This window comes from Polyergus mexicanus, unplaced genomic scaffold (genome assembly GCF_030449975.1).
Source record: "Polyergus mexicanus isolate NDT 795.1 unplaced genomic scaffold, iyPolMexi1.0 SCAF_8, whole genome shotgun sequence".
NCBI classification, from domain to species: Eukaryota; Metazoa; Arthropoda; class Insecta; order Hymenoptera; family Formicidae; genus Polyergus; species Polyergus mexicanus.
Window position 1 is genome coordinate 4,635,891 of NW_027223328.1, and position 288,358 is coordinate 4,924,248.

General features: G+C 40.0%; 1 protein-coding gene across 3 annotated transcripts; it reads left to right on the forward strand.

Moving 5' to 3' along the window:
- The first annotated feature begins 267,076 nt into the window (after positions 1-267,076).
- On the forward strand, positions 267,077-273,662 carry LOC138935766 (uncharacterized). 3 transcript variants are annotated; one of them, XM_070300600.1, is made up of 8 exons: positions 267,077-267,687; positions 267,791-267,922; positions 271,149-271,375; positions 271,471-271,758; positions 271,877-271,927; positions 272,008-272,231; positions 272,317-272,479; positions 272,560-273,662. In XM_070300600.1, exons 3-8 carry the CDS (start codon positions 271,294-271,296, stop codon positions 272,691-272,693), a joined length of 942 nt encoding a protein of 313 aa, XP_070156701.1. In that variant the 5' UTR covers positions 267,077-267,687; positions 267,791-267,922; positions 271,149-271,293; the 3' UTR covers positions 272,694-273,662. The 3 variants fall into 3 exon arrangements, 2 of the variants coding, with proteins under 2 accessions (XP_070156701.1, XP_070156702.1); XM_070300601.1 differs by having other exon boundaries at positions 271,149-271,278; positions 271,480-271,758; XR_011447292.1 differs by lacking the exons at positions 271,877-271,927; positions 272,008-272,231; positions 272,317-272,479; positions 272,560-273,662 and adding an exon at positions 268,899-271,074 and having other exon boundaries at positions 271,149-271,278; positions 271,480-271,563.
- The last annotated feature ends 14,696 nt before the right edge of the window (positions 273,663-288,358 follow it).

Here is a 288,358-nt window from a genome sequence, read left to right on the forward strand (position 1 = left end):
TCAACTCTGTGCGCAGAAAAGCGTTTCTCCTCAATTACCTTGATGTTGTACAAGAATTATCAACTAAACTCATTTACTGACACGTAACTAAGACGTTCCGAACGAGTAAAACTTGCCTACATAGCTATCTCAACTCTGTGCGCAGAAAAGCGTTTTTCCTCAATTACCTTGATGTTGTACAAGAATTATCAACTAAACTCACTTACTGACACGTAACTAAGACGTTCCTAACGAACAATACTTGGGTACATAGCCATCTCAACTCTGTGCGCAGAAAAGCATTTCTCCTAATTTCCTTGATGTTGTATAAGAATTATCAACTAAACTCACTTACTGACACGTAACTAATACGTTCCGAACGAGTAAAACTTGCCTACATAGCTATCTCAACTCTGTGCGCAGAAAAGCGTTTCTCCTCAATTACCTTGATGTTGTACAAGAATTATCTGTAAATCTCACTTACTGACACGTAACTAAGACGTTCCGAACGATCATAACTTGCGTACATAGCTATCTCAACTCTGTGCGCAGAAAAGCATTTCTCCTAATTTTCTTGATGTTGTACAAGAAATTTCGACTAATCTCACTTACTGACACGTAACTAAGACGTTCCGAACGAACGAAACTTGCGTACATAGCTATCTCAACTCTGTGCGCAGAAAACCGTTTCTCCTCAATTTCCTTGAGGTTGTACAAGATATTTCGACTAATCTCACTTACTGCCACGTAACTAAGACGTTCCGAGCGAACGAAGCTTGCGTACATAGCTATCTCAACTCTGTGCGCAGAAAAGCGTTTCTCCTCAATTACCTTGATGTTGTACATGAATTATCAACTAAACTCACTTACTGATACGTAACTAAGACGTTCCGAACGATCATAACTTGCGTATATAGCTATCTCCACTCTATGCGCAGAAAACCGTTTCTCCTCAATTTCCTTGATGTTGTACCAGAATATTCGACTAATTTCACTTACTGACACGTAACTAAGACGTTCCGAGCGAACGAAACTTGAGTACATAGCTATCTCAACTCTGTGCGCAGAAAAGCATTTCTCCTCAATTTCCTTGATGTTGTACAAGAATTATCAACTAAACTCACTTACTGACACGTAACTAAGACGTTCCGAACGAGTAAAACTTGCCTACATAGCTATCTCAACTCTGTGCGCAGAAAAGCGATTCTCCTCAATTTCCTTGATGTTGTACAGGAATTATCAACTAAACTCACTTACTGACACGTAACTAAGACGTTCCGAACGAGTAAAACTTGCGTAAATCGCTATCTCAACACTGTGCGCAGAAAATCGTTTATCCTCAATTTCCTTGATGTTGTATAAGAAATTTCGACTAAACTCATTTACTGACACGTAACTAAGACGTTCCGAACGAGTAAAACTTGCTTACATAGCTATCTCAACTCTGCGCGCAGAAAAGCGTTTCTCCTCAATTACCTTGATGTTGTACAAGAATTATCAACTAAACTCACTTACTGACACGTAACTAAGACGTTCCTAACGAACAATACTTGGGTACATAGCTATCTCAACACTGTGCGCAGAAAAACGTTTCTCCTCAATTTCCTTGATGTTGTATAAGAAATTTCGACTAATCTAACTTACTGACACGTAACTAAGACGTTCCGAGCGATCGAAGCTTGCGTACATAGCTATCTCAACTCTGTGCGCAGAAAAGCGTTTCTCCTCAATTACCTTGATGTTGTACAAGAATTATCAACTAAACTCATTTACTGACACGTAACTAAGACGTTCCGAACGAGTAAAACTTGCCTACATAGCTATCTCAACTCTGTGCGCAGAAAAGCGTTTTTCCTCAATTACCTTGATGTTGTACAAGAATTATCAACTAAACTCACTTACTGACACGTAACTAAGACGTTCCTAACGAACAATACTTGGGTACATAGCCATCTCAACTCTGTGCGCAGAAAAGCATTTCTCCTAATTTCCTTGATGTTGTATAAGAATTATCAACTAAACTCACTTACTGACACGTAACTAATACGTTCCGAACGAGTAAAACTTGCCTACATAGCTATCTCAACTCTGTGCGCAGAAAAGCGTTTCTCCTCAATTACCTTGATGTTGTACAAGAATTATCTGTAAATCTCACTTACTGACACGTAACTAAGACGTTCCGAACGATCATAACTTGCGTACATAGCTATCTCAACTCTGTGCGCAGAAAAGCATTTCTCCTAATTTTCTTGATGTTGTACAAGAAATTTCGACTAATCTCACTTACTGACACGTAACTAAGACGTTCCGAACGAAGGAAACTTGCGTACATAGCTATCTCAACTCTGTGCGCAGAAAACCGTTTCTCCTCAATTTCCTTGAGGTTGTACAAGATATTTCGACTAATCTCACTTACTGCCACGTAACTAAGACGTTCCGAGCGAACGAAGCTTGCGTACATAGCTATCTCAACTCTGTGCGCAGAAAAGCGTTTTTCCTCAATTACCTTGATGTTGTACAAGAATTATCAACTAAACTCATTTACTGACACGTAACTAAGACGTTCCGAACGAGTAAAACTTGCGTAAATAGCTATCTCAACACTGTGCGCAGAAAAGCATTTCTCCTCAATTTCCTTGATGTTGTACAAGAAATTTCGACTAATCTCACTTACTGACACGTAACTAAGACGTTCCGAGCGAACGAAGCTTGCGTACATAGCTATCTCAACTCTGTGCGCAGAAAAACATTTCTCCTCAATTTCCTTGATGTTGTACAAGAAATTTCGACTAATCTCACTTACTGACACGTAACTAAGACGTTCCGAGCGAACAAAGCTTGCCTACATAGCTATCTCAACTCTGTGCGCAGAAAACCGTTTCTCCTCAATTTCCTTGATGTTGTACAAGAATTTTCGACTAATTTCACTTACTGACACGTAACTAAGACGTTCCGGGCGAACGAAGCTTGCCTACATAGCTATTTACACTCTGTGCGCAGAAAACCGTTTCTCCTCAATTTCCTTGATGTTGTACAAGAATTTTCGACTAATTTCACTTACTGACACGTAACTAAGACGTTCCGAGCGAACGAAGCTTGCGTACATAACTATCTCAACTCTGTGCGCAGAAAACCGTTTCTCCTCAATTTCCTTGATGTTGTACATGAATTATCAACTAAACTCACTTACTGATACGTAACTAAGACGTTCCGAACGATCATAACTTGCGTATATAGCTATCTCCACTCTATGCGCAGAAAACCGTTTCTCCTCAATTTCCTTGATGTTGTACCAGAATATTCGACTAATTTCACTTACTGACACGTAACTAAGACGTTCCGAGCGAACGAAACTTGAGTACATAGCTATCTCAACTCTGTGCGCAGAAAAGCATTTCTCCTCAATTTCCTTGATGTTGTACAAGAATTTTCGACTAATTTCACTTACTGACACGTAACTAAGACGTTCCGAGCGAACGAAGCTTGCGTACATAGCTATCTCAACTCTGTGCGCAGAAAACCGTTTCTCCTCAATTTCCTTGATGTTGTACAAGAATTATCAACTAAACTCACTTACTGACACGTAACTAAGACGTTCCGAGCGAACAAAGCTTGCCTACATAGCTATCTCAACTCTGTGCGCAGAAAACCGTTTCTCCTCAATTTCCTTGATGTTGTACAAGAATTTTCGACTAATTTCACTTACTGACACGTAACTAAGACGTTCCGAGCGAACGAAGCCTGCGTACATAGCTATCTCAACTCTGTGCGCATAAAACCGTTTCTCCTCAATTTCCTTGATGTTGTACATGAATTATCAACTAAACTCACTTACTGATACGTAACTAAGACGTTCCGAACGATCATAACTTGCGTATATAGCTATCTCCACTCTATGCGCAGAAAACCGTTTCTCCTCAATTTCCTTGATGTTGTACCAGAATATTCGACTAATTTCACTTACTGACACGTAACTAAGACGTTCCGAGCGAACAAAACTTGAGTACATAGCTATCTCAACTCTGTGCGCAGAAAAGCGTTTCTCCTCAATTTCCTTGATGTTGTACAGGAATTATCAACTAAACTCACTTACTGACACGTAACTAAGACGTTCCGAACGAGTAAAACTTGCCTACATAGCTATCTCAACTCTGTGCGCAGAAAAGCGTTTCTCCACAATTACCTTGATGTTGTACAAGAATTATCTGTAAATCTCACTTACTGACACGTAACTAAGATGTTCCGAACGATCATAACTTGCGTACATAGCTATCTCAACTCTGTGCGCAGAAAAGCATTTCTCCTCAATTTCCTTGATGTTGTACAAGAATTTTCGACTAATTTCACTTACTGACACGTTACTAAGACGTTCCGAACGAGTAAAACTTGCGTAAATAGCTATCTCAACACTGTGCGCAGAAAAGCATTTCTCCTCAATTTCCTTGATGTAGTACAAGAAATTTCGACTAATCTCACTTACTGACACGTAACTAAGACGTTCCGAGCGAACGAAGCTTGCGTACATAGCTATCTCAACTCTGTGCGCAGAAAAACATTTCTCCTCAATTTCCTTGATGTTGTACAAGAAATTTCGACTAATCTCACTTACTGACACGTAACTAAGACGTTCCGAGCGAACAAAGCTTGCCTACATAGCTATCTCAACTCTGTGCGCAGAAAACCGTTTCTCCTCAATTTCCTTGATGTTGTACAAGAATTTTCGACTAATTTCACTTACTGACACGTAACTAAGACGTTCCGAGCGATCATAACTTGCGTATATAGCTATCTCCACTCTATGCGCAGAAAACCGTTTCTCCTCAATTTCCTTGATGTTGTACCAGAATATTCGACTAATTTCACTTACTGACACGTAACTAAGACGTTCCGAGCGAACGAAACTTGAGTACATAGCTATCTCAACTCTGTGCGCAGAAAAGCATTTCTCCTCAATTTCCTTGATGTTGTACAAGAATTTTCGACTAATTTCACTTACTGACACGTAACTAAGACGTTCCGAGCGAACGAAGCTTGCGTACATAGCTATCTCAACTCTGTGCGCAGAAAACCGTTTCTCCTCAATTTCCTTGATGTTGTACAAGAATTATCAACTAAACTCACTTACTGACACGTAACTAAGACGTTCCGAGCGAACAAAGCTTGCCTACATAGCTATCTCAACTCTGTGCGCAGAAAACCGTTTCTCCTCAATTTCCTTGATGTTGTACAAGAATTTTCGACTAATTTCACTTACTGACACGTAACTAAGACGTTCCGAGCGAACGAAGCCTGCGTACATAGCTATCTCAACTCTGTGCGCAGAGAACCGTTTCTCCTCAATTTCCTTGATGTTGTACATGAATTATCAACTAAACTCACTTACTGATACGTAACTAAGACGTTCCGAACGATCATAACTTGCGTATATAGCTATCTCCACTCTATGCGCAGAAAACCGTTTCTCCTCAATTTCCTTGATGTTGTACCAGAATATTCGACTAATTTCACTTACTGACACGTAACTAAGACGTTCCGAGCGAACGAAACTTGAGTACATAGCTATCTCAACTCTGTGCGCAGAAAAGCATTTCTCCTCAATTTCCTTGATGTTGTACAAGAATTATCAACTAAACTCACTTACTGACACGTAACTAAGACGTTCCGAACGAGTAAAACTTGCCTACATAGCTATCTCAACTCTGTGCGCAGAAAAGCGATTCTCCTCAATTTCCTTGATGTTGTACAGGAATTATCAACTAAACTCACTTACTGACACGTAACTAAGACGTTCCGAACGAGTAAAACTTGCGTAAATCGCTATCTCAACACTGTGCGCAGAAAATCGTTTATCCTCAATTTCCTTGATGTTGTATAAGAAATTTCGACTAAACTCATTTACTGACACGTAACTAAGACGTTCCGAACGAGTAAAACTTGCTTACATAGCTATCTCAACTCTGCGCGCAGAAAAGCGTTTCTCCTCAATTACCTTGATGTTGTATAAGAAATTTCGACTAATCTAACTTACTGACACGTAACTAAGACGTTCCGAGCGATCGAAGCTTGCGTACATAGCTATCTCAACTCTGTGCGCAGAAAAGCGTTTCTCCTCAATTACCTTGATGTTGTACAAGAATTATCAACTAAACTCATTTACTGACACGTAACTAAGACGTTCCGAACGAGTAAAACTTGCCTACATAGCTATCTCAACTCTGTGCGCAGAAAAGCGTTTTTCCTCAATTACCTTGATGTTGTACAAGAATTATCAACTAAACTCACTTACTGACACGTAACTAAGACGTTCCTAACGAACAATACTTGGGTACATAGCCATCTCAACTCTGTGCGCAGAAAAGCATTTCTCCTAATTTCCTTGATGTTGTATAAGAATTATCAACTAAACTCACTTACTGACACGTAACTAATACGTTCCGAACGAGTAAAACTTGCCTACATAGCTATCTCAACTCTGTGCGCAGAAAAGCGTTTCTCCTCAATTTCCTTGAGGTTGTACAAGATATTTCGACTAATCTCACTTACTGCCACGTAACTAAGACGTTCCGAGCGAACGAAGCTTGCGTACATAGCTATCTCAACTCTGTGCGCAGAAAAGCGTTTCTCCTCAATTACCTTGATGTTGTACAAAAATTATCAACTAAACTCACTTACTGACACGTAACTAAGACGTTCCGAACGAGTAAAACTTGCCTACATAGCTATCTCAACTCTGTGCGCAGAAAAGCGATTCTCCTCAATTTCCTTGATGTTGTACAGGAATTATCAACTAAACTCACTTACTGACACGTAACTAAGACGTTCCGAACGAGTAAAACTTGCGTAAATCGCTATCTCAACACTGTGCGCAGAAAATCGTTTATCCTCAATTTCCTTGATGTTGTATAAGAAATTTCGACTAAACTCATTTACTGACACGTAACTAAGACGTTCCGAACGAGTAAAACTTGCTTACATAGCTATCTCAACTCTGCGCGCAGAAAAGCGTTTCTCCTCAATTACCTTGATGTTGTACAAGAATTATCAACTAAACTCACTTACTGACACGTAACTAAGACGTTCCGAGCGAACGAAACTTGAGTACATAGCTATCTCAACTCTGTGCGCAGAAAAACGTTTCTCCTCAATTTCCTTGATGTTGTATAAGAAATTTCGACTAATCTAACTTACTGACACGTAACTAAGACGTTCCGAGCGAACGAAACCTGCGTACATAGCTATCTCAACTCTGTGCGCAGAAAGGCATTTCTCCTCAATTTCCTTGATGTTGTACAAGAATTATCAACTAAACTCACTTACTGACACGTAACTAAGACGTTCCGAACGAGTAAAACTTGCCTACATAGCTATCTCAACTCTGTGCGCAGAAAAGCGTTTCTCCTCAATTACCTTGATGTTGTACAAGAAATTTCGACAAACCTCACTTACTGCCACGTAACTAAGACGTTCCGAGCGAACGAAGCTTGCGTACATAGCTATCTCAACTCTGTGCGCAGAAAAGCATTTCTCCTCAATTTCCTTGATGTTGTACAAGAATTATCAACTAAACTCACTTACTGACACGTGACTAAGACGTTCCGAACGAGTAAAACTTGCCTACATAGCTATCTCAACTCTGTGCGCAGAAAAGCGTTTCTCCTCAATTACCTTGATGTTGTACAAGAATTATCTGTAAATCTCACTTACTGACACGTAACTAAGATGTTCCGAACGATCATGACTTGCGTACATAGCTATCTCAACTCTGTGCGCAGAAAAGCATTTCTCCTAATTTCCTTGATGTTGTACAAGAAATTTCGACTAATCTCACTTACTGACACGTAACTAAGACGTTCCGAACGAACGAAGCTTGCGTACATAGCTATCTCAACTCTGTGCGCAGATAACCGTTTCTCCTCAATTTCCTTGATGTTGTACAAGAATTTACGACTAATCTCACTTACTGACACGTAACTAAGACGTTCCGAGCGAACGAAGCTTGCCTACATAGCTATTTACACTCTGTGCGCAGAAAACCGTTTCTCCTCAATTTCCTTGATGTTGTACAAGAATTTTCGACTAATTTCACTTACTGACACGTAACTAAGACGTTCCGAGCGAACGAAGCTTGCGTACATAGCTATCTCAACTCTGTGCGCAGAAAATCATTTCTCCTAATTTCCTTGATGTTGTACAAGAAATTTCGACTAATCTCACTTACTGACACGTAACTAAGACGTTCCGAACGAACGTAGCTTGCGTACATAGCTATCTCAACTCTGTGCGCAGAAAACCGTTTCTCCTCAATTTCCTTGAGGTTGTACAAGATATTTCGACTAATCTCACTTACTGACACGTAACTAAGACGTTCCGAGCGAACGAAGCTTGCGTACATAGCCAACTCAACTCTGTGCGCAGAAAAGCATTTCTCCTAATTTCCTTGATGTTGTACAAGAAATTTCGACTTATCTCACTTACTGACACGTAACTAAGACGTTCCGAGCGAACGAAACTTGCGTACATAGCTATCTCAACTCTGTGCGCAGAAAAGCGTTTTTCCTCAATTACCTTGATGTTGTACAAGAAATTTCGACTAATCTCACTTACTGACACGTAACTAAGACGTTCCGAGCGAACGAAACTTGCGTACATAGCTATTTCAACTCTGTGCGCAGAAAAGCATTTCTCCTCAATTTCCTTGATGTTGTACAAGAATTATCAACTAAACTCACTTACTGACATGTAACTAAGACGTTCCGAACGAGTAAAACTTGCCTACATAGCTATCTCAACTCTGTGCGCAGAAAAACATTTCTCCTCAATTACCTTGATGTTGTACAAGAATTATCAACTAAACTCACTTACTGACACGTAACTAAGACGTTCCGAACGAGTAAAACTTGCCTACATAGCTATCTCAACTCTGTGCGCAGAAAAACGTTTCTCCTCAATTACCTTGATGTTGTACAAGAATTATCAACTAAACTCACTTACTGACACGTAACTAAGACGTTCCTAACGAACAATACTTGCGTACATAGCTATCTCAACACTGCGCAGAAAAACGTTTCTCCTAAATTTCCTTGATGTTGTATAAGAAATTTCGACTAATCTCACTTACTGACACGTAACTAAGAAGTTCCGAGCGAACGAAGCTTGCGTACATAGCTATCTCAACTCTGTGCGCAGAAAACCGTTTCTCCTCAATTTCCTTGATGTTGTACAAGAATTTTCGACTAATTTCACTTACTGACACGTAACTAAGACGTTCCGAGCAAACGAAACTTGCCTACATAGCTATCTCAACTCTGTGCGCAAAAAAGCGTTTCTCCTCAATTTCCATGATGTTGTACCAGAATTTTCTGCAAATCTCACTTACTGACACGTATCTAAGACGTTCCTCACGAACAATAATTGCGTACATAGCTATCTCAACTCTGCGCAGAAAACCGTTTCTCCTCAATTTCCTTGATGTTGTACAAGAAATTTCGACTAATCTCACTTACTGACACGTAACTAAGACGTTCCGAGCGAACGAAGCTTGCGTACATAGCTATCTCAACTCTGTGCGCAGAAAACCGTTTCTCCTCAATTTCCTTGATGTTGTACATGAATTATCAACTAAACTCACCTACTGATACGTAACTAAGACGTTCCGAACGATCATAACTTGCGTATATAGCTATCTCCACTCTATGCGCAGAAAACCGTTTCTCCTCAATTTCCTTGATGTTGTACCAGAATATTCGACTAATTTCACTTACTGACACGTAACTAAGACGTTCCGAGCGAACGAAATTTGAGTACATAGCTATCTCAACTCTGTGCGCAGAAAAGCATTTCTCCTCAATTTCCTTGATGTTGTACAAGAATTATCAACTAAACTCACTTACTGACACGTAACTAAGACGTTCCGAACGAGTAAAACTTGCCTACATAGCTATCTCAACTCTGTGCGCAGAAAAGCGTTTCTCCTCAATTTCCTTGATGTTGTACAGGAATTATCAACTAAACTCACTTACTGACACGTAACTAAGACGTTCCGAACGAGTAAAACTTGCCTACATAGCTATCTCAACTCTGTGCGCAGAAAAGCGTTTCTCCACAATTACCTTGATGTTGTACAAGAATTATCTGTAAATCTCACTTACTGACACGTAACTAAGATGTTCCGAACGATCATAACTTGCGTACATAGCTATCTCAACTCTGTGCGCAGAAAAGCATTTCTCCTCAATTTCATTGATGTTGTACAAGAATTTTCGACTAATTTCACTTACTGACACGTAACTAAGACGTTCCGAACGAGTAAAACTTGCGTAAATAGCTATCTCAACACTGTGCGCAGAAAAGCATTTCTCCTCAATTTCCTTGATGTTGTACAAGAAATTTCGACTAATCTCACTTACTGACACGTAACTAAGACGTTCCGAGCGAACGAAGCTTGCGTACATAGCTATCTCAACTCTGTGCGCAGAAAAACATTTCTCCTCAATTTCCTTGATGTTGTACAAGAAATTTCGACTAATCTCACTTACTGACACGTAACTAAGACGTTCCGAGCGAACAAAGCTTGCCTACATAGCTATCTCAACTCTGTGCGCAGAAAACCGTTTCTCCTCAATTTCCTTGATGTTGTACAAGAATTTTCGACTAATTTCACTTACTGACACGTAACTAAGACGTTCCGAGCGAACGAAGCTTGCCTACATAGCTATTTACACTCTGTGCGCAGAAAACCGTTTCTCCTCAATTTCCTTGATGTTGTACAAGAATTTTCGACTAATTTCACTTACTGACACGTAACTAAGACGTTCCGAACGATCATAACTTGCGTATATAGCTATCTCCACTCTATGCGCAGAAAACCGTTTCTCCTCAATTTCCTTGATGTTGTACCAGAATATTCGACTAATTTCACTTACTGACACGTAACTAAGACGTTCCGAGCGAACGAAACTTGAGTACATAGCTATCTCAACTCTGTGCGCAGAAAAGCATTTCTCCTCAATTTCCTTGATGTTGTACAAGAATTTTCGACTAATTTCACTTACTGACACGTAACTAAGACGTTCCGAGCGAACGAAGCTTGCGTACATAGCTATCTCAACTCTGTGCGCAGAAAACCGTTTCTCCTCAATTTCCTTGATGTTGTACAAGAATTATCAACTAAACTCACTTACTGACACGTAACTAAGACGTTCCGAGCGAACAAAGCTTGCCTACATAGCTATCTCAACTCTGTGCGCAGAAAACCGTTTCTCCTCAATTTCCTTGATGTTGTACAAGAATTTTCGACTAATTTCACTTACTGACACGTAACTAAGACGTTCCGAGCGAACGAAGCCTGCGTACATAGCTATCTCAACTCTGTGCGCAGAAAACCGTTTCTCCTCAATTTCCTTGATGTTGTACATGAATTATCAACTAAACTCACTTACTGATACGTAACTAAGACGTTCCGAACGATCATAACTTGCGTATATAGCTATCTCCACTCTATGCGCAGAAAACCGTTTCTCCTCAATTTCCTTGATGTTGTACCAGAATATTCGACTAATTTCACTTACTGACACGTAACTAAGACGTTCCGAGCGAACGAAACTTGAGTACATAGCTATCTCAACTCTGTGCGCAGAAAAGCATTTCTCCTCAATTTCCTTGATGTTGTACAAGAATTATCAACTAAACTCACTTACTGACACGTAACTAATACGTTCCGAACGAGTAAAACTTGCCTACATAGCTATCTCAACTCTGTGCGCAGAAAAGCGTTTCTCCTCAATTACCTTGATGTTGTACAAGAATTATCTGTAAATCTCACTTACTGACACGTAACTAAGATGTTCCGAACGATCATAACTTGCGTACATAGCTATCTCAACTCTGTGCGCAGAAAAGCATTTCTCCTAATTTCCTTGATGTTGTACAAGAAATTTCGACTAATCTCACTTACTGACACGTAACTAAGACGTTCCGAACGAACGAAACTTGCGTACATAGCTATCTCAACTCTGTGCGCAGAAAACCGTTTCTCCTCAATTTCCTTGAGGTTGTACAAGATATTTCGACTAATCTCACTTACTGACACGTAACTAAGACGTTCCGAGCGAACGGAACTTGCGTACATAGCTATCTCAACTCTGTGCGCAGAAAAGCATTTCTCCTCAATTTCCTTGATGTTGTACAAGAATTATCAACTAAACTCACTTACTGACACGTAACTAAGACGTTCCGAACGAGTAAAACTTGCCTACATAGCTATCTCAACTCTGTGCGCAGAAAAGCGTTTCTCCTCAATTACCTTGATGTTGTACAAGAAATTTCGACTAACCTCACTTACTGCCACGTAACTAAGACGTTCCGAGCGAACGAAGCTTGCGTACATAGCTATCTCAACTCTGTGCGCAGAAAAGCATTTCTCGTCAATTTCCTTGATGTTGTACAAGAATTATCAACTAAACTCACTTACTGACACGTGACTAAGACGTTCCGAACGAGTAAAACTTGCCTACATAGCTATCTCAACTCTGTGCGCAGAAAAGCGTTTCTCCTCAATTACCTTGATGTTGTACAAGAATTATCTGTAAATCTCACTTACTGACACGTAACTAAGATGTTCCGAACGATCATGACTTGCGTACATAGCTATCTCAACTCTGTGCGCAGAAAAGCATTTCTCCTAATTTCCTTGATGTTGTACAAGAAATTTCGACTAATCTCACTTACTGACACGTAACTAAGACGTTCCGAACGAACGAAGCTTGCGTACATAGCTATCTCAACTCTGTGCGCAGATAACCGTTTCTCCTCAATTTCCTTGATGTTGTACAAGAATTTACGACTAATCTCACTTACTGACACGTAACTAAGACGTTCCGAGCGAACGAAGCTTGCCTACATAGCTATCTCAACTCTGTGCGCAGAAAACCGTTTCTCCTCAATTTCCTTGATGTTGTACAAGAATTTTCGACTAATTTCACTTACTGACACGTAACTAAGACGTTCCGAGCAAACGAAACTTGCCTACATAGCTATCTCAACTCTGTGCGCAGAAAACCGTTTCTCCTCAATTTCCTTGATGTTGCACAAGAATTTTCGACTAATTTCACTTACTGACACGTAACTAAGACGTTCCGAGCGAACGAAACTTGCCTACATAGCTATCTCAACTCTGTGCGCAGAAAAGCGTTTCTCCTCAATTACCTTGATGTTGTACAAGAATTATCAACTAAACTCATTTACTGACACGTAACTAAGACGTTCCGAACGAGTAAAACTTGCCTACATAGCTATCTCAACTCTGTGCGCAGAAAAGCGTTTTTCCTCAATTACCTTGATGTTGTACAAGAATTATCAACTAAACTCACTTACTGACACGTAACTAAGACGTTCCTAACGAACAATACTTGGGTACATAGCTATCTCAACACGGTGCGCAGAAAAACGTTTCTCCTCAATTTCCTTGATGTTGTATAAGAAATTTCGACTAATCTCACTTACTGACACTAACTAAGACACTTCCGAGCGAACGAAGCTTGCGTACATAGCTATCTCAACTCTGTGCGCAGAAACACATTTCTCCTCAATTTCCTTGATGTTGTACAAGAAATTTCGACTAATCTCACTTACTGACACGTAACTAAGACGTTCCGAGCGAACGAAACTTGCGTACATAGCCATCTCAACTCTGTGCGCAGAAAAGCATTTCTCCTAATTTCCTTGATGTTGTATAAGAATTATTAACTAAACTCACTTACTGACACGTAACTAATACGTTCCGAACGAGTAAAACTTGTCTACATAGCTATCTCAACTCTGTGCGCAGAAAAGCGTTTCTCCTCAATTACCTTGATGTTGTACAAGAAATTTCGACTAACCTCACTTACTGCCACGTAACTAAGACGTTCCGAGCGAACGAAGCTTGCGTACATAGCTATCTCAACTCTGTGCGCAGAAAAGCATTTCTCCTCAATTTCCTTGATGTTGTACAAGAATTATCAACTAAACTCACTTACTGACACGTAACTAAGACGTTCCGAACGAGTAAAACTTGCCTACATAGCTATCTCAACTCTGTGCGCAGAAAAGCATTTCTCCTCAATTTCCTTGATGTTGTACCAGAATATTCGACTAATTTCACTTACTGACACGTAACTAAGACGTTCCGAGCGAACGAAACTTGCGTACATAGCTATCTCAACTCTGTGCACAGATAACCGTTTCTCCTCAATTTCCTTGATGTTGTACAAGAATTTACGACTAATCTCACTTACTGACACGTAACTAAGACGTTCCGAGCGAACGAAGCTTGCCTACATAGCTATCTCAACTCTGTGCGCAGAAAAGCATTTCTCCTCAATTTCCTTGATGTTGTACAAGAATTATCAACTAAACTCACTTACTGACACGTAACTAAGACGTTCCGAACGAGTAAAACTTGCCTACATAGCTATCTCAACTCTGTGCGCAGAAAAGCGTTTCTCCTCAATTACCTTGATGTTGTACAAGAATTATCTGTAAATCTCACTTACTGACACGTAACTAAGATGTTACGAACGATCATAACTTGCGTACATAGCTATCTCAACTCTGTGCGCAGAAAAGCATTTCTCCTAATTTCCTTGATGTTGTACAAGAAATTTCGACTAATCTCACTTACTGACACGTAACTAAGACGTTCCGAACGAACGAAGCTTGCGTACATAGCTATCTCCACTCTATGCGCATAAAACCGTTTCTCCTCAATTTCCTTGATGTTGTACCAGAATTTACGACTAATCTCACTTACTGACACGTAACTAAGACGTTCCCAGCGAACGAAGCTTGCCTACATAGCTATCTCAACTCTGTGCGCAGAAAACCGTTTCTCCTCAATTTCCTTGATGTTGTACAAGAATTTTCTACTAATTTCACTTCCTGACACGTAACTAAGACGTTCCGAGCGAACGAAGCTTGCCTACATAGCTATCTCAACTCTGAGCGCAGAAAACCGTTTCTCCTCAATTTCCTTGATGTTGCACAAGAATTTTCGACTAATTTCACTTACTGACACGTAACTAAGACGTTCCGAGCGAACGAAACTTGCCTACATAGCTATCTCAACTCTGTGCGCAGAAAAGCGTTTCTCCTCAAGTACCTTGATGTTGTACAAGAATTATCAACTAAACTCATTTACTGACACGTAACTAAGACGTTCCGAACGAGTAAAACTTGCCTACATAGCTATCTCAACTCTGTGCGCAGAAAAGCGTTTTTCCTCAATTACCTTGATGTTGTACAAGAATTATCAACTAAACTCACTTACTGACACGTAACTAAGACGTTCCTAACGAACAATACTTGGGTACATAGCTATCTCAACACGGTGCGCAGAAAAACGTTTCCCCTCAATTTCCTTGATGTTGTATAAGAAATTTCGACTAATCTCACTTACTGACACTAACTAAGACACTTCCGAGCGAACGAAGCTTGCGTACATAGCTATCTCAACTCTGTGCGCAGATAACCGTTTCTCCTCAATTACCTTGATGTTGTACAAGATTTTACGACTAATCTCACTTACTGACTCGTAACTAAGACGTTCCGAGCGAACGAAGCTTGCCTACATAGCTATCTCAACTCTGTGCGCAGAAAACCGTTTCTCCTCAATTTCCTTGATGTTGCACAAGAATTTTCGACTAATTTCACTTACTGACACGTAACTAAGACGTTCCGAGCGAACGAAGCTTGCCTACATAGCTATCTCAACTCTGTGCGCAGAAAACCGTTTCTCCTCAATTTCCTTGATGTTGTAACAGAATATTCGGCTAATCTCACTTACTGACACGTAACTAAGACGTTCCGAGCGAACGAAGCTTGTGTACATAGCTATCTCAACTCTGTGCGCAGAAAAACATTTCTCCTCAATTTCCTTGATGTTGTACAAGAAATTTCGACTAATCTCACTTACTGACACGTAACTGTCACGTCCTGTCAAAATTTCAACATTTTGAATTTCTATTTTTTTTTCTCCTCTTAAATAATCTAAGTCCAATAAGCGCAACTTAAATAGCGCGCCAAAGACACGCCATGACACTCGATATCTCTAGTGTTTAATCTAAGTTTACTAATAACTCTAAATTTAAGTCGAGTTAATGCAACAGTGTATAATCTGAATGAATATATTGTGCTGTATGAGAATTACGTCGACTCTTCATTAACGCACCTTATCCAACTCTTGCTTTAAGCCTTCCGCATCCGTAAGTAAACGATACGCATTTCAAGATTATTTCTCTGCTCTCATCCGTCTGGTTAACCTTTCTGTTAACAATATCCTGTTAAAAATCTACAGTTGTCGAAATACATTTTCGCCTGGCTCTATTCAATTATACATACATATACACGCTTACACCTGATATACAGTACCAGCAGTGCGGACCGCCGCACGCTGTTATTGCAATCAGTCCAAACACAAGATACAGCCGTGCGGTCCATCGCACGCCGTGTCCTCTGGAAAGCACACGCCTTCTTGATTAGAGCCAGTGATCAGTGATTAATTAAATAAATTAACAAATGCCAAAGACCAGACGTGGAGGAGTGAAGAAGCGCGCGCGTAAACTACTTCGCGAGTTGATCTTAGAACCCGTAGATCTCGGGCTATCGCAATACATTGGTGTAACACCGCGCTACGATCCTGAATACGAACAATTATTCGCGAATCATCATACCGCTACCTTAGAGATCTCGCGACGCGCCGAGTGCATAACTTGCATCAAATGGCCAGCCAAGCTGATTCCAATCGAAGTTGAGCGCCCAAGGACTCCACCCAGCGACATCGACGACAAGGATCCCAGGAAGGCCGGATATCGGTGAATCAAGCAAGGTATCCCGGACCGTTCGATTAACATCTCGACCATTCGTCGCAAGGTAAGAAATTATACTTATGCGACCTCTAGCCACCCCGAACCCCGGGCAATTATTACCAAATCCGTTTCGTCAAACGCGCGAATTTCTTGCGAGTAATTCACTTATCATACACGCGTCTTACAACATGGAGTACTGCCATAATATAATATAGTTAAACACACCAAGAATATTCTAGAATATTTCGAAACGCGCGTCTTTCCCAGAGTTTTCGGACGAAACTTCTTATCTGATGGTTAGGTTTTGTTTTATGACGCGCCCTTCGAGTTTCACTTTTATGACTCACTCTTTGTCTAATACTGAGTTTCTCTTTCCTGACGCATTCCGAGTTTCACTTTTACGACTCGTCCTTTTTGCCTGCGTCTCGATTTCACTTTTTCTTTTACTCATCCTGTTCTCCGCGAATAGCTTAGTTTTCTGAATGCTTCCTCTGTTTTGTTTAATATTAAAGTAAAATGCACCATCTTCGTTAAGTTCCACTCCCTATCTGCGTATCCATCGCGAATAACCTTGATCGCAGGTATCCCCGGGGAGAACCACGCGGTTCATTCGACCCGAAATTCGCGATCGTGTCCCGAGAAAAATTCTGAGCTCTGCAATCCCCGTCTCGCAGCCGGAATTCGCCGGGACGTAACATAACTAAGACGTTCCGAGCGAACGAAACTTGCGTACATAGCCATCTCAACTCTGTGCGCAGAAAAGCATTTCTCCTAATTTCCTTGATGTTGGATAAGAATTATCAACTAAACTCACTTACTGACACGTAACTAAGACGTTCCAAACGAGTAAAACTTGCCTACATAGCTATCTCAACTCTGTGCGCAGAAAAGCGTTTCTCCTCAATTACCTTGATGTTGTACAAGAATTATCTGTAAATCTCACTTACTGACACGTAACTAAGATGTTCCGAACGATCATAACTTGCGTACATAGCTACCTCAACTCTGTGCGCAGATAACCGTTTCTCCTCAATTTCCTTGATGTTGTACAAGAATTTACGACTAATCTCACTTACTGACACGTAACTAAGACGTTCCTAACGAACAATACTTGCTTACATAGCTATCTCAACACTGTGCGCAGGAAAACGTTTCTCCTCAATTTCCTTGATGTTGTATAAGATATTTCGACTAATCTCACTTACTGACACGTAACTAAGACGTTCCGAGCGAACGAAGCTTGCGTACATAGCCATCTCAACTCTGTGCGCAGAAAAGCATTTCTCCTAATTTCCTTGATGTTGTACAAGAAATTTCGACTAATCTCACTTACTGACACATAACTAAGACGTTCCGAGCGAACGAAACTTGCGTACATAGCTATCTCAACTCTGTGCGCAGAAAAGCATTTCTCCTAATTTCCTTGATGTTGTACAAGAAATTTCGACTAATCTCACTTACTGACACGTAACTAAGACGTTCCGAGCAAACGAAACTTGCGTACATGGCTATCTCAACTCTGTGCGCAGAAAAGCATTTCTCCTAATTTCCTTGATGTTGTACAAGAAATTTCGACTAATATCACTTACTGACACGTAACTAAGATGTTCCGAGCGAACGAAACTTGCGTAAATAGCTATCTCAACTCTGTGCGCAGAAAACCGTTTCTCCTCAATTTCCTTGATGTTGTACAAGAAATTTCGACTAATCTCACTTACTGACACGTAACTAAGACGTTCCGAGCGACCGAAACTTGCGTACATAGCTATCTCAACTCTGTGCTCAGAAAAGCGTTTCTCCTCAATTTCCATGATGTTGTATAAGATATTTCGACTAATCTCACTTACTGACACGTAACTAAGACGTTCCGAGCGAACGAAGCTTGCGTACATAGCCATCTCAACTCTGTGCGCAGAAAAGCATTTCTCCTAATTTCCTTGATGTTGTACAAGAAATTTCGACTAATCTCACTTACTGACACATAACTAAGACGTTCCGAGCGAACGAAACTTGCGTACATAGCTATCTCAACTCTGTGCGCAGAAAAGCATTTCTCCTAATTTCCTTGATGTTGTACAAGAAATTTCGACTAATCTCACTTACTGACACGTAACTAAGACGTTCCGAGCGACCGAAACTTGCGTACATAGCTATCTCAACTCTATGCGCAGAAAACCGTTTCTTCTCAATTTCCTTGATGTTGTACAAGAAATTTCGACTTATCTCTCTTACTGACACGTAACTAAGACGTTCCGAACGACCGAAACTTGCGTACATAGCTATCTCAAGTCTGTGCGCAGAAAACCGTATCTCCTCAATTTTCTTGATGTTGTACAAGAAATTTCGACTAATCTCACTTACTGACACGTAACTAAGACGTTCCGAACGACCGAAACTTGCGTACATAGCTATCTCAACTCTATGCGCAGAAAACCGTTTCTTCTCAATTTCCTTGATGTTGTACAAGAAATTTCGACTAGTCTCACTTACTGACACGTAACTAAGACGTTCCGAAAGACCGAAACTTGCGTACACAGCTATCTCAACTCTGTGCGCAGAAAAGCGTTTCTCCTCAATTTCCTTGATGTTGTACCAGAATATTCTGCAAATCTCACTTACTGACACGTAACTAAGACGTTCCGAGTTACCGAAACTTGCGTACATAGCTATCTCAACTCTGTGCGCAGAAAACCGTTTCTTCTCAATTTCCTTGATGTTGTACAAGAAATTTCGACTTATCTCACTTACTGACACGTAACTAAGACGTTCCGAACGACCGAAACTTGCGTACATAGCTATCTCAACTCTGTGCGCAGAAAAAAGTTTCTCCTCAATTTCCTTGATGTTGTACCAGAATTTTCTGCAAATCTCACTTACTGACACGTAACTAAGATGTTCCGAACGAACGAAGCTTGCGTACATAGCTATCTCAACTCTGTGCGCAGATAACCGTTTCTCCTCAATTTCCTTGATGTTGTACAAGAATTTACGACTAATCTCACTTACTGACACGTAACTAAGACGTTCCTAACGAACAATACTTGCTTACATAGCTATCTCAACACTGTGCGCAGGAAAACGTTTCTCCTCAATTTCCTTCATGTTGTACAAGAAGATTCGACTAATCTTACTTACTGACACGTAACTAAGACGTTCCGAACGAACGAAGCTTGCGTACATAGCTATCTCAACTCTGTGCGCAGATAACCGTTTCTCCTCAATTTCCTTGATGTTGTACAAGAATTTACGACTAATCTCACTTACTGACACGTAACTAAGACGTTCCTAACGAACAATACTTGCTTACATAGCTATCTCAACACTGTGCGCAGGAAAACGTTTCTCCTCAATTTCCTTGATGTTGTATAAGATATTTCGTCTAATCTCACTTACTGACACGTAACTAAGACGTTCCGAGCGAACGAAGCTTGCGTACATAGCCATCTCAACTCTGTGCGCAGAAAAGCATTTCTCCTAATTTCCTTGATGTTGTACAAGAAATTTCGACTAATCTCACTTACTGACACATAACTAAGACGTTCCGAGCGAACGAAACTTGCGTAAATAGCTATCTCAACTCTGTGCGCAGAAAACCGTTTCTCCTCAATTTCCTTGATGTTGTACAAGAAATTTCGACTAATCTCACTTACTGACACGTAACTAAGACGTTCCGAGCGACCGAAACTTGCGTACATAGCTATCTCAACTCTGTGCTCAGAAAAGCGTTTCTCCTCAATTTCCATGATGTTGTACAAGAAATTTCGACTAATCTCACTTACTGACACATAACTAAGACGTTCCGAACGACCGAAACTTGCATACATAGCTATCTCAACTCTGTGCGCAGAAAACCGTTTCTCCTCAATTTCCTTGATGTTGTACAAGAAATTTCGACTAATCTCACTTACTGACACGTAACTAAGACGTTCCGAACGACCGAAACTTGCGTACACAGCTATCTCAACTCTGAGCGCAGAAAACCGTTTCTCCTCAATATCCTTGATGTTGTACCAGAATTTTCTGCAAATCTCACTTACTGACACGTAACTAAGACGTTCCGAGCGACCGAAACTTGCGTACATAGCTATCTCAACTCTGTGCGCAGAAAAGCGTTTCTCCTCAATTTCCTTGATGTTGTACAAAAAATTTCGACTTATCTCACTTACTGACACGTAACTAAGACGTTCCGAACTACCGAAATTTGCGTACATAGCTATCTCAAATCTGTGCGCATAAAACCGTTTCTTCTCAATTTCCTTGATGTTGTACAAGAAATTTCGACTAATCTCACTTACTGACACGAAACTAAGACGTTCCGAGCGAACGAAACTTGCGTACATAGCTATCTCAAGTCTGTGCGCAGAAAACCGTTTCTCCTCAATTTCCTTGATGTTGTACAAGAAATTTCGACTAATCTCACTTACTGACACGTAACTAAGACGTTCCGAACGACCGAAACTTGCGTACATAGCTATCTCAACTCTGTGCGCAGAAAAGCGTTTCTTCTCAATTTCCTTGATGTTGTACAAGAAATTTCGACTTATCTCACTTACTGACACGTAACTAAGACGTTCCGAACGACCGAAACTTGCGTACATAGCCCAATAAACACACGACGGTATATTATACGTTTAAATTAAGTATTTACGGGGTATCTAAATATAATAGATTCAACGTATATCAATTCGTATAATTTTAGTTGTGATGTCCGGTTGATATACGTTGTCATAAACTACATTTATTCGTATTTTTAATGCTATTCTGCAACCAATTAAAATCGTATTTGATAAACGGATAAATTGTGTTTTACGAATACATAATTTTTACGAATAACGAGTATATATATATAAACGTATTGCAATGACTGTTTAAAATACGTTTTCTTTATTATCCTTTCAAGCAATTTTTGTTTTTAAATGAATATATTATATACGATTATATAGCTACAACACAATAATAATAATAAATAATAAGATTTTAGTGCAAAGAAGATAATATATATCACTTGAATATAAAATAAAATAGTAACAAATAAAAATCGTAATTTATTTTCTTTTATTTTTTTAGAATATGCGTTACATAATTAATAAAAAGATTAGTATTTATAATAATAAAACAGAATATATTTATTTATTATATAATAGAGTTATTTCAAGTTATTGTTAGTAATCATAATAATAAGAAAATTAGTTTCCTGCTCTTCAGTTTTTCCTTGCGTTTGCATTGTACATGTGACGACTTTTGGCCAACTTTAGCCACGATTGTATGGCATCTTTAATGCACTGATCAGAAGAATTGTTTTTCTTAAATTGCATTTGAGCAGCATCTGTAAAAAATAAAAATTTGTATATACTAAAAATATGTATTTTAAAAAGTAATAAACAAAGATTACATTAAACAACAAATTTTGATCAACTTTGTATTTCTCAACAAATAATGGGTGTTTCTTGCAGGGCTTTTCTTACACTAAACAAAAATATGCTTTTCAAAAAATTCCATAATCCTTCAATTTTCATGAACTCCGCTTTGATTTTTTTTATGTAATAACACAAATTCGTAATATATGTAATAATTATAAGAAATTTAAACATTTTTTTATAATATATAAAATTAAATGTAAAATGTCAAAAAACTAGTATTGCAATTTTGTAAAAAGTTATTGTGACAGAAGAAAGAAAGAATATAGTAATTGATTTATAAAAGATAAATAGTTTGTAACAGTGTTATTATATGAACTTGTTTCAATGTCCAATCTGATGTCCAATTGAAAAGATTGTATTATATATACCTGTGATAACTTCACGTAATTTTGTGGTTTCGAAACTTCTTTTCTTCTGCCCTTTCCAGTTGTAGGTCATCGCTAATTCGTTTGTGATTACGAATTTTAGCATATTCATTACGCTGGCTCTTTGGTCAGCTCCGCCAATCGTGGAAAGACGTCCTTTCTATGAAAAATCATGATTGCCACATTAATCAAGTTTAAATGTTTTCAAATTACAGAAGTAGATGTGATTATCAACACGGTAGTGTCTCGCGCCAAGTCACATAAAGCAAAGATCGCGTGCAGCAACGGCGAGACGCATCGTGTATTTATACGCGACTCGGCCAATTGAGAGTATCTAAGATTATCATAATTTTAAACCGTACCAGATAGGTGTAAGCAGGGGCGGGTATTTCATGATGCCCAGCATCTACTGTTTTTTTAGATAGCAGTTCTTCCAATTTTTGGAAATCATCATCGCTTTTCAGTGGTAACTCCGGCAATCCGTCCGGTTTCGATGTTGGATTTAAAAATGTCGACATAGTTTGTAATAATCGACTTATACAGGCATTGTTCTGCTCAGATAAAATCGTTATCTTTTCCATTCGCTCTACCACATATTTTTGAAATTGTTGTTGAGACATTGTCCTTGCACCTACTTCCAGTCTTGACGATGTATGTCTGTTAAATTCAACGTCAATGTTTTGTGTATTCTTTGATGACGAACCTATAAAATAATATCAGATCGTAATTTAGAATAAATATTTTATCTGTAATGAAATATATATTTTATATATACCTAACTCTATCTACATAATCGAAACTGATATCCTTTACTATTGGTTTTATTGTTTCTACAGAAAAATAAAAAAGAAAGATAAAGACTTAATTATTATGATTTCTATTATACAATATCAATTTCTACATTTATTAAAATAATGATATTCTGATAAGTTTTTTACAAAAAAATATTGATACGAAAAGTTTTATTACACATTGAAAGTTATCTACACACATATTTTGAATTCAATTGCATATTAAATCATTATCAAACATAATTCTATTGCAAAAAATTGTATAAGGGCGGGAGCACAGACTTTTGCATAAGTGCATAATCATAAACATAAGGAAATTGATTGCTTCATAAGCATACGCATAAGAAAATGGACCAATCAATTTTCTTATGTTTATGGTTATGTGCCTGTGCAAAAGTCTGTGCTCCCGCCCTTATACAACAGATATAACAATTGATAAATCCAGATTCATAAAACCAACAGTATATAAAATAATGTTTCTTTCTAAAAATGCATAAATGCTCTACATTTGAGATTTAGAAAATAGAATATGCAAGTATATTTTTTTAAATTAATCGATATAATAATTAAACATTTTAATATATAATGTAAATTTTAAAGAATAAAATGATTAATATTTTTCTATGACTAGAAATATTTATTTACATATACTAACTTTCAGAATGTGGAATAATTCCACTATTATATCTGGCCTCAACATTTGAAGGTTGATTTTGATTTCTTTCGGTTGATTTATTTCTGTCTGTACGTAAAGTAGATGTAGACGTATTTTTATTTTTCAAGTTTTCATTAACATTCTTTTCGCTAGAGCTTGAATTGCGTTCCCGAGAATCGTCAAAGCTGCTTGAATAGGAACATTCAGACTCTTCGCGATTAATGCTTTCTCGCATATTCTTTTGACTCCTGCATTTAGTTTTGATAATCATTCTTTTGGAGGAATTGGATGAATCAGATGCGTTCTCTTCTCGATTATCAAATAGCTCAACAATTTTTTTCTGTGAGATCTCTATGCAATCCAGTCCATCATCTTCTGTTGAACCGTGTTCCAAAATTATATCCATATACTTCATAATACCGCCATAGTCATCTGAGTGGATTATTTGAACATTATGAAAATATGTAGGTTCAAGCACATAATTAATGTAGAATGAATGAATGGCACTTAGTCTTTATGAGAATCCAGTATAATTAAGGTTGTATTGGTGCAAAATAAAAATGCACAGAAATTGTTGAAATATTTGCAATCAGTTTTTATACAATATAATTGTATAAAAATTATATATATGTAAGTATATATAAAATTTGTATTTATATGTGCATTAATGGATTATTGAATTTAATAAATAATAGTTACTATGAGGGAGTACACAAATCTGTGCAGCATGGCACAGTTGTTAATAATAAATAAAGAAAGAACCCTCGATTAAAGAGGTAATTGTAAATTATCAACTTGGTAATTTACAATTACCAATATTTAATAAAACCTGATATTATGGTGAATATTAAATATCTAGATAACAAGATGATAGGTTATAATTTTACCTCTCTCCAATCAAAATTATTTTCTTATTTAGTGATAACAAATGTGCCATATCACAAAAATCTGTGTACATTTCTTCATTTTGACATTTCTTATCTTAACATTTAAACCTTAATATTAATATTATCTTAAATTTTATATTAATATTGATATTTAAATAATTATATGATAGGTAGAAATTTTCAAAGAGATAGAAATTTAATATATTCAGTATATTCAGAATGAGGTAAAATATTTTTTTTTATCAGTAATTAAAAATAAGTGCAAAAATTGTAAGAAAAGATCTATTTAAAATTTTCAATATATCTTTTTAAATCTTGCAGATTACAATAATCTTGCAGATATCTAGAAATCCATTATTTTCAATTTTACATCACTTTTGACTAAGGTACATCCATTGAGAATGTACACTCAATATAACATTAATTGCTTTATTAACGCATCTCTTCTTATAAAAATAAGCTTTTAAAAATGTTAAACTTAAATGATTATTTATTATGTACGAAGTAGGAATATAAAGTTAAGAGAGATTTAATATCATTTTTTATATTCATAACCGAAAATATAATATTTGTGTATTTCCCAAATAGTTTTATCCAGACAATATTGGTTAAAGTTAAAGTCATAAATCATAAAAGTTCTGAATAATATTTAATTTTACATTACATCGCAGAGTAAAAAAAGAATAAACTTTCTTTTCACCTGCTGCATTATTTAATTAATGCTCATATAAAATTTTAATCAAATCAGAATTATGCAGAACAAGAAATAAGTACATTAACAAGTATATATTACATTATTACATAAAAAAATAAGGTATATGTATATTTAATTAAAACTTCAATAAAGAAACGTTCAACATGTGATTTAATATTTTATGTATCTAATATACTGAATGTTATAACATAAAAGAATAAACTATAAAGGAATGAAGAATCTTTACATTTTGTAAAAAGGGCAAAATAGCACAAACAAATATTCCAGTTGCTTACATTAAAAAATGAAATAAAAATGAACATGAAATATACCAATATATAAATAAAAATAAAAATCTATTAAGTCTATATATTTCTTCTTTACACTAATTCTCACCTGAAACTTTTAACACTCGGTGGACTTTATATTTCATCCATGTAGCGTCATATGGTTCATTATCCAATACCAGTTCATCAAGAACTTCTTGAGATTTAGTCTTTGGCCAATAACATATCTTTCGGTCATCTATCAGCCAAATCAATGGGACGACAGCACACTCTTTCTTTTTGCCATTTAAAAATTCCACAAGGGCATATGTTTTTTTATTGTTTACGTTTGGAGACATGATTCAATGTTCCTATGGATTTTTTATATTTTATATAATTATATTTTACTACTTTTTTCGACAACTTTATATTATATATCTACAGTTTATTGTTGTTCACAAGAAAGCACGATATTAAACGAATTTGTGATTATATATGTTCAAATATATACGATGAATGCTTATAAAAAAATTTTTTATTTAAATACGTTTTAATTAATCGCGATTCCAATATCAAAATAATTCCTTATTGTAGATTCTGCAATAACTTAAACTTTATATCAATTTATTACAAATATAATAATAGTTTCAACAAATTATTACGCAACTTGGTGAATAATGGGAAAAACCCCGAAACCTTCTTTAAAAGGTAATCGAAGACATTTATGGGATATGTCGTCAACAAAAAACATAGTAGAAGCATTAATGTTAATACTTTTTACATAATAAATTCCCAGTTTAGATGAATGTATCGGATTTCGATATAGATTCTCGACGTACTTAAATGTAGTCCCTATACATTTATATTTACCATCGATGAAAATAATCTCTTTGATCACATATATTTGATTGCCTACTGCTACAGTATTATCGGGAAGTTTAACTGATATTTTCATGTTTTTATAAATTAGTTTTGCACATGTAAAATGATCAGTGATATTTGGATTGGGAAAAAAAAGTTGCTTAGGAAAGTAAGTTGAAGTTACAGAAGATTTAATTTTAACATCGATATTTTCTTCTTCTGCAATTCGGTTGCATACTTGATGCAAAGATAATTTTTTAGAGCGAACTCGTCTTTTTAGAGATTGAAGATAATTTTCGAAAGGAAAACAACTGTATCTTTCTAATGGACCATATCTTTGTACGTCTGCACAAAGATGTAGTAATGAATGTACATTATACACGACAAAATCCTCACCATATATTTCAGCAGCTTTGAGAACAAACTTCCTAATAGCTTCTTCAGCTATGTGTATGTAAGCCTCGATCAAAGGTGCGCTAGATAAAATAGTAATTGCTACATGAAATAGCAAAAAGTGTCGATATTTTATGTCGTCAAGAATATTGTAGAAAATGATTACGCCGCTATATAAAACAATGAATCGAAACTCGGTTGCTTTAAATTTTTTTAAGTTTACTAAAGCTCGAGGTTTTCGACAAAAATCGAAATGTACGTTCGAATGTACGTATTGTCTGTATATTATAATCAATTGCTGCAAGATTTTGTCGGGAGAGTTTACAGTGACGCCCTCCTTCTATCCAATACTTTACAAGTAAACGCTTCGTAATACCTAGGTATATTATATGCATGGGATCCAATACAAACTGCTTCACGAGATCTATATTTAAAGTAAGTAATGGCGATTTTCCTTTCACATGATTATCATTAGTTTTCTCACCTATGTAGTCGTATTTTGTTCTCAAAATTACCGAATTATTTATTTTAGTTGCAAAAAAAATTTGATTCTTTACTCTTTTAATAGTACATCTTTCGCATCCGTACGCACTTGTATGCCCTTTGATCATCTTTAGCATGGCTCTTGCTGGTGCATCAGCCGCAAAACATTCAATTTCAACATAGCATGTTCTTCCGTTATATTGAAACCCGTTTTCTCGTAAGGAAATTATTTCTTCAATGAATAGCTTTAGATATTTTTCAAGATTTATTGGTTTTCCTTCACCACAGAAACATGCAATCATGAATGGACATGAATCTACAATATCATCGCTACGACCTAAAATTGGCCACAAATCAATTCTACTGCTCTTGAATACGGGTAAACCGTCAATATTTATAATTAAATTGATAGTTGAAATTTTGCCATTCAATCCGCCATTCTGTAATCTACGCGTTAAACATTTTTGAATGCCATAATAATACATCTCGCCATTATCAAAAGAAATGATTTCCAATTTCCTAGGAGTACGCAATAGAGTTCTGGCAGTACGTGGTAAAAATGGATAGGCTGGATTAATTAATTCCAAAATCATATTTAACGCTGTGTGTGTTAAATTATTATCGATTGCTAGCCTACGCAAGTTATTCGTAAAATTGATTGGATTTATTACAAATGTATGCCTTATAAGACCATTATCATGATAATTTTCATCATTCTCAGCATTAGAAATATCACTGTCGTCAGTGTATAACATATATGCATCATCCATGTTATTAGAGTTTAATTCTGTGAGCATTAATGTGGAAGGGGATTCATTAGTGGCATTTACTGTATCTACATCGGTAATACTTTCATTATTTCCAATTGCATAGCGTATAGGTGATAAATTTTGTGTATTTGTAGAAGTAGAATTAGAGTCATTTGCTTGTGTACACGAGGGCAATAATATGTTTTGTACCGCATTATTTATCCTTCGACGCAACTGTCGATTATTCAGAAGCTTTGTATTCTCACACATTTTTTAAATGATTTATGTAACGATTGAAAACATTGAACAACAATAATATAATATTGAATATAAAATTTGATATTTTTTTTATATAACATTCACATGTCTATTGTAACGTAAACAATTCTTAAAATACCTGTAACAAGATACATAGAATGTAAATATTTTCTATATATTTCTTATATAAAATGTTAAAAATATCTATACATAAATCTGATTAACACATAATAATAAATATATGTATAATAACATATAAATGAATTTTTTAAATACACGGTGTATTTGAGAAAACAGAAATATAAAAATATAAAATTTATCCGAGATATACTGAGAGAGTCTGTTCTATATATTTGTTTAAATCTGAAATTTCCTGTGTAATTGATTGAATTGTTAATATTAAATTAATTAAATAATAAGTTGAAAATTAGCCACAATGAAAAGCGCTATGTTTTACTAAATTGTTCGCACTTTTTCAGAGGTAATGCTTATTTCGAAAAATTAATAGATCATATTTTATCCAAATATACTACTACGGTAAATGTTCAGATTAACTTACACCTCACGGATCGTTTTCATTTTCACATATATTATAGAATGTGCCCTCTATAATATATGTAAAAATGAAAATGATCCGTGAAGTGTAAGTTAATCTGAACATTTACCCAACAATAATTTTAAAATAAAGAAAAAATATCATTACTTTCATCGATTTGCGCGAGAACATATAAATTAATGTTTAAAATCTAATGTGAAAAACCTTTGGTACATATGCGTAATAAATAGTCTTTCCAACTAATAAATCTTCAAATAATTCGAAAAAATAAATCAGGAAAAATCTCTTACGTAATAAAACAAACCTTAAAACCATTAATTATGTCAATATGAAATACTAATGTATAAATACTTTCATTGCAGTTAAACGAAATAGAAAAAAGAAGCGAAACAAAATATAAAAATACAATAATAAGATTTTCACCTTCGAACACGCTGTCGAAATTCAATATCACCGATGGAATCGTTAAGAAATGGATCGAATGATCGCAAACTCGTTCCCTGCGGCAGTTTTCGGCACTATTCTCCGCAGTTTAAAACTTTCAATTTGTTAATTATTTCATCAATTCACGAATATTGATAGAAAATGCCAAAATGTACACACACTTGCGACAGTTAAACACGAAATAAAATAAAATACAAAAATCCGACAAGATCTTAAGCTTTAGGAATGTTATTTGATCCGTGGAGCTGTCGGCACTGACTGAAGTGATATGGCAGCTTGTTAGCAGAACGAGGTCCCGGCTAACATGCACACAATCAAAGAACCTCGTACATGTACTGCGCAGAGCGCTCTGCACAGTACATGTACGGGGTTCTCTGATTGTGTGCGTGTGAGCCAGGATCTCGTGTGGCAACACAGCTATGGCAGTAGCGGCAGCCGGACAGCCAGTTCACCGCGGAATCGAGATGCTTATGTTTAACAAAAGACGAATATCAATATAGTTCTTTGTTGCCGGCAATACTATGAAGCCGTTTTAATAAATTTTTAATTTTACTTAACATTGAACATATATCTATATGCACTTGAACCAAATTCACTTTCCTTCACAGAAAATGAAACATACGCACTTCAGAATACACTTACACATATTAAAATGCAATGATTATTCCAATGAGCTGTATATAATCCATGCGATATATTTTATAAATCATTAAAATATTTATATTTTAATGTAATAATATATCTCATTCGGCTGTAAAACAGCCATTGGAATGTATACCTCTCGCCATTTGAGCCGAGTAAATATATTTGTACTGATGTACTTTACCATTTATTGTAAACTCGGTTAAATAAAGACGTTATTATTATTATTATCATAACAATAAAATTGCGTGTCACATTAGTTTAATGAGAAATCCATAAAATTATTAATACTATAATCAAAATTAAAATTCAAAATATATATGTATCATGACATGGATATTAGGAATAGTTGTATAACGCGATATCTTTATACGTTTATAAAAGGAAGTTCGTGTAATCATTATAAATGTTGAGAACATATCTCTATTTAGCTTAATATATCGTTAAATATAAATAATATAAAACATATTTAAAATATTTTTATTAGTCGTATAATATTTTAGTTGTAAAATCATGTGTGTATATATATTATTTTTGTGCAACAGTTTATTGACGTTTTAAAAACATAGATTATATTATTTATACAATAGTATTTTCTAAACATTTATAAATGAGATCTTTTTCATAAATTATATACGTTTTCAATAAACGTTTTTTCGATTACATAAATATACGATTTTAAGGAATAAAATAGACATAGATACATTCTAAAAATTAAATCTTTCTTTTCGTATACTCGTATACTATTTTTCAACGTATAAAATTCGTTTTGTATTACAAAAACATAATAAAAACGGATATCATTATCGTATATTATATGATCGTATAAAAACCAGAAAAATTAAAACGTTTATCTATTATACTTATACCACTTTTATACTAATTCTACGTTTAATAAACGCTTAATATACCATCATGTGTTTATTGGGAGCTATCTAAACTCTGTGCGCAGAAAAGCGTTTCTCCTCAATTTCCTTGATGTTGTACAAGAAATTTCGACTAATCTCACTTACTGACACGAAACTAAGACGTTCCGAGCGAACGAAACTTGCGTACATAGCTATCTCAAGTCTGTGCGCAGAAAACCGTTTCTCCTCAATTTCCTTGATGTTGTACAAGAAATTTCGACTAATCTCACTTACTGACACGTAACTAAGACGTTCCGAACGACCGAAACTTGCGTACACAGCTATCTCAACTCTGAGCGCAGAAAACCGTTTCTCCTCAATATCCTTGATGTTGTACCAGAATTTTCTGCAAATCTCACTTACTGACACGTAACTAAGACGTTCCGAGCGACCGAAACTTGCGTACATAGCTATCTCAACTCTGTGCGCAGAAAAGCGTTTCTCCTCAATTTCCTTGATGTTGTACAAAAAATTTCGACTTATCTCACTTACTGACACGTAACTAAGACGTTCCGAACTACCGAAATTTGCGTACATAGCTATCTCAAATCTGTGCACATAAAACCGTTTCTTCTCAATTTCCTTGATGTTGTACAAGAAATTTCGACTAATCTCACTTACTGACACGAAACTAAGACGTTCCGAGCGAACGAAACTTGCGTACATAGCTATCTCAAGTCTGTGCGCAGAAAACCGTTTCTCCTCAATTTCCTTGATGTTGTACAAGAAATTTCGACTAATCTCACTTACTGACACGAAACTAAGACGTTCCGAGCGAACGAAACTTGCGTACATAGCTATCTCAAGTCTGTGCGCAGAAAACCGTTTCTCCTCAATTTCCTTGATGTTGTACAAGAAATTTCGACTAATCTCACTTACTGACACGTAACTAAGACGTTCCGAACGACCGAAACTTGCGTACACAGCTATCTCAACTCTGAGCGCAGAAAACCGTTTCTCCTCAATATCCTTGATGTTGTACCAGAATTTTCTGCAAATCTCACTTACTGACACGTAACTAAGACGTTCCGAGCGACCGAAACTTGCGTACATAGCTATCTCAACTCTGTGCGCAGAAAAGCGTTTCTCCTCAATTTCCTTGATGTTGTACCAGAATTTTCTGCAAATCTCACTTACTGACACGTAACTAACACATTCCGAGCGACCGAAACTTGCGTACATAGCTATCTCAACTCTATGCGCAGAAAACCGTTTCTTCTCAATTTCCTTGATGTTGTACAAGAAATTTCGACTTATCTCTCTTACTGACACGTAACTAAGACGTTCCGAACGACCGAAACTTGCGTACATAGCTATCTCAACTCTGTGCGCAGAAAACCGTTTCTAATCAATTTCCTTGATGTTGTACCAGAATTTTCTGCAAATCTCACTTACTGACACTTAACTAAGACGTTCCGAGCGACCGAAACTTGCGTACATAGCTATCTCAACTCTGTGCGCAGAAAAGCGTTTCTCCTCAATTTCCTTGATGTTGTACAAGAAATTTCGACTTATCTCACTTACTGACACGTAACTAAGACGTTCCGAACGACCGAAACTTGCGTACATAGCTATCTCAATTCTGTGCGCAGAAAAGCGTTTCTCCTCAATTTCCTAGATGTTGTACAAGAAATTTCGACTTATCTCACTTACTGACACGTAACTAAGACGTTCCGAACTACCGAAATTTGCGTACATAGCTATCTCAAATCTGTGCGCATAAAACCGTTTCTTCTCAATTTCCTTGATGTTGTACAAGAAATTTCGACTAATCTCACTTACTGACACGAAACTAAGACGTTCCGAGCGAACGAAACTTGCGTACATAGCTATCTCAAGTCTGTGCGCAGAAAACCGTTTCTCCTCAATTTCCTTGATGTTGTACAAGAAATTTCGACTAATCTCACTTACTGACACGAAACTAAGACGTTCCGAGCGAACGAAACTTGCGTACATAGCTATCTCAACTCTGTGCGCAGAAAACCGTTTCTCCTCAATTTCCTTGATGTTGTACCAGAATTTTCAACAAGCCTCACTTACTGACACGTAACTAAGACGTTCCGAACAACCGAAACTTGCGTACATAGCTATCTCATCTCTGTGCGCAGAAAACCGTTTCTCCTCAATTTCCTTGATGTTGTACCAGAATTTTCTGCAAATCTCACTTACTGACACGTAACTAAGACGTTCCGAGCGACCGAAACTTGCGTACATAGCTATCTCAAGTCTGTGCGCAGAAAACCGTTTCTCCTCAATTTCCTTGATGTTGTACAAGAAACTTCGACTAATCTCACTTACTGACACGTAACTAAGACGTTCCGAACGACCGAAACTTGCGTACATAGCTATCTCAACTCTGTGCGCAGAAAAGCGTTTCTCATCAATTTCCTTGATGTTGTACCAGAATTTTCTGCAAATCTCACTTACTGACACGTAACTAAGACGTTCCGAGCGACCGAAACTTGCGTACATAGCTATCTCAATTCTATGCGCAGAAAACCGTTTCTTCTCAATTTCCTTGATGTTGTACAAGAAATTTCGACTTATCTCACTTACTGACACGTAAGACGTTCCGAGCGAACGAAACTTGCTTACATAGCTATCACAAGTCTGTGCGCAGAAAACCGTTTCTCCTCAATTTCCTTTATGTTGTACAAGAAATTTCGACTAATCTCACTTACTGACACGTAACTAAGACGTTCCGAACGACCGAAACTTGCGTACATAGCTATCTCAACTCTGTGCGCAGAAAAGCGTTTCTCCTCAATTTCCTTGATGTTGTACCAGAATTTTCTGCAAATCTCACTTACTGACACGTAACTAAGACGTTCCGAACGACCGAAACTTGCGTACATAGCTATCTCAATTCTATGCGCAGAAAACCGTTTCTTCTCAATTTCCTTGATGTTGTACAAGAAATTTCGACTTATCTCACTTACTGACACGTAACTAAGACGTTCCGAACTACCGAAACTTGCGTACATAGCTATCTCAACTCTGTGCGCATAAAACCGTTTCTTCTCAATTTCCTTGATGTTGTACAAGAAATTTCGAATTATCTCACTTACTGACACGTAACTAAGACGTTCCGAACGACCGAAACTTGCGTACATAGCTATCTCAACTCTGTGCGCAGAAAAGCGTTTCTCCTCAATTTCCTTGATGTTGTACAAGAAATTTCGACTAATCTCACTTACTGACACGAAACTAAGACGTTCCGAAAGACCGAAACTTGCGTACATAGCTATCTAAACTCTTTGCGCAGAAAACCGTTTCTCCACAATTTCCTTGATGTTGTACAAGAAATTTCGACTAATCTCACTTACTGACACGTAACTAAGACGTTCCGAACGACCGAAACTTGCGTACATAGCTATCTCAACTCTGTGCGCAGAAAAGCGTTTCTCATCAATTTCCTTGATGTTGTACAAGAAATTTCGACTAATCTCACTTACTGACACGAAACTAAGACGTTCCGAGCGACCGAAACTTGCGTACATAGCTATCTCAACTCTGTGCGCAGAAAAGCGTTTCTCCTCAATTTCCTTGATGTTGTACCAGAATTTTCTGCATATCTCACTTACTGACACGTAACTAAGACGATCCGAGCGACCGAAACTTGCGTACATAGCTATCTCAACTCTGTGCGCATAAAACCGTTTCTCCTCAATTTCCTTGATGTTGTACCAGAATTTTCTGCAAATCTCACTTACTGACACGTAACTAAGACGTTCCGAGCGAACGAAACTTGCTTACATAGCTATCTCAAGTCTGTGCGCAGAAAACCGTTTCTCCTCAATTTCCTTGATGTTGTACAAGAAATTTCGACTAATCTCACTTACTGACACGAAACTAAGACGTTCCGAGCAAACGAAACTTGCGTACATAGCTATCTCAACTCTGTGCGCAGAAAACCGTTTCTCCTCAATTTCCTTGATGTTGTACAAGAAATTACGACTAATCTCACTTACTGACACGTAACTAAGACGTTCCGAGCGACCGAAACTTGCGTACATAGCTATCTCAACTCTGTGCGCAGAAAAGCGTTTCTCCTCAAATTCCTTGATGTTGTACCAGAATTTTCTGCATATCTCACTTACTTACACGTAACTAAGACGTTCCGAGCGACCGAAACTTGCGTACATAGCTATCTCAACTCTGTGCGCATAAGACCGTTTCTCCTCAATTTCCTTGATGTTGTACCAGAATTTTCTGCAAATCTCACTTACTGACACGTAAGACGTTCCGAGCGAACGAAACTTGCTTACATAGCTATCACAAGTCTGTGCGCAGAAAACCGTTTCTCCTCAATTTCCTTTATGTTGTACAAGAAATTTCGACTAATCTCACTTACTGACACGTAACTAAGACGTTCCGAACGACCGAAACTTGCGTACATAGCTATCTCAATTCTATGCGCAGAAAACCGTTTCTTCTCAATTTCCTTGATGTTGTACAAGAAATTTCGACTTATCTCACTTACTGACACGTAACTAAGACGTTCCGAACTACCGAAACTTGCGTACATAGCTATCTCAACTCTGTGCGCATAAAACCGTTTCTTCTCAATTTCCTTGATGTTGTACAAGAAATTTCGAATTATCTCACTTACTGACACGTAACTAAGACGTTCCGAACGACCGAAACTTGCGTACATAGCTATCTCAACTCTGTGCGCAGAAAAGCGTTTCTCCTCAATTTCCTTGATGTTGTACAAGAAATTTCGACTAATCTCACTTACTGACACGAAACTAAGACGTTCCGAAAGACCGAAACTTGCGTACATAGCTATCTCAACTCTTTGCGCAGAAAACCGTTTCTCCTCAATTTCCTTGATGTTGTACAAGAAATTTCGACTAATCTCACTTACTGACACGTAACTAAGACGTTCCGAACGACCGAAACTTGCGTACATAGCTATCTCAACTCTGTGCGCAGAAAAGCGTTTCTCATCAATTTCCTTGATGTTGTACTAGAAATTTCGACTAATCTCACTTACTGACACGTAACTAAGACGTTCCGAACGACCGAAACTTGCGTACATAGTTATCTCAACTCTGTGCGCAGAAAACAGTTTCTCCTCAATATCCTTGATGTTGTACAAGAAATTTCGACTAATCTCACTTACTGACACGTAACTAAGACGTTCCGAAAGACCGAAACTTGCGTACATAGCTATCTCAACTCTGTGCGCAGAAAAGCGTTTCTCCTCAATTTCCTTGATGTTGTACCAGAATATTCTGCAAATCTCACTTACTGACACGTAACTAAGACGTTCCGAGCGACCGAAACTTGCGTACATAGCTATCTCAACTCTGTGCGCAGAAAACCGTTTCTTCTCAATTTTCTTGATGTTGTACAAGAAATTTCGACTAAACTCACTTACTGACACGTAACTAAGACGTTCCGAACGACCGAAACTTGCGTACATAGCTATCTCAACTCTGTGCGCAGAAAACCGTTTCTCCTCAATTTCCTTGATGTTGTACCAGAATATTCTGCAAATCTCACTTACTGACACGTAACTAAGACGTTCCGAGCGACCGAAACTTGCGTACATAGCTATCTCAACTCTGTGCGCAGAAAACCGTTTCTCCTCAATTTCCTTGATGTTGTACCAGAATTTTCTGCAAATCTCACTTACTGACACGTAACGAAGACGTTCCGAGCGACCGAAACTTGCGTACATAGCTATCTCAACTCTGTGCGTAGAAAAGCGTTTCTCCTCAGTTTCCTTGATGTTGTACCAGAATTTTCTGCATATCTCACTTACTGACACGTAACTAAGACGTTCCGAGCGACCGAAATTTGCGTACATAGCTATCTCAACTCTGTGCGCATAAAACCGTTTCTCCTCAATTTCCTTGATGTTGTACCAGAATTTTCTGCAAATCTCACTTACTGACACGTAACTAAGACGTTCCGAGCGAACGAAACTTGCTTACATAGCTATCTCAAGTCTGTGCGCAGAAAACCGTTTCTCCTCAATTTCCTTGATGTTGTACAAGAAATTTCGACTAATTTCACTTACTGACACGTAACTAAGACGTTCCGAACGACCGAAACTTGCGTACATAGCTATCTCAACTTTGTGCGCAGAAAAGCGTTTCTCCTCAATTTCCCTGATGTTGTACCAGAATTTTCTGCAAATCTCACTTACTGACACGTAACTAAGACGTTCCGAACGACCGAAACTTGCGTACATAGCTATCCCAATTCTATGCGCAGAAAACCGTTTCTTCTCAATTTCCTTGATGTTGTACAAGAAATTTCGACTAATTTCACTTACTGACACGTAACTAAGGCGTTCCGAACGACCGAAACTTGCGTACATAGCTATCTCAACTCTGTGCGCAGAAAAGCGTTTCTCCTCAATTTCCCTGATGTTGTACCAGAATTTTCTGCAAATCTCACTTACTGACACGTAACTAAGACGTTCCGAACGACCGAAACTTGCGTACATAGCTATCTCAAGTCTGTGCGATAAAACCGTTTCTCCTCAATTTCCTTGATGTTGTACCAGAATTTTCTGCAAATCTCACTTACTGACACGTAACTAAGACGTTCCGAGCGAACGAAACTTGCTTACATAGCTATCTCAAGTCTGTGCGCAGAAAACCGTTTCTCCTCAATTTCCTTGATGTTGTACCAGAATTTTCTGCAAATCTCACTTACTGACACGTAACTAAGACGTTCCGAGCGACCGAAACTTGCGTACATAGCTATCTCAAGCCTGTGCGCAGAAAACCGTTTCTCCTCAATTTCCTTGATGTTGTACAAGAAACTACGACTAATCTCACTTACTGACACGTAACTAAGACGTTCCGAACGACCGAAACTTGCGTACATAGCTATCTCAACTCTGTGCGCAGAAAAGCGTTCCTCCTCAATTTCCTTGATGTTGTACCAGAATTTTCTGCAAATCTCACTTACTGACACGTAACTAAGACGTTCCGAGCGACCGAAACTTGCGTACATAGCTATCTCAATTCTATGCGCAGAAAACCGTTTCTTCTCAATTTCCTTGATGTTGTACAAGAAATTTCGACTTATCTCACTTACTGACACGTAACTAAGACGTTCCGAGCGACCGAAACTTGCGTACATAGCTATCTCAACTCTGTGCGCAGAAAAGCGTTTCTCCTCAATTTCCTTGATGTTGTACCAGAATTTTCTGCATATCTCACTTACTTACACGTAACTAAGACGTTCCGAGCGACAGAAACTTGCGTACATAGCTATCTCAACTCTGTACGCATAAGACCGTTTCTCCTCAATTTCCTTGATGTTGTACCAGAATTTTCTGCAAATCTCACTTACTGACACGTAAGACGTTCCGAGCGAACGAAACTTGCTTACATAGCTATCACAAGTCTGTGCGCAGAAAACCGTTTCTCCTCAATTTCCTTTATGTTGTACAAGAAATTTCGACTAATCTCACTTACTGACCCGTAACTAAGACGTTCCGAACTACCGAAACTCGCGTACATAGCTATCTCAACTCTGTGCGCATAAAACCGTTTCTTCTCAATTTCCTTGATGTTGTACAAGAAATTTCGACTTATCTCACTTACTGACACGTAACTAAGACGTTCCGAACTACCGAAACTCGCGTACATAGCTATCTCAACTCTGTGCGCATAAAACCGTTTCTTCTCAATTTCCTTGATGTTGTACAAGAAATTTCGAATTATCTCACTTACTGACACGTAACTAAGACGTTCCGAACGACCGAAACTTGCGTACATAGCTATCTCAACTCTGTGCGCAGAAAAGCGTTTCTCCTCAATTTCCTTGATGTTGTACAAGAAATTTCGACTAATCTCACTTACTGACACGAAACTAAGACGTTCCGAAAGACCGAAACTTGCGTACATAGCTATCTCAACTCTGTGCGCAGAAAACCGTTTCTCCTCAATTTCCTTGATGTTGTACCAGAATTTTCAACAAGCCTCACTTACTGACACGTAACTAAGACGTTCCGAGCGAACGAAACTTGCGTACAAAGCTATCTTAAGTCTGTGCGCAGAAAACCGTTTCTCCTCAATTTCCTTGATGTTGTACAAGAAATTTCGACTAAACTCACTTACTGACACGTAACTAAGACGTTCCGAACAACCGAAACTTGCGTACATAGCTATCTCAACTCTGTGCGCAGAAAACCGTTTCTCCTCAATTTCCTTGATGTTGTACCAGAATTTTCAACAAGTCTCACTTACTGACACGTAACTAAGACGTTCCGAACGACCGAAACTTGCGTACATAGCTATCTCAACTCTGTGCGCAGAAAAGCGTTTCTCATCAATTTCCTTGATGTTGTACAAGAAATTTCGACTAATCTCACTTACTGACACAAAACTAAGACGTTCCGAGCGAACGAAACTTGCGTACATAGCTATCTCAAGTCTGTGCGCAGAAAACCGTTTCTCCTCAATATCCTTGATGTTGTACCAGAATTTTCTGCAAATCTCACTTACTGACACGTAACGAAGATGTTCCGAGCGACCGAAACTTGCGTACATAGCTATCTCAACTCTGTGCGCATAAAACCGTTTCTCCTCAATTTCCTTGATGTTGTACCAGAATTTTCTGCAAATCTCACTTACTGACACGTAACTAAGACGTTCCGAGCGACCGAAACTTGCGTACATAGCTATCTCAAGTCTGTGCGCAGAAAACCGTTTCTCCTAAATTTCCTTGATGTTGTACAAGAAACTTCGACTAATCTCACTTACTGACACGTAACTAAGACGTTCCGAACGACCAAAACTTGCGTACATAGCTATCTCAACTCTGTGCGCAGAAAAGCGTTTCTCCTCAATTTCCTTGATGTTGTACCAGAATTTTCTGCAAATCTCACTTACTGACACGTAACTAAGACGTTCCGAGCGACCGAAACTTGCGTACATAGCTATCTCAATTCTATGCGCAGAAAACCGTTTCTTCTCAATTTCCTTGATGTTGTACAAGAAATTTCGACTTATCTCACTTACTGACACGTAACTAAGACGTTCCGAACTACCGAAATTTGCGTACATAGCTATCTCAAATCTGTGCGCATAAAACCGTTTCTTCTCAATTTCCTTGATGTTGTACAAGAAATTTCGACTTATCTCACTTACTGACACGTAACTAAGACGTTCCGAGCGACCGAAACTTGCGTACATAGCTATCTCAACTCTGTGCGCAGAAAAGCGTTTCTCCTCAATTTCCTTGATGTTGTACCAGAATTTTCTGCATATCTCACTTACTGACACGTAACTAAGACGTTCCGAGCGACCGAAACTTGCGTACATAGCTATCTCAAGTCTGTGCGCAGAAAACCGTTTCTCCTCAATTTCCTTGATGTTGTACCAGAATTTTCTGCAAATCTCACTTACTGACACGTAACTAAGACGTTCCGAGCGACCGAAACTTGCGTACATAGCTATCTCAAGTCTGTGCGCAGAAAACCGTTTCTCCTCAATTTCCTTGATGTTGTACCAGAATTTTCTGCAAATCTCACTTACTGACACGTAACTAAGACGTTCCGAGCGACCGAAACTTGCGTACATAGCTATCTCAAGTCTGTGCGCAGAAAACCGTTTCTCCTCAATTTCCTTGATGTTGTACAAGAAACTTCGACTAATCTCACTTACTGACACGTAACTAAGACGTTCCGAACGACCGAAACTTGCGTACATAGCTATCTCAACTCTGTGCGCAGAAAAGCGTTTCTCCTCAATTTCCTTGATGTTGTACCAGAATTTTCTGCAAATCTCACTTACTGACACGTAACTAAGACGTTCCGAGCGACCGAAACTTGCGTACATAGCTATCTCAATTCTATGCGCAGAAAACCGTTTCTTCTCAATTTCCTTGATGTTGTACAAGAAATTTCGACTTATCTCACTTACTGACACGTAACTAAGACGTTCCGAACTACCGAAATTTGCGTACATAGCTATCTCAAATCTGTGCGCATAAAACCGTTTCTTCTCAATTTCCTTGATGTTGTACAAGAAATTTCGACTTATCTCACTTACTGACACGTAACTAAGACGTTCCGAGCGACCGAAACTTGCGTACATAGCTATCTCAACTCTGTGCGCAGAAAAGCGTTTCTCCTCAATTTCCTTGATGTTGTACCAGAATTTTCTGCATATCTCACTTACTGACACGTAACTAAGACGTTCCGAGCGACCGAAACTTGCGTACATAGCTATCTCAACTCTGTGCGCATAAAACCGTTTCTCCTCAATTTCCTTGATGTTGTACCAGAATTTTCTGCAAATCTCACTTACTGACACGTAACTAAGACGTTCCGAGCGAACGAAACTTGCTTACATAGCTATCTCAAGTCTGTGCGCAGAAAACCGTTTCTCCTCAATTTCCTTGATGTTGTACAAGAAATTTCGACTAATCTCACTTACTGACACGAAACTAAGACGTTCCGAGCGAACGAAACTTGCGTACATATCTATCTCAACTCTGTGCGCAGAAAACCGTTTCTCCTCAATTTCCTTGATGTTGTACAAGAAATTTCGACTAATCTCGCTTACTGACACGTAACTAAGACGTTCCGAGCGACCGAAACTTGCGTACATAGCTATCTCAACTCTGTGCGCAGAAAAGCGTTTCTCCTCAATTTCCTTGATGTTGTACCAGAATTTTCTGCAAATCTCACTTACTGACACGTAACTAAGACGTTCCGAGCGAACGAAACTTGCTTACATAGCTATCTCAAGTCTGTGCGCAGAAAACCGTTTCTCCTCAATTTCCTTGATGTTGTACAAGAAATTTCGACTAATCTCACTTACTGACACGAAACTAAGACGTTCCGATCGAACGAAACTTGCGTACATAGCTATCTCAACTCTGTGCGCAGAAAACCGTTTCTCCTCAATTTCCTTGATGTTGTACAAGAAATTTCGACTAATCTCACTTACTGACACGTAACTAAGACGTTCCGAGCGACCGAAACTTGCGTACATAGCTATCTCAACTCTGTGCGCAGAAAACCGTTTCTTCTCAATTTCCTTGATGTTGTACCAGAATTTTCTGCAAATCTCACTTACTGACACGTAACTATGACGTTCCGAGCGAACGAAACTTGCTTACATAGCTATCTCAAGTCTGTGCGCAGAAAACCGTTTCTCCTCAATTTCCTTGATGTTGTACCAGAATTTTCTGCAAATCTCACTTACTGACACGTAACTAAGACGTTCCGAGCGACCGAAACTTGCGTACATAGCTATCTCAAGTCTGTGCGCAGAAAACCGTTTCTCCTCAATTTCCTTGATGTTGTACAAGAAACTTCGACTAATCTCACTTACTGACACGTAACTAAGACGTTCCGAACGACCGAAACTTGCGTACATAGCTATCTCAACTCTGTGCGCAGAAAAGCGTTTCTCATCAATTTCCTTGATGTTGTACCAGAATTTTCTGCAAATCTCACTTACTGACACGTAACTAAGACGTTCCGAGCGACCGAAACTTGCGTACATAGCTATCTCAATTCTATGCGCAGAAAACCGTTTCTTCTCAATTTCCTTGATGTTGTACAAGAAATTTCGACTTATCTCACTTACTGACACGTAAGACGTTCCGAGCGAACGAAACTTGCTTACATAGCTATCACAAGTCTGTGCGCAGAAAACCGTTTCTCCTCAATTTCCTTTATGTTGTACAAGAAATTTCGACTAATCTCACTTACTGACACGTAACTAAGACGTTCCGAACGACCGAAACTTGCGTACATAGCTATCTCAACTCTGTGCGCAGAAAAGCGTTTCTCCTCAATTTCCTTGATGTTGTACCAGAATTTTCTGCAAATCTCACTTACTGACACGTAACTAAGACGTTCCGAACGACCGAAACTTGCGTACATAGCTATCTCAATTCTATGCGCAGAAAACCGTTTCTTCTCAATTTCCTTGATGTTGTACAAGAAATTTCGACTTATCTCACTTACTGACACGTAACTAAGACGTTCCGAACTACCGAAACTTGCGTACATAGCTATCTCAACTCTGTGCGCATAAAACCGTTTCTTCTCAATTTCCTTGATGTTGTACAAGAAATTTCGAATTATCTCACTTACTGACACGTAACTAAGACGTTCCGAACGACCGAAACTTGCGTACATAGCTATCTCAACTCTGTGCGCAGAAAAGCGTTTCTCCTCAATTTCCTTGATGTTGTACAAGAAATTTCGACTAATCTCACTTACTGACACGAAACTAAGACGTTCCGAAAGACCGAAACTTGCGTACATAGCTATCTAAACTCTTTGCGCAGAAAAGCGTTTCTCATCAATTTCCTTGATGTTGTACAAGAAATTTCGACTAATCTCACTTACTGACACGAAACTAAGACGTTCCGAGCGACCGAAACTTGCGTACATAGCTATCTCAACTCTGTGCGCAGAAAAGCGTTTCTCCTCAATTTCCTTGATGTTGTACCAGAATTTTCTGCATATCTCACTTACTGACACGTAACTAAGACGATCCGAGCGACCGAAACTTGCGTACATAGCTATCTCAACTCTGTGCGCATAAAACCGTTTCTCCTCAATTTCCTTGATGTTGTACCAGAATTTTCTGCAAATCTCACTTACTGACACGTAACTAAGACGTTCCGAGCGAACGAAACTTGCTTACATAGCTATCTCAAGTCTGTGCGCAGAAAACCGTTTCTCCTCAATTTCCTTGATGTTGTACAAGAAATTTCGACTAATCTCACTTACTGACACGAAACTAAGACGTTCCGAGCAAACGAAACTTGCGTACATAGCTATCTCAACTCTGTGCGCAGAAAACCGTTTCTCCTCAATTTCCTTGATGTTGTACAAGAAATTACGACTAATCTCACTTACTGACACGTAACTAAGACGTTCCGAGCGACCGAAACTTGCGTACATAGCTATCTCAACTCTGTGCGCAGAAAAGCGTTTCTCCTCAAATTCCTTGATGTTGTACCAGAATTTTCTGCATATCTCACTTACTTACACGTAACTAAGACGTTCCGAGCGACCGAAACTTGCGTACATAGCTATCTCAACTCTGTGCGCATAAGACCGTTTCTCCTCAATTTCCTTGATGTTGTACCAGAATTTTCTGCAAATCTCACTTACTGACACGTAAGACGTTCCGAGCGAACGAAACTTGCTTACATAGCTATCACAAGTCTGTGCGCAGAAAACCGTTTCTCCTCAATTTCCTTTATGTTGTACAAGAAATTTCGACTAATCTCACTTACTGACACGTAACTAAGACGTTCCGAACGACCGAAACTTGCGTACATAGCTATCTCAATTCTATGCGCAGAAAACCGTTTCTTCTCAATTTCCTTGATGTTGTACAAGAAATTTCGACTTATCTCACTTACTGACACGTAACTAAGACGTTCCGAACTACCGAAACTTGCGTACATAGCTATCTCAACTCTGTGCGCATAAAACCGTTTCTTCTCAATTTCCTTGATGTTGTACAAGAAATTTCGAATTATCTCACTTACTGACACGTAACTAAGACGTTCCGAACGACCGAAACTTGCGTACATAGCTATCTCAACTCTGTGCGCAGAAAAGCGTTTCTCCTCAATTTCCTTGATGTTGTACAAGAAATTTCGACTAATCTCACTTACTGACACGAAACTAAGACGTTCCGAAAGACCGAAACTTGCGTACATAGCTATCTCAACTCTTTGCGCAGAAAACCGTTTCTCCTCAATTTCCTTGATGTTGTACAAGAAATTTCGACTAATCTCACTTACTGACACGTAACTAAGACGTTCCGAACGACCGAAACTTGCGTACATAGCTATCTCAACTCTGTGCGCAGAAAAGCGTTTCTCATCAATTTCCTTGATGTTGTACTAGAAATTTCGACTAATCTCACTTACTGACACGTAACTAAGACGTTCCGAACGACCGAAACTTGCGTACATAGTTATCTCAACTCTGTGCGCAGAAAACAGTTTCTCCTCAATATCCTTGATGTTGTACAAGAAATTTCGACTAATCTCACTTACTGACACGTAACTAAGACGTTCCGAAAGACCGAAACTTGCGTACATAGCTATCTCAACTCTGTGCGCAGAAAAGCGTTTCTCCTCAATTTCCTTGATGTTGTACCAGAATATTCTGCAAATCTCACTTACTGACACGTAACTAAGACGTTCCGAGCGACCGAAACTTGCGTACATAGCTATCTCAACTCTGTGCGCAGAAAACCGTTTCTTCTCAATTTTCTTGATGTTGTACAAGAAATTTCGACTAAACTCACTTACTGACACGTAACTAAGACGTTCCGAACGACCGAAACTTGCGTACATAGCTATCTCAACTCTGTGCGCAGAAAACCGTTTCTCCTCAATTTCCTTGATGTTGTACCAGAATATTCTGCAAATCTCACTTACTGACACGTAACTAAGACGTTCCGAGCGACCGAAACTTGCGTACATAGCTATCTCAACTCTGTGCGCAGAAAACCGTTTCTCCTCAATTTCCTTGATGTTGTACCAGAATTTTCTGCAAATCTCACTTACTGACACGTAACGAAGACGTTCCGAGCGACCGAAACTTGCGTACATAGCTATCTCAACTCTGTGCGTAGAAAAGCGTTTCTCCTCAGTTTCCTTGATGTTGTACCAGAATTTTCTGCATATCTCACTTACTGACACGTAACTAAGACGTTCCGAGCGACCGAAATTTGCGTACATAGCTATCTCAACTCTGTGCGCATAAAACCGTTTCTCCTCAATTTCCTTGATGTTGTACCAGAATTTTCTGCAAATCTCACTTACTGACACGTAACTAAGACGTTCCGAGCGAACGAAACTTGCTTACATAGCTATCTCAAGTCTGTGCGCAGAAAACCGTTTCTCCTCAATTTCCTTGATGTTGTACAAGAAATTTCGACTAATTTCACTTACTGACACGTAACTAAGACGTTCCGAACGACCGAAACTTGCGTACATAGCTATCTCAACTTTGTGCGCAGAAAAGCGTTTCTCCTCAATTTCCCTGATGTTGTACCAGAATTTTCTGCAAATCTCACTTACAGACACGTAACTAAGACGTTCCGAACGACCGAAACTTGCGTACATAGCTATCCCAATTCTATGCGCAGAAAACCGTTTCTTCTCAATTTCCTTGATGTTGTACAAGAAATTTCGACTAATTTCACTTACTGACACGTAACTAAGGCGTTCCGAACGACCGAAACTTGCGTACATAGCTATCTCAACTCTGTGCGCAGAAAAGCGTTTCTCCTCAATTTCCCTGATGTTGTACCAGAATTTTCTGCAAATCTCACTTACTGACACGTAACTAAGACGTTCCGAACGACCGAAACTTGCGTACATAGCTATCTCAAGTCTGTGCGATAAAACCGTTTCTCCTCAATTTCCTTGATGTTGTACCAGAATTTTCTGCAAATCTCACTTACTGACACGTAACTAAGACGTTCCGAGCGAACGAAACTTGCTTACATAGCTATCTCAAGTCTGTGCGCAGAAAACCGTTTCTCCTCAATTTCCTTGATGTTGTACCAGAATTTTCTGCAAATCTCACTTACTGACACGTAACTAAGACGTTCCGAGCGACCGAAACTTGCGTACATAGCTATCTCAAGCCTGTGCGCAGAAAACCGTTTCTCCTCAATTTCCTTGATGTTGTACAAGAAACTACGACTAATCTCACTTACTGACACGTAACTAAGACGTTCCGAACGACCGAAACTTGCGTACATAGCTATCTCAACTCTGTGCGCAGAAAAGCGTTTCTCCTCAATTTCCTTGATGTTGTACCAGAATTTTCTGCAAATCTCACTTACTGACACGTAACTAAGACGTTCCGAGCGACCGAAACTTGCGTACATAGCTATCTCAATTCTATGCGCAGAAAACCGTTTCTTCTCAATTTCCTTGATGTTGTACAAGAAATTTCGACTTATCTCACTTACTGACACGTAACTAAGACGTTCCGAACTACCGAAATTTGCGTACATAGCTATCTCAAATCTGTGCGCATAAAACCGTTTCTTCTCAATTTCCTTGATGTTGTACAAGAAATTTCGACTTATCTCACTTACTGACACGTAACTAAGACGTTCCGAGCGACCGAAACTTGCGTACATAGCTATCTCAACTCTGTGCGCAGAAAAGCGTTTCTCCTCAATTTCCTTGATGTTGTACCAGAATTTTCTGCATATCTCACTTACTTACACGTAACTAAGACGTTCCGAGCGACCGAAACTTGCGTACATAGCTATCTCAACTCTGTACGCATAAGACCGTTTCTCCTCAATTTCCTTGATGTTGTACCAGAATTTTCTGCAAATCTCACTTACTGACACGTAAGACGTTCCGAGCGAACGAAACTTGCTTACATAGCTATCACAAGTCTGTGCGCAGAAAACCGTTTCTCCTCAATTTCCTTTATGTTGTACAAGAAATTTCGACTAATCTCACTTACTGACCCGTAACTAAGACGTTCCGAACTACCGAAACTCGCGTACATAGCTATCTCAACTCTGTGCGCATAAAACCGTTTCTTCTCAATTTCCTTGATGTTGTACAAGAAATTTCGACTTATCTCACTTACTGACACGTAACTAAGACGTTCCGAACTACCGAAACTCGCGTACATAGCTATCTCAACTCTGTGCGCATAAAACCGTTTCTTCTCAATTTCCTTGATGTTGTACAAGAAATTTCGAATTATCTCACTTACTGACACGTAACTAAGACGTTCCGAACGACCGAAACTTGCGTACATAGCTATCTCAACTCTGTGCGCAGAAAAGCGTTTCTCCTCAATTTCCTTGATGTTGTACAAGAAATTTCGACTAATCTCACTTACTGACACGAAACTAAGACGTTCCGAAAGACCGAAACTTGCGGACATAGCTATCTCAACTCTTTGCGCAGAAAACCGTTTCTCCTCAATTTCCTTGATGTTGTACAAGAAATTTCGACTAATCTCACTTACTGACACGTAACTAAGACGTTCCGAACGACCGAAACTTGCGTACATAGCTATTTCAACTCTGTGCGCAGAAAAGCGTTTCTCATCAATTTCCTTGATGTTGTACTAGAAATTTCGACTAATCTCACTTACTGACACGTAACTAAGACGTTCCGAACGACCGAAACTTGCGTACATAGCTATCTCAACTCTGTGCGCAGAAAAGCGTTTCTCCTCAATTTCCTTGATGTTGTACCAGAATTTTCTGCAAATCTCACTTACTGACACGTAACTATGACGTTCCGAACGACCGAAACTTGCATACATTGCTATCTCAACTCTATGCGCAGAAAACCGTTTCTTCTCAATTTCCTTGATGTTGTACAAGAAATTTCGACTAATCTCACTTACTGACACGTAACTAAGACGTTCCGAAAGACCGAAACTTGCGTACATAGCTATCTCAACTCTGTGCGCAGAAAAGCGTTTCTCCTCAATTTCCTTGATGTTGTACCAGAATATTCTGCAAATCTCGCTTACTGACACGTAACTAAGACGTTCCGAGCGACCGAAACTTGCGTACATAGCTATCTCAACTCTGTGCGCAGAAAACCGTTTCTTCTCAATTTCCTCGATGTTGTACAAGAAATTTCGACTTATCTCTCTTACTGACACGTAACTAAGACGTTCCGAACGACCGAAACTTGCGTACATAGCTATCTCAACTCTGTGCGCAGAAAACCGTTTCTCCTTAATTTCCTTGATGTTGTATCAGAATTTTCTGCAAATCTCACTTACTGACACGTAACTAAGACGTTCCGAACGACCGAAACTTGCGTGCATAGCTATCTCAACTCTGTGCGCAGAAAACCGTTTCTCCTCAATTTCCTTGATGTTGTACCAGAATTTTCAACAAGTCTCACTTACTGACGCGTAACTAAGTCGTTCCCAGCGATCGAAACTTGCGTACATAGCTATCTCAACTTTGTGCGCAGATAACCGTTTCTCCTCAATTTCCTTGATGTTGTACCAGAATTTTCTGCATATCTCACTTACTGACACGTAACTAAGAAATTCCGAGCGACCGAAACTTGCGTACATAGCTATCTCAACTCTGTGCGCGGAAAACCGTTTCTCCTCAATTTCCTTGATGTTGTACCAGAATTTTCTGCAAATCTTTCTTACTGACACGTAACTAAGACGTTTCGAGCGACCGAAACTTGCGTACATAGCTATCTCAACTCTGTGTGCAGAAAAGCGTTTCTCCTCAATTTCCTTGATGTTGTACAAGAAATTTCGACTAAACTCACTTACTGACACGTAACTAAGACGTTCCGAACGACCGAAACTTGCGTACATAGCTATCTCAACTCTGTGCGCAGAAAACAGTTTCTCCTCAATATCCTTGATGTTGTACAAGAAATTTCGACTAATGTCACTTACTGACACGTAACTAAGACGTTCCGAACGACCGAAACTTGCGTACATAGCTATCTCAACTCTGTGCGCAGAAAACAGTTTCTCCTCAATATCCTTGATGTTGTACAAGAAATTTCGACTAATCTCACTTACTGACACGTAACTAAGACGTTCCGAAAGACCGAAACTTGCGTACATAGCTTTCTCAACTCTGTGCGCAGAAAAGCGTTTCTCCTCAATTTCCTTGATGTTGTACCAGAATATTCTGCAAATCTCACTTACTGACACGTAACTAAGACGTTCCGAGCGACCGAAACTTGCGAACATAGCTATCTCAACTCTGTGCGCAGAAAACCGTTTCTTCTCAATTTCCTTGATGTTGTACAAGAAATTTCGACATATCTCACTTACTGACACGTAACTAAGACGTTCCGAACGACCGAAACTTGCGTACATAGCTATCTCAACTCTGTGCGCAGAAAACCGTTTCTCCTCAATATCCTTGATGTTGTACCAGAACTTTCTGCAAATCTCACTTACTGACACGTAACTAACACGTTCCGAGCGACCGAAACTTGCGTACATAGCTATCTCAACTCTGTTCGCAGAAAAGCGTTTCTCCTCAATTTCCTTGATGTTGTACCAGAATTTTCTGCAAATCTCACTTACTGACACGTAACTATGACGTTCCGAACGACCGAAACTTGCATACATAGCTATCTCAACTCTATGCGCAGAAAACCGTTTCTTCTCAATTTCCTTGATGTTGTACAAGAAATTTCGACTAATCTCACTTACTGACACGTAACTAAGACGTTCCGAAAGACCGAAACTTGCGTACATAGCTATCTCAACTCTGTGCGCAGAAAAGCGTTTCTCCTCAATTTCCTTGATGTTGTACCAGAATATTCTGCAAATCTCGCTTACTGACACGTAACTAAGACGTTCCGAGCGACCGAAACTTGCGTACATAGCTATCTCAACTCTGTGCGCAGAAAACCGTTTCTTCTCAATTTCCTCGATGTTGTACAAGAAATTTCGACTTATCTCTCTTACTGACACGTAACTAAGACGTTCCGAACGACCGAAACTTGCGTACATAGCTATCTCAACTCTGTGCGCAGAAAACCGTTTCTCCTTAATTTCCTTGATGTTGTATCAGAATTTTCTGCAAATCTCACTTACTGACACGTAACTAAGACGTTCCGAACGACCGAAACTTGCGTGCATAGCTATCTCAACTCTGTGCGCAGAAAACCGTTTCTCCTCAATTTCCTTGATGTTGTACCAGAATTTTCAACAAGTCTCACTTACTGACGCGTAACTAAGTCGTTCCCAGCGATCGAAACTTGCGTACATAGCTATCTCAACTCTGTGCGCAGATAACCGTTTCTCCTCAATTTCCTTGATGTTGTACCAGAATTTTCTGCATATCTCACTTACTGACACGTAACTAAGAAATTCCGAGCGACCGAAACTTGCGTACATAGCTATCTCAACTCTGTGCGCGGAAAACCGTTTCACCTCAATTTCCTTGATGTTGTACCAGAATTTTCTGCAAATCTTTCTTACTGACACGTAACTAAGACGTTTCGAGCGACCGAAACTTGCGTACATAGCTATCTCAACTCTGTGCGCAGAAAAGCGTTTCTCCTCAATTTCCTTGATGTTGTACAAGAAATTTCGACTAAACTCACTTACTGACACGTAACTAAGACGTTCCGAACGACCGAAACTTGCGTACATAGCTATCTCAACTCTGTGCGCAGAAAACAGTTTCTCCTCAATATCCTTGATGTTGTACAAGAAATTTCGACTAATGTCACTTACTGACACGTAACTAAGACGTTCCGAAAGACCGAAACTTGCGTACATATCTATCTCAACTCTGTGCGCAGAAAAGCGTTTCTCCTCAATTTCCTTGATGTTGTACCAGAATATTCAACAAATCTCACTTACTGACACGTAACTAAGACGTTCCGAGCGACCGAAACTTGCGTACATAGCTATCTCAACTTTGTGCGCAGAAAACCGTTTCTTCTCAATTTCCTTGATGTTGTACCAGAATTTTCTGCAAATCTCACTTACTGACACGTAACTAAGACGTTCCGAGCGAACGAAACTTGCTTACATAGCTATCTCAAGTCTGTGCGCAGAAAACCGTTTCTCCTCAATTTCCTTGATGTTGTACCAGAATTTTCTGCAAATCTCACTTACTGACACGTAACTAAGACGTTCCGAGCGACCGAAACTTGCGTACATAGCTATCTCAAGTCTGTGCGCAGAAAACCGTTTCTCCTCAATTTCCTTGATGTTGTACAAGAAACTTCGACTAATCTCACTTACTGACACGTAACTAAGACGTTCCGAACGACCGAAATTTGCGTACATAGCTATCTCAACTCTGTGCGCAGAAAAGCGTTTCTCCTCAATTTCCTTGATGTTGTACCAGAATTTTCTGCAAATCTCACTTACTGGCACGTAACTAAGACGTTCCGAGCGACCGAAACTTGCGTACATAGCTATCTCAATTCTATGCGCAGAAAACCGTTTCTTCTCAATTTCCTTGATGTTGTACAAGAAATTTCGACTTATCTCACTTACTGACACGTAAGACGTTCCGAGCGAACGAAACTTGCTTACATAGCTATCACAAGTCTGTGCGCAGAAAACCGTTTCTCCTCAATTTCCTTTATGTTGTACAAGAAATTTCGACTAATCTCACTTACTGACACGTAACTAAGACGTTCCGAACGACCGAAACTTGCGTACATAGCTATCTCAACTCTGTGCGCAGAAAAGCGTTTCTCCTCAATTTCCTTGATGTTGTACTAGAATTTTCTGCAAATCTCACTTACTGACACGTAACTAAGACGTTCCGAGCGAACGAAACTTGCGTACATAGCTATCTCAAGTCTGTGCGCAGAAAACCGTTTCTCCTCAATTTCCTTGATGTTGTACAAGAAATTTCGACTAATCTCACTTACTGACACGTAACTAAGACGTTCCGAACGACCGAAACTTGCGTACATAGCTATCTCAACTCTGTGCGCAGAAAACCGTTTCTCCTCAATTTCCTTGATGTTGTACCAGAATTTTCAACAAGTCTCACTTTCTGACACGTAACTAAGACGTTCCGAGCGAACGAAACTTGCGTACATCGCTATCTCAAGTCTGTGCGTAGAAAACCGTTTCTCCTCTAGTTCTTTGATGTTGTACAAGAAATTTCGACTAATCTCACTTACTGACACGTAACTAAGACATTCCGAACGACCGAAACTTGCGTACATAGCTATCTCAACTCTGTGCGCAGAAAAGCGTTTCTCCTCAATTTCCTTGATGTTGTACCAGAATTTTCTGCAAATCTCACTTACTGACACGTAACTAAGACGTTCCGAGCGAACGAAACTTGCGTACATAGCTATCTCAAGTCTGTGCGCAGAAAACCGTTTCTCCTCAATTTCCTTGATGTTGTACCAGAATTTTCTGCAAATCTCACTTGCTGACACTTAACTAAGACGTTCCGAGCGACCGAAACTTGCGTACATAGCAATCTCAAGTCTGTGCGCAGAAAACCGTTTCTCCTCAATTTCCTTGATGTTGAACCAGAATTTTCTGCAAATCTCACTTACTGACACGTAACTAAGACGTTCCGAGCGAACGAAACTTGCTTACATAGCTATCTCAAGTCTGTGCGCAGAAAACCGTTTCTCCTCAATTTCCTTGATGTTGTACAAGAAATTTCGACTAATCTCACTTACTGACACGAAACTAAGACGTTCCGAGCGAACGAAACTTGCGTACATATCTATCTCAACTCTGTGCGCAGAAAACCGTTTCTCCTCAATTTCCTTGATGTTGTACAAGAAATTTCGACTAATCTCGCTTACTGACACGTAACTAAGACGTTCCGAGCGACCGAAACTTGCGTACATAGCTATCTCAACTCTGTGCGCAGAAAAGCGTTTCTCCTCAATTTCCTTGATGTTGTACCAGAATTTTCTGCAAATCTCACTTACTGACACGTAACTAAGACGTTCCGAGCGAACGAAACTTGCTTACATAGCTATCTCAAGTCTGTGCGCAGAAAACCGTTTCTCCTCAATTTCCTTGATGTTGTACAAGAAATTTCGACTAATCTCACTTACTGACACGAAACTAAGACGTTCCGATCGAACGAAACTTGCGTACATAGCTATCTCAACTCTGTGCGCAGAAAACCGTTTCTCCTCAATTTCCTTGATGTTGTACAAGAAATTTCGACTAATCTCACTTACTGACACGTAACTAAGACGTTCCGAGCGACCGAAACTTGCGTACATAGCTATCTCAACTCTGTGCGCAGAAAACCGTTTCTTCTCAATTTCCTTGATGTTGTACCAGAATTTTCTGCAAATCTCACTTACTGACACGTAACTATGACGTTCCGAGCGAACGAAACTTGCTTACATAGCTATCTCAAGTCTGTGCGCAGAAAACCGTTTCTCCTCAATTTCCTTGATGTTGTACCAGAATTTTCTGCAAATCTCACTTACTGACACGTAACTAAGACGTTCCGAGCGACCGAAACTTGCGTACATAGCTATCTCAAGTCTGTGCGCAGAAAACCGTTTCTCCTCAATTTCCTTGATGTTGTACAAGAAACTTCGACTAATCTCACTTACTGACACGTAACTAAGACGTTCCGAACGACCGAAACTTGCGTACATAGCTATCTCAACTCTGTGCGCAGAAAAGCGTTTCTCATCAATTTCCTTGATGTTGTACCAGAATTTTCTGCAAATCTCACTTACTGACACGTAACTAAGACGTTCCGAGCGACCGAAACTAGCGTACATAGCTATCTCAACTGTGTGCGCAGAAAACCGTTTCTTCTCAATTTCCTTGATGTTGTACAAGGAATTTCGACTTATCTCATTTACTGACACGTAACTAAGACGTTCCGAACAACCGAAACTTGCGGACATAGCTATCTCAACACTGTGCGCAGAAAACCGTTTCTCCTCAATTTCCTTGATGTTGTACCAGAATTTTCTGCAAATCTCACTTACTGACACGTAACTAAGACGTTCCGAGCGAACGAAACTTGCGGACATAGCTATCTCAACTCTGTGCACAGAAAACCGTTTCTCCTCAATATCCTTGATGTTGTACCAGAATTTTCTGCAAATCTCACTTACTGACACGTAACTAAGACGTTCCGAACGACCGAAACTTGCGTACATAGCTATCTCAACTCTGTGCGCATAAAACCGTTTCTTCTCAATTTCCTTGATGTTGTACAAGAAATTTTGACTTATCTCACTTACTGACACGTAACTAAGACGTTCCGAACGACCGAAACTTGCGTACATAGCTATCTCAACTCTGTGCGCAGAAAACCGTTTCTCCTCAATTTCCTTGATGTTGTACAAGAAATTTCGACTAATCTCACTTACTGACACGTAACTAAGACGTTCCGAACGACCGAAACTTGCGTACATAGCTATCTCAACTCTGTGCGCATAAAACCGTTTCTTCTCAATTTCCTTGATGTTGTACAAGAAATTTTGCCTTATCTCACTTACTGACATGTAACTAAGACGTTCCGAACGACCGAAACTTGCGTACATAGCTATCTCAATTCTGTGCGCAGAAAAGCGTTTCTCCTCAATTTCCTTGATGTTGTACAAGAAATTTCGTCTAATCTCGCTTACTGACACGTAACTAAGACGTTCCGAACGACCGAAACTTGCGTACATAGCTATCTCAACTCTGTGCGCAGAAAACCGTTTCTCCTTAATTTCCTTGATGTTGTACCAGAATTTTCAACAAGTCTCACTTACTGACACGTAACTAAGACGTTCCGAGCGAACGAAACTTGTGTACATAGCTATCTCAAGTCTGTGCGTAGAAAACCGTTTCTCCTCTATTTCTTTGATGTTGTACAAGAAATTTCGACTAATCTCACTTACTGACACGTAACTAAGACATTCCAAACGACCGAAACTTGCGTACATAGCTATCTCAACTCTGTGCGCAGAAAACCATTTCTCCACAATTTCCTTGATGTTGTACAAGAAATTTCGACCAATCTCACTTACTGACACGTAACTAAGGAGTTCCGAACGACCGAAACTTGCGTACATAGCTATCTCAAGTCTGTGCGCAGAAAACCGTTTCTCCTCAATTTCCTTGATGTTGTACCAGAATTTTCTGCAAATCTCACTTACTGACACGTAACTAAGACGTACCGAGCGACCGAAACTTGCGTACATAGCTATCTCAACTCTGTGCGCAGAAAACCGTTTCTCCTCAATTTCCTTGATGTTGTACAAGAAATTTCGACCAATCTCACTTACTGACACGTAACTAAGACGTTCCGAACGACCGAAACTTGCGTACATAGCTATCTCAATTCTGTGCGCAGAAAACCGTTTCTCCTTAATTTCCTTGATGTTGTACCAGAATTTTCAACAAGTCTCACTTACTGACACGTAACTAAGACATTCCGAGCGAACGAAACTTGCGTACATAGCTATCTCAAGTCTGTGCGTAGAAAACCGTTTCTCCTCTATTTCTTTGATGTTGTACCAGAATTTTCTGCAAATCTCACTTACTGAAACGTAACAAGACGTTACGAGCGACCGAAACTTGCATACATAGCTATCTCAAGTCTGTGCGCAGAAAACCGTTTCTCCTCAATTTCCTTGATGTTGTACAAGAAATTTCGACTAATCTCACTTACTGACACGTAACTAAGACGTTCCGAACGACCGAAACTTGCGTACATAGCTATCTCAACTCTGTGCGCAGAAAACCGTTTCTCCTCAATTTCCTTGATGTTGTACAAGAAATTTCGACTAATCTCACTTACTGACACGTAACTAAGACGTTCCGAACGACCGAAACTTGCGTACATAGCTATCTCAACTCTGTGCGCATAAAACCGTTTCTTCTCAATTTCCTTGATGTTGTACAAGAAATTTTGATTTATCTCACTTACTGACACGTAACTAAGACGTTCCGAACGACCGAAACTTGCGTACATAGCTATCTCAATTCTGTGCGTAGAAAACCGTTTCTCCTCTAGTTCTTTGATGTTGTACAAGAAATTTCGACTAATCTCACTTACTGACACGTAACTAAGACGTTCCGAGCGAACGAAACTTGCGTACACAGCTATCTCAAGTCTGTGCGCAGAAAACCGTTTCTCCTCAATTTCCTTGATGTTGTACAAGAAATTTCGACTTATCTCACTTACTGACACGTAACTAAGACGTTCCGAGCGAACGAAACTTGCGTACATAGCTATCTCAAGTCTGTGCGTAGAAAACAGTTTCTCCTCTATTTCTTTGATGTTGTACAAGAAATTTCGACTAATCTCACTTACTGACACGTAACTAAGACATTCCGAACGACCGAAACATGCGTACATAGCTATCTCAACTCTGTGCGCAGAAAAGCGTTTCTCCTCAATTTCCTTGATGTTGTACCAGAATTTTCTGCAAATCTCTCTTACTGACACGTAACTAAGACGTTCCGAGCGACCGAAACTAGCGTACATAGCTATCTCAACTGTGTGCGCAGAAAACCGTTTCTTCTCAATTTCCTTGATGTTGTACAAGAAATTTCGACTTATCTCATTTACTGACACGTAACTAAGACGTTCCGAACAACCGAAACTTGCGGACATAGCTATCTCAAAACTGTGCGCAGAAAACCGTTTCTCCTCATTTTCCTTGATGTTGTACAAGAAATTTCGACTAATCTCACTTACTGACACGTAACTAAGACGTTCCGAACGACCGAAACTTGCGTACATAGCTATCTCAACTCTGTGCGCAGAAAACCGTTTCGCCTCAATTTCCTTGATGTTGTACAAGAAATTTCGACTAATCTCACTTACTGACACGTAACTAAGACGTTCCGAACGACCGAAACTTGCGTACATAGCTATCTCAACTCTGTGCGCATAAAACCGTTTCTTCTCAATTTCCTTGATGTTGTACAAGAAATTTTGACTTATCTCACTTACTGACACGTAACTAAGACGTTCCGAACGACCGAAACTTGCGTACATAGCTATCTCAATTCTGTGCGCAGAAAAGCGTTTCTCCTCAATTTCCTTGATGTTGTACAAGAAATTTCGTCTAATCTCGCTTACTGACACGTAACTAAGACGTTCCGAACGACCGAAACTTGCGTACATAGCTATCTCAACTCTGTGAGCAGAAAACCGTTTCTCCTTAATTTCCTTGATGTTGTACCAGAATTTTCAACAAGTCTCACTTACTGACACGTAACTAAGACGTTCCGAGCGAACGAAACTTGCGTACATAGCTATCTCAAGTCTGTGCGTAGAAAACCGTTTCTCCTCTATTTCTTTGATGTTGTACAAGAAATTTCGACTAATCTCACTTACTGACACGTAACTAAGACATTCCGAACGACCGAAACTAGCGTACATAGCTATCTCAACTCTGTGCGCAGAAAAGCGTTTCTCCTCAATTTCCTTGATGTTGTACCAGAATTTTCTGCAAATCTCACTTACTGACACGTAACTAAGACTTTCCGAGCGACCGAAACTTACGTACATAGCTATCTCAACCCTGTGCGCAGAAAACCGTTACTTCTCAATTTCCTTGATGTTGTACAAGAAATTTCGACCAATCTCACTTACTGACACGTAACTAAGGAGTTCCGAACGACCGAAACTTGCGTACATAGCTATCTCAACTCTGTGCGCAGAAAAGCGTTTCTCCTCAATTTCCTAGATGTTGTACCAGAATTTTCTGCAAATCTCACTTACTGACACGTAACTAAGACGTTACGAGCGACCGAAACTTGCGTACATAGCTATCTCAACTCTATGCGCATAAAACCGTTTCTTCTCAATTTCCTTGATGTTGTACAAGAAATTTCGACCAATCTCACTTACTGACACGTAACTAAGACGTTCCGAACGACCGAAACTTGCGTACATAGCTATCTCAATTCTGTGCGCAGAAAATCGTTTCTCCTCAATTTCCTTGAAGTTGTACAAGAAATTTCGGCTAATCTCACTTACTTACACGTAACTAAGACGTTCCGAGCGAACGAAACTTGCGTACATAGCTATCTCAAGTCTGTGCGCAGAAAACCGTTTCTCCTCAATTTCCTTGATGTTGTACCAGAATTTTCTGCAAATCTCACTTACTGACACGTAGCTAAGACGTTCCGAGCGAACGAAACTTGCGTACATAGCTATCTCAAGTCTGTGCGCAGAAAACCGTTTCTCCTCAATTTCCTTGATGTTGTACCAGAATTTTCTGCAAATCTCACTTACTGACACGTAACTAAGAAGTTCCGAACGACCGAAACTTGCGTACATAGCTATCTCAACTCTGTGCGCAGAAAAGCGTTTCTCCTCAATTTCCTTGATGTTGTACCAGAATTTTCTGCAAATCTCACTTACTGACACGTAACTAAGACGTTACGAGCGACCGAAACTTGCGTACATAGCTATCTCAACTCTATGCGCAGAAAAGCGTTTCTCCTCAATTTCCTTGAAGTTGTACAAGAAATTTCGAATAATCTCGTTTACTAACACGTAACTAAGACGTTACGAGCGACCGAAACTTGCGTACATAGCTATCTCAACTCTCTGCGCAGAAAACCGTTTCTCCTCAATTTCCTTGATGTTGTACAAGAAATTTCGACTAATCTCACTTACTTACACGTAACTAAGACGTTCCGAGCGAACGAAACTTGCGTACATAGCTATCTCAAGTTAGTGCGCAGAAAACCGTTTCTCCTCAATTTCCTTGATGTTGTACCAGAATTTTCTGCAAATCTCTCTTACTGACACGTAACTAAGACGTTCCGAGCGACCGAAACTAGCGTACATAGCTATCTCAACTGTGTGCGCAGAAAACCGTTTCTTCTCAATTTCCTTGATGTTGTACAAGAAATTTCGACTTATCTCATTTACTGACACGTAACTAAGACGTTCCGAACAACCGAAACTTGCGGACATAGCTACCTCAAAACTGTGCGCAGAAAACCGTTTCTCCTCAATTTCCTTGATGTTGTACAAGAAATTTCGACTAATCTCACTTACTGACACGTAACTAAGACGTTCCGAACGACCGAAACTTGCGTACATAGCTATCTCAACTCTGTGCGCAGAAAACCGTTTCGCCTCAATTTCCTTGATGTTGTACAAGAAATTTCGACTAATCTCACTTACTGACACGTAACTAAGACGTTCCGAACGACCGAAACTTGCGTACATAGCTATCTCAACTCTGTGCGCATAAAACCGTTTCTTCTCAATTTCCTTGATGTTGTACAAGAAATTTTGACTTATCTCACTTACTGACACGTAACTAAGACGTTCCGAACGACCGAAACTTGCGTACATAGCTATCTCAATTCTGTGCGCAGAAAAGCGTTTCTCCTCAATTTCCTTGATGTTGTACAAGAAATTTCGTCTAATCTCGCTTACTGACACGTAACTAAGACGTTCCGAACGACCGAAACTTGCGTACATAGCTATCTCAACTCTGTGAGCAGAAAACCGTTTCTCCTTAATTTCCTTGATGTTGTACAAGAAATTTCGACCAATCTCACTTACTGACACGTAACTAAGACGTTCCGAACGACCGAAACTTGCGTACATAGCTATCTCAATTCTGTGCGCAGAAAATCGTTTCTCCTCAATTTCCTTGAAGTTGTACAAGAAATTTCGGCTAATCTCACTTACTTACACGTAACTAAGACGTTCCGAGCGAACGAAACTTGCGTACATAGCTATCTCAAGTCTGTGCGCAGAAAACCGTTTCTCCTCAATTTCCTTGATGTTGTACCAGAATTTTCTGCAAATCTCACTTACTGACACGTAGCTAAGACGTTCCGAGCGAACGAAACTTGCGTACATAGCTATCTCAAGTCTGTGCGCAGAAAACCGTTTCTCCTCAATTTCCTTGATGTTGTACCAGAATTTTCTGCAAATCTCACTTACTGACACGTAACTAAGAAGTTCCGAACGACCGAAACTTGCGTACATAGCTATCTCAACTCTGTGCGCAGAAAAGCGTTTCTCCTCAATTTCCTTGATGTTGTACCAGAATTTTCTGCAAATCTCACTTACTGACACGTAACTAAGACGTTACGAGCGACCGAAACTTGCGTACATAGCTATCTCAACTCTATGCGCAGAAAAGCGTTTCTCCTCAATTTCCTTGAAGTTGTACAAGAAATTTCGAATAATCTCGTTTACTAACACGTAACTAAGACGTTACGAGCGACCGAAACTTGCGTACATAGCTATCTCAACTCTCTGCGCAGAAAACCGTTTCTCCTCAATTTCCTTGATGTTGTACAAGAAATTTCGACTAATCTCACTTACTTACACGTAACTAAGACGTTCCGAGCGAACGAAACTTGCGTACATAGCTATCTCAAGTTAGTGCGCAGAAAACCGTTTCTCCTCAATTTCCTTGATGTTGTACAAGAAATTTCGACTAATCTCACTTACTGACACGTAACTAAGACGTTCCGAACGACCGAAACTTGCGTACATAGCTATCTCAACTCTGTGCGCAGAAAACCGTTTCTCCTCAATTTCCTTGATGTTGTACCAGAATTTTCAACAAGTCTCACTTTCTGACACGTAACTAAGACGTTCCGAGCGAACGAAACTTGCGTACATAGCTATCTCAAGTCTGTGCGTAGAAAACCGTTTCTCCTCTAGTTCTTTGATGTTGTACAAGAAATTTCGACTAATCTCACTTACTGACACGTAACTAAGACATTCCGAACGACCGAAACTTGCGTACATAGCTATCTCAACTCTGTGCGCAGAAAAGCGTTTCTCCTCAATTTCCTTGATGTTGTACCAGAATTTTCTGCAAATCTCACTTACTGACACGTAACTAAGACGTTCCGAGCGAACGAAACTTGCGTACATAGCTATCTCAAGTCTGTGCGCAGAAAACCGTTTCTCCTCAATTTCCTTGATGTTGTACAAGAAATTTCGACTAATCTCACTTACTGACACGTAACTAAGACGTTCCGAACGACCGAAACTTGCGTACATAGCTATCTCAACTCTGTGCGCAGAAAACCGTTTCTCCTCAATTTCCTTGATGTTGTACAAGAAATTTCGACTAATCTCACTTACTGACACGTAACTAAGACGTTCCGAACGACCGAAACTTGCGTACATAGCTATCTCAACTCTGTGCGCATAAAACCGTTTCTTCTCAATTTCCTTGATGTTGTACAAGAAATTTTGATTTATCTCACTTACTGACACGTAACTAAGACGTTCCGAACGACCGAAACTTGCGTACATAGCTATCTCAATTCTGTGCGTAGAAAACCGTTTCTCCTCTAGTTCTTTGATGTTGTACAAGAAATTTCGACTAATCTCACTTACTGACACGTAACTAAGACGTTCCGAGCGAACGAAACTTGCGTACACAGCTATCTCAAGTCTGTGCGCAGAAAACCGTTTCTCCTCAATTTCCTTGATGTTGTACAAGAAATTTCGACTTATCTCACTTACTGACACGTAACTAAGACGTTCCGAGCGAACGAAACTTGCGTACATAGCTATCTCAAGTCTGTGCGTAGAAAACAGTTTCTCCTCTATTTCTTTGATGTTGTACAAGAAATTTCGACTAATCTCACTTACTGACACGTAACTAAGACATTCCGAACGACCGAAACATGCGTACATAGCTATCTCAACTCTGTGCGCAGAAAAGCGTTTCTCCTCAATTTCCTTGATGTTGTACCAGAATTTTCTGCAAATCTCTCTTACTGACACGTAACTAAGACGTTCCGAGCGACCGAAACTAGCGTACATAGCTATCTCAACTGTGTGCGCAGAAAACCGTTTCTTCTCAATTTCCTTGATGTTGTACAAGAAATTTCGACTTATCTCATTTACTGACACGTAACTAAGACGTTCCGAACAACCGAAACTTGCGGACATAGCTATCTCAAAACTGTGCGCAGAAAACCGTTTCTCCTCATTTTCCTTGATGTTGTACAAGAAATTTCGACTAATCTCACTTACTGACACGTAACTAAGACGTTCCGAACGACCGAAACTTGCGTACATAGCTATCTCAACTCTGTGCGCAGAAAACCGTTTCGCCTCAATTTCCTTGATGTTGTACAAGAAATTTCGACTAATCTCACTTACTGACACGTAACTAAGACGTTCCGAACGACCGAAACTTGCGTACATAGCTATCTCAACTCTGTGCGCATAAAACCGTTTCTTCTCAATTTCCTTGATGTTGTACAAGAAATTTTGACTTATCTCACTTACTGACACGTAACTAAGACGTTCCGAACGACCGAAACTTGCGTACATAGCTATCTCAATTCTGTGCGCAGAAAAGCGTTTCTCCTCAATTTCCTTGATGTTGTACAAGAAATTTCGTCTAATCTCGCTTACTGACACGTAACTAAGACGTTCCGAACGACCGAAACTTGCGTACATAGCTATCTCAACTCTGTGAGCAGAAAACCGTTTCTCCTTAATTTCCTTGATGTTGTACCAGAATTTTCAACAAGTCTCACTTACTGACACGTAACTAAGACGTTCCGAGCGAACGAAACTTGCGTACATAGCTATCTCAAGTCTGTGCGTAGAAAACCGTTTCTCCTCTATTTCTTTGATGTTGTACAAGAAATTTCGACTAATCTCACTTACTGACACGTAACTAAGACATTCCGAACGACCGAAACTAGCGTACATAGCTATCTCAACTCTGTGCGCAGAAAAGCGTTTCTCCTCAATTTCCTTGATGTTGTACCAGAATTTTCTGCAAATCTCACTTACTGACACGTAACTAAGACTTTCCGAGCGACCGAAACTTACGTACATAGCTATCTCAACCCTGTGCGCAGAAAACCGTTACTTCTCAATTTCCTTGATGTTGTACAAGAAATTTCGACCAATCTCACTTACTGACACGTAACTAAGGAGTTCCGAACGACCGAAACTTGCGTACATAGCTATCTCAACTCTGTGCGCAGAAAAGCGTTTCTCCTCAATTTCCTAGATGTTGTACCAGAATTTTCTGCAAATCTCACTTACTGACACGTAACTAAGACGTTACGAGCGACCGAAACTTGCGTACATAGCTATCTCAACTCTATGCGCATAAAACCGTTTCTTCTCAATTTCCTTGATGTTGTACAAGAAATTTCGACCAATCTCACTTACTGACACGTAACTAAGACGTTCCGAACGACCGAAACTTGCGTACATAGCTATCTCAATTCTGTGCGCAGAAAATCGTTTCTCCTCAATTTCCTTGAAGTTGTACAAGAAATTTCGGCTAATCTCACTTACTTACACGTAACTAAGACGTTCCGAGCGAACGAAACTTGCGTACATAGCTATCTCAAGTCTGTGCGCAGAAAACCGTTTCTCCTCAATTTCCTTGATGTTGTACCAGAATTTTCTGCAAATCTCACTTACTGACACGTAGCTAAGACGTTCCGAGCGAACGAAACTTGCGTACATAGCTATCTCAAGTCTGTGCGCAGAAAACCGTTTCTCCTCAATTTCCTTGATGTTGTACCAGAATTTTCTGCAAATCTCACTTACTGACACGTAACTAAGAAGTTCCGAACGACCGAAACTTGCGTACATAGCTATCTCAACTCTGTGCGCAGAAAAGCGTTTCTCCTCAATTTCCTTGATGTTGTACCAGAATTTTCTGCAAATCTCACTTACTGACACGTAACTAAGACGTTACGAGCGACCGAAACTTGCGTACATAGCTATCTCAACTCTATGCGCAGAAAAGCGTTTCTCCTCAATTTCCTTGAAGTTGTACAAGAAATTTCGAATAATCTCGTTTACTAACACGTAACTAAGACGTTACGAGCGACCGAAACTTGCGTACATAGCTATCTCAACTCTCTGCGCAGAAAACCGTTTCTCCTCAATTTCCTTGATGTTGTACAAGAAATTTCGACTAATCTCACTTACTTACACGTAACTAAGACGTTCCGAGCGAACGAAACTTGCGTACATAGCTATCTCAAGTTAGTGCGCAGAAAACCGTTTCTCCTCAATTTCCTTGATGTTGTACCAGAATTTTCTGCAAATCTCTCTTACTGACACGTAACTAAGACGTTCCGAGCGACCGAAACTAGCGTACATAGCTATCTCAACTGTGTGCGCAGAAAACCGTTTCTTCTCAATTTCCTTGATGTTGTACAAGAAATTTCGACTTATCTCATTTACTGACACGTAACTAAGACGTTCCGAACAACCGAAACTTGCGGACATAGCTACCTCAAAACTGTGCGCAGAAAACCGTTTCTCCTCAATTTCCTTGATGTTGTACAAGAAATTTCGACTAATCTCACTTACTGACACGTAACTAAGACGTTCCGAACGACCGAAACTTGCGTACATAGCTATCTCAACTCTGTGCGCAGAAAACCGTTTCGCCTCAATTTCCTTGATGTTGTACAAGAAATTTCGACTAATCTCACTTACTGACACGTAACTAAGACGTTCCGAACGACCGAAACTTGCGTACATAGCTATCTCAACTCTGTGCGCATAAAACCGTTTCTTCTCAATTTCCTTGATGTTGTACAAGAAATTTTGACTTATCTCACTTACTGACACGTAACTAAGACGTTCCGAACGACCGAAACTTGCGTACATAGCTATCTCAATTCTGTGCGCAGAAAAGCGTTTCTCCTCAATTTCCTTGATGTTGTACAAGAAATTTCGTCTAATCTCGCTTACTGACACGTAACTAAGACGTTCCGAACGACCGAAACTTGCGTACATAGCTATCTCAACTCTGTGAGCAGAAAACCGTTTCTCCTTAATTTCCTTGATGTTGTACAAGAAATTTCGACCAATCTCACTTACTGACACGTAACTAAGACGTTCCGAACGACCGAAACTTGCGTACATAGCTATCTCAATTCTGTGCGCAGAAAATCGTTTCTCCTCAATTTCCTTGAAGTTGTACAAGAAATTTCGGCTAATCTCACTTACTTACACGTAACTAAGACGTTCCGAGCGAACGAAACTTGCGTACATAGCTATCTCAAGTCTGTGCGCAGAAAACCGTTTCTCCTCAATTTCCTTGATGTTGTACCAGAATTTTCTGCAAATCTCACTTACTGACACGTAGCTAAGACGTTCCGAGCGAACGAAACTTGCGTACATAGCTATCTCAAGTCTGTGCGCAGAAAACCGTTTCTCCTCAATTTCCTTGATGTTGTACCAGAATTTTCTGCAAATCTCACTTACTGACACGTAACTAAGAAGTTCCGAACGACCGAAACTTGCGTACATAGCTATCTCAACTCTGTGCGCAGAAAAGCGTTTCTCCTCAATTTCCTTGATGTTGTACCAGAATTTTCTGCAAATCTCACTTACTGACACGTAACTAAGACGTTACGAGCGACCGAAACTTGCGTACATAGCTATCTCAACTCTATGCGCAGAAAAGCGTTTCTCCTCAATTTCCTTGAAGTTGTACAAGAAATTTCGAATAATCTCGTTTACTAACACGTAACTAAGACGTTACGAGCGACCGAAACTTGCGTACATAGCTATCTCAACTCTCTGCGCAGAAAACCGTTTCTCCTCAATTTCCTTGATGTTGTACAAGAAATTTCGACTAATCTCACTTACTTACACGTAACTAAGACGTTCCGAGCGAACGAAACTTGCGTACATAGCTATCTCAAGTTAGTGCGCAGAAAACCGTTTCTCCTCAATTTCCTTGATGTTGTACAAGAAATTTCGACTAATCTCACTTACTGACACGTAACTAAGACGTTCCGAACGACCGAAACTTGCGTACATAGCTATCTCAACTCTGTGCGCAGAAAACCGTTTCTCCTCAATTTCCTTGATGTTGTACCAGAATTTTCAACAAGTCTCACTTTCTGACACGTAACTAAGACGTTCCGAGCGAACGAAACTTGCGTACATAGCTATCTCAAGTCTGTGCGTAGAAAACCGTTTCTCCTCTAGTTCTTTGATGTTGTACAAGAAATTTCGACTAATCTCACTTACTGACACGTAACTAAGACATTCCGAACGACCGAAACTTGCGTACATAGCTATCTCAACTCTGTGCGCAGAAAAGCGTTTCTCCTCAATTTCCTTGATGTTGTACCAGAATTTTCTGCAAATCTCACTTACTGACACGTAACTAAGACGTTCCGAGCGAACGAAACTTGCGTACATAGCTATCTCAAGTCTGTGCGCAGAAAACCGTTTCTCCTCAATTTCCTTGATGTTGTACCAGAATTTTCTGCAAATCTCACTTGCTGACACTTAACTAAGACGTTCCGAGCGACCGAAACTTGCGTACATAGCAATCTCAAGTCTGTGCGCAGAAAACCGTTTCTCCTCAATTTCCTTGATGTTGTACCAGAATTTTCTGCAAATCTCACTTACTGACACGTAACTAAGACGTTCCGAACGACCGAAACTTGCGTACATAGCTATCTCAACTCTGTGCGCATAAAACCGTTTCTTCTCAATTTCCTTGATGTTGTACAAGAAATTTTGACTTATCTCACTTACTGACACGTAACTAAGACGTTCCGAACGACCAAAACTTGCGTACATAGCTATCTCAACTCTGTGCGCAGAAAACCGTTTCTCCTCAATTTCCTTGATGTTGTACCAGAATTTTCTGCAAATCTCACTTGCTGACACTTAACTAAGACGTTCCGAGCGACCGAAACTTGCGTACATAGCAATCTCAAGTCTGTGCGCAGAAAACCGTTTCTCCTCAATTTCCTTGATGTTGTACCAGAATTTTCTGCAAATCTCACTTACTGACACGTAACTAAGACGTTCCGAACGACCGAAACTTGCGTACATAGCTATCTCAACTCTGTGCGCATAAAACCGTTTCTTCTCAATTTCCTTGATGTTGTACAAGAAATTTTGACTTATCTCACTTACTGACACGTAACTAAGACGTTCCGAACGACCGAAACTTGCGTACATAGCTATCTCAACTCTGTGCGCAGAAAACCGTTTCTCCTCAATTTCCTTGATGTTGTACAAGAAATTTCGACTAATCTCACTTACTGACACGTAACTAAGACGTTCCGAACGACCGAAACTTGCGTACATAGCTATCTCAACTCTGTGCGCATAAAACCGTTTCTTCTCAATTTCCTTGATGTTGTACAAGAAATTTTGAATTATCTCACTTACTGACACGTAACTAAGACGTTCCGAACGACCGAAACTTGCGTACATAGCTATCTCAATTCTGTGCGCAGAAAAGCGTTTCTCCTCAATTTCCTTGATGTTGTACAAGAAATTTCGTCTAATCTCGCTTACTGACACGTAACTAAGACGTTCCGAACGACCGAAACTTGCGTACATAGCTATCTCAACTCTGTGCGCAGAAAACCGTTTCTCCTTAATTTCCTTGATGTTGTACCAGAATTTTCAACAAGTCTCACTTACTGACACGTAACTAAGACGTTCCGAGCGAACGAAACTTGTGTACATAGCTATCTCAAGTCTGTGCGTAGAAAACCGTTTCTCCTCTATTTCTTTGATGTTGTACAAGAAATTTCGACTAATCTCACTTACTGACACGTAACTAAGACATTCCAAACGACCGAAACTTGCGTAAATAGCTATCTCAACCCTGTGCGCAGAAAACCGTTTCTCCTCAATTTCCTCGATGTTGTACAAGAAATTTCGACCAATCTCACTTATTGACACTTAACTAAGACGTTCCGAACGACCGAAACTTGCGTACATAGCTATCCCAACTCTGTGCGCAGAAAAGCGTTTCTCCTCAATTTCCTTGATGTTGTACCAGAATTTTCTGCAAATCTCACTTACTGACACGTAACTAAGACGTTCCGAACGACCGAAACTTGCGTACATAGCTATCTCAACTCTGTGCGCAGAAAAGCGTTTCTCCTCAATTTCCTTGATGTTGTACCAGAATTTTCTGCAAATCTCACTTACTGACACGTAACTAAGACGTTCCGAACGACCGAAACTTGCGTACATAGCTATCTCAACTCTGTGCGCCGAAAAGCGTTTCTCCTCAATTTCCTTGATGTTGTACAAGAAATTTCGATCAATCTCACTTACTGACACGTAACTAAGACGTTCCGAACAACCGAAACTTGCGTACATAGCTATCTCAACTCTGTGCGCATAAAACCGTTTCTTATCAATTTCCTTGATGTTGTACAAGAAATTTCGACCAATCTCACTTACTGACACGTAACTAAGACGTTCCGAACGACCGAAACTTGCGTACATAGCTATCTCAAGTCTGTGCGTAGAAAACCGTTTCTCCTCTATTTCTTTGATGTTGTACAAGAAATTTCGACTAATCTCACTTACTGACACGTAACTAAGACATTCCAAACGACCGAAACTTGCGTACATAGCTATCTCAACTCTGTGCGCAGAAAACCGTTTCTCCTCAATTTCCTCGATGTTGTACAAGAAATTTCGACCAATCTCACTTATTGACACTTAACTAAGACGTTCCGAACGACCGAAACTTGCGTACAAGGCTATCCCAACTCTGTGCGCAGAAAAGCGTTTCTCCTCAATTTCCTTGATGTTGTACCAGAATTTTCTGCAAATCTCACTTACTGACACGTAACTAAGACGTTCCGAGCGACCGAAACTTACGTACATAGCTATCTCAACCCTGTGCGCAGAAAACCGTTTCTTCTCAATTTCCTTGATGTTGTACAAGAAATTTCGACTTATCTCACTTACTGACACGTAACTAAGACGTTCCGAACGACCGAAACTTGCGTACATAGCTATCTCAACTCTGTGCGCAGAAAACCATTTCTCCACAATTTCCTTGATGTTGTACAAGAAATTTCGACCAATCTCACTTACTGACACGTAACTAAGGAGTTCCGAACGACCGAAACTTGCGTACATAGCTATCTCAACTCTGTGCGCAGAAAAGCGTTTCTCCTCAATTTCCTTGATGTTGTACCAGAATTTTCTGCAAATCTCACTTACTGACACGTAACTAAGACGTTCCGAACGACCGAAACTTGCGTACATAGCTATCTCAACTCTGTGCGCCGAAAAGCGTTTCTCATCAATTTCCTTGATGTTGTACAAGAAATTTCGATCAATCTCACTTACTGACACGTAACTAAGACGTTCCGAACAACCGAAACTTGCGTACATAGCTATCTCAACTCTGTGCGCATAAAACCGTTTCTTATCAATTTCCTTGAAGTTGTACAAGAAATTTCGACTAATCTCACTTACTTACACGTAACTAAGACGTTCCGAGCGAACGAAACTTGCGTACATAGCTATCTCAAGTCTGTGCGCAGAAAACCGTTTCTCCTCAATTTCCTTGATGTTGTACCAGAATTTTCTGCAAATCTCACTTACTGACACGTAACTAAGACGTACCGAGCGACCGAAACTTGCGTACATAGCTATCTCATCTCTGTGCGCAGAAAACCGTATCTCCTCAATTTCCTTGATGTTGTACAAGAAATTTCGATCAATCTCACTTACTGACACGTAACTAAGACGTTCCGAACAACCGAAACTTGCGTACATAGCTATCTCAACTCTGTGCGCATAAAACCGTTTCTTATCAATTTCCTTGAAGTTGTACAAGAAATTTCGACTAATCTCACTTACTTACACGTAACTAAGACGTTCCGAGCGAACGAAACTTGCGTACATAGCTATCTCAAGTCTGTGCGCAGAAAACCGTTTCTCCTCAATTTCCATGATGTTGTACCAGAATTTTCTGCAAATCTCACTTACTGACACGTAACTAAGACGTACCGAGCGACCGAAACTTGCGTACATAGCTATCTCATCTCTGTGCGCAGAAAACCGTATCTCCTCAATTTCCTTGATGTTGTACAAGAAATTTCGACCAATCTCACTTACTGACACGTAACTAAGAAGTTCCGAACGACCGAAACTTGCGTACATAGCTATCTCAACTCTGTGCGCAGAAAAGCGTTTCTCCTCAATTTCCTTGATGTTGTACCAGAATTTTCTGCAAATCTCACTTACTGACACGTAACTAAGACGTTCCGAGCGAACGAAACTTGCGTACATAGCTATCTCAAGTCTGTGCGCAGAAAACCGTTTCTCCTCAATTTCCTTGATGTTGTACCAGAATTTTCTGCAAATCTCACTTACTGACACGTAACTAAGACGTTCCGAGCGACCGAAACTTGCGTACATAGCTATCTCAACTCTGTGCGCAGAAAACCGTTTCTCCTCTATTTCTTTGATGTTGTACAAGAAATTTCGACTAATCTCACTTACTGACACGTAACTAAGACGTTCCGAACGACCGAAACTTGCGTACATAGCTATCTCAACTCTGTGCGCATAAAACCGTTTCTTCTCAATTTCCTTGATGTTGTACAAGAAATTTTGACTTATCTCACTTACTGACACGTAACTAAGACGTTCCGAACGACCGAAACTTGCGTACATAGCTATCTCAATTCTGTGCGCAGAAAAGCGTTTCTCCTCAATTTCCTTGATGTTGTACAAGAAATTTCGTCTAATCTCGCTTACTGACACGTAACTAAGACGTTCCGAACGACCGAAACTTGCGTACATAGCTATCTCAACTCTGTGCGCAGAAAACCGTTTCTCCTTAATTTCCTTGATGTTGTACCAGAATTTTCAACAAGTCTCACTTACTGACACGTAACTAAGACGTTCCGAGCGAACGAAACTTGTGTACATAGCTATCTCAAGTCTGTGCGTAGAAAACCGTTTCTCCTCTATTTCTTTGATGTTGTACAAGAAATTTCGACTAATCTCACTTACTGACACGTAACTAAGACATTCCAAACGACCGAAACTTGCGTACATAGCTATCTCAACTCTGTGCGCAGAAAACCGTTTCTCCTCAATTTCCTCGATGTTGTACAAGAAATTTCGACCAATCTCACTTATTGACACTTAACTAAGACGTTCCGAACGACCGAAACTTGCGTACATAGCTATCCCAACTCTGTGCGCAGAAAAGCGTTTTTCCTCAATTTCCTTGATGTTGTACCAGAATTTTCTGCAAATCTCACTTACTGACACGTAACTAAGACGTTCCGAGCGACCGAAACTAGCGTACATAGCTATCTCAACTGTGTGCGCAGAAAACCGTTTCTCCTCAATTTCCTTGATGTTGTACAAGAAATTTCGACCAATCTCATTTACTGACACGTAACAAAGACGTTCCGAGCGAACGAAACTTGCGTACATAGCTATCTCAAGTCTGTGCGTAGAAAACCGTTTCTCCTCTATTTCTTTGATGTTGTACAAGAAATTTCGACTAATCTCACTTACTGACACGTAACTAAGACATTCCGAACGACCGAAACATGCGTACATAGCTATCTCAACTCTGTGCGCAGAAAAGCGTTTCTCCTCAATTTCCTTGATGTTGTACCAGAATTTTCTGCAAATCTCTCTTACTGACACGTAACTAAGACGTTCCGAGCGACCGAAACTAGCGTACATAGCTATCTCAACTGTGTGCGCAGAAAACCGTTTCTTCTCAATTTCCTTGATGTTGTACAAGAAATTTCGACTTATCTCATTTACTGACACGTAACTAAGACGTTCCGAACAACCGAAACTTGCGGACATAGCTATCTCAACACTGTGCGCAGAAAACCGTTTCTCCTCAATTTCCTTGATGTTGTACAAGAAATTTCGACTAATCTCACTTACTGACACGTAACTAAGACGTTCCGAACGACCGAAACTTGCGTACATAGCTATCTCAACTCTGTGCGCAGAAAACCGTTACTCCTCAATTTCCTTGATGTTGTACAAGAAATTTCGACTAATCTCACTTACTGACACGTAACTAAGACGTTCCGAACGACCGAAACTTGCGTACATAGCTATCTCAACTCTGTGCGCATAAAACCGTTTCTTCTCAATTTCCTTGATGTTGTACAAGAAATTTTGACTTATCTCACTTACTGACACGTAACTAAGACGTTCCGAACGTCCGAAACTTGCGTACATAGCTATCTCAATTCTGTGCGCAGAAAAGCGTTTCTCCTCAATTTCCTTGATGTTGTACAAGAAATTTCGTCTAATCTCGCTTACTGACACGTAACTAAGACGTTCCGAACGACCGAAACTTGCGTACATAGCCATCTCAACTCTGTGCGCAGAAAACCGTTTCTCCTTAATTTCCTTGATGTTGTACCAGAATTTTCAACAAGTCTCACTTACTGACACGTAACTAAGACGTTCCGAGCGAACGAAACTTGCGTACATAGCTATCTCAAGTCTGTGCGTAGAAAACAGTTTCTCCTCTATTTCTTTGATGTTGTACAAGAAATTTCGACTAATCTCACTTACTGACACGTAACTAAGACATTCCGAACGACCGAAACTTGCGTACATAGCTATCTCAACTCTGTGCGCAGAAAAGCGTTTCTCCTCAATTTCCTTGATGTTGTACCAGAATTTTCTGCAAATCTCACTTACTGACACGTAACTAAGACTTTTCGAGCGACCGAAACTTACGTACATAGCTATCTCAACCCTGTGCGCAGAAAACCGTTACTTCTCAATTTCCTTGATGTTGTACAAGAAATTTCGACCAATCTCACTTACTGACACGTAACTAAGGAGTTCCGAACGACCGAAACTTGCGTACATAGCTATCTCAACTCTGTGCGCAGAAAAGCGTTTCTCCTCAATTTCCTAGATGTTGTACCAGAATTTTCTGCAAATCTCACTTACTGACACGTAACTAAGACGTTACGAGCGACCGAAACTTGCGTACATAGCTATCTCAACTCTATGCGCATAAAACCGTTTCTTCTCAATTTCCTTGATGTTGTACAAGAAATTTCGACTTATCTCACTTACTGACACGTAACTAAGACGTTCCGAACGACCGAAACTTGCGTACATAGCTATCTCAACTCTGTGCGCAGAAAAGCGTTTCTCCTCAATTTCCTTGATGTTGTACAAGAAATTTCGACCAATCTCACTTACTGATACGTAACTAAGACGTTCCGAACAACCGAAACTTGCGTACATAGCTATATCAACTCTGTGCGCATAAAACCGTTTCTTCTCAATTTCCTAGATGTTGTACCAGAATTTTCTGCAAATCTCACTTACTGACACGTAACTAAGACGTTACGAGCGACCGAAACTTGCGTACATAGCTATCTCAACTCTATGCGCATAAAACCGTTTCTTCTCAATTTCCTTGATGTTGTACAAGAAATTTCGACTTATCTCACTTACTGACACGTAACTAAGACGTTCCGAACGACCGAAACTTGCGTACATAGCTATCTCAACTCTGTGCGCAGAAAAGCGTTTCTCCTCAATTTCCTTGATGTTGTACAAGAAATTTCGACCAATCTCACTTACTGACACGTAACTAAGACGTTCCGAACAACCGAAACTTGCGTACATAGCTATCTCAACTCTGTGCGCATAAAACCGTTTCTTCTCAATTTCCTTGATGTTGTACAAGAAATTTCGACCAATCTCACTTACTGACACGTAACTAAGACGTTCCGAACGACCGAAACTTGCGTACATAGCTATCTCAATTCTGTGCGCAGAAAAGCGTTTCTCATCAATTTCCTTGAAGTTGTACAAGAAATTTCGACTAATCTCACTTACTTACACGTAACTAAGACGTTCCGAGCGAACGAAACTTGCGTACATAGCTATCTCAAGTCTGTGCGCAGAAAACCGTTTCTCCTCAATTTCCTTGATGTTGTACCAGAATTTTCTGCAAATCTCACTTACTGACACGTAGCTAAGACGTTCCGAGCGAACGAAACTTGCGTACATAGCTATCGCAAGTCTGTGCGCAGAAAACCGTTTCTCCTCAATTTCCTTGATGTTGTACCAGAATTTTCTGCAAATCTCACTTACTGACACGTAACTAAGAAGTTCCGAACGACCGAAACTTGCGTACATAGCTATCTCAACTCTGTGCGCAGAAAAGCGTTTCTCCTCAATTTCCTTGAAGTTGTACAAGAAATTTCGAATAATCTCGTTTACTAACACGTAACTAAGACGTTACGAGCGACCGAAACTTGCGTACATAGCTATCTCAAGTCTGTGCGCAGAAAACCGTTTCTCCTCAATTTCCTTGATGTTGTACAAGAAATTTCGACTAATCTCACTTACTGACACGTAACTAAGACGTTCCGAACGACCGAAACTTGCGTACATACCTATCTCAACTCTGTGCGCAGAAAACCGTTTCTCCTCAATTTCCTTGATGTTGTACCAGAATTTTCTGCAAATCTCTCTTACTGACACGTAACTAAGACGTTCCGAGCGACCGAAACTAGCGTACATAGCTATCTCAACTCTGTGCGCAGAAAAGCGTTTCTCCTCAATTTCCTTGATGTTGTACAAGAAATTTCGACCAATCTCACTTACTGACACGTAACTAAGACGTTCCGAACAACCGAAACTTGCGTACATAGCTATCTCAACTCTGTGCGCATAAAACCGTTTCTTCTCAATTTCCTAGATGTTGTACCAGAATTTTCTGCAAATCTCACTTACTGACACGTAACTAAGACGTTACGAGCGACCGAAACTTGCGTACATAGCTATCTCAACTCTATGCGCATAAAACCGTTTCTTCTCAATTTCCTTGATGTTGTACAAGAAATTTCGACTTATCTCACTTACTGACACGTAACTAAGACGTTCCGAACGACCGAAACTTGCGTACATAGCTATCTCAACTCTGTGCGCAGAAAAGCGTTTCTCCTCAATTTCCTTGATGTTGTACAAGAAATTTCGACCAATCTCACTTACTGACACGTAACTAAGACGTTCCGAACAACCGAAACTTGCGTACATAGCTATCTCAACTCTGTGCGCATAAAACCGTTTCTTCTCAATTTCCTTGATGTTGTACAAGAAATTTCGACCAATCTCACTTACTGACACGTAACTAAGACGTTCCGAACGACCGAAACTTGCGTACATAGCTATCTCAATTCTGTGCGCAGAAAAGCGTTTCTCCTCAATTTCCTTGAAGTTGTACAAGAAATTTCGACTAATCTCACTTACTTACACGTAACTAAGACGTTCCGAGCGAACGAAACTTGCGTACATAGCTATCTCAAGTCTGTGCGCAGAAAACCGTTTCTCCTCAATTTCCTTGATGTTGTACCAGAATTTTCTGCAAATCTCACTTACTGACACGTAGCTAAGACGTTCCGAGCGAACGAAACTTGCGTACATAGCTATCTCAAGTCTGTGCGCAGAAAACCGTTTCTCCTCAATTTCCTTGATGTTGTACCAGAATTTTCTGCAAATCTCACTTACTGCCACGTAACTAAGAAGTTCCGAACGACCGAAGCTTGCGTACATAGCTATCTCAACTCTGTGCGCAGAAAAGCGTTTCTCCTCAATTTCCTTGATGTTGTACCAGAATTTTCTGCAAATCTCACTTACTGACACGTAACTAAGACGTTACGAGCGACCGAAACTTGCGTACATAGCTATCTCAACTCTATGCGCAGAAAAGCGTTTCTCCTCAATTTCCTTGAAGTTGTACAAGAAATTTCGAATAATCTCGTTTACTAACACGTAACTAAGACGTTACGAGCGACCGAAACTTGCGTACATAGCTATCTCAAGTCTGTGCGCAGAAAACCGTTTCTCCTCAATTTCCTTGATGTTGTACAAGAAATTTCGACTAATCTCACTTACTGACACGTAACTAAGACGTTCCGAACGACCGAAACTTGCGTACATAGCTATCTCAACTCTGTGCGCAGAAAACCGTTTCTCCTCAATTTCCTTGATGTTGTACCAGAATTTTCTGCAAATCTCTCTTACTGACACGTAACTAAGACGTTCCGAGCGACCGAAACTAGCGTACATAGCTATCTCAACTGTGTGCGCAGAAAACCGTTTCTTCTCAATTTCCTTGATGTTGTACAAGAAATTTCGACTTATCTCATTTACTGACACGTAACTAAGACGTTCCGAACAACCGAAACTTGCGGACATAGCTATCTCAACACTGTGCGCAGAAAACCGTTTCTCCTCAATTTCCTTGATGTTGTACAAGAAATTTCGACTAATCTCACTTACTGACACGTAACTAAGACGTTCCGAACGACCGAAACTTGCGTACATAGCTATCTCAACTCTGTGCGCAGAAAACCGTTACTCCTCAATTTCCTTGATGTTGTACAAGAAATTTCGACTAATCTCACTTACTGACACGTAACTAAGACGTTCCGAACGACCGAAACTTGCGTACATAGCTATCTCAACTCTGTGCGCATAAAACCGTTTCTTCTCAATTTCCTTGATGTTGTACAAGAAATTTTGACTTATCTCACTTACTGACACGTAACTAAGACGTTCCGAACGACCGAAACTTGCGTACATAGCTATCTCAATTCTGTGCGCAGAAAAGCGTTTCTCCTCAATTTCCTTGATGTTGTACAAGAAATTTCGTCTAATCTCGCTTACTGACACGTAACTAAGACGTTCCGAACGACCGAAACTTGCGTACATAGCTATCTCAACTCTGTGCGCAGAAAACCGTTTCTCCTTAATTTCCTTGATGTTGTACCAGAATTTTCAACAAGTCTCACTTACTGACACGTAACTAAGACGTTCCGAGCGAACGAAACTTGCGTACATAGCTATCTCAAGTCTGTGCGTAGAAAACCGTTTCTCCTCTATTTCTTTGATGTTGTACAAGAAATTTCGACTAATCTCACTTACTGACACGTAACTAAGACATTCCGAACGACCGAAACTTGCGTACATAGCTATCTCAACTCTGTGCGCTGAAAAGCGTTTCTCCTCAATTTCCTTGATGTTGTACCAGAATTTTCTGCAAATCTCACTTACTGACACGTAACTAAGACTTTCCGAGCGACCGAAACTTACGTACATAGCTATCTCAACCCTGTGCGCAGAAAACCGTTACTTCTCAATTTCCTTGATGTTGTACAAGAAATTTCGACCAATCTCACTTACTGACACGTAACTAAGGAGTTCCGAACGACCGAAACTTGCGTACATAGCTATCTCAACTCTGTGCGCAGAAAAGCGTTTCTCCTCAATTTCCTAGATGTTGTACCAGAATTTTCTGCAAATCTCACTTACTGACACGTAACTAAGACGTTACGAGCGACCGAAACTTGCGTACATAGCTATCTCAACTCTATGCGCATAAAACCGTTTCTTCTCAATTTCCTTGATGTTGTACAAGAAATTTCGACTTATCTCACTTACTGACACGTAACTAAGACGTTCCGAACGACCGAAACTTGCGTACATAGCTATCTCAACTCTGTGCGCAGAAAAGCGTTTCTCCTCAATTTCCTTGATGTTGTACAAGAAATTTCGACCAATCTCACTTACTGACACGTAACTAAGACGTTCCGAACGACCGAAACTTGCGAACATAGCTATCTCAACTCTGTGCGCATAAAACCGTTTCTTCTCAATTTCCTAGATGTTGTACCAGAATTTTCTGCAAATCTCACTTACTGACACGTAACTAAGACGTTACGAGCGACCGAAACTTGCGTACATAGCTATCTCAACTCTATGCGCATAAAACCGTTTCTTCTCAATTTCCTTGATGTTGTACAAGAAATTTCGACTTATCTCACTTACTGACACGTAACTAAGACGTTCCGAACGACCGAAACTTGCGTACATAGCTATCTCAACTCTGTGCGCAGAAAAGCGTTTCTCCTCAATTTCCTTGATGTTGTACAAGAAATTTCGACCAATCTCACTTACTGACACGTAACTAAGACGTTCCGAACGACCGAAACTTGCGTACATAGCTATCTCAACTCTGTGCGCAGAAAAGCGTTTCTCCTCAATTTCCTTGATGTTGTACCAGAATTTTCTGCAAATCTCACTTACTGACACGTAACTAAGACGTTCCGAGCGAACGAAACTTGCGTACATAGCTATCTCAAGTCTGTGCGCAGAAAACCGTTTCTCCTCAATTTCCTTGATGTTGTACCAGAATTTTCTGCAAATCTCACTTACTGACACGTAACTAAGACGTTCCGAGCGACCGAAACTTGCGTACATAGCTATCTCAACTCTGTGCGCAGAAAACCGTTTCTCCTCAATTTCCTTGATGTTGTACAAGAAATTTCGACCAATCTCACTTACTGACACGTAACTAAGAAGTTCCGAACAACCGAAACTTGCGTACATAGCTATCTCAACTCTGTGCGCAGAAAACCGTTTCTCCTTAATTTCCTTGATGTTGTACCAGAATTTTCAACAAGTCTCACTTACTGACACGTAACTAAGACGTTCCGAGCGAACGAAACTTGCGTACATAGCTATCTCAAGTCTGTGCGTAGAGAACCGTTTCTCCTCTATTTCTTTGATGTTGTACAAGAAATTTCGACTAACCTCACTTACTGACACGTAACTAAGACATTCCGAACGACCGAAACTTGCGTACATAGCTATCTCAACTCTGTGCGCAGAAAACCGTTTCTCCTCAATTTCCTTGATGTTGTACAAGAAATTTCGACCAATCTCACTTATTGACACGTAACTAAGACGTTCCGAACGACCGAAACTTGCGTACATAGCTATCCCAACTCTGTGCGCAGAAAAGCGTTTCTCCTCAATTTCCTTGATGTTGTACCAGAATTTTCTGCAAATCACACTTACTGACACGTAACTAAGACGTTCCGAGCGACCGAAACTTACGTACATAGCTATCTCAACCCTGTGCGCAGAAAACCGTTTCTTCTCAATTTCCTTGATGTTGTACAAGAAATTTCGACTAATCTCACTTACTGACACGTAACTAAGACATTCCGAACGACCGAAACTTGCGTACATAGCTATCTCAACTCTGTGCGCAGAAAAGCGTTTCTCCTCAATTTCCTTGATGTTGTACCAGAATTTTCTGCAAATCTCACTTACTGACACGTAACTAAGACGTTCCGAGCGAACGAAACTTGCGTACATAGCTATCTCAAGTCTGTGCGCAGAAAACCGTTTCTCCTCAATTTCCTTGATGTTGTACCAGAATTTTTTGCAAATCTCACTTACTGACACGTAACTAAGACGTTCCGAGCGACCGAAACTTGCGTACATAGCTATCTCAACTCTGTGCGCAGAAAACCGTTTCTCCTCAATTCCCTTGATGTTGTACAAGAAATTTCGACCAATCTCACTTACTGACACGTAACTAAGAAGTTCCGAACAACCGAAACTTGCGTACATAGCTATCTCAACTCTGTGCGCAGAAAAGCGTTTCTCATCAATTTCCTTGATGTTGTACCAGAATTTTCTGCAAATCTCACTTACTGACACGTAACTAAGACGTTCCGAGCGACCGAAACTAGCGTACATAGCTATCTCAACTGTGTGCGCAGAAAACCGTTTCTTCTCAATTTCCTTGATGTTGTACAAGAAATTTCGACTTATCTCATTTACTGACACGTAACTAAGACGTTCCGAACAACCGAAACTTGCGGACATAGCTATCTCAACACTGTGCGCAGAAAACCGTTTCTCCTCAATTTCCTTGATGTTGTACAAGAAATTTCGACTAATCTCACTTACTGACACGTAACTAAGACGTTCCAAGCGAACGAAACTTGCGTACATAGCTATCTCAAGTCTGTGTGCAGAAAACCGTTTCTCCTCACTTTCCTTGATGTTGTACAAGAAATTTCGACTAATCTCACTTACCGACACGTAACTAAGACGTTCCGAACGACCGAAACTTGCGTACATAGCTATCTCAACTCTTTGCGCAGAAAACAGTTTCTCCTCTATTTCCTTGATGTTGTACCAGAAATTTCTGCTAATCTCACTTACTGACATGTAACTAAGACGTTCCGAGCGACCGAAACTTGCGTACATAACTATCTCAAGTCTGTGCGCAGAAAACCGTTTCTCCTCAATTTCCTTGATGTTGCACCAGAATGTTCTGCAAATCTCACTTACTGACACGTAACTAAGACGTTCCGAGCGAACGAAACTTGCGTACATAGCTATCTCAACTCTGTGCGCAGAAAACCGTTTCTCCTCAATATCCTTGATGTTGTACCAGAATTTTCTGCAAATCTCACTTGCTGACACTTAACTAAGACGTTCCGAGCGACCGAAACTTGCGTACATAGCAATCTCAAGTCTGTGCGCAGAAAACCGTTTCTCCTCAATTTCCTTGATGTTGTACCAGAATTTTCTGCAAATCTCACTTACTGACACGTAACTAAGACGTTCCGAACGACCGAAACTTGCGTACATAGCTATCTCAACTCTGTGCGCATAAAACCGTTTCATCTCAATTTCCTTGATGTTGTACAAGAAATTTTGACTTATCTCACTTACTGACACGTAACTAAGACGTTCCGAACGACCGAAACTTGCGTACATAGCTATCTCAACTCTGTGCGCAGAAAACCGTTTCTCCTCAATTTCCTTGATGTTGTACAAGAAATTTCGACTAATCTCACTTACTGACACGTAACTAAGACGTTCCGAACGACCGAAACTTGCGTACATAGCTATCTCAACTCTGTGCGCATAAAACCGTTTCTTCTCAATTTCCTTGATGTTGTACAAGAAATTTTGACTTATCTCACTTACTGACACGTAACTAAGACGTTCCGAACGACCGAAACTTGCGTACATAGCTATCTCAATTCTGTGCGCAGAAAAGCGTTTCTCCTCAATTTCCTTGATGTTGTACAAGAAATTTCGTCTAATCTCGCTTAATGACACGTAACTAAGACGTTCCGAACGACCGAAACTTGCGTACATAGCTATCTCAACTCTGTGCGCAGAAAACCGTTTCTCCTTAATTTCCTTGATGTTGTACCAGAATTTTCAACAAGTCTCACTTACTGACACGTAACTAAGACGTTCCGAGCGAACGAAACTTGTGTACATAGCTATCTCAAGTCTGTGCGTAGAAAACCGTTTCTCCTCTATTTCTTTGATGTTGTACAAGAAATTTCGACTAATTTCACTTACTGACACGTAACTAAGACATTCCAAACGACCGAAACTTGCGTACATAGCTATCTCAACTCTGTGCGCAGAAAACCGTTTCTCCTCAATTTCCTCGATGTTGTACAAGAAATTTCGACCAATCTCACTTATTGACACTTAACTAAGACGTTCCGAACGACCGAAACTTGCGTACATTGCTATCCCAACTCTGTGCGCAGAAAAGCGTTTCTCCTCAATTTAATTGATGTTGTACCAGAATTTTCTGCAAATCTCACTTACTGACACGTAACTAAGACGTTCCGAGCGACCGAAACTTACGTACATAGCTATCTCAACCCTGTGCGCAGAAAACCGTTTCTTCTCAATTTCCTTGATGTTGTACAAGAAATTTCGACTTATCTCACATACTGACACGTAACTAAGACGTTCCGAACGACCGAAACTTGCGTACATAGCTATCTCAACTCTGTGCGCAGAAAACCATTTCTCCACAATTTCCTTGATGTTGTACCAGAAATTTCTGCTAATCTCACTTACTGACATGTAACTAAGACGTTCCGAGCGACCGAAACTTGCGTACATAACTATCTCAAGTCTGTGCGCAGAAAACCGTTTCTCCTCAATTTCCTTGATGTTGCACCAGAATGTTCTGCAAATCTCACTTACTGACACGTAACTAAGACGTTCCGAGCGAACGAAACTTGCGTACATAGCTATCTCAACTCTGTGCGCAGAAAACCGTTTCTCCTCAATATCCTTGATGTTGTACCAGAATTTTCTGCAAATCTCACTTGCTGACACTTAACTAAGACGTTCCGAGCGACCGAAACTTGCGTACATAGCAATCTCAAGTCTGTGCGCAGAAAACCGTTTCTCCTCAATTTCCTTGATGTTGTACCAGAATTTTCTGCAAATCTCACTTACTGACACGTAACTAAGACGTTCCGAACGACCGAAACTTGCGTACATAGCTATCTCAACTCTGTGCGCATAAAACCGTTTCATCTCAATTTCCTTGATGTTGTACAAGAAATTTTGACTTATCTCACTTACTGACACGTAACTAAGACGTTCCGAACGACCGAAACTTGCGTACATAGCTATCTCAACTCTGTGCGCAGAAAACCGTTTCTCCTCAATTTCCTTGATGTTGTACAAGAAATTTCGACTAATCTCACTTACTGACACGTAACTAAGACGTTCCGAACGACCGAAACTTGCGTACATAGCTATCTCAACTCTGTGCGCATAAAACCGTTTCTTCTCAATTTCCTTGATGTTGTACAAGAAATTTTGACTTATCTCACTTACTGACACGTAACTAAGACGTTCCGAACGACCGAAACTTGCGTACATAGCTATCTCAATTCTGTGCGCAGAAAAGCGTTTCTCCTCAATTTCCTTGATGTTGTACAAGAAATTTCGTCTAATCTCGCTTACTGACACGTAACTAAGACGTTCCGAACGACCGAAACTTGCGTACATAGCTATCTCAACTCTGTGCGCAGAAAACCGTTTCTCCTTAATTTCCTTGATGTTGTACCAGAATTTTCAACAAGTCTCACTTACTGACACGTAACTAAGACGTTCCGAGCGAACGAAACTTGTGTACATAGCTATCTCAAGTCTGTGCGTAGAAAACCGTTTCTCCTCTATTTCTTTGATGTTGTACAAGAAATTTCGACTAATCTCACTTACTGACACGTAACTAAGACATTCCAAACGACCGAAACTTGCGTACATAGCTATCTCAACTCTGTGCGCAGAAAACCATTTCTCCTCAATTTCCTCGATGTTGTACAAGAAATTTCGACCAATCTCACTTATTGACACTTAACTAAGACGTTCCGAACGACCGAAACTTGCGTACATTGCTATCCCAACTCTGTGCGCAGAAAAGCGTTTCTCCTCAATTTAATTGATGTTGTACCAGAATTTTCTGCAAATCTCACTTACTGACACGTAACTAAGACGTTCCGAGCGACCGAAACTTACGTACATAGCTATCTCAACCCTGTGCGCAGAAAACCGTTTCTTCTCAATTTCCTTGATGTTGTACAAGAAATTTCGACTTATCTCACTTACTGACACGTAACTAAGACGTTCCGAACGACCGAAACTTGCGTACATAGCTATCTCAACTCTGTGCGCAGAAAACCATTTCTCCACAATTTCCTTGATGTTGTACAAGAAATTTCGACCAATCTCACTTACTGACACGTAACTAAGGAGTTCCGAACGACCGAAACTTGCGTACATAGCTATCTCAACTCTGTGCGCAGAAAAGCGTTTCTCCTCAATTTCCTTGATGTTGTACCAGAATTTTCTGCAAATCTCACTTACTGACACGTAACTAAGACGTTCCGAACGACCGAAACTTTCGTACATAGCTATCTCAACTCTGTGCGCCGAAAAGCGTTTCTCCTCAATTTCCTTGATGTTGTACAAGAAATTTCGACCAATCCCACTTACTGACACGTAACTAAGACGTTCCGAACGACCGAAACTTGCGTACATAGCTATCTCAATTCTGTGCGCAGAAAAGCGTTTCTCCTCAATTTCCTTGAAGTTGTACAAGAAATTTCGACTAATCTCACTTACTTACACGTAACTAAGACATTCCGAGCGAACGAAACTTGCGTACATAGCTATCTCAAGTCTGTGCGCAGAAAACCGTTTCTCCTCAATTTCCTTGATGTTGTACCAGAATTTTCTGCAAATCTCACTTACTGACACGTAACTAAGACGTTCCGAGCGAACGAAACTTGCGTACATAGCTATCTCAAGTCTGTGCGCAGAAAACCGTTTCTCCTCAATTTCCTTGATGTTGTACCAGAATTTTCTGCAAATCTCACTTACTGACACGTAACTAAGACGTACCGAGCGACCGAAACTTGCGTACATAGCTATCTCATCTCTGTGCGCAGAAAACCGTATCTCCTCAATTTCCTTGATGTTGTACAAGAAATTTCGACCAATCTCACTTACTGACACGTAACTAAGAAGTTCCGAACGACCGAAACTTGCGTACATAGCTATCTCAACTCTGTGCGCAGAAAAGCGTTTCTCCTCAATTTCCTTGATGTTGTACCAGAATTTTCTGCAAATCTCACTTACTGACACGTAACTAAGACGTTCCGAGCAAACGAAACTTGCGTACATAGCTATCTCAAGTCTGTGCGTAGAAAACCGTTTCTCCTCAATTTCCTTGATGTTGTACAAGAAATTTCGACTAATCTCACTTACTGACACGTAACTAAGACATTCCGAACGACCGAAACTTGCGTACATAGCTATCTCAACTCTGTGCGCAGAAAAGCGTTTCTCCTCAATTTCCTTGATGTTGTACCAGAATTTTCTGCAAATCTCACTTACTGACACGTAACTAAGACGTTCCGAGCGAACGAAACTTGCGTACATAGCTATCTCAAGTCTGTGCGCAGAAAACCGTTTCTCCTCAATTTCCTTGATGTTGTACCAGAATTTTTTGCAAATCTCACTTACTGACACGTAACTAAGACGTTCCGAGCGACCGAAACTTGCGTACATAGCTATCTCAACTCTGTGCGCAGAAAACCGTTTCTCCTCAATTCCCTTGATGTTGTACAAGAAATTTCGACCAATCTCACTTACTGACACGTAACTAAGAAGTTCCGAACAACCGAAACTTGCGTACATAGCTATCTCAACTCTGTGCGCAGAAAAGCGTTTCTCATCAATTTCCTTGATGTTGTACCAGAATTTTCTGCAAATCTCACTTACTGACACGTAACTAAGACGTTCCGAGCGACCGAAACTAGCGTACATAGCTATCTCAACTGTGTGCGCAGAAAACCGTTTCTTCTCAATTTCCTTGATGTTGTACAAGAAATTTCGACTTATCTCATTTACTGACACGTAACTAAGACGTTCCGAACAACCGAAACTTGCGGACATAGCTATCTCAACACTGTGCGCAGAAAACCGTTTCTCCTCAATTTCCTTGATGTTGTACAAGAAATTTCGACTAATCTCACTTACTGACACGTAACTAAGACGTTCCAAGCGAACGAAACTTGCGTACATAGCTATCTCAAGTCTGTGTGCAGAAAACCGTTTCTCCTCACTTTCCTTGATGTTGTACAAGAAATTTCGACTAATCTCACTTACCGACACGTAACTAAGACGTTCCGAACGACCGAAACTTGCGTACATAGCTATCTCAACTCTTTGCGCAGAAAACAGTTTCTCCTCTATTTCCTTGATGTTGTACCAGAAATTTCTGCTAATCTCACTTACTGACATGTAAATAAGACGTTCCGAGCGACCGAAACTTGCGTACATAACTATCTCAAGTCTGTGCGCAGAAAACCGTTTCTCCTCAATTTCCTTGATGTTGCACCAGAATGTACTGCAAATCTCACTTACTGACACGTAACTAAGACGTTCCGAGCGAACGAAACTTGCGTACATAGCTATCTCAACTCTGTGCGCAGAAAACCGTTTCTCCTCAATATCCTTGATGTTGTACCAGAATTTTCTGCAAATCTCACTTGCTGACACTTAACTAAGACGTTCCGAGCGACCGAAACTTGCGTACATAGCAATCTCAAGTCTGTGCGTAGAAAACCGTTTCTCCTCAATTTCCTTGATGTTGTACCAGAATTTTCTGCAAATCTCACTTACTGACACGTAACTAAGACGTTCCGAACGACCGAAACTTGCGTACATAGCTATCTCAACTCTGTGCGCATAAAACCGTTTCATCTCAATTTCCTTGATGTTGTACAAGAAATTTTGACTTATCTCACTTACTGACACGTAACTAAGACGTTCCGAACGACCGAAACTTGCGTACATAGCTATCTCAACTCTGTGCGCAGAAAACCGTTTCTCCTCAATTTCCTTGATGTTGTACAAGAAATTTCGACTAATCTCACTTACTGACACGTAACTAAGACGTTCCGAACGACCGAAACTTGCGTACATAGCTATCTCAACTCTGTGCGCATAAAACCGTTTCTTCTCAATTTCCTTGATGTTGTACAAGAAATTTTGACTTATCTCACTTACTGACACGTAACTAAGACGTTCCGAACGACCGAAACTTGCGTACATAGCTATCTCAATTCTGTGCGCAGAAAAGCGTTTCTCCTCAATTTCCTTGATGTTGTACAAGAAATTTCGTCTAATCTCGCTTACTGACACGTAACTAAGACGTTCCGAACGACCGAAACTTGCGTACATAGCTATCTCAACTCTGTGCGCAGAAAACAGTTTCTCCTTAATTTCCTTGATGTTGTACCAGAATTTTCAACAAGTCTCACTTACTGACACGTAACTAAGACGTTCCGAGCGAACGAAACTTGTGTACATAGCTATCTCAAGTCTGTGCGTAGAAAACCGTTTCTCCTCTATTTCTTTGATGTTGTACAAGAAATTTCGACTAATCTCACTTACTGACACGTAACTAAGACATTCCAAACGACCGAAACTTGCGTACATAGCTATCTCAACTCTGTGCGCAGAAAACCGTTTCTCCTCAATTTCCTCGATGTTGTACAAGAAATTTCGACCAATCTCACTTATTGACACTTAACTAAGACGTTCCGAACGACCGAAACTTGCGTACATAGCTATCCCAACTCTGTGCGCAGAAAAGCGTTTCTCCTCAATTTAATTGATGTTGTACCAGAATTTTCTGCAAATCTCACTTACTGACACGTAACTAAGACGTTCCGAGCGACCGAAACTTACGTACATAGCTATCTCAACCCTGTGCGCAGAAAACCGTTTCTTCTCAATTTCCTTGATGTTGTACAAGAAATTTCGACTTATCTCACTTACTGACACGTAACTAAGACGTTCCGAACGACCGAAACTTGCGTACATAGCTATCTCAACTCTGTGCGCAGAAAACCATTTCTCCACAATTTCCTTGATGTTGTACAAGACATTTCGACCAATCTCACTTACTGACACGTAACTAAGGAGTTCCGAACGACCGAAACTTGCGTACATAGCTATCTCAACTCTGTGCGCAGAAAAGCGTTTCTCCTCAATTTCCTTGATGTTGTACCAGAATTTTCTGCAAATCTCACTTACTGACACGTAACTAAGACGTTCCGAACGACCGAAACTTGCGTACATAGCTATCTCAACTCTGTGCGCCGAAAAGCGTTTCTCCTCAATTTCCTTGATGTTGTACAAGAAACTTCGACCAATCCCACTTACTGACACGTAACTAAGACGTTCCGAACGACCGAAACTTGCGTACATAGCTATCTCAATTCTGTGCGCAGAAAAGCGTTTCTCCTCAATTTCCTTGAAGTTGTACAAGAAATTTCGACTAATCTCACTTACTTACACGTAACTAAGACATTCCGAGCGAACGAAACTTGCGTACATAGCTATCTCAAGTCTGTGCGCAGAAAACCGTTTCTCCTCAATTTCCTTGATGTTGTACCAGAATTTTCTGCAAATCTCACTTACTGACACGTAACTAAGACGTTCCGAGCGAACGAAACTTGCGTACATAGCTATCTCAAGTCTGTGCGCAGAAAACCGTTTCTCCTCAATTTCCTTGATGTTGTACCAGAATTTTCTGCAAATCTCACTTACTGACACGTAACTAAGACGTACCGAGCGACCGAAACTTGCGTACATAGCTATCTCATCTCTGTGCGCAGAAAACCGTATCTCCTCAATTTCCTTGATGTTGTACAAGAAATTTCGACCAATCTCACTTACTGACACGTAACTAAGAAGTTCCGAACGACCGAAACTTGCGTACATAGCTATCTCAACTCTGTGCGCAGAAAAGCGTTTCTCCTCAATTTCCTTGATGTTGTACCAGAATTTTCTGCAAATCTCACTTACTGACACGTAACTAAGACGTTCCGAGCGAACGAAACTTGCGTACATAGCTATCTCAAGTCTGTGCGCAGAAAACTGTTTCTCCTCAATTTCCTTGATGTTGTACCAGAATTTTCTGCAAATCTCACTTACTGACACGTAACTAAGACGTTCCGAGCGACCGAAACTTGCGTACATAGCTATCTCAACTCTGTGCGCAGAAAACCGTTTCTCCTCAATTTCCTTGATGTTGTACAAGAAATTTCGACTAATCTCACTTACTGACACGTAACTAAGACATTCCGAACGACCGAAACATGCGTACATAGCTATCTCAACTCTGTGCGCAGAAAAGCGTTTCTCCTCAATTTACTTGATGTTGTACCAGAATTTTCTGCAAATCTCACTTACTGACACGTAACTAAGACGTTCCGAGCGACCGAAACTAGCGTACATAGCTATCTCAACTGTGTGCGCAGAAAACCGTTTCTTCTCAATTTCCTTGATGTTGTACAAGAAATTTCGACTTATCTCATTTACTGACACGTAACTAAGACGTTCCGAACAACCGAAACTTGCGGACATAGCTATCTCAACACTGTGCGCAGAAAACCGTTTCTCCTCAATTTCCTTGATGTTGTACAAGAAATTTCGACTAATCTCACTTACTGACACGTAACTAAGACGTTACGAGGGACCGAAACTTGCGTACATATCTATCTCATCTCTATGCGCATAAAACCGTTTCTTCTCAATTTCCTTGATGTTGTACAAGAAATTTCGACTTATCTCACTTACTGACACGTAACTAAGACGTTCCGAGCGAACGAAACTTGCGTACATAGCTATCTCAAGTCTGTGCGTAGAAAACCGTTTCTCCTCTATTTCTTTGATGTTGTACAAGAAATTTCGACTAATCTCACTTACTGACACGTAACTAAGACATTCCAAACGTCCGAAACTTGCGTACATAGCTATCTCAACTCTGTGCGCCGAAAAGCGTTTCTCCTCAATTTCCTTGATGTTGTACAAGAAATTTCGACCAATCTCACTTACTGACACGTAACTAAGACGTTCCGAACAACCGAAACTTGCGTACATAGCTATCTCATCTCTGTGCGCAGAAAACCGTATCTCCTCAATTTCCTTGATGTTGTACAAGAAATTTCGACCAATCTCACTTACTGACACGTAACTAAGAAGTTCCGAACGACCGAAACTTGCGTACATAGCTATCTCAACTCTGTACGCAGAAAAGCGTTTCTCCTCAATTTCCTTGATGTTGTACCAGAATTTTCTGCAAATCTCACTTACTGACACGTAACTAAGACGTTCCGAGCGAACGAAACTTGCGTACATAGCTATCTCAAGTCTGTGCGCAGAAAACCGTTTCTCCTCAATTTCCTTGATGTTGTACAAGAAATTTCGACCAATCTCACTTACTGACACGTAACTAAGAAGTTCCGAACAACCGAAACTTGCGTACATAGCTATCTCAACTCTGTGCGCAGAAAAGCGTTTCTCATCAATTTCCTTGATGTTGTACCAGAATTTTCTGCAAATCTCACTTACTGACACGTAACTAAGACGTTACGAGGGACCGAAACTTGCGTACATAGCTATCTCATCTCTATGCGCATAAAACCGTTTCTTCTCAATTTCCTTGATGTTGTACAAGAAATTTCGACTTATCTCACTTACTGACACGTAACTAAGACGTTCCGAGCGAACGAAACTTGCGTACATAGCTATCTCAAGTCTGTGCGTAGAAAACCGTTTCTCCTCTATTTCTTTGATGTTGTACAAGAAATTTCGACTAATCTCACTTACTGACACGTAACTAAGACATTCCGAACGACCGAAACATGCGTACATAGCTATCTCAACTCTGTGCGCAGAAAAGCGTTTCTCCTCAATTTCCTTGATGTTGTACCAGAATTTTCTGCAAATCTCTCTTACTGACACGTAACTAAGACGTTCCGAGCGACCGAAACTAGCGTACATAGCTATCTCAACTGTGTGCGCAGAAAACCGTTTCTTCTCAATTTCCTTGATGTTGTACAAGAAATTTCGACTTATCTCATTTACTGACACGTAACTAAGACGTTCCGAGCGAACGAAACTTGTGTACATAGCTATCTCAAGTCTGTGCGTAGAAAACCGTTTCTCCTCTATTTCTTTGATGTTGTACAAGAAATTTCGTCTAATCTCACTTACTGACACGTAACTAAGACATTCCAAACGACCGAAACTTGCGTACATAGCTATCTCAACTCTGTGCGCCGAAAAGCGTTTCTCCTCAATTTCCTTGATGTTGTACAAGAAATTTCGACCAATATCACTTACTGACACGTAACTAAGACGTTCCGAACAACCGAAACTTGCGTACATAGCTATCTCAACTCTGTGCGCATAAAACCGTTTCTTATCAATTTCCTTGATGTTGTACAAGAAATTTCGACCAATCTCACTTACTGACACGTAACTAAGACGTTCCGAACGACCGAAACTTGCGTACATAGCTATCTCAATTCTGTGCGCAGAAAAGCGTTTCTCCTCAATTTCCTTGAAGTTGTACAAGAAATTTCGACTAATCTCACTTACTTACACGTAACTAAGACGTTCCGAGCGAACGAAACTTGCGTACATAGCTATCTCAAGTCTGTGCGCAGAAAACCGTTTCTCCTCAATTTCCTTGATGTTGTACCAGAATTTTCTGCAAATCTCACTTACTGACACGTAACTAAGACGTTCCGAGCGAACGAAACTTGCGTACATAGCTATCTCAAGTCTGTGCGCAGAAAACCGTTTCTCCTCAATTTCCTTGATGTTGTACCAGAATTTTCTGCAAATCTCACTTACTGACACGTAACTAAGACGTACCGAGCGACCGAAACTTGCGTACATAGCTATCTCATCTCTGTGCGCAGAAAACCGTATCTCCTCAATTTCCTTGATGTTGTACAAGAAATTTCGACCAATCTCACTTACTGACACGTAACTAAGAAGTTCCGAACGACCGAAACTTGCGTACATAGCTATCTCAACTCTGTGCGCAGAAAAGCGTTTCTCCTCAATTTCCTTGATGTTGTACCAGAATTTTCTGCAAATCTCACTTACTGACACGTAACTAAGACGTTCCGAGCGACCGAAACTAGCGTACATAGCTATCTCAACTGTGTGCGCAGAAAACCGTTTCTTCTCAATTTCCTTGATGTTGTACAAGAAATTTCGACTTATCTCATTTACTGACACGTAACTAAGACGTTCCGAACAACCGAAACTTGCGGACATAGCTATCTCAACACTGTGCGCAGAAAACCGTTTCTCCTCAATTTCCTTGATGTTGTACAAGAAATTTCGACTAATCTCACTTACTGACACGTAACTAAGACGTTACGAGGGACCGAAACTTGCGTACATATCTATCTCATCTCTATGCGCATAAAACCGTTTCTTCTCAATTTCCTTGATGTTGTACAAGAAATTTCGACTTATCTCACTTACTGACACGTAACTAAGACGTTCCGAGCGAACGAAACTTGCGTACATAGCTATCTCAAGTCTGTGCGTAGAAAACCGTTTCTCCTCTATTTCTTTGATGTTGTACAAGAAATTTCGACTAATCTCACTTACTGACACGTAACTAAGACATTCCAAACGACCGAAACTTGCGTACATAGCTATCTCAACTCTGTGCTCCGAAAAGCGTTTCTCCTCAATTTCCTTGATGTTGTACAAGAAATTTCGACCAATCTCACTTACTGACACGTAACTAAGACGTTCCGAACAACCGAAACTTGCGTACATAGCTATCTCAACTCTGTGCGCATAAAACCGTTTCTTATCAATTTCCTTGATGTTGTACAAGAAATTTCGACCAATCTCACTTACTGACACGTAACTAAGACGTTCCGAACGACCGAAACTTGCGTACATAGCTATCTCAATTCTGTGCGCAGAAAAGCGTTTCTCCTCAATTTCCTTGAAGTTGTACAAGAAATTTCGACTAATCTCACTTACTTACACGTAACTAAGACGTTCCGAGCGAACGAAACTTGCGTACATAGCTATCTCAACTCTGTGCGCATAAAACCGTTTCTTATCAATTTCCTTGATGTTGTACAAGAAATTTCGACCAATCTCACTTACTGACACGTAACTAGGACGTTCCGAACGACCGAAACTTGCGTACATAGCTATCTCAATTCTGTGCGCAGAAAAGCGTTTCTCCTCAATTTCCTTGAAGTTGTACAAGAAATTTCGACTAATCTCACTTACTTACACGTAACTAAGACGTTCCGAGCGAACGAAACTTGCGTACATAGCTATCTCAAGTCTGTGCGCAGAAAACCGTTTCTCCTCAATTTCCTTGATGTTGTACCAGAATTTTCTGCAAATCTCACTTACTGACACGTAACTAAGACGTTCCGAGCGAACGAAACTTGCGTACATAGCTATCTCAAGTCTGTGTGCAGAAAACCGTTTCTCCTCAATTTCCTTGATGTTGTACAAGTAATTTCGACTAATCTCACTTACTGACACGTAACTAAGACATTCCGAACGACCGAAACATGCGTACATAGCTATCTCAAGTCTGTGCGTAGAAAACCGTTTCTCCTCTATTTCTTTGATGTTGTACAAGAAATTTCGACTAATCTCACTTACTGACACGTAACTAAGACGTTACGAGGGACCGAAACTTGCGTACATATCTATCTCATCTCTATGCGCATAAAACCGTTTCTTCTCAATTTCCTTGATGTTGTACAAGAAATTTCGACTTATCTCACTTACTGACACGTAACTAAGACGTTCCGAGCGAACGAAACTTGCGTACATAGCTATCTCAAGTCTGTGCGTAGAAAACCGTTTCTCCTCTATTTCTTTGATGTTGTACAAGAAATTTCGACTAATCTCACTTACTGACACGTAACTAAGACATTCCAATCGACCGAAACTTGCGTACATAGCTATCTCAACTCTGTGCGCCGAAAAGCGTTTCTCCTCAATTTCCTTGATGTTGTACAAGAAATTTCGACCAATCTCACTTACTGACACGTAACTAAGACGTTCCGAACAACCGAAACTTGCGTACATAGCTATCTCAACTCTGTGCGCATAAAACCGTTTCTTATCAATTTCCTTGATGTTGTACAAGAAATTTCGACCAATCTCACTTACTGACACGTAACTAAGACGTTCCGAACGACCGAAACTTGCGTACATAGCTATCTCAATTCTGTGCGCAGAAAAGCGTTTCTCCTCAATTTCCTTGAAGTTGTACAAGAAATTTCGACTAATCTCACTTACTTACACGTAACTAAGACGTTCCGAGCGAACGAAACTTGCGTAAATAGCTATCTCAAGTCTGTGCGCAGAAAACCGTTTCTCCTCAATTTCCTTGATGTTGTACCAGAATTTTCTGCAAATCTCACTTACTGACACGTAACTAAGACGTTCCGAGCGAACGAAACTTGCGTACATAGCTATCTCCACTCTGTGCGCAGAAAACCGTTTCTTCTCAATTTCCTTGATGTTGTACAAGAAATTTCGACTTATCTTACTTACTGACACGTAACTAAGACGTTCCGAACGACCGAAACTTGCGTACATAGCTATCTCAACTCTGTGCGCAGAAAACCGTTTCTTCTCAATTTCCTTGATGTTGTACCAGAATTTTCTGCAAATCTCACTTACTGACACGTAACTAAGACGTTCCGAACGACCGAAACTTGCGTACATAGCTATCTCAACTCTGTGCGCAGAAAACCGTTTCTTCTCAATTTCCTTGTGTTGTACAAGAAATTTCGACTAATCTCGCTTACTGACACGTAACTAAGACACTCCGAACGACCGAAACTTGCGTACATAGCTATCTCAACTCTGTGCGCAGAAAACCGTTTCTCCTCAATTTCCTTGATGTTGTACCAGAATTTTCAACAAGTCTCACTTACTGACACGAAACTAAGACGTTCCGAGCGACCGAAACTTGCGTACATAGCTATCTCAACTCTATGCGCAGAAAACCGTTTCTTCTCAATTTCCTTGATGTTGTACAAGAAATTTCGACTTATTTCACTTACTGACACGTAACTAAGACGTTACGAACGACCGAAACTTGCGTACATAGCTATCTCAACTCGGTGCGCAGAAAACCGTTTCTCCTCAATTTCCTTGACGTTGTACAAAAAATTTCGACTAATCTCACTTACTGATACGTAACTAAGACGTTCCGAAAGACCGAAACTTGCGTACATAGCTATCTCAACTCTGTGCGCAGAAAACCGTTTCTCCTCAATTTCCTTGACGTTGTACAAAAAATTTCGACTAATCTCACTTACTGATACGTAACTAAGACGTTCCGAACGACCGAAACTTGCGTACATAGCTATCTCAACTCTGTGCGCAGAAAACCGTTTCTCTTTAATTTCCTTGATGTTGTACTAGAATTTTCAACAAGTCTCACTTACTGACACGTAACTAAGACGTTCCGAGCGACCGAAACTTGCGTACATAGCTATCTCAACTCTGTGCGCAGAAAACCGTTTCTTCTCAATTTCCTTGATGTTGTACCAGAATTTTCAACAAGTCTCACTTACTGACACGTAACTAAGACGTTCCGAACGACCGAAACTTGCGTACATAGCTATCCCAACTCTGTGCGCAGAAAACCGTTTCTTCTCAATTTCCTTGATGTTGTACCAGAATTTTCTGCAAATCTCACTTACTGACACGTAACTAAGACGTTCCGAACGACCGAAACTTGTGTACATAGCTATCTCAACTCTTTGCGCAGAAAAGCGTTTCTCCTCAATTTCCTTGATGTTGTAGCAGAATTTTCTGCAAATCTCACTTACTGATACGTAACTAAGACGTTCCGAGCGAACGAAACTTGCGTACATAGCTATCTCAAGTGTGTGCGCAGAAAACCGTTTCTCCTCAATTTCCTTGATGTTGTACAAGAAATTTCGACCAATCTCACTTACTGACACGTAACTAAGACGTTCCGAATTACCGAAACATGCGTACATAGCTACTTCAACTCTGTGCGCAGAAAACCGTTTCTTCTCAATTTCCTTGATGTTGTATAAGAAATTTCGACTTATCTCACTTACTGACACGTAACTAAGACCTTCCGAACGACCGAAACTTGCGTACATAGCTATCTCAACTCTGTGCGCAGAAAACCGTTTCTCCTCAATTTCCTTGATGTTGTACAAGAAATTTCGACTAATCTCACTTACTGACACGTAACTAAGACGTTCCGAGCGACCGAAACTTGCGTACATAGCTATCTCAACTCTGTGCGCAGAAAACCGTTTCTTCTCAATTTCCTTGATGTTGTACAAGAAATTTCGACTTATCTCTCTTACTGACACGTAACTAAGATGTTCTGAACGACCGAAACTTGCGTACATAGCTATCTCAACTCTGTGCGCAGAAAACCGTTTCTTCTCAATTTCCTTGATGTTGTATAAGAAATTTCGACTTATCTCACTTACTGACACGTAACTAAGACGTTCCGAACGACCGAAACTTGCGTACATAGCTATCTCAACTCTGTGCGCAGAAAACCGTTTCTCCTCATTTTCCTTGATGTTGTACAAGAAATTTCGACTAATCTCACTTACTGACACGTAACTAAGACGTTCCGAGCGACCGAAACTTGCGTACATAGCTATCTCAATTCTGTGCGCAGAAAAGCGTTTCTCCTCAATTTCCTTGATGTTGTACAAGAAATTTCGACTAATCTCGCTTACTGACACGTAACTAAGACGTTCGGAACGACCGAAACTTGCGTACATAGCTATTTCAACTCTGTGCGCATAAAACCGTTTCTTCTCAATTTCCTTGATGTTGTACAAGAAATTTCGACTAATCTCGCTTACTGACACGTAACTAAGACACTCCGAACGACCGAAACTTGCGTACATAGCTATCACAACTCTGTGCGCAGAAAACCGTTTCTCCTCAATTTCCTTGTTGTTGTACCAGAATTTTCAACAAGTCTCACTTACTGACTCGTAACTAAGACGTTCCGAGCGACCGAAACTTGCGTACATAGCTATCTCAACTCTATGCGCATAAAACCGTTTCTTCTCAATTTCGTTGATGTTGTACAAGAAATTTCGACTAATCTCGCTTACTGACACGTAACTAAGACACTCCGAACGACCGAAACTTGCGTACATAGCTATCACAACTCTGTGCGCAGAAAACCGTTTCTCCACAATTTCCTTGATGTTGTACCAGAATTTTCATCAAGTCTCACTTACTGACACGTAACTAAGACGTTCCGAGCGACCGAAACTTGCGTACATAGCTATCTCAACTCTATGCGCAGAAAACCGTTTCTTCTCAATTTCCTTGATGTTGTATAAGAAATTTCGACCAATCTCACTTACTGACACGTAACTAAGAAGTTCCGAACGACCGAGACTTGCGTACATAGCTATCTCAACCCTGTGCACAGAAAAGCGTTTCTCCTCAATTTCCTTGATGTTGTACCAAAATTTTCTGCAAATCTCACTTACTGACACGTAACTAAGACGTTCCGAGCGACCGAAACTTGCGTACATAGCTATCTCAATTCTGTGCGCAAAAAAGCGTTTCTCCTCAATTTCCTTGATGTTGTACAAGAAATTTCGACTAATCTCGCTTACTGACACGTAACTAAGACGTTCGGAACGACCGAAACTTGCGTACATAGCTATGTCAACTCTGTGCGCATAAAACCGTTTCTCCTCAATTTCCTTGATGTTGTACTAGAAATTTCGACCAATCTCACTTACTGACACGTAACTAAGACGTTCCGAACGACCGAAACTTGCGTACATAGCAATCTCAAGTATGTGCGCAGAAAACCGTTTCTCCTCAATTTCCTTGATGTTGTACAAGAAATTTCGACCAATCTCACTTACTGACACGTAACTAAGACGTTCCGAACGACCGAAACTTGCGTACATAGCTATCTCAACCCTGTGCACAGAAAAGCGTTTCTCCTCAATTTCCTTGATGTTGTACAAGAAATTTCGACTAATCTCACTTACTGACACGTAACTAAGACGTTCCGAACGACCGAAACTTGCGTACATAGCTATCTCAACTCTGTGCGCATAAAACCGTTTCTTCTCAATTTCCTTGATGTTGTACAAGAAATTTCGACTTATCTCACTTACTGTCACGTAACTAAGACATTCCGAACGACCGAAACATGCGTACATAGCTATCTCAACTCTGTGCGCAGAAAAGCGTTTCTCCTCAATTTCCTTGATGTTGTACCAGAATTTTCTGCAAATCTCGCTTACTGACACGTAACTAAGACGTTCCGAACGACCGAAACTTGCGTACATAGCTATCTCAACTCTGTGCGCAGAAAACCGTTTCTCCTCAATTTCCTTGATGTTGTACTAGAAATTTCGACTTATCTCACTTACTGACACGTAACTAAGACGTTCCGAACGACCGAAACTTGCGTACATAGCTATCTCAATTCTGTGCGCAGAAAAGCGTTCCTCCTCAATTTCCTTGATGTTGTACAAGAAATTTCGAATAATCTCGCTTACTGACACGTAACTAAGACGTTCCGAACGACCGAAACTTGCGTACATAGCATCTCAACTCTGTGCGCAGAAAACCGTTTCTCCTTAATTTCCTTGATGTTGTACCAGAATTTTCAACAAGTCTCACTTACTGACACGTAACTAAGACGTTCCGAGCGAACGAAACTTGCGTACATAGCTATCTCAATTCTATACGCAGAAAACCGTTTCTCCTCTATTTCTTTGATGTTGTACAAGAAATTTCGACTAATCTCACTTAACTAAGACATTCCGAACGACCGAAACATGCGTACATAGCTATCTCAACACTGTGCGCAGAAAAGCGTTTCTCCTCAATTTCCTTGATGTTGTAGCAGAATTTTCTGCAAATCTCACTTACTGACACGTAACTAAGACGTTCCGAGCGACCGAAACTTGCGTACATAGCTACCTCAACTCTGTGCGCAGAAAACCGTTTTTCCTCAATTTCCTTGATGTTGTACCAGAATTTTCAACAAGTCTCACTTACTGACACGTAACTAAGACGTTCCGAGCGAACGAAACTTGCGTACATAGCTATCTCAACTCTTTGCGCAGAAAACCGTTTCTCCTCAATTTCCTTGATGTTGTACCAGAATTTTCTGCAAATCTCACTTACTGACATGTAACTAAGACGTTCCGAGCGAACGAAACTTGCGTACTTAGCTATCTCAAGTCTGTGCTCAGAAAACCGTTTCTCCTCAATTTCCTTGATGTTGTACAAGAAATTTCGACTAATCTCACTTACTTACACGTAACTAAGACGTTCCGAGCGAACGAAACTTGCGTACATAGCTATCTCAACTCTGTGCGCATAAAACCGTTTCTTATCAATTTCCTTGATGTTGTACAAGAAATTTCGACCAATCTCACTTACTGACACGTAACTAGGACGTTCCGAACGACCGAAACTTGCGTACATAGCTATCTCAATTCTGTGCGCAGAAAAGCGTTTCTCCTCAATTTCCTTGAAGTTGTACAAGAAATTTCGACTAATCTCACTTACTTACACGTAACTAAGACGTTCCGAGCGAACGAAACTTGCGTACATAGCTATCTCAAGTCTGTGCGCAGAAAACCGTTTCTCCTCAATTTCCTTGATGTTGTACCAGAATTTTCTGCAAATCTCACTTACTGACACGTAACTAAGACGTTCCGAGCGAACGAAACTTGCGTACATAGCTATCTCAAGTCTGTGTGCAGAAAACCGTTTCTCCTCAATTTCCTTGATGTTGTACAAGTAATTTCGACTAATCTCACTTACTGACACGTAACTAAGACATTCCGAACGACCGAAACATGCGTACATAGCTATCTCAAGTCTGTGCGTAGAAAACCGTTTCTCCTCTATTTCTTTGATGTTGTACAAGAAATTTCGACTAATCTCACTTACTGACACGTAACTAAGACGTTACGAGGGACCGAAACTTGCGTACATATCTATCTCATCTCTATGCGCATAAAACCGTTTCTTCTCAATTTCCTTGATGTTGTACAAGAAATTTCGACTTATCTCACTTACTGACACGTAACTAAGACGTTCCGAGCGAACGAAACTTGCGTACATAGCTATCTCAAGTCTGTGCGTAGAAAACCGTTTCTCCTCTATTTCTTTGATGTTGTACAAGAAATTTCGACTAATCTCACTTACTGACACGTAACTAAGACATTCCAAACGACCGAAACTTGCGTACATAGCTATCTCAACTCTGTGCGCCAAAAAGCGTTTCTCCTCAATTTCCTTGATGTTGTACAAGAAATTTCGACCAATCTCACTTACTGACACGTAACTAAGACGTTCCGAACAACCGAAACTTGCGTACATAGCTATCTCAACTCTGTGCGCATAAAACCGTTTCTTATCAATTTCCTTGATGTTGTACAAGAAATTTCGACCAATCTCACTTACTGACACGTAACTAAGACGTTCCGAACGACCGAAACTTGCGTACATAGCTATCTCAATTCTGTGCGCAGAAAAGCGTTTCTCCTCAATTTCCTTGAAGTTGTACAAGAAATTTCGACTAATCTCACTTACTTACACGTAACTAAGACGTTCCGAGCGAACGAAACTTGCGTAAATAGCTATCTCAAGTCTGTGCGCAGAAAACCGTTTCTCCTCAATTTCCTTGATGTTGTACCAGAATTTTCTGCAAATCTCACTTACTGACACGTAACTAAGACGTTCCGAGCGAACGAAACTTGCGTACATAGCTATCTCAACTCTGTGCGCAGAAAACCGTTTCTTCTCAATTTCCTTGATGTTGTACAAGAAATTTCGACTTATCTTACTTACTGACACGTAACTAAGACGTTCCGAACGACCGAAACTTGCGTACATAGCTATCTCAACTCTGTGCGCAGAAAACCGTTTCTTCTCAATTTCCTTGATGTTGTACCAGAATTTTCTGCAAATCTCACTTACTGACACGTAACTAAGACGTTCCGAACGACCGAAACTTGCGTACATAGCTATCTCAACTCTGTGCGCAGAAAACCGTTTCTTCTCAATTTCCTTGTGTTGTACAAGAAATTTCGACTAATCTCGCTTACTGACACGTAACTAAGACACTCCGAACGACCGAAACTTGCGTACATAGCTATCTCAACTCTGTGCGCAGAAAACCGTTTCTCCTCAATTTCCTTGATGTTGTACCAGAATTTTCAACAAGTCTCACTTACTGACACGAAACTAAGACGTTCCGAGCGACCGAAACTTGCGTACATAGCTATCTCAACTCTATGCGCAGAAAACCGTTTCTTCTCAATTTCCTTGATGTTGTACAAGAAATTTCGACTTATTTCACTTACTGACACGTAACTAAGACGTTACGAACGACCGAAACTTGCGTACATAGCTATCTCAACTCTGTGCGCAGAAAACCGTTTCTCCTCAATTTCCTTGACGTTGTACAAAAAATTTCGACTAATCTCACTTACTGATACGTAACTAAGACGTTCCGAAAGACCGAAACTTGCGTACATAGCTATCTCAACTCTGTGCGCAGAAAACCGTTTCTCCTCAATTTCCTTGACGTTGTACAAAAAATTTCGACTAATCTCACTTACTGATACGTAACTAAGACGTTCCGAACGACCGAAACTTGCGTACATAGCTATCTCAACTCTGTGCGCAGAAAACCGTTTCTCTTTAATTTCCTTGATGTTGTACTAGAATTTTCAACAAGTCTCACTTACTGACACGTAACTAAGACGTTCCGAGCGACCGAAACTTGCGTACATAGCTATCTCAACTCTGTGCGCAGAAAACCGTTTCTTCTCAATTTCCTTGATGTTGTACCAGAATTTTCAACAAGTCTCACTTACTGACACGTAACTAAGACGTTCCGAACGACCGAAACTTGCGTACATAGCTATCCCAACTCTGTGCGCAGAAAACCGTTTCTTCTCAATTTCCTTGATGTTGTACCAGAATTTTCTGCAAATCTCACTTACTGACACGTAACTAAGACGTTCCGAACGACCGAAACTTGTGTACATAGCTATCTCAACTCTTTGCGCAGAAAAGCGTTTCTCCTCAATTTCCTTGATGTTGTAGCAGAATTTTCTGCAAATCTCACTTACTGACACGTAACTAAGACGTTCCGAGCGAACGAAACTTGCGTACATAGCTATCTCAAGTGTGTGCGCAGAAAACCGTTTCTCCTCAATTTCCTTGATGTTGTACAAGAAATTTCGACCAATCTCACTTACTGACACGTAACTAAGACGTTCCGAATTACCGAAACATGCGTACATAGCTACTTCAACTCTGTGCGCAGAAAACCGTTTCTTCTCAATTTCCTTGATGTTGTATAAGAAATTTCGACTTATCTCACTTACTGACACGTAACTAAGACCTTCCGAACGACCGAAACTTGCGTACATAGCTATCTCAACTCTGTGCGCAGAAAACCGTTTCTCCTCAATTTCCTTGATGTTGTACAAGAAATTTCGACTAATCTCACTTACTGACACGTAACTAAGACGTTCCGAGTGACCGAAACTTGCGTACATAGCTATCTCAACTCTGTGCGCAGAAAACCGTTTCTTCTCAATTTCCTTGATGTTGTACAAGAAATTTCGACTTATCTCTCTTATTGACACGTAACTAAGATGTTCTGAACGACCGAAACTTGCGTACATAGCTATCTCAACTCTGTGCGCAGAAAACCGTTTCTTCTCAATTTCCTTGATGTTGTATAAGAAATTTCGACTTATCTCACTTACTGACACGTAACTAAGACGTTCCGAACGACCGAAACTTGCGTACATAGCTATCTCAACTCTGTGCGCAGAAAACCGTTTCTCCTCATTTTCCTTGATGTTGTACAAGAAATTTCGACTAATCTCACTTACTGACACGTAACTAAGACGTTCCGAGCGACCGAAACTTGCGTACATAGCTATCTCAATTCTGTGCGCAGAAAAGCGTTTCTCCTCAATTTCCTTGATGTTGTACAAGAAATTTCGACTAATCTCGCTTACTGACACGTAACTAAGACGTTCGGAACGACCGAAACTTGCGTACATAGCTATTTCAACTCTGTGCGCATAAAACCGTTTCTTCTCAATTTCCTTGATGTTGTACAAGAAATTTCGACTAATCTCGCTTACTGACACGTAACTAAGACACTCCGAACGACCGAAACTTGCGTACATAGCTATCACAACTCTGTGCGCAGAAAACCGTTTCTCCTCAATTTCCTTGTTGTTGTACCAGAATTTTCAACAAGTCTCACTTACTGACTCGTAACTAAGACGTTCCGAGCGACCGAAACTTGCGTACATAGCTATCTCAACTCTATGCGCATAAAACCGTTTCTTCTCAATTTCGTTGATGTTGTACAAGAAATTTCGACTAATCTCGCTTACTGACACGTAACTAAGACACTCCGAACGACCGAAACTTGCGTACATAGCTATCACAACTCTGTGCGCAGAAAACCGTTTCTCCACAATTTCCTTGATGTTGTACCAGAATTTTCATCAAGTCTCACTTACTGACACGTAACTAAGACGTTCCGAGCGACCGAAACTTGCGTACATAGCTATCTCAACTCTATGCGCAGAAAACCGTTTCTTCTCAATTTCCTTGATGTTGTATAAGAAATTTCGACCAATCTCACTTACTGACACGTAACTAAGAAGTTCCGAACGACCGAGACTTGCGTACATAGCTATCTCAACCCTGTGCACAGAAAAGCGTTTCTCCTCAATTTCCTTGATGTTGTACCAAAATTTTCTGCAAATCTCACTTACTGACACGTAACTAAGACGTTCCGAGCGACCGAAACTTGCGTACATAGCTATCTCAATTCTGTGCGCAAAAAAGCGTTTCTCCTCAATTTCCTTGATGTTGTACAAGAAATTTCGACTAATCTCGCTTACTGACACGTAACTAAGACGTTCGGAACGACCGAAACTTGCGTACATAGCTATGTCAACTCTGTGCGCATAAAACCGTTTCTCCTCAATTTCCTTGATGTTGTACTAGAAATTTCGACCAATCTCACTTACTGACACGTAACTAAGACGTTCCGAACGACCGAAACTTGCGTACATAGCAATCTCAAGTATGTGCGCAGAAAACCGTTTCTCCTCAATTTCCTTGATGTTGTACAAGAAATTTCGACTTATCTCACTTACTGTCACGTAACTAAGACATTCCGAACGACCGAAACATGCGTACATAGCTATCTCAACTCTGTGCGCAGAAAAGCGTTTCTCCTCAATTTCCTTGATGTTGTACCAGAATTTTCTGCAAATCTCGCTTACTGACACGTAACTAAGACGTTCCGAACGACCGAAACTTGCGTACATAGCTATCTCAACTCTGTGCGCAGAAAACCGTTTCTCCTCAATTTCCTTGATGTTGTACTAGAAATTTCGACTTATCTCACTTACTGACACGTAACTAAGACGTTCCGAACGACCGAAACTTGCGTACATAGCTATCTCAATTCTGTGCGCAGAAAAGCGTTCCTCCTCAATTTCCTTGATGTTGTACAAGAAATTTCGAATAATCTCGCTTACTGACACGTAACTAAGACGTTCCGAACGACCGAAACTTGCGTACATAGCATCTCAACTCTGTGCGCAGAAAACCGTTTCTCCTTAATTTCCTTGATGTTGTACCAGAATTTTCAACAAGTCTCACTTACTGACACGTAACTAAGACGTTCCGAGCGAACGAAACTTGCGTACATAGCTATCTCAATTCTATACGCAGAAAACCGTTTCTCCTCTATTTCTTTGATGTTGTACAAGAAATTTCGACTAATCTCACTTAACTAAGACATTCCGAACGACCGAAACATGCGTACATAGCTATCTCAACACTGTGCGCAGAAAAGCGTTTCTCCTCAATTTCCTTGATGTTGTAGCAGAATTTTCTGCAAATCTCACTTACTGACACGTAACTAAGACGTTCCGAGCGACCGAAACTTGCGTACATAGCTACCTCAACTCTGTGCGCAGAAAACCGTTTTTCCTCAATTTCCTTGATGTTGTACCAGAATTTTCAACAAGTCTCACTTACTGACACGTAACTAAGACGTTCCGAGCGAACGAAACTTGCGTACATAGCTATCTCAACTCTTTGCGCAGAAAACCGTTTCTCCTCAATTTCCTTGATGTTGTACCAGAATTTTCTGCAAATCTCACTTACTGACATGTAACTAAGACGTTCCGAGCGAACGAAACTTGCGTACTTAGCTATCTCAAGTCTGTGCTCAGAAAACCGTTTCTCCTCAATTTCCTTGATGTTGTACAAGAAATTTCGACTAATCTCACTTACTGACACGTAACTAAGACGTTCCAAGCGAACGAAACTTGCGTACATAGCTATCTCAAGTCTGTGTGCAGAAATCGTTTCTCCTCACTTTCCTTGATGTTGTACAAGAAATTTCGACTAATCTCACTTACTGACACGTAACTAAGACGTTCAGAACGACCGAAACTTGCGTACATAGCTATCTCAACTCTTTGCGCAGAAAACCGTTTCTCCTCAATTTCCTTGATGTTGTACCAGAATTTTCTGCAAATCTCACTTACTGACACGTAACTAAGACGTTCCGAGCGAACGAAACTTGCGTACTTAGCTATCTCAAGTCTGTGCGCAGAAAACCGTTTCTCCTCAATTTCCTTGATGTTGTACAAGAAATTTCGACTAATCTCACTTACTGACACGTAACTAAGACGTTCCGAACGACCGAAACTTGCGTACATAGCTATCTCAACTCTTTGCGCAGAAAACCGTTTCTCCTCAATTTCCTTGATGTTGTACAAGAAATTTGGTCCAATCTCACTTACTGACACGTAACTAAGGCGTTCCGAACAACCGAAACTTGCGTACATAGCTATCTCAACTCTGTGCGCATAAAACCGTTTCTTCTCAATTTCCTTGATGTTGTACAAGAAATTTCGACTTATCTCACTTACTGACACGTAACTAAGACGTTCCGAACGACCGAAACTTGCGTACATAGCTATCTCAAGTCTGTGCGCAGAAAACCGTTTCTTCTCAATTTCCTTGATGTTCTACAAGAAATTTCGACTTATCTCACTTACTGACACGTAACTAAGACGTTCCGAACGACCGAAACTTGCGTACATAGCTATCTCAATTCTGTGCGCAGAAAAGCGTTTCTCCTCAATTTCCTTGATGTTGTACAAGAAATTTCGACTAATCTCACTTACTGACACGTAACTAAGACGTTCCAAGCGAACGAAACTTGCGTACATAGCTATCTCAAGTCTGTGTGCAGAAATCGTTTCTCCTCACTTTCCTTGATGTTGTACAAGAAATTTCGACTAATCTCACTTACTGACACGTAACTAAGACAATCAGAACGACCGAAACTTGCGTACATAGCTATCTCAACTCTTTGCGCAGAAAACCGTTTCTCCTCAATTTCCTTGATGTTGTACCAGAATTTTCTGCAAATCTCACTTACTGACACGTAACTAAGACGTTCCGAGCGAACGAAACTTGCGTACTTAGCTATCTCAAGTCTGTGCGCAGAAAACCGTTTCTCCTCAATTTCCTTGATGTTGTACAAGAAATTTCGACTAATCTCACTTACTGACACGTAACTAAGACGTTCCGAACGACCGAAACTTGCGTACATAGCTATCTCAACTCTTTGCGCAGAAAACCGTTTCTCCTCAATTTCCTTGATGTTGTACAAGAAATTTGGACCAATCTCGCTTACTGACACGTAACTAAGACGTGCCGAACGACCGAAACTTGCGTACACAGCTATCTCAACTCTGAGCGCAGAAAACCGTTTCTCCTCAATTTCCTTGATGTTGTACCAGAATTTTCTGCAAATCTCACTTACTGACATGTAACTAAGACGTTCCGAGCGAACGAAACTTGCGTACTTAGCTATCTCAAGTCTGTGCGCAGAAAACCGTTTCTCCTCAATTTCCTTGATGTTGTACAAGAAATTTCGACTAATCTCACTTACTGACACGTAACTAAGACGTTCCAAGCGAACGAAACTTGCGTACATAGCTATCTCAAGTCTGTGTGCAGAAATCGTTTCTCCTCACTTTCCTTGATGTTGTACAAGAAATTTCGACTAATCTCACTTACTGACACGTAACTAAGACGTTCAGAACGACCAAAACTTGCGTACATAGCTATCTCAACTCTTTGCGCAGAAAACCGTTTCTCCTCAATTTCCTTGATGTTGTACCAGAATTTTCTGCAAATCTCACTTACTGACACGTAACTAAGACGTTCCGAGCGAACGAAACTTGCGTACTTAGCTATCTCAAGTCTGTGCGCAGAAAACCGTTTCTCCTCTATTTCCTTGATGTTGTACCAGAATTTTCTGCAAATCTCACTTACTGACACGTAACTAAGACGTTCCGAGCGATCGAAACTTGCGTACTTAGCTATCTCAAGTCTGTGCGCAGAAAACCGTTTCTCCTCAATTTCCTTGATGTTGTACAAGAAATTTCGACTAATCTCACTTACTGACACGTAACTAAGACGTTCCGAACGACCGAAACTTGCGTACATAGCTATCTCAACTCTTTGCGCAGAAAACCGTTTCTCCTCAACTTCCTTGATGTTGTACAAGAAATTCGGACCAATCTCACTTACTGACACGTAACTAAGACGTTCCGAACAACCGAAACTTGCGTACATAGCTATCTCAACTCTGTGCGCATAAAACCGTTTCTTCTCAATTTCCTTGATGTTGTACAAGAAATTTCGACTTATCTCACTTACTGACACGTAACTAAGACGTTCCGAACGACCGAAACTTGCGTACATAGCTATCTCAAGTCTGTGCGCAGAAAACCGTTTCTCCTCAATTTCCTTGATGTTGTACAAGAAATTTCGACCAATCTCACTTACTGACACGTAACTAAGACGTTCCGAACGACCGAAACTTGTGTACATAGCTATCTCAACTCTGTGCGCAGAAAAGCGTTTCTCCTTAATTTTCTCGATGTTGTACCAGAATTTTCTGCAAATCTCACTTACTGACACGTAACTAAGACGTTCCGAGCGACCGAAACTTGCGTACATAGCTATCTCAACTCTCTGCGCAGAAAACCGTTTCTTCTCAATTTCCTTGATGTTGTACAAGAAATTTCGACTAATCTCGCTTACTGACACGTAACTAAGACGTTCCGAACGACCGAAACTTGCGTACATAGCTATCTCAACTCTGTGCGCATAAAACCGTTTCTTCTCAATTTCCTTGATATTGTACAAGAAATTTCGACTTATCTCACTTACTGACACGTAACTAAGACGTTCCGAACGACCGAAACTTGCGTACATAGCTATCTCAACTCTGTGCGCATAAAACCGTTTCTTCTCAATTAGCTTGATGTTGTACAAGAAATTTCGACTTATCTCACTTAATGACACGTAACTAAGACGTTCCGAACGACCGAAACTTGCGTACATAGCTATCTCAACTCTGTGCGCATAAAACCGTTTCTTCTCAATTTCCTTGATGTTGTACAAGAAATTTCGACTTATCTCACTTACTGACACGTAACTAAGACGTTCCGAACGACCGAAACTTGCGTACATAGCTATCTCAACTCTTTGCGCAGAAAACCGTTTCTCCTCAATTTCCTTGATGTTGTACCAGAATTTTCTGCTAATCTCACTTACTGACACGTAACTAAGGCGTTCCGAGCGAACGAAACTTGCGTACTTAGCTATCTCAAGTCTGTGCGCAGAAAACCGTTTCTCCTCTATTTCTTTGATGTTGTACAAGAAATTTCGACTAATCTCACTTACTGACACGTAACTAAGACATTCCGAACGACCGAAACTTGCGTACATAGCTATCTCAACTCTGTGCGCAGAAAAGCGTTTCTCCTCAATTTCCTTGATGTTGTACAAGAAATTTCGACTAATCTCACTTACTGACACTTAACTAAGACGTTCCGAACGACCGAAACTTGCGTACATAGCTATCTCAACTCTGTGCGCATAAAACCGTTTCTTCTCAATTTCCTTGATGTTGTACAAGAAATTTCGACTTATCTCACTTACTGACACGTAACTAAGACGTTCCGAACGACCGAAACTTGCGTACATAGCTATCTCAACTCTTTGCGCAGAAAACCGTTTCTCCTCAATTTCCTTGATGTTGTACCAGAATTTTCTGCAAATCTCACTTACTGACACGTAACTAAGACGTTCCGAGCGACCGAAACTTGCGTACATAGCTATCTCAAGTTTGTGCGCAGAAAACCGTTTCTCCTCAATTTCCTTGATGTTGTACAAGAAATTTCGACCAATCTCACTTACTGACACGTAACTAAGACGTTCCGAACAACCGAAACTTGCGTACATAACTATCTCAACTCTGTGCGCAGAAAACCGTTTCTCCTTAATTTCCTTGATGTTGTACCAGAATTTTCAACAAGTCTCACTTACTGACTCGTAACTAAGACGTTCCGAGCGAACGAAACTTGCGTACATAGCTATCTCAAGTCTGTGCGCAGAAAACCGTTTCTCCTCAATTTCCTTGATGTTGTACAAGAAATTTCGACCAATCTCACTTACTGACACGTAACTAAGACGTTCCGAACGACCGAAACTTGCGTACATAGCTATCTCAATTCTGTGCGCAGAAAAACGTTTCTCCTCAATTTCCTTGATGTTGTACAAGAAATTTCGACTAATCTCGTTTACTAACACGTAACTAAGACGTTCCGAACGACCGAAACTTGCGTACATAGCTATCTCAGGTCTGTGCGCAGAAAACCGTTTCTTCTCAATTTCCTTGATGTTGTACAAGAAATTTCGACTTATCTCACTTACTGACACGTAACTAAGGCGTTCCGAACGACCGAAACTTGCGTACATAGCTATCTCAATTCTGTGCGCAGAAAAGCGTTTCTCCTCAATTTCCTTGATGTTGTACAAGAAATTTCGTCTAATCTCGCTTACTGACACGTAACTAAGACGTTCCGAACGACCGAAACTTGCGTACATAGCTATCTCAACTCTGTGCGCAGAAAACCGTTTCTCCTTAATTTCCTTGATGTTGTACCAGAATTTTCAACAATTCTCACTTACTGACAAGTAACTAAGACGTTCCGAGCGAACGAAACCTGCGTACATAGCTATCTCAAGTCTGTGCGTAGAAAACCGTTTCTCCTCTATTTCTTTGATGTTGTACAAGAAATTTCGACTAATCTCACTTACTGACACGTAACTAAGACATTCCGAACGACCAAAACTTGCGTACATAGCTATCTCAACTCTGTGCGCAGAAAAGCGTTTCTCCTCAATTTCCTTGATGTTGTACCAGAATTTTCTACAAATCTCACTTACTGACACGTAACTAAGACGTTCCGAGCGAACGAAACTTGCGTACATAGCTATCTCAAGTCTGTGCGCAGAAAACCGTTTCTCCTCAATTTCCTTGATGTTGTACAAGAAATTTCGACTTATCTCACTTACTGACACGTAACTAAGACGTTCCGAACGACCGAAACTTGCGTACATAGCTATCTCAACTCTGTGCGCAGAAAACCATTTCTCCTCAATTTCCTTTATGTTGTACAAGAAATTTCGACCAATCTCACTTACTGACACGTAACTAAGACGTTCCGAACGACCGAAACTTGCGTACACAGCTATCTCAACTCTGTGCGCAGAAAACCGTTTCTCCTCAATTTCCTTGATGTTGTACAAGAAATTTCGTCTAATCTCGCTTACTGACACGTAACTAAGACGTTCCGAACGACCGAAACTTGCGTACATAGCTATCTCAACTCTGTGCGCAGAAAACCGTTTCTCCTTAATTTCCTTGATGTTGTACCAGAATTTTCAACAATTCTCACTTACTGACAAGTAACTAAGACGTTCCGAGCGAACGAAACCTGCGTACATAGCTATCTCAAGTCTGTGCGTAGAAAACCGTTTCTCCTCTATTTCTTTGATGTTGTACAAGAAATTTCGACTAATCTCACTTACTGACACGTAACTAAGACATTCCGAACGACCGAAACTTGCGTACATAGCTATCTCAACTCTGTGCGCAGAAAAGCGTTTCTCCTCAATTTCCTTGATGTTGTACCAGAATTTTCTACAAATCTCACTTACTGACACGTAACTAAGACGTTCCGAGCGAACGAAACTTGCGTACATAGCTATCTCAAGTCTGTGCGCAGAAAACCGTTTCTCCTCAATTTCCTTGATGTTGTACAAGAAATTTCGACCAATCTCACTTACTGACACGTAACTAAGACGTTCCGAACGACCGAAACTTGCGTACATAGCTATCTCAACTCTGTGCGCAGAAAAGCGTTTCTCCTCAATTTCCTTGATGTTGTACCAGAATTTTCTGCAAATCTCACTTACTGACACGTAACTAAGACGTTCCGAGCGACCGAAACTTGCGTACATAGCTATCTCAACTCTGTGCGCAGAAAACCGTTTCTTCTCAATTTCCTTGATGTTGTACAAGAAATTTCGACTTATCTCACTTACTGACACGTAACTAAGACGTTCCGAACGACCGAAACTTGCGTACATAGCTATCTCAACTCTGTGCGCAGAAAACCATTTCTCCTCAATTTCCTTTATGTTGTACAAGAAATTTCGACCAATCTCACTTACTGACACGTAACTAAGACGTTCCGAACGACCGAAACTTGCGTACACAGCTATCTCAACTCTGTGCGCAGAAAACCGTTTCTCCTCAATTTCCTTGATGTTGTACAAGAAATTTCGACAAATCTCACTTACTGACACGTAACTAAGACGTTACGAGCGACCGAAACTTGCGTACATAGCTATCTCAACTCTTTGCGCAGAAAACCGTTTCTCCTCAATTTCCTTGATGTTGTACAAGAAATTTCGACCAATCTCACTTACTGACACGTAACTAAGACGTTCCGAACGACCGAAACTTGCGTAAATAGCTATCTCAACTCTGTGCGCAGAAAACCGTTTCTCCTCAATTTCCTTGATGTTGTACAAGAAATTTCGACTAATCTCACTTACTGACACGTAACTAAGTCGTTCCGAGCGAACGAAACTTGCGTACATAGCTATCTCAAGTCTGTGCGCAGAAAACCGTTTCTCCTCAATTTCCTTGATGTTGTACAAGAAATTTCGACTAATCTCATTTACTGACACGTAACTAAGACGTTCCGAACGACCGAAACTTGCGTACATAACTATCTCAACTCTGTGCGCAAAAAACCGTTTCTCCTCAATTTCCTTGATGTTGTACCAGAATTTTCAACAAGTCTCACTTACTGACACGTAACTAAGACGTTCCGAGCGACCGAAACTTGCGTACATAGCTATCTCAACTCTGTGCGCAGAAAACCGTTTTTCCTCATGTGACGTCTTAGCCGCACGTCAAAATTTATTTAAACAATATACTTATTGTTAACTCACCCACAGGAGGTGAAAGAAGTAAAAATCCGGAGAAAGTTATTCGTCCAAGACAAAGTTCTAACTTGTAAAATAGTATTCATAGTTAAGAGTCACCCCGTATATAGCCAACGCTCGAACGCGCCAGCGGGTGACACAAAAATAACTACCATATGAATAAACTATAGAAATAACTAAAACCTTATATTTGCATTGTACAATCAGACAGACGATTCGAACATTGTAATAAATATTATATATATATATATAAGAGCATACAAGAGATCTAACTTTAAAGGTATTAAATTCAATTGAGAAATACAAGCGAAAAGAATAAAACAGTTAAATGCAAATGTAACGCTTTAATATAATAATTTTAAGTACACAAACATATATATATTCGTTTTAACTTTATATTCATATAGCTTTTAAAAACTTTATATTCGCCTATGCGCATACACATATTCTACGTAGAATAAGACTTTATTATTAACCATATAGGTAGCAATAAGGAATTAGGCATATAAGAATATTCATTATAAAATATTTTATTCACTACAGTATTATAAGAGTTTTATAAGAGCCTTATACTGTACATGGTATGCGGACTGGCCGTCGATCGATATTCTTATCCGCCCGCTCGATAAGATTAGGCCGGACAAATAAGTTGGAATGTTGCGAGAGAACGATCTAGCTGTCCTTCTCGCACAGAGATCCCTACCAGCGACTCTTCCACTTGCCATTGCTCCCGCCCATGGGTCTCCCACCAACATCGGGAAGTCTTAGGCGAAGCATAGGAAGAATATCCCACCATCTACAAGAGACGATCCCACTGCAGCATCTCTCCCACCAACACCCGAAGACCGGAGGAGCTCAGTGCAGGTCCGACATCCAGCATTATTAATTCGACGCTCATACGGTTAACACATTACTAACTCTCGTACTACATTTCGTTCTCTGACTCCGTTGCCGTGGCGTTTAGCAGTTAATAATCCGGCGTATTCAAATCTCGTTTGCGTCGACAAATTTCAGTACAAGTCTTCGAGACTCTTATACATATTACATTACTGAATAGTGAGTTTACCAGTCGCAAGTCTTACGACTGTAATATTGTTAACTTAACGTCGTGCTACAATAAAGAATATTTTATATTACTCATTGCAATTTATTCGACGACCGGTTGTTCCACCTTCCTTGATCGACCGTCACTCATCGCACGACAGCCGAAATCTTTGGAGGACTGCTAGATAGAAGGGAATTCAGCGTGCTACATAGGCAGTCGCTCTAATATATACATATATATTCAAATACGTAAAACCTGGTAAGTTAAGGTACCACTGAATATTGAATGACAAGTTGACATCTTCTGGTCCCGGGTAGACTCGGTGAAATGCAGAGTGACCCAAAACACAAAATCTTCTCCATAAATACTTACCAGTAAAAGATCAAATTCAATTTAACAACTACTTAAATAATATAGTCGCGTTCTAAAGAATTACTTAACAGCAGTAATATAATTTCCTTTTTTTTATTAACCTCGAATACTGAGACGTGACATATTGAAAATTTGGTGGCAGCGGTGGGATCGCAGAAGCCAACTTGTCATCTTTTTGTGTTAATAATCGTACTTTATTTTCAGAAAGTGAATTGTGCGCGATATAACGTTCAATTTGAGTCTCGGTTAATATTTTTCGGATTTTTCTTAAATCTTTCGCGAGTTGCAGTGTCGCTATTATTTTATTACTAAATAACGATTCGTATTTGATTTTATTAACGTTGCTAGAATTCAGTGATTATTCTCGACTGCGTGTGCTTTGAATGCATTAAACGACATAGTGACATTCTGACGCTGCGAGTATAGAGCGAAATATAGTTCGCTCCTTGCTGCGAAAGAATTTTGAACAATACCTGGTTCTGTGACAGTGTCCTGGTAGCTGGTATATACGCCGCTCGTCACTTGTAACAGGAGCGTTCTCTCTGGTGAGGCAAGATTCCGCACTTTGAGAACGCGAATGTAACACAGACATCAGTGTTTAAATATTTTTATAAAGCTAATAAGACACGCCACGCAGTAGAGAAGTGATTGATTTTAGTAAAAGTGGAAGTTGACTCTTCGAAGTGCCGCAAACTCGAAGCGACGGCTCTGGGCGGATAAGTCGCTCGTCGTTGCTTTAAGCTTTTTTGTGTACATACGATAAACGGAGAGTGGTGAGGCAGGATTCCGCACGCTCTTTCTTGTTCCTTCTCTTTGGTGAGGCAGGATTCCGCACACTGAGATTGGAATAGGATGACGGATATCGTTATGTGGGTAAAATAAGAGCCTCAGAGAGTCGCTACACGAAACTAAAGTTGAATCCTTGAGACATGCCAAAAACGCGTCGCGCAGGAAAGAAATACCAGCTCCGACGCCTACTAAGAGCGCAATTTAGAGAAGCAGCGAATCGTCCCGACGAGTTAAATATTACAGACAATTCGAATGCCCCATGTCGCGAACGGCTAACTGAGAAAAAAAAAACCTTTGTTTACAAATTAATTCCGATCACGGTCGAACAGTCTCCGTTGCCATATCCAGAAATTCCGGAGAACGACCCGCGTCGCGGATTTTACGCACAGACTCAAATTCAAAGCGTTAGCGCCAGCGACGAATAAAGAAACATATATATATCATTGTCGATTTCACATTATACTATTTTGTGTGTTTTATTATACCTTACCCTATAATCACGTTGTATTATTTTCAGGATATTCTTATATTTTATTATTGCAAAATATATATACCACAATTACTAGCTTTGACACTATATTTATCATTTGCTTGAGCTTTCTATTTACAATTTGCTACGAGAATTATAAAGTAACTTGAAAAAAAAAGGGGAGAGAAAAACCATAAAAACATTCTTGTTTTATTATCATAGTATTACATGCACATATACATATTTCTTTTGTTATACTGTTATTATATTTCTACAATTTTGCTTAACCACTATATAATTTTGCTGTTATACTAAATTATTACACTGTCTTCATTTTATTGTATACTAACCTACATTCTTACAGGATTAAGGAACCATAGCATATATATGCTATTTAACCGTATGTATTATCATAAATTTTCACATTATTAGAATTACTACTTTTACAATTGTTGTGTTAAGAACGATTAGAGCCGATAACTATTTTAAAATCGCGTATACCGAGTTATGGCCCAATTTACAAGATCGCACGGTACAGTAAGCGTCGACCCGGAAATTGAAAAGAAGCAAAAATACGTGGAAGACCGTGAAAAACAATCGCATTCAAAAATGTCGCTTAAAGAACGGGAAGAAACAGCTAAACGCCCTAACGAATCAATAGACGCGAATTCGTTATTCGACGTACTTTCGAAAATCCAAACAGAATTATCACAATTACGCAGATTACCGGAGCAAGTAAGCAATCTCGAACAGCGCGTGAATGAAGCTTCCCGCGCCGCGTCCGCATACGATGAATTCGCCAACCCGCCGGAACAGGAAGAGCCTCCCGTAATCATGCCGACCTTAAAAATAAAAGATGTCGTTGCAAATATTCCCCCGTTTAACGGTTATAAAATTTCGATCTTCCAGTTCGCCCGAGCATGCGAACGTGCCCGCGATTTACTACCGTCCGTACAAGAGCCACAACTCGTACAGTTTATTATTAACAAAATTGAAGGCGACGCGTATCAAGTCATTGAAGGAAACATATATACGCGCGTCGTAGATTTATTAGACAAATTAAAGAATATTTTTGCTCCGAATAAATCCGTAGCACAATACCGCGGAGAATTAGCCAACGCGTATAAGATGCCAAACGAGACAGTCTTGAAATACGCGGGTAGAATTAAAGATTTGAAACTCGCAATATTAGACGGAAACAGACGACAGGGCATTAATAACCCTCGTTTATTTAATAACGAAGTTGAAGGAGAGGTCTTAGAAGCTTTCGTAAATGGGTTACCCTCTAACGTGATCACGCGCATGGAACACCGAAACATAGGCACCCTAGATGAAGCAATTGAATGGGCTGTCAAAATTACGAGGAATTTGGAAATAGAGAAACAGCGCGAAAGACAATTTACTCCTCGACAATTCCCTGTTACGCGATCAGATATAAATAACCCAAGACCTCCCGACATAGAACAACCTAAATCAATATTAAAAAAACCCTCATAACAATTTTGCCCCACGACCATGGATTAGACCCTTGATACCGGGACAGCCAGGACCAAACTCCCCTATCGTATGCAGTTATTGCAAATATCCCGGACACAAGGCTACTGAATGTCGGAGATTAGCGTATCGAAACGCGACGCAAGCGTCGGGAAACGCGGAAGGCCGCCCGACGGTGAGCGCGACCAAGGAACCGGCCCAAGCGACCGCGCATCCCATAACGATACAAGCGGAGCCATCAACGAGCCAAACTTGAGCATTAACGATAAAAATCAAGGCTCTACTTTTTCTAAAATTCCATTAAAGGAATACGATGACCCAGCGTCGGTCATCAGACCAGTGAACGAGGAACCCCTAGATGAAAAAGCCAGCATCGGAATGGCGAACCTAGGACCCAACACGTGTCAACCAAGGATCGCCCTCACTTGCAAAAACTTTAAAGGATACTGTTTTTTTATGATAGACTCGGGATCCTCCGTAAATTTAGTTAAAATAAAAATATTAAAGAATACCCCCATAAACTCAAAAGACACGCTAAGATTAAAAGGCATTTCCGAAAAGCCAATAAGGACATTGGGCTCAGTGGTATTCGAAATTATGGGGAAAGAAACAAAATTTTATGTCGTCAGAGACAATTTCGGTATACCTGCTGACGGTATAATAGGTGCCAGTTTTTTGAAAGATAATAATGCTATCATCAATTACCAACAAAAATGTCTTACTTTTGATAGCATACAGGTACCGTTTTACAAAAGAGAAAAGATCATGGTGCCCTCGCGCACTATAGTGGACATTGCGTTCAATATAACAAACCCGGAAAGAAGGGAAGGTTATATTCCTCGAAACGAGCCAACGAAGGGATTATTTCTGGGTGAAGCTCTTGTTAAAAATTCCCGAGGGAAGGGGCATATCAAAGCTTATAATTTAACAGAGCAGAACTACACCATAGAAGTCTATCCCATGCCTCTTGAGGACTACCTTATACCCAGTGACTCCGAGGAGCACATAACTTCGCTGAATTCTTCTATTTTCACGAATCCTATGAGCAATGAAGAGCTCGCCGATAATGGGAAATCTTCATCTACAAAATCCATAAGCCCAGAAGAGCTAGCCAATAATGGGAAATCTTCCGTTCCAGAAGACCACGAAGGTCTTACCATTACACAAGATGCAACGCCTGCATCTTCGTGCCTCAAACACTCTATTGACACGCTTCCAGGGTCAATAGGACATGAGGATCTTCTACATTTTGAAAATACTAAAGCCATGAGCCCAGAAGAGCTCGCCCAACCGGGGAAATCTTTCATTTCAAACGACTATAAAAGTCTTGCAACTACACAAGATGCAACGCCTGCATCTTCGTGCCTCAAACACTCTATTGACACGCTTCCAGGGTCGATAGGACATGAGGATCTTCTACATTCCGAAAATACTAATTCTATGAGCAACGAAGAGCTCGCCAATAATGGGAAATCTTCGCCTACTAAATTCAGGAGCCAAGAAGAGCTATCCGAAGACGGGAAATCTTCTAAATCAACCTTGATTCACACTCTTCCAGTTTTACGAGACCAAGAAGGTCCTTTTATTGAACAAGCTGCGCAGCCAGCATTTTCTAGATTTAAAGATACAACTAATCCGCTTACAGCATCCCCTGTATCTTTCAGTCGTATAGAACGACTTAAACCCATCATAAATACTGAATATTTAAACGAAGAAGAAGAAAGCCACGTAGATGCAATACTTAAAGAATACGGAGATTGTTTCCATCTTCCGGGAGAAAAACTCAAGTTCACCACCGCCGTTAAACATACTATTCCAACTACAGATAATCTACCAATACACGTGAAACAATATAGATACCCGCCTGTCCACAAGGAAGAAATAGACAGGCAGGTAACAAAGCTTTTGAAGGATGAAATAATAACGCCTTCAGCATCACCGTATAACGCTCCTCTATGGATCGTCCCCAAGAAATCTGCGGCCGATGGACAAAAGAAATGGAGGATGGTAATAGACTTCCGAAAGCTGAATGAAAAAACGATAGGAGATGCGTACCCACTGCCTAATATAGTAGAAATATTAGACCAGTTGGGTAGTGCAAAATACTTCTCCATTTTTGACCTCGCACAGGGATTTCACCAGATTCCTATGGCCCCAGAGGATAAAGAGAAGACAGCTTTCTCCACACCGTATGGACATTACGAGTACCAGCGGATGCCTTTCGGTCTGAAAAATGCACCCGCAACATTCCAACGGTTGATGGACAACGTCCTCACCGGATTGCAAGGAAACGAACTATTCGTTTACCTGGACGACATCGTTGTTTATGCAAGATCTCTAGAAGAACACGATATAAAAATTAAAGAATTAATGCAAAGACTAAGAGAAGCAAATCTGCAATTACAGCCCGACAAATGCCAATTTTTAAGGCACGAAGTAGTTTACTTAGGGCATATTATCGGATCAGATGGAGTAAAACCAGATCCAAATAAGATTATCGCAGTCCAACATTTTCCAAAACCAAGAAATCATAAAAACATTAAGCAATTCTTGGGTCTTGTGGGATACTACCGCCGATTCATTAGGGACTTTTCAAAAATCGCAAAACCACTCACGGATTTATTAAAGAAAGATAAGCCTTTTGTATGGACACCGTCGCAAGAAGCAGCATTTGACAAACTAACGCATGAATTATTAAAAGAACCTGTTTTGCAATATCCGAACTTTAAAGAGCCATTCTTATTAACTACCGACGCCAGTGGATACGCTATAGGAGGCGTGCTGAGCCAAGGACAGATGGGGAAAGACTTACCTATTTCGTATATTTCTAGGACTTTGAATGAAGCGGAAGGAAGATACTCCACCATAGAGAAAGAGTGCCTAGCCGTAGTCTACTGTGTGACATACTTCCGGCACTATTTATACGGCAGGAAATTTACAATCCTCACAGATCATAAACCACTAGTTTGGCTACATTCGGTCAAGGATCCCAGCTCCCGATTGTGGAAATGGAGACTAAAATTATCAGAGTACGAATATGAAATACAATATAAAACAGGAAAGACTAACGTAGTAGCAGATGCACTTTCTAGAAATCCGCCTATTCCTGACGTTTCCATACTCCCCCTAGTAGAGCCAGACGATAATTCAAACGAATCCCTTTTCTCATACCAGACAGCTACACAACAGTCTAGACCGTCAATCACTTTCTCTTCTAATGACGCTAACCACACATTAAATCCTGTTGACCAACAACAAACAATTATCAGAGACTTAAACGACAATGCTTTATTAACTCCACCGGTAACCACAAAAATCCCATCCCAAATTTTCTTCCCTGAAAATCTAAATGAAGATCTGGACAAACGAGAGCGAGAGTTCGACCAAAGCAATTCAGAAACGTCGGAAGAAGATCCAGAAAACGAAAGCGAGAGTAATGAATCTGCATCTCCACAACCTCGCTCTTCAGGTGAAGAGAACGATTTTAAAATTAATGAAACGCGAGATTCACTGCTTTCCCGAAAGGATAACCATGTCGTTTTTACCACACTCCAAGGACATCCCTACGATAAGGGCGCAAAGGATTATTCAGCAGAAAATAAACTTCCCACGTATAGAGAGCTAACATCATCTATGAAAAACATGCTACGAAGATTGGAGGGCACAAAGGTGTGAATAAAACTTACCATCGAATTAGACAAAACTACTATTGGCCCACGATGAAGAAAGACATACAGGATTACATAAGGAATTGCAGGAATTGCCAAATCAAAAAATTAACGAGAGTAAAAACGAAACAACCCATGATGATCACCGACACCCCAGGAACTGCATTTGATAAAGTATCTATGGACGTAGTAGGACCATTACCAGTAACGAGCCGAAACAATTCTTATATTTTAACTATACAAGACCTTTTAACGAAATATTCAGTTGCCATTCCTATGGAAACAGCAGACTCCTTCTCAATAGCTAACGCCTTTATAAAAGACTTCATATGCATATATGGAGCACCAAAAGCATTATTAACGGACCAAGCTCCGACCTTTTTTACTTCTCTGATGAAAACAATAGCTAGCTACTTTAAAATAAAGCAATGCCGTACGACAGCTTACTACCCGCAATCAAATGGTTCGATTGAACGCTCACATCACGTATTGACAGAATACTTGAAGATGTACACCAACCGGAATGAGGAATGGGACGAGCACATTAAGCCTGCCATGTTTGCTTACAATACATCAGTCCACGAAGGAACCAGCTATACTCCTTATTCCCTAATTTTTGGACATCTTCCCAGAACTCCATCTTCCTCCGTAGTTCCCGAGGACGTCACTGAACAGCCTTATCAGGATTATCTCACTAACCTTTTTGAAACTTTGAAAAACTCACAGGGTCTAGCAAAACAAAACTTGATACAATCAAAAGAAAAGAGTAAAACATATTATGATAGAAAAATCAATATTCAAAATTTTAAAGCTAACGATAAAGTTTATTTATTAAAGGAGCCCGCAAAAGGAAAGCTAGATGATCAATATACTGGGCCATACAAAATTTTAGAATTATTACCAATGAATAACGCGAGGATAGATTTTCGCGGTAAACCACGTGTAGTTCACGTAAATAAACTGAAGTTGTGCAAAGGCACATATTTTATAGATCCGGGTTGAAGGAAAACGCAAGAAAGAGAAATTTTGTGAGCGCGGCCTGGACCCCCGGATCCAGTAACTTTAAGATATTTTCATATTATTCTCATATTAGTATTAAAAATTTTTGTTCTAACAACACATATACACATACTTGACACGTCTTGTAACATAAAACAACACGAACAAAATGTATTATTTGCGCATTTATACTCAAATATCGTATTTCTATTTTTAAGGGTTTCCACGTTTTGATACTTACCACATTGATCTCTGGCACATCGGCGATCATAGCGTACGATTGCGGAGGAGCTTATTTGAATGTGACCACTGTGTCCTTGCTACGATCAGGCGAATGTGACATCGAAATCGAAACACCTGCGACCGTAAATACATACATACAGCTATTGCAATTATCCAGTTATGCGCAGACACATATAACGCAATGTAAAATAGAAATCTTAAGAACCATATCTCACTGCGGAATGCACTCGCATATCTCAGCCGTTCATAACGGTTACGCGAGTTACTTGCAGGAAACATCTCGCGCTAGATGCATTCAAATGCATAAAGAGGGCCTCTTAAAAATAGGAACCGCAGAAATTATTGACGGACTTAAATCGAATCACACGTATTATAGAAGCGTCACACTCGCGGGTAAGGTAAACGTAGATGGAACATGTAAAGGTATCCAATACTCGGACTATTACGGCACATGGGATGACGCGATAGTCCAAGCGACTGTAAAAATTTCTCTAAAAGACTCATACGTGCCAGTAAAGTTAAACGCAGGAAAAGTAATGTTAAAATCCGGAACTGTTTGTGAACTATCGGACGAATCCTGTATAGACTCGGACGATGGTTACACCTTTTGGGAAGGAATACCCAATACCGCTTGCGGGTTTGAAGCATACGACGTCTTATACGAAGGCACCTCTACTAAATTTCAAGGCATATTAGATCACCAAAATACCACAATATTCACACTAGAATCTCAAGACATCACTTTTGCACTGACATTAACACGAAGGCACACAATATGCGGTTACACACTGTATGGCACAGAACACCCGAAACTGTTCATTTTTGAAACGCAAAAAGGAAATATTTTCAAAGTAAAATCTAAAACCTCTGTGACGAATCTAGATTTATTCACGTACGCAAATTCAAAATTTGTATACGTTGAGAAGTATATGAGGAACCAGATTACCTCTTTATACAAGGATATAATTATGCAAAAATGCGAACTAGAGAAACAGGTTATACAAAATACCCTATCTCTTGCTGCTGTTTTACCAGATGAATTCGCCTACCGGGTGATGAAAGCTCCAGGTTACATGGCAGTCACAGCCGGAGAGGGAATTCACATAGTTAAATGTATACCTATAGAGGTTACACTACGAAAAACAAATACGTGCCATGCAGAGTTGCCCATTAAGTTTCGGAACGCTTCGTTATACATGACACCAAAATCACATATCGTCATAAAACACAGTACACTCAGAGATTGCAATCCTTTACTCCCAATAATCTACAACATCGAAGGAACTTGGCTACAATTTAACCCTACTCCTTCCATGATAAATTCTCCTCATGAAATCAAACCATTAACAAAACTCTCTTGGAAATACCTTGCTCCAAAATCACTGGCCACTAGTGGCATTTACTCCCAACAAGATCTTGACGAATTAAGAGACCATATTATGTTCCCCGCGGAAAAGAACGCGGTTTTGCACACCATCGCTCGAGGCTTTACGGGTCAAACAATACAATCCGATACCGTTTCATTGCAAAATTTATTAGACGAAGGTGCGCTGAATAAAATTTATAACAATACGCTAACTAAAATATGGAACGGTTTTACAACATTTGGTGCGGCGACCGCCGGTATATTCGGAATATTTATAATTATAAGAATAATAAAAATCGTATTTGACACATTGATACACGGCTATGCGCTACACGCAGCTTATGGCTGCAGCTTACACTTACTTGGAGCCATTTGGAGCTCCTTCACACACCTATTATTATATTTGGCGAATAGACCACAACCGCAACCACAAGTAACTCCAGAAAATCCACCAGAACACATAGACACAAACATAGTACCGAATGCGCCAGCAGAAAACGCGGAACCACCTACTATACCTATAGTATATACATTTAGAGATTTACGTGCCAGACTGGACGAATAAATTTCATCGTAACTCGTTACTCCGAAATTTAAACTAAGGGGGGTGGTGTGACGTCTTAGCCGCACGTCAAAATTTATTTAAACAATATACTTATTGTTAACTCACCCACAGGAGGTGAAAGAAGTAAAAATCCGGAGAAAGTTATTCGTCCAAGACAAAGTTCTAACTTGTAAAATAGTATTCATAGTTAAGAGTCACCCCGTATATAGCCAACGCTCGAACGCGCCAGCGGGTGACACAAAAATAACTACCATATGAATAAACTATAGAAATAACTAAAACCTTATATTTGCATTGTACAATCAGACAGACGATTCGAACATTGTAATAAATATTATATATATATATATAAGAGCATACAAGAGATCTAACTTTAAAGGTATTAAATTCAATTGAGAAATACAAGCGAAAAGAATAAAACAGTTAAATGCAAATGTAACGCTTTAATATAATAATTTTAAGTACACAAACATATATATATTTGTTTTAACTTTATATTCATATAGCTTTTAAAAACTTTATATTCGCCTATGCGCATACACATATTCTACGTAGAATAAGACTTTATTATTAACCATATAGGTAGCAATAAGGAATTAGGCATATAAGAATATTCATTATAAAATATTTTATTCACTACAGTATTATAAGAGTTTTATAAGAGCCTTATACTGTACATGGTATGCGGACTGGCCGTCGATCGATATTCTTATCCGCCCGCTCGATAAGATTAGGCCGGACAAATAAGTTGGAATGTTGCGAGAGAACGATCTAGCTGTCCTTCTCGCACAGAGATCCCTACCAGCGACTCTTCCACTTGCCATTGCTCCCGCCCATGGGTCTCCCACCAACATCGGGAAGTCTTAGGCGAAGCATAGGAAGAATATCCCACCATCTACAAGAGACGATCCCACTGCAGCATCTCTCCCACCAACACCCGAAGACCGGAGGAGCTCAGTGCAGGTCCGACATCCAGCATTATTAATTCGACGCTCATACGGTTAACACATTACTAACTCTCGTACTACATTTCGTTCTCTGACTCCGTTGCCGTGGCGTTTAGCAGTTAATAATCCGGCGTATTCAAATCTCGTTTGCGTCGACAAATTTCAGTACAAGTCTTCGAGACTCTTATACATATTACATTACTGAATAGTGAGTTTACCAGTCGCAAGTCTTACGACTGTAATATTGTTAACTTAACGTCGTGCTACAATAAAGAATATTTTATATTACTCATTGCAATTTATTCGACGACCGGTTGTTCCACCTTCCTTGATCGACCGTCACTCATCGCACGACAGCCGAAATCTTTGGAGGACTGCTAGATAGAAGGGAATTCAGCGTGCTACATAGGCAGTCGCTCTAATATATACATATATATTCAAATACGTAAAACCTGGTAAGTTAAGGTACCACTGAATATTGAATGACAAGTTGACATCTTCTGGTCCCGGGTAGACTCGGTGAAATGCAGAGTGACCCAAAACACAAAATCTTCTCCATAAATACTTACCAGTAAAAGATCAAATTCAATTTAACAACTACTTAAATAATATAGTCGCGTTCTAAAGAATTACTTAACAGCAGTAATATAATTTCCTTTTTTTTATTAACCTCGAATACTGAGACGTGACATATTGAAAATTTGGTGGCAGCGGTGGGATCGCAGAAGCCAACTTGTCATCTTTTTGTGTTAATAATCGTACTTTATTTTCAGAAAGTGAATTGTGCGCGATATAACGTTCAATTTGAGTCTCGGTTAATATTTTTCGGATTTTTCTTAAATCTTTCGCGAGTTGCAGTGTCGCTATTATTTTATTACTAAATAACGATTCGTATTTGATTTTATTAACGTTGCTAGAATTCAGTGATTATTCTCGACTGCGTGTGCTTTGAATGCATTAAACGACATAGTGACATTCTGACGCTGCGAGTATAGAGCGAAATATAGTTCGCTCCTTGCTGCGAAAGAATTTTGAACAATACCTGGTTCTGTGACAGTGTCCTGGTAGCTGGTATATACGCCGCTCGTCACTTGTAACAGGAGCGTTCTCTCTGGTGAGGCAAGATTCCGCACTTTGAGAACGCGAATGTAACACAGACATCAGTGTTTAAATATTTTTATAAAGCTAATAAGACACGCCACGCAGTAGAGAAGTGATTGATTTTAGTAAAAGTGGAAGTTGACTCTTCGAAGTGCCGCAAACTCGAAGCGACGGCTCTGGGCGGATAAGTCGCTCGTCGTTGCTTTAAGCTTTTTTGTGTACATACGATAAACGGAGAGTGGTGAGGCAGGATTCCGCACGCTCTTTCTTGTTCCTTCTCTTTGGTGAGGCAGGATTCCGCACACTGAGATTGGAATAGGATGACGGATATCGTTATGTGGGTAAAATAAGAGCCTCAGAGAGTCGCTACACGAAACTAAAGTTGAATCCTTGAGACATGCCAAAAACGCGTCGCGCAGGAAAGAAATACCAGCTCCGACGCCTACTAAGAGCGCAATTTAGAGAAGCAGCGAATCGTCCCGACGAGTTAAATATTACAGACAATTCGAATGCCCCATGTCGCGAACGGCTAACTGAGAAAAAAAAAACCTTTGTTTACAAATTAATTCCGATCACGGTCGAACAGTCTCCGTTGCCATATCCAGAAATTCCGGAGAACGACCCGCGTCGCGGATTTTACGCACAGACTCAAATTCAAAGCGTTAGCGCCAGCGACGAATAAAGAAACATATATATATCATTGTCGATTTCACATTATACTATTTTGTGTGTTTTATTATACCTTACCCTATAATCACGTTGTATTATTTTCAGGATATTCTTATATTTTATTATTGCAAAATATATATACCACAATTACTAGCTTTGACACTATATTTATCATTTGCTTGAGCTTTCTATTTACAATTTGCTACGAGAATTATAAAGTAACTTGAAAAAAAAAGGGGAGAGAAAAACCATAAAAACATTCTTGTTTTATTATCATAGTATTACATGCACATATACATATTTCTTTTGTTATACTGTTATTATATTTCTACAATTTTGCTTAACCACTATATAATTTTGCTGTTATACTAAATTATTACACTGTCTTCATTTTATTGTATACTAACCTACATTCTTACAGGATTAAGGAACCATAGCATATATATGCTATTTAACCGTATGTATTATCATAAATTTTCACATTATTAGAATTACTACTTTTACAATTGTTGTGTTAAGAACGATTAGAGCCGATAACTATTTTAAAATCGCGTATACCGAGTTATGGCCCAATTTACAAGATCGCACGGTACAGTAAGCGTCGACCCGGAAATTGAAAAGAAGCAAAAATACGTGGAAGACCGTGAAAAACAATCGCATTCAAAAATGTCGCTTAAAGAACGGGAAGAAACAGCTAAACGCCCTAACGAATCAATAGACGCGAATTCGTTATTCGACGTACTTTCGAAAATCCAAACAGAATTATCACAATTACGCAGATTACCGGAGCAAGTAAGCAATCTCGAACAGCGCGTGAATGAAGCTTCCCGCGCCGCGTCCGCATACGATGAATTCGCCAACCCGCCGGAACAGGAAGAGCCTCCCGTAATCATGCCGACCTTAAAAATAAAAGATGTCGTTGCAAATATTCCCCCGTTTAACGGTTATAAAATTTCGATCTTCCAGTTCGCCCGAGCATGCGAACGTGCCCGCGATTTACTACCGTCCGTACAAGAGCCACAACTCGTACAGTTTATTATTAACAAAATTGAAGGCGACGCGTATCAAGTCATTGAAGGAAACATATATACGCGCGTCGTAGATTTATTAGACAAATTAAAGAATATTTTTGCTCCGAATAAATCCGTAGCACAATACCGCGGAGAATTAGCCAACGCGTATAAGATGCCAAACGAGACAGTCTTGAAATACGCGGGTAGAATTAAAGATTTGAAACTCGCAATATTAGACGGAAACAGACGACAGGGCATTAATAACCCTCGTTTATTTAATAACGAAGTTGAAGGAGAGGTCTTAGAAGCTTTCGTAAATGGGTTACCCTCTAACGTGATCACGCGCATGGAACACCGAAACATAGGCACCCTAGATGAAGCAATTGAATGGGCTGTCAAAATTACGAGGAATTTGGAAATAGAGAAACAGCGCGAAAGACAATTTACTCCTCGACAATTCCCTGTTACGCGATCAGATATAAATAACCCAAGACCTCCCGACATAGAACAACCTAAATCAATATTAAAAAAACCCTCATAACAATTTTGCCCCACGACCATGGATTAGACCCTTGATACCGGGACAGCCAGGACCAAACTCCCCTATCGTATGCAGTTATTGCAAATATCCCGGACACAAGGCTACTGAATGTCGGAGATTAGCGTATCGAAACGCGACGCAAGCGTCGGGAAACGCGGAAGGCCGCCCGACGGTGAGCGCGACCAAGGAACCGGCCCAAGCGACCGCGCATCCCATAACGATACAAGCGGAGCCATCAACGAGCCAAACTTGAGCATTAACGATAAAAATCAAGGCTCTACTTTTTCTAAAATTCCATTAAAGGAATACGATGACCCAGCGTCGGTCATCAGACCAGTGAACGAGGAACCCCTAGATGAAAAAGCCAGCATCGGAATGGCGAACCTAGGACCCAACACGTGTCAACCAAGGATCGCCCTCACTTGCAAAAACTTTAAAGGATACTGTTTTTTTATGATAGACTCGGGATCCTCCGTAAATTTAGTTAAAATAAAAATATTAAAGAATACCCCCATAAACTCAAAAGACACGCTAAGATTAAAAGGCATTTCCGAAAAGCCAATAAGGACATTGGGCTCAGTGGTATTCGAAATTATGGGGAAAGAAACAAAATTTTATGTCGTCAGAGACAATTTCGGTATACCTGCTGACGGTATAATAGGTGCCAGTTTTTTGAAAGATAATAATGCTATCATCAATTACCAACAAAAATGTCTTACTTTTGATAGCATACAGGTACCGTTTTACAAAAGAGAAAAGATCATGGTGCCCTCGCGCACTATAGTGGACATTGCGTTCAATATAACAAACCCGGAAAGAAGGGAAGGTTATATTCCTCGAAACGAGCCAACGAAGGGATTATTTCTGGGTGAAGCTCTTGTTAAAAATTCCCGAGGGAAGGGGCATATCAAAGCTTATAATTTAACAGAGCAGAACTACACCATAGAAGTCTATCCCATGCCTCTTGAGGACTACCTTATACCCAGTGACTCCGAGGAGCACATAACTTCGCTGAATTCTTCTATTTTCACGAATCCTATGAGCAATGAAGAGCTCGCCGATAATGGGAAATCTTCATCTACAAAATCCATAAGCCCAGAAGAGCTAGCCAATAATGGGAAATCTTCCGTTCCAGAAGACCACGAAGGTCTTACCATTACACAAGATGCAACGCCTGCATCTTCGTGCCTCAAACACTCTATTGACACGCTTCCAGGGTCAATAGGACATGAGGATCTTCTACATTTTGAAAATACTAAAGCCATGAGCCCAGAAGAGCTCGCCCAACCGGGGAAATCTTTCATTTCAAACGACTATAAAAGTCTTGCAACTACACAAGATGCAACGCCTGCATCTTCGTGCCTCAAACACTCTATTGACACGCTTCCAGGGTCGATAGGACATGAGGATCTTCTACATTCCGAAAATACTAATTCTATGAGCAACGAAGAGCTCGCCAATAATGGGAAATCTTCGCCTACTAAATTCAGGAGCCAAGAAGAGCTATCCGAAGACGGGAAATCTTCTAAATCAACCTTGATTCACACTCTTCCAGTTTTACGAGACCAAGAAGGTCCTTTTATTGAACAAGCTGCGCAGCCAGCATTTTCTAGATTTAAAGATACAACTAATCCGCTTACAGCATCCCCTGTATCTTTCAGTCGTATAGAACGACTTAAACCCATCATAAATACTGAATATTTAAACGAAGAAGAAGAAAGCCACGTAGATGCAATACTTAAAGAATACGGAGATTGTTTCCATCTTCCGGGAGAAAAACTCAAGTTCACCACCGCCGTTAAACATACTATTCCAACTACAGATAATCTACCAATACACGTGAAACAATATAGATACCCGCCTGTCCACAAGGAAGAAATAGACAGGCAGGTAACAAAGCTTTTGAAGGATGAAATAATAACGCCTTCAGCATCACCGTATAACGCTCCTCTATGGATCGTCCCCAAGAAATCTGCGGCCGATGGACAAAAGAAATGGAGGATGGTAATAGACTTCCGAAAGCTGAATGAAAAAACGATAGGAGATGCGTACCCACTGCCTAATATAGTAGAAATATTAGACCAGTTGGGTAGTGCAAAATACTTCTCCATTTTTGACCTCGCACAGGGATTTCACCAGATTCCTATGGCCCCAGAGGATAAAGAGAAGACAGCTTTCTCCACACCGTATGGACATTACGAGTACCAGCGGATGCCTTTCGGTCTGAAAAATGCACCCGCAACATTCCAACGGTTGATGGACAACGTCCTCACCGGATTGCAAGGAAACGAACTATTCGTTTACCTGGACGACATCGTTGTTTATGCAAGATCTCTAGAAGAACACGATATAAAAATTAAAGAATTAATGCAAAGACTAAGAGAAGCAAATCTGCAATTACAGCCCGACAAATGCCAATTTTTAAGGCACGAAGTAGTTTACTTAGGGCATATTATCGGATCAGATGGAGTAAAACCAGATCCAAATAAGATTATCGCAGTCCAACATTTTCCAAAACCAAGAAATCATAAAAACATTAAGCAATTCTTGGGTCTTGTGGGATACTACCGCCGATTCATTAGGGACTTTTCAAAAATCGCAAAACCACTCACGGATTTATTAAAGAAAGATAAGCCTTTTGTATGGACACCGTCGCAAGAAGCAGCATTTGACAAACTAACGCATGAATTATTAAAAGAACCTGTTTTGCAATATCCGAACTTTAAAGAGCCATTCTTATTAACTACCGACGCCAGTGGATACGCTATAGGAGGCGTGCTGAGCCAAGGACAGATGGGGAAAGACTTACCTATTTCGTATATTTCTAGGACTTTGAATGAAGCGGAAGGAAGATACTCCACCATAGAGAAAGAGTGCCTAGCCGTAGTCTACTGTGTGACATACTTCCGGCACTATTTATACGGCAGGAAATTTACAATCCTCACAGATCATAAACCACTAGTTTGGCTACATTCGGTCAAGGATCCCAGCTCCCGATTGTGGAAATGGAGACTAAAATTATCAGAGTACGAATATGAAATACAATATAAAACAGGAAAGACTAACGTAGTAGCAGATGCACTTTCTAGAAATCCGCCTATTCCTGACGTTTCCATACTCCCCCTAGTAGAGCCAGACGATAATTCAAACGAATCCCTTTTCTCATACCAGACAGCTACACAACAGTCTAGACCGTCAATCACTTTCTCTTCTAATGACGCTAACCACACATTAAATCCTGTTGACCAACAACAAACAATTATCAGAGACTTAAACGACAATGCTTTATTAACTCCACCGGTAACCACAAAAATCCCATCCCAAATTTTCTTCCCTGAAAATCTAAATGAAGATCTGGACAAACGAGAGCGAGAGTTCGACCAAAGCAATTCAGAAACGTCGGAAGAAGATCCAGAAAACGAAAGCGAGAGTAATGAATCTGCATCTCCACAACCTCGCTCTTCAGGTGAAGAGAACGATTTTAAAATTAATGAAACGCGAGATTCACTGCTTTCCCGAAAGGATAACCATGTCGTTTTTACCACACTCCAAGGACATCCCTACGATAAGGGCGCAAAGGATTATTCAGCAGAAAATAAACTTCCCACGTATAGAGAGCTAACATCATCTATGAAAAACATGCTACGAAGATTGGAGGGCACAAAGGTGTGAATAAAACTTACCATCGAATTAGACAAAACTACTATTGGCCCACGATGAAGAAAGACATACAGGATTACATAAGGAATTGCAGGAATTGCCAAATCAAAAAATTAACGAGAGTAAAAACGAAACAACCCATGATGATCACCGACACCCCAGGAACTGCATTTGATAAAGTATCTATGGACGTAGTAGGACCATTACCAGTAACGAGCCGAAACAATTCTTATATTTTAACTATACAAGACCTTTTAACGAAATATTCAGTTGCCATTCCTATGGAAACAGCAGACTCCTTCTCAATAGCTAACGCCTTTATAAAAGACTTCATATGCATATATGGAGCACCAAAAGCATTATTAACGGACCAAGCTCCGACCTTTTTTACTTCTCTGATGAAAACAATAGCTAGCTACTTTAAAATAAAGCAATGCCGTACGACAGCTTACTACCCGCAATCAAATGGTTCGATTGAACGCTCACATCACGTATTGACAGAATACTTGAAGATGTACACCAACCGGAATGAGGAATGGGACGAGCACATTAAGCCTGCCATGTTTGCTTACAATACATCAGTCCACGAAGGAACCAGCTATACTCCTTATTCCCTAATTTTTGGACATCTTCCCAGAACTCCATCTTCCTCCGTAGTTCCCGAGGACGTCACTGAACAGCCTTATCAGGATTATCTCACTAACCTTTTTGAAACTTTGAAAAACTCACAGGGTCTAGCAAAACAAAACTTGATACAATCAAAAGAAAAGAGTAAAACATATTATGATAGAAAAATCAATATTCAAAATTTTAAAGCTAACGATAAAGTTTATTTATTAAAGGAGCCCGCAAAAGGAAAGCTAGATGATCAATATACTAGGCCATACAAAATTTTAGAATTATTACCAATGAATAACGCGAGGATAGATTTTCGCGGTAAACCACGTGTAGTTCACGTAAATAAACTGAAGTTGTGCAAAGGCACATATTTTATAGATCCGGGTTGAAGGAAAACGCAAGAAAGAGAAATTTTGTGAGCGCGGCCTGGACCCCCGGATCCAGTAACTTTAAGATATTTTCATATTATTCTCATATTAGTATTAAAAATTTTTGTTCTAACAACACATATACACATACTTGACACGTCTTGTAACATAAAACAACACGAACAAAATGTATTATTTGCGCATTTATACTCAAATATCGTATTTCTATTTTTAAGGGTTTCCACGTTTTGATACTTACCACATTGATCTCTGGCACATCGGCGATCATAGCGTACGATTGCGGAGGAGCTTATTTGAATGTGACCACTGTGTCCTTGCTACGATCAGGCGAATGTGACATCGAAATCGAAACACCTGCGACCGTAAATACATACATACAGCTATTGCAATTATCCAGTTATGCGCAGACACATATAACGCAATGTAAAATAGAAATCTTAAGAACCATATCTCACTGCGGAATGCACTCGCATATCTCAGCCGTTCATAACGGTTACGCGAGTTACTTGCAGGAAACATCTCGCGCTAGATGCATTCAAATGCATAAAGAGGGCCTCTTAAAAATAGGAACCGCAGAAATTATTGACGGACTTAAATCGAATCACACGTATTATAGAAGCGTCACACTCGCGGGTAAGGTAAACGTAGATGGAACATGTAAAGGTATCCAATACTCGGACTATTACGGCACATGGGATGACGCGATAGTCCAAGCGACTGTAAAAATTTCTCTAAAAGACTCATACGTGCCAGTAAAGTTAAACGCAGGAAAAGTAATGTTAAAATCCGGAACTGTTTGTGAACTATCGGACGAATCCTGTATAGACTCGGACGATGGTTACACCTTTTGGGAAGGAATACCCAATACCGCTTGCGGGTTTGAAGCATACGACGTCTTATACGAAGGCACCTCTACTAAATTTCAAGGCATATTAGATCACCAAAATACCACAATATTCACACTAGAATCTCAAGACATCACTTTTGCACTGACATTAACACGAAGGCACACAATATGCGGTTACACACTGTATGGCACAGAACACCCGAAACTGTTCATTTTTGAAACGCAAAAAGGAAATATTTTCAAAGTAAAATCTAAAACCTCTGTGACGAATCTAGATTTATTCACGTACGCAAATTCAAAATTTGTATACGTTGAGAAGTATATGAGGAACCAGATTACCTCTTTATACAAGGATATAATTATGCAAAAATGCGAACTAGAGAAACAGGTTATACAAAATACCCTATCTCTTGCTGCTGTTTTACCAGATGAATTCGCCTACCGGGTGATGAAAGCTCCAGGTTACATGGCAGTCACAGCCGGAGAGGGAATTCACATAGTTAAATGTATACCTATAGAGGTTACACTACGAAAAACAAATACGTGCCATGCAGAGTTGCCCATTAAGTTTCGGAACGCTTCGTTATACATGACACCAAAATCACATATCGTCATAAAACACAGTACACTCAGAGATTGCAATCCTTTACTCCCAATAATCTACAACATCGAAGGAACTTGGCTACAATTTAACCCTACTCCTTCCATGATAAATTCTCCTCATGAAATCAAACCATTAACAAAACTCTCTTGGAAATACCTTGCTCCAAAATCACTGGCCACTAGTGGCATTTACTCCCAACAAGATCTTGACGAATTAAGAGACCATATTATGTTCCCCGCGGAAAAGAACGCGGTTTTGCACACCATCGCTCGAGGCTTTACGGGTCAAACAATACAATCCGATACCGTTTCATTGCAAAATTTATTAGACGAAGGTGCGCTGAATAAAATTTATAACAATACGCTAACTAAAATATGGAACGGTTTTACAACATTTGGTGCGGCGACCGCCGGTATATTCGGAATATTTATAATTATAAGAATAATAAAAATCGTATTTGACACATTGATACACGGCTATGCGCTACACGCAGCTTATGGCTGCAGCTTACACTTACTTGGAGCCATTTGGAGCTCCTTCACACACCTATTATTATATTTGGCGAATAGACCACAACCGCAACCACAAGTAACTCCAGAAAATCCACCAGAACACATAGACACAAACATAGTACCGAATGCGCCAGCAGAAAACGCGGAACCACCTACTATACCTATAGTATATACATTTAGAGATTTACGTGCCAGACTGGACGAATAAATTTCATCGTAACTCGTTACTCCGAAATTTAAACTAAGGGGGGTGGTGTGACGTCTTAGCCGCACGTCAAAATTTATTTAAACAATATACTTATTGTTAACTCACCCACAGGAGGTGAAAGAAGTAAAAATCCGGAGAAAGTTATTCGTCCAAGACAAAGTTCTAACTTGTAAAATAGTATTCATAGTTAAGAGTCACCCCGTATATAGCCAACGCTCGAACGCGCCAGCGGGTGACACAAAAATAACTACCATATGAATAAACTATAGAAATAACTAAAACCTTATATTTGCATTGTACAATCAGACAGACGATTCGAACATTGTAATAAATATTATATATATATATATAAGAGCATACAAGAGATCTAACTTTAAAGGTATTAAATTCAATTGAGAAATACAAGCGAAAAGAATAAAACAGTTAAATGCAAATGTAACGCTTTAATATAATAATTTTAAGTACACAAACATATATATATTTGTTTTAACTTTATATTCATATAGCTTTTAAAAACTTTATATTCGCCTATGCGCATACACATATTCTACGTAGAATAAGACTTTATTATTAACCATATAGGTAGCAATAAGGAATTAGGCATATAAGAATATTCATTATAAAATATTTTATTCACTACAGTATTATAAGAGTTTTATAAGAGCCTTATACTGTACATGGTATGCGGACTGGCCGTCGATCGATATTCTTATCCGCCCGCTCGATAAGATTAGGCCGGACAAATAAGTTGGAATGTTGCGAGAGAACGATCTAGCTGTCCTTCTCGCACAGAGATCCCTACCAGCGACTCTTCCACTTGCCATTGCTCCCGCCCATGGGTCTCCCACCAACATCGGGAAGTCTTAGGCGAAGCATAGGAAGAATATCCCACCATCTACAAGAGACGATCCCACTGCAGCATCTCTCCCACCAACACCCGAAGACCGGAGGAGCTCAGTGCAGGTCCGACATCCAGCATTATTAATTCGACGCTCATACGGTTAACACATTACTAACTCTCGTACTACATTTCGTTCTCTGACTCCGTTGCCGTGGCGTTTAGCAGTTAATAATCCGGCGTATTCAAATCTCGTTTGCGTCGACAAATTTCAGTACAAGTCTTCGAGACTCTTATACATATTACATTACTGAATAGTGAGTTTACCAGTCGCAAGTCTTACGACTGTAATATTGTTAACTTAACGTCGTGCTACAATAAAGAATATTTTATATTACTCATTGCAATTTATTCGACGACCGGTTGTTCCACCTTCCTTGATCGACCGTCACTCATCGCACGACAGCCGAAATCTTTGGAGGACTGCTAGATAGAAGGGAATTCAGCGTGCTACATAGGCAGTCGCTCTAATATATACATATATATTCAAATACGTAAAACCTGGTAAGTTAAGGTACCACTGAATATTGAATGACAAGTTGACATCTTCTGGTCCCGGGTAGACTCGGTGAAATGCAGAGTGACCCAAAACACAAAATCTTCTCCATAAATACTTACCAGTAAAAGATCAAATTCAATTTAACAACTACTTAAATAATATAGTCGCGTTCTAAAGAATTACTTAACAGCAGTAATATAATTTCCTTTTTTTTATTAACCTCGAATACTGAGACGTGACACTCAATTTCCTTGATGTTGTACCAGAATTTTCTGCAAATCTCACTTACTGACATGTAACTAAGACGTTCCGAGCGAACGAAACTTGCGTACTTAGCTATCTCAAGTCTGTGCGCAGAAAACCGTTTCTCCTCAATTTCCTTGATGTTGTACAAGAAATTTCGACTAATCTCACTTACTGACACGTAACTAAGACGTTCCAAGCGAACGAAACTTGCGTACATAGCTATCTCAAGTCTGTGTGCAGAAATCGTTTCTCCTCACTTTCCTTGATGTTGTACAAGAAATTTCGACTAATCTCACTTACTGACACGTAACTAAGACGTTCAGAACGACCGAAACTTGCGTACATAGCTATCTCAACTCTTTGCGCAGAAAACCGTTTCTCCTCAATTTCCTTGATGTTGTACCAGAATTTTCTGCAAATCTCACTTACTGACACGTAACTAAGACGTTCCGAGCGAACGAAACTTGCGTACTTAGCTATCTCAAGTCTGTGCGCAGAAAACCGTTTCTCCTCTATTTCCTTGATGTTGTACCAGAATTTTCTGCAAATCTCACTTACTGACACGTAACTAAGACGTTCCGAGCGATCGAAACTTGCGTACTTAGCTATCTCAAGTCTGTGCGCAGAAAACCGTTTCTCCTCAATTTCCTTGATGTTGTACAAGAAATTTCGACTAATCTCACTTACTGACACGTAACTAAGACGTTCCGAACGACCGAAACTTGCGTACATAGCTATCTCAACTCTTTGCGCAGAAAACCGTTTCTCCTCAATTTCCTTGATGTTGTACAAGAAATTCGGACCAATCTCACTTACTGACACGTAACTAAGACGTTCCGAACAACCGAAACTTGCGTACATAGCTATCTCAACTCTGTGCGCATAAAACCGTTTCTTCTCAATTTCCTTGATGTTGTACAAGAAATTTCGACTTATCTCACTTACTGACACGTAACTAAGACGTTCCGAACGACCGAAACTTGCGTACATAGCTATCTCAAGTCTGTGCGCAGAAAACCGTTTCTCCTCAATTTCCTTGATGTTGTACAAGAAATTTCGACCAATCTCACTTACTGACACGTAACTAAGACGTTCCGAACGACCGAAACTTGCGTACATAGCTATCTCAACTCTGTGCGCAGAAAAGCGTTTCTCCTTAATTTTCTCGATGTTGTACCAGAATTTTCTGCAAATCTCACTTACTGACACGTAACTAAGACGTTCCGAGCGACCGAAACTTGCGTACATAGCTATCTCAACTCTCTGCGCAGAAAACCGTTTCTTCTCAATTTCCTTGATGTTGTACAAGAAATTTCGACTAATCTCGCTTACTGACACGTAACTAAGACGTTCCGAACGACCGAAACTTGCGTACATAGCTATCTCAACTCTGTGCGCATAAAACCGTTTCTTCTCAATTTCCTTGATGTTGTACAAGAAATTTCGACTTATCTCACTTACTGACACGTAACTAAGACGTTCCGAACGACCGAAACTTGCGTACATAGCTATCTCAACTCTGTGCGCATAAAACCGTTTCTTCTCAATTTGCTTGATGTTGTACAAGAAATTTCGACTTATCTCACTTAATGACACGTAACTAAGACGTTCCGAACGACCGAAACTTGCGTACATAGCTATCTCAACTCTGTGCGCATAAAACCGTTTCTTCTCAATTTCCTTGATGTTGTACAAGAAATTTCGACTTATCTCACTTACTGACACGTAACTAAGACGTTCCGAACGACCGAAACTTGCGTACATAGTTATCTCAACTCTTTGCGCAGAAAACCGTTTCTCCTCAATTTCCTTGATGTTGTACCAGAATTTTCTGCAAATCTCACTTACTGACACGTAACTAAGGCGTTCCGAGCGAACGAAACTTGCGTACTTAGCTATCTCAAGTCTGTGCGCAGAAAACCGTTTCTCCTCAATTTCCTTGATGTTGTACAAGAAATTTGGACCAATCTCACGTACTGACACGTAACTAAGATGTTCCGAACAACCAAAACTTGCGTACATAGCTATCTCAACTCTGTGCGCATAAAACCGTTTCTTCTCAATTTCCTTGATGTTGTACAAGAAATTTCGACTTATCTCACTTACTGACACGTAACTAAGACGTTCCGAACGACCGAAACTTGCGTACATAGCTATCTCAACTCTGTGCGCAGAAAACCGTTTCTACTTAATTTCCTTGATGTTGTACCAGAATTTTCAACAAGTCTCACTTACTGACACGTAACTGAGACGTTCCGAGCGAACGAAACTTGAGTACATAGCTATCTCAAGTCTGTGCGTAGAAAACCGTTTCTCCTCTATTTCTTTGATGTTGTACCAGAATTTTCTGCAAATCTCACTTACTGACACGTAACTAAGACGTTACGAGCGACCGAAACTTGCGTACATAGCTATCTCAACTCTCTGCGCAGAAAACCGTTTCTCCTCAATTTCCTTGATGTTGTACAAGAAATTTCGACCAATCTCACTTACTGACACGTAACTAAGACGTTCCGAACGACCGAAACTTGCGTAAATAGCTATCTCAACTCTGTGCGCAGAAAACCGTTTCTCCTCAATTTCCTTGATGTTGTACAAGAAATTTCGACTAATCTCACTTACTGACACGTAACTAAGTCGTTCCGAGCGAACGAAACTTGCGTACATAGCTATCTCAAGTCTGTGCGCAGAAAACCGTTTCTCCTCAATTTCCTTGATGTTGTACAAGAAATTTCGACTAATCTCATTTACTGACACGTAACTAAGACGTTCCGAACGACCGAAACTTGCGTACATAGCTATCTTAATTCTGTGCGCAGAAAAGTGTTTCTCCTCAATTTCCTTGATGTTGTACAAGAAATTTCGACTAATCTCGCTTACTGACACGTAACTAAGACGTTCCGAACGACCGAAACTTGCGTACATAGCTATCTCAACTCTGTGCGCAGAAAACCGTTTCTCCTTAATTTCCTTGATGTTGTACCAGAATTTTCAACAAGTCTCACTTACTGACACGTAACTAAGACGTTCCGAGCGAACGAAACTTGCGTACATAGCTATCTCAAGTCTGTGCGTAGAATACCGTTTCTCCTCTATTTCTTTGATGTTGTACAAGAAATTTCGACTAATCTCACTTAATGACACGTAACTAAGGCGTTCCGAGCGAACGAAACTTGCGTACATAGCTATCTCAACTCTTTGCGCAGAAAACCGTTTCTCCTCAATTTCCTTGATGTTGTACAAGAAATTTGGACCAATCTCACTTACTGACACGTAACTAAGACGTTTCGAGCGACCGAAACTTGCGTACATAGCTATCTCAAGTCTGTGCGCAGAAAACCGTTTCTTCTCAATTTCCTCGACGTTGTACAAGAAATTTCGACTTATCTCACTTACTGACACGTAACTAAGACGTTCCGAACGACCGAAACTTGCGTACATAGCTATCTCAACTCTGTGCGCAGAAAACCGTTTCTCCTCAATTTCCTTGATGTTGTACAAGAAATTTCGACTAATCTCACTTACTGACACGTAACTAAGACGTTCCAAGCGAACGAAACTTGCGTACATAGCTATCTCAAGTTTGTGTGCAGAAAACCGTTTCTCCTCAATTTCCATGATGTTGTACAAGAAATTTCGACTAATCTCGCTTACTGACACGTAACTAAGACGTTCCGAACGACCGAAACTTGCGTACATAGCTATCTCAACTCTGTGCGCAGAAAACCGTTTCTCCTTAATTTCCTTGATGTTGTACCAGAATTTTCAACAAGTCTCACTTACTGACACGTAACTAAGACATTCCGAGCGACCGAAACTTGCGTACATAGCTATCTCAACTCTGTGCGCAGAAAAGCGTTTCTCCTCAATTTCCTTGATGTTGTACCAGATTTTTCTGCAAATCTCACTTACTGACACGTAACTAAGACGTTCCGAGCGACCGAAACTTGCGTACATAGCTATCTCAACTCTGTGCGCAGAAAAGCGTTTCTCCTCAATTTCCTTGATGTTGTACAAGAAATTTCGACTAATCTCGCTTACTGACACGTAACTAAGACGTTCCGAACGACCGAAACTTGCGTACATAGCTATCTCAAGTCTGTGCGTAGAATACCGTTTCTCCTCTATTTCTATGATGTTGTACAAGAAATTTCGACTAATCTCACTTAATGACACGTAACTAAGGCGTTCCGAACGACCGAAACATGCGTATGTCACGTCCCAGTATTCGAAGTTTACAAAAAAAAACTATTCTCTATTTTAAGAACATGAACATATAATACTAATTGTAGTAATAAATCTGAGTAGTATTTATTAATTATTTTTAGTGTAAATTTTCTTTATAAATGAGATATTTTATTTTGTTTTTCGGTCACCCTGCAGTTCACCGGGTCTACCGGGGACCATAAGACTAATAACCCGTCAACGATTGTGTAAAATTAATAAGTAATATTCCCTCTTACCCTTTATGATTATATGTGTTAACGATTGATATGATGGATTCTCTCTGTAGCTGGTCCTCCAAATTGATTACTGATAAGCGCCCTTAATTATTGTAATGACGGCTAATTCAGGATGAGTTGGTAACCAGATGTTGAAATAATTGATAGAATTATGTAGAATAAAAGCACTTTATTTTATATTTAAATTGAGTTAAGCAATTAATATTACTAGCGTCTGCTAACGCTAGAGAAACTAAGTACAAGAATAGGAGTCTTATGACTGTGAATTCGGAGCTTGTCGATGCGTACACCGGACTACTATGTTGAAGAGCTAGTGGTATTAGCTGTTCGAAGTTTGAAATAGTAATGCTGGATGTTCGGCTCTCACTGAGCTCCTCCGGTCTTCGGGTGTTGGTGGGAGAGATGCTGCAGTGGGATCGCCCTTGGTAGATGGTGGGATATTCTTCTTATGCTTCGCCTAAGACTTCCTGATGTTGGTGGGAGACCCATGGGCGGGAGCAATGGCAAGTGGAAGAGCCGCTGGTAGGGATCTCTGTGCGAGAAGGACAGCTATATCGTTCCCTCGCAACATTCCAACTTGTTTGTCCGGCTTAATCTTATCGAGCGGGCGGATAAGAATATCGATCGACGGCCGGTCCGCATACCTTGTACAGTATAAGGCTCTTATAAAATATTGCATTGAATAAAATATTATTTCTTATATGCTTAATTCCTTATTACTACCTATAATGCGATTACAAAATGCTACGTTATATAGAATACATGTACGCGTTGCATAGCGTATTAGTACGGGTATAATTTCGTATAAAGTTATAAAGATGTAATAATAATGTGTAAAAGGTATAAAATTCTTAATATTAATGTGTGGATATATAAATGCTTGTGTACTTAATAATTAAAGCGTGTCACGGGATGCGTCGTTCTTAGTTAATAATATTACATTTGCATTGCTCTTTGCCTTAAGCTTCCAGCATGCATTTCTTAAGATTATCGATTGACGGCGGACTTGCATTTCCGCGCGCAGTCTAAAACTCTTATAATGCTTAGGAATAAAATATTCCCTACTGAATATTCTATTAATACTGAATTATTCTAATATTATATATAATCTTACGCTACTTAAACTAGAGTGTGAGTATAAAATCTTGGGGATATTGAAGTTTTCGCAATATGTAAATCGTACTTCTATTCTGATACATGACTTTTTGATATACCGGGTGTTCAAGAAATATTGATGTAGAATATTTATACGTTGTTTTCCGTTACGATATACAATTTTTACCTTGTGATTATATGTATGGATACTTGTACGTGTGTTCTATGTATGTAGTCCATATACAGGGTGGACATAAGTACTAATGCTAATTTCTAATTGCTCTCTTTACTAAATGAGCAACTTTCTTCCTATATACTGATACTCGCATAATGATTGACTCGTATAGTTTTATATAGGGTGTCTAATAAATACGTATATGTTCTTCCCAAGTTATTATAATGAATTTTATAATTGATCTTGCTCTATTAGCATCCCTTGAGTAAGTCTGATGAGAATTTATTGTTTAAAAAAAAATAAAATTGTGCGACTGAGACGTCACACCACCCCCCTTAAGTGCAAATTTCGGAGTGGAAATATTTCATGGAGAATTTTGCTCATCCAGTCTGGCACGCATGTCTCTAAATGTATAAACGATAGGTATCGGATGTGTGTCATTGACGGCTGGTGCGTTAGGTACAGTTTCTATGTTCGGTTGTTCTGGCGGGTTCTGTGGAATTACATTTGGTTGTGGCTGTGGCCTATTGGCCAAATATAGCAATAAATGTGTAAAGGAACTCCAGATGGCTCCGAGTAAATGCAAGCTACAGCCATATGCCGCATGCAAAGCATAACCGTGAATCAGTGTGTCAAATACAATCTTTATTATTCTTATTATTATAAAAATGCCGAATACGCCGGCAGTTGCCGCACCAAATGTTGTAAAACCGTTCCATATTTTAGTTAGCGTGTTGTTATAAATTTTATTCAGCGCATTTTCGTCTAATAAATTTTGCAATGAAACGGTATCGGATTGTATTGTTTGACCTGTAAAGCCTCGAGCGATGGTATGCAGAACCGCGTTCTTTTCCGCGGGGAACATAATGTGGTCTCTTAATTCGTCAAGGTCTTGTTGGGAGTAAATGCCACTGGTGGCTAGTGATTTTGGCGCAAGGTATTTCCAAGAGAGTTTCGTTAATGGTTTGATTTCATGAGGAGAATTTATCATGGAAGGAGTAGGGTTGAATTGTAGCCAAGTTCCTTCGATATTGTATATTACTGGAAGTAAAGGATTACAATCTTTAAGTGTACTGTGTTTTATGACTATATGTGATTTTGGTGTCATGTATAACGAAGCGTTCCGAAACATAACGGGCAATTCAGTATGGCACGTATTTGTTTTCCGTAGTGTAACCTCTATGGGTATACATTTAACTATGTGAATTCCCTCCCCGGCTGTGACTGCCATGTAACCTGGAGCTTTCATCACCCGGTAGGCGAATTCATCTGGTAAAACAGCAGCAAGAGATAGGGTATTTTGTATAACCTGTTTCTCTAGTTCGCATTTTTGTATAATTATATCCTTGTATAAAGAAGTAATCTGGTTCCTCATATACTTCTCAACGTATACAAATTTTGAATTTGCGTACGTGAATAAGTCTAGGTTCGTCACAGAGGTTTTAGATCTTACTTTGAAAATGTTTCCCTTTTGTGTTTCAAAAATAAACAGTTTCGGATGTTCTGTGCCATACAGTGTATAACCGCATATCGTGTGCCTTCGTGTTAGTGTCAGTGCAAAAGTGATGTCTTGAGATTCTAGTGTGAATATTGTGGTATTTTGGCGATCTAATATGCCTTGAAATTTAATAGAGGTGCCTTCATATAAGACGTCGTATGCTTCAAACCCGCAAGCGGTATTGGGTATTCCTTCCCAAAAAGTGTAACCATCGTCCGAGTCTATGCAGGATTCGTCCGATAGTTCGCAAACAGTTCCGGATTTTAACATTACTTTTCCCGCGTTTAATTTTACTGGTACGTATGAGTCTTTTAGAGAAATTTTTACTGTCGCTTGGACTATCACGTCATCCCATGTGCCGTAATAGTCCGAGTATTGGATGCCTTTACAGGTTCCATCTACGTTTACTTTACCCGCGAGCGTGACGCTTCTATAATACGTGCGATTCGATTTAAGTCCGTCAATAATTTCTGCGGTTCCTATTTTTAAGAGGCCCTCTTTATGCATTTGAATGCATCTAGCGCGAGATGTTTCCTGCAAGTAACTCGCGTAACCGTTATGAACGGCTGAGATATGCGAGTGCATTCCGCAGTGAGATATGGTTCTTAAGATTTCTATTTTACATTGCGTTATATGTGTCTGCGCATAACTGGATAATTGCAATAGCTGTATGTATGTATTTACGGTCGCAGGTGTTTCGATTTCGATGTCACATTCGCCTGATCGTAGCAAGGACACAGTGGTCACATTCAAATAAGCTCCTCCGCAATCGTACGCTATGATCGCCGATGTGCCAGAGATCAATGTGGTAAGTATCAAAACGTGGAAACCCTTAAAAATAGAAATACGATATTTGAGTATAAATGCGCAAATAATACATTTTGTTCGTGTTGTTTTGTGTTACAAGATGTGTCAAATATGTGTGTATGTGTCGTTAGAACAAAAATCTTAACATTAATATGAGACTATTATGAAAATATCTTAAAGTTACTGGATCCGGGGGTCCAGGCCGCGCTTACAAAATTTCTCTTTTTCCTGCGCTTTCTTTCAACCCGGGTCAATAAAATATGTGCCCTTGCACAACTTCAGTTTATTCACGTGAACTACGCGTGGTTTTCCACGGAAATCTATTCTCGCGTTGTTCATGGGTAATAATTCTAAAATTCTATATGGCCCAGTATATTGATCATCTAGCTTTCCTTTTGTGGGCTCCTTTAATAAATAAACTTTATCGTTAGCTTTAAAATTTTGGATATTGATTTTTCTGTCATAATATGTTTTACTCTTTTCTTTTGATTGTATCAAGTTTTGTTTTGCTAGACCCTGTGAGTTTTTCAAAGTTTCAAAAAGGTTAGTGAGATAATCCTGATAAGGCTGTTCAGTGATGTCCTCGGGAACTACGGAGGAAGATGGAGTTCTGGGAAGATGTCCAAAAATTAGGGAATAAGGAGTATAGCTGGTTCCTTCGTGGACTGATGTATTGTAAGCAAACATGGCAGGCTTAATGTGCTCGTCCCATTCCTCATTCCGGTTGGTGTACATCTTCAAGTATTCTGTCAATACGTGATGTGAGCGTTCAATTGAACCATTTGATTGCGGGTAGTAAGCTGTCGTACGGCATTGCTTTATTTTAAAGTAGCTAGCTATTGTTTTCATCAGAGAAGTAAAAAAGGTCGGAGCTTGGTCCGTTAATAATGCTCTTGGTGCTCCATATATGCATATGAAATCTTTTATAAAGGCGTTAGCTATTGAGAAGGAGTCTGCTGTTTCCATAGGGATGGCAACTGAATATTTCGTTAAAAGGTCTTGTATAGTTAAAATATAAGAATTGTTTCGGCTCGTTACTGGCAATGGTCCTACTACGTCTATAGATACTTTATCAAATGCAGTTCCTGGGGTGTCAGTGATCATCATGGGTTGTTTCGTTTTTACTCTTGTTAATTTCTTGATTTGGCAATTCCTGCAATTCTTTATGTAATCTTGTATGTCTTTCTTCATTGTGGGCCAATAGTAGTTTTGTCTAATTCGATGGTAAGTTTTATTCACACCTTTGTGTCCTCCAATCTTCGTAGCATGTTTTTCATAGATGATGTTAGCTCTCTCTTCTAGGCCAGGACATCTTATTAAAGATTTGCAAACTGTTACTATTATTGGTAAGTCTGAAAGGAATCTTTTTAAATTTTTATATACAAAAATCCATGGAACTGTATCGTATAGGTCGTGTTGCGCTATACTGATGGTTTTTAGATTTAGTTCTGTTATGGCATCCCTCAACGATTTTATTCCGTCTATAATGTCATTGTGTTCTATCTGCACTCTTTCATTTTGTTTAATAGGGATGTTTATTAAATATTTCCCGCTATTCAAATTCGTTATTTTTACTCTTGTGAAAGTTAAGTCTTTGTACGTGGGAAGTTTATTTTCTGCTGAATAATCCTTTGCGCCCTTATCGTAGGGATGTCCTTGGAGTGTGGTAAAAACAACATGGTTATCCTTTCGGGAAAGCAGTGAATCTCGCGTTTCATTAATTTTAAAATCGTTCTCTTCACCTGAAGAGCGAGGTTGTGGAGATGCAGATTCATCACTCTCGCTCTCGTTTTCTGGATCTTCTTCCGACGTCTCTGAATTGCTTTGGTCGAACTCTTGCTCTCGTTTGTCTAGATCTTCGTTTAGATTTTCAGGGAAGAAAATTTGGGATGGGATTTTTGTGGTTACCGGTGGAGTTAATAAAGCATTGTCGTTTAAGTCTCTGATAATTGTTTGTTGTTGGTTAACAGGATTTAATGTGTGGTTAGTATCATTAGAAGAGAAAGTGATTGACGGTCTAGACTGTTGCGTAGCTGTCTGGTATGAGAAAAGGGATTCGTTTGAATTATCGTCTGGCTCTACTAGGGGGAGTATGGAAACGTCAGGAATAGGTGGATTTCTAGAAAGTGCATCTGCTACTACGTTAGTCTTCCCTGTTTTATATTGTATTTCATATTCGTACTCTGATAATTTTAGTCTCCATTTCCACAATCGGGAGCTGGGATCCTTGACCGAATGTAGCCAAACTAGTGGTTTATGATCTGTGAGGATTGTAAATTTCCTGCCGTATAAATAATGCCGGAAGTATGTCACACAGTAGACTACGGCTAGGCACTCTTTTTCTATGGTGGAATATCTTCCTTCCGCTTCATTCAAAGTCCTAGAAATATATGAAATAGGTAAGTCTTTCCCTATCTGTCCTTGGCTCAGCACGCCTCCTATAGCGTATCCACTGGCGTCGGTAGTTAATAAGAATGGCTCTCTAAAGTTCGGATATTGCAAAACGGGTTCTTTTAATAATTCATGCGTTAGTTCGTCAAATGCTGCTTCTTGCGACGGTGTCCATACAAAAGGCTTATCTTTCTTTAATAAATCCGTGAGAGGTTTTGCGATTTTTGAAAAGTCCCTAACGAATCGGCGGTAGTATCCCACAAGACCCAAGAATTGCTTAATGTTTTTATGATTTCTTGGTTTTGGAAAATGTTGGACTGCGATAATCTTATTTGGATCTGGTTTTACTCCATCTGATCCGATAATATGTCCTAAATAAACTACTTCGTGCCTTAAAAATTGGCATTTGTCGGGCTGTAATTGCAGATTTGCTTCTCTTAGTCTTTGCATTAACTCCTTAATTTTTATATCGTGTTCTTCCAGAGATCTTGCATAAACAACTATGTCGTCCAGGTAAACGAATAGTTCGTTTCCTTGCAATCCGGTGAGGACGTTGTCCATCAACCGTTGGAATGTTGCGGGTGCATTTTTCAGACCGAAAGGCATCCGCTGGTACTCGTAATGTCCATACGGTGTGGAGAAAGCTGTCTTCTCTTTATCCTCTGGGGCCATAGGAATCTGGTGAAATCCCTGTGCGAGGTCAAAAATGGAGAAGTATTTTGCACTACCCAACTGGTCTAATATTTCTACTATATTAGGCAGTGGGTACGCATCTCCTATCGTTTTTTCATTCAGCTTTCGGAAGTCTATTACCATCCTCCATTTCTTTTGTCCATCGGCCGCAGATTTCTTGGGGACGATCCATAGAGGAGCGTTATACGGTGATGCTGAAGGCGTTATTATTTCATCCTTCAAAAGCTTTGTTACCTGCCTGTCTATTTCTTCCTTGTGGACAGGCGGGTACCTATACTGTTTCACGTGTATTGGTAGGTTATCTGTAGTTGGAATAGTATGTTTAACCGCGGGGGTGAACTTGAGTCTTTCTCCCGGAAGATGGAAACAATCTCCGTATTCTTTAAGTATTGCATCAACGTGGTCTTTTTCTTCTTCGTTCAAATATTCAGTATTTATGATGGGTTTAAGTCGTTCCATACGACTGAGAGATACAGGAGATGCTAGAAGCATATCAGTTGTATCTTTAAGTCTAGAAAATGCTGGCTGCGCAGCTTGTTCAATGAAGGGACCTTCTTGGTCTCGTGAAACTGGAAGAGTATGAATCAAGGTTGATTTAGAAGATTTCCCGTCTTCGGATAGCTCTCCTTGGCTCCTGAATTTAGTAGGCGAAGATTTCCCATTTTTGGCGAGCTCTTCGTTGCTCATAGGATTCACGAAAATAGAAGAATTCAGCGAAGTTAGGTGCTCCTCGGAGTCACTGGGTATAAGATAGTCCTCAAGAGGCATGGGATAGACTTCTATGGTGTAGTTCTGCTCTGTTAAATTATAAGCTTTGATATGCCCCTTCCCTCGGGAATTTTTAACAAGAGCTTCACCCAGAAATAATCCCTTCGTTGGCTCGTTCCGAGGAATATAACCTTCCCTTCTTTCCGGGTTTGTTATATTGAACGCAATGTCCACTATAGTGCGCGAGGGCACCATGATCTCTTCTCTTTTGTAAAACGGTACTTGTATGCTATCAAAAGTAAGACATTTTTGTTGGTAATTGATGATAGCATTATTATCTTTCAAAAAACTGGCACCTATTATACCGTCAGCGGGTATACCGAAATTGTCTCTGACGACATAAAATTTTGTTTCTTTCCCCATAATTTCGAATACCACTGAACCTAATGTCCTTATTGGCTTTTCGGAAATGCCTTTTAATCTTAGCGTGTCTTTTGAGTTTATGGGGGTATTCTTTAATATTTTTATTTTAACTAGATTTACGGAGGATCCCGAGTCTATCATAAAAAAGCAGTATCCTTTAAAGTTTTTGCAAGTGAGGGCGATCCTTGGTTGACACGTGTTGGGTCCTAGGTTCGCCATTCCGATGCTGGCTTTTTCATCTAGGGGTTCCTCGTTCACTGGTCTGATGACCGACGCTGGGTCATCGTATTCCTTTAATGGAATTTTAGAAAAAGTAGAGCCTTGATTTTTATCGTTAGTGTTCAAGTTTGGCTCGTTGATGGCTCCGCTTGTATCGTTATGGGATGCGCGGTCGCTTGGGCCGGTTCCTTGGTCGCGCTTACCGTCGGGCGGCCCTCCGCGTTTCCCGACGCTTGCGTTGCGTTTCGATACGCTAGTTTCCGGCACTCTGCTACCTTATGTCCTGGAAGTTTGCAATAATTGCAACTGCCAGGAGAATTCGGTCCTGGTTGACCGGGTATTAAGGGGCGGATCCACGGTCGCGGAACGAAATTATTGTTAGGATTTTTTAATATTGACCTAGGTTGCTCTACTTCCGGAGGTTTCTGGTTACCTAAGTCCGAACGCGTTACGGGGAATTGTCGTGGCAAATTCTGCCGTTCGCGTTGCTTTTCAACTTCTAAATTCTTTGAAATTTTGACGGCCCATTCTATGGCCTCATCTAATGTAGCAATATTTCTATATTCCATGCGGGTGATAACGTTGGAAGGTAGGCCATTAATAAATGCTTCGAGGACTTCCTCCTCGACCTCGTTATGGAACCCGCGATGGTTCTTTCCTTGTCGCCTATTTCCATCTAATATTGCCGTTCTCAAATCTTTAATTTTTCCGGCATATTTTAAAATCGTTTCATTGGGTAGTTTATACACATTGGCCAATTCTCCGCGATATTGTGCAACTGATTTATTTGGGGCAAAAATAGTTTTTAACTTATCTAAGAGATCTACGACGCGCACGTATACGCTTCCTTCGACCACCTGGTACGCGTCGCCTTCGATTTTGTTCATAATGAACTGCACTAATTGCGGTTCTTGCGCTGGGGATAATAAGTCTCGTGCTCGTTCGCATGCTCGAGCGAATTGGAAAATAGAAATTCTATAACCGTTAAACGGGGGAATGTTTGCGACTACGTCTTTTATTTTCAGAGCTGGCATTGTCACGGGTGGTACGTCTTCGGGTACTAAATTGTCGGCGCATTCGTCGTATGCGGACGCGGCGCGGGAAGCTTCATTCACGCGCTGTTCGAGATTGCTCACTTGCTCTGGTAATCCGCGTAGTCGCGATAGTTCCGTTTGAATTTTTGATAGGACGTCGAATAGGGAATTCGCGTCTATATGTTCGGTTGGTTTCTCGCGATCACCTATGGTTTTTTGCTTTTTATCGGTATCTGAGTCAGCGCTTACCGAGCTGTGCGATCTCGTATTATGAGCCATTGTAAAATAAAAATTTTCTCTCTCTTTTTTTTTTTTTTTTTTTTTTTAAAGGTTTACTTCTGCTCCAGTTTCAGGACTTATTTCTGCTCCTGTTTCGGTTGACTGGATGTATGTGTATATATTAATGGTCGTTGAACCGTCGTTGTTATTACGGGAATTTATTAACTCGGGGTTTAATGAAAACAGGCTATACTTTTCAAAGCACTCAATGCATATAAATCCGGGTCGCGCGACGGTCAGACGTACGCGACACCGTTGACAACTAATTCCGAGCGGCGTTCCGTTTACCGTGAGGGTGTGTCTAAATATCTTATGCCATTTTACTTGTTCAATCGGGGGTAAATTCTGATGGCAATTATAGCAGAGAGCGGCAGTAGTTATATGGTGAATATAACCGGTGCCCCTTTGACAAATAAACATTGGTTCTATTGCGGAGCCCTCTTGTGCATTAATTGGCGTTTCGTAGTTTCTTGGTATTCTCGGAGTCATGCGTAATACCGGAATTATATTAGAGGTCAAAATAATGACTTGACTAGCCTGTAGATACAATGCGCAATAATACAAACTTTGGTACAATGAAAACTACGTAATGATTTAACAAAGTTATAAGAATGTAATAGTAATATAATAGGGAAAATATGTATATTTGCATATAGTAAGATATAAATGGAACGATAATATTTTGTGAATTTTCTGAGATTTTTCTTATAAATGCTCGTAATAAAATTATAAATAATAAAACTCAAGTTAATATTGAATATAGTAAATGATATATATATATTTTGTAATAAAATGTTCTTAACTTCTAGAGAATACACATATATATCTATTTTGCAATTATTCCACGTCCTCACCGTGGATTTCGATATTTATTACTACGGTGTCGTCGTCTTCGTAATATACTGCTTCGGCTAAATCAGGGTCTTCCTGATACTCATTAAATTTAGTAAGGCACTCGTAGCATTCCTCCCCGAATCGAAGCTCTGTTAACAGCTTTTGACAATTTTGACAAAAATGTTGAGTGGAGACACCGTCGATGGTCAAAGTATGCTTATAAATCCTGCGCCAATTTAGTTTTTCGGCTTGGCTAAACTTTTTATTTAGACATGGTTCGCAAAACGTTATGTCGCTGTTCTTTCTATTGCAAAGTGCCGTTTTCTGACAAACGTATAGCCGTATCGGCGGGGGAGGAGGAGGTGCTACTTCGTAGTTCGGCGTAAGGGGTCTCGAAAATTTATGCGGGCACATGAGGGTCCTGAATAACTTTTAATAGTACTCAAGCAATATAACGAAATAATGGAATGTATAAACTAGAGCAATCGATTAAGATATATATATATATATATATATATATATATATATTGCAATGAAAGATAATATGCTGGAAAGTAAAATATGATTATAAGGTAGGGTAATAAAACACACGATAATAGTACGATATAGAAATAATAACGATATGCATATTTCTTTATTTGCTGCTAGCGCTAACGCTCTCAATCTGAGTCTTTATGTATTCGCGACGCGGGTCGTTTTCCGGAATATCTGTATTTAGTAAAGGAGACTTTTCGACCGTAATCGGAATTAGTTTATACACAAAGCTTTCTTTCTCATTTGATTGCTCTTGAGCCGAAACGCTAGAATCATCTATATTATCGGATCCGACGGAACGATTTGCTAACTCTTGAAAATGTATTCGCATTAAGCGTCGGAGCTGGAATTTTCGTCCTGCGCGGCGCGTTTTTGGCATGTCTTATTCTTCTTTCCAATATCCGTCCCTTGCTTCGTTCCAAATGTGCGGAATCCTGCCTCACCAGAAGGAACGAACAGGGCGAGAGCGTGCGGCGTTTCCTCACCACTCTCAACGTCTATTGGCTGTGTAGGATTGCGGAGCAACAACGAGCGGCCTATCCGCTCGAAGCCGTTGCTCTCGATTCCGTTCACAAGGAGTATGCACAAGTTTTCTGCAACAATTTGGCCAACTATAGAAACACGAAATTTGAATAAAATTCGATTCTAGTTTCGTGCAGTGATTCTCCGGGGGCACTTATTTTGCCCACATAACAATATCCGTGTTCTCGCTCCAATCTCAATGTGCGGAATCCTGCCTCACCAGAGAGACGGAACAAGAAAGAGCGTGCGGAATCCTGCCTCACCACTCTCACGTTTATTGCATGCGTACAAGAAAACTCGAAGCAGCGACGAGCGGCCTATCCGCTCGGAGCCGTCGCCTCAAATTCGCGGCACCTCAAAGAACCAGCTTTCACTTTGACTAAAATCAAAGTATCTCCACTGCGTGGCGTGCCTCTATGATTTAGAAAATATTTAAACACTGATGTTCGTGTGACGTTTGCAGTTCTCTACGTGCGGAATCCTGCCTCACCGGAGAGAACTACCCTCGCTACAGTGACGAGCGGCGTATACACCAGCTACCAGGACACTGTCACAAAAATCAGGTATTGTTTAATAATTCTGTCGCAGCGAGGAGCGAAGTATATTCGCTCTAACTCACAACGTCAGGATGTCACTATGCAGTTTTAGTTTTGCAATTTTGCACACGCAGTTGAGATATCTGCTAAGTTTTAACAGCGTAATGAAAATAAAATCAAATACGGATACAGAGTATGAATTAAATGGATTAAGCAAAAATCTAAATAACACGGCGTATAATAGTCAAATAAAATTATAGCGGCACTATAACTCGCGGAAAAATCATTAAATATCAATCGAGACTCAAATTGAACGTTATATCGCGCACAATTCACTTCTGAAAGAAAATGGTTAGACACAATCAATTTACAGGTAGGCTTATGCTATCCCACCGCTGCCACCAAAAATATGTCACGTCCCAGTATTCGAAGTTTACAAAAAAAAACTATTCTCTATTTTAAGAACATGAACATATAATACTAATTGTAGTAATAAATCTGAGTAGTATTTATTAATTATTTTTAGTGTAAATTTTCTTTATAAATGAGATATTTTATTTTGTTTTTCGGTCACCCTGCAGTTCACCGGGTCTACCGGGGACCATAAGACTAATAACCCGTCAACGATTGTGTAAAATTAATAAGTAATATTCCCTCTTACCCTTTATGATTATATGTGTTAACGATTGATATGATGGATTCTCTCTGTAGCTGGTCCTCCAAATTGATTACTGATAAGCGCCCTTAATTATTGTAATGACGGCTAATTCAGGATGAGTTGGTAACCAGATGTTGAAATAATTGATAGAATTATGTAGAATAAAAGCACTTTATTTTATATTTAAATTGAGTTAAGCAATTAATATTACTAGCGTCTGCTAACGCTAGAGAAACTAAGTACAAGAATAGGAGTCTTATGACTGTGAATTCGGAGCTTGTCGATGCGTACACCGGACTACTATGTTGAAGAGCTAGTGGTATTAGCTGTTCGAAGTTTGAAATAGTAATGCTGGATGTTCGGCTCTCACTGAGCTCCTCCGGTCTTCGGGTGTTGGTGGGAGAGATGCTGCAGTGGGATCGCCCTTGGTAGATGGTGGGATATTCTTCTTATGCTTCGCCTAAGACTTCCTGATGTTGGTGGGAGACCCATGGGCGGGAGCAATGGCAAGTGGAAGAGCCGCTGGTAGGGATCTCTGTGCGAGAAGGACAGCTATATCGTTCCCTCGCAACATTCCAACTTGTTTGTCCGGCTTAATCTTATCGAGCGGGCGGATAAGAATATCGATCGACGGCCGGTCCGCATACCTTGTACAGTATAAGGCTCTTATAAAATATTGCATTGAATAAAATATTATTTCTTATATGCTTAATTCCTTATTACTACCTATAATGCGATTACAAAATGCTACGTTATATAGAATACATGTACGCGTTGCATAGCGTATTAGTACGGGTATAATTTCGTATAAAGTTATAAAGATGTAATAATAATGTGTAAAAGGTATAAAATTCTTAATATTAATGTGTGGATATATAAATGCTTGTGTACTTAATAATTAAAGCGTGTCACGGGATGCGTCGTTCTTAGTTAATAATATTACATTTGCATTGCTCTTTGCCTTAAGCTTCCAGCATGCATTTCTTAAGATTATCGATTGACGGCGGACTTGCATTTCCGCGCGCAGTCTAAAACTCTTATAATGCTTAGGAATAAAATATTCCCTACTGAATATTCTATTAATACTGAATTATTCTAATATTATATATAATCTTACGCTACTTAAACTAGAGTGTGAGTATAAAATCTTGGGGATATTGAAGTTTTCGCAATATGTAAATCGTACTTCTATTCTGATACATGACTTTTTGATATACCGGGTGTTCAAGAAATATTGATGTAGAATATTTATACGTTGTTTTCCGTTACGATATACAATTTTTACCTTGTGATTATATGTATGGATACTTGTACGTGTGTTCTATGTATGTAGTCCATATACAGGGTGGACATAAGTACTAATGCTAATTTCTAATTGCTCTCTTTACTAAATGAGCAACTTTCTTCCTATATACTGATACTCGCATAATGATTGACTCGTATAGTTTTATATAGGGTGTCTAATAAATACGTATATGTTCTTCCCAAGTTATTATAATGAATTTTATAATTGATCTTGCTCTATTAGCATCCCTTGAGTAAGTCTGATGAGAATTTATTGTTTAAAAAAAAATAAAATTGTGCGACTGAGACGTCACACGTACATAGCTATCTCAACTCTGTGCGCAGCAAAGCGTTTCTCCTCAATTTCCTTGATGTTGTACCAGAATTTTCTGCAAATCTCACTTACTGACACGTAACTAAGACGTTCCGAGCGACCGAAACTTGCGTACATAGCTATCTCAACTCTGTGCAAAGAAAACCGTTTCTTCTCAATTTCCTCGATGTTGTACAAGAAATTTCGACTTATCTCACATACTGACACGTAACTAAGACGTTCCAAGCGAACGAAACTTGCGTACATAGCTATCTCAAGTCTGTGTGCAGAAAACCGTTTCTCCTCAATTTCCATGATGTTGTACAAGAAATTTCGACTAATCTCACTTAATGACACGTAACTAAGGCGTTCCGAGCGAACGAAACTTGCGTACATAGCTATCTCAACTCTTTGCGCAGAAAACCGTTTCTCCTCAATTTCCTTGATGTTGTACAAGAAATTTGGACCAATCTCACTTACTGACACGTAACTAAGACGTTTCGAGCGACCGAAACTTGCGTACATAGCTATCTCAAGTCTGTGCGCAGAAAACCGTTTCTTCTCAATTTCCTCGACGTTGTACAAGAAATTTCGACTTATCTCACTTACTGACACGTAACTAAGACGTTCCGAACGACCGAAACTTGCGTACATAGCTATCTCAACTCTGTGCGCAGAAAACCGTTTCTCCTCAATTTCCTTGATGTTGTACAAGAAATTTCGACTAATCTCACTTACTGACACGTAACTAAGACGTTCCAAGCGAACGAAACTTGCGTACATAGCTATCTCAAGTTTGTGTGCAGAAAACCGTTTCTCCTCAATTTCCATGATGTTGTACAAGAAATTTCGACTAATCTCGCTTACTGACACGTAACTAAGACGTTCCGAACGACCGAAACTTGCGTACATAGCTATCTCAACTCTGTGCGCAGAAAACCGTTTCTCCTTAATTTCCTTGATGTTGTACCAGAATTTTCAACAAGTCTCACTTACTGACACGTAACTAAGACATTCCGAGCGACCGAAACTTGCGTACATAGCTATCTCAACTCTGTGCGCAGAAAAGCGTTTCTCCTCAATTTCCTTGATGTTGTACCAGATTTTTCTGCAAATCTCACTTACTGACACGTAACTAAGACGTTCCGAGCGACCGAAACTTGCGTACATAGCTATCTCAACTCTGTGCGCAGAAAAGCGTTTCTCCTCAATTTCCTTGATGTTGTACAAGAAATTTCGACTAATCTCGCTTACTGACACGTAACTAAGACGTTCCGAACGACCGAAACTTGCGTACATAGCTATCTCAAGTCTGTGCGTAGAATACCGTTTCTCCTCTATTTCTATGATGTTGTACAAGAAATTTCGACTAATCTCACTTAATGACACGTAACTAAGGCGTTCCGAACGACCGAAACATGCGTATGTCACGTCCCAGTATTCGAAGTTTACAAAAAAAAACTATTCTCTATTTTAAGAACATGAACATATAATACTAATTGTAGTAATAAATCTGAGTAGTATTTATTAATTATTTTTAGTGTAAATTTTCTTTATAAATGAGATATTTTATTTTGTTTTTCGGTCACCCTGCAGTTCACCGGGTCTACCGGGGACCATAAGACTAATAACCCGTCAACGATTGTGTAAAATTAATAAGTAATATTCCCTCTTACCCTTTATGATTATATGTGTTAACGATTGATATGATGGATTCTCTCTGTAGCTGGTCCTCCAAATTGATTACTGATAAGCGCCCTTAATTATTGTAATGACGGCTAATTCAGGATGAGTTGGTAACCAGATGTTGAAATAATTGATAGAATTATGTAGAATAAAAGCACTTTATTTTATATTTAAATTGAGTTAAGCAATTAATATTACTAGCGTCTGCTAACGCTAGAGAAACTAAGTACAAGAATAGGAGTCTTATGACTGTGAATTCGGAGCTTGTCGATGCGTACACCGGACTACTATGTTGAAGAGCTAGTGGTATTAGCTGTTCGAAGTTTGAAATAGTAATGCTGGATGTTCGGCTCTCACTGAGCTCCTCCGGTCTTCGGGTGTTGGTGGGAGAGATGCTGCAGTGGGATCGCCCTTGGTAGATGGTGGGATATTCTTCTTATGCTTCGCCTAAGACTTCCTGATGTTGGTGGGAGACCCATGGGCGGGAGCAATGGCAAGTGGAAGAGCCGCTGGTAGGGATCTCTGTGCGAGAAGGACAGCTATATCGTTCCCTCGCAACATTCCAACTTGTTTGTCCGGCTTAATCTTATCGAGCGGGCGGATAAGAATATCGATCGACGGCCGGTCCGCATACCTTGTACAGTATAAGGCTCTTATAAAATATTGCATTGAATAAAATATTATTTCTTATATGCTTAATTCCTTATTACTACCTATAATGCGATTACAAAATGCTACGTTATATAGAATACATGTACGCGTTGCATAGCGTATTAGTACGGGTATAATTTCGTATAAAGTTATAAAGATGTAATAATAATGTGTAAAAGGTATAAAATTCTTAATATTAATGTGTGGATATATAAATGCTTGTGTACTTAATAATTAAAGCGTGTCACGGGATGCGTCGTTCTTAGTTAATAATATTACATTTGCATTGCTCTTTGCCTTAAGCTTCCAGCATGCATTTCTTAAGATTATCGATTGACGGCGGACTTGCATTTCCGCGCGCAGTCTAAAACTCTTATAATGCTTAGGAATAAAATATTCCCTACTGAATATTCTATTAATACTGAATTATTCTAATATTATATATAATCTTACGCTACTTAAACTAGAGTGTGAGTATAAAATCTTGGGGATATTGAAGTTTTCGCAATATGTAAATCGTACTTCTATTCTGATACATGACTTTTTGATATACCGGGTGTTCAAGAAATATTGATGTAGAATATTTATACGTTGTTTTCCGTTACGATATACAATTTTTACCTTGTGATTATATGTATGGATACTTGTACGTGTGTTCTATGTATGTAGTCCATATACAGGGTGGACATAAGTACTAATGCTAATTTCTAATTGCTCTCTTTACTAAATGAGCAACTTTCTTCCTATATACTGATACTCGCATAATGATTGACTCGTATAGTTTTATATAGGGTGTCTAATAAATACGTATATGTTCTTCCCAAGTTATTATAATGAATTTTATAATTGATCTTGCTCTATTAGCATCCCTTGAGTAAGTCTGATGAGAATTTATTGTTTAAAAAAAAATAAAATTGTGCGACTGAGACGTCACACGTACATAGCTATCTCAACTCTGTGCGCAGCAAAGCGTTTCTCCTCAATTTCCTTGATGTTGTACCAGAATTTTCTGCAAATCTCACTTACTGACACGTAACTAAGACGTTCCGAGCGACCGAAACTTGCGTACATAGCTATCTCAACTCTGTGCAAAGAAAACCGTTTCTTCTCAATTTCCTCGATGTTGTACAAGAAATTTCGACTTATCTCACATACTGACACGTAACTAAGACGTTCCAAGCGAACGAAACTTGCGTACATAGCTATCTCAAGTCTGTGTGCAGAAAACCGTTTCTCCTCAATTTCCATGATGTTGTACAAGAAATTTCGACTAATCTCGCTTACTGACACGTAACTAAGACGTTCCGAACGACCGAAACTTGCGTACATAGCTATCTCAACTCTGTGCGCAGAAAACCGTTTCTCCTTAATTTCCTTGATGTTGTACCAGAATTTTCAACAAGTCTCACTTACTGACACGTAACTAAGACATTCCGAGCGACCGAAACTTGCGTACATAGCTATCTCAACTCTGTGCGCAGAAAAGCGTTTCTCCTCAATTTCCTTGATGTTGTACCAGATTTTTCTGCAAATCTCACTTACTGACACGTAACTAAGACGTTCCGAGCGACCGAAACTTGCGTACATAGCTATCTCAACTCTCTGCGCAGAAAACCGTTTCTCCTCAATTTCCATGATGTTGTACAAGAAATTTCGACCAATCTCACTTACTGACACGTAACTAAGACGTTCCGAACGACCGAAACTTGCGTAAATAGCTATCTCAACTCTGTGCGCAGAAAACCGTTTCTCCTCAATTTCCTTGATGTTGTACAAGAAATTTCGACTAATCTCACTTACTGACACGTAACTAAGTCGTTCCGAGCGAACGAAACTTGCGTACATAGCTATCTCAAGTCTGTGCGCAGAAAACCGTTTCTCCTCAATTTCCTTGATGTTGTACAAGAAATTTCGACTAATCTCATTTACTGACACGTAACTAAGACGTTCCGAACGACCGAAACTTGCGTACATAGCTATCTTAATTCTGTGCGCAGAAAAGCGTTTCTCCTCAATTTCCTTGATGTTGTACAAGAAATTTCGACTAATCTCGCTTACTGACACGTAACTAAGACGTTCCGAACGACCGAAACTTGCGTACATAGCTATCTCAACTCTGTGCGCAGAAAACCGTTTCTCCTTAATTTCCTTGATGTTGTACCAGAATTTTCAACAAGTCTCACTTACTGACACGTAACTAAGACGTTCCGAGCGAACGAAACTTGCGTACATAGCTATCTCAAGTCTGTGCGTAGAATACCGTTTCTCCTCTATTTCTTTGATGTTGTACAAGAAATTTCGACTAATCTCACTTAATGACACGTAACTAAGGCGTTCCGAGCGAACGAAACTTGCGTACATAGCTATCTCAACTCTTTGCGCAGAAAACCGTTTCTCCTCAATTTCCTTGATGTTGTACAAGAAATTTGGACCAATCTCACTTACTGACACGTAACTAAGACGTTTCGAGCGACCGAAACTTGCGTACATAGCTATCTCAAGTCTGTGCGCAGAAAACCGTTTCTTCTCAATTTCCTCGATGTTGTACAAGAAATTTCGACTTATCTCACTTACTGACACGTAACTAAGACGTTCCGAACGACCGAAACTTGCGTACATAGCTATCTCAACTCTGTGCGCAGAAAACCGTTTCTCCTCAATTTCCTTGATGTTGTACAAGAAATTTCGACTAATCTCACTTACTGACACGTAACTAAGACGTTCCAAGCGAACGAAACTTGCGTACATAGCTATCTCAAGTTTGTGTGCAGAAAACCGTTTCTCCTCAATTTCCATGATGTTGTACAAGAAATTTCGACTAATCTCGCTTACTGACACGTAACTAAGACGTTCCGAACGACCGAAACCTGCGTACATAGCTATCTCAACTCTGTGCGCAGAAAACCGTTTCTCCTTAATTTCCTTGATGTTGTACCAGAATTTTCAACAAGTCTCACTTACTGACACGTAACTAAGACATTCCGAGCGACCGAATCTTGCGTACATAGCTATCTCAACTCTGTGCGCAGAAAAGCGTTTCTCCTCAATTTCCTTGATGTTGTACCAGATTTTTCTGCAAATCTCACTTACTGACACGTAACTAAGACGTTCCGAGCGACCGAAACTTGCGTACATAGCTATCTCAACTCTGTGCGCAGAAAAGCGTTTCTCCTCAATTTCCTTGATGTTGTACAAGAAATTTCGACTAATCTCGCTTACTGACACGTAACTAAGACGTTCCGAACGACCGAAACTTGCGTACATAGCTATCTCAACTCTGTGCGCAGAAAACCGTTTCTCCTTAATTTCCTTGATGTTGTACCAGAATTTTCAACAAGTCTCACTTACTGACACGTAACTAAGACGTTCCGAACGAACGAAACATGCGTACATAGCTATCTCAAGTCTGTGCGTAGAATACCGTTTCTCCTCTATTTCTATGATGTTGTACAAGAAATTTCGACTAATCTCACTTAATGACACGTAACTAAGGCGTTCCGAACGACCGAAACATGCGTACATAGCTATCTCAACTCTGTGCGCAGCAAAGCGTTTCTCCTCAATTTCCTTGATGTTGTACCAGAATTTTCTGCAAATCTCACTTACTGACACGTAACTAAGACGTTCCGAGCGACCGAAACTTGCGTACATAGCTATCTCAACTCTGTGCAAAGAAAACCGTTTCTTCTCAATTTCCTCGATGTTGTACAAGAAATTTCGACTTATCTCACATACTGACACGTAACTAAGACGTTCCAAGCGAACGAAACTTGCGTACATAGCTATCTCAAGTCTGTGTGCAGAAAACCGTTTCTCCTCAATTTCCATGATGTTGTACAAGAAATTTCGACTAATCTCGCTTACTGACACGTAACTAAGACGTTCCGAACGACCGAAACTTGCGTACATAGCTATCTCAACTCTGTGCGCAGAAAACCGTTTCTCCTTAATTTCCTTGATGTTGTACCAGAATTTTCAACAAGTCTCACTTACTGACACGTAACTAAGACATTCCGAGCGACCGAAACTTGCGTACATAGCTATCTCAACTCTGTGCGCAGAAAAGCGTTTCTCCTCAATTTCCTTGATGTTGTACCAGATTTTTCTGCAAATCTCACTTACTGACACGTAACTAAGACGTTCCGAGCGACCGAAACTTGCGTACATAGCTATCTCAACTCTGTGCGCAGAAAGCGTTTCTCCTCAATTTCCTTGATGTTGTACAAGAAATTTCGACTAATCTCACTTACTTACACGTAACTAAGACGTTCCGAGCGAACGAAACTTGCGTACATAGCTATCTCAAGTCTGTGCGTAGAAAAGCGTTTCTTCTCAATTTCCTTGATGTTGTACAAGAAATTTCGACTTATCTCATTTACTGACACGTAACTAAGACGTTCCGAACAACCGAAACTTGCGGACATAGCTATCTCAACACTGTGCGCAGAAAACCGTTTCTCCTCAATTTCCTTGATGTTGCACCAGAATGTTCTGCAAATCTCACTTGCTGACACTTAACTAAGACGTTCCGAGCGACCGAAACTTGCGTACATAGCAATCTCAAGTCTGTGCGCAGAAAACCGTTTCTCCTCAATTTCCTTGATGTTGTACCAGAATTTTCTGCAAATCTCACTTACTGACACGTAACTAAGACGTTCCGAACGACCGAAACTTGCGTACATAGCTATCTCAACTCTGTGCGCATAAAACCGTTTCATCTCAATTTCCTTGATGTTGTACAAGAAATTTTGACTTATCTCACTTACTGACACGTAACTAAGACGTTCCGAACGACCGAAACTTGCGTACATAGCTATCTCAACTCTGTGCGCAGAAAACCGTTTCTCCTCAATTTCCTTGATGTTGTACAAGAAATTTCGACTAATCTCACTTACTGACACGTAACTAAGACGTTCCGAACGACCGAAACTTGCGTACATAGCTATCTCAACTCTGTGCGCATAAAACCGTTTCTTCTCAATTTCCTTGATGTTGTACAAGAAATTTTGACTTATCTCACTTACTGACACGTAACTAAGACGTTCCGAACGACAGAAACTTGCGTACATAGCTATCTCAATTCTGTGCGCAGAAAAGCGTTTCTCCTCAATTTCCTTGATGTTGTACAAGAAATTTCGTCTAATCTCGCTTACTGACACGTAACTAAGACGTTCCGAACGACCGAAACTTGCGTACATAGCTATCTCAACTCTGTGCGCAGAAAACCGTTTCTCCTTAATTTCCTTGATGTTGTACCAGAATTTTCAACAAGTCTCACTTACTGACACGTAACTAAGACGTTCCGAGCGAACGAAACTTGTGTACATAGCTATCTCAAGTCTGTGCGTAGAAAACCGTTTCTCCTCTATTTCTTTGATGTTGTACAAGAAATTTCGACTAATCTCACTTACTGACACGTAACTAAGACATTCCAAACGACCGAAACTTGCGTACATAGCTATCTCAACTCTGTGCGCAGAAAACCGTTTCTCCTCAATTTCCTCGATGTTGTACAAGAAATTTCGACCAATCTCACTTATTGACACTTAACTAAGACGTTCCGAACGACCGAAACTTGCGTACATTGCTATCCCAACTCTGTGCGCAGAAAAGCGTTTCTCCTCAATTTAATTGATGTTGTACCAGAATTTTCTGCAAATCTCACTTACTGACACGTAACTAAGACGTTCCGAGCGACCGAAACTTACGTACATAGCTATCTCAACCCTGTACGCAGAAAACCGTTTCTTCTCAATTTCCTTGATGTTGTACAAGAAATTTCGACTTATCTCACTTACTGACACGTAACTAAGACGTTCCGAACGACCGAAACTTGCGTACATAGCTATCTCAACTCTGTGCGCAGAAAACCATTTCTCCACAATTTCCTTGATGTTGTACCAGAAATTTCTGCTAATCTCACTTACTGACATGTAACTAAGACGTTCCGAGCGACCGAAACTTGCGTACATAACTATCTCAAGTCTGTGCGCAGAAAACCGTTTCTCCTCAATTTCCTTGATGTTGCACCAGAATGTTCTGCAAATCTCACTTACTGACACGTAACTAAGACGTTCCGAGCGAACGAAACTTGCGTACATAGCTATCTCAACTCTGTGCGCAGAAAACCGTTTCTCCTCAATATCCTTGATGTTGTACCAGAATTTTCTGCAAATCTCACTTGCTGACACTTAACTAAGACGTTCCGAGCGACCGAAACTTGCGTACATAGCAATCTCAAGTCTGTGCGCAGAAAACCGTTTCTCCTCAATTTCCTTGATGTTGTACCAGAATTTTCTGCAAATCTCACTTACTGACACGTAACTAAGACGTTCCGAACGACCGAAACTTGCGTACATAGCTATCTCAACTCTGTGCGCATAAAACCGTTTCATCTCAATTTCCTTGATGTTGTACAAGAAATTTTGACTTATCTCACTTACTGACACGTAACTAAGACGTTCCGAACGACCGAAACTTGCGTACATAGCTATCTCAACTCTGTGCGCAGAAAACCGTTTCTCCTCAATTTCCTTGATGTTGTACAAGAAATTTCGACTAATCTCACTTACTGACACGTAACTAAGACGTTCCGAACGACCGAAACTTGCGTACATAGCTATCTCAACTCTGTGCGCATAAAACCGTTTCTTCTCAATTTCCTTGATGTTGTACAAGAAATTTTGACTTATCTCACTTACTGACACGTAACTAAGACGTTCCGAACGACCGAAACTTGCGTACATAGCTATCTCAATTCTGTGCGCAGAAAAGCGTTTCTCCTCAATTTCCTTGATGTTGTACAAGAAATTTCGTCTAATCTCGCTTACTGACACGTAACTAAGACGTTCCGAACGACCGAAACTTGCGTACATAGCTATCTCAACTCTGTGCGCAGAAAACCGTTTCTCCTTAATTTCCTTGATGTTGTACCAGAATTTTCAACAAGTCTCACTTACTGACACGTAACTAAGACGTTCCGAGCGAACGAAACTTGTGTACATAGCTATCTCAAGTCTGTGCGTAGAAAACCGTTTCTCCTCTATTTCTTTGATGTTGTACAAGAAATTTCGACTAATCTCACTTACTGACACGTAACTAAGACATTCCAAACGACCGAAACTTGCGTACATAGCTATCTCAACTCTGTGCGCAGAAAACCGTTTCTCCTCAATTTCCTCGATGTTGTACAAGAAATTTCGACCAATCTCACTTATTGACACTTAACTAAGACGTTCCGAACGACCGAAACTTGCGTACATTGCTATCCCAACTCTGTGCGCAGAAAAGCGTTTCTCCTCAATTTAATTGATGTTGTACCAGAATTTTCTGCAAATCTCACTTACTGACACGTAACTAAGACGTTCCGAGCGACCGAAACTTACGTACATAGCTATCTCAACCCTGTGCGCAGAAAACCGTTTCTTCTCAATTTCCTTGATGTTGTACAAGAAATTTCGACTTATCTCACTTACTGACACGTAACTAAGACGTTCCGAACGACCGAAACTTGCGTACATAGCTATCTCAACTCTGTGCGCAGAAAACCATTTCTCCACAATTTCCTTGATGTTGTACAAGAAATTTCGACCAATCTCACTTACTGACACGTAACTAAGGAGTTCCGAACGACCGAAACTTGCGTACATAGCTATCTCAACTCTGTGCGCAGAAAAGCGTTTCTCCTCAATTTCCTTGATGTTGTACCAGAATTTTCTGCAAATCTCACTTACTGACACGTAACTAAGACGTTCCGAACGACCGAAACTTTCGTACATAGCTATCTCAACTCTGTGCGCCGAAAAGCGTTTCTCCTCAATTTCCTTGATGTTGTACAAGAAATTTCGACCAATCCCACTTACTGACACGTAACTAAGACGTTCCGAACGACCGAAACTTGCGTACATAGCTATCTCAATTCTGTGCGCAGAAAAGCGTTTCTCCTCAATTTCCTTGAAGTTGTACAAGAAATTTCGACTAATCTCACTTACTTACACGTAACTAAGACATTCCGAGCGAACGAAACTTGCGTACATAGCTATCTCAAGTCTGTGCGCAGAAAACCGTTTCTCCTCAATTTCCTTGATGTTGTACCAGAATTTTCTGCAAATCTCACTTACTGACACGTAACTAAGACGTTCCGAGCGAACGAAACTTGCGTACATAGCTATCTCAAGTCTGTGCGCAGAAAACCGTTTCTCCTCAATTTCCTTGATGTTGTACCAGAATTTTCTGCAAATCTCACTTACTGACACGTAACTAAGACGTACCGAGCGACCGAAACTTGCGTACATAGCTATCTCATCTCTGTGCGCAGAAAACCGTATCTCCTCAATTTCCTTGATGTTGTACAAGAAATTTCGACCAATCTCACTTACTGACACGTAACTAAGAAGTTCCGAACGACCGAAACTTGCGTACATAGCTATCTCAACTCTGTGCGCAGAAAAGCGTTTCTCCTCAATTTCCTTGATGTTGTACCAGAATTTTCTGCAAATCTCACTTACTGACACGTAACTAAGACGTTCCGAGCAAACGAAACTTGCGTACATAGCTATCTCAAGTCTGTGCGTAGAAAACCGTTTCTCCTCTAGTTCTTTGATGTTGTACAAGAAATTTCGACTAATCTCACTTACTGACACGTAACTAAGACATTCCGAACGACCGAAACTTGCGTACATAGCTATCTCAACTCTGTGCGCAGAAAAGCGTTTCTCCTCAATTTCCTTGATGTTGTACCAGAATTTTCTGCAAATCTCACTTACTGACACGTAACTAAGACGTTCCGAGCGAACGAAACTTGCGTACATAGCTATCTCAAGTCTGTGAGCAGAAAACCGTTTCTCCTCAATTTCCTTGATGTTGTACCAGAATTTTTTGCAAATCTCACTTACTGACACGTAACTAAGACGTTCCGAGCGACCGAAACTTGCGTACATAGCTATCTCAACTCTGTGCGCAGAAAACCGTTTCTCCTCAATTCCCTTGATGTTGTACAAGAAATTTCGACCAATCTCACTTACTGACACGTAACTAAGAAGTTCCGAACAACCGAAACTTGCGTACATAGCTATCTCAACTCTGTGCGCAGAAAAGCGTTTCTCATCAATTTCCTTGATGTTGTACCAGAATTTTCTGCAAATCTCACTTACTGACACGTAACTAAGACGTTCCGAGCGACCGAAACTAGCGTACATAGCTATCTCAACTGTGTGCGCAGAAAACCGTTTCTTCTCAATTTCCTTGATGTTGTACAAGAAATTTCGACTTATCTCATTTACTGACACGTAACTAAGACGTTCCGAACAACCGAAACTTGCGGACATAGCTATCTCAACACTGTGCGCAGAAAACCGTTTCTCCTCAATTTCCTTGATGTTGTACAAGAAATTTCGACTAATCTCACTTACTGACACGTAACTAAGACGTTCCAAGCGAACGAAACTTGCGTACATAGCTATCTCAAGTCTGTGTGCAGAAAACCGTTTCTCCTCACTTTCCTTGATGTTGTACAAGAAATTTCGACTAATCTCACTTACCGACACGTAACTAAGACGTTCCGAACGACCGAAACTTGCGTACATAGCTATCTCAACTCTTTGCGCAGAAAACAGTTTCTCCTCTATTTCCTTGATGTTGTACCAGAAATTTCTGCTAATCTCACTTACTGACATGTAACTAAGACGTTCCGAGCGACCGAAACTTGCGTACATAACTATCTCAAGTCTGTGCGCAGAAAACCGTTTCTCCTCAATTTCCTTGATGTTGCACCAGAATGTTCTGCAAATCTCACTTACTGACACGTAACTAAGACGTTCCGAGCGAACGAAACTTGCGTACATAGCTATCTCAACTCTGTGCGCAGAAAACCGTTTCTCCTCAATATCCTTGATGTTGTACCAGAATTTTCTGCAAATCTCACTTGCTGACACTTAACTAAGACGTTCCGAGCGACCGAAACTTGCGTACATAGCAATCTCAAGTCTGTGCGCAGAAAACCGTTTCTCCTCAATTTCCTTGATGTTGTACCAGAATTTTCTGCAAATCTCACTTACTGACACGTAACTAAGACGTTCCGAACGACCGAAACTTGCGTACATAGCTATCTCAACTCTGTGCGCATAAAACCGTTTCATCTCAATTTCCTTGATGTTGTACAAGAAATTTTGACTTATCTCACTTACTGACACGTAACTAAGACGTTCCGAACGACCGAAACTTGCGTACATAGCTATCTCAACTCTGTGCGCAGAAAACCGTTTCTCCTCAATTTCCTTGATGTTGTACAAGAAATTTCGACTAATCTCACTTACTGACACGTAACTAAGACGTTCCGAACGACCGAAACTTGCGTACATAGCTATCTCAACTCTGTGCGCATAAAACCGTTTCTTCTCAATTTCCTTGATGTTGTACAAGAAATTTTGACTTATCTCACTTACTGACACGTAACTAAGACGTTCCGAACGACCGAAAATTGCGTACATAGCTATCTCAATTCTGTGCGCAGAAAAGCGTTTCTCCTCAATTTCCTTGATGTTGTACAAGAAATTTCGTCTAATCTCGCTTACTGACACGTAACTAAGACGTTCCGAACGACCGAAACTTGCGTACATAGCTATCTCAACTCTGTGCGCAGAAAACCGTTTCTCCTTAATTTCCTTGATGTTGTACCAGAATTTTCAACAAGTCTCACTTACTGACACGTAACTAAGACGTTCCGAGCGAACGAAACTTGTGTACATAGCTATCTCAAGTCTGTGCGTAGAAAACCGTTTCTCCTCTATTTCTTTGATGTTGTACAAGAAATTTCGACTAATCTCACTTACTGACACGTAACTAAGACATTCCAAACGACCGAAACTTGCGTACATAGCTATCTCAACTCTGTGCGCAGAAAACCGTTTCTCCTCAATTTCCTCGATGTTGTACAAGAAATTTCGACCAATCTCACTTATTGACACTTAACTAAGACGTTCCGAACGACCGAAACTTGCGTACATAGCTATCCCAACTCTGTGCGCAGAAAAGCGTTTCTCCTCAATTTAATTGATGTTGTACCAGAATTTTCTGCAAATCTCACTTACTGACACGTAACTAAGACGTTCCGAGCGACCGAAACTTACGTACATAGCTATCTCAACCCTGTGCGCAGAAAACCGTTTCTTCTCAATTTCCTTGATGTTGTACAAGAAATTTCGACTTATCTCACTTACTGACACGTAACTAAGACGTTCCGAACGACCGAAACTTGCGTACATAGCTATCTCAACTCTGTGCGCAGAAAACCATTTCTCCACAATTTCCTTGATGTTGTACAAGAAATTTCGACCAATCTCACTTACTGACACGTAACTAAGGAGTTCCGAACGACCGAAACTTGCGTACATAGCTATCTCAACTCTGTGCGCAGAAAAGCGTTTCTCCTCAATTTCCTTGATGTTGTACCAGAATTTTCTGCAAATCTCACTTACTGACACGTAACTAAGACGTTCCGAAAGACCGAAACTTGCGTACATAGCTATCTCAACTCTGTGCGCCGAAAAGCGTTTCTCCTCAATTTCCTTGATGTTGTACAAGAAATTTCGACCAATCCCACTTACTGACACGTAACTAAGACGTTCCGAACGACCGAAACTTGCGTACATAGCTATCTCAATTCTGTGCGCAGAAAAGCGTTTCTCCTCAATTTCCTTGAAGTTGTACAAGAAATTTCGACTAATCTCACTTACTTACACGTAACTAAGACATTCCGAGCGAACGAAACTTGCGTACATAGCTATCTCAAGTCTGTGCGCAGAAAACCGTTTCTCCTCAATTTCCTTGATGTTGTACCAGAATTTTCTGCAAATCTCACTTACTGACACGTAACTAAGACGTTCCGGGCGAACGAAACTTGCGTACATAGCTATCTCAAGTCTGTGCGCAGAAAACCGTTTCTCCTCAATTTCCTTGATGTTGTACCAGAATTTTCTGCAAATCTCACTTACTGACACGTAACTAAGACGTACCGAGCGACCGAAACTTGCGTACATAGCTATCTCATCTCTGTGCGCAGAAAACCGTATCTCCTCAATTTCCTTGATGTTGTACAAGAAATTTCGACCAATCTCACTTACTGACACGTAACTAAGAAGTTCCGAACGACCGAAACTTGCGTACATAGCTATCTCAACTCTGTGCGCAGAAAAGCGTTTCTCCTCAATTTCCTTGATGTTGTACCAGAATTTTCTGCAAATCTCACTTACTGACACGTAACTAAGACGTTCCGAGCGAACGAAACTTGCGTACATAGCTATCTCAAGTCTGTGCGCAGAAAACCGTTTCTCCTCAATTTCCTTGATGTTGTACCAGAATTTTCTGCAAATCTCACTTACTGACACGTAACTAAGACGTTCCGAGCGAACGAAACTTGCGTACATAGCTATCTCAAGTCTGTGCGCAGAAAACCGTTTCTCCTCAATTTCCTTGATGTTGTACCAGAATTTTCTGCAAATCTCACTTACTGACACGTAACTAAGACGTACCGAGCGACCGAAACTTGCGTACATAGCTATCTCATCTCTGTGCGCAGAAAACCGTATCTCCTCAATTTCCTTGATGTTGTACAAGAAATTTCGACCAATCTCACTTACTGACACGTAACTAAGAAGTTCCGAACGACCGAAACTTGCGTACATAGCTATCTCAACTCTGTGCGCAGAAAAGCGTTTCTCCTCAATTTTCTTGATGTTATACCAGAATTTTCTGCAAATCTCACTTACTGACACGTAACTAAGACGTTCCGAGCGAACGAAACTTGCGTACATAGCTATCTCAAGTCTGTGCGCAGAAAACTGTTTCTCCTCAATTTCCTTGATGTTGTACCAGAATTTTCTGCAAATCTCACTTACTGACACGTAACTAAGACGTTCCGAGCGACCGAAACTTGCGTACATAGCTATCTCAACTCTGTGCGCAGAAAACCGTTTCTCCTCAATTTCCTTGATGTTGTACAAGAAATTTCGACTAATCTCACTTACTGACACGTAACTAAGACATTCCGAACGACCGAAACATGCGTACATAGCTATCTCAACTCTGTGCGCAGAAAAGCGTTTCTCCTCAATTTCCTTGATGTTGTACCAGAATTTTCTGCAAATCTCACTTACTGACACGTAACTAAGACGTTCCGAGCGACCGAAACTAGCGTACATAGCTATCTCAACTGTGTGCGCAGAAAACCGTTTCTTCTCAATTTCCTTGATGTTGTACAAGAAATTTCGACTTATCTCATTTACTGACACGTAACTAAGACGTTCCGAACAACCGAAACTTGCGGACATAGCTATCTCAACACTGTGCGCAGAAAACCGTTTCTCCTCAATTTCCTTGATGTTGTACAAGAAATTTCGACCAATCTCACTTACTGACACGTAACTAAGACGTTCCGAGCGAACGAAACTTGCGTACATATCTATCTCATCTCTATGCGCATAAAACCGTTTCTTCTCAATTTCCTTGATGTTGTACAAGAAATTTCGACTTATCTCACTTACTGACACGTAACTAAGACGTTCCGAGCGAACGAAACTTGCGTACATAGCTATCTCAAGTCTGTGCGTAGAAAACCGTTTCTCCTCTATTTCTTTGATGTTGTACAAGAAATTTCGACTAATCTCACTTACTGACACGTAACTAAGACATTCCAAACGTCCGAAACTTGCGTACATAGCTATCTCAACTCTGTGCGCCGAAAAGCGTTTCTCCTCAATTTCCTTGATGTTGTACAAGAAATTTCGACCAATCTCACTTACTGACACGTAACTAAGACGTTCCGAACAACCGAAACTTGCGTACATAGCTATCTCAACTATGTGCGCATAAAACCGTTTCTTATCAATTTCCTTGATGTTGTACAAGAAATTTCGACCAATCTCACTTACTGACACGTAACTAAGACGTTCCGAGCGAACGAAACTTGCGTACATAGCTATCTCAAGTCTGTGCGCAGAAAACCGTTTCTCCTCAATTTCCTTGATGTTGTACCAGAATTTTCTGCAAATCTCACTTACTGACACGTAACTAAGACGTTCCGAGCGAACGAAACTTGCGTACATAGCTATCTCAAGTCTGTGCGCAGAAAACCGTTTCTCCTCAATTTCCTTGATGTTGTACCAGAATTTTCTGCAAATCTCACTTACTGACACGTAACTAAGACGTACCGAGCGACCGAAACTTGCGTACATAGCTATCTCATCTCTGTGCGCAGAAAACCGTATCTCCTCAATTTCCTTGATGTTGTACAAGAAATTTCGACCAATCTCACTTACTGACACGTAACTAAGAAGTTCCGAACGACCGAAACTTGCGTACATAGCTATCTCAACTCTGTGCGCAGAAAAGCGTTTCTCCTCAATTTCCTTGATGTTGTACCAGAATTTTCTGCAAATCTCACTTACTGACACGTAACTAAGACGTTCCGAGCGAACGAAACTTGCGTACATAGCTATCTCAAGTCTGTGCGCAGAAAACTGTTTCTCCTCAATTTCCTTGATGTTGTACCAGAATTTTCTGCAAATCTCACTTACTGACACGTAACTAAGACGTTCCGAGCGACCGAAACTTGCGTACATAGCTATCTCAACTCTGTGCGCAGAAAACCGTTTCTCCTCAATTTCCTTGATGTTGTACAAGAAATTTCGACTAATCTCACTTACTGACACGTAACTAAGACATTCCGAACGACCGAAACATGCGTACATAGCTATCTCAACTCTGTGCGCAGAAAAGCGTTTCTCCTCAATTTCCTTGATGTTGTACCAGAATTTTCTGCAAATCTCACTTACTGACACGTAACTAAGACGTTCCGAGCGACCGAAACTAGCGTACATAGCTATCTCAACTGTGTGCGCAGAAAACCGTTTCTTCTCAATTTCCTTGATGTTGTACAAGAAATTTCGACTTATCTCATTTACTGACACGTAACTAAGACGTTCCGAACAACCGAAACTTGCGGACATAGCTATCTCAACACTGTGCGCAGAAAACCGTTTCTCCTCAATTTCCTTGATGTTGTACAAGAAATTTCGACTAATCTCACTTACTGACACGTAACTAAGACGTTACGAGGGACCGAAACTTGCGTACATATCTATCTCATCTCTATGCGCATAAAACCGTTTCTTCTCAATTTCCTTGATGTTGTACAAGAAATTTCGACTTATCTCACTTACTGACACGTAACTAAGACGTTCCGAGCGAACGAAACTTGCGTACATAGCTATCTCAAGTCTGTGCGTAGAAAACCGTTTCTCCTCTATTTCTTTGATGTTGTACAAGAAATTTCGACTAATCTCACTTACTGACACGTAACTAAGACATTCCAAACGTCCGAAACTTGCGTACATAGCTATCTCAACTCTGTGCGCCGAAAAGCGTTTCTCCTCAATTTCCTTGATGTTGTACAAGAAATTTCGACCAATCTCACTTACTGACACGTAACTAAGACGTTCCGAGCGAACGAAACTTGCGTACATAGCTATCTCAAGTCTGTGCGCAGAAAACTGTTTCTCCTCAATTTCCTTGATGTTGTACCAGAATTTTCTGCAAATCTCACTTACTGACACGTAACTAAGACGTTCCGAGCGACCGAAACTTGCGTACATAGCTATCTCAACTCTGTGCGCAGAAAACCGTTTCTCCTCAATTTCCTTGATGTTGTACAAGAAATTTCGACTAATCTCACTTACTGACACGTAACTAAGACATTCCGAACGACCGAAACATGCGTACATAGCTATCTCAACTCTGTGCGCAGAAAAGCGTTTCTCCTCAATTTCCTTGATGTTGTACCAGAATTTTCTGCAAATCTCACTTACTGACACGTAACTAAGACGTTCCGAGCGACCGAAACTAGCGTACATAGCTATCTCAACTGTGTGCGCAGAAAACCGTTTCTTCTCAATTTCCTTGATGTTGTACAAGAAATTTCGACTTATCTCATTTACTGACACGTAACTAAGACGTTCCGAACAACCGAAACTTGCGGACATAGCTATCTCAACACTGTGCGCAGAAAACCGTTTCTCCTCAATTTCCTTGATGTTGTACAAGAAATTTCGACTAATCTCACTTACTGACACGTAACTAAGACGTTACGAGGGACCGAAACTTGCGTACATATCTATCTCATCTCTATGCGCATAAAACCGTTTCTTCTCAATTTCCTTGATGTTGTACAAGAAATTTCGACTTATCTCACTTACTGACACGTAACTAAGACGTTCCGAGCGAACGAAACTTGCGTACATAGCTATCTCAAGTCTGTGCGTAGAAAACCGTTTCTCCTCTATTTCTTTGATGTTGTACAAGAAATTTCGACTAATCTCACTTACTGACACGTAACTAAGACATTCCAAACGTCCGAAACTTGCGTACATAGCTATCTCAACTCTGTGCGCCGAAAAGCGTTTCTCCTCAATTTCCTTGATGTTGTACAAGAAATTTCGACCAATCTCACTTACTGACACGTAACTAAGACGTTCCGAACAACCGAAACTTGCGTACATAGCTATCTCAACTATGTGCGCATAAAACCGTTTCTTATCAATTTCCTTGATGTTGTACAAGAAATTTCGACCAATCTCACTTACTGACACGTAACTAAGACGTTCCGAGCGAACGAAACTTGCGTACATAGCTATCTCAAGTCTGTGCGCAGAAAACCGTTTCTCCTCAATTTCCTTGATGTTGTACCAGAATTTTCTGCAAATCTCACTTACTGACACGTAACTAAGACGTTCCGAGCGAACGAAACTTGCGTACATAGCTATCTCAAGTCTGTGCGCAGAAAACCGTTTCTCCTCAATTTCCTTGATGTTGTACCAGAATTTTCTGCAAATCTCACTTACTGACACGTAACTAAGACGTACCGAGCGACCGAAACTTGCGTACATAGCTATCTCATCTCTGTGCGCAGAAAACCGTATCTCCTCAATTTCCTTGATGTTGTACAAGAAATTTCGACCAATCTCACTTACTGACACGTAACTAAGAAGTTCCGAACGACCGAAACTTGCGTACATAGCTATCTCAACTCTGTGCGCAGAAAAGCGTTTCTCCTCAATTTCCTTGATGTTGTACCAGAATTTTCTGCAAATCTCACTTACTGACACGTAACTAAGACGTTCCGAGCGAACGAAACTTGCGTACATAGCTATCTCAAGTCTGTGCGCAGAAAACTGTTTCTCCTCAATTTCCTTGATGTTGTACCAGAATTTTCTGCAAATCTCACTTACTGACACGTAACTAAGACGTTCCGAGCGACCGAAACTTGCGTACATAGCTATCTCAACTCTGTGCGCAGAAAACCGTTTCTCCTCTATTTCTTTGATGTTGTACAAGAAATTTCGACTAATCTCACTTACTGACACGTAACTAAGACATTCCAAACGTCCGAAACTTGCGTACATAGCTATCTCAACTCTGTGCGCCGAAAAGCGTTTCTCCTCAATTTCCTTGATGTTGTACAAGAAATTTCGACCAATCTCACTTACTGACACGTAACTAAGACGTTCCGAACAACCGAAACTTGCGTACATAGCTATCTCAACTATGTGCGCATAAAACCGTTTCTTATCAATTTCCTTGATGTTGTACAAGAAATTTCGACCAATCTCACTTACTGACACGTAACTAAGACGTTCCGAACGACCGAAACTTGCGTACATAGCTATCTCAATTCTGTGCGCAGAAAAGCGTTTCTCCTCAATTTCCTTGAAGTTGTACAAGAAATTTCGACTAATCTCACTTACTTACACGTAACTAAGACGTTCCGAGCAAACGAAACTTGCGTACATAGCTATCTCAAGTCTGTGCGCCGAAAAGCGTTTCTCCTCAATTTCCTTGATGTTGTACAAGAAATTTCGACCAATCTCACTTACTGACACGTAACTAAGACGTTCCGAACGACCGAAACTTGCGTACATAGCTATCTCAATTCTGTGCGCAGAAAAGCGTTTCTCCTCAATTTCCTTGAAGTTGTACAAGAAATTTCGACTAATCTCACTTACTTACACGTAACTAAGACGTTCCGAGCGAACGAAACTTGCGTACATAGCTATCTCAAGTCTGTGCGCAGAAAACCGTTTCTCCTCAATTTCCTTGATGTTGTACCAGAATTTTCTGCAAATCTCACTTACTGACACGTAACTAAGACGTTCCGAGCGAACGAAACTTGCGTACATAGCTATCTCAAGTCTGTGCGCAGAAAACCGTTTCTCCTCAATTTCCTTGATGTTGTACCAGAATTTTCTGCAAATCTCACTTACTGACACGTAACTAAGACGTACCGAGCGACCGAAACTTGCGTACATAGCTATCTCATCTCTGTGCGCAGAAAACCGTATCTCCTCAATTTCCTTGATGTTGTACAAGAAATTTCGACCAATCTCACTTACTGACACGTAACTAAGAAGTTCCGAACGACCGAAACTTGCGTACATAGCTATCTCAACTCTGTACGCAGAAAAGCGTTTCTCCTCAATTTCCTTGATGTTGTACCAGAATTTTCTGCAAATCTCACTTACTGACACGTAACTAAGACGTTCCGAGCGAACGAAACTTGCGTACATAGCTATCTCAAGTCTGTGCGCAGAAAACCGTTTCTCCTCAATTTCCTTGATGTTGTACAAGAAATTTCGACCAATCTCACTTACTGACACGTAACTAAGAAGTTCCGAACAACCGAAACTTGCGTACATAGCTATCTCAACTCTGTGCGCAGAAAAGCGTTTCTCATCAATTTCCTTGATGTTGTACCAGAATTTTCTGCAAATCTCACTTACTGACACGTAACTAAGACGTTACGAGGGACCGAAACTTGCGTACATAGCTATCTCATCTCTATGCGCATAAAACCGTTTCTTCTCAATTTCCTTGATGTTGTACAAGAAATTTCGACTTATCTCACTTACTGACACGTAACTAAGACGTTCCGAGCGAACGAAACTTGCGTACATAGCTATCTCAAGTCTGTGCGTAGAAAACCGTTTCTCCTCTATTTCTTTGATGTTGTACAAGAAATTTCGACTAATCTCACTTACTGACACGTAACTAAGACATTCCGAACGACCGAAACATGCGTACATAGCTATCTCAACTCTGTGCGCAGAAAAGCGTTTCTCCTCAATTTCCTTGATGTTGTACCAGAATTTTCTGCAAATCTCTCTTACTGACACGTAACTAAGACGTTCCGAGCGACCGAAACTAGCGTACATAGCTATCTCAACTGTGTGCGCAGAAAACCGTTTCTTCTCAATTTCCTTGATGTTGTACAAGAAATTTCGACTTATCTCATTTACTGACACGTAACTAAGACGTTCCGAGCGAACGAAACTTGTGTACATAGCTATCTCAAGTCTGTGCGTAGAAAACCGTTTCTCCTCTATTTCTTTGATGTTGTACAAGAAATTTCGACTAATCTCACTTACTGACACGTAACTAAGACATTCCAAACGACCGAAACTTGCGTACATAGCTATCTCAACTCTGTGCGCCGAAAAGCGTTTCTCCTCAATTTCCTTGATGTTGTACAAGAAATTTCGACCAATATCACTTACTGACACGTAACTAAGACGTTCCGAACAACCGAAACTTGCGTACATAGCTATCTCAACTCTGTGCGCATAAAACCGTTTCTTATCAATTTCCTTGATGTTGTACAAGAAATTTCGACCAATCTCACTTACTGACACGTAACTAAGACGTTCCGAACGACCGAAACTTGCGTACATAGCTATCTCAATTCTGTGCGCAGAAAAGCGTTTCTCCTCAATTTCCTTGAAGTTGTACAAGAAATTTCGACTAATCTCACTTACTTACACGTAACTAAGACGTTCCGAGCGAACGAAACTTGCGTACATAGCTATCTCAAGTCTGTGCGCAGAAAACCGTTTCTCCTCAATTTCCTTGATGTTGTACCAGAATTTTCTGCAAATCTCACTTACTGACACGTAACTAAGACGTTCCGAGCGAACGAAACTTGCGTACATAGCTATCTCAAGTCTGTGCGCAGAAAACCGTTTCTCCTCAATTTCCTTGATGTTGTACCAGAATTTTCTGCAAATCTCACTTACTGACACGTAACTAAGACGTACCGAGCGACCGAAACTTGCGTACATAGCTATCTCATCTCTGTGCGCAGAAAACCGTATCTCCTCAATTTCCTTGATGTTGTACAAGAAATTTCGACCAATCTCACTTACTGACACGTAACTAAGAAGTTCCGAACGACCGAAACTTGCGTACATAGCTATCTCAACTCTGTGCGCAGAAAAGCGTTTCTCCTCAATTTCCTTGTTGTTGTACCAGAATTTTCTGCAAATCTCACTTACTGACACGTAACTAAGACGTTCCGAGCGACCGAAACTAGCGTACATAGCTATCTCAACTGTGTGCGCAGAAAACCGTTTCTTCTCAATTTCCTTGATGTTGTACAAGAAATTTCGACTTATCTCATTTACTGACACGTAACTAAGACGTTCCGAACAACCGAAACTTGCGGACATAGCTATCTCAACACTGTGCGCAGAAAACCGTTTCTCCTCAATTTCCTTGATGTTGTACAAGAAATTTCGACTAATCTCACTTTCTGACACGTAACTAAGACGTTACGAGGGACCGAAACTTGCGTACATATCTATCTCATCTCTATGCGCATAAAACCGTTTCTTCTCAATTTCCTTGATGTTGTACAAGAAATTTCGACTTATCTCACTTACTGACACGTAACTAAGACGTTCCGAGCGAACGAAACTTGCGTACATAGCTATCTCAAGTCTGTGCGTAGAAAACCGTTTCTCCTCTATTTCTTTGATGTTGTACAAGAAATTTCGACTAATCTCACTTACTGACACGTAACTAAGACATTCCAAACGACCGAAACTTGCATACATAGCTATCTCAACTCTGTGCTCCGAAAAGCGTTTCTCCTCAATTTCCTTGATGTTGTACAAGAAATTTCGACCAATCTCACTTACTGACACGTAACTAAGACGTTCCGAACAACCGAAACTTGCGTACATAGCTATCTCAACTCTGTGCGCATAAAACCGTTTCTTATCAATTTCCTTGATGTTGTACAAGAAATTTCGACCAATCTCACTTACTGACACGTAACTAAGACGTTCCGAACGACCGAAACTTGCGTACATAGCTATCTCAATTCTGTGCGCAGAAAAGCGTTTCTCCTCAATTTCCTTGAAGTTGTACAAGAAATTTCGACTAATCTCACTTACTTACACGTAACTAAGACGTTCCGAGCGAACGAAACTTGCGTACATAGCTATCTCAACTCTGTGCGCATAAAACCGTTTCTTATCAATTTCCTTGATGTTGTACAAGAAATTTCGACCAATCTCACTTACTGACACGTAACTAGGACGTTCCGAACGACCGAAACTTGCGTACATAGCTATCTCAATTCTGTGCGCAGAAAAGCGTTTCTCCTCAATTTCCTTGATGTTGTACAAGAAATTTCGACCAATCTCACTTACTGACACGTAACTAAGACGTTCCGAACAACCGAAACTTGCGTACATAGCTATCTCAACTCTGTGCGCATAAAACCGTTTCTTATCAATTTCCTTGATGTTGTACAAGAAATTTCGACCAATCTCACTTACTGACACGTAACTAAGACGTTCCGAACGACCGAAACTTGCGTACATAGCTATCTCAATTCTGTGTGCAGAAAAGCGTTTCTCCTCAATTTCCTTGAAGTTGTACAAGAAATTTCGACTAATCTCACTTACTTACACGTAACTAAGACGTTCCGAGCGAACGAAACTTGCGTAAATAGCTATCTCAAGTCTGTGCGCAGAAAACCGTTTCTCCTCAATTTCCTTGATGTTGTACCAGAATTTTCTGCAAATCTCACTTACTGACACGTAACTAAGACGTTCCGAGCGAACGAAACTTGCGTACATAGCTATCTCAACTCTGTGCGCAGAAAACCGTTTCTTCTCAATTTCCTTGATGTTGTACAAGAAATTTCGACTTATCTTACTTACTGACACGTAACTAAGACGTTCCGAACGACCGAAACTTGTGTACATAGCTATCTCAACTCTGTGCGCAGAAAACCGTTTCTCCTCAATTTCCTTGACGTTGTACAAAAAATTTCGACTAATCTCACTTACTGATACGTAACTAAGACGTTCCGAACGACCGAAACTTGCGTACATAGCTATCTCAACTCTGTGCGCAGAAAACCGTTTCTCTTTAATTTCCTTGATGTTGTACTAGAATTTTCAACAAGTCTCACTTACTGACACGTAACTAAGACGTTCCGAGCGACCGAAACTTGCGTACATAGCTATCTCAACTCTGTGCGCAGAAAACCGTTTCTTCTCAATTTCCTTGATGTTGTACCAGAATTTTCAACAAGTCTCACTTACTGACACGTAACTAAGACGTTCCGAACGACCGAAACTTGCGTACATAGCTATCCCAACTCTGTGCGCAGAAAACCGTTTCTTCTCAATTTCCTTGATGTTGTACCAGAATTTTCTGCAAATCTCACTTACTGACACGTAACTAAGACGTTCCGAACGACCGAAACTTGTGTACATAGCTATCTCAACTCTTTGCGCAGAAAAGCGTTTCTCCTCAATTTCCTTGATGTTGTAGCAGAATTTTCTGCAAATCTCACTTACTGACACGTAACTAAGACGTTCCGAGCGAACGAAACTTGCGTACATAGCTATCTCAAGTGTGTGCGCAGAAAACCGTTTCTCCTCAATTTCCTTGATGTTGTACAAGAAATTTCGACCAATCTCACTTACTGACACGTAACTAAGACGTTCCGAATTACCGAAACATGCGTACATAGCTATCTCAACTCTGTGCGCAGAAAACCGTTTCTCCTCAATTTCCTTGATGTTGTACAAGAAATTTCGACTAATCTCACTTACTGACACGTAACTAAGACGTTCCGAGCGACCGAAACTTGCGTACATAGCTATCTCAACTCTGTGCGCAGAAAACCGTTTCTTCTCAATTTCCTTGATGTTGTACAAGAAATTTCGACTTATCTCTCTTACTGACACGTAACTAAGATGTTCTGAACGACCGAAACTTGCGTACATAGCTATCTCAACTCTGTGCGCCGAAAAGCGTTTCTCCTCAATTTCCTTGATGTTGTACAAGAAATTTCGACCAATCTCACTTACTGACACGTAACTAAGACGTTCCGAACAACCGAAACTTGCGTACATAGCTATCTCAATTCTGTGCGCAGAAAAGCGTTTCTCCTCAATTTCCTTGATGTTGTACAAGAAATTTCGACTAATCTCGCTTACTGACACGTAACTAAGACGTTCGGAACGACCGAAACTTGCGTACATAGCTATTTCAACTCTGTGCGCATAAAACCGTTTCTTCTCAATTTCTTTGATGTTGTACAAGAAATTTCGACTAATCTCGCTTACTGACACGTAACTAAGACACTCCGAACGACCGAAACTTGCGTACATAGCTATCACAACTCTGTGCGCAGAAAACCGTTTCTCCTCAATTTCCTTGTTGTTGTACCAGAATTTTCAACAAGTCTCACTTACTGACTCGTAACTAAGACGTTCCGAGCGACCGAAACTTGCGTACATAGCTATCTCAACTCTATGCGCATAAAACCGTTTCTTCTCAATTTCGTTGATGTTGTACAAGAAATTTCGACTAATCTCGCTTACTGACACGTAACTAAGACACTCCGAACGACCGAAACTTGCGTACATAGCTATCACAACTCTGTGCGCAGAAAACCGTTTCTCCACAATTTCCTTGATGTTGTACCAGAATTTTCATCAAGTCTCACTTACTGACACGTAACTAAGACGTTCCGAGCGACCGAAACTTGCGTACATAGCTATCTCAACTCTATGCGCAGAAAACCGTTTCTTCTCAATTTCCTTGATGTTGTATAAGAAATTTCGACCAATCTCACTTACTGACACGTAACTAAGAAGTTCCGAACGACCGAGACTTGCGTACATAGCTATCTCAACCCTGTGCACAGAAAAGCGTTTCTCCTCAATTTCCTTGATGTTGTACCAAAATTTTCTGCAAATCTCACTTACTGACACGTAACTAAGACGGTCCGAGCGACCGAAACTTGCGTACATAGCTATCTCAATTCTGTGCGCAAAAAAGCGTTTCTCCTCAATTTCCTTGATGTTGTACAAGAAATTTCGACTAATCTCGCTTACTGACACGTAACTAAGACGTTCGGAACGACCGAAACTTGCGTACATAGCTATGTCAACTCTGTGCGCATAAAACCGTTTCTCCTCAATTTCCTTGATGTTGTACAAGAAATTTCGACCAATCTCACTTACTGACACGTAACTAAGACGTTCCGAACGACCGAAACTTGCGTACATAGCTATCTCAACTCTGTGCGCAGAAAGCGTTTCTCCTCAATTTCCTTGATGTTGTACCAGAATTTTCTGCAAATCTCACTTACTGACACGTAACTAAGACGTTCCGAGCGACCGAAACTTGCGTACATAGCTATCTCAATTCTGTGCGCAGAAAAGCGTTTCTCCTCAATTTCCTTGATGTTGTACAAGAAATTTCGACTAATCTCGCTTACTGACACGTAACTAAGACGTTCGGAACGACCGAAACTTGCGTACATAGCTATGTCAACTCTGTGCGCATAAAACCGTTTCTCCTCAATTTCCTTGATGTTGTACAAGAAATTTCGACCAATCTCACTTACTGACACGTAACTAAGACGTTCCGAACGACCGAAACTTGCGTACATAGCTATCTCAACTCTGTGCGCAGAAAGCGTTTCTCCTCAATTTCCTTGATGTTGTACCAGAATTTTCTGCAAATCTCACTTACTGACACGTAACTAAGACGTTCCGAGCGACCGAAACTTGCGTACATAGCTATCTCAATTCTGTGCGCAGAAAAGCGTTTCTCCTCAATTTCCTTGATGTTGTACAAGAAATTTCGACTAATCTCGCTTACTGACACGTAACTAAGACGTTCGGAACGACCGAAACTTGCGTACATAGCTATTTAAACTCTGTGCGCATAAAACCGTTTCTTCTCAATTTCCTTGATGTTGTACAAGAAATTTCGACTAATCTCGCTTACTGACACGTAACTAAGACACTCCGAACGACCGAAACTTGCGTACATAGCTATCACAACTCTGTGCGCAGAAAACCGTTTCTCCTCAATTTCCTTGTTGTTGTACCAGAATTTTCAACAAGTCTCACTTACTGACTCGTAACTAAGACGTTCCGAGCGACCGAAACTTGCGTACATAGCTATCTCAACTCTATGCGCATAAAACCGTTTCTTCTCAATTTCGTTGATGTTGTACAAGAAATTTCGACTAATCTCGCTTACTGACACGTAACTAAGACACTCCGAACGACCGAAACTTGCGTACATAGCTATCACAACTCTGTGCGCAGAAAACCGTTTCTCCACAATTTCCTTGATGTTGTACCAGAATTTTCATCAAGTCTCACTTACTGACACGTAACTAAGACGTTCCGAGCGACCGAAACTTGCGTACATAGCTATCTCAACTCTATGCGCAGAAAACCGTTTCTTCTCAATTTCCTTGATGTTGTATAAGAAATTTCGACCAATCTCACTTACTGACACGTAACTAAGAAGTTCCGAACGACCGAGACTTGCGTACATAGCTATCTCAACCCTGTGCACAGAAAAGCGTTTCTCCTCAATTTCCTTGATGTTGTACCAAAATTTTCTGCAAATCTCACTTACTGACACGTAACTAAGACGTTCCGAGCGACCGAAACTTGCGTACATAGCTATCTCAATTCTGTGCGCAAAAAAGCGTTTCTCCTCAATTTCCTTGATGTTGTACAAGAAATTTCGACTAATCTCGCTTACTGACACGTAACTAAGACGTTCGGAACGACCGAAACTTGCGTACATAGCTATGTCAACTCTGTGCGCATAAAACCGTTTCTCCTCAATTTCCTTGATGTTGTACTAGAAATTTCGACCAATCTCACTTACTGACACGTAACTAAGACGTTCCGAACGACCGAAACTTGCGTACATAGTGTGACGTCTCAGTCGCACAATTTTATTTTTTATAAACAATAAATTCTCATCAGACTTACTCAAGGGATGCTAATAGAGCAAGATCAATTATAAAATTCATTATAATAACTTGAGAAGAACATATACGTATTTATTAGACACCCTATATAAAACTATACGAGTCAATCATTATGCGAGTATCAGTATATAGGAAGAAAGTTGCTCATTTAGTAAAGAGAGCAATTAGAAATTAGCATTAGTACTTATGTCCACCCTGTATATGGACTACATACATAGAACACACGTACAAGTATCCATACATATAATCACAAGGTAAAAATTGTATATCGTAACGGAAAACAACGTATAAATATTCTACATCAATATTTCTTGAACACCCGGTATATCAAAAAGTCATGTATCAGAATAGAAGTACGATTTACATATTGCGAAAACTTCAATATCCCCAAGATTTTATACTCACACTCTAGTTTAAGTAGCGTAAGATTATATATAATATTAGAATAATTCAGTATTAATAGAATATTCAGTAGGGAATATTTTATTCCTAAGCATTATAAGAGTTTTAGACTGCGCGCGGAAATGCAAGTCCGCCGTCAATCGATAATCTTAAGAAATGCATGCTGGAAGCTTAAGGCAAAGAGCAATGCAAATGTAATATTATTAACTAAGAACGACGCATCCCGTGACACGCTTTAATTATTAAGTACACAAGCATTTATATATCCACACATTAATATTAAGAATTTTATACCTTTTACACATTATTATTACATCTTTATAACTTTATACGAAATTATACCCGTACTAATACGCTATGCAACGCGTACATGTATTCTATATAACGTAGCATTTTGTAATCGCATTATAGGTAGTAATAAGGAATTAAGCATATAAGAAATAATATTTTATTCAATGCAATATTTTATAAGAGCCTTATACTGTACAAGGTATGCGGACCGGCCGTCGATCGATATTCTTATCCGCCCGCTCGATAAGATTAAGCCGGACAAACAAGTTGGAATGTTGCGAGGGAACGATATAGCTGTCCTTCTCGCACAGAGATCCCTACCAGCGGCTCTTCCACTTGCCATTGCTCCCGCCCATGGGTCTCCCACCAACATCAGGAAGTCTTAGGCGAAGCATAAGAAGAATATCCCACCATCTACCAAGGGCGATCCCACTGCAGCATCTCTCCCACCAACACCCGAAGACCGGAGGAGCTCAGTGAGAGCCGAACATCCAGCATTACTATTTCAAACTTCGAACAGCTAATACCACTAGCTCTTCAACATAGTAGTCCGGTGTACGCATCGACAAGCTCCGAATTCACAGTCATAAGACTCCTATTCTTGTACTTAGTTTCTCTAGCGTTAGCAGACGCTAGTAATATTAATTGCTTAACTCAATTTAAATATAAAATAAAGTGCTTTTATTCTACATAATTCTATCAATTATTTCAACATCTGGTTACCAACTCATCCTGAATTAGCCGTCATTACAATAATTAAGGACGCTTATCAGTAATCAATTTGGAGGACCAGCTACAGAGAGAATCCATCATATCAATCGTTAACACATATAATCATAAAGGGTAAGAGGGAATATTACTTATTAATTTTACACAATCGTTGACGGGTTATTAGTCTTATGGTCCCCGGTAGACCCGGTGAACTGCAGGGTGACCGAAAAACAAAATAAAATATCTCATTTATAAAGAAAATTTACACTAAAAATAATTAATAAATACTACTCAGATTTATTACTACAATTAGTATTATATGTTCATGTTCTTAAAATAGAGAATAGTTTTTTTTTGTAAACTTCGAATACTGGGACGTGACATATTTTTGGTGGCAGCGGTGGGATAGCATAAGCCTACCTGTAAATTGATTGTGTCTAACCATTTTCTTTCAGAAGTGAATTGTGCGCGATATAACGTTCAATTTGAGTCTCGATTGATATTTAATGATTTTTCCGCGAGTTATAGTGCCGCTATAATTTTATTTGACTATTATACGCCGTGTTATTTAGATTTTTGCTTAATCCATTTAATTCATACTCTGTATCCGTATTTGATTTTATTTTCATTACGCTGTTAAAACTTAGCAGATATCTCAACTGCGTGTGCAAAATTGCAAAACTAAAACTGCATAGTGACATCCTGACGTTGTGAGTTAGAGCGAATATACTTCGCTCCTCGCTGCGACAGAATTATTAAACAATACCTGATTTTTGTGACAGTGTCCTGGTAGCTGGTGTATACGCCGCTCGTCACTGTAGCGAGGGTAGTTCTCTCCGATGAGGCAGGATTCCGCACGTAGAGAACTGCAAACGTCACACGAACATCAGTGTTTAAATATTTTCTAAATCATAGAGGCACGCCACGCAGTGGAGATACATTGATTTTAGTCAAAGTGAAAGCTGGTTCTTTGAGGTGCCGCGAATTTGAGGCGACGGCTCCGAGCGGATAGGCCGCTCGTCGCTGCTTCGAGTTTTCTTGTACGCATGCAATAAACGTGAGAGTGGTGAGGCAGGATTCCGCACGCTCTTTCTTGTTCCGTCTCTCTGGTGAGGCAGGATTCCGCACATTGAGATTGGAGCGAGAACACGGATATTGTTATGTGGGCAAAATAAGTGCCCCCGGAGAATCACTGCACGAAACTAGAATCGAATCTTATTCAAATTTCGTGTTTCTATAGTTGGCCAAATTGTTGCAGAAAACTCGTGCATACTCCTTGTGAACGGAATCGAGAGCAACGGCTTCGAGCGGATAGGCCGCTCGTTGTTGCTCCGCAATCCTACACAGCCAATAGACGTTGAGAGTGGTGAGGAAACGCCGCACGCTCTCGCCCTGTTCGTTCCTTCTGGTGAGGCAGGATTCCGCACATTTGGAACGAAGCAAGGGACGGATATTGGAAAGAAGAATAAGACATGCCAAAAACGCGCCGCGCAGGACGAAAATTCCAGCTCCGACGCTTAATGCGAATACATTTTCAAGAGTTAGCAAATCGTTCCGTCGGATCCGATAATATAGATGATTCTAGCGTTTCGGCTCAAGAGCAATCAAATGAGAAAGAAAGCTTTGTGTATAAACTAATTCCGATTACGGTCGAAAAGTCTCCTTTACTAAATACAGATATTCCGGAAAACGACCCGCGTCGCGAATACATAAAGACTCAGATTGAGAGCGTTAGCGCTAGCAGCAAATAAAGAAATATGCATATCGTTATTATTTCTATATCGTACTATTATCGTGTGTTTCATTACCCTACCTTATAATCATATTTTACTTTCCAGCATATTATCTTTCATTGCAATATATATATATATATATATATATATCTTAATCGATTGCTCTAGTTTATACATTCCATTATTTCGTTATATTGCTTGAGTACTATTAAAAGTTATTCAGGACCCTCATGTGCCCGCATAAATTTTCGAGACCCCTTACGCCGAACTACGAAGTAGCACCTCCTCCTCCCCCGCCGATACGGCTATACGTTTGTCAGAAAACGGCACTTTGCAATAGAAAGAACAGCGACATAACGTTTTGCGAACCATGTCTAAATAAAAAGTTTAGCCAAGCCGAAAAACTAAATTGGCGCAGGATTTATAAGCATACTTTGACCATCGACGGTGTCTCCACTCAACATTTTTGTCAAAATTGTCAAAAGCTGTTAACAGAGCTTCGATTCGGGGAGGAATGCTACGAGTGCCTTACTAAATTTAATGAGTATCAGGAAGACCCTGATTTAGCCGAAGCAGTATATTACGAAGACGACGACACCGTAGTAATAAATATCGAAATCCACGGTGAGGACGTGGAATAATTGCAAAATAGATATATATGTGTATTCTCTAGAAGTTAAGAACATTTTATTACAAAATATATATATATCATTTACTATATTCAATATTAACTTGAGTTTTATTATTTATAATTTTATTACGAGCATTTATAAGAAAAATCTCAGAAAATTCACAAAATATTATCGTTCCATTTATATCTTACTATATGCAAATATACATATTTTCCCTATTATATTACTATTACATTCTTATAACTTTGTTAAATCATTACGTAGTTTTCATTGTACCAAAGTTTGTATTATTGCGCATTGTATCTACAGGCTAGTCAAGTCATTATTTTGACCTCTAATATAATTCCGGTATTACGCATGACTCCGAGAATACCAAGAAACTACGAAACGCCAATTAATGCACAAGAGGGCTCCGCAATAGAACCAATGTTTATTTGTCAAAGGGGCACCGGTTATATTCACCATATAACTACTGCCGCTCTCTGCTATAATTGCCATCAGAATTTACCCCCGATTGAACAAGTAAAATGGCATAAGATATTTAGACACACCCTCACGGTAAACGGAACGCCGCTCGGAATTAGTTGTCAACGGTGTCGCGTACGTCTGACCGTCGCGCGACCCGGATTTATATGCATTGAGTGCTTTGAAAAGTATAGCCTGTTTTCATTAAACCCCGAGTTAATAAATTCCCGTAATAACAACGACGGTTCAACGACCATTAATATATACACATACATCCAGTCAACCGAAACAGGAGCAGAAATAAGTCCTGAAACTGGAGCAGAAGTAAACCTTTAAAAAAAAAAAAAAAAAAAAAAAAAAGAGAGAGAGAGAAAATTTTTATTTTACAATGGCTCATAATACGAGATCGCACAGCTCGGTAAGCGCTGACTCAGATACCGATAAAAAGCAAAAAACCATAGGTGATCGCGAGAAACCAACCGAACATATAGACGCGAATTCCCTATTCGACGTCCTATCAAAAATTCAAACGGAACTATCGCGACTACGCGGATTACCAGAGCAAGTGAGCAATCTCGAACAGCGCGTGAATGAAGCTTCCCGCGCCGCGTCCGCATACGACGAATGCGCCGACAATTTAGTACCCGAAGACGTACCACCCGTGACAATGCCAGCTCTGAAAATAAAAGACGTAGTCGCAAACATTCCCCCGTTTAACGGTTATAGAATTTCTATTTTCCAATTCGCTCGAGCATGCGAACGAGCACGAGACTTATTATCCCCAGCGCAAGAACCGCAATTAGTGCAGTTCATTATGAACAAAATCGAAGGCGACGCGTACCAGGTGGTCGAAGGAAGCGTATACGTGCGCGTCGTAGATCTCTTAGATAAGTTAAAAACTATTTTTGCCCCAAATAAATCAGTTGCACAATATCGCGGAGAATTGGCCAATGTGTATAAACTACCCAATGAAACGATTTTAAAATATGCCGGAAAAATTAAAGATTTGAGAACGGCAATATTAGATGGAAATAGGCGACAAGGAAAGAACCATCGCGGGTTCCATAACGAGGTCGAGGAGGAAGTCCTCGAAGCATTTATTAATGGCCTACCTTCCAACGTTATCACCCGCATGGAATATAGAAATATTGCTACATTAGATGAGGCCATAGAATGGGCCGTCAAAATTTCAAAGAATTTAGAAGTTGAAAAGCAACGCGAACGGCAGAATTTGCCACGACAATTCCCCGTAACGCGTTCGGACTTAGGTAACCAGAAACCTCCGGAAGTAGAGCAACCTAGGTCAATATTAAAAAATCCTAACAATAATTTCGTTCCGCGACCGTGGATCCGCCCCTTAATACCCGGTCAACCAGGACCGAATTCCCCTGGCAGTTGCAATTATTGCAAACTTCCAGGACATAAGGTAGCAGAGTGCCGGAAACTAGCGTATCGAAACGCAACGCAAGCGTCGGGAAACGCGGAGGGCCGCCCGACGGTAAGCGCGACCAAGGAACCGGCCCAAGCGACCGCGCATCCCATAACGATACAAGCGGAGCCATCAACGAGCCAAACTTGAGCATTAACGATAAAAATCAAGGCTCTACTTTTTCTAAAATCCCATTAAAGGAATACGATGACCCAGCGTCGGTCATCAGACCAGTGAACGAGGAACCCCTAGATGAAAAAGCCAGTATCGGAATGGCGAACCTAGGACCCAACACGTGTCAACCAAGGATCGCCCTCACTTGCAAAAACTTTAAAGGATACTGCTTTTTTATGATAGACTCGGGATCCTCCGTAAATCTAGTTAAAATAAAAATATTAAAGAATACCCCCATAAACTCAAAAGACACGCTAAGATTAAAAGGCATTTCCGAAAAGCCAATAAGGACATTAGGTTCAGTGGTATTCGAAATTATGGGGAAAGAAACAAAATTTTATGTCGTCAGAGACAATTTCGGTATACCCGCTGACGGTATAATAGGTGCCAGTTTTTTGAAAGATAATAATGCTATCATCAATTACCAACAAAAATGTCTTACTTTTGATAGCATACAAGTACCGTTTTACAAAAGAGAAGAGATCATGGTGCCCTCGCGCACTATAGTGGACATTGCGTTCAATATAACAAACCCGGAAAGAAGGGAAGGTTATATTCCTCGGAACGAGCCAACGAAGGGATTATTTCTGGGTGAAGCTCTTGTTAAAAATTCCCGAGGGAAGGGGCATATCAAAGCTTATAATTTAACAGAGCAGAACTACACCATAGAAGTCTATCCCATGCCTCTTGAGGACTATCTTATACCCAGTGACTCCGAGGAGCACCTAACTTCGCTGAATTCTTCTATTTTCGTGAATCCTATGAGCAACGAAGAGCTCGCCAAAAATGGGAAATCTTCGCCTACTAAATTCAGGAGCCAAGGAGAGCTATCCGAAGACGGGAAATCTTCTAAATCAACCTTGATTCATACTCTTCCAGTTTCACGAGACCAAGAAGGTCCCTTCATTGAACAAGCTGCGCAGCCAGCATTTTCTAGACTTAAAGATACAACTGATATGCTTCTAGCATCTCCTGTATCTCTCAGTCGTATGGAACGACTTAAACCCATCATAAATACTGAATATTTGAACGAAGAAGAAAAAGACCACGTTGATGCAATACTTAAAGAATACGGAGATTGTTTCCATCTTCCGGGAGAAAGACTCAAGTTCACCCCCGCGGTTAAACATACTATTCCAACTACAGATAACCTACCAATACACGTGAAACAGTATAGGTACCCGCCTGTCCACAAGGAAGAAATAGACAGGCAGGTAACAAAGCTTTTGAAGGATGAAATAATAACGCCTTCAGCATCACCGTATAACGCTCCTCTATGGATCGTCCCCAAGAAATCTGCGGCCGATGGACAAAAGAAATGGAGGATGGTAATAGACTTCCGAAAGCTGAATGAAAAAACGATAGGAGATGCGTACCCACTGCCTAATATAGTAGAAATATTAGACCAGTTGGGTAGTGCAAAATACTTCTCCATTTTTGACCTCGCACAGGGATTTCACCAGATTCCTATGGCCCCAGAGGATAAAGAGAAGACAGCTTTCTCCACACCGTATGGACATTACGAGTACCAGCGGATGCCTTTCGGTCTGAAAAATGCACCCGCAACATTCCAACGGTTGATGGACAACGTCCTCACCGGATTGCAAGGAAACGAACTATTCGTTTACCTGGACGACATAGTTGTTTATGCAAGATCTCTGGAAGAACACGATATAAAAATTAAGGAGTTAATGCAAAGACTAAGAGAAGCAAATCTGCAATTACAGCCCGACAAATGCCAATTTTTAAGGCACGAAGTAGTTTATTTAGGACATATTATCGGATCAGATGGAGTAAAACCAGATCCAAATAAGATTATCGCAGTCCAACATTTTCCAAAACCAAGAAATCATAAAAACATTAAGCAATTCTTGGGTCTTGTGGGATACTACCGCCGATTCGTTAGGGACTTTTCAAAAATCGCAAAACCTCTCACGGATTTATTAAAGAAAGATAAGCCTTTTGTATGGACACCGTCGCAAGAAGCAGCATTTGACGAACTAACGCATGAATTATTAAAAGAACCCGTTTTGCAATATCCGAACTTTAGAGAGCCATTCTTATTAACTACCGACGCCAGTGGATACGCTATAGGAGGCGTGCTGAGCCAAGGACAGATAGGGAAAGACTTACCTATTTCATATATTTCTAGGACTTTGAATGAAGCGGAAGGAAGATATTCCACCATAGAAAAAGAGTGCCTAGCCGTAGTCTACTGTGTGACATACTTCCGGCATTATTTATACGGCAGGAAATTTACAATCCTCACAGATCATAAACCACTAGTTTGGCTACATTCGGTCAAGGATCCCAGCTCCCGATTGTGGAAATGGAGACTAAAATTATCAGAGTACGAATATGAAATACAATATAAAACAGGAAAGACTAACGTAGTAGCAGATGCACTTTCTAGAAATCCACCTATTCCTGACGTTTCCATACTCCCCCTAGTAGAGCCAGACGATAATTCAAACGAATCCCTTTTCTCATACCAGACAGCTACGCAACAGTCTAGACCGTCAATCACTTTCTCTTCTAATGATACTAACCACACATTAAATCCTGTTGACCAACAACAAACAATTATCAGAGACTTAAACGACAATGCTTTATTAACTCCACCGGTAACCACAAAAATCCCATCCCAAATTTTCTTCCCTGAAAATCTAAACGAAGATCTAGACAAACGAGAGCAAGAGTTCGACCAAAGCAATTCAGAGACGTCGGAAGAAGATCCAGAAAACGAGAGCGAGAGTGATGAATCTGCATCTCCACAACCTCGCTCTTCAGGTGAAGAGAACGATTTTAAAATTAATGAAACGCGAGATTCACTGCTTTCCCGAAAGGATAACCATGTTGTTTTTACCACACTCCAAGGACATCCCTACGATAAGGGCGCAAAGGATTATTCAGCAGAAAATAAACTTCCCACGTACAAAGACTTAACTTTCACAAGAGTAAAAATAACGAATTTGAATAGCGGGAAATATTTAATAAACATCCCTATTAAACAAAATGAAAGAGTGCAGATAGAACACAATGACATTATAGACGGAATAAAGTCGTTGAGGGATGCCATAACAGAACTAAATCTAAAAACCATCAGTATAGCGCAACACGACCTATACGATACAGTTCCATGGATTTTTGTATATAAAAATTTAAAAAGATTCCTTTCAGACTTACCAATAATAGTAACAGTTTGCAAATCTTTAATAAGATGTCCTGGCCTAGAAGAGAGAGCTAACATCATCTATGAAAAACATGCTACGAAGATTGGAGGACACAAAGGTGTGAATAAAACTTACCATCGAATTAGACAAAACTACTATTGGCCCACAATGAAGAAAGACATACAAGATTACATAAAGAATTGCAGGAATTGCCAAATCAAGAAATTAACAAGAGTAAAAACGAAACAACCCATGATGATCACTGACACCCCAGGAACTGCATTTGATAAAGTATCTATAGACGTAGTAGGACCATTGCCAGTAACGAGCCGAAACAATTCTTATATTTTAACTATACAAGACCTTTTAACGAAATATTCAGTTGCCATCCCTATGGAAACAGCAGACTCCTTCTCAATAGCTAACGCCTTTATAAAAGATTTCATATGCATATATGGAGCACCAAGAGCATTATTAACGGACCAAGCTCCGACCTTTTTTACTTCTCTGATGAAAACAATAGCTAGCTACTTTAAAATAAAGCAATGCCGTACGACAGCTTACTACCCGCAATCAAATGGTTCAATTGAACGCTCACATCACGTATTGACAGAATACTTGAAGATGTACACCAACCGGAATGAGGAATGGGACGAGCACATTAAGCCTGCCATGTTTGCTTACAATACATCAGTCCACGAAGGAACCAGCTATACTCCTTATTCCCTAATTTTTGGACATCTTCCCAGAACTCCATCTTCCTCCGTAGTTCCCGAGGACATCACTGAACAGCCTTATCAGGATTATCTCACTAACCTTTTTGAAACTTTGAAAAACTCACAGGGTCTAGCAAAACAAAACTTGATACAATCAAAAGAAAAGAGTAAAACATATTATGATAGAAAAATCAATATTCAAAATTTTAAAGCTAACGGTAAAGTTTATTTATTAAAGGAGCCCACAAAGGGAAAGCTAGATGATCAATATACTGGGCCATATAGAATTTTAGAATTATTACCAATGAACAACGCGAGAATAGACTTCCGTGGAAAACCACGCGTAGTTCACGTGAATAAACTAAAATTGTGCAAAGGCACATATTTTATAGATCCGGAATGAAGGAAAACGCAAGGAAGAGAAATTTTGTGAGCGCGGCCTGGACCCCCGGATCCAGTAATTTTAAAATATTTTAAACTTTGTTCTAACGACACATACACACATACTTGACACATTTTGTAACATAAAACAACACAAACAACCCATATTACTCTCGTATTTTATACTTAAATATCATATTTCTATTTTTAAGGGTTTCCACGTTTTGATACTTACCACATTGCTCTCTGGCACATCGGCAATCATAGCGTACGATTGTGGAGGAGCCTATTTGAACGTGACCACTGTGTCCTTGCTTCGATCAGGCGAATGTGACATCGAAGTCGAAACACCTGCGACCGTAAATACATATATACAGCTGTTGCAATTATCAAGTTATGCGCAGACACATATAACGCAATGTAAAATAGAAATCTTAAGAACCATATCTCACTGCGGAATGCACTCGCATATCTCAGCCGTTCATAACGGTTACGCTAGCTACTTGCAGGAAACATCTCGCGCTAGGTGCATTCAGATGCATAAAGAGGGCCTCTTAAAGATAGGAACCGCAGAAATTATTGACGGACTTAAATCGAATCGCACGTATTATAGAAGCGTCACGCTCGCGGGTAAAGTAAACGTAGATGGAACCTGTAAAGGCATCCAATACTCGGACTATTACGGCACATGGGATGACGTGATAGTCCAAGCGACAGTAAAAATTTCTCTAAAAGACTCATACGTACCAGTAAAATTAAACGCGGGAAAAGTAATGTTAAAATCCGGAACTGTTTGCGAACTATCGGACGAATCCTGCATAGACTCGGACGATGGTTACACTTTTTGGGAAGGAATACCCAATACCGCTTGCGGGTTTGAAGCATACGACGTCTTATATGAAGGCACCTCTATTAAATTTCAAGGCATATTAGATCACCAAAATACCACAATATTCACACTAGAATCTCAAGACATCACTTTTGCACTGACACTAACACGAAGGCACACGATATGCGGTTATACACTGTATGGCACAGAACATCCGAAACTGTTTATTTTTGAAACACAAAAGGGAAACATTTTTAAAGTAAGATCTAAAACCTCTGTGACGAACCTAGACTTATTCACGTACGCAAATTCAAAATTTGTATACGTTGAGAAGTATATGAGGAACCAGATTACTTCTTTATACAAGGATATAATTATACAAAAATGCGAACTAGAGAAACAGGTTATACAAAATACCCTATCTCTTGCTGCTGTTTTACCAGATGAATTCGCCTACCGGGTGATGAAAGCTCCAGGTTACATGGCAGTCACAGCCGGGGAGGGAATTCACATAGTTAAATGTATACCCATAGAGGTTACACTACGGAAAACAAATACGTGCCATACTGAATTGCCCGTTATGTTTCGGAACGCTTCGTTATACATGACACCAAAATCACATATAGTCATAAAACACAGTACACTTAGAGATTGTAATCCTTTACTTCCAGTAATATACAATATCGAAGGAACTTGGCTACAATTCAACCCTACTCCTTCCATGATAAATTCTCCTCATGAAATCAAACCATTAACGAAACTCTCTTGGAAATACCTTGCGCCAAAATCACTAGCCACCAGTGGCATTTACTCCCAACAAGACCTTGACGAATTAAGAGACCACATTATGTTCCCCGCGGAAAAGAACGCGGTTCTGCATACCATCGCTCGAGGCTTTACAGGTCAAACAATACAATCCGATACCGTTTCATTGCAAAATTTATTAGACGAAAATGCGCTGAATAAAATTTATAACAACACGCTAACTAAAATATGGAACGGTTTTACAACATTTGGTGCGGCAACTGCCGGCGTATTCGGCATTTTTATAATAATAAGAATAATAAAGATTGTATTTGACACACTGATTCACGGTTATGCTTTGCATGCGGCATATGGCTGTAGCTTGCATTTACTCGGAGCCATCTGGAGTTCCTTTACACATTTATTGCTATATTTGGCCAATAGGCCACAGCCACAACCAAATGTAATTCCACAGAACCCGCCAGAACAACCGAACATAGAAACTGTACCTAACGCACCAGCCGTCAATGACACACATCCGATACCTATCGTTTATACATTTAGAGACATGCGTGCCAGACTGGATGAGCAAAATTCTCCATGAAATATTTCCACTCCGAAATTTGCACTTAAGGGGGGTGGTGTGACGTCTCAGTCGCACAATTTTATTTTTTATAAACAATAAATTCTCATCAGACTTACTCAAGGGATGCTAATAGAGCAAGATCAATTATAAAATTCATTATAATAACTTGAGAAGAACATATACGTATTTATTAGACACCCTATATAAAACTATACGAGTCAATCATTATGCGAGTATCAGTATATAGGAAGAAAGTTGCTCATTTAGTAAAGAGAGCAATTAGAAATTAGCATTAGTACTTATGTCCACCCTGTATATGGACTACATACATAGAACACACGTACAAGTATCCATACATATAATCACAAGGTAAAAATTGTATATCGTAACGGAAAACAACGTATAAATATTCTACATCAATATTTCTTGAACACCCGGTATATCAAAAAGTCATGTATCAGAATAGAAGTACGATTTACATATTGCGAAAACTTCAATATCCCCAAGATTTTATACTCACACTCTAGTTTAAGTAGCGTAAGATTATATATAATATTAGAATAATTCAGTATTAATAGAATATTCAGTAGGGAATATTTTATTCCTAAGCATTATAAGAGTTTTAGACTGCGCGCGGAAATGCAAGTCCGCCGTCAATCGATAATCTTAAGAAATGCATGCTGGAAGCTTAAGGCAAAGAGCAATGCAAATGTAATATTATTAACTAAGAACGACGCATCCCGTGACACGCTTTAATTATTAAGTACACAAGCATTTATATATCCACACATTAATATTAAGAATTTTATACCTTTTACACATTATTATTACATCTTTATAACTTTATACGAAATTATACCCGTACTAATACGCTATGCAACGCGTACATGTATTCTATATAACGTAGCATTTTGTAATCGCATTATAGGTAGTAATAAGGAATTAAGCATATAAGAAATAATATTTTATTCAATGCAATATTTTATAAGAGCCTTATACTGTACAAGGTATGCGGACCGGCCGTCGATCGATATTCTTATCCGCCCGCTCGATAAGATTAAGCCGGACAAACAAGTTGGAATGTTGCGAGGGAACGATATAGCTGTCCTTCTCGCACAGAGATCCCTACCAGCGGCTCTTCCACTTGCCATTGCTCCCGCCCATGGGTCTCCCACCAACATCAGGAAGTCTTAGGCGAAGCATAAGAAGAATATCCCACCATCTACCAAGGGCGATCCCACTGCAGCATCTCTCCCACCAACACCCGAAGACCGGAGGAGCTCAGTGAGAGCCGAACATCCAGCATTACTATTTCAAACTTCGAACAGCTAATACCACTAGCTCTTCAACATAGTAGTCCGGTGTACGCATCGACAAGCTCCGAATTCACAGTCATAAGACTCCTATTCTTGTACTTAGTTTCTCTAGCGTTAGCAGACGCTAGTAATATTAATTGCTTAACTCAATTTAAATATAAAATAAAGTGCTTTTATTCTACATAATTCTATCAATTATTTCAACATCTGGTTACCAACTCATCCTGAATTAGCCGTCATTACAATAATTAAGGACGCTTATCAGTAATCAATTTGGAGGACCAGCTACAGAGAGAATCCATCATATCAATCGTTAACACATATAATCATAAAGGGTAAGAGGGAATATTACTTATTAATTTTACACAATCGTTGACGGGTTATTAGTCTTATGGTCCCCGGTAGACCCGGTGAACTGCAGGGTGACCGAAAAACAAAATAAAATATCTCATTTATAAAGAAAATTTACACTAAAAATAATTAATAAATACTACTCAGATTTATTACTACAATTAGTATTATATGTTCATGTTCTTAAAATAGAGAATAGTTTTTTTTTGTAAACTTCGAATACTGGGACGTGACAATAGCAATCTCAAGTATGTGCGCAGAAAACCGTTTCTCCTCAATTTCCTTGATGTTGTACAAGAAATTTCGACCAATCTCACTTACTGACACGTAACTAAGACGTTCCGAACGACCGAAACTTGCGTACATAGCTATCTCAACTCTGTGCGCAGAAAGCGTTTCTCCTCAATTTCCTTGATGTTGTACCAGAATTTTCTGCAAATCTCACTTACTGACACGTAACTAAGACGTTACGAGCGACCGAAACTTGCGTACATAGCTATCTCAACTCTGTGCGCAGAAAACCGTTTCTTCTCAATTTCCTTGATGTTGTACAAGAAATTTCGACCAATCTCACTTACTGACACGTAACTAAGAAGTTCCGAACGACCGAGACTTGCGTACATAGCTATCTCAACCCTGTGCACAGAAAAGCGTTTCTCCTCAATTTCCTTGATGTTGTACCAAAATTTTCTGCAAATCTCACTTACTGACACGTAACTAAGACGGTCCGAGCGACCGAAACTTGCGTACATAGCTATCTCAATTCTGTGCGCAAAAAAGCGTTTCTCCTCAATTTCCTTGATGTTGTACAAGAAATTTCGACTAATCTCGCTTACTGACACGTAACTAAGACGTTCGGAACGACCGAAACTTGCGTACATAGCTATGTCAACTCTGTGCGCATAAAACCGTTTCTCCTCAATTTCCTTGATGTTGTACAAGAAATTTCGACCAATCTCACTTACTGACACGTAACTAAGACGTTCCGAACGACCGAAACTTGCGTACATAGCTATCTCAACTCTGTGCGCAGAAAGCGTTTCTCCTCAATTTCCTTGATGTTGTACCAGAATTTTCTGCAAATCTCACTTACTGACACGTAACTAAGACGTTCCGAGCGACCGAAACTTGCGTACATAGCTATCTCAATTCTGTGCGCAGAAAAGCGTTTCTCCTCAATTTCCTTGATGTTGTACAAGAAATTTCGACTAATCTCGCTTACTGACACGTAACTAAGACGTTCGGAACGACCGAAACTTGCGTACATAGCTATGTCAACTCTGTGCGCATAAAACCGTTTCTCCTCAATTTCCTTGATGTTGTACAAGAAATTTCGACCAATCTCACTTACTGACACGTAACTAAGACGTTCCGAACGACCGAAACTTGCGTACATAGCTATCTCAACTCTGTGCGCAGAAAGCGTTTCTCCTCAATTTCCTTGATGTTGTACCAGAATTTTCTGCAAATCTCACTTACTGACTCGTAACTAAGACGTTCCGAGCGACCGAAACTTGCGTACATAGCTATCTCAATTCTGTGCGCAGAAAAGCGTTTCTCCTCAATTTCCTTGATGTTGTACAAGAAATTTCGACTAATCTCGCTTACTGACACGTAACTAAGACGTTCGGAACGACCGAAACTTGCGTACATAGCTATTTAAACTCTGTGCGCATAAAACCGTTTCTTCTCAATTTCCTTGATGTTGTACAAGAAATTTCGACTAATCTCGCTTACTGACACGTAACTAAGACACTCCGAACGACCGAAACTTGCGTACATAGCTATCACAACTCTGTGCGCAGAAAACCGTTTCTCCTCAATTTCCTTGTTGTTGTACCAGAATTTTCAACAAGTCTCACTTACTGACTCGTAACTAAGACGTTCCGAGCGACCGAAACTTGCGTACATAGCTATCTCAACTCTATGCGCATAAAACCGTTTCTTCTCAATTTCGTTGATGTTGTACAAGAAATTTCGACTAATCTCGCTTACTGACACGTAACTAAGACACTCCGAACGACCGAAACTTGCGTACATAGCTATCACAACTCTGTGCGCAGAAAACCGTTTCTCCACAATTTCCTTGATGTTGTACCAGAATTTTCATCAAGTCTCACTTACTGACACGTAACTAAGACGTTCCGAGCGACCGAAACTTGCGTACATAGCTATCTCAACTCTATGCGCAGAAAACCGTTTCTTCTCAATTTCCTTGATGTTGTATAAGAAATTTCGACCAATCTCACTTACTGACACGTAACTAAGAAGTTCCGAACGACCGAGACTTGCGTACATAGCTATCTCAACCCTGTGCACAGAAAAGCGTTTCTCCTCAATTTCCTTGATGTTGTACCAAAATTTTCTGCAAATCTCACTTACTGACACGTAACTAAGACGTTCCGAGCGACCGAAACTTGCGTACATAGCTATCTCAATTCTGTGCGCAAAAAAGCGTTTCTCCTCAATTTCCTTGATGTTGTACAAGAAATTTCGACTAATCTCGCTTACTGACACGTAACTAAGACGTTCGGAACGACCGAAACTTGCGTACATAGCTATGTCAACTCTGTGCGCATAAAACCGTTTCTCCTCAATTTCCTTGATGTTGTACTAGAAATTTCGACCAATCTCACTTACTGACACGTAACTAAGACGTTCCGAACGACCGAAACTTGCGTACATAGCAATCTCAAGTATGTGCGCAGAAAACCGTTTCTCCTCTATTTCCTTGATGTTGTACAAGAAATTTCGACCAATCTCACTTACTGACACGTAACTAAGACGTTCCGAACGACCGAAACTTGCGTACATAGCTATCTCAACTCTGTGCGCAGAAAGCGTTTCTCCTCAATTTCCTTGATGTTGTACCAGAATTTCCTGCAAATCTCACTTACTGACACGTAACTAAGACGTTACGAGCGACCGAAACTTGCGTACATAGCTATCTCAACTCTGTGCGCAGAAAACCGTTTCTTCTCAATTTCCTTGATGTTGTACAAGAAATTTCGACTTATCTCTCTTACTGACACGTAACTAAGATGTTCTGAACGACCGAAATTTGCGTACATAGCTATCCCAACTCTGTGCGCAGAAAACCGTTTCTTCTCAATTTCCTTGATGTTGTACCAGAATTTTCTGCAAATCTCACTTACTGACACGTAACTAAGACGTTCCGAGCGACCGAAATTTGCGTACATATCTATTTCAACTCTGTGCGCAGAAAACCGTTTCTCCTCAATTTCCTTGATGTTGTACAAGAAATTTCGACTAATCTCACTTACTGACACGTAACTAAGACGTTCCGAACGACCGAAACTTGCGTACATAGCTATCTCAACTCTGTGCGCATAAAACCGTTTCTTCTCAATTTCCTTGATGTTGTACAAGAAATTTCGACTTATCTCACTTACTGTCACGTAACTAAGACATTCCGAACGACCGAAACATGCGTACATAGCTATCTCAACTCTGTGCGCAGAAAAGCGTTTCTCCTCAATTTCCTTGATGTTGTACCAGAATTTTCTGCAAATCTCGCTTACTGACACGTAACTAAGACGTTCCGAACGACCGAAACTTGCGTACATAGCTATCTCAACTCTGTGCGCAGAAAACCGTTTCTCCTCAATTTCCTTGATGTTGTACAAGAAATTTCGACTAATCTCACTTACTGACACGTAACTAAGACGTTCCGAACGACCGAAACTTGCGTACATAGCTATCTCAACTCTGTGCGCATAAAACCGTTTCTTCTCAATTTCCTTGATGTTGTACAAGAAATTTCGACTTATCTCACTTACTGTCACGTAACTAAGACATTCCGAACGACCGAAACATGCGTACATAGCTATCTCAACTCTGTGCGCAGAAAAGCGTTTCTCCTCAATTTCCTCGATGTTGTACCAGAATTTTCTGCAAATCTCGCTTACTGACACGTAACTAAGACGTTCCGAACGACCGAAACTTGCGTACATAGCTATCTCAACTCTGTGCGCAGAAAACCGTTTCTCCTCAATTTCCTTGATGTTGTACAAGAAATTTCGACTAATCTCACTTACTGACACGTAACTAAGACGTTCCGAACGACCGAAACTTGCGTACATAGCTATCTCAACTCTGTGCGCATAAAACCGTTTCTTCTCAATTTCCTTGATGTTGTACAAGAAATTTCGACTTATCTCACTTACTGTCACGTAACTAAGACATTCCGAACGACCGAAACATGCGTACATAGCTATCTCAACTCTGTGCGCAGAAAAGCGTTTCTCCTCAATTTCCTTGATGTTGTACCAGAATTTTCTGCAAATCTCGCTTACTGACACGTAACTAAGACGTTCCGAACGACCGAAACTTGCGTACATAGCTATCTCAACTCTGTGCGCAGAAAACCGTTTCTCCTCAATTTCCTTGATGTTGTACTAGAAATTTCGACTTATCTCACTTACTGACACGTAACTAAGACGTTCCGAACGACCGAAACTTGCGTACATAGCTATCTCAATTCTGTGCGCAGAAAAGCGTTCCTCCTCAATTTCCTTGATGTTGTACAAGAAATTTCGAATAATCTCGCTTACTGACACGTAACTAAGACGTTCCGAACGACCGAAACTTGCGTACATAGCATCTCAACTCTGTGCGCAGAAAACCGTTTCTCCTTAATTTCCTTGATGTTGTACCAGAATTTTCAACAAGTCTCACTTACTGACACGTAACTAAGACGTTCCGAGCGAACGAAACTTGCGTACATAGCTATCTCAATTCTATACGCAGAAAACCGTTTCTCCTCTATTTCTTTGATGTTGTACAAGAAATTTCGACTAATCTCACTTAACTAAGACATTCCGAACGACCGAAACATGCGTACATAGCTATCTCAACACTGTGCGCAGAAAAGCGTTTCTCCTCAATTTCCTTGATGTTGTAGCAGAATTTTCTGCAAATCTCACTTACTGACACGTAACTAAGACGTTCCGAGCGACCGAAACTTGCGTACATAGCTACCTCAACTCTGTGCGCAGAAAACCGTTTTTCCTCAATTTCCTTGATGTTGTACCAGAATTTTCAACAAGTCTCACTTACTGACTCGTAACTAAGACGTTCCGAGCGACCGAAACTTGCGTACATAGCTATCTCAACTCTTTGCGCAGAAAACCGTTTCTCCTCAATTTCCTTGATGTTGTACCAGAATTTTCTGCAAATCTCACTTACTGACATGTAACTAAGACGTTCCGAGCGAACGAAACTTGCGTACTTAGCTATCTCAAGTCTGTGCTCAGAAAACCGTTTCTCCTCAATTTCCTTGATGTTGTACAAGAAATTTCGACTAATCTCACTTACTGACACGTAACTAAGACGTTCCAAGCGAACGAAACTTGCGTACATAGCTATCTCAAGTCTGTGTGCAGAAATCGTTTCTCCTCACTTTCCTTGATGTTGTACAAGAAATTTCGACTAATCTCACTTACTGACACGTGACTAAGACGTTCAGAACGACCGAAACTTGCGTACATAGCTATCTCAACTCTTTGCGCAGAAAACCGTTTCTCCTCAATTTCCTTGATGTTGTACCAGAATTTTCTGCAAATCTCACTTACTGACACGTAACTAAGACGTTCCGAGCGAACGAAACTTGCGTACTTAGCTATCTCAAGTCTGTGCGCAGAAAACCGTTTCTCCTCAATTTCCTTGATGTTGTACAAGAAATTTCGACTAATCTCACTTACTGACACGTAACTAAGACGTTCCGAACGACCGAAACTTGCGTACATAGCTATCTCAACTCTTTGCGCAGAAAACCGTTTCTCCTCAATTTCCTTGATGTTGTACAAGAAATTTGGTCCAATCTCACTTACTGACACGTAACTAAGGCGTTCCGAACAACCGAAACTTGCGTACATAGCTATCTCAACTCTGTGCGCATAAAACCGTTTCTTCTCAATTTCCTTGATGTTGTACAAGAAATTTCGACTTATCTCACTTACTGACACGTAACTAAGACGTTCCGAACGACCGAAACTTGCGTACATAGCTATCTCAAGTCTGTGCGCAGAAAACCATTTCTTCTCAATTTCCTTGATGTTCTACAAGAAATTTCGACTTATCTCACTTACTGACACGTAACTAAGACGTTCCGAACGACCGAAACTTGCGTACATAGCTATCTCAATTCTGTGCGCAGAAAAGCGTTTCTCCTCAATTTCCTTGATGTTGTACAAGAAATTTCGACTAATCTCACTTACTGACACGTAACTAAGACGTTCCAAGCGAACGAAACTTGCGTACATAGCTATCTCAAGTCTGTGTGCAGAAATCGTTTCTCCTCACTTTCCTTGATGTTGTACAAGAAATTTCGACTAATCTCACTTACTGACACGTAACTAAGACGTTCAGAACGACCGAAACTTGCGTACATAGCTATCTCAACTCTTTGCGCAGAAAACCGTTTCTCCTCAATTTCCTTGATGTTGTACCAGAATTTTCTGCAAATCTCACTTACTGACACGTAACTAAGACGTTCCGAGCGAACGAAACTTGCGTACTTAGCTATCTCAAGTCTGTGCGCAGAAAACCGTTTCTCCTCAATTTCCTTGATGTTGTACAAGAAATTTCGACTAATCTCACTTACTGACACGTAACTAAGACGTTCCGAACGACCGAAACTTGCGTACATAGCTATCTCAACTCTTTGCGCAGAAAACCGTTTCTCCTCAATTTCCTTGATGTTGTACAAGAAATTTGGACCAATCTCACTTACTGACACGTAACTAAGGCGTTCCGAACAACCGAAACTTGCGTACATAGCTATCTCAACTCTGTGCGCATAAAACCGTTTCTTCTCAATTTCCTTGATGTTGTACAAGAAATTTCGACTTATCTCACTTACTGACACGTAACTAAGACGTTCCGAACGACCGAAACTTGCGTACATAGCTATCTCAAGTCTGTGCGCAGAAAACCGTTTCTTCTCAATTTCCTTGATGTTCTACAAGAAATTTCGACTTATCTCACTTACTGACACGTAACTAAGACGTTCCGAACGACCGAAACTTGCGTACATAGCTATCTCAATTCTGTGCGCAGAAAAGCGTTTCTCCTCAATTTCCTTGATGTTGTACAAGAAATTTCGACTAATCTCGCTTACTGACACGTAACTAAGACGTTCCGAATGACCGAAACTTGCGTACATAGCTATCTCAACTCTGTGCGCAGAAAACCGTTTCTCCTTAATTTCCTTGATGTTGTACCAGAATTTTCAACAAGTCTCACTTACTGACAAGTAACTAAGACGTTCCTAGCGAACGAAACTTGCGTACATAGCTATCTCAAGTCTGTGCGTAGAAAACCGTTTCTCCTCTATTTCTTTGATGTTGTACAAGAAATTTCGACTAAACTCACTTACTGACACGTAACTAAGACATTCCGAACGACCGAAACATGCGTACATAGCTATCTCAACTCTGTGCGCAGAAAAGCGTTTCTCCTTAATTTCCTTGATGTTGTACCAGAATTTTCTGCAAATCTCACTTACTGACACGTAACTAAGACGTTCCAAGCGACCGAAATTTGCGTACATAGCTATTTCAACTCAGTGCGCATAAAACCGTTTCTTCTCAATTTCCTTGATGTTGTACAAGAAATTTCGACTAATCTCGCTTACTGACACGTAACTAAGACGTGCCGAACGACCGAAACTTGCGTACACAGCTATCTCAACTCTGAGCGCAGAAAACCGTTTCTCCTCAATTTCCTTGATGTTGTACCAGAATTTTCAACAAGTCTCTTACTGACACGTAACTAAGACGTTCCGAGCGACCGAAACTTGCGTACATAGCTATCTCAACTCTATGCGCAGAAAACCGTTTCTCCTCTATTTCTTTGATGTTGTACAAGAAATTTCGACTAATCTCACTTAACTAAGACATTCCGAACGACCGAAACATGCGTACAAAGCTATCTCAACACTGTGCGCAGAAAAGCGTTTCTCCTCAGTTTCCTTGATGTTGTACCAGAATTTTCTGCAAATCTCACTTACTGACACGTAACTAAGACGTTCCGAGCGACCGAAACTTGCGTACATAGCTATCTCAACTCTGTGCGCAGAAAACCGTTTTTCCTCAATTTCCTTGATGTTGTACCAGAATTTTCTGCAAATCTCACTTACTGACATGTAACTAAGACGTTCCGAGCGAACGAAACTTGCGTACTTAGCTATCTCAAGTCTGTGCGCAGAAAACCGTTTCTCCTCAATTTCCTTGATGTTGTACAAGAAATTTCGACTAATCTCACTTACTGACACGTAACTAAGACGTTCCAAGCGAACGAAACTTGCGTACATAGCTATCTCAAGTCTGTGTGCAGAAATCGTTTCTCCTCACTTTCCTTGATGTTGTACAAGAAATTTCGACTAATCTCACTTACTGACACGTAACTAAGACGTTCAGAACGACCAAAACTTGCGTACATAGCTATCTCAACTCTTTGCGCAGAAAACCGTTTCTCCTCAATTTCCTTGATGTTGTACCAGAATTTTCTGCAAATCTCACTTACTGACACGTAACTAAGACGTTCCGAGCGAACGAAACTTGCGTACTTAGCTATCTCAAGTCTGTGCGCAGAAAACCGTTTCTCCTCAATTTCCTTGATGTTGTACAAGAAATTTCGACTAATCTCACTTACTGACACGTAACTAAGACGTTCCGAACGACCGAAACTTGCGTACATAGCTATCTCAACTCTTTGCGCAGAAAACCGTTTCTCCTCAACTTCCTTGATGTTGTACAAGAAATTCGGACCAATCTCACTTACTGACACGTAACTAAGACGTTCCGAACAACCGAAACTTGCGTACATAGCTATCTCAACTCTGTGCGCATAAAACCGTTTCTTCTCAATTTCCTTGATGTTGTACAAGAAATTTCGACTTATCTCACTTACTGACACGTAACTAAGACGTTCCGAACGACCGAAACTTGCGTACATAGCTATCTCAAGTCTGTGCGCAGAAAACCGTTTCTTCTCAATTTCCTTGATGTTCTACAAGAAATTTCGACTTATCTCACTTACTGACACGTAACTAAGACGTTCCGAACGACCGAAACTTGCGTACATAGCTATCTCAATTCTGTGCGCAGAAAAGCGTTTCTCCTCAATTTCCTTGATGTTGTACAAGAAATTTCGACTAATCTCACTTACTGACACGTAACTAAGACGTTCCAAGCGAACGAAACTTGCGTACATAGCTATCTCAAGTCTGTGTGCAGAAATCGTTTCTCCTCACTTTCCTTGATGTTGTACAAGAAATTTCGACTAATCTCACTTACTGACACGTAACTAAGACGTTCAGAACGACCGAAACTTGCGTACATAGCTATCTCAACTCTTTGCGCAGAAAACCGTTTCTCCTCAATTTCCTTGATGTTGTACCAGAATTTTCTGCAAATCTCACTTACTGACACGTAACTAAGACGTTCCGAGCGAACGAAACTTGCGTACTTAGCTATCTCAAGTCTGTGCGCAGAAAACCGTTTCTCCTCAATTTCCTTGATGTTGTACAAGAAATTTCGACTAATCTCACTTACTGACACGTAACTAAGACGTTCCGAACGACCGAAACTTGCGTACATAGCTATCTCAACTCTTTGCGCAGAAAACCGTTTCTCCTCAATTTCCTTGATGTTGTACAAGAAATTTGGACCAATCTCACTTACTGACACGTAACTAAGGCGTTCCGAACAACCGAAACTTGCGTACATAGCTATCTCAACTCTGTGCGCATAAAACCGTTTCTTCTCAATTTCCTTGATGTTGTACAAGAAATTTCGACTTATCTCACTTACTGACACGTAACTAAGACGTTCCGAACGACCGAAACTTGCGTACATAGCTATCTCAAGTCTGTGCGCAGAAAACCGTTTCTTCTCAATTTCCTTGATGTTCTACAAGAAATTTCGACTTATCTCACTTACTGACACGTAACTAAGACGTTCCGAACGACCGAAACTTGCGTACATAGCTATCTCAATTCTGTGCGCAGAAAAGCGTTTCTCCTCAATTTCCTTGATGTTGTACAAGAAATTTCGACTAATCTCGCTTACTGACACGTAACTAAGACGTTCCGAATGACCGAAACTTGCGTACATAGCTATCTCAACTCTGTGCGCAGAAAACCGTTTCTCCTTAATTTCCTTGATGTTGTACCAGAATTTTCAACAAGTCTCACTTACTGACAAGTAACTAAGACGTTCCTAGCGAACGAAACTTGCGTACATAGCTATCTCAAGTCTGTGCGTAGAAAACCGTTTCTCCTCTATTTCTTTGATGTTGTACAAGAAATTTCGACTAAACTCACTTACTGACACGTAACTAAGACATTCCGAACGACCGAAACATGCGTACATAGCTATCTCAACTCTGTGCGCAGAAAAGCGTTTCTCCTTAATTTCCTTGATGTTGTACCAGAATTTTCTGCAAATCTCACTTACTGACACGTAACTAAGACGTTCCAAGCGACCGAAATTTGCGTACATAGCTATTTCAACTCAGTGCGCATAAAACCGTTTCTTCTCAATTTCCTTGATGTTGTACAAGAAATTTCGACTAATCTCGCTTACTGACACGTAACTAAGACGTGCCGAACGACCGAAACTTGCGTACACAGCTATCTCAACTCTGAGCGCAGAAAACCGTTTCTCCTCAATTTCCTTGATGTTGTACCAGAATTTTCAACAAGTCTCTTACTGACACGTAACTAAGACGTTCCGAGCGACCGAAACTTGCGTACATAGCTATCTCAACTCTATGCGCAGAAAACCGTTTCTCCTCTATTTCTTTGATGTTGTACAAGAAATTTCGACTAATCTCACTTAACTAAGACATTCCGAACGACCGAAACATGCGTACAAAGCTATCTCAACACTGTGCGCAGAAAAGCGTTTCTCCTCAGTTTCCTTGATGTTGTACCAGAATTTTCTGCAAATCTCACTTACTGACACGTAACTAAGACGTTCCGAGCGACCGAAACTTGCGTACATAGCTATCTCAACTCTGTGCGCAGAAAACCGTTTTTCCTCAATTTCCTTGATGTTGTACCAGAATTTTCTGCAAATCTCACTTACTGACATGTAACTAAGACGTTCCGAGCGAACGAAACTTGCGTACTTAGCTATCTCAAGTCTGTGCGCAGAAAACCGTTTCTCCTCAATTTCCTTGATGTTGTACAAGAAATTTCGACTAATCTCACTTACTGACACGTAACTAAGACGTTCCAAGCGAACGAAACTTGCGTACATAGCTATCTCAAGTCTGTGTGCAGAAATCGTTTCTCCTCACTTTCCTTGATGTTGTACAAGAAATTTCGACTAATCTCACTTACTGACACGTAACTAAGACGTTCAGAACGACCAAAACTTGCGTACATAGCTATCTCAACTCTTTGCGCAGAAAACCGTTTCTCCTCAATTTCCTTGATGTTGTACCAGAATTTTCTGCAAATCTCACTTACTGACACGTAACTAAGACGTTCCGAGCGAACGAAACTTGCGTACTTAGCTATCTCAAGTCTGTGCGCAGAAAACCGTTTCTCCTCAATTTCCTTGATGTTGTACAAGAAATTTCGACTAATCTCACTTACTGACACGTAACTAAGACGTTCCGAACGACCGAAACTTGCGTACATAGCTATCTCAACTCTTTGCGCAGAAAACCGTTTCTCCTCAACTTCCTTGATGTTGTACAAGAAATTCGGACCAATCTCACTTACTGACACGTAACTAAGACGTTCCGAACAACCGAAACTTGCGTACATAGCTATCTCAACTCTGTGCGCATAAAACCGTTTCTTCTCAATTTCCTTGATGTTGTACAAGAAATTTCGACTTATCTCACTTACTGACACGTAACTAAGACGTTCCGAACGACCGAAACTTGCGTACATAGCTATCTCAAGTCTGTGCGCAGAAAACCGTTTCTCCTCAATTTCCTTGATGTTGTACAAGAAATTTCGACCAATCTCACTTACTGACACGTAACTAAGACGTTCCGAACGACCGAAACTTGCGTACATAGCTATCTCAACTCTGTGCGCAGAAAAGCGTTTCTCCTTAATTTTCTCGATGTTGTACCAGAATTTTCTGCAAATCTCACTTACTGACACGTAACTAAGACGTTCCGAGCGACCGAAACTTGCGTACATAGCTATCTCAACTCTCTGCGCAGAAAACCGTTTCTTCTCAATTTCCTTGATGTTGTACAAGAAATTTCGACTAATCTCGCTTACTGACACGTAACTAAGACGTTCCGAACGACCGAAACTTGCGTACATAGCTATCTCAACTCTGTGCGCATAAAACCGTTTCTTCTCAATTTCCTTGATATTGTACAAGAAATTTCGACTTATCTCACTTACTGACACGTAACTAAGACGTTCCGAACGACCGAAACTTGCGTACATAGCTATCTCAACTCTGTGCGCATAAAACCGTTTCTTCTCAATTAGCTTGATGTTGTACAAGAAATTTCGACTTATCTCACTTAATGACACGTAACTAAGACGTTCCGAACGACCGAAACTTGCGTACATAGCTATCTCAACTCTGTGCGCATAAAACCGTTTCTTCTCAATTTCCTTGATGTTGTACAAGAAATTTCGACTTATCTCACTTACTGACACGTAACTAAGACGTTCCGAACGACCGAAACTTGCGTACATAGCTATCTCAACTCTTTGCGCAGAAAACCGTTTCTCCTCAATTTCCTTGATGTTGTACCAGAATTTTCTGCAAATCTCACTTACTGACACGTAACTAAGGCGTTCCGAGCGAACGAAACTTGCGTACTTAGCTATCTCAAGTCTGTGCGCAGAAAACCGTTTCTCCTCAATTTCCTTGATGTTGTACAAGAAATTTGGACCAATCTCACGTACTGACACGTAACTAAGATGTTCCGAACAACCAAAACTTGCGTACATAGCTATCTCAACTCTGTGCGCATAAAACCGTTTCTTCTCAATTTCCTTGATGTTGTACAAGAAATTTCGACTTATCTCACTTACTGACACGTAACTAAGACGTTCCGAACGACCGAAACTTGCGTACATAGCTATCTCAACTCTTTGCGCAGAAAACCGTTTCTCCTCAATTTCCTTGATGTTGTACCAGAATTTTCTGCAAATCTCACTTACTGACACGTAACTAAGGCGTTCCGAGCGAACGAAACTTGCGTACTTAGCTATCTCAAGTCTGTGCGCAGAAAACCGTTTCTCCTCAATTTCCTTGATGTTGTACAAGAAATTTGGACCAATCTCACGTACTGACACGTAACTAAGATGTTCCGAACAACCAAAACTTGCGTACATAGCTATCTCAACTCTGTGCGCATAAAACCGTTTCTTCTCAATTTCCTTGATGTTGTACAAGAAATTTCGACTTATCTCACTTACTGACACGTAACTAAGACGTTCCGAACGACCGAAACTTGCGTACATAGCTATCTCAACTCTGTGCGCATAAAACCGTTTCTTCTCAATTTCCTTGATGTTGTACAAGAAATTTCGACTTATCTCACTTACTGACACGTAACTAAGACGTTCCGAACGACCGAAACTTGCGTACATAGCTATCTCAACTCTGTGCGCAGAAAACCGTTTCTCCTTAATTTCCTTGATGTTGTACCAGAATTTTCAACAAGTCTCACTTACTGACACGTAACTGAGACGTTCCGAGCGAACGAAACTTGAGTACATAGCTATCTCAAGTCTGTGCGTAGAAAACCGTTTCTCCTCTATTTCTTTGATGTTGTACCAGAATTTTCTGCAAATCTCACTTACTGACACGTAACTAAGACGTTCCGAACGATCGAAATTTGCGTACATAGCTATCTCAACTCTGTGCGCAGAAAACCGTTTCTCCTTATTTTCCTTGATGTTGTACCAGAATTTTTAACAAGTCTCACTTACTGACACGTAACTAAGACGTTCCGAGCGAACGAAACTTGCGTACATAGCTATCTCAAGTCTGTGCGTAGAAAACCGTTTCTCCTCTATTTCTTTGATGTTGTACAAGAAATTTCGACTAATCTCACTTACTGACACGTAACTAAGACATTCCGAACGACCGAAACTTGCGTACATAGCTATCTCAACTCTGTGCGCAGAAAAGCGTTTCTCCTCAATTTCCTTGATGTTGTACAAGAAATTTCGACTAATCTCACTTACTGACACTTAACTAAGACGTTCCGAACGACCGAAACTTGCGTACATAGCTATCTCAACTCTGTGCGCATAAAACCGTTTCTTCTCAATTTCCTTGATGTTGTACAAGAAATTTCGACTTATCTCACTTACTGACACGTAACTAAGACGTTCCGAACGACCGAAACTTGCGTACATAGCTATCTCAACTCTTTGCGCAGAAAACCGTTTCTCCTCAATTTCCTTGATGTTGTACCAGAATTTTCTGCAAATCTCACTTACTGACACGTAACTAAGACGTTCCGAGCGACCGAAACTTGCGTACATAGCTATCTCAAGTTTGTGCGCAGAAAACCGTTTCTCCTCAATTTCCTTGATGTTGTACAAGAAATTTCGACCAATCTCACTTACTGACACGTAACTAAGACGTTCCGAACAACCGAAACTTGCGTACATAACTATCTCAACTCTGTGCGCAGAAAACCGTTTCTCCTTAATTTCCTTGATGTTGTACCAGAATTTTCAACAAGTCTCACTTACTGACTCGTAACTAAGACGTTCCGAGCGAACGAAACTTGCGTACATAGCTATCTCAAGTCTGTGCGCAGAAAACCGTTTCTCCTCAATTTCCTTGATGTTGTACAAGAAATTTCGACCAATCTCACTTACTGACACGTAACTAAGACGTTCCGAACGACCGAAACTTGCGTACATAGCTATCTCAATTCTGTGCGCAGAAAAACGTTTCTCCTCAATTTCCTTGATGTTGTACAAGAAATTTCGACTAATCTCGCTTACTGACACGTAACTAAGACGTTCCGAACGACCGAAACTTGCGTACATAGCTATCTCAACTCTGTGCGCAGAAAACCGTTTCTCCTTAATTTCCTTGATGTTGTACCAGAATTTTCAACAATTCTCACTTACTGACAAGTAACTAAGACGTTCCGAGCGAACGAAACCTGCGTACATAGCTATCTCAAGTCTGTGCGTAGAAAACCGTTTCTCCTCTATTTCTTTGATGTTGTACAAGAAATTTCGACTAATCTCACTTACTGACACGTAACTAAGACATTCCGAACGACCGAAACTTGCGTACATAGCTATCTCAACTCTGTGCGCAGAAAAGCGTTTCTCCTCAATTTCCTTGATGTTGTACCAGAATTTTCTACAAATCTCACTTACTGACACGTAACTAAGACGTTCCGAGCGAACGAAACTTGCGTACATAGCTATCTCAAGTCTGTGCGCAGAAAACCGTTTCTCCTCAATTTTTTTGATGTTGTACAAGAAATTTCGACCAATCTCACTTACTGACACGTAACTAAGACGTTCCGAACGACCGAAACTTGCGTACATAGCTATCTCAACTCTGTGCGCAGAAAAGCGTTTCTCCTCAATTTCCTTGATGTTGTACCAGAATTTTCTGCAAATCTCACTTACTGACACGTAACTAAGACGTTCCGAGCGACCGAAACTTGCGTACTTAGCTATCTCAAGTCTGTGCGCAGAAAACCGTTTCTCCTCAATTTCCTTGATGTTGTACAAGAAATTTCGACTAATCTCACTTACTGACACGTAACTAAGACGTTCCGAACGACCGAAACTTGCGTACATAGCTATCTCAACTCTTTGCGCAGAAAACCGTTTCTCCTCAATTTCCTTGATGTTGTACAAGAAATTCGGACCAATCTCACTTACTGACACGTAACTAAGACGTTCCGAACAACCGAAACTTGCGTACATAGCTATCTCAACTCTGTGCGCATAAAACCGTTTCTTCTCAATTTCCTTGATGTTGTACAAGAAATTTCGACTTATCTCACTTACTGACACGTAACTAAGACGTTCCGAACGACCGAAACTTGCGTACATAGCTATCTCAACTCTTTGCGCAGAAAACCGTTTCTCCTCAATTTCCTTGATGTTGTACCAGATTTTTCTGCAAATCTCACTTACTGACACGTAACTAAGACGTTCCGAGCGACCGAAACTTGCGTACATAGCTATCTCAACTCTGTGCGCAGAATAGCGTTTCTTCTCAATTTCCTTGATGTTGTACAAGAAATTTCGACTAATCTCGCTTACTGACACGTAACTAAGACGTTCCGAACGACCGAAACTTGCGTACATAGCTATCTCAACTCTGTGCGCAGAAAACCGTTTCTCCTTAATTTCCTTGATGTTGTACCAGAATTTTCAACAAGTCTCACTTACTGACACGTAACTAAGACGTTCCGAACGACCGAAACTTGCGTACATAGCTTTCTCAACTCTGTGCGCAGAAAACCGTTTCTCCTTAATTTCCTTGTTGTTGTACCAGAATTTTCAACAAGTCTCACTTACTGACACGTAACTAAGACGTTCCAAGCGACCGAAACTTGCGTACATAGCTATCTCAACTCTGTGCGCAGAAAAGCGTTTCTCCTCAATTTCCTTGATGTTGTACCAGATTTTTCTGCAAATCTCACTTACTGACACGTAACTAAGACGTTCCGAGCGACCGAAACTTGCGTACATAGCTATCTCAACTCTGTGCGCAGAAAAGCGTTTCTTCTCAATTTCCTTGATGTTGTACAAGAAATTTCGACTAATCTCGCTTACTGACACGTAACTAAGACGTTCCGAACGACCGAAACTTGCGTACATAGCTATCTCAACTCTGTGCGCATAAAACCGTTTCTTCTCAATTTCCTTGATGTTGTACAAGAAATTTCGACTTATCTCACTTACTGACACGTAACTAAGACGTTCCGAACGACCGAAACTTGCGTACATAGCTATCTCAACTCTGTGCGCAGAAAACCGTTTCTACTTAATTTCCTTGATGTTGTACCAGAATTTTCAACAAGTCTCACTTACTGACACGTAACTGAGACGTTCCGAGCGAACGAAACTTGAGTACATAGCTATCTCAAGTCTGTGCGTAGAAAACCGTTTCTCCTCTATTTCTTTGATGTTGTACCAGAATTTTCTGCAAATCTCACTTACTGACACGTAACTAAGACATTACGAGCGACCGAAACTTGCGTACATAGATATCTCAACTCTGTGCGCAGAAAACCGTTTCTCGTCAATTTCCTTGATGTTGTACAAGAAATTTCGACTAATCTCACTTACTGACACTTAACTAAGACGTTCCGAACGACCGAAACTTGCGTACATAGCTATCTCAACTCTGTGCGCAGAAAAACGTTTCTCCTCAATTTCCTTGATGTTGTACAAGAAATTTCGACTAATCTCGTTTACTAACACGTAACTAAGACGTTCCGAACGACCGAAACTTGCGTACATAGCTATCTCAGGTCTGTGCGCAGAAAACCGTTTCTTCTCAATTTCCTTGATGTTGTACAAGAAATTTCGACTTATCTCACTTACTGACACGTAACTAAGACGTTCCGAACGACCGAAACTTGCGTACATAGCTATCTCAATTCTGTGCGCAGAAAAGCGTTTCTCCTCAATTTCCTTGATGTTGTACAAGAAATTTCGTCTAATCTCGCTTACTGACACGTAACTAAGACGTTCCGAACGACCGAAACTTGCGTACATAGCTATCTCAACTCTGTGCGCAGAAAACCGTTTCTCCTTAATTTCCTTGATGTTGTACCAGAATTTTCAACAATTCTCACTTACTGACAAGTAACTAAGACGTTCCGAGCGAACGAAACCTGCGTACATAGCTATCTCAAGTCTGTGCGTAGAAAACCGTTTCTCCTCTATTTCTTTGATGTTGTACAAGAAATTTCGACTAATCTCACTTAATGACACGTAACTAAGACATTCCGAACGACCGAAACATGCGTACATAGCTATCTCAACTCTGTGCGCAGCAAAGCGTTTCTCCTCAATTTCCTTGATGTTGTACCAGAATTTTCTGCAAATCTCACTTACTGACACGTAACTAAGACGTTCCGAGCGACCGAAACTTGCGTACATAGCTATCTCAACTCTGTACGCAGAAAACCGTTTCTTCTCAATTTCCTCGATGTTGTACAAGAAATTTCGACTTATCTCACTTACTGACACGTAACTAAGACGTTCCGAACGACCGAAACTTGCGTACATAGCTATCTCAACTCTGTGCGCAGAAAACCGTTTCTACTCAATTTCCTTGATGTTGTACAAGAAATTTCGACTAATCTCACTTACTGACACGTAACTAAGACGTTCCAAGCGAACGAAACTTGCGTACATAGCTATCTCAAGTCTGTGTGCAGAAAACCGTTTCTCCTCAATTTCCATGATGTTGTACAAGAAATTTCGACTAATCTCGCTTACTGACACGTAACTAAGACGTTCCGAACGACCGAAACTTGCGTACATAGCTATCTCAACTCTGTGCGCAGAAAACCGTTTCTCCTTAATTTCCTTGATGTTGTACCAGAAATTTCAACAAGTCTCACTTACTGATACGTAACTAAGACATTCGGAGCGACCGAAACTTGCGTACATAGCTATCTCAACTCTGTGCGCAGAAAAGCGTTTCTCCTCAATTTCCTTGATGTTGTACCAGATTTTTCTGCAAATCTCACTTACTGACACGTAACTAAGACGTTCCGAGCGACCGAAACTTGCGTACATAGCTATCTCAACTCTGTGCGCAGAATAGCGTTTCTTCTCAATTTCCTTGATGTTGTACAAGAAATTTCGACTAATCTCGCTTACTGACACGTAACTAAGACGTTCCGAACGACCGAAACTTGCGTACATAGCTATCTCAACTCTGTGCGCAGAAAACCGTTTCTCCTTAATTTCCTTGATGTTGTACCAGAATTTTCAACAAGTCTCACTTACTGACACGTAACTAAGACGTTCCGAACGACCGAAACTTGCGTACATAGCTTTCTCAACTCTGTGCGCAGAAAACCGTTTCTCCTTAATTTCCTTGTTGTTGTACCAGAATTTTCAACAAGTCTCACTTACTGACACGTAACTAAGGCGTTCCGAGCGACCGAAACTTGCGTACATAGCTATCTCAACTCTATGCGCAGAAAATTGTTTCTCCTCAATTTCCTTGATGTTGTACAAGAAATTTCGACTAATCTCACTTACTTACACGTAACTAAGACGTTCCGAGCGAACGAAACTTGCGTACATAGCTATCTCAAGTCTGTGCGCAGAAAACCATTTCTCCTCAATTTCCTTGATGTTGTACAAGAAATTTCGACTAATCTCATTTACTGACACGTAACTAAGACGTTCCGAACGACCGAAACTTGCGTACATAGCTATCTCAAGTCTGTGTGCAGAAAACCGTTTCTCCTCAATTTCCATGATGTTGTACAAGAAATTTCGACTAATCTCGCTTACTGACACGTAACTAAGACGTTCCGAACGACCGAAACTTGCGTACATAGCTATCTCAACTCTGTGCGCAGAAAACCGTTTCTCCTTAATTTCCTTGATGTTGTACCAGAAATTTCAACAAGTCTCACTTACTGATACGTAACTAAGACATTCGGAGCGACCGAAACTTGCGTACATAGCTATCTCAACTCTGTGCGCAGAAAAGCGTTTCTCCTCAATTTCCTTGATGTTGTACCAGATTTTTCTGCAAATCTCACTTACTGACACGTAACTAAGACGTTCCGAGCGACCGAAACTTGCGTACATAGCTATCTCAACTCTGTGCGCAGAATAGCGTTTCTTCTCAATTTCCTTGATGTTGTACAAGAAATTTCGACTAATCTCGCTTACTGACACGTAACTAAGACGTTCCGAACGACCGAAACTTGCGTACATAGCTATCTCAACTCTGTGCGCAGAAAACCGTTTCTCCTTAATTTCCTTGATGTTGTACCAGAATTTTCAACAAGTCTCACTTACTGACACGTAACTAAGACGTTCCGAACGACCGAAACTTGCGTACATAGCTTTCTCAACTCTGTGCGCAGAAAACCGTTTCTCCTTAATTTCCTTGTTGTTGTACCAGAATTTTCAACAAGTCTCACTTACTGACACGTAACTAAGACGTTCCAAGCGACCGAAACTTGCGTACATAGCTATCTCAACTCTGTGCGCAGAAAAGCGTTTCTCCTCAATTTCCTTGATGTTGTACCAGATTTTTCTGCAAATCTCACTTACTGACACGTAACTAAGACGTTCCGAGCGACCGAAACTTGCGTACATAGCTATCTCAACTCTGTGCGCAGAAAAGCGTTTCTTCTCAATTTCCTTGATGTTGTACAAGAAATTTCGACTAATCTCGCTTACTGACACGTAACTAAGACGTTCCGAACGTCCGAAACTTGCGTACATAGCTATCTCAACTCTGTGCGCAGAAAACCGTTTCTCCTTAATTTCCTTGATGTTGTACCAGAATTTTCAACAAGTCTCACTTACTGACACGTAACTAAGACATTCCGAGCGACCGAAACTTGCGTACATAGCTATCTCAACTCTGTGCGCAGAAAAGCGTTTCTCCTCAATTTCCTTGATGTTGTACCAGATTTTTCTGCAAATCTCACTTACTGTCACGTAACTAAGACGTTCCGAGCGACCGAAACTTGCGTACATAGCTATCTCAACTCTGTGCGCAGAAAACCGTTTCTTCTCAATTTCCTTGATGTTGTACAAGAAATTTCGACTTATCTCACTTACTGACACGTAACTAAGACGTTCCGAACGACCGAAACTTGCGTACATAGCTATCTCAACTCTGTGCGCAGAAAACCGTTTCTCCTCAATTTCCTTGATGTTGTACCAGAATTTTCTGCAAATCTCACTTACTGACACGTAACTAAAACGTTCCGAGCGAACGAAAATTGCGTACATAGCTATCTCAACTCTGTACGCAGAAAAGCGTTTCTCCTCAATTTCCTCGATGTTGTACCAGAATTTTCTGCAAATCTCACTTACTGACACGTAACTAAGACGTTACGAGCGACCGAAACTTGCGTACATAGCTATCTCAACTCTATGCGCAGAAAATTGTTTCTCCTCAATTTCCTTGATGTTGTACAAGAAATTTCGACTAATCTCACTTACTTACACGTAACTAAGACGTTCCGAGCGAACGAAACTTGCGTACATAGCTATCTCAAGTCTGTGCGCAGAAAACCATTTCTCCTCAATTTCCTTGATGTTGTACAAGAAATTTCGACTAATCTCATTTACTGACACGTAACTAAGACGTTCCGAACGACCGAAACTTGCGTACATAGCTATCTCAACTCTGTGCGCAGAAAACCGTTTCTCCACAATTTCCTTGATGTTGTACAAGAAATATCGACTAATCTCACTTACTGACACGTAACTAAGACGTTCCGAGCGACCGAAACTTGCGTACATAGCTATCTCAACTCTGTGCGCAGAAAACCGTTTCTACTCAATTTCCTTGATGTTGTACAAGAAATTTCGACTAATCTCACTTACTGACACGTAACTAAGACGTTCCGAGCGACCGAAACTTGCGTACATAGCTATCTCAACTCTGTGCGCATAAAACCGTTTCTTCTCAATTTCCTTGATGTTGTACAAGAAATATCGACTAATCTCACTTACTGACACGTAACTAAGACGTTCCGAGCGACCGAAACTTGCGTACATAGCTATCTCAACTCTGTGCGCAGAAAACCGTTTCTCCTCAATTTCCTTGATGTTGTACCAGAATTTTCTGCAAATCTCACTTACTGACACGTAACTAAAACGTTCCGAGCGAACGAAACTTGCGTACAAAGCTATCTCAACTCTGTACGCAGAAAAGCGTTTCTCCTCAATTTCCTCGATGTTGTACAAGAAATTTCGGCTAATCTCATTTACTGACACGTAACTAAGACGTTCCGAACGACCGAAACTTGCGTACATAGCTATCTCAACTCTGTGCGCAGAAAACCGTTTCTCCACAATTTCCTTGATGTTGTACAAGAAATATCGACTAATCTCACTTACTGACACGTAACTAAGACGTTCCGAGCGACCGAAACTTGCGTACATAGCTATCTCAACTCTGTGCGCATAAAACCGTTTCTTCTCAATTTCCTTGATGTTGTACAAGAAATTTCGACTTATCTCACTTACTGACACGTAACTAAGACGTTCCGAACGACCGAAACTTGCGTACATAGCTATCTTAATTCTGTGCGCAGAAAAGCGTTTCTCCTCAATTTCCTTGATGTTGTACAAGAAATTTCGACTAATCTCGCTTACTGACACGTAACTAAGACGTTCCGAACGACCGAAACTTGCGTACATAGCTATCTCAACTCTGTGCGCAGAAAACCGTTTCTCCTTAATTTCCTTGATGTTGTACCAGAATTTTCAACAAGTCTCACTTACTGACACGTAACTAAGACGTTCCGAGCGAACGAAACTTGCGTACATAGCTATCTCAAGTCTGTGCGTAGAATACCGTTTCTCCTCTATTTCTTTGATGTTGTACAAGAAATTTCGACTAATCTCACTTAATGACACGTAACTGAGACATTCCGAACGACCGAAACATGCGTACATAGCTATCTCAACTCTGTGCGCAGCAAAGCGTTTCTCCTCAATTTCCTTGATGTTGTACCAGAATTTTCTGCAAATCTCACTTACTGACACGTAACTAAGTCGTTCCGAGCGACCGAAACTTGCGTACATAGCTATCTCAACTCTGTGCGCAGAAAACCGTTTCTTCTCAATTTCCTCGATGTTGTACAAGAAATTTCGACTTATCTCACTTACTGACACGTAACTAAGACGTTCCGAACGACCGAAACTTGCGTACATAGCTATCTCAACTCTGTGCGCAGAAAACCGTTTCTACTCAATTTCCTTGATGTTGTACAAGAAATTTCGACTAATCTCGCTTACTGACACGTAACTAAGACGTTCCGAACGACCGAAACTTGCGTACATAGCTATCTCAACTCTGTGCGCAGAAAAGCGTTTCTTCTCAATTTCCTTGATGTTGTACAAGAAATTTCGACTTATCTCACTTACTGACACGTAACTAAGACGTTCCGAACGACCGAAACTTGCGTACATAGCTATCTCAACTCTGTGCGCAGAAAACCGTTTCTCCTCAATTTCCTTGATGTTGTACCAGAATTTTCTGCAAATCTCACTTACTGACACGTAACTAAAACGTTCCGAGCGAACGAAAATTGCGTACATAGCTATCTCAACTCTGTACGCAGAAAAGCGTTTCTCCTCAATTTCCTCGATGTTGTACCAGAATTTTCTGCAAATCTCACTTACTGACACGTAACTAAGACGTTACGAGCGACCGAAACTTGCGTACATAGCTATCTCAACTCTATGCGCAGAAAATTGTTTCTCCTCAATTTCCTTGATGTTGTACAAGAAATTTCGACTAATCTCACTTACTTACACGTAACTAAGACGTTCCGAGCGAACGAAACTTGCGTACATAGCTATCTCAAGTCTGTGCGCAGAAAACCATTTCTCCTCAATTTCCTTGATGTTGTACAAGAAATTTCGACTAATCTCATTTACTGACACGTAACTAAGACGTTCCGAACGACCGAAACTTGCGTACATAGCTATCTCAACTCTGTGCGCAGAAAACCGTTTCTCCACAATTTCCTTGATGTTGTACAAGAAATATCGACTAATCTCACTTACTGACACGTAACTAAGACGTTCCGAGCGACCGAAACTTGCGTACATAGCTATCTCAACTCTGTGCGCAGAAAACCGTTTCTCCTCAATTTCCTTGATGTTGTACAAGAAATTTCGACTAATCTCACTTACTGACACGTAACTAAGACGTTCCGAACGACCGAAACTTGCGTACATAGCTATCTCAACTCTGTGCGCAGAAAAGCGTTTCTCCTCAATTTCCTTGATGTTGTACAAGAAATTTCGACTAATCTCACTTACTGACACGTAACTAAGACGTTCCGAACGACCGAAACTTGCGTACATAGCTATCTCAACTCTGTGCGCAGAAAACCGTTTCTCCTCAATTTCCTTGATGTTGTACAAGAAATTTCGACTTATCTCACTTACTGACACGTAACTAAGACGTTCCGAACGACCGAAACTTGCGTACATAGCTATCTCAACTCTGTGCGCAGAAAACCGTTTCTACTCAATTTCCTTGATGTTGTACAAGAAATTTCGACTAATCTCACTTACTGACACGTAACTAAGACGTTCCAAGCGAACGAAACTTGCGTACATAGCTATCTCAAGTCTGTGTGCAGAAAACCGTTTCTCCTAAATTTCCATGATGTTGTACAAGAAATTTCGACTAATCTCGCTTACTGACACGTAACTAAGACGTTCCGAACGACCGAAACTTGCGTACATAGCTATCTCAACTCTGTGCGCAGAAAACTGTTTCTCCTCAATTTCCTTGATGTTGTACAAGAAATTTCGACTAATCTCACTTACTGACACGTAACTAAGACGTTCCGAACGACCGAAACTTGCGTACATAGCTATCTCAACTCTGTGCGCAGAAAAGCGTTTCTCCTCAATTTCCTTGATGTTGTACAAGAAATTTCGACTAATCTCACTTACTGACACGTAACTAAGACGTTCCGAACGACCGAAACTTGCGTACATAGCTATCTCAACTCTGTGCGCAGAAAACCGTTTCTCCTCAATTTCCTTGATGTTGTACAAGAAATTTCGACTTATCTCACTTACTGACACGTAACTAAGACGTTCCGAACGACCGAAACTTGCGTACATAGCTATCTCAACTCTGTGCGCAGAAAACCGTTTCTACTCAATTTCCTTGATGTTGTACAAGAAATTTCGACTAATCTCACTTACTGACACGTAACTAAGACGTTCCAAGCGAACGAAACTTGCGTACATAGCTATCTCAAGTCTGTGTGCAGAAAACCGTTTCTCCCAAATTTCCATGATGTTGTACAAGAAATTTCGACTAATCTCGCTTACTGACACGTAACTAAGACGTTCCGAACGACCGAAACTTGCGTACATAGCTATTTCAACTCTGTGCGCAGAAAACCGTTTCTCCTTAATTTCCTTGATGTTGTACCAGAAATTTCAACAAGTCTCACTTACTGATACGTAACTAAGACATTCGGAGCGACCGAAACTTGCGTACATAGCTATCTCAACTCTGTGCGCAGAAAAGCGTTTCTCCTCAATTTCCTTGATGTTGTACAAGAAATTTCGACTAATCTCACTTACTTACACGTAACTAAGACGTTCCGAGCGAACGAAACTTGCGTACATAGCTATCTCAAGTCTGAGCGCAGAAAACCGTTTCTCCTCAATTTCCTTGATGTTGTACAAGAAATTTCGACTAATCTCACTTACTGACACGTAACTAAGACGTTCCGAACGACCGAAACTTGCGTACATAGCTATCTCAACTCTGTGCGCAGAAAACCGTTTCTCCTCAATTTCCTTGATGTTGTACAAGAAATTTCGACTAATCTCACTTACTGACACGTAACTAAGACGTTCCGAACGACCGAAACTTGCGTACATAGCTATCTCAACTCTGTGCGCAGAAAAGCGTTTCTCCTCAATTTCCTTGATGTTGTACAAGAAATTTCGACTAATCTCACTTACTGACACGTAACTAAGACGTTCCGAACGACCGAAACTTGCGTACATAGCTATCTCAACTCTGTGCGCAGAAAACCGTTTCTCCTCAATTTCCTTGATGTTGTACAAGAAATTTCGACTTATCTCACTTACTGACACGTAACTAAGACGTTCCGAACGACCGAAACTTGCGTACATAGCTATCTCAACTCTGTGCGCAGAAAACCGTTTCTACTCAATTTCCTTGATGTTGTACAAGAAATTTCGACTAATCTCACTTACTGACACGTAACTAAGACGTTCCAAGCGAACGAAACTTGCGTACATAGCTATCTCAAGTCTGTGTGCAGAAAACCGTTTCTCCTAAATTTCCATGATGTTGTACAAGAAATTTCGACTAATCTCGCTTACTGACACGTAACTAAGACGTTCCGAACGACCGAAACTTGCGTACATAGCTATTTCAACTCTGTGCGCAGAAAACCGTTTCTCCTTAATTTCCTTGATGTTGTACCAGAAATTTCAACAAGTCTCACTTACTGATACGTAACTAAGACATTCGGAGCGACCGAAACTTGCGTACATAGCTATCTCAACTCTGTGCGCAGAAAAGCGTTTCTCCTCAATTTCCTTGATGTTGTACCAGATTTTTCTGCAAATCTCACTTACTGACACGTAACTAAGACGTTCCGAGCGACCGAAACTTGCGTACATAGCTATCTCAACTCTGTGCGCAGAAAACCGTTTCTACTCAATTTCCTTGATGTTGTACAAGAAATTTCGACTTATCTCACTTACTGACACGTAACTAAGACGTTCCGAACGACCGAAACTTGCGTACATAGCTATCTCAACTCTGTGCGCAGAAAACCGTTTCTTCTCAATTTCCTTGATGTTGTACCAGAATTTTCTGCAAATCTTACTTACTTGACACGTAACTAAGACATTCCGAGCGACCGAAACTTGCGTACATAGCTATCTCAACTCTGTGCGCATAAAACCGTTTCTTCTCAATTTCCTTGATGTTGTACAAGAAATTTCGACATATCTCACTTACTGACACGTAACTAAGACGTTCCGAACGACCGAAACTTGCGTACATAGCTATCTCAACTCTGTGCGCAGAAAACCGTTTCTCCTCAATTTCCTTGATGTTGTACCAGAATTTTCTGCAAATCTCACTTACTGACACGTAACTAAAACGTTCCGAGCGAACGAAAATTGCGTACATAGCTATCTCAACTCTGTACGCAGAAAAGCGTTTCTCCTCAATTTCCTCGATGTTGTACCAGAATTTTCTGCAAATCTCACTTACTGACACGTAACTAAGACGTTACGAGCGACCGAAACTTGCGTACATAGCTATCTCAACTCTATGCGCAGAAAATTGTTTCTCCTCAATTTCCTTGATGTTGTACAAGAAATTTCGACTAATCTCACTTACTTACACGTAACTAAGACGTTCCGAGCGAACGAAACTTGCGTACATAGCTATCTCAAGTCTGTGCGCAGAAAACCATTTCTCCTCAATTTCCTTGATGTTGTACAAGAAATTTCGACTAATCTCATTTACTGACACGTAACTAAGACGTTCCGAACGACCGAAACTTGCGTACATAGCTATCTCAACTCTGTGCGCAGAAAACCGTTTCTCCACAATTTCCTTGATGTTGTACAAGAAATATCGACTAATCTCACTTACTGACACGTAACTAAGACGTTCCGAGCGACCGAAACTTGCGTACATAGCTATCTCAACTCTGTGCGCAGAAAACCGTTTCTCCTCAATTTCCTTGATGTTGTACAAGAAATTTCGACTAATCTCACTTACTGACACGTAACTAAGACGTTCCGAACGACCGAAACTTGCGTACATAGCTATCTCAACTCTGTGCGCAGAAAAGCGTTTCTCCTCAATTTCCTTGATGTTGTACAAGAAATTTCGACTAATCTCACTTACTGACACGTAACTAAGACGTTCCGAACGACCGAAACTTGCGTACATAGCTATCTCAACTCTGTGCGCAGAAAACCGTTTCTCCTCAATTTCCTTGATGTTGTACAAGAAATTTCGACTTATCTCACTTACTGACACGTAACTAAGACGTTCCGAACGACCGAAACTTGCGTACATAGCTATCTCAACTCTGTGCGCAGAAAACCGTTTCTACTCAATTTCCTTGATGTTGTACAAGAAATTTCGACTAATCTCACTTACTGACACGTAACTAAGACGTTCCAAGCGAACGAAACTTGCGTACATAGCTATCTCAAGTCTGTGTGCAGAAAACCGTTTCTCCTAAATTTCCATGATGTTGTACAAGAAATTTCGACTAATCTCGCTTACTGACACGTAACTAAGACGTTCCGAACGACCGAAACTTGCGTACATAGCTATCTCAACTCTGTGCGCAGAAAACCGTTTCTCCTCAATTTCCTTGATGTTGTACAAGAAATTTCGACTAATCTCACTTACTGACACGTAACTAAGACGTTCCGAACGACCGAAACTTGCGTACATAGCTATCTCAACTCTGTGCGCAGAAAAGCGTTTCTCCTCAATTTCCTTGATGTTGTACAAGAAATTTCGACTAATCTCACTTACTGACACGTAACTAAGACGTTCCGAACGACCGAAACTTGCGTACATAGCTATCTCAACTCTGTGCGCAGAAAACCGTTTCTCCTCAATTTCCTTGATGTTGTACAAGAAATTTCGACTTATCTCACTTACTGACACGTAACTAAGACGTTCCGAACGACCGAAACTTGCGTACATAGCTATCTCAACTCTGTGCGCAGAAAACCGTTTCTACTCAATTTCCTTGATGTTGTACAAGAAATTTCGACTAATCTCACTTACTGACACGTAACTAAGACGTTCCAAGCGAACGAAACTTGCGTACATAGCTATCTCAAGTCTGTGTGCAGAAAACCGTTTCTCCCAAATTTCCATGATGTTGTACAAGAAATTTCGACTAATCTCGCTTACTGACACGTAACTAAGACGTTCCGAACGACCGAAACTTGCGTACATAGCTATTTCAACTCTGTGCGCAGAAAACCGTTTCTCCTTAATTTCCTTGATGTTGTACCAGAAATTTCAACAAGTCTCACTTACTGATACGTAACTAAGACATTCGGAGCGACCGAAACTTGCGTACATAGCTATCTCAACTCTGTGCGCAGAAAAGCGTTTCTCCTCAATTTCCTTGATGTTGTACAAGAAATTTCGACTAATCTCACTTACTTACACGTAACTAAGACGTTCCGAGCGAACGAAACTTGCGTACATAGCTATCTCAAGTCTGAGCGCAGAAAACCGTTTCTCCTCAATTTCCTTGATGTTGTACAAGAAATTTCGACTAATCTCACTTACTGACACGTAACTAAGACGTTCCGAACGACCGAAACTTGCGTACATAGCTATCTCAACTCTGTGCGCAGAAAACCGTTTCTCCTCAATTTCCTTGATGTTGTACAAGAAATTTCGACTAATCTCACTTACTGACACGTAACTAAGACGTTCCGAACGACCGAAACTTGCGTACATAGCTATCTCAACTCTGTGCGCAGAAAAGCGTTTCTCCTCAATTTCCTTGATGTTGTACAAGAAATTTCGACTAATCTCACTTACTGACACGTAACTAAGACGTTCCGAACGACCGAAACTTGCGTACATAGCTATCTCAACTCTGTGCGCAGAAAACCGTTTCTCCTCAATTTCCTTGATGTTGTACAAGAAATTTCGACTTATCTCACTTACTGACACGTAACTAAGACGTTCCGAACGACCGAAACTTGCGTACATAGCTATCTCAACTCTGTGCGCAGAAAACCGTTTCTACTCAATTTCCTTGATGTTGTACAAGAAATTTCGACTAATCTCACTTACTGACACGTAACTAAGACGTTCCAAGCGAACGAAACTTGCGTACATAGCTATCTCAAGTCTGTGTGCAGAAAACCGTTTCTCCTAAATTTCCATGATGTTGTACAAGAAATTTCGACTAATCTCGCTTACTGACACGTAACTAAGACGTTCCGAACGACCGAAACTTGCGTACATAGCTATTTCAACTCTGTGCGCAGAAAACCGTTTCTCCTTAATTTCCTTGATGTTGTACCAGAAATTTCAACAAGTCTCACTTACTGATACGTAACTAAGACATTCGGAGCGACCGAAACTTGCGTACATAGCTATCTCAACTCTGTGCGCAGAAAAGCGTTTCTCCTCAATTTCCTTGATGTTGTACCAGATTTTTCTGCAAATCTCACTTACTGACACGTAACTAAGACGTTCCGAGCGACCGAAACTTGCGTACATAGCTATCTCAACTCTGTGCGCAGAAAAGCGTTTCTTCTCAATTTCCTTGATGTTGTACAAGAAATTTCGACTTATCTCACTTACTGACACGTAACTAAGACGTTCCGAACGACCGAAACTTGTGTACATTGCTTTCTCAACTCTGTGCGCAGAAAACCGTTTCTCCTCAATTTCCTTGATGTTGTACCAGAATTTTCTGCAAATCTCACTTACTGACACGTAACTAAAACGTTCCGAGCGAACGAAACTTGCGTACATAGCTATCTCAACTCTGTGCGCAGAAAAGGGTTTCTCCTCAATTTCCTCGATGTTGTACCAGAATTTTCTGCAAATCTCACTTACTGACACGTAACTAAGACGTTACGAGCGACCGAAACTTGCGTACATAGCTATCTCAACTCTATGCGCAGAAAACCGTTTCTCCTCAATTTCCTTGATGTTGTACAAGAAATTTCGACTAATCTCACTTACTTACACGTAACTAAGACGTTCCGAGCGAACGAAACTTGCGTACATAGCTATCTCAGGTCTGTGCGCAGAAAACCGTTTCTCCTCAATTTCCTTGATGTTGTACAAGAAATTTCGACTAATCTCATTTACTGACACGTAACTAAGACGTTCCGAACGACCGAAACTTGCGTACATAGCTATCTCAACTCTGTGCGCAGAAAACCGTTTCTCCACAATTTCCTTGATGTTGTACAAGAAATATCGACTAATCTCACTTACTGACACGTAACTAAGACGTTCCGAGCGACCGAAACTTGCGTACATAGCTATCTCAACTCTGTGCGCATAAAACCGTTTTTTCTCAATTTCCTTGATGTTGTACAAGAAATTTCGACTTATTTTTCTTACTGACACGTAACTAAGACGTTCCGAACGACCGAAACTTGCGTACATAGCTATCTTAATTCTGTGCGCAGAAAAGCGTTTCTCTTCAATTTCCTTGATGTTGTACAAGAAATTTCGACTAATCTCGCTTACTGACACGTAACTAAGACGTTCCGAACGACCGAAACTTGCGTACATAGCTATCTCAACTCTGTGCTCAGAAAAGCGTTTCGCCTCAATTTCCTTGATGTTGTACCAGAATTTTCTGCAGATCTCACTTACTGACACGTAACTAAGACGTTCCGAGCGAACGAAACTTGCGTACATAGCTATCTCAAGTCTGTGCGCAGAAAACCGTTTCTCCTCAATTTCCTTGATGTTGTACAAGAAATTTCGACTAATCTCACTTACTGACACGTAACTAAGACGTTCCGAGCGACCGAAACTTGCGTACATAGCTATCTCAACTCTGTGCGCAGAAAACCGTTTCTTCTCAATTTCCTTGATGTTGTACAAGAAATTTCGACTTATCTCACTTACTGACACGTAACTAAGACGTTCCGAACGACCGAAACTTGCGTACATAGCTATCTCAACTCTGTGCGCAGAAAACCATTACTCCTCAATTTGCTTGATGTTGTACAAGAAATTTCGACTAATATCACTTACTGACACGTAACTAAGACGTTCCAAGCGAACGAAACTTGCGTACATAGCTATCTCAAGTCTGTGTGCAAAAAACCGTTTCTCCTCACTTTCCTTGATGTTGTACAAGAAATTTCGACTAATCTCACTTACTGACGCGTAACTAAGACGTTCCGAACGACCGAAACTTGCGTACATAGCTATCTCAACTCTGTGCGCAGAATAGCGTTTCTCCTCAATTTCCTTGATGTTGTACCAGAATTTTCTGCAAATCTCACTTACTGACACGTAACTAAGACGTTCCGAGCGAACGAAATTTGCGTACATAGCTATCTCAACTCTGTGCGCAGAAAAGCGTTTCTCCTCAATTTCCTTGATGTTGTACAAGAAATTTCGACCAATCTCACTTACTGACACGTAACTAAGAAGTTCCGAACGACCGAAACTTGCGTACATAGCTATCTCAACTCTGTGCGCAGAAAACCGTTTCTTCTCAATTTCCTTGATGTTGTACCAGAATTTTCTGCAAATCTTACTTACTTGACACGTAACTAAGACATTCCGAGCGACCGAAACTTGCGTACATAGCTATCTCAACTCTGTGCGCATAAAACCGTTTCTTCTCAATTTCCTTGATGTTGTACAAGAAATTTCGACATATCTCACTTACTGACACGTAACTAAGACGTTCCGAACGACCGAAACTTGCGTACATAGCTATCTCAATTCTGTGCGCAGAAAAGCGTTTCTCCTCAATTTCCTTGATGTTGTACAAGAAATTTCGACTAATCTCGCTTACTGACACGTAAATAAGACGTTCCGAGCGAACGAAACTTGCGTACATAGCTATCTCAAGTCTGTGCGCAGAAAACCGTTTCTCCTTAATTTCCTTGATGTTGTACAAGAAATTTCGACTAATCTCACTTACTGACACGTAACTAAGACGTTCCGAACGACCGAAACTTGCGTACATAGCTATCTCAATTCTGTGCGCAGAAAAGCGTTTTTCCTCAATTTCCTTGATGTTGTACAAGAAATTTCGACTAATCTCGCTTACTGACACGTAACTAAGACGTTCCGAGCGAACGAAACTTGCGTACATAGCTATCTCAAGTCTGTGCGCAGAAAACCGTTTCTCCTCAATTTCCTTGATGTTGTACAAGAAATTTCGACCAATCTCACTTACTGACACGTAACTAAGACGTTCCGAACGACCGAAACTTGCGTACATAGCTATCTCAACTCTGTGCGCAGAAAACCGTTTCTCCTCAATTTCCTAGATGTTGTACCAGAATTTTCTGCAAATCTCACTTACTGACACGTAACTAAGACGTTCCGAACGACCGAAACTTGCGTACATAGCTATTTCAACTCTGTGCGCAGAAAACCGTTTCTCCTCAATTTCCTTGATGTTGTACAAGAAATTTCGACTAATCTCACTTACTGACACGTAACTAAGACGTTCCGAGCGACCGAAACTTGCGTACATAGCTATCTCAACTCTATGCGCATAAAACCGTTTCTTCTCAATTTCCTTGATGTTGTACAAGAAATTTCGACTAATCTCGCTTACTGACACGTAACTAAGACGTTCCGAACGACCGAAACTTGCGTACATAGCTATCTCAACTCTGTGCGCATAAAACCGTTTCTTCTCAATTTCCTTGATGTTGTACAAGAAATTTCGACTTATCTCACTTACTGACACGTAACTAAGACGTTCCGAACGACCGAAACTTGCGTACATAGCTATCTCAACTCTGTGCGCATAAAACCGTTTCTTCTCAATTTCCTTGATGTTGTACAAGAAATTTCGACTTATATCACTTACTGACACGTAACTAAGACGTTCCGAACGACCGAAACTTGCGTACATAGCTATCTCAACTCTGTGCGCAGAAAACCGTTTCTCCTCAATTTCCTTGATGTTGTACAAGAAATTTCGACTAATCTCACTTACTGACACGTAACTAAGACGTTCCGAACGACCGAAACTTGCGTACATAGCTATCTCAACTCTGTGCGCATAAAACCGTTTCTTCTCAATTTCCTTGATGTTGTACAAGAAATTTCGACTTATCTCACTTACTGACACGTAACTAAGACGATCCGAACGACCGAAACTTGCGTACATAGCTATCTCAACTCTGTGCGCATAAAACCGTTTCTTCTCAATTTCCTTGATGTTGTACAAGAAATTTCGACTTATATCACTTACTGACACGTAACTAAGACATTCCGAACGACCGAAACTTGCGTATATAGCTATCTCAATTCTGTGCGCAGAAAAGCGTTTCTCCTCAATTTCCTTGATGTTGTACAAGAAATTTCGACCAATCTCACTTACTGACACGTAACTAAGACGTTCCGAACGACCGAAACTTGCGTACATAGCTATCTCAACTCTGTGCGCAGAAAAGCGTTTCTCCTCAATTTCCTCGATGTTGTACCAGAATTTTCTGCAAATCTCACTTACTGACACGTAACTAAGACGTTACGAGCGACCGAAATTTGCGTACATAGCTATCTCAACTCTCTGCGCAGGAAACCGTTTCTCCTCAATTTCCTCGATGTTGTACCAGAATTTTCTGCAAATCTCACTTACTGACACGTAACTAAGACGTTACGAGCGACCGAAACTTGCGTACATAGCTATCTCAATTCTGTGCTTAGAAAAGCGTTTCTCCTCAATTTCCTTGATGTTGTACAAGAAATTTCGACTAATCTCGCTTACTGACACGTAACTAAGACGTTCCGAGCGACCGAAACTTGCGTACATAGCTATCTCAACTCTGTGCGCAGAAAACCGTTTCTTCTCAATTTCCTTGATGTTGTACAAGAAATTTCGACTTATCTCACTTACTGACACGTAACTAAGACGTTCCGAACGACCGAAACTTGCGTACATAGCTATCTCAATTCTGTGCGCAGAAAATCGTTTCTCCTCAATTTCCTTGATGTTGTACAAGAAATTTCGACTAATCTCGCTTACTGACACGTAAATAAGACGTTCCGAGCGAACGAAACTTGCGTACATAGCTATCTCAAGTCTGTGCGCAGAAAACCGTTTCTCCTCACTTTCCTTGATGTTGTACAATAAATTTCGATTAATCTCACTTACTGACACGTAACAAAGACGTTCCGAACGACCGAAACTTGCGTACATAGCTATCTCAACTCTGTGCGCAGAAAAGCGTTTCTTCTCAATTTCCTTGATGTTGTACAAGAAATTTCGACTTATCTCACTTACTGACACGTAACTAAGACGTTCCGAAGGACCGAAACTTGCATACATAGCTATCTCAACTCTGTGCGCAGAAAACCGTTTCTTTTCAATTTCCTTGATGTTGTACAAGAAATTTCGGCTAATCTCACTTACTGACACGTAACTAAGACGTTCCGAGCGAACGAAACTTGCGTACATAGCTATCTCAACTCTATGCGCAGAAAACCGTTTCTTCTCAATATCTTTGATGTTGTACAAGAAATTTTGACTTATCTCTCTTACTGACACGTAACTAAGATGTTCTGAACGACCGAAACTTGCGTACGTAGCTATCTCAACTCTGTGCGCAGAAAACCGTTTCTTCTCAATTTCCTTGATGTTGTACCAGAATTTTCTGCAAATCTCACTTACTGACACGTAACTAAGACGTTCCGAGCGACCGAAACTTGCGTACATAGCTATTTCAACTCTGTGCGCATAAAACCGTTTCTTCTCAATTTCCTTGATGTTGTACAAGAAATTTCGACTAATCTCGCTTACTGACACGTAACTAAGACGTTCCGAACGACCGAAACTTGCGTACATAGCTATCTCAACTCTGTGCGCAGAAAACCGTTTCTCCTCAATTTCCTTGATGTTGTACAAGAAATTTCGACTAATCTCACTTACTTACACGTAACTAAGACGTTCCGAGCGAACGAAACTTGCGTACATAGCTATCTCAAGTCTGTGCGCAGCAAACCGTTTCTCCTCAATTTCCTTGATGTTGTACAAGAAATTTCGACTAATCTCACTTACTGACACGTAACTAAGACGTTCCGAGCGACCGAAACTTGCGTACATAGCTATCTCAACTCTGTGCGCATAAAACCGTTTCTTCTCAATTTCCTTGATGTTGTACAAGAAATTTCGTCTTATCTCACTTACTGACACGTAACTAAGACGTTCCGAACGACCGAAACTTGCGTACATTGCTATCTCAACTCTGTGCGCAGAAAAGCGTTTCTTCTCAATTTCCTTGATGTTGTACAAGAAATTTCGTCATATCTCACTTACTGACACGTATCTAAGACGTTCCGAACGACCGAAACTTGCGTACATAGCTATCTCAACTCTCTGCGCAGAAAACCGTTTCTCCTCAATTTCCTTGATGTTGTACAAGAAATATCGGCTAATCTCACTTACTGACACGTAACTAAGACGTTCCGACCGAACGAAACTTGCGTACATAGCTATCTCAACTCTATGCGCAGAAAACCGTTTCTTCTCAATATCTTTGATGTTGTACAAGAAATTTTGACTTATCTCTCTTACTGACACGTAACTAAGATGTTCTGAACGACCGAAACTTGCGTACGTAGCTATCTCAACTCTGTGCGCAGAAAACCGTTTCTTCTCAATTTCCTTGATGTTGTACCAGAATTTTCTGCAAATCTCACTTACTGACACGTAACTAAGACGTTCCGAGCGACCGAAACTTGCGTACATAGCTATTTCAACTCTGTGCGCATAAAACCGTTTCTTCTCAATTTCCTTGATGTTGTACAAGAAATTTCGACTAATCTCGCTTACTGACACGTAACTAAGACGTTCCGAACGACCGAAACTTGCGTACATAGCTATCTCAACTCTGTGCGCAGAAAACCGTTTCTCCTCAATTTCCTTGATGTTGTACAAGAAATTTCGACTAATCTCACTTACTTACACGTAACTAAGACGTTCCGAGCGAACGAAACTTGCGTACATAGCTATCTCAAGTCTGTGCGCAGCAAACCGTTTCTCCTCAATTTCCTTGATGTTGTACAAGAAATTTCGACTAATCTCACTTACTGACACGTAACTAAGACGTTCCGAGCGACCGAAACTTGCGTACATAGCTATCTCAACTCTGTGCGCATAAAACCGTTTCTTCTCAATTTCCTTGATGTTGTACAAGAAATTTCGTCTTATCTCACTTACTGACACGTAACTAAGACGTTCCGAACGACCGAAACTTGCGTACATTGCTATCTCAACTCTGTGCGCAGAAAAGCGTTTCTTCTCAATTTCCTTGATGTTGTACAAGAAATTTCGTCATATCTCACTTACTGACACGTATCTAAGACGTTCCGAACGACCGAAACTTGCGTACATAGCTATCTCAACTCTCTGCGCAGAAAACCGTTTCTCCTCAATTTCCTTGATGTTGTACAAGAAATTTCGACTAATCTCACTTACTGACACGTAACTAAGACGTTCCGAGCGACCGAAACTTGCGTACATAGCTATCTCAACTCTATGCGCATAAAACCGTTTCTTCTCAATTTCCTTGATGTTGTACAAGAAATTTCGACTAATCTCGCTTACTGACACGTAACTAAGACGTTCCGAACGACCGAAACTTGCGTACATAGCTATCTCAACTCTGTGCGCAGAAAACCGTTTCTCCTCAATTTCCTTGATGTTGTACAAGAAATTTCGACTAATCTCACTTACTGACACGTAACTAAGACGTTCCGAACGACCGAAACTTGCGTACATAGCTATCTCAACTCTGTGCGCATAAAACCGTTTCTTCTCAATTTCCTTGATGTTGTACAAGAAATTTCGACTTATCTCACTTACTGACACGTAACTAAGACGTTCCGAACGACCGAAACTTGCGTACATAGCTATCTCAACTCTGTGCGCATAAAACCGTTTCTTCTCAATTTCCTTGATGTTGTACAAGAAATTTCGACTTATATCACTTACTGACACGTAACTAAGACGTTCCGAACGACCGAAACTTGCGTATATAGCTATCTCAATTCTGTGCGCAGAAAAGCGTTTCTCCTCAATTTCCTTGATGTTGTACAAGAAATTTCGACCAATCTCACTTACTGACACGTAACTAAGACGTTCCGAACGACCGAAACTTGCGTACATAGCTATCTCAACTCTGTGCGCAGAAAAGCGTTTCTCCTCAATTTCCTCGATGTTGTACCAGAATTTTCTGCAAATCTCACTTACTGACACGTAACTAAGACGTTACGAGCGACCGAAACTTGCGTACATAGCTATCTCAACTCTCTGCGCAGGAAACCGTTTCTCCTCAATTTCCTCGATGTTGTACCAGAATTTTCTGCAAATCTCACTTACTGACACGTAACTAAGACGTTACGAGCGACCGAAACTTGCGTACATAGCTATTTCAACTCTCTGCGCAGGAAACCGTTTCTCCTCAATTTCCTTGATGTTGTACCAGAATTTTCTGCAAATCTCACTTACTGACACGTAACTAAAACGTTCCGAGCGAACGAAACTTGCGTACATAGCTATCTCAACTCTGTGCGCAGAAAAGGGTTTCTCCTCAATTTCCTCGATGTTGTACCAGAATTTTCTGCAAATCTCACTTACTGACACGTAACTAAGACGTTACGAGCGACCGAAACTTGCGTACATAGCTATCTCAACTCTATGCGCAGAAAACCGTTTCTCCTCAATTTCCTTGATGTTGTACAAGAAATTTCGACTAATCTCACTTACTTACACGTAACTAAGACGTTCCGAGCGAACGAAACTTGCGTACATAGCTATCTCAGGTCTGTGCGCAGAAAACCGTTTCTCCTCAATTTCCTTGATGTTGTACAAGAAATTTCGACTAATCTCATTTACTGACACGTAACTAAGACGTTCCGAACGACCGAAACTTGCGTACATAGCTATCTCAACTCTGTGCGCAGAAAACCGTTTCTCCACAATTTCCTTGATGTTGTACAAGAAATATCGACTAATCTCACTTACTGACACGTAACTAAGACGTTCCGAGCGACCGAAACTTGCGTACATAGCTATCTCAACTCTGTGCGCATAAAACCGTTTTTTCTCAATTTCCTTGATGTTGTACAAGAAATTTCGACTTATTTTTCTTACTGACACGTAACTAAGACGTTCCGAACGACCGAAACTTGCGTACATAGCTATCTTAATTCTGTGCGCAGAAAAGCGTTTCTCTTCAATTTCCTTGATGTTGTACAAGAAATTTCGACTAATCTCGCTTACTGACACGTAACTAAGACGTTCCGAACGACCGAAACTTGCGTACATAGCTATCTCAACTCTGTGCTCAGAAAAGCGTTTCGCCTCAATTTCCTTGATGTTGTACCAGAATTTTCTGCAGATCTCACTTACTGACACGTAACTAAGACGTTCCGAGCGAACGAAACTTGCGTACATAGCTATCTCAAGTCTGTGCGCAGAAAACCGTTTCTCCTCAATTTCCTTGATGTTGTACAAGAAATTTCGACTAATCTCACTTACTGACACGTAACTAAGACGTTCCGAGCGACCGAAACTTGCGTACATAGCTATCTCAACTCTGTGCGCAGAAAACCGTTTCTTCTCAATTTCCTTGATGTTGTACAAGAAATTTCGACTTATCTCACTTACTGACACGTAACTAAGACGTTCCGAACGACCGAAACTTGCGTACATAGCTATCTCAACTCTGTGCGCAGAAAACCGTTACTCCTCAATTTGCTTGATGTTGTACAAGAAATTTCGACTAATATCACTTACTGACACGTAACTAAGACGTTCCAAGCGAACGAAACTTGCGTACATAGCTATCTCAAGTCTGTGTGCAAAAAACCGTTTCTCCTCACTTTCCTTGATGTTGTACAAGAAATTTCGACTAATCTCACTTACTGACGCGTAACTAAGACGTTCCGAACGACCGAAACTTGCGTACATAGCTATCTCAACTCTGTGCGCAGAATAGCGTTTCTCCTCAATTTCCTTGATGTTGTACCAGAATTTTCTGCAAATCTCACTTACTGACACGTAACTAAGACGTTCCGAGCGAACGAAATTTGCGTACATAGCTATCTCAACTCTGTGCGCAGAAAAGCGTTTCTCCTCAATTTCCTTGATGTTGTACAAGAAATTTCGACCAATCTCACTTACTGACACGTAACTAAGAAGTTCCGAACGACCGAAACTTGCGTACATAGCTATCTCAACTCTGTGCGCAGAAAACCGTTTCTTCTCAATTTCCTTGATGTTGTACCAGAATTTTCTGCAAATCTTACTTACTTGACACGTAACTAAGACATTCCGAGCGACCGAAACTTGCGTACATAGCTATCTCAACTCTGTGCGCATAAAACCGTTTCTTCTCAATTTCCTTGATGTTGTACAAGAAATTTCGACATATCTCACTTACTGACACGTAACTAAGACGTTCCGAACGACCGAAACTTGCGTACATAGCTATCTCAATTCTGTGCGCAGAAAAGCGTTTCTCCTCAATTTCCTTGATGTTGTACAAGAAATTTCGACTAATCTCGCTTACTGACACGTAAATAAGACGTTCCGAGCGAACGAAACTTGCGTACATAGCTATCTCAAGTCTGTGCGCAGAAAACCGTTTCTCCTTAATTTCCTTGATGTTGTACAAGAAATTTCGACTAATCTCACTTACTGACACGTAACTAAGACGTTCCGAACGACCGAAACTTGCGTACATAGCTATCTCAATTCTGTGCGCAGAAAAGCGTTTTTCCTCAATTTCCTTGATGTTGTACAAGAAATTTCGACTAATCTCGCTTACTGACACGTAACTAAGACGTTCCGAGCGAACGAAACTTGCGTACATAGCTATCTCAAGTCTGTGCGCAGAAAACCGTTTCTCCTCAATTTCCTTGATGTTGTACAAGAAATTTCGACCAATCTCACTTACTGACACGTAACTAAGACGTTCCGAACGACCGAAACTTGCGTACATAGCTATCTCAACTCTGTGCGCAGAAAACCGTTTCTCCTCAATTTCCTAGATGTTGTACCAGAATTTTCTGCAAATCTCACTTACTGACACGTAACTAAGACGTTCCGAACGACCGAAACTTGCGTACATAGCTATTTCAACTCTGTGCGCAGAAAACCGTTTCTCCTCAATTTCCTTGATGTTGTACAAGAAATTTCGACTAATCTCACTTACTGACACGTAACTAAGACGTTCCGAGCGACCGAAACTTGCGTACATAGCTATCTCAACTCTATGCGCATAAAACCGTTTCTTCTCAATTTCCTTGATGTTGTACAAGAAATTTCGACTAATCTCGCTTACTGACACGTAACTAAGACGTTCCGAACGACCGAAACTTGCGTACATAGCTATCTCAACTCTGTGCGCATAAAACCGTTTCTTCTCAATTTCCTTGATGTTGTACAAGAAATTTCGACTTATCTCACTTACTGACACGTAACTAAGACGTTCCGAACGACCGAAACTTGCGTACATAGCTATCTCAACTCTGTGCGCATAAAACCGTTTCTTCTCAATTTCCTTGATGTTGTACAAGAAATTTCGACTTATATCACTTACTGACACGTAACTAAGACGTTCCGAACGACCGAAACTTGCGTACATAGCTATCTCAACTCTGTGCGCAGAAAACCGTTTCTCCTCAATTTCCTTGATGTTGTACAAGAAATTTCGACTAATCTCACTTACTGACACGTAACTAAGACGTTCCGAACGACCGAAACTTGCGTACATAGCTATCTCAACTCTGTGCGCATAAAACCGTTTCTTCTCAATTTCCTTGATGTTGTACAAGAAATTTCGACTTATCTCACTTACTGACACGTAACTAAGACGATCCGAACGACCGAAACTTGCGTACATAGCTATCTCAACTCTGTGCGCATAAAACCGTTTCTTCTCAATTTCCTTGATGTTGTACAAGAAATTTCGACTTATATCACTTACTGACACGTAACTAAGACATTCCGAACGACCGAAACTTGCGTATATAGCTATCTCAATTCTGTGCGCAGAAAAGCGTTTCTCCTCAATTTCCTTGATGTTGTACAAGAAATTTCGACCAATCTCACTTACTGACACGTAACTAAGACGTTCCGAACGACCGAAACTTGCGTACATAGCTATCTCAACTCTGTGCGCAGAAAAGCGTTTCTCCTCAATTTCCTCGATGTTGTACCAGAATTTTCTGCAAATCTCACTTACTGACACGTAACTAAGACGTTACGAGCGACCGAAATTTGCGTACATAGCTATCTCAACTCTCTGCGCAGGAAACCGTTTCTCCTCAATTTCCTCGATGTTGTACCAGAATTTTCTGCAAATCTCACTTACTGACACGTAACTAAGACGTTACGAGCGACCGAAACTTGCGTACATAGCTATCTCAATTCTGTGCTTAGAAAAGCGTTTCTCCTCAATTTCCTTGATGTTGTACAAGAAATTTCGACTAATCTCGCTTACTGACACGTAACTAAGACGTTCCGAGCGACCGAAACTTGCGTACATAGCTATCTCAACTCTGTGCGCAGAAAACCGTTTCTTCTCAATTTCCTTGATGTTGTACAAGAAATTTCGACTTATCTCACTTACTGACACGTAACTAAGACGTTCCGAACGACCGAAACTTGCGTACATAGCTATCTCAATTCTGTGCGCAGAAAATCGTTTCTCCTCAATTTCCTTGATGTTGTACAAGAAATTTCGACTAATCTCGCTTACTGACACGTAAATAAGACGTTCCGAGCGAACGAAACTTGCGTACATAGCTATCTCAAGTCTGTGCGCAGAAAACCGTTTCTCCTCACTTTCCTTGATGTTGTACAATAAATTTCGATTAATCTCACTTACTGACACGTAACAAAGACGTTCCGAACGACCGAAACTTGCGTACATAGCTATCTCAACTCTGTGCGCAGAAAAGCGTTTCTTCTCAATTTCCTTGATGTTGTACAAGAAATTTCGACTTATCTCACTTACTGACACGTAACTAAGACGTTCCGAAGGACCGAAACTTGCATACATAGCTATCTCAACTCTGTGCGCAGAAAACCGTTTCTTTTCAATTTCCTTGATGTTGTACAAGAAATTTCGGCTAATCTCACTTACTGACACGTAACTAAGACGTTCCGAGCGAACGAAACTTGCGTACATAGCTATCTCAACTCTATGCGCAGAAAACCGTTTCTTCTCAATATCTTTGATGTTGTACAAGAAATTTTGACTTATCTCTCTTACTGACACGTAACTAAGATGTTCTGAACGACCGAAACTTGCGTACGTAGCTATCTCAACTCTGTGCGCAGAAAACCGTTTCTTCTCAATTTCCTTGATGTTGTACCAGAATTTTCTGCAAATCTCACTTACTGACACGTAACTAAGACGTTCCGAGCGACCGAAACTTGCGTACATAGCTATTTCAACTCTGTGCGCATAAAACCGTTTCTTCTCAATTTCCTTGATGTTGTACAAGAAATTTCGACTAATCTCGCTTACTGACACGTAACTAAGACGTTCCGAACGACCGAAACTTGCGTACATAGCTATCTCAACTCTGTGCGCAGAAAACCGTTTCTCCTCAATTTCCTTGATGTTGTACAAGAAATTTCGACTAATCTCACTTACTTACACGTAACTAAGACGTTCCGAGCGAACGAAACTTGCGTACATAGCTATCTCAAGTCTGTGCGCAGCAAACCGTTTCTCCTCAATTTCCTTGATGTTGTACAAGAAATTTCGACTAATCTCACTTACTGACACGTAACTAAGACGTTCCGAGCGACCGAAACTTGCGTACATAGCTATCTCAACTCTGTGCGCATAAAACCGTTTCTTCTCAATTTCCTTGATGTTGTACAAGAAATTTCGTCTTATCTCACTTACTGACACGTAACTAAGACGTTCCGAACGACCGAAACTTGCGTACATTGCTATCTCAACTCTGTGCGCAGAAAAGCGTTTCTTCTCAATTTCCTTGATGTTGTACAAGAAATTTCGTCATATCTCACTTACTGACACGTATCTAAGACGTTCCGAACGACCGAAACTTGCGTACATAGCTATCTCAACTCTCTGCGCAGAAAACCGTTTCTCCTCAATTTCCTTGATGTTGTACAAGAAATATCGGCTAATCTCACTTACTGACACGTAACTAAGACGTTCCGACCGAACGAAACTTGCGTACATAGCTATCTCAACTCTATGCGCAGAAAACCGTTTCTTCTCAATATCTTTGATGTTGTACAAGAAATTTTGACTTATCTCTCTTACTGACACGTAACTAAGATGTTCTGAACGACCGAAACTTGCGTACGTAGCTATCTCAACTCTGTGCGCAGAAAACCGTTTCTTCTCAATTTCCTTGATGTTGTACCAGAATTTTCTGCAAATCTCACTTACTGACACGTAACTAAGACGTTCCGAGCGACCGAAACTTGCGTACATAGCTATTTCAACTCTGTGCGCATAAAACCGTTTCTTCTCAATTTCCTTGATGTTGTACAAGAAATTTCGACTAATCTCGCTTACTGACACGTAACTAAGACGTTCCGAACGACCGAAACTTGCGTACATAGCTATCTCAACTCTGTGCGCAGAAAACCGTTTCTCCTCAATTTCCTTGATGTTGTACAAGAAATTTCGACTAATCTCACTTACTTACACGTAACTAAGACGTTCCGAGCGAACGAAACTTGCGTACATAGCTATCTCAAGTCTGTGCGCAGCAAACCGTTTCTCCTCAATTTCCTTGATGTTGTACAAGAAATTTCGACTAATCTCACTTACTGACACGTAACTAAGACGTTCCGAGCGACCGAAACTTGCGTACATAGCTATCTCAACTCTGTGCGCATAAAACCGTTTCTTCTCAATTTCCTTGATGTTGTACAAGAAATTTCGTCTTATCTCACTTACTGACACGTAACTAAGACGTTCCGAACGACCGAAACTTGCGTACATTGCTATCTCAACTCTGTGCGCAGAAAAGCGTTTCTTCTCAATTTCCTTGATGTTGTACAAGAAATTTCGTCATATCTCACTTACTGACACGTATCTAAGACGTTCCGAACGACCGAAACTTGCGTACATAGCTATCTCAACTCTCTGCGCAGAAAACCGTTTCTCCTCAATTTCCTTGATGTTGTACAAGAAATTTCGACTAATCTCACTTACTGACACGTAACTAAGACGTTCCGAGCGACCGAAACTTGCGTACATAGCTATCTCAACTCTATGCGCATAAAACCGTTTCTTCTCAATTTCCTTGATGTTGTACAAGAAATTTCGACTAATCTCGCTTACTGACACGTAACTAAGACGTTCCGAACGACCGAAACTTGCGTACATAGCTATCTCAACTCTGTGCGCAGAAAACCGTTTCTCCTCAATTTCCTTGATGTTGTACAAGAAATTTCGACTAATCTCACTTACTGACACGTAACTAAGACGTTCCGAACGACCGAAACTTGCGTACATAGCTATCTCAACTCTGTGCGCATAAAACCGTTTCTTCTCAATTTCCTTGATGTTGTACAAGAAATTTCGACTTATCTCACTTACTGACACGTAACTAAGACGTTCCGAACGACCGAAACTTGCGTACATAGCTATCTCAACTCTGTGCGCATAAAACCGTTTCTTCTCAATTTCCTTGATGTTGTACAAGAAATTTCGACTTATATCACTTACTGACACGTAACTAAGACGTTCCGAACGACCGAAACTTGCGTATATAGCTATCTCAATTCTGTGCGCAGAAAAGCGTTTCTCCTCAATTTCCTTGATGTTGTACAAGAAATTTCGACCAATCTCACTTACTGACACGTAACTAAGACGTTCCGAACGACCGAAACTTGCGTACATAGCTATCTCAACTCTGTGCGCAGAAAAGCGTTTCTCCTCAATTTCCTCGATGTTGTACCAGAATTTTCTGCAAATCTCACTTACTGACACGTAACTAAGACGTTACGAGCGACCGAAACTTGCGTACATAGCTATCTCAACTCTCTGCGCAGGAAACCGTTTCTCCTCAATTTCCTCGATGTTGTACCAGAATTGTCTGCAAATCTCACTTACTGACACGTAACTAAGACGTTACGAGCGACCGAAACTTGCGTACATAGCTATTTCAACTCTCTGCGCAGGAAACCGTTTCTCCTCAATTTCCTTGATGTTGTACAAGAAATTTCGACTCATCTCACTTACTTACACGTAACTAAGACGTTCCGAGCGAACGAAACTTGCGTACATAGCTATCTCAAGTCTGTGCGCAGAAAACCGTTTCTCCTCAATTTCCTTGATGGTGTACAAGAAATTTCGACTAATCTCACTTACTGACACGTAACTAAGACGTTCCGAACAACCGAAACTTGCGTACATAGCTATCTCAACTCTGTGCGCAGAAAAGCGTTTCTCCTCAATTTCCTCGATTTGTACCAGAATTTTCTGCAAATCTCACTTACTGACACGTAACTAAGACGTTACGAGCAACCGAAACTTGCGTACATACCTATCTCAACTCTCTGCGCAGGAAACCGTTTCTCCTCAATTTCCTTGATGTTGTACAAGAAATTTCGACTAATCTCACTTACTTACACGTAACTAAGACGTTCCGAGCGAACGAAACTTGCGTTCATAGCTATCTCAAGTCTGTGCGCAGAAAACCGTTTCTCCTCAATTTCCTTGATGGTGTACAAGAAATTTCGACTAATCTCACTTACTGACACGTAACTAAGACGTTCCGAACGACCGAAACTTGCGTACATAGCTATCTCAACTCTGTGCGCATAAAACCGTTTCTTCTCAATTTCCTTGATGTTGTACAAGAAATTTCGACTTATCTCACTTACTGACACGTAACTAAGACGATCCGAACGACCGAAACTTGCGTACATAGCTATCTCAACTCTGTGCGCATAAAACCGTTTCTTCTCAATTTCCTTGATGTTGTACAAGAAATTTCGACTTATATCACTTACTGACACGTAACTAAGACATTCCGAACGACCGAAACTTGCGTATATAGCTATCTCAATTCTGTGCGCAGAAAAGCGTTTCTCCTCAATTTCCTTGATGTTGTACAAGAAATTTCGACCAATCTCACTTACTGACACGTAACTAAGACGTTCCGAACGACCGAAACTTGCGTACATAGCTATCTCAACTCTGTGCGCAGAAAAGCGTTTCTCCTCAATTTCCTCGATGTTGTACCAGAATTTTCTGCAAATCTCACTTACTGACACGTAACTAAGACGTTACGAGCGACCGAAACTTGCGTACATAGCTATCTCAACTCTCTGCGCAGGAAACCGTTTCTCCTCAATTTCCTCGATGTTGTACCAGAATTTTCTGCAAATCTCACTTACTGACACGTAACTAAGACGTTACGAGCGACCGAAACTTGCGTACATAGCTATCTCAATTCTGTGCTTAGAAAAGCGTTTCTCCTCAATTTCCTTGATGTTGTACAAGAAATTTCGACTAATCTCGCTTACTGACACGTAACTAAGACGTTCCGAGCGACCGAAACTTGCGTACATAGCTATCTCAACTCTGTGCGCAGAAAACCGTTTCTTCTCAATTTCCTTGATGTTGTACAAGAAATTTCGACTTATCTCACTTACTGACACGTAACTAAGACGTTCTGAACGACCGAAACTTGCGTACATAGCTATCTCAATTCTGTGCGCAGAAAAGCGTTTCTCCTCAATTTCCTTGATGTTGTACAAGAAATTTCGACTAATCTCGCTTACTGACACGTAAATAAGACGTTCCGAGCGAACGAAACTTGCGTACATAGCTATCTCAAGTCTGTGCGCAGAAAACCGTTTCTCCTCACTTTCCTTGATGTTGTACAATAAATTTCGATTAATCTCACTTACTGACACGTAACTAAGACGTTCCGAACGACCGAAACTTGCGTACATAGCTATCTCAACTCTGTGCGCAGAAAAGCGTTTCTTCTCAATTTCCTTGATGTTGTACAAGAAATTTCGACTTATCTCACTTACTGACACGTAACTAAGACGTTCCGAACGACCGAAACTTGCATACATAGCTATCTCAACTCTGTGCGCAGAAAACCGTTTCTTTTCAATTTCCTTGATGTTGTACAAGAAATTTCGGCTAATCTCACTTACTGACACGTAACTAAGACGTTCCGAGCGAACGAAACTTGCGTACATAGCTATCTCAACTCTATGCGCAGAAAACCGTTTCTTCTCAATATCTTTGATGTTGTACAAGAAATTTTGACTTATCTCTCTTACTGACACGTAACTAAGATGTTCTGAACGACCGAAACTTGCGTACGTAGCTATCTCAACTCTGTGCGCAGAAAACCGTTTCTTCTCAATTTCTTTGATGTTGTACAAGAAATTTCGACTAATCTCGCTTACTGACACGTAATTAAGACGTTCCGAGCGAACGAAACTTGCGTACATAGCTATCTCAAGTCTGCGTGCAGAAAACCGTTTCTCCTCAATTTCCTTGATGTTGTACAAGAAATTTCGACCAATCTCACTTACTGACACGTAACTAAGACGTTCCGAACGACCGAAACTTGCGTACATAGCTATCTCAACTCTGTGCGCAGAAAACCGTTTCTCCTCAATTTCCTTGATGTTGTACAAGAAATTTCGACTAATCTCACTTACTTACACGTAACTAAGACGTTCCGAGCGAACGAAACTTGCGTACATAGCTATCTCAAGTCTGTGCGCAGCAAACCGTTTCTCCTCAATTTCCTTGATGTTGTACAAGAAATTTCGACTAATCTCACTTACTGACACGTAACTAAGACGTTCCGAGCGACCGAAACTTGCGTACATAGCTATCTCAACTCTTTGCGCATAAAACCGTTTCTTCTCAATTTCCTTGATGTTGTACAAGAAATTTCGTCTTATCTCACTTACTGACACGTAACTAAGACGTTCCGAACGACCGAAACTTGCGTACATTGCTATCTCAACTCTGTGCGCAGAAAAGCGTTTCTTCTCAATTTCCTTGATGTTGTACAAGAAATTTCGTCATATCTCACTTACTGACACGTATCTAAGACGTTCCGAACGACCGAAACTTGCGTACATAGCTATCTCAACTCTCTGCGCAGAAAACCGTTTCTCCTCAATTTCCTTGATGTTGTACAAGAAATTTCGACTAATCTCACTTACTGACACGTAACTAAGACGTTCCGAGCGACCGAAACTTGCGTACATAGCTACCTCAACTCTATGCGCATAAAACCGTTTCTTCTCAATTTCCTTGATGTTGTACAAGAAATTTCGACTAATCTCGCTTACTGACACGTAACTAAGACGTTCCGAACGACCGAAACTTGCGTACATAGCTATCTCAACTCTGTGCGCAGAAAACCGTTTCTCCTCAATTTCCTTGATGTTGAACCAGAATTTTCAGCAAGTCTCACTTACTGACACGTAACTAAGACGTTCCGAGCGACCGAAACTTGCGTACATAGCTATCTCAACTCTATGCGCAGAAAACCGTTTCTTCTCAATTTCCTTGATGTTGTATAAGAAATTTCGGCTTATCTCACTTACTGACACGTAACTAAGACGTTCCGAACGACCGAAACTTGCGTACATAGCTATCTCAACTCTGTGCGCTGAAAACCGTTTCTCCTCAATTTCCTTGATGTTGTACAAGAAATTTCGACTAATCTCACTTACTGACACGTAACTAAGACGTTCCGAGCGACCGAAACTTGCTTACATAGCTATCTCAACTCTGTGCGCAGAAAACCGTTTCTCCTCAATTTCCTTGATGTTGTACAAGAAATTTCGACTTATCTCACTTACTGACACGTAACTAAGACGTTCCGAACGACCGAAACTTGCGTACATAGCTATCTCAACTCTGTGCGCAGAAAACCGTTTCTCCTTAATTTCCTTGATGTTGTACAAGAAATTTCGACTAATCTCACTTACTTACACGTAACTAAGACGTTCCGAGCGAACGAAACTTGCGTACATAGCTATCTCAAGTCTGTGCGCAGAAAAGCGTTTCTCCTCAATTTCCTTGATGTTGTACAAGAAATTTCGACTAATCTCACTTACTGACACGTAACTAAGACGTTCCGAACGACCGAAACTTTCGTACATAGCTATCTCAACTCTGTGCGCATAACACCGTTTCTTCTCAATTTCCTTGATGTTGTACAAGAAATTTCGACTTATCTCAATTACTGACACGTAACTAAGACGTTCCGAACGACCGAAACTTGCGTACATAGCTATCTCAACTCTGTGCGCAGAAAACCGTTTCTCCTTAATTTCCTTGATGTTGTACAAGAAATTTCGACTAATCTCACTTACTTACACGTAACTAAGACGTTCCGAGCGAACGAAACTTGCGTACATGGCTATCTCAACTCTGTGCGCAGAAAAGCGTTTCTCCTCAATTTCCTCGATTTGTACCAGAATTTTCTGCAAATCTCACTTACTGACACGTAACTAAGACGTTACGAGCAACCGAAACTTGCGTACATAGCTATCTCAACTCTCTGCGCAGGAAACCGTTTCTCCTCAATTTCCTTGATGTTGTACAAGAAATTTCGACTAATCTCACTTACTGACACGTAACTAAGACGTTCCGAACGACCGAAACTTTCGTACATAGCTATCTCAACTCTGTGCGCATAACACCGTTTCTTCTCAATTTCCTTGATGTTGTACAAGAAATTTCGACCAATCTCACTTACTGACACGTAACTAAGACGTTCCGAACGACCGAAACTTGCGTACATAGCTATCTCAACTCTGTGCGCAGAAAAGCGTTTCTCCTCAATTTCCTCGATGTTGTACCAGAATTTTCTGCAAATCTCACTTACTGACACGTAACTAAGACGTTACGAGCGACCGAAACTTGCGTACATAGCTATCTCAACTCTCTGCGCAGGAAACCGTTTCTCCTCAATTTCCTCGATGTTGTACCAGAATTTTCTGCAAATCTCACTTACTGACACGTAACTAAGACGTTACGAGCGACCGAAACTTGCGTACATAGCTATCTCAATTCTGTGCTTAGAAAAGCGTTTCTCCTCAATTTCCTTGATGTTGTACAAGAAATTTCGACTAATCTCGCTTACTGACACGTAACTAAGACGTTCCGAGCGACCGAAACTTGCGTACATAGCTATCTCAACTCTGTGCGCAGAAAACCGTTTCTTCTCAATTTCCTTGATGTTGTACAAGAAATTTCGACTTATCTCACTTACTGACACGTAACTAAGACGTTCCGAACGACCGAAACTTGCGTACATAGCTATCTCAACTCTGTGCGCAGAAAACCGTTTCTCCTTAATTTCCTTGATGTTGTACAAGAAATTTCGACTAATCTCACTTACTTACACGTAACTAAGACGTTCCGAGCGAACGAAACTTGCGTACATAGCTATCTCAAGTCTGTGCGCAGAAAAGCGTTTCTCCTCAATTTCCTTGATGTTGTACAAGAAATTTCGACCAATCTCACTTACTGACACGTAACTAAGACGTTCCGAACGACCGAAACTTGCGTACATAGCTATCTCAACTCTGTGCGCAGAAAAGCGTTTCTCCTCAATTTCCTCGATGTTGTACCAGAATTTTCTGCAAATCTCACTTACTGACACGTAACTAAGACGTTACGAGCGACCGAAACTTGCGTACATAGCTATCTCAACTCTCTGCGCAGGAAACCGTTTCTCCTCAATTTCCTCGATGTTGTACCAGAATTTTCTGCAAATCTCACTTACTGACACGTAACTAAGACGTTACGAGCGACCGAAACTTGCGTACATAGCTATCTCAATTCTGTGCTTAGAAAAGCGTTTCTCCTCAATTTCCTTGATGTTGTACAAGAAATTTCGACTAATCTCGCTTACTGACACGTAACTAAGACGTTCCGAGCGACCGAAACTTGCGTACATAGCTATCTCAACTCTGTGCGCAGAAAACCGTTTCTTCTCAATTTCCTTGATGTTGTACAAGAAATTTCGACTTATCTCACTTACTGACACGTAACTAAGACGTTCCGAACGACCGAAACTTGCGTACATAGCTATCTCAACTCTGTGCGCAGAAAACCGTTTCTCCTTAATTTCCTTGATGTTGTACAAGAAATTTCGACTAATCTCACTTACTTACACGTAACTAAGACGTTCCGAGCGAACGAAACTTGCGTACATAGCTATCTCAAGTCTGTGCGCAGAAAACCGTTTCTCCTCAATTTCCTTGATGGTGTACAAGAAATTTCGACTAATCTCACTTACTGACACGTAACTAAGACGTTCCGAACGACCGAAACTTGCGTACATAGCTATCTCAACTCTGTGCGCATAAAACCGTTTCTTCTCAATTTCCTTGATGTTGTACAAGAAATTTCGACTTATCTCACTTACTGACACGTAACTAAGACGATCCGAACGACCGAAACTTGCGTACATAGCTATCTCAACTCTGTGCGCATAAAACCGTTTCTTCTCAATTTCCTTGATGTTGTACAAGAAATTTCGACTTATATCACTTACTGACACGTAACTAAGACATTCCGAACGACCGAAACTTGCGTATATAGCTATCTCAATTCTGTGCGCAGAAAAGCGTTTCTCCTCAATTTCCTTGATGTTGTACAAGAAATTTCGACCAATCTCACTTACTGACACGTAACTAAGACGTTCCGAACGACCGAAACTTGCGTACATAGCTATCTCAACTCTGTGCGCAGAAAAGCGTTTCTCCTCAATTTCCTCGATGTTGTACCAGAATTTTCTGCAAATCTCACTTACTGACACGTAACTAAGACGTTACGAGCGACCGAAACTTGCGTACATAGCTATCTCAACTCTCTGCGCAGGAAACCGTTTCTCCTCAATTTCCTCGATGTTGTACCAGAATTTTCTGCAAATCTCACTTACTGACACGTAACTAAGACGTTACGAGCGACCGAAACTTGCGTACATAGCTATCTCAATTCTGTGCGCAGAAAAGCGTTTCTCCTCAATTTCCTTGATGTTGTACCAGAATTTTCTGCAAATCTCACTTACTGACACGTAACTAAGACGCTCCGAGCGACCGATACTTGCGTACATAGCTATCTCAAGTCTGTGTGCAGAAAACCGTTTCTCCTCACTTTCCTTGATGTTGTACAAGAAATTTCGACTAATCTCACTTACTGACACGTAACTAAGACGTTCCGAACGACCGAAACTTGTGTACATAGCTATCTCAACTCTTTGCGCAGAAAACCGTTTCTCCTCAATTTCCTTGATGTTGTACCAGAATTTTCTGCAAATCTCACTTACTGACACGTAACTAATACGTTCCGAGCGAACGAAACTTGCGTACATAGCTATGTCAACTCTGTGCGCAGAAAACCGTTTCTTCTCAATTTCCTTGATGTTGTACCAGAATTTTGAACAAGTCTCACTTACTGACACGTAACTAAAACGTTCCGAGCGAACAAAACTTGCGTACATAGCTATCTCAAGTCTGTGCGCAGAAAACCGTTTCTTCTCAATTTCATTGATATTGTACAAGAAATTTCGACTAATCTCACTTACTGACACGTAACTAAGACGTTCCGAGCAAACGAAACATGCGTACATAGCTATCTCAAGTCTGTGCGCAGAAAACCGTTTCTCCTCAATTTCCTTGATGTTGTACAAGATATTTCGACTTATCTCTCTTATTGACACGTAACTAAGATGTTCTGAACGACCGAAACTTGCGTACATAGCTATCTCAACTCTGTGCGCAGAAAAGCGTTTCTTCTCAATTTCCTTGATGTTGTACAAGAAATTTCGACTTATCTCACTTACTGACACGTAACTAAGATGTTCCGAACGACCGAAACTTGCGTACATAGCTATCTCAACTCTGTGCGCAGAAAACCGTTTCTCCTCAATTTCATTGATGTTGTACAAGAAATTTCGACTAATCTCACTTACTGACACGTAACTGAGACGTTCCGAGCGAACGAAACTTGCGTACATAGCTATCTCAAGTCTGTGCGCAGAAAACCGTTTCTCCTCAATTTCCTTGATGTTGTACAAGAAATTTCGACTAATCTCACTTACTGACACGTAACTAAGACGTTCCGAACGACCGAAACTTGCGTACATAGCTATCTCAACTCTGTGCGCAAAAAAGCGTTTCTCCTCAATTTCCTTGATGTTGTACAAGAAATTTCGACTTATCTCACTTACTGACACGTAACTAAGATGTTCCGAACGACCGAAACTTGCGTACATAGCTATCTCAACTCTGTGCGCAGAAAACCGTTTCTCCTCAATTTCATTGATGTTGTACAAGAAATTTCGACTAATCTCACTTACTGACACGTAACTGAGACGTTCCGAGCGAACGAAACTTGCGTACATAGCTATCTCAAGTCTGTGCGCAGAAAACCGTTTCTCCTCAATTTCCTTGATGTTGTACAAGAAATTTCGACTAATCTCACTTACTGACACGTAACTAAGACGTTCCGAACGACCGAAACTTGCGTACATAGCTATCTCAACTCTGTGCGCAAAAAAGCGTTTCTCCTCAATTTCCTTGATGTTGTACAAGAAATTTCGACCAATCTCACTTACTGACACGTAACTAAGACGTTCCGAACGACCGAAACTTGCGTACATAGCTATCTCAACTCTGTGCGCAGAAAAGCGTTTCTCCTCAATTTCCTTGATGTTGTACCAGAATTTTCTGCAAATCTCACTTACTGACACGTAACTAAGACGCTCCGAGCGACCGAAACTTGCGTACATAGCTATCTCAACTCTATGCGCAGAAAACCGTTTCTTCTCAATTTCCTTGATGTTGTACAAGAAATTTCGACTTATCTCTCTTACTGACACGTAACTAAGATGTTCTGAACGACCGAAACTTGCGTAAATAGCTATCTCAACTCTGTGCGCAGAAAACCGTTTCTCCTCACTTTCCTTGATGTTGTACAAGAAATTTCGACTAATCTCACTTACTGAAACGTAACTAAGACGTTCCCAACGACCGAAACTTGCGTACATAGCTATCTCAACTCTGTGCGCAGAAAAGCGTTTCTCCTCAATTTCCTTGATGTTGTACCAGAATTTTCTGCAAATCTCACTTACTGACACGTAACTAAAACGTTCCGAGCGACCGAAACTTGCGTACATAGCTATCTCAACTCTGTGCGCAGAGAAGCGTTTCTTCTCAATTTCCTTGATGTTGTACAAGAAATTTCGACTTATCTCACTTACTGACACGTAACTAAGACGTTCCGAACGACCGAAACTTGCGTACATAGCTATCTCAACTCTGTGCGCAGAAAACCGTTTCTCCTCAATTTCCTTGATGTTGTACAAGAAATTTCGACTTATCTCACTTACTGACACGTAACTAAGACGTTCCGAACGACCGAAACTTGCGTACATAACTATCTCAATTCTGTGCGCAGAAAAGCGTTTCTCCTCAATTTCCTTGATGTTGTACAAGAAATTTCGACTAATCTCGCTTACTGACACGTAACTAAGACGTTCCGAACGACCGAAACTTGCGTACATAGCTATTTCAACTCTGTGCGCATAAAACCGTTTCTTCTCAATTTCCTTGATGTTGTACAAGAAATTTCGACTAATCTCGCTTACTGACACGTAACTAAGATACTCCGAACGACCGAAACTTGCGTACATAGCTATCTCAACTCTGTGCGCAGAAAACCGTTTCTCCTCAATTTCCTTGTTGTTGTACCAGAATTTTCAACAAGTCTCACTTACTGACTCGTAACTAAGACGTTCCGAGCGACCGAAACTTGCGTACATAGCTATCTCAACTCTATGCGCAGAAAACCGTTTCTCCTCAATTTCCTTGATGTTGTACAAGAAATTTCGACTAATCTCGCTTACTGACACGTAACTAAGACGTTCCGAACGACCGAAACTTGCGTACATAGCTATCTCAACTCTGTGCGCAGAAAAGCGTTTCTCCTCAATTTCCTTGATGTTGTACAAGAAATTTCGACTAATCTCGCTTACTGAAACGTAACTAAGACGTTCCGAACGACCGAAACTTGCGTACATAGCTATCTCAACTCTGTGCGCAGAAAAGCGTTTCTCCTCAATTTCCTTGATGTTGTACAAGAAATTTCGACTAATCTCACTTACTGACACGTAACTGAGACGTTCCGAGCGAACGAAACTTGCGTACATAGCTATCTCAAGTCTGTGCGCAGAAAACCGTTTCTCCTCAATTTCCTTGATGTTGTACAAGAAATTTCGACTAATCTCACTTACTGACACGTAACTAAGACGTTCCGAACGACCGAAACTTGCGTACATAGCTATCTCAACTCTGTGCGCAAAAAAGCGTTTCTCCTCAATTTCCTTGATGTTGTACAAGAAATTTCGACCAATCTCACTTACTGACACGTAACTAAGACGTTCCGAACGACCGAAACTTGCGTACATAGCTATCTCAACTCTGTGCGCAGAAAAGCGTTTCTCCTCAATTTCCTTGATGTTGTACCAGAATTTTCTGCAAATCTCACTTACTGACACGTAACTAAGACGCTCCGAGCGACCGAAACTTGCGTACATAGCTATCTCAACTCTATGCGCAGAAAACCGTTTCTTCTCAATTTCCTTGATGTTGTACACGAAATTTCGACTTATCTCTCTTACTGACACGTAACTAAGATGTTCTGAACGACCGAAACTTGCGTAAATAGCTATCTCAACTCTGTGCGCAGAAAACCGTTTCTCCTCACTTTCCTTGATGTTGTACAAGAAATTTCGACTAATCTCACTTACTGAAACGTAACTAAGACGTTCCCAACGACCGAAACTTGCGTACATAGCTATCTCAACTCTGTGCGCAGAAAAGCGTTTCTCCTCAATTTCCTTGATGTTGTACCAGAATTTTCTGCAAATCTCACTTACTGACACGTAACTAAAACGTTCCGAGCGACCGAAACTTGCGTACATAGCTATCTCAACTCTGTGCGCAGAAAAGCGTTTCTCCTCAATTTCATTGATGTTGTACCAGAATTTTCTGCAAATCTCACTTACTGACACGTAACTAAGACGTTACGAGCGACCGAAACTTGCGTACATAGCTATCTCAACTCTGTGCGCAGAAAACCGTTTCTTCTCAATTTCCTCGATGTTGTACAAGAAATTTCGGCTTATCTCTCTTACTGACACGTAACTAAGACGTTCCGAACGAACGAAACTTGCGTACATGGCTATCTCAAGTCTGTGCGCAGAAAACCGTTTCTCCTCAATTTCCTTGATGTTGTACAAGAAATTTCGCCAATCTCACTTACTGACACGTAACTAAGACGTTCCGAACGACCGAAACTTGCGTACATGGCTATCTCAACTCTGTGCGCAGAAAAGCGTTTCTCCTCAATTTCATTGATGTTGTACCAGAATTTTCTGCAAATCTCACTTACTGACACGTAACTAAGACGTTACGAGCGACCGAAACTTGCGTACATAGCTATCTCAACTCTGTGCGCAGAAAACCGTTTCTTCTCAATTTCCTCGATGTTGTACAAGAAATTTCGGCTTATCTCTCTTACTGACACGTAACTAAGACGTTCCGAGCGAACGAAACTTGCGTACATAGCTATCTCAACTCTGTGCGCAGAAAACCGTTTCTCCTCAATTTCCTTAATGTTGTACAAGAAATTTCGACTAATCTCACTTACTGACACGTAACTAAGACGTTCCGAACGACCGAAACTTGCGTACATAGCTATCTCAACTCTGTGCGCAGAAAAGCGTTTCTCCTCAATTTCCTTGATGTTGTACAAGAAATTTCGACCAATCTCACTTACTGACACGTAACTAAGAAGTTCCGAACGACCGAAACTTGCGTACATAGCTATCTCAACCCTGTGCGCAGAAAAGCGTTTCTCCTCAATTTACTTGATGTTGTACCAGAATTTTCTGCAAATCTCACTTACTGACACGTAACTAAGACGTTCCGAGCGACCGAAACTTGCGTACATAGCTTTTTCATCTCTGTGCGCATAAAACCGTTTCTTCTCAATTTCCTTGATGTTGTACAAGAAATTTTGACTAATCTCGCTTACTGACACGTAACTAAGACACTCCGAACGACCGAAACTTGCGTACATAGCTATCTCAACTCTGTGCGCAGAAAACCGTTTCTCCTCAATTTCCTTGATGTTGTACAAGAAATTTCGACCAATCTCACTTACTGACACGTAACTAAGAGGTTCCGAGCGAACGAAACTTGCGTACAGAGCTATCTCAACTCTATGCGCAGAAAACCGTTTCTTCTTAATTTCCTTGATGTTGTACAAGTAATTTCGACTTATCTCACTTACTGACACGTAACTAAGACGTTCCGAATGACCGAAACTTGCGTACATAGCTATCTCAACTCTGTGCGCAGAAAACCGTTTCACCTCAATTTCCTTGACGTTGTACAAAAAATTTCGACTAATCTCGCTTACTGACATGTAACTAAGACGTTCCGAACGACCGAAACTTGCGTACATAGCTATCTCAACACTGTGCGCAGAAAAGCGTTTCTCCTCAATTTCCTTGATGTTGTACAAGAAATTTCAACTAATCTCACTTACTGACACGTAACTAAGACTTTCCGAACGACCGAAACTTGCGTACTTAGCTATCTCAACTCTGTGCGCAGAAAACCGTTTCTCCTCAATTTCCTTGTTGTTGTACCAGAATTTTCAACAAGTCTCACTTACTGACTCGTAACTAAGAAGTTCCGAACGACCGAAACTTGCGTACATAGCTATCTCAACCCTGTGCGCAGAAAAGCGTTTCTCCTCAATTTCCTTGATGTTGTACCAGAATTTTCTGCAAATCTCACTTACTGACACGTAACTAAGACGTTCCGAAAGACCGAAACTTGCGTACATAGCTATCTCAACTCTGTGCGCAGAAAAGCGTTTCTCCTCAATTTCCTTGATGTTGTACAAGAAATTTCGACTAATCTCGCTTACTGACACGTAACTAAGACGTTCCGAACGACCGAAACTTGCGTACATAGCTATCTCAACTCTGTGCGCAGAAAAGCGTTTCTCCTCAATTTCCTTGATGTTGTACCAGAATTTTCTGCAAATCTCACTTACTGACACGTAACTAAGACGCTCCGAGCGACCGAAACTTGCGTACATAGCTATCTCAACTCTATGCGCAGAAAACCGTTTCTTCTCAATTTCCTTGATGTTGTACAAGAAATTTCGACTTATCTCTCTTACTGACACGTAACTAAGATGTTCTGAACGACCGAAACTTGCGTAAATAGCTATCTCAACTCTGTGCGCAGAAAACCGTTTCTCCTCACTTTCCTTGATGTTGTACAAGAAATTTCGACTAATCTCACTTACTGAAACGTAACTAAGACGTTCCCAACGACCGAAACTTGCGTACATAGCTATCTCAACTCTGTGCGCAGAAAAGCGTTTCTCCTCAATTTCCTTGATGTTGTACCAGAATTTTCTGCAAATCTCACTTACTGACACGTAACTAAAACGTTCCGAGCGACCGAAACTTGCGTACATAGCTATCTCAACTCTGTGCGCAGAGAAGCGTTTCTTCTCAATTTCCTTGATGTTGTACAAGAAATTTCGACTTATCTCACTTACTGACACGTAACTAAGACGTTCCGAACGACCGAAACTTGCGTACATAGCTATCTCAACTCTGTGCGCAGAAAACCGTTTCTCCTCAATTTCCTTGATGTTGTACAAGAAATTTCGACTTATCTCACTTACTGACACGTAACTAAGACGTTCCGAACGACCGAAACTTGCGTACATAACTATCTCAATTCTGTGCGCAGAAAAGCGTTTCTCCTCAATTTCCTTGATGTTGTACAAGAAATTTCGACTAATCTCGCTTACTGACACGTAACTAAGACGTTCCGAACGACCGAAACTTGCGTACATAGCTATTTCAACTCTGTGCGCATAAAACCGTTTCTTCTCAATTTCCTTGATGTTGTACAAGAAATTTCGACTAATCTCGCTTACTGACACGTAACTAAGATACTCCGAACGACCGAAACTTGCGTACATAGCTATCTCAACTCTGTGCGCAGAAAACCGTTTCTCCTCAATTTCCTTGTTGTTGTACCAGAATTTTCAACAAGTCTCACTTACTGACTCGTAACTAAGACGTTCCGAGCGACCGAAACTTGCGTACATAGCTATCTCAACTCTATGCGCAGAAAACCGTTTCTCCTCAATTTCCTTGATGTTGTACAAGAAATTTCGACTAATCTCGCTTACTGACACGTAACTAAGACGTTCCGAACGACCGAAACTTGCGTACATAGCTATCTCAACTCTGTGCGCAGAAAAGCGTTTCTCCTCAATTTCCTTGATGTTGTACAAGAAATTTCGACTAATCTCGCTTACTGAAACGTAACTAAGACGTTCCGAACGACCGAAACTTGCGTACATAGCTATCTCAACTCTGTGCGCAGAAAAGCGTTTCTCCTCAATTTCCTTGATGTTGTACAAGAAATTTCGACTAATCTCACTTACTGACACGTAACTGAGACGTTCCGAGCGAACGAAACTTGCGTACATAGCTATCTCAAGTCTGTGCGCAGAAAACCGTTTCTCCTCAATTTCCTTGATGTTGTACAAGAAATTTCGACTAATCTCACTTACTGACACGTAACTAAGACGTTCCGAACGACCGAAATTTGCGTACATAGCTATCTCAACTCTGTGCGCAAAAAAGCGTTTCTCCTCAATTTCCTTGATGTTGTACAAGAAATTTCGACCAATCTCACTTACTGACACGTAACTAAGACGTTCCGAACGACCGAAACTTGCGTACATAGCTATCTCAACTCTGTGCGCAGAAAAGCGTTTCTCCTCAATTTCCTTGATGTTGTACCAGAATTTTCTGCAAATCTCACTTACTGACACGTAACTAAGACGCTCCGAGCGACCGAAACTTGCGTACATAGCTATCTCAACTCTGTGCGCAGAAAACCGTTTCTTCTCAATTTCCTCGATGTTGTACAAGAAATTTCGGCTTATCTCTCTTACTGACACGTAACTAAGACGTTCCGAGCGAACGAAACTTGCGTACATGGCTATCTCAAGTTTGTGCGCAGAAAACCGTTTCTCCTCAATTTCCTTGATGTTGTACAAGAAATTTCGCCAATCTCACTTACTGACACGTAACTAAGACGTTCCGAACGACCGAAACTTGCGTACATGGCTATCTCAACTCTGTGCGCAGAAAAGCGTTTCTCCTCAATTTCATTGATGTTGTACCAGAATTTTCTGCAAATCTCACTTACTGACACGTAACTAAGACGTTACGAGCGACCGAAACTTGCGTACATAGCTTTTTCATCTCTGTGCGCATAAAACCGTTTCTTCTCAATTTCCTTGATGTTGTACAAGAAATTTTGACTAATCTCGCTTACTGACACGTAACTAAGACACTCCGAACGACCGAAACTTGCGTACATAGCTATCTCAACTCTGTGCGCAGAAAACCGTTTCTCCTCAATTTCCTTGATGTTGTACAAGAAATTTCGACCAATCTCACTTACTGACACGTAACTAAGAGGTTCCGAGCGAACGAAACTTGCGTACAGAGCTATCTCAACTCTATGCGCAGAAAACCGTTTCTTCTTAATTTCCTTGATGTTGTACAAGTAATTTCGACTTATCTCACTTACTGACACGTAACTAAGACGTTCCGAATGACCGAAACTTGCGTACATAGCTATCTCAACTCTGTGCGCAGAAAACCGTTTCTCCTCAATTTCCTTGACGTTGTACAAAAAATTTCGACTAATCTCGCTTACTGACATGTAACTAAGACGTTCCGAACGACCGAAACTTGCGTACATAGCTATCTCAACACTGTGCGCAGAAAAGCGTTTCTCCTCAATTTCCTTGATGTTGTACAAGAAATTTCAACTAATCTCACTTACTGACACGTAACTAAGACTTTCCGAACGACCGAAACTTGCGTACATAGCTATCTCAACTCTGTGCGCAGAAAACCGTTTCTCCTCAATTTCCTTGTTGTTGTACCAGAATTTTCAACAAGTCTCACTTACAGACTCGTAACTAAGAAGTTCCGAACGACCGAAACTTGCGTACATAGCTATCTCAACCCTGTGCGCAGAAAAGCGTTTCTCCTCAATTTCCTTGATGTTGTACCAGAATTTTCTGCAAATCTCACTTACTGACACGTAACTAAGACGTTCCGAAAGACCGAAACTTGCGTACATAGCTATCTCAACTCTGTGCGCAGAAAAGCGTTTCTCCTCAATTTCCTTGATGTTGTACAAGAAATTTCGACTAATCTCGCTTACTGACACGTAACTAAGACGTTCCGAACGACCGAAACTTGCGTACATAGCTATCTCAACTCTGTGCGCAGAAAAGCGTTTCTCCTCAATTTCCTTGATGTTGTACCAGAATTTTCTGCAAATCTCACTTACTGACACGTAACTAAGACGCTCCGAGCGACCGAAACTTGCGTACATAGCTATCTCAACTCTATGCGCAGAAAACCGTTTCTTCTCAATTTCCTTGATGTTGTACAAGAAATTTCGACTTATCTCTCTTACTGACACGTAACTAAGATGTTCTGAACGACCGAAACTTGCGTAAATAGCTATCTCAACTCTGTGCGCAGAAAACCGTTTCTCCTCACTTTCCTTGATGTTGTACAAGAAATTTCGACTAATCTCACTTACTGAAACGTAACTAAGACGTTCCCAACGACCGAAACTTGCGTACATAGCTATCTCAACTCTGTGCGCAGAAAAGCGTTTCTCCTCAATTTCCTTGATGTTGTACCAGAATTTTCTGCAAATCTCACTTACTGACACGTAACTAAAACGTTCCGAGCGACCGAAACTTGCGTACATAGCTATCTCAACTCTGTGCGCAGAGAAGCGTTTCTTCTCAATTTCCTTGATGTTGTACAAGAAATTTCGACTTATCTCACTTACTGACACGTAACTAAGACGTTCCGAACGACCGAAACTTGCGTACATAGCTATCTCAACTCTGTGCGCAGAAAACCGTTTCTCCTCAATTTCCTTGATGTTGTACAAGAAATTTCGACTTATCTCACTTACTGACACGTAACTAAGACGTTCCGAACGACCGAAACTTGCGTACATAACTATCTCAATTCTGTGCGCAGAAAAGCGTTTCTCCTCAATTTCCTTGATGTTGTACAAGAAATTTCGACTAATCTCGCTTACTGACACGTAACTAAGACGTTCCGAACGACCGAAACTTGCGTACATAGCTATTTCAACTCTGTGCGCATAAAACCGTTTCTTCTCAATTTCCTTGATGTTGTACAAGAAATTTCGACTAATCTCGCTTACTGACACGTAACTAAGATACTCCGAACGACCGAAACTTGCGTACATAGCTATCTCAACTCTGTGCGCAGAAAACCGTTTCTCCTCAATTTCCTTGTTGTTGTACCAGAATTTTCAACAAGTCTCACTTACTGACTCGTAACTAAGACGTTCCGAGCGACCGAAACTTGCGTACATAGCTATCTCAACTCTATGCGCAGAAAACCGTTTCTCCTCAATTTCCTTGATGTTGTACAAGAAATTTCGACTAATCTCGCTTACTGACACGTAACTAAGACGTTCCGAACGACCGAAACTTGCGTACATAGCTATCTCAACTCTGTGCGCAGAAAAGCGTTTCTCCTCAATTTCCTTGATGTTGTACAAGAAATTTCGACTAATCTCGCTTACTGAAACGTAACTAAGACGTTCCGAACGACCGAAACTTGCGTACATAGCTATCTCAACTCTGTGCGCAGAAAAGCGTTTCTCCTCAATTTCCTTGATGTTGTACAAGAAATTTCGACTAATCTCACTTACTGACACGTAACTGAGACGTTCCGAGCGAACGAAACTTGCGTACATAGCTATCTCAAGTCTGTGCGCAGAAAACCGTTTCTCCTCAATTTCCTTGATGTTGTACAAGAAATTTCGACTAATCTCACTTACTGACACGTAACTAAGACGTTCCGAACGACCGAAACTTGCGTACATAGCTATCTCAACTCTGTGCGCAAAAAAGCGTTTCTCCTCAATTTCCTTGATGTTGTACAAGAAATTTCGACCAATCTCACTTACTGACACGTAACTAAGACGTTCCGAACGACCGAAACTTGCGTACATAGCTATCTCAACTCTGTGCGCAGAAAAGCGTTTCTCCTCAATTTCCTTGATGTTGTACCAGAATTTTCTGCAAATCTCACTTACTGACACGTAACTAAGACGCTCCGAGCGACCGAAACTTGCGTACATAGCTATCTCAACTCTATGCGCAGAAAACCGTTTCTTCTCAATTTCCTTGATGTTGTACACGAAATTTCGACTTATCTCTCTTACTGACACGTAACTAAGATGTTCTGAACGACCGAAACTTGCGTAAATAGCTATCTCAACTCTGTGCGCAGAAAACCGTTTCTCCTCACTTTCCTTGATGTTGTACAAGAAATTTCGACTAATCTCACTTACTGAAACGTAACTAAGACGTTCCCAACGACCGAAACTTGCGTACATAGCTATCTCAACTCTGTGCGCAGAAAAGCGTTTCTCCTCAATTTCCTTGATGTTGTACCAGAATTTTCTGCAAATCTCACTTACTGACACGTAACTAAAACGTTCCGAGCGACCGAAACTTGCGTACATAGCTATCTCAACTCTGTGCGCAGAGAAGCGTTTCTTCTCAATTTCCTTGATGTTGTACAAGAAATTTCGACTTATCTCACTTACTGACACGTAACTAAGACGTTCCGAACGACCGAAACTTGCGTACATAGCTATCTCAACTCTGTGCGCAGAAAACCGTTTCTCCTCAATTTCCTTGATGTTGTACAAGAAATTTCGACTTATCTCACTTACTGACACGTAACTAAGACGTTCCGAACGACCGAAACTTGCGTACATAACTATCTCAATTCTGTGCGCAGAAAAGCGTTTCTCCTCAATTTCCTTGATGTTGTACAAGAAATTTCGACTAATCTCGCTTACTGACACGTAACTAAGACGTTCCGAACGACCGAAACTTGCGTACATAGCTATTTCAACTCTGTGCGCATAAAACCGTTTCTTCTCAATTTCCTTGATGTTGTACAAGAAATTTCGACTAATCTCGCTTACTGACACGTAACTAAGATACTCCGAACGACCGAAACTTGCGTACATAGCTATCTCAACTCTGTGCGCAGAAAACCGTTTCTCCTCAATTTCCTTGTTGTTGAACCAGAATTTTCAACAAGTCTCACTTACTGACTCGTAACTAAGACGTTCCGAGCGACCGAAACTTGCGTACATAGCTATCTCAACTCTATGCGCAGAAAACCGTTTCTCCTCAATTTCCTTGATGTTGTACAAGAAATTTCGACTAATCTCGCTTACTGACACGTAACTAAGACGTTCCGAACGACCGAAACTTGCGTACATAGCTATCTCAACTCTGTGCGCAGAAAAGCGTTTCTCCTCAATTTCCTTGATGTTGTACAAGAAATTTCGACTAATCTCGCTTACTGAAACGTAACTAAGACGTTCCGAACGACCGAAACTTGCGTACATAGCTATCTCAACTCTGTGCGCAGAAAAGCGTTTCTCCTCAATTTCCTTGATGTTGTACAAGAAATTTCGACTAATCTCACTTACTGACACGTAACTGAGACGTTCCGAGCGAACGAAACTTGCGTACATAGCTATCTCAAGTCTGTGCGCAGAAAACCGTTTCTCCTCAATTTCCTTGATGTTGTACAAGAAATTTCGACTAATCTCACTTACTGACACGTAACTAAGACGTTCCGAACGACCGAAACTTGCGTACATAGCTATCTCAACTCTGTGCGCAAAAAAGCGTTTCTCCTCAATTTCCTTGATGTTGTACAAGAAATTTCGACCAATCTCACTTACTGACACGTAACTAAGACGTTCCGAACGACCGAAACTTGCGTACATAGCTATCTCAACTCTGTGCGCAGAAAAGCGTTTCTCCTCAATTTCCTTGATGTTGTACCAGTATTTTCTGCAAATCTCACTTACTGACACGTAACTAAGACGCTCCGAGCGACCGAAACTTGCGTACATAGCTATCTCAACTCTATGCGCAGAAAACCGTTTCTTCTCAATTTCCTTGATGTTGTACACGAAATTTCGACTTATCTCTCTTACTGACACGTAACTAAGATGTTCTGAACGACCGAAACTTGCGTAAATAGCTATCTCAACTCTGTGCGCAGAAAACCGTTTCTCCTCACTTTCCTTGATGTTGTACAAGAAATTTCGACTAATCTCACTTACTGAAACGTAACTAAGACGTTCCCAACGACCGAAACTTGCGTACATAGCTATCTCAACTCTGTGCGCAGAAAAGCGTTTCTCCTCAATTTCCTTGATGTTGTACCAGAATTTTCTGCAAATCTCACTTACTGACACGTAACTAAAACGTTCCGAGCGACCGAAACTTGCGTACATAGCTATCTCAACTCTGTGCGCAGAAAAGCGTTTCTCCTCAATTTCATTGATGTTGTACCAGAATTTTCTGCAAATCTCACTTACTGACACGTAACTAAGACGTTACGAGCGACCGAAACTTGCGTACATAGCTATCTCAACTCTGTGCGCAGAAAACCGTTTCTTCTCAATTTCCTCGATGTTGTACAAGAAATTTCGGCTTATCTCTCTTACTGACACGTAACTAAGACGTTCCGAGCGAACGAAACTTGCGTACATGGCTATCTCAAGTCTGTGCGCAGAAAACCGTTTCTCCTCAATTTCCTTGATGTTGTACAAGAAATTTCGCCAATCTCACTTACTGACACGTAACTAAGACGTTCCGAACGACCGAAACTTGCGTACATGGCTATCTCAACTCTGTGCGCAGAAAAGCGTTTCTCCTCAATTTCATTGATGTTGTACCAGAATTTTCTGCAAATCTCACTTACTGACACGTAACTAAGACGTTACGAGCGACCGAAACTTGCGTACATAGCTATCTCAACTCTGTGCGCAGAAAACCGTTTCTTCTCAATTTCCTCGATGTTGTACAAGAAATTTCGGCTTATCTCTCTTACTGACACGTAACTAAGACGTTCCGAGCGAACGAAACTTGCGTACATAGCTATCTCAACTCTGTGCGCAGAAAACCGTTTCTCCTCAATTTCCTTAATGTTGTACAAGAAATTTCGACTAATCTCACTTACTGACACGTAACTAAGACGTTCCGAACGACCGAAACTTGCGTACATAGCTATCTCAACTCTGTGCGCAGAAAAGCGTTTCTCCTCAATTTCCTTGATGTTGTACAAGAAATTTCGACCAATCTCACTTACTGACACGTAACTAAGAAGTTCCGAACGACCGAAACTTGCGTACATAGCTATCTCAACCCTGTGCGCAGAAAAGCGTTTCTCCTCAATTTCCTTGATGTTGTACCAGAATTTTCTGCAAATCTCACTTACTGACACGTAACTAAGACGTTCCGAGCGACCGAAACTTGCGTACATAGCTTTTTCATCTCTGTGCGCATAAAACCGTTTCTTCTCAATTTCCTTGATGTTGTACAAGAAATTTTGACTAATCTCGCTTACTGACACGTAACTAAGACACTCCGAACGACCGAAACTTGCGTACATAGCTATCTCAACTCTGTGCGCAGAAAACCGTTTCTCCTCAATTTCCTTGATGTTGTACAAGAAATTTCGACCAATCTCACTTACTGACACGTAACTAAGAGGTTCCGAGCGAACGAAACTTGCGTACAGAGCTATCTCAACTCTATGCGCAGAAAACCGTTTCTTCTTAATTTCCTTGATGTTGTACAAGTAATTTCGACTTATCTCACTTACTGACACGTAACTAAGACGTTCCGAATGACCGAAACTTGCGTACATAGCTATCTCAACTCTGTGCGCAGAAAACCGTTTCTCCTCAATTTCCTTGACGTTGTACAAAAAATTTCGACTAATCTCGCTTACTGACATGTAACTAAGACGTTCCGAACGACCGAAACTTGCGTACATAGCTATCTCAACACTGTGCGCAGAAAAGCGTTTCTCCTCAATTTCCTTGATGTTGTACAAGAAATTTCAACTAATCTCACTTACTGACACGTAACTAAGACTTTCCGAACGACCGAAACTTGCGTACATAGCTATCTCAACTCTGTGCGCAGAAAACCGTTTCTCCTCAATTTCCTTGTTGTTGTACCAGAATTTTCAACAAGTCTCACTTACTGACTCGTAACTAAGAAGTTCCGAACGACCGAAACTTGCGTACATAGCTATCTCAACCCTGTGCGCAGAAAAGCGTTTCTCCTCAATTTCCTTGATGTTGTACCAGAATTTTCTGCAAATCTCACTTACTGACACGTAACTAAGACGTTCCGAAAGACCGAAACTTGCGTACATAGCTATCTCAACTCTGTGCGCAGAAAAGCGTTTCTCCTCAATTTCCTTGATGTTGTACAAGAAATTTCGACTAATCTCGCTTACTGACACGTAACTAAGACGTTCCGAACGACCGAAACTTGCGTACATAGCTATCTCAACTCTGTGCGCAGAAAAGCGTTTCTCCTCAATTTCCTTGATGTTGTACCAGAATTTTCTGCCAATCTCACTTACTGACACGTAACTAAGTCGTTCCGAGCGAACGAAACTTGCGTACATAGTTATCTCAAGTGTGTGCGCAGAAAACCGTTTCTCCTCAATTTCCTTGATGTTGTACAAGAAATTTCGACCAATCTCACTTACTGACACGTAACTAAGACATTCCGAAAGACCGAAACTTGCGTACATAGCTATCTCAACTCTGTGCGCATAAAACCGTTTCTTCTCAATTTCCTTGATGTTGTACAAGAAATTTCGACGTATCTCACTTACTGACACGTAACTAAGACGTTCCGAACGACCGAAACTTGCGTACATAGCTATCTCAACTCTGTGCGCAGAAAACCGTTTCTCCTCAATTTCCTTGATGTTGTACAAGAAATTTCGACTTATCTCACTTACTGACACGTAACTAAGACGTTCCGAACGACCGAAACTTGCGTACATAGCTATCTCAATTCTGTGCGCAGAAAAGCGTTTCTCCTCAATTTCCTTGATGTTGTACAAGAAATTTCGACTAATCTCGCTTACTGACACGTAACTAAGACGTTCCGAACGACCGAAACTTGCGTACATAGCTATCTCAACTCTGTGCGCAGAAAACCGTTTCTCCTTAATTTCCTTGATGTTGTACCAGAATTTTCAACAAGTCTCACTTACTGACACGTAACTAACCCAGTAAACACGCAGGGCTCATTTCCGTAACAATTATATAATATTCTATATGTATATATTACAGATCATTAAAATGAAACTATAACGTATCAGTTATATCAATAACATAATAAATCTATAATTGTTGCATAGAATTGTTATGTAATTTTGTCGTTACTTTGTTATGTAACATTTTTACAGTTTTGTGAACGTTAATGTGCATACTCTAAAAGTTTCGTAAATGCTACGTAACTCTAACGACGTAAATGTAACGTTATAATAAATACGTAACATTTATACAGTTTTGTGAACGTTAATGTGCATACTCTAAAAGTTTCGTAAATGCTACGTAACTCTAACGACGTAATTGTAACGTTATAATAAATACGTAACATTTATGTATTTTTGTGAACGTAAATGTGCATACTCTAAAAGTTTCGTAAATGCTACGTAACTCTAACGACGTAATTGTAACGTTATAATAAATACGTAACATTTATGTATTTTGGTGAAATGTAAATGTGTATACTCTAAAAGTTTTATAAATGCTACGTAACTCTAATGACATAATTGAAACGTTATGTTAAATACGTACCAATTATGTATTTTGGTGAATGTAAATGTGTACACTCTAAAAACTTCATAAATGCTACATAACTCTAACGACATAAGTGTATCGTTATGTTAAACATGTAACATTAACATTATTTTATTGATGTCAATGTATACATTTTTGTTAAAACCTTGTAAAAAGAATTCGTAAAAGGAAGAGAATTATGCAGAAACAAGAAAATGAAAGATTTTGAGAGAGGAAAGTTGCGATATATTTATTTATAATTTAAAAGCGGTAACAATATATCAATCATGCCTTTTTTAGAGAAGAACTACAACATCACAAACGCGTGCTCCGTGCACACCATATACATTTATTGTGTGTGTACCACATTTGATTTTTTTTTGTGTGTATACAGGGTGATTCAAAACAACTTTTAGTTCTTAAAATGTCGTATTCTTGAATTAATTCTAAAACGATTTTTCCTTTATCAAAATTTTATCCGAAGCTTAGTTGTTAAATTATAATATATGTACACACACACACACACACACACATATGTAATACACAGACACACACGCACACGATAAATGCGTGTGGCGCACGCAAAGCGCACACTTGTAATGTCTAGTAATAACAAAATTTCCATATCGTATTACACATAAAAAAATATATACCATTGTTGACATTTTTGAGTGTTCTGAAAAGATGATAAATGCATATAATATCATTGAGAAAAACGTATTTGAAACATATTTTCTTAATATAGAGTTATAAATGTGGAAAATAAAATTATATATTAAAAAAAAAATTTTTAAATATGCACCAGATATCTTTTTTTGAATGATATATGTATACTATTTTTCTGTTATGTAACATTTATGAAATTTTTATAGTATACACATTTACATTTATCAAAATACATAATTGTTACGTATTTAACATAACATTTCAATTATATCATTAGAGTTACGTAACATGTATGAAACTTTTAGAGTATATACATTTACATTCACCAAAATACATAAATGTTATGTATATTTAACATAACGTGTCAATTATGTCGTTAAAATTACGTGGCATTCACGAAACTTTTAGAGTATACACATTTATGTTCACCAAATTGCATAAATGTTACATAATAGAGTAACGACAAAATGACATAACATTTCTATGTAACAATTATAGATTCATTACGTTATTGACATAACTGATACGTCATAGTTTTGTTTTGTTCATTTATAACATATAGAATATTATGTAATTATTAAGTAAATATACGTTTACTGAAATTTTTTACTTATGTTCTTTGTGCAAGACGCATAATTAGTAAATTTTTCTCTACATTATGCATCTGTGTAAGTTATGTGAACATGCCCTAGGGGGTAAGTCTGTGATTGGCTTATTGTTAGTCGTATTAAGTATACGTGCAAGCATAGACATAGTCGCTGCTACTTGCGAGCGAGAGAGAACGCAAGGAGCACGGAACAGAGTATGTCCTTTTCTACGTGTATCTTTACCCCCACTCCTTAAATAAAGGCAAACGCTCGGTCTAGATATACTATGTCTATGCGTGCAAGGCTGCGTTCGGAAACATCACTCGTGTGCACACGAGTGTCGTTCTATCTTTGTTATGTACCAAAAGTTAAACAAAGATAGAACGTCGCTCGTGTGCACACGGGTAATGTTTCCGAACGCAGCTCTAGTGCGCAATCATCGTACAAAGCATCCCAAGCTTCTGCGCGCTAGGCTTTACTTTTCAATATGGCCAAATCTACGAAAACAGTAGTTGTGCGTGTGAAAAAATTGTGTTGAAAGTGTGAACAGTATCGAGATATTGGTAAGTATGAAATAAATATTAACTTAATAATTAATGCCAACAAATGATAATTGTTGTCTTGTGGTAAAAAAGCTATGCTAAAGATTGAATTCCTCTTGTGCAGTGAACAAAAGATACATCGCGTACCACGTGAAAACTGAAAACCACGTGCGCCTAACAAAGGACAAAGGACCTCGTGCCGGCGAAAGATACACCTAGTTTTGCCTCATTATTTTTATATTTTGGCATTTTTATAGTAAGTACGATTTATTTTATGCAACATTATTTTTCCCATGTTTTTTTTACAATATTTGTTGCACGGTCATATAATGAGAAAAACAAGAAATCTCTTATTTGCACTACTTTTTGAATCAGAAGCTTGAATATTTCGAGTGTAAAGTTACATCATTTCTTAATTATAGATTTTTTATTTTTTATTGCATTGCGGCATACTAAATTCCGGTTTATAATTTTTTTATAATGATCGTAATGGTAATTCCAATGATAAATGATATCAATTATGAAATATAGCTTTTATATTGTTGAACAAGATATCTGCATTAGAAAAAACTGTAGATATATTTTTTCGAATACTTCATATATTTTGAAAGTTTATTATTGACTGTTTTCATAATAATTTTTTGCAAATGAAATAGAATCTTATAATTAATAAATATTTTCTATGCATGAGTCTTAATTTTTCAATTTGGTATTTGATCGTGAATTAATTTGATGTAAACTGATTTTTATTCAAGTATAAAATATTTAAACATGATAGCATTAATTATTACAAGTCATTACATAATGAAGTTATAGGTCTTAAAAAATTGTAAATATTATGCGTGCAATATGCTTATATAATTACTTTAATTTATAATTTATAGTTTATAATAACATGCAACGTAACAAAAAAAATTATTCGTGTTTAATTAATTACAACACTAAAATACATTACAAAAATATTTCCGTTAAAAGACATTAAAAAATTATGTAGGTTGTTTCACCATAATTGTGAGAAATCAAATTTTTCATATATAAATGAAATACTATTTAAGAAACATAGATTGCATTTTTTCTGAAATTTTCTATTAGCGTCCTTAAAATATTACATAAATTATATTTTAATTATTGAATTAGTTTGTTTCGATAAAAAACTGCAAATGTCTTAAAACATTTTTTATTTGTCAAAATATTTTTAATTCTCCATATAAGCTTCCTATATATTGTTTCAGTGAAAAAGGAAAATATAATATAAACAATAATATCAGGCAAACCCAAACCTATATTCGTATACATAATCGCAATTCATCTATTTCCTATTGCTTTATAAAATTATATTATGTCCAAATCAAAATTAAGACTAGACATTAATTCTTTAACGCCAAGGCAGCGGCGACGTATTTTCTTAAAAAAATTTCGTAATATCTGCCAAATGACTATTAATTCAAATTTGGAAATTCAAAATAATATCGTAAGTTTATCGAATGGGCCAGGTAACATCGAACAATTACCTCAGCAGCAAAATGTACTAAAAGAAATTGATATCGATTATTCCAATGTAATGAACACTCATAAGTGTACAGAAAATAATCATGATTTAGTTTCTGAACATTCGGAAATTAGTATTGATAAAAATAGTCTTCAGTTAAGTATTTCAAGTGATAAATTTTCTAAAACAGAATTTTGTAAAACAGAACTTATTAACGACATCCGATTATGGGCTATTGAAAATCGTGTCAGTCATTCTGCTATTAGTAGTTTACTGAAAATTCTAGTAAAATACGGCCATAATGTTCCGATTGATGCTCGAACTCTATTTCAAACGCCCAAACAAGTAGACATTATTGAAATGACACCAGGAAAATATTATCATGCAGGTTTAGATGATAGTTTGAAAAAATCTATTCGTAAGCATTATTGTCGAAATAATTTACCATCTCAGATAAATATTAATGTGAATATAGATGGTCTTCCTTTAACAAAATCTTCTGGGAGTCAATTTTGGCCTATTTTAGGTAGTATAGTTGCAGATATTTACACCGAACCGTTTATAATTGGTGTTTATCATGGTTTTGAAAAGCCAAAATGTTGCAATACTTTTTTGAAATATTTTAAGGATGATTGTTTAGAAATTTTCCGAACTGGCATTGTAGAATACGGCAAAAAAATAACTGTGAAATTGAACGTATTTATCTGCGATGCTCCTGCAAAATCGTTTATCAAGGGAACTAAAGGACATAATGCGTATTTTGGATGCGGTAATTGTATTCAAGAGGGAGATTACATAGAAAATCGAGTAACGTACCCAGAAATTAATGCAATGTTAAGATCAGATGAATCTTTTAAATTAAGAAAACAAGAAGAACACCATAAAATCACTTCAAATCTTGAAGATTTAAACATTGGAATGGTTACTCAATTTCCTTTAGACTACATGCATCTCGTACTATTAGGAGTAATGAAAAAATTGTTGCAGTTTTGGATTAAAGGTAAACATAATGTTCGTATGGTTGCAACTCAGATAACTCTTGCTTCAACTTCTTTATTATCTATGTCATTATTCCTACCTAAGGAATTTGCTAGAAAGCCAAGGAAATTAGATGAGGTTGATCGCTTTAAAGCCACCGAATTAAGACAATTATTATTATATACTGGGCCAATAATCTTTTTTAAAAAATTATCACGTGATAAATATGTTCATTTTTTGAGTCTGAGCATAGCAATTCGAATTTTATGTAGCAAAGAATATTGCGTACAACTGCTTGATTATGCACACAGTTTATTATTGTATTTTGTTGAAAATTATTGCACATTATATGGTCGTCAATATTTATCATATAACGTTCATAATTTAATTCATTTGTGTTATTATGTAAAATTATGGGGAGTGTTAAATAAATTTAGTGCGTTTAAGTTCGAAAATTACATGCAAAAAATTAAATCAAGAATTAGATCTTCGAGTCGGCCATTAGAACAATTAGTCAATCGTTGTAAAGAAGAAGATAATTTTAATATAACAAATGTAGAAAAGAATTATCCAATACCAAAAGTACGTATTATAAATGGCAAAAAGATAATAAAATCAGTTCAATGTAAAGGTTTCTATCTAAGTACAAGAACTGCTGATAATTGTTGTCTTTTGTTAGATGGTACAACGATTTCACTTACGACAATTTATTTTAAAAATAAACAGATTTACATTATTGGCAAAAAGTATTTAAATATTAAATCATTTTTTCGCATTCCATGCAACTCTTTAAATATCGGAATTAAAAAAATTAACGAGTCACAGTATGAGTTAATTACTATTCCATTGTCTGATATTAAATTAAAATGTGTAAAACTGCCTTTATGTGACGAAGAAGCTGTGATCTTGCCTTTACTGCACCAACAAGATATATGTTTATGGCGAGTACTCATATTGATAGAATATATAATTGAAAACAATATTAAATTAATTAACAAGTTTTACTTTTTTACAGATTATTAATAATGGTAAAAAATTTCGCTGTCGTAACTTTTCCAAGCGATGGGAATAATGAAGAAGAGATCGTATCAGAAGTTCCATCTTTATGGCTTTCTTCCAATTTAACAGAATGCTGATGGCCATCGGTAAAAAATATAAACATGTTTATTGTGAAACAAACTCCACCTGTTACTAATAATCCTAAATGGACACTTTATCCTATCAAATTTCATGGATATTATGGTAATTTATATTTTACTTCAGAATTTATGTAATTATTTTTTTAATATTTTAAAAAAATAATGTAATTTGTAAATTACGGTTTTGTCCTAATCAAGATTCATTAGATGAGGCTAGACAAAGAGCAACGAATTATTCTTCAAGCGATGAAAATAATACAAATCAAATAAAGAAGTCATGCACAAAACGGTCACTAAATACAGTTTATGATAATGAATCTGAATCTGATTCTGATGACTCACGTTCAATTATACCAAATCCACCATCAATCCACAATGTCTCACAATCAGCCAAAAATATTCAATCAATCTCAAATATTTTGGATTCAACAATTATTAATAATATTGATATGGAAATTCTTGATGGAACTATAGTACCTCACAAAAGTAATTTTTATTTTAATTCTTTTATTCCATTTTTATTATCTCTATAATAAAACGGTTTTTTTTTAAATTATAGTTATTGTTTATTATGAGTAATCTAATACTTTTTTAATATTTCTAGATATGCAGGATGTATATACGTTAGTGTCAGAAATGTCAGATAAAATGGAAGGTTTTGTATTTACTTTTTATCTTATAATTTTATTAATATCTCTTTATGGCATTGTTTACTCAATATTATTAATTTTTTAGATAATTTTGAAAAAATATGTACAGCTATAACTACAATTTCATTAGACATACAAACTATAGATATTCGTTTAAAAAACATAGAAACACAACATAACCAACATAAGTCTAAAGACTCTGCCAGGGATACATCAAATATACAAAAATCTTTTCCGTTTAAGAGTATAAATGAAATAATAGCTTTTGAAAAGAATTTATCAGAAAATGCAGATGAGTACAACAAATTTGTAAGTTTAATTAAGTTATTTAAATGCAAATTTTATTTAAATAGAATAATGTAAATTATATTATTGGTATGTTTTATTTCTAAAGATGCTGTATATATCTCGCATAGGCGGAGGGTCCGCTAAAAAAAATTTAATTCGTATATATCGAACTTTATTTTCTAATGAAGTTGCCAAGGTATCATCCTGGAAAGGACTACGTAATCATTTTAAAATAAGTAGTTTAAAGTTTATATTGACGGGAATACAAGGTAAAATATATTTTTATATTTATAAATAAATTTATAAAATATGCAATTTAATTTAATGTAAAATTTTTTTAATAATTCAGCAACAATTTTGGCTCAACATCAATTCACAAACAAAGAGTTTGAAGACATCACGAAAGAATGGTTTCGCCAAGGTGGTCAAAGGCTTAGCAGACAACAAAAAGACTCTGAAGAAGCAAATCCGCAAGTTATTTAAATGTCTCAAAAGCTTATTATTTTTTCATTATAATCTTTTTTCTTATTAGTCTATGAGCTTTCGGCTTATGATCTTTTTTTTATTGGCCTAGAGTCTTAATTAACATAAGAAATATTTTTTTTAACTAATGTTTTTTTTATATTGAATGATTTTAACACTAAACCTACCACGACTGGTTAAACAATCGGTCAAAACGTTATCAAAGTTTAAAAATTTCTGCATTTGGTATAAATAAGTTGTCGGTAGATTTAGTGTTAAATACTTAAGTTTTTAAATTTTTATGTTCTAAAATCTAAAATCATAGTCTGCACTCTTTTCATTTTGAGTTCTCAACGTCATTATTTGAGTTAAATACTTCTTTTAGGAGAATTAGTAGAATTAAAGTATGCATTATGTTGATACATTTAATAGTTTATCTAACAATCTTTTTAATTACAAAAAGTATAATTGCTTTATTGTTTTTCTTTCAAATGAAAATCGAATTGCGTTTCCATTTTTGTTTAAATTAGATTTATTCTAACGGTACACACTTATATTATTAACAAATGTGTTATAATTAACGAATCATACATGAATCTCAAAGATTTTGACAAGTGTGTTTATGAAAAGTTTATGGATGTAAAAATTATAGTTTTCATGTGGGGAGAAGCCTAAAAAACTCATTTCTTATTGATGTATAGCGTTAAAACAAAAAATAATATCGCGAATACTCGAGTGTACCGTGAAGTTTAAATTTATCATATTAATTACTATTATAATAAATTTATAATTTATAATATTTCTAAATTTAATTAATTTATAATATTATTAATTGTTATTAGTGTACTATATTTTGCAACAAAATTAGGAAATTATTGTACTTCGGCGTAAAAAGGCGTAGAAAGGATGAAATTCAAATTGATATACTTTTCGAAAAAATTATCACAGAATGATATTTAAAACAGATTTTAAAGCTAGAAAACATAACTTTCCAATGCTCTAACGAAGATTTTTCTAACGATTTTTCTTATACAGATTTTATTACAAGTGGTGCTACTTTAAAATGAGCTTTGTAATTGTAGAAAAAAACTTCAACTTTAATAGGCGAGTACGTAGAGAACAATTTTTTCATCAATTCTATTAATTGTAATAAAACTTAACATTTTCTCTTTAAAATGCTTTTTTTAAACAGTTCTACGACCATATGACATTTTTTTTGCAAAAATACGTGAATTTGATTCTTTTTAATTTTGTGATTCTAATTGTTTGCAAAGTATATTAATTAATACAATATAAGTGCAATTTGTTATTTAAGGTTGAAATTATTATTAGCTATTAGTATATTTAAAGTTTTCTCTTAAAAAAAATATCTAAAATTATGTAATATAATTTAAATTATCATTATAATTGTAATTTGAAACAAAAATTAATTTTATAAATATTAATAATATTTGTTAAAAGATTTATTCATAAATTTGTTACAAGATTCATTTATTTAACAATTTAGCATATGTGGAAATAAAGAGTTGTTCAAGAAATCAAGTTTTTATTGTTATATATATCCATATCTTTATATATACACGATTTTCTAAACATAAATAATATAAGTTAATTCTCTTAATTTTAATAAAAAAACAACCATTAGTAATTTTATCCAATCAATAATTTTGCGCTGTATATTCAACTATAGCAGAATAGTTTCTTCATTTTAATCATTGATAAATATATATGTATTATTAATATATATATTTATCAATGATTAGACTGAAAAAAGACTATTCTATTATAGTTACTTAATTTCATGTCTAAATTTTAGATATTTGTTATTTGTTATTATCATTTTGTTACATATTATATACAGCATAGTGTTGCTGTATATAATACGTGACATTTTGATCTAAATGTTACCTGTAAATTACATAATGGTTACTAGAACAGATAATATGTGTTCTGTAAATAATATATAAATATTACAGAACAGTGTGTACTAAATTCTATTATAATGACGTAATTTTATATCTAAATTTTATGTATCTATTACGTATTATATACAGGCATAATGTTGCTGATATTTTCATCTAAACATCATTTAAAAGTTGACATAATCGTTACCATATCTGTTCTCTCAATGTTACAGAACAGTGTTTACTATGTTCTGTTACAGTTACGTAATTTATATATATAAATTTTATGTATCTATTACGTTTTAAAAGTTGACATAATGGTTACCATATCTGTTCTGTCAATGTTATGTAAATGTTACAGAACAGTGTTTACTATGTTCTGTTATAGTTATGTAATTTCATATATAAATTTTATGTATCTATTACATTTTAATTTCATGTATCTATTATGTTTGATATACAAGAATAATGTTGCTGACATTTCCATCTAAACGTTACTTAATCGTGGACATAACGGTTACCACAACAGCGAACAGCTGTTTTGTAAATGTTCTGTAAAAGTTACAAAACAGTGTTTATTGGGAAGACATTCCTAACGACCGAAACTTGCGTACATAGCTATCTCAACTCTGTGCGCAGAAAAGCGTTTCTCCTCAATTTCCTTGATGTTGTACCAGAATTTTCTGCAAATCTCACTTACTGACACGTAACTAAGACGTTCCGAGCGAACGAAACTTGCGTACATAGCTATCTCAAGTCTGTGCGCAGAAAACCGTTTCTCCTCAATTTCCTTGATGTTGTACAAGAAATTTCGACCAATCTCACTTACTGACGCGTAACTAAAACGTTCCGAACGACCGAAACTTGCGTACATAGCTATCTCAACTCTGTGCGCAGAAAAGCGTTTCTCCTCAATTTCCTTGATGTTGTACAAGAAATTTCGACTAATCTCGCTTACTGACACGTAACTAAGACGTTCCGAACGACCGAAACTTGCGTACATAGCTATCTCAAGTCTGTGCGCAGAAAACCGTTTCTCCTCAATTTCCTTGATGTTGTACAAGAAATTTCGACCAATCTCACTTACTGACACGTAACTAAGACGTTCCGAACGACCGAAACTTGCGTACATAGCTATCTCAACTCTGTGCGCAGAAAAGCGTTTCTCCTCAATTTCCTTGATGTTGTACCAGAATTTTCTGCAAATCTCTCTTACTGACACGTAACTAAGACGTTCCGAGCGAACGAAACTTGCGTACATAGCTATCTCAAGTCTGTGCGCAGAAAACCGTATCTCCTCAATTTCCTTGATGTTGTACAAGAAATTTCGAACAATCTCACTTACTGACACGTAACAAAGACGTTCCGAACGACCGAAACTTGCGTACATAGCCATCTCAACTCTGTGCGCAGAAAAGCGTTTCTCCTCAATTTCCTTGATGTTGTACCAGAATTTTATGCAAATCTCACTTACTGACACGTAACTAAGACGTTACGAGCGACCGAAACTTGCGTACATAGCTATCTCAACTCTGTGCGCAGAAAAGCGTTTCTCCTCAATTTCCTTGATGTTGTACCAGAATTTTCTGCAAATCTCACTTACTGACACGTAACTAAGACGTTACGAGCGACCGAAACTTGCGTACATAGCTATCTCAACTCTGTGCGCAGAAAACCATTTCTCCTCAATTTCCTTGATGTTGTACCAGAATTTTCAACATGTCTCACTTACTGACACGTAACTAAGACGTTCCGAGCGACCGAAACTTGCGTACATAGCTATCTCAACTCTATGCGCAGAAAACCGTTTCTTCTCAATTTCCTTGATGTTGTACAAGAAATTTCGACCAATCTCACTTACTGACACGTAACTAAGAAGTTCCGAACGACCGAAACTTGCGTACATAGCTATCTCAACCCTGTGCGCAGAAAAGCGTTTCTCCTCAATTTCCTTGATGTTGTACCAGAATTTTCTGCAAATCTCACTTACTGACACGTAACTAAGACGTTCCGAGCGACCGAAACTTGCGTACATAGCTATCTCAACTCTATGCGCAGAAAACCGTTTCTTCTCAATTTCCTTGATGTTGTATAAGAAATTTCGACTTATCTCACTTACTGACACGTAACTAAGACGTTCCGAACGACCGAAACTTGCGTACATAGCTATCTCAACTCTGTGCGTAGAAAACCGTTTCTCCTCAATTTCCTTGATGTTGTACAAGAAATTTCGACTAATCTCACTTACTGACACGTAACTAAGACGTTCCGAGCGACCGAAACTTGCGTACATAGCTATCTCAACTCTGTGCGCAGAAAACCGTTTCTTCTCAATTTCCTTGATGTTGTACAAGAAATTTCGACTTATCTCTCTTACTGACACGTAACTAAGATGTTCTGAACGACCGAAACTTGCGTACATAGCTATCTCAACTCTGTGCGCAGAAAACCGTTTCTTCTCAATTTCCTTGATGTTGTACAAGAAATTTCGACTTATCTCTCTTACTGACACGTAACTAAAATGTTCTGAACGACCGAAACTTGCGTACATAGCTATCTCAACTCTGTGCGCAGAAAAGCGTTTCTTCTCAATTTCATTGATGTTGTACAAGAAATTTCGTCTTATCTCACTTACCGACACGTAACTAAGACGTTCCGAACGACCGAAACTTGCGTACAAAGCTATCCCAACTCTGTGCGCAGAAAAACGTTTCTCCTCAATTTCCTTGATGTTGTACAAGAAATTTCGACTAATCTCACTTACTGTCACGTAACTAAGACGTTCCGAGCGAACGAAACTTGCGTACATAGCTATCTCAACTCTGTGCGCAGAAAACCGTTTCTTCTCAATTTCCTTGCTGTTGTACAAGAAATTTCGACTTATCTCTCTTACTGACACGTAACTAAGATGTTTTGAACGACCGAAACTTGCGTACATAGCTATCTCAACTCTGTGCGCAGAAAAGCGTTTCTTCTCAATTTCCTTGATGTTGTACAAGAAATTTCGTCTTATCTCACTTAATGACACGTAACTAAGACGTTCCGAAGGACCGAAACTTGCGTACATAGCTATCTCAACTCTGTGCGCAGAAAACCGTTTCTCCTCAATTTCCTTGATGTTGTACAAGAAATTTCGACTAATCTCGCTTACTGACACGTAACTAAGACGTTCCGAACGACCGAAACTTGCGTACATAGCTATTTCAACTCTGTGCGCAGAAAACCGTTTCTCCACAATTTCCTTGATGTTGTACAAGAAATATCGACTAATCTCACTTACTGACACGTAACTAAGACGTTCCGAGCGACCGAAACTTGCGTACATAGCTATCTCAACTCTGTGCGCATAAAACCGTTTCTTCTCAATTTCCTTGATGTTGTACAAGAAATTTCGACTTATCTCACTTACTGACACGTAACTAAGACGTTCCGAACGACCGAAACTTGCGTACATAGCTATCTTAATTCTGTGCGCAGAAAAGCGTTTCTCCTCAATTTCCTTGATGTTGTACAAGAAATTTCAACTAATCTCGCTTACTGACACGTAACTAAGACGTTCCGAACGACCGAAACTTGCGTACATAGCTATCTCAACTCTGTGCGCAGAAAACCGTTTCTCCTTAATTTCCTTGATGTTGTACCAGAATTTTCAACAAGTCTCACTTACTGACACGTAACTAAGACGTTCCGAGCGAACGAAACTTGCGTACATAGCTATCTCAAGTCTGTGCGTAGAATACCGTTTCTCCTCTATTTCTTTGATGTTGTACAAGAAATTTCGACTAATCTCACTTAATGACACGTAACTAAGACATTCCGAACGACCGAAACATGCGTACATAGCTATCTCAACTCTGTGCGCAGCAAAGCGTTTCTCCTCAATTTCCTTGATGTTGTACCAGAATTTTCTGCAAATCTCACTTACTGACACGTAACTAAGACGTTCCGAGCGACCGAAACTTGCGTACATAGCTATCTCAACTCTGTACGCAGAAAACCGTTTCTTCTCAATTTCCTCGATGTTGTACAAGAAATTTCGACTTATCTCACTTACTGACACGTAACTAAGACGTTCCGAACGACCGAAACTTGCGTACATAGCTATCTCAACTCTGTGCGCAGAAAACCGTTTCTACTCAATTTCCTTGATGTTGTACAAGAAATTTCGACTAATCTCACTTACTGACACGTAACTAAGACGTTCCAAGCGAACGAAACTTGCGTACATAGCTATCTCAAGTCTGTGTGCAGAAAACCGTTTCTCCTCAATTTCCATGATGTTGTACAAGAAATTTCGACTAATCTCGCTTACTGACACGTAACTAAGACGTTCCGAACGACCGAAACTTGCGTACATAGCTATCTCAACTCTGTGCGCAGAAAACCGTTTCTCCTTAATTTCCTTGATGTTGTACCAGAATTTTCAACAAGTCTCACTTACTGACACGTAACTAAGACGTTCCGAGCGAACGAAACTTGCGTACATAGCTATCTCCAGTCTGTGCGTAGAATACCGTTTCTCCTCTATTTCTTTGATGTTGTACAAGAAATTTCGACTAATCTCACTTAATGACACGTAACTAAGACATTCCGAACGACCGAAACATGCGTACATAGCTATCTCAACTCTGTGCGCAGCAAAGCGTTTCTCCTCAATTTCCTTGATGTTGTACCAGAATTTTCTGCAAATCTCACTTACTGACACGTAACTAAGACGTTCCGAGCGACCGAAACTTGCGTACATAGCTATCTCAACTCTGTACGCAGAAAACCGTTTCTTCTCAATTTCTTTGATGTTGTACCAGAATTTTGAACAAGTCTCACTTACTGACACGTAACTAAGACGTTCCGAGCGAACGAAACTTGCGTACATAGCTATCTCAAGTCTGTGCGTAGAAAACCGTTTCTCCTCTATTTCTTTGATGTTGTACAAGAAATTTCGACTAATCTCCCTTACTGACACGTAACTAAGACATTCCGAACGACCGAAACTTGCGTACATAGCTTTTTCATCTCTGTGCGCATAAAACCGTTTCTTCTCAATTTCCTTGATGTTGTACAAGAAATTTCGACTAATCTCGCTTACTGACACGTAACTAAGACGTTCCGAACGACCGAAACTTGCGTACATAGCTATCTCAACTCTGTGCGCAGAAAACCGTTTCTCCTTAATTTCCTTGATGTTGTACCAGAATTTTCAACAAGTCTCACTTACTGACACGTAACTAAGACGTTCCGAACGACCGAAACTTGCGTACATAGCTATCTCAACTCTGTGCGCAGAAAACCGTTTCTCCTTAATTTCCTTGATGTTGTACCAGAATTTTCAACAAGTCTCACTTACTGACACGTAACTAAGACGTTCCGAGCGAACGAAACTTGCGTACATAGCTATCTCAAGTCTGTGCGTAGAATACCGTTTCTCCTCTATTTCTTTGATGTTGTACAAGAAATTTCGACTAATCTCACTTAATGACACGTAACTAAGACATTCCGAACGACCGAAACATGCGTACATAGCTATCTCAACTCTGTGCGCAGCAAAGCGTTTCTCCTCAATTTCCTTGATGTTGTACCAGAATTTTCTGCAAATCTCACTTACTGACACGTAACTAAGACGTTCCGAGCGACCGAAACTTGCGTACATAGCTATCTCATCTCTGTACGCAGAAAACCGTTTCTTCTCAATTTCCTCGATGTTGTACAAGAAATTTCGACTTATCTCACTTACTGACACGTAACAAAGACGTTCCGAACGACCGAAACTTGCGTACATAGCTATCTCAACTCTGTGCGCAGAAAACCGTTTCTACTCAATTTCCTTGATGTTGTACAAGAAATTTCGACTAATCTCACTTACTGACACGTAACTAAGACGTTCCAAGCGAACGAAACTTGCGTACATAGCTATCTCAAGTCTGTGTGCAGAAAACCGTTTCTCCTCAATTTCCATGATGTTGTACAAGAAATTTCGACTAATCTCGCTTACTGACACGTAACTAAGACGTTCCGAACGACCGAAACTTGCGTACATAGCTATCTCAACTCTGTGCGCAGAAAACCGTTTCTCCTTAATTTCCTTGATGTTGTACCAGAAATTTCAACAAGTCTCACTTACTGACACGTAACTAAGACATTCCGAGCGACCGAAACTTGCGTACATAGCTATCTCAACTCTGTGCGCAGAAAAGCGTTTCTCCTCAATTTCTTTGATGTTGTACCAGATTTTTCTGCAAATCTCACTTACTGACACGTAACTAAGACGTTCCGAGCGACCGAAACTTGCGTACATAGCTATCTCAACTCTGTGCGCAGAAAAGCGTTTCTCCTCAATTTCCTTGATGTTGTACAAGAAATTTCGACTAATCTCGCTTACTGACACGTAACTAAGACGTTCCGAACGACCGAAACTTGCGTACATAGCTATCTCAACTCTGTGCGCAGAAAACCGTTTCTCCTTAATTTCCTTGATGTTGTACCAGAATTTTCAACAAGTCTCACTTACTGACACGTAACTAAGACGTTCCGAGCGAACGAAACTTGCGTACATAGCTATCTCAAGTCTGTGCGTAGAATACCGTTTCTCCTCTATTTCTATGATGTTGTACAAGAAATTTCGACTAATCTCACTTAATGACACGTAACTAAGGCGTTCCGAACGACCGAAACATGCGTACATAGCTATCTCAACTCTGTGCGCAGCAAAGCGTTTCTCCTCAATTTCCTTGATGTTGTACCAGAATTTTCTGCAAATCTCACTTACTGACACGTAACTAAGACGTTCCGAGCGACCGAAACTTGCGTACATAGCTATCTCAACTCTGTGCGCAGAAAACCGTTTCTCCTCAATTTCCATGATGTTGTACAAGAAATTTCGACTAATCTCGCTTACTGACACGTAACTAAGACGTTCCGAACGACCGAAACTTGCGTACATAGCTATCTCAACTCTGTGCGCAGAAAACCGTTTCTCCTTAATTTCCTTGATGTTGTACCAGAATTTTCAACAAGTCTCACTTACTGACACGTAACTAAGACATTCCGAGCGACCGAAACTTGCGTACATAGCTATCTCAACTCTGTGCGCAGAAAAGCGTTTCTCCTCAATTTCCTTGATGTTGTACCAGATTTTTCTGCAAATCTCACTTACTGACACGTAACTAAGACGTTCCGAGCGACCGAAACTTGCGTACATAGCTATCTCAACTCTGTGCGCAGAAAGCGTTTCTTCTCAATTTCCTTGATGTTGTACAAGAAATTTCGACTTATCTCACTTACTGACACGTAACTAAGACGTTCCGAACGACCGAAACTTGCGTACATAGCTATCTCAACTCTGTGCGCAGAAAACCGTTTCTCCTCAATTTCCTTGATGTTGTACCAGAATTTTCTGCAAATCTCACTTACTGACACGTAACTAAAACGTTCCGAGCGAACGAAACTTGCGTACATAGCTATCTCAACTCTGTACGCAGAAAAGCGTTTCTCCTCAATTTCCTCGATGTTGTACCAGAATTTTCTGCAAATCTCACTTACTGACACGTAACTAAGACGTTACGAGCGACCGAAACTTGCGTACATAGCTATCTCAACTCTATGCGCAGAAAACCGTTTCTCCTCAATTTCCTTGATGTTGTACAAGAAATTTCGACTAATCTCACTTACTTACACGTAACTAAGACGTTCCGAGCGAACGAAACTTGCGTACATAGCTATCTCAAGTCTGTGCGTAGAAAACCGTTTCTCCTCAATTTCCTTGATGTTGTACAAGAAATTTCGACTAATCTCATTTACTGACACGTAACTAAGACGTTCCGAACGACCGAAACTTGCGTACATAGCTATCTTAATTCTGTGCGCAGAAAAGCGTTTCTCCTCAATTTCCTTGATGTTGTACAAGAAATTTCGACTAATCTCGCTTACTGACACGTAACTAAGACGTTCCGAACGACCGAAACTTGCGTACATAGCTATCTCAACTCTGTGCGCAGAAAACCGTTTCTCCTTAATTTCCTTGATGTTGTACCAGAATTTTCAACAAGTCTCACTTACTGACACGTAACTAAGACGTTCCGAGCGAACGAAACTTGCGTACATAGCTATCTCAAGTCTGTGCGTAGAATACCGTTTCTCCTCTATTTCTTTGATGTTGTACAAGAAATTTCGACTAATCTCACTTAATGACACGTAACTAAGACATTCCGAACGACCGAAACATGCGTACATAGCTATCTCAACTCTGTGCGCAGCAAAGCGTTTCTCCTCAATTTCCTTGATGTTGTACCAGAATTTTCTGCAAATCTCACTTACTGACACGTAACTAAGACGTTCCGAGCGACCGAAACTTGCGTACATAGCTATCTCAACTCTGTGCGCAGAAAGCGTTTCTTCTCAATTTCCTTGATGTTGTACAAGAAATTTCGACTTATCTCACTTACTGACACGTAACTAAGACGTTCCGAACGACCGAAACTTGCGTACATAGCTATCTCAACTCTGTGCGCAGAAAACCGTTTCTCCTCAATTTCCTTGATGTTGTACCAGAATTTTCTGCAAATCTCACTTACTGACACGTAACTAAAACGTTCCGAGCGAACGAAACTTGCGTACATAGCTATCTCAACTCTGTACGCAGAAAAGCGTTTCTCCTCAATTTCCTCGATGTTGTACCAGAATTTTCTGCAAATCTCACTTACTGACACGTAACTAAGACGTTACGAGCGACCGAAACTTGCGTACATAGCTATCTCAACTCTATGCGCAGAAAACCGTTTCTCCTCAATTTCCTTGATGTTGTACAAGAAATTTCGACTAATCTCACTTACTTACACGTAACTAAGACGTTCCGAGCGAACGAAACTTGCGTACATAGCTATCTCAAGTCTGTGCGTAGAAAACCGTTTCTCCTCAATTTCCTTGATGTTGTACAAGAAATTTCGACTAATCTCATTTACTAACACGTAACTAAGACGTTCCGAACGACCGAAACTTGCGTACATAGCTATCTCAACTCTGTGCGCAGAAAACCGTTTCTCCACAATTTCCTTGATGTTGTACAAGAAATTTCGACTAATCTCGCTTACTGACACGTAACTAAGACGTTCCGAACGACCGAAACTTGCGTACATAGCTATTTCAACTCTGTGCGCAGAAAACCGTTTCTCCACAATTTCCTTGATGTTGTACAAGAAATATCGACTAATCTCACTTACTGACACGTAACTAAGACGTTCCGAGCGACCGAAACTTGCGTACATAGCTATCTCAACTCTGTGCGCATAAAACCGTTTCTTCTCAATTTCCTTGATGTTGTACAAGAAATTTCGACTTATCTCACTTACTGACACGTAACTAAGACGTTCCGAACGACCGAAACTTGCGTACATAGCTATCTTAATTCTGTGCGCAGAAAAGCGTTTCTCCTCAATTTCCTTGATGTTGTACAAGAAATTTCAACAAGTCTCACTTACTGACACGTAACTAAGACGTTCCGAGCGAACGAAACTTGCGTACATAGCTATCTCAAGTCTGTGCGTAGAATACCGTTTCTCCTCTATTTCTTTGATGTTGTACAAGAAATTTCGACTAATCTCACTTAATGACACGTAACTAAGACATTCCGAACGACCGAAACATGCGTACATAGCTATCTCAACTCTGTGCGCAGCAAAGCGTTTCTCCTCAATTTCCTTGATGTTGTACCAGAATTTTCTGCAAATCTCACTTACTGACACGTAACTAAGACGTTCCGAGCGACCGAAACTTGCGTACATAGCTATCTCAACTCTGTACGCAGAAAACCGTTTCTTCTCAATTTCCTCGATGTTGTACAAGAAATTTCGACTTATCTCACTTACTGACACGTAACTAAGACGTTCCGAACGACCGAAACTTGCGTACATAGCTATCTCAACTCTGTGCGCAGAAAACCGTTTCTACTCAATTTCCTTGATGTTGTACAAGAAATTTCGACTAATCTCACTTACTGACACGTAACTAAGACGTTCCAAGCGAACGAAACTTGCGTACATAGCTATCTCAAGTCTGTGTGCAGAAAACCGTTTCTCCTCAATTTCCATGATGTTGTACAAGAAATTTCGACTAATCTCGCTTACTGACACGTAACTAAGACGTTCCGAACGACCGAAACTTGCGTACATAGCTATCTCAACTCTGTGCGCAGAAAACCGTTTCTCCTTAATTTCCTTGATGTTGTACCAGAAATTTCAACAAGTCTCACTTACTGATACGTAACTAAGACATTCGGAGCGACCGAAACTTGCGTACATAGCTATCTCAACTCTGTGCGCAGAAAAGCGTTTCTCCTCAATTTCCTTGATGTTGTACAAGAAATATCGACTAATCTCACTTACTGACACGTAACTAAGACGTTCCGAGCGACCGAAACTTGCGTACATAGCTATCTCAACTCTGTGCGCATAAAACCGTTTCTTCTCAATTTCCTTGATGTTGTACAAGAAATTTCGACTTATCTCACTTACTGACACGTAACTAAGACGTTCCGAACGACCGAAACTTGCGTACATAGCTATCTTAATTCTGTGCGCAGAAAAGCGTTTCTCCTCAATTTCCTTGATGTTGTACAAGAAATTTCGACTAATCTCGCTTACTGACACGTAACTAAGACGTTCCGAACGACCGAAACTTGCATACATAGCTATCTCAACTCTGTGCGCAGAAAACCGTTTCTCCTTAATTTCCTTGATGTTGTACCAGAATTTTCAACAAGTCTCACTTACTGACACGTAACTAAGACGTTCCGAGCGAACGAAACTTGCGTACATAGCTATCTCAAGTCTGTGCGTAGAATACCGTTTCTCCTCTATTTCTTTGATGTTGTACAAGAAATTTCGACTAATCTCACTTAATGACACGTAACTAAGACATTCCGAACGACCGAAACATGCGTACATAGCTATCTCAACTCTGTGCGCAGCAAAGCGTTTCTCCTCAATTTCCTTGATGTTGTACCAGAATTTTCTGCAAATCTCACTTACTGACACGTAACTAAGACGTTCCGAGCGACCGAAACTTGCGTACATAGCTATCTCAACTCTGTACGCAGAAAACCGTTTCTTCTCAATTTCCTTGATGTTGTACCAGAATTTTGAACAAGTCTCACTTACTGACACGTAACTAAGACGTTCCGAGCGAACGAAACTTGCGTACATAGCTATCTCAAGTCTGTGCGTAGAAAACCGTTTCTCCTCTATTTCTTTGATGTTGTACAAGAAATTTCGACTAATCTCCCTTACTGACACGTAACTAAGACATTCCGAACGACCGAAACTTGCGTACATAGCTTTTTCATCTCTGTGCGCATAAAACCGTTTCTTCTCAATTTCCTTGATGTTGTACAAGAAATTTCGACTAATCTCGCTTACTGACACGTAACTAAGACGTTCCGAACGACCGAAACTTGCGTACATAGCTATCTCAACTCTGTGCGCAGAAAACCGTTTCTCCTTAATTTCCTTGATGTTGTACCAGAATTTTCAACAAGTCTCACTTACTGACACGTAACTAAGACGTTCCGAGCGAACGAAACTTGCGTACATAGCTATCTCAAGTCTGTGCGTAGAATACCGTTTCTCCTCTATTTCTTTGATGTTGTACAAGAAATTTCGACTAATCTCACTTAATGACACGTAACTAAGACATTCCGAACGACCGAAACATGCGTACATAGCTATCTCAACTCTGTGCGCAGCAAAGCGTTTATCCTCAATTTCCTTGATGTTGTACCAGAATTTTCTGCAAATCTCACTTACTGACACGTAACTAAGACGTTCCGAGCGACCGAAACTTGCGTACATAGCTATCTCAACTCTGTACGCAGAAAACCGTTTCTTCTCAATTTCCTCGATGTTGTACAAGAAATTTCGACTTATCTCACTTACTGACACGTAACTAAGACGTTCCGAACGACCGAAACTTGCGTACATAGCTATCTCAACTCTGTGCGCAGAAAACCGTTTCTACTCAATTTCCTTGATGTTGTACAAGAAATTTCGACTAATCTCACTTACTGACACGTAACTAAGACGTTCCAAGCGAACGAAACTTGCGTACATAGCTATCTCAAGTCTGTGTGCAGAAAACCGTTTCTCCTCAATTTCCATGATGTTGTACAAGAAATTTCGACTAATCTCGCTTACTGACACGTAACTAAGACGTTCCGAACGACCGAAACTTGCGTACATAGCTATCTCAACTCTGTGCGCAGAAAACCGTTTCTCCTTAATTTCCTTGATGTTGTACCAGAAATTTCAACAAGTCTCACTTACTGACACGTAACTAAGACATTCCGAGCGACCGAAACTTGCGTACATAGCTATCTCAACTCTGTGCGCAGAAAAGCGTTTCTCCTCAATTTCCTTGATGTTGTACCAGATTTTTCTGCAAATCTCACTTACTGACACGTAACTAAGACGTTCCGAGCGACCGAAACTTGCGTACATAGCTATCTCAACTCTGTGCGCAGAAAAGCGTTTCTCCTCAATTTCCTTGATGTTGTACAAGAAATTTCGACTAATCTCGCTTACTGACACGTAACTAAGACGTTCCGAACGACCGAAACTTGCGTACATAGCTATCTCAACTCTGTGCGCAGAAAACCGTTTCTCCTTAATTTCCTTGATGTTGTACCAGAATTTTCAACAAGTCTCACTTACTGACACGTAACTAAGACGTTCCGAGCGAACGAAACTTGCGTACATAGCTATCTCAAGTCTGTGCGTAGAATACCGTTTCTCCTCTATTTCTATGATGTTGTACAAGAAATTTCGACTAATCTCACTTAATGACACGTAACTAAGGCGTTCCGAACGACCGAAACATGCGTACATAGCTATCTCAACTCTGTGCGCAGCAAAGCGTTTCTCCTCAATTTCCTTGATGTTGTACCAGAATTTTCTGCAAATCTCACTTACTGACACGTAACTAAGACGTTCCGAGCGACCGAAACTTGCGTACATAGCTATCTCAACTCTGTGCAAAGAAAACCGTTTCTTCTCAATTTCCTCGATGTTGTACAAGAAATTTCGACTTATCTCACTTACTGACACGTAACTAAGACGTTCCGAACGACCGAAACTTGCGTACATAGCTATCTCAACTCTGTGCGCAGAAAACCGTTTCTCCTCAATTTCCTTGATGTTGTACAAGAAATTTCGACTAATCTCACTTACTGACACGTAACTAAGACGTTCCCAGCGAACGAAACTTGCGTACATAGATATCTCAAGTCTGTGTGCAGAAAACCGTTTCTCCTCAATTTCCATGATGTTGTACAAGAAATTTCGACTAATCTCGCTTACTGACACGTAACTAAGACGTTCCGAACGACCGAAACTTGCGTACATAGCTATCTCAACTCTGTGCGCAGAAAACCGTTTCTCCTTAATTTCCTTGATGTTGTACCAGAATTTTCAACAAGTCTCACTTACTGACACGTAACTAAGACATTCCGAGCGACCGAAACTTGCGTACATAGCTATCTCAACTCTGTGCGCAGAAAAGCGTTTCTCCTCAATTTCCTTGATGTTGTACCAGATTTTTCTGCAAATCTCACTTACTGACACGTAACTAAGACGTTCCGAGCGACCGAAACTTGCGTACATAGCTATCTCAACTCTGTGCGCAGAAAGCGTTTCTTCTCAATTTCCTTGATGTTGTACAAGAAATTTCGACTTATCTCACTTACTGACACGTAACTAAGACGTTCCGAACGACCGAAACTTGCGTACATAGCTATCTCAA

Excerpts from the sequence above, each read along its gene's own strand:
- LOC138935766 (XM_070300600.1), top strand. The coding sequence starts at position 271,294 with ATGTTTATTGTGAAACAAACTCCACCTGTTACTAATAATCCTAAATGG. Across the intron at positions 271,376-271,470 it reads CAAATTTCATGGATATTATG|ATTCATTAGATGAGGCTAGA; the intron begins GTAATTTATATT and ends GTCCTAATCAAG. Across the intron at positions 271,928-272,007 it reads AATGTCAGATAAAATGGAAG|ATAATTTTGAAAAAATATGT; the intron begins GTTTTGTATTTA and ends TTAATTTTTTAG.